The 288,358-nt window shown below is 44.7% G+C and overlaps 1 protein-coding gene across 4 annotated transcripts; it reads right to left on the reverse strand.

The window, feature by feature from the left end:
- Positions 1 to 13,138: 13,138 nt before the first annotated feature.
- ALKAL1 (ALK and LTK ligand 1) lies at positions 13,139 to 202,780 on the reverse strand. Of its 4 annotated transcripts, XM_068234761.1 has the most exons (6): positions 201,173 to 202,013; positions 44,177 to 44,230; positions 37,309 to 37,401; positions 27,337 to 27,420; positions 19,434 to 19,507; positions 13,139 to 14,196 (listed from the first exon to the last, which is right to left on the reverse strand). In XM_068234761.1, the coding sequence occupies exons 1-5, from the start codon at positions 201,513 to 201,515 to the stop codon at positions 19,443 to 19,445; spliced, it is 639 nt and encodes a 212-aa protein (XP_068090862.1). In that variant the 5' UTR covers positions 201,516 to 202,013; the 3' UTR covers positions 13,139 to 14,196; positions 19,434 to 19,442. The 4 variants fall into 4 exon arrangements, with proteins under 4 accessions (XP_068090862.1, XP_068090863.1, XP_068090861.1 ...); XM_068234762.1 differs by lacking the exon at positions 37,309 to 37,401 and having other exon boundaries at positions 201,173 to 202,007; XM_068234760.1 differs by lacking the exons at positions 13,139 to 14,196; positions 19,434 to 19,507; positions 27,337 to 27,420 and adding exons at positions 35,237 to 35,763; positions 202,543 to 202,780 and having other exon boundaries at positions 201,173 to 201,477.
- Between the last annotated feature and the right edge of the window lie 85,578 nt (positions 202,781 to 288,358).

Raw genomic sequence — 288,358 nt, forward strand, 5'->3', positions numbered from 1 at the left:
CTACTACCTCCTGCGTGTGCGCACTCACTGTCTGAGTGTACACACACAACACACACTCTATTTCCTTCTGATCGCTGATTGATTATTGTAATTAGTTAGTTCTACTTACTGTTACTACTTGTACTTACTCACTCTTACTGTACTAGGAGTCTAGGACACTGAGTCACTGTGTTCATAGGCTACTAGCTCCTGCCTGCGTGCACTCACTGTCTGAGTGTACACACACCCACACTCCATTTCCTTCTGATCGCTGATTGATTATTGTAATTAGTTAGTTCTACTTACTGGTGTTACTACTTACTCTTACTGTACTAGGAGTCTAGGACACTCAGTCACTGTGTTCATAGGCTACTAGCTCCTGCCTGCGTGCACTCACTGTCTGAGTGTTCACACACCCACACTCCATTTCCTTCTGATCGCTGATTGATTATTGTAATTAGTTAGTTCTTCTTACTGTTACTACTTACTCTTACTGTACTAGGAGTCTAGGACACTCAGTCACTGTGTTCATAGGCTACTAGCTCCTGCGTGCGTGCACTCACTGTCTGAGTGTACACACACCCACACTCCATTTCCTTCTGATCGCTGATTGATTATTGTAATTAGTTAGTTCTACTTACTGTTATTACTTACTCTTACTGTACTAGGAGTCTAGGACACTCAGTCACTGTGTTCATAGGCTACTAGCTGCTGCGTGCGTGCACTCACTGTCTGAGTGTACACACACCCACACTCCATTTCCTTCTGATCGCTAATTGATTATTGTAATTAGTTAGTTCTTCTTACTGTTACTACTTACTCTTACTGTACTAGGAGTCTAGGACACTCAGTCACTGTGTTCATAGGCTACTAGCTCCTGCGTGCGTGCACTCACTGTCTGAGTGTACACACACCCACACTCCATTTCCTTCTGATCGCTGATTGATTATTGTAATTATTTAGTTCTACTTACTGTTATTACTTACTCTTACTGTACTAGGAGTCTAGGACACTCAGTCACTGTGTTCATAGGCTACTAGCTCCTGCGTGCGTGCACTCACTGTCTGAGTGTACACACACCCACACTCCATTTCCTTCTGATCGCTGATTGATTATTGTAATTAGTTAGTTCTACTTACTGTTATTACTTACTCTTACTGTACTAGGAGTCTAGGACACTCAGTCACTGTGTTCATAGGCTACTAGCTCCTGCGTGCGTGCACTCAGTGTCTGAGTGTACACACACCCACACTCCATTTCCTTCTGATCGCTGATTGATTATTGTAATTAGTTAGTTCTTCTTACTGTTACTACTTACTCTTACTGTACTAGGAGTCTAGGACACTCAGTCACTGTGTTCATAGGCTACTAGCTCCTGCGTGCGTGCACTCACTGTCTGAGTGTACACACACCCACACTCCATTTCCTTCTGATCGCTGATTGATTATTGTAATTAGTTAGTTCTACTTACTGTTATTACTTACTCTTACTGTACTAGGAGTCTAGGACACTCAGTCACTGTGTTCATAGGCTACTAGCTCCTGCGTGCGTGCACTCAGTGTCTGAGTGTACACACACCCACACTCCATTTCCTTCTGATCGCTGATTGATTATTGTAATTAGTTAGTTCTTCTTACTGCTACTACTTACTCTTACTGTACTAGGAGTCTAGGACACTCAGTCACTGTGTTCATAGGCTACTAGCTCCTGCCTGCGTGCACTCACTGTCTGAGTGTACACACACTAAATTTACTTGTGATTACTACTGATTATTGTAACTGCTAGTTGTACTTCCTGACTGTTACTACTTACTTACTGTACTAGGGGACACTCACTCAGTCACCTCACCAACCAACCCACTCCATTAAAGTACCCCACTTTTCACCCGCCCTTTTAAAAAACTTTTGTCTATACGCCCAAAACATTGAAGATGTCTGGAAGTGGCAGCCAGCGCGGTTTGGGCAAGGGGAAGGGCAGCAAGGGAATCAGGAGGAGAGGGAGCAGCATTGTGGCAAGCCGCGGCCGCGGGCGCGCCACCATGCACAGTTCCGCAGCAGCAGCAGCAGCGTCAGTGGCTAACATTCCTCCCATAGCCACTGGCCGTGGACGCCTTGGGCGCCGCCCAGCAGGAGCATCTGCAACTCACGCTGCAGAGACACAGCAGCAGCAGCGTGTAGCACCTGCTCCGATTTTCCTCCAGCCGGGTCGGAAACGTCCCATTGAGGAAAAGGATGCAGACACTGTGGTGCAACTCATGACGGAGGATGAGCAGCCCGCCATCAGCTCTGCATCCGAGGCCTCCACCCTCACCACCACCACCACCACCACCCCTGTTCGCAGCAGCCGCCCAGCAGGGTCTGGGGAGGAGGCCAGTTCACCGTCAGTCGCCGACCTCTCATTCAGCACTCTTTTGACCCCAGGCATGATGAGTCAATTGTCTGCTGTTGTTGGCGATTTTGAGGAGGAGATGCTGATGGGCACTTTGGGGGATGAGGGATTGGACAGCAAGACTGTGGCGACAGTCAAGCAGCCCATCCATGCATCAGGAGAGGAGTTTGGGGGGTCATCATCCCAGCAGGACATGTTTGAGGAGGGGGAGGATGATGTTGATGACCCGGTGACAGACAGAGACTGGGTGCCACCACCTCCAGGGGATGTCGTCCTCAGCAGCTCGGAGGAGGAGGAGGATGCGCTTGTGGGCCTTGCAAGGAGGCGCATCATTGCAAGCATTGGCAGCGACCCACAGCCTGCTGGTGTCTCAGGCTCAGCAGCAGCAGCAGCAGCATCAGCCAGTACCACCACCAGCCGCACCCAAGCCCCCCCCCCAACCACCACAGGGAGACAGGCAGCAGCGCTTCCATGCCGTAGGGGGATGTTTCTGTCACCAATCTGGCGCTTTTTCACCATGCCCACTGTGTACAGCAAGTACGCCACTTGCAACCACTGTCAGCGGATGTTGAGCAGAGGTGCAGACCCCTTAAAGTTCAGCACCAGCTCGCTGATCAACCACCTTGCGGCTAAACATTTCCACCAGCATGAGGAGTTCCAGAGGCTGAAGGCATCTGGTGCTGGCAGTGGCACCACACCCATCACTGCACAGCCTTCAGCAGCAGCAACAGCAGCCACCCGCCCTCCTGCTCCTCCAGCAGCACCAGCAGGAGTGCGGAAACGCACTGCTCCTCCCCCCTCTGCAACTCCTGCCGCCGACACTGAGGCCTGTTCTGGCAGCCAGTCCTCAGTGGCCTCCTCCGCTGTGTCTGGTGATTCCCGTGTCAGCAAAAGGCCACGCCAGAGCCTTTTGAGCGAGTCCTTCCAGGGGGTGGTTAGGGCTCTGCCTCCCAGCAGCCGTCGCGTGCGGCAGCTGAACGGCTTGCTGGCACGGGCCATGTGCTCCCAACTCCTGCCGTACACGCTCGTGCAGGAGGGGAGCGACATGCGGGCGCTGCTTGCTTGTGCAGCCCCAGACTGGCAGCTCCCCAGCAGACACTTTTTCTCCCGCAAGGCCATTCCAGCACTGCACCGCTTTGTGATGGCCAATGTGGAGCGAGGGCTGGAGCACGCGGTTGGTGAAAGGGTCCACGTCACCATGGACTCCTGGAGCAGCCGCTTCGGGACAGGCCGCTACCTGTCCTTCACTGTCCACTGGGTCAGCTTGGTGGAAGGGGGTGAGGATGGGAGAGCAGCAGCGGGCACAGCAGCAGCAGCAGCAGCAACACAGTGGGTGGTGCCACCCCGCAGGGTCAGGGGAACTGCAGCGGGTTCCTCCGATCCTCTGCCATCCTCCGCCACACCTGGCCAAACCTCCCGCCTCAGCAGCAGCGTGAAGGCCCGCCACTGCCAAGCGCTGCTGCACTTGGTCAGCCTTGGCAAGACCAAGCTGACGGCAGCCCACGTGTTGGCCAAACTCCAGGAGCAGGAGAGGATTTGGCTGACCCCCAGAGGCCTCAGAGTCGGAGAGGTGGTGTCCGACAATGGGGCCAATCTGGTTGCTGCCATAGACAGGGGAAACCTGACCCACATCCCCTGTCTTGCCCACGTGCTGAACCTGGTGGTGCAGAAGTTCCTGCGCACCTACCAGGGGATGGGCGAACTGCTGGAAACGGCAAGGAATGTTGTGCGTCACTTCCGGCGCTCGGCTGCAGCCTGTGCGAGCCTGGAAGACGTGCAAAAGGAGCTGGATCTGCCACGCCATCGGCTGATCATTGACGTTCCGACTCGCTGGAACTCCACCCTGGCGATGTTGGAGCGTCTGGTTGAACAGAGGCACGCTGTCAACCAGTACCTTGCCCTGGCCACTGTTTCCGCAGCTCGGAGAAGGGACAAGACCAGCAACATCCCGTCCATCGTCCCCGATGATGACTTGAGGCACATGCAGCAGGTGTGCTTTGTGCTGGCTCCCTTCCTGCAGGCCACAAACATGGTGAGCAGGGACCATGCTATGGTCTGCGAGTGGGTGCCCCTGGTTTCTCTGCTGAACAGGGCCCTCGATGGTTTGCTGGAACAGGGAGCGGCAGCCTTGGACCAGCAGGAGCGGCAACCAGCTGCGCAGTCCACCTCTGAGGGGGAGGAGGAGGAGGACTTGGTGGAGGTCCCTGACCTGGCTGCTGATGAGGGGGATCAGCACAGCGCAGCTGAGTTGGTGCGGGGGTGGAGAGAGGATGAGGCGGCAGAGGAGGAGGATGAGGACAGCACTGACGTCGATGTGCCAGCAGACGTGGCCCGCCTCTTCCCAATGGCAGCGCACATGCTGGCGTGCCTGCGCAGGGACCCCAGGGTGATCCAGATGAAGCAGAGGGAGGACATCTGGATCAGCATGATGTTGGACCCACGCCTCAAGGGGAAGTTGAGCCAGTTCCTGCCGCCTGCAGGAGGAGACCCAGCGCAACAAATAAGGAGCTTGCAGCAGGCCCTTGTTGAGCGCTTGGAGGAAGCCTTCCCCCAGCCTTCCACCCCCACTGTCCAGCAGCCAGCACAGAGGCAGCAGCAGGTGCCTGCATCCAGCAGCAGCAAGCGCCCCACAGACCTGCTGTCTCTCAGCCACGAGCTCTACAGGACTGTAGAGGCTCCGGCAGCAGTGACTAGAGAGGAGATGCATGCAGCAGCATCCTCCTCCGGTCACAGCCAGCGCCTGACCCGCATGGTGGCTGACTACATGGGGTCGTACAGCGGGCTTGACAGCGATGCCCCTGTTGATCCCATGGAGTATTGGGTCAAGCGCATGGAGATCTGGAGCGAGCTAGCACAGTACGCCCTGGAAGTGCTGTCCTGCCCCCCTTCCAGCGTGCTGTCCGAGCGCTGCTTCAGTGCAGCTGGTGGCGTGGTCACCGAGAAACGCTCACGTCTGTCTCACAAGTCTGTGGACAGACTGACGTTTTTCAAGATGAACCAGGCGTGGGTGGAAGGCGAGTTCCTGGCCCCTGTTGTCGGCGAGAGGGGGACATGAACTGGCTGCCGGAACCATCGTTAATGTGCCTTACCACCCTTTACCACCTCCTGGCTCCTGCTCACTAAGCCAGCCTGGTTCACTTTGACTATTACGTCGCCTGCAGCCACACATTTTACACCTACAGTGGGCTGCTGTGTACTGCCCTTCTGCTGTCTGTCTGTGTTTCCCACTGCCAGGGTACACAGAATGACCTTCTTCTGCTGCCACTCTGCCACCAGCTATTACGTCAAACAATAGCTATATTGGTTGCAAAACCGAAACCAAACAAACCATTAAAAAAAAAAAAGGTTTAATTTTTCTGAGGTGCCCGGGTTGAAAACTGTGTTGTTCCAGTTGTGTATTGGACACAATGTGGGCTGCACGACCGCTGTCTGGGACCTCCTGTTGTGTTTATTTACGGCCCTGGTATCACCGCTAGGTACCAGGGCTATTATGTCACGCTGCCTACCTGCTGCCACACTCACACTGCTCCTCCATACCTCCTCCTGCTGCTGCTGCTGCTGTCTGTCTGTGTTTCCCACTGCCAGGGTACACAGATGATTTACCTTCTGCTGCCACTCTGCCACCAGCTATTACGTCAAACAATAGCTGCTCGCCTACTCCTCCATTCCTCCTCCTGCTGCTGCTGTCTGTCTGTGTTTCCCACTGCCAGGGTACACAGAATTACCTTCTTCTGCTGCCACTCTGCCACCAGCTATTACGTCCAAAAATAGCTAAATTGGTTGTAAAACCAAAAACCAAAAAACCATTAAAAAAAAAAAAAGGTTTAATTTTTCTGAGGTGCCCGGGTTGAAAACTGTGTTGTCCCAGTTGTGTATTGGACACAATGTGGGCTGCACGACCGCTGTCTGGGACCTCCTGTTGTGTTTATTTACGGCCCTGGTATCACCGCTAGGTACCAGGGCTATTATGTCACGCTGCCTACCTGCTGCCACACTCACACTACTCCTCCATTCCTCCTGCTGCTGCTGTCTGTCTGTGTTTCCCACTGCCAGGGTACACAGAATTACCTTCTGCTGCCACACTGCCACCAGCTATTACGTCAAACAATAGCTGCTCACATAATTACTCTCCTCCATTCCTCCTCCTGCTGCTGCTGCTGTCTGTCTGTGTTTCCCACCGCCAGGGTACACAGATTTACCTTCTGCTGCCACTCTGCCACCAGCTATTACGTCAAAAAATAGCTATATATCTGTGTAATTGGTTGTAAAACCAAAACTACAAAACCATTACAAAAAAAGGTTTAATTTTTCTGAGGTGCCCGGGTTGAAAACTGTGTTGTCCCAGTTGTGTATTGGACACAATGTGGGCTGCACGACCGCTGTCTGGGACCTCCTGTTGTGTTTATTTACAGCCATGGTATCACCGCTAGGTACCAGGGCTATTATGTCACGCTGCCTGCCTCATTGACTGCATGCTGCCACACACTCATCCTCCTCCTCCTGCTGCTAAATTTACCTCCTGCTGTCTGTGTGTTTCCACTGCCAGGGAGCACATACAATGGCGCTTCCAACATGCGTGCGCCACCAGCTATTTGTTGTTACGCTCAAAAATAGCTGCATTTCTTTAAAAAAAAAAAAATGAAAAGAGAAATAAGTGACGAAGAAGACGATATAGAAGAAGATGAAGATGAAGAAGATGAAGAAGAAGAAGAAGAAGATGAAGAAGATGAATAAGAAGAAGAAGAAGAAGATGAAGAAGATGAAGAAGAAGATGAAGAAGATGAAGATGAAGAAGATGAAGAAGAAGATGAAGAAGATGAAGAAGAAGATGAAGAAGAAGAAGAAGAAGAAGAAGAAGAAGATGAAGAAGATGAAGATGAAGAAGATGAAGAAGAAGATGAAGAAGATGAAGATGAAGAAGATGAAGAAGATGAAGAAGAAGATGAAGAAGATGAAGATGAAGAAGATGAAGAAGATGAAGATGAAGAAGATGAAGATGAAGAAGATGAAGATGAAGAAGATGAAGAAGAAGAAGAAGAAGATGAAGAAGAAGAAGAAGATATAGAAGAAGAAGAAGAAGATATAGAAGATAAAGAAGAAGAAGAAGAAGAAGTATATACAGTACTGAACAAAATTCTGGACACAACTTCTCTTTTCACCTTTTTTTTTTTTTAAAGGAACATCCCCACATAATCACTTGCTGTTGTCACTTGGAAAAAAATATGTTTCTTGCATCATTAACCCTCAAAACAAGTGTTGGGAAGCTATTTAAGGCCAATTCGAATAGTCAGCTCGAATAATGAGCTCGAATACCGACTCGAATAGTGAGCTCGAAGTCCGAGGTCGAATCGAATAGTAAAATTTATTCGACTCGAATATTCGACTGACCTCGAATAATTTACTATTCGAATTCGACCAAACTCGAATTTTAAAAAGGGGTATTTGAGCACCACTAATTATGATGTGCTACATCCACATCGCAATGGATTCAGTGTGAATACATTCTAGCTTCACCATAGCTTCACTCCAAACTTGGCATTTGGACAGAGCAAGAATGGGGAAAAAAATTGTGCTAGGTTTGAATTGCTACCTGTGACCTCCTTGAGGAAACTTTTCACTGAACTCCTTTAGCCTTCATTGGAAATATTTGTAACAGGGGCATAGACAGTAATAGAGACATTGATTTCAAAAGTCAAACAAGCTAGAAGCTCTGTAAAGTTTTCATTGTTGTCAGTGATAATGTTCAGTACTGTCAGTGTAAATTCAATTTCATTCACTTCCTGTTGCTATTATGGGGAATCAGAAAGGCAGTCTATGACATCTTCCTGGTGGTGACATTGTTTGCACTCACAAACTAATAATAGTTGTAACCCCTCCTCTTTGTCTATTTTTTTTTTTACGTTTTGGGTGGAGTTGTGGAATTTATAAACTCCATTTCAAATTCATTATACTCCATTACTAATGGTTTTGATCCTAAGAATAAGTTACACTTAAAGTGTACCCAAGACGTCATGTGGCATGATAAGATAAACATGTATGTACAGTGTAAAACATTAATAACCAGGCTGTTTTACTTGTTTAAGTTTGCTGCCTGAAAGAGTTCATTTTAGGCATGGAAGTGCCGGGGCGTCTGTGCTGAGCACCGGACTCTTCTACCTGCTCCTCTTCGCCTATCGCTGCCAGGGCAAAGCCTGCTTCTCCGGATGCTGCGCCAACAGCACCTGCCTGCGTGACCCCGGCTGGGTGGGGGAGATGTGCCAACACTGCCAGGGAAGCGTCAAGAGGTCAAGCTGATCCTGTGGAGCCCAGGGGAGGAGGTTTGCCAGAGAGGCTGAGGGGTGGCCAATACCCCTAAAGTGCAGACGGGCCCGGTTAGGCCGCTCCATCTGGTGAGTCGCTTCATATTGGGGGGATGGCACTGCTGTGTCACTCTCTGTGAGAAGAACTGTATTTCGTATGATCTCTGCAAGATCAATTGAGATGTCTGAAGCATTTTGACTTCCTTGAGTTATAGGACTGGACTTTTGAGCGCTCATTCATTTATAAATACATATTCAATTTACTAGCAGGGAAGTGCTCCACCTGCATTCAACTGGTGTACTGTTACAGTTCTTGTGGTCCCACGGGCCAGTTATCAATTGTATTTACTGTGGTCTGTGAGCACTTAGATATGGTTTTCTTTTATGGAAGTGACAGGTTCTGCCTTGTCGTACCTTGTCAGAAATATAGTAAATATCACTGATAAGTAAATTACAGCCATAAAAGTTTTCCTGGTAGAATACAACCTCTGAGAGCAGAGGGAGATAGAAAAAGGTCAATAGTTCATGTATTTTCATTTAGGGATACTTAATAGTCTGTCAATGAGCAGAGACACCAAAACATTTAATGTACTTTGTCAATGTTTAAATATAAAATAAAAGCATGGGATATCTAAAAAAGGTAATATTTAGGAGTAGGAGGATAAATACAATTGCTTATCTCATCAGTTTATTTTTACCTCAGATTCACTTTAAGATCGGCTGATTAAATTACTCAATTTGCTAGAATTGTTATGTTGAGTAGGATATTCCACTCAGCTTGTAGCATGGTTTTTGTAATTATCTTATATTTGAAACTTGCACCGCTTATGTAATGTATTTTTCTGCATAATTTGTTAACATTGTACAACTAAAAAATAAGTGGATAATGATGAGCAGTGTATGCCTTCATGTAATTATTGTTTTAAGGGCTGACAATTGTAGTTCATATTTTGTAGTTAAAGCTCAAATTCCCCTTTACACATAATATTAGACTCCAATTTGTAATGCAATTATCTTTGGTACACTTCCAGTATCAAACAGTATATTATTTCCTTCTCTATGCAAGGATGTGCTAATAAGTAGGAATAAAAAGTGGAAATTGGAATTAAAAAGACCACTATCATGAAATTGTCTACATTTTTAAATACATGTAAACACATTTATATATGTATATCCGGTTCAGCACCGCAGTGCCGAAAACCTAATGCATCCAAGCAACGTTCACCTCCCATTCATTCGCCAATAACTTTATTGCTACTTATCACAATGAATTGATCTATATCTTGTATTTTCCACCACTAATTAGGCTTTCTTTGGGTAGTACATTTTGCTAAGAATTATTTTTTTCTAAATCCATTTTAACAGGAAGATTAAGAAAGAAATGAAAAAAAATCATTATTTCTCCGTTTTTGGCCATTATAGTTTGAAATTAATATAGGTTACCGTAATTAAATGTATTTTATTTGCCCATCTGTCCCGGTTATTACACCATTTAAATGATGTCCCTATCACAATTTATGGTGCCGATATTTTATTTAGAAATAAAGGTGCATTTTTTTTCAATTTGCGTCCATCACTACTTATCAGCTTATAATTTAAAATAATATAATAACATACTCTCTTGACATGCATATTTAAAAAGTTCAGACCCTTGGGTAACTATTTATGCTGTTTTTTTTATTGTATTTTTTTTTCTTAATTTTAAATGTAAAATAAAATAATTGTTTATTGAGAAAAGTATGTGGGTGCAGTTTACTATTTGGCCACAAGATGGCCACAGTCAAAAAAGTCCTGGGTGCGAACGATCTCGCATCCAGGAACTAAAAGAAGATGGTGAAGTTTCCTGGGGCAGAAATACCGCGCTCTCTCAATAGAAAGCGTTGGTTTTTCTGCGGGGAAGTTGGATCAGTGAATGGGAATTATATTCCCATTCACTGATCGGGGGGCTAGCGGCGGGTGGCAGGAGCACGCCCGATCACGCACACCACGCGGCTGCAGCAGCAGAGCCTATCTGGACGAACTTACTCGTCCAGATAGGCCGAACTGGATATAAGACATACAATTCTCCCAGAGTAGAATGAACTATAAATCACTTTTTTTTCTATGTCAATGTCCCTTACTGTAAGACGTGAAAATCTGACAGATCTGACTAGTTCTTAAACTCATGGGGGTTTCTCAGAATGTCCTTTTTTTCTTTTATAGAAGCAGTCCTGGAAAAAATTAGGTAGTGCTTTTCAAAAAAGAAAACTCTCAGATCTCCCTATAGATAAGATAAATGGACTAATCCAAAACCCTCCCTATTGTTACATAGTTACATAGTTATTTTGGTTGAAAAAAGACATACGTCCATCGAGTTCAACCAGGATAAAGTACAACACCAGCCTGCTCCCTCACATATCCCTGTTGATCCAGAGGAAGGCGAAAAAACCCTTACAAGGCATGGTCCAATTAGCCCCTAAAGGGAAAAACTCCTTCCCGACTCCAGATGGCAATCAGATAAAATCCCTGGATCAACATCATTAGGCATTACCTAGTAATTGTGATAGCAACATAGGAAAAAGTAATTCATAGTGCATTTTACTCTGGTATCTTATATGTACGTCATGTACATTTTTCATGATAGTGATCTGTAGGTGGAATGTACTGTATTTTTTGGACTATAGGACTCAGTTTTCCTCCCCCAAAAGTGGGGAAAAAAGTCACTGCGTCTTATAGTCCAAATGCAGGGAACTCCTGACTTGAATGTCAACCCACCGCAATGTCGGGGACTCCCTGTACTGTGCCCATGCTGAGGAGGACACATGGGGACAAACAGAGGACACAGGAGGATACAAAGGGGCATAGAGGAGGACACAAGGGGACACAAAGAGGCATAGAGGAGGACACAAGGAGGATAGAGGTGGACACATGGGGTACACAGGAGGACACAGGGAGACACAAGATGTAAATGGCAGAATGAGGTACAAAGGGGGCATAATACACAATATGCCCCTTCACCATGGATGCTCAGGTTTAGTATACAGTATATTATTTTTCCCTGGTTTTTGCCTTTTAAACCTAGCTGCATCTTATGGTCAGGAGCGTCTTATAGTCTGAAAAATATGGTATTTAACTTATACGGTAATGCGGATTTTGGGTGTTTTTCCAAAGTTCCTTCTCTCCTAGGCTCCTGATGCATGTCATGTGACATCGGAAGCCACTGGAGAGTCACCACTGCACGGTGATAAGGGAGGCACAGGATAGAAGAGGAGAGGACCCAGCGATGGATTAAGCAATTGTGGTCCAACATAGCTGCTCTGCATATACAGATTGGGAGGGGGTGGTGCACCGCATGTCTCATTGGTTATTTTTGGGACAGATACTGACTGGTAGCTGACTTCTTGACTGGGGGAGGGGTGAAGGTGATGTGGCAGCAGTTAGGCTTTGCATCCGGTGACAAAAACATTAGGAACAGTCCTGAGTACAAATCCTAAGCTAGAAATGTGTGGCAATCTGAATTTACAGTCAGATTTGGCATTTGAGTGCAAACTTCAAATTAAGATGGAAATGTAATTTTGAACAATGTTATTTTTTTAAAAACCCTTGTGCAGCCCTTTCATGTTTATAGCAAATTTTTGTGAGAGTGGAGTTTTACTTTAAGCAGCCATTTAATGTATTGCTATGCAATCAAGCTAAAATAAAATATCTTGCAAAAAAATCTGAGACTATTGCATTATGCGTGAAAAATGTATTGTACTTTAACCACTTCCCCTCCACCGGGACAAGTAACTACATCCCTGCATTATGCCATAACTGGTTGCAGGGGCATAGCTACCATGTCCCTCCCCACCGCGCGTTAGCGCTTCCCCCCTCCCCCATCGCCTGTTACCGCCGCCGATTGTTAGCCATTAGATCAATGAATAGGAACATAGATCCCATTCATTGATCTAAGTCCCCATGTGAATGACCGCAGCCATCTATTAGAAGGCACCATCATTCACAAAACCCGTCCACGCAGTGCTTCCTGTTTTCGTAGTAATACTACGCATACAAATACAGAATGGAGACACCGAGAGCCCAATATAGTGTAGTATGTACTGGTAAGTGGTTATGAAAGGTAAGTATGTATTTATACTCACAAACATGGGTTACCGTCATGGTAACCACTGTACCAGCAGGTGAGGAGATTAGACCTGTCCCCACTCAGGATTAAGAAGTCGCTCTCTGTAGATAGGAAAAAGGGGCAACACCCCTCCACCAAGGGTGGACTCAGGAAATGTATAAGCAGACAGAGGCACCAAAAGGATAAAATATTCTAAAACGTTTAAAATGAGAGGAGGCAGAGGTGGACTTACCTCCTCTAAGCAGACACACACAAGTATTGTGTATATTCAAAAGTAACAACAATTTATTTACATACTCCAGAAAGTGAAAGTGCAACGCGTTTCGCGGGCATATCCCGCTTCATCAGGCAATAGAGATGGAGCATAAAACTCAGATAAGTCTGGTGCAAAGCTCAGCGCCTAGGAGTGCTGACAGGTAAAAATTGCTTTGGTTTTTTAAGGGGGAAATCCCTTTGAGGTGAAGTGGTTAAACGACACCTGAAGTGAGAGCAATATGGCGACTACCATATGTATTTCCTTTTAAATGATGCTGGTTACCTGGCAGTCCTGCTGATTACTAGTGTCTAAATCACAATCCTGAAACAAGCATGCAGCTAATCCAGTAAGACTTCGGTCAGAAAATCTGCGTGTCTATGTCAAAGCTTCTTAGCGACAAAGGCTCAGCAGGACAGCCAGGCAATCTGCATTGTTTAAAAGGAAATAAATATGTCAGCCTCCATATCCTTTTCAGTTCAAGTGTGCTTTAAAGATGACTATAATGTTAATAAGAAAACTTACATAAAAACAGGTATTCAATTAAAAAGAATCTTATAGGCAAAACAACTAGACACATCTTTGTAGCATTTATTCCATGTAAACTGCATTGCAGTTTTCCAGTCATTTCTTTCATCATTATTTGCAGATGTTACTTGCTGATACATTGTGCAATTGATTCATGTGCAATATTTTGCAAAAAAAAAAAAAAAAGCTTTATTATACAATATCAGACGATTTCATCTGACAACAAAACATCTCCCTTAAAGCTTACTATGAAATAGTCATCACTCCTTATATAGATTTGTTTCCCCTCAACTTAGTGCAAATAAAAATTTCTGAGCCTGAGCAACATATAGATATATATATTAACCATGGAAAACATGTTAAACAGGTAATAAAAACAAAATCTGACTCTGCTGAGTGGATATAACATATATTTAGTATATAATTAGTAAATATTATATACAATGTCTTTAAATAAATAGTTAGAATTATTTTCTGCCCTGGGCAATGTGTTAAAAAAAACGGTTTATTCACATGACTTTGGAATGTTGAATGGAAAGAAAAAGATGCATTTTATAAGAAAACAGTAACTCAGATCATCATGGTATAGACATCCGATTTCAAGGCACATTCTTGGCAAATCAGAGTTCTGTTTTTGTAGATCACATCTGGAATTAAAAGGAAATAGTAAATGTAGTTGTATATAAATGCTACATAGACAATTTAAACAGCGCCAACAACTTAGGACAAAAAAAATTACTCCAGTTCTGACCCCTCCCCCCAGGAAGTGCATCACTCAATCTCATGCTTATGATATGATAATAATGCATTAGCATTAACAGGCAAGGTAGTAAGTGGCTAAGTGATCTCACAATTTCTAAGACTGTAATGCTGGGAACACATGATGCAATTTCCCATCCAATCAACGGGTCGAAACATATCTAAAGTGCTCCTGATCGATAAAGGAATCAATTGTATGATGATAACTTCACAAAATCAACTCCTTTCTTGATCGGAAACAGATTGGACATGTCGGAAATAATTGGCCGATTCCCATTGATGGGACGAGAAATTGCATTAAGTACTCCCAGCATTAAAGTATTTTTTTCAGTTGGCTACAGACGCTAAAGCAGAGATAGTCAACTCCTAAATGGGGAAGACACAGCTGTGCTGGTGGAGACAATAATTAGAAGGTTGAAATGAGATTTTAAAGTAGGAGCTGAGAAAGGGGGGAGTGTTTAGAGAGTACATGGGAACTAGCCAGAGTAGATAGCCAATGGAAACCTGGGATTATAGAGGATTATAGAGGATGGAGAGAGAGGTATGAGTAGCTTAAAGTGAACCTCCGGACTAAAAATCTACTCAGCAGAACTGAAAAGGCTTGGGGCTCGATTTACAAAACGGTGCTAACTTTAGCACTGGCCCTTAGCACGTCTAAACTCAGTTAAAATGTGAGAAGTAGTGATCGTGCGCAAAGTACCGTGCACAAAGTTTTGCGCGCGCACTGCACAGAGCGCAGGGCGCTCCGCGCGAAGTGCCCACTAAAGCCTATGAGACTTAGCGAGCGCAAAGTCCTATGCGCGCGCTAAGTTTCATAGGCTTTAGTGGGCACTTCGCGCGGAGCGCCCTGCGCTCTGTGCAGTGCGCGCGCAAAACTTTGCGCACGGTACTTTGCGCACGATCTGATTGAGAAAACCGGTGCTGACCTACTTAGCACCCTGGTTAGCACGCCTTAAGACTTTAGACGTGCTAAGTAGGTTAGCACCTCTTAGTAAATCAAGCCCCTGGTGTTTCTTTAACAGTTTCACAGCATCAGAACTTTGTTTTTCTTACCAAAGCATCATTTTTAGCTGCATTTTTAGCTAAGCTCCACCCATCAAAGAAAAAAGCTCAGGCTTTTTTTCCCTGATGCTGTGCAGAGCATGATGGGATTTCCTATGTTGTTATTCACGTTGCCTAGCAACTGGGAGAGGTGCTCAGGACACAGGACAGTTGGAATTGTGTCTCATGCTCCCTGTCACCTTTTTTCAACCAAAAAAGATGGCTTCCATCATGAAATCAAACATTTGCCTGTTCTTTTAAAACAGTGTGGGTAAGAGATTATATTACCTATCTATTTTAATTAACATAACTAATGTAACTTAATGATAGTATGTCTGTTTGGACTGGAGTTCCTCTTTAAAGAGTAGGGAATTATTTTGGTGACTTCATTATTAAGGGAGAAGTAACCAAATCCTGGTTTTAGTTCAAACTATTAGCTTGTTTATAACTGTTCTCCTGTGACATTAAAGCGGTTTTAAAGAGACTCTGTAACAACATTTTCAGCCTTATTTCTTCTATCCTATAAGTTCCTATACCTGTTCTAATGTAGTCTGTCTTACTGCAGCATTTTCTAGTTGCACAGTGGCTGTATTATCTCTGTTATATAATCTAATCTTCTTTCCTTTGTCAGCTTTGTCGGGCTCAGGCACTCAGGCAGGAATCTGCTGCTCTGCTTGTGATAGGCAGAAGCTATACACACCCACTCCCTGCCCCTCCAGGCTCTGTATGAGTCAGAGACTGAGCTTCTCTCAGCCTATCACATGCTGGTTAGCAGCCATGTTTTAAGTTTGTAAACACTGCCTAAAACTGGCAATTACAAGCCAGGATTACAGCAGGGAGTGGCAGAAACAGCATAGAATGGTATGCTTTTTATTGCAAGAATCTTAGAGTACAGATTCTCGTTAAACTCTGACAAAATATTCAATAAAAATGTGTTTTCATACTTTTTATAACCCATACAATTATCATATTTGCTTTTGTGCACAAGTATTATTATTCACTTAGAAATTATAAGTTCCCAAAGTTCAGTTTATTTACTTTGAAAGCTGCTGGACTGGTGCATTGTATTTATAACTGTTGTATTTCCATTGTAAATGCACCCAGTAATGATTTCTGAGCAGTGGTTCAGTTCAGGACTCATTAGCAGAAGTTTCTGCAGTCAGAGAAGGTTTACTTAATTGTATCAAGTGAACAATGTAAATACAAGATAAGTTTATCACCAGTTTGGATGCGGCTGCCCCTACAGGAGAAAAAGTCAGGCCTGTGATTTAACACTTTAAATGCCGTTTTACAAAAAAAAAATGTGTTAGTATATTATATGCTGTAAATAATATTTTAGAGCAAAGAAGAAATGCTGGGTTTCATTCCACTTTAAGACTTTCTGGATCCAGTTAACTGATCAACTGAAACTTGGCAGCATTTATTGCAGTCACTCACTGCTAGTACACATTACTTCAGTAGAGGAAAGCCTTATCTTGGAGCCCACTGTTTCTGTACAGGGCCCCTCTGACCATATCTAACAAGAGCTTGTCAGATATGATTTTGTGGCTGCACTCGACTCCTCATGGCTGAGCAGCTTTATGCTACTGCATAGGTGTGGCCATACTTAAAGAGAGTCTGAAGCGAGAATAAATCTCGCTTCAGACCTCATAAATAGCAGGGGCATGTGTGCCCCTGCTAAAACGCCGCTATAGCGCGGCTTAACGGGGGTCCCTTCACCCCCAAATCCCCCTCGATACACCGGGGGAGCGCTTCCTGGTTGGGGCAGGGCTAACCGCCGCAGCCCTGCCCCACGCGCATCTGTCAGCGCGTATCTCCGCCTCTCCCCCGCCCCTCTCAGTCTTCCTTCACTGAGAGGGGCGGGGGAGAGGCGGCGATGCGCCGCTGACAGACGCGACTGGAGGCAGGGCTGCAGCCGTTAGCCCTGCCTCCAGGAAGAGACAGCCTGCGACCTTTTCACGACACACTTTTGCGGGGGGTGGGTTGGGGGTGAAGGGACCCCCGTTTAGCCGCGGGATAGCGGCGTTTTAGCAGGGGCACACGTGCCCCTGCTACTTATGAGCTCTGAAGCGAGATTTATTCTCGCTTCAGAGTCTCTTTAACCACTTTGCAAGCCGTCCTTGTTTCCCCCTTATGGACCAGAGCAGTTTTTACATTTTAGCTATGTCCCTTTTTAATCAGCAATAACTTTATCCCTACTTATGACACCTAAATGAAACATATATAGTTTTTTTTCAAGACAAACTAGGCTTTCATTGTATGGCATTTTTTTCCCTCAAACAATTTTTTTATGCATTTTAATGGGAAAAAGAGGAAAACATAGAAAAAAAGTTGTTGAGTGAATGAAGACCATATTTTTTTTCCAGAGGGAACATGAAATATTTATTCAAATGTACCCCTAGAAAAAAGTCTTCAATGGGTCCTTACTTCAGTAGAGAGAGGCGTCTGGATAATCCCCAATCCCTCTCTCCTCCACGGATTCAGTGCTGGGATCTCTTTTCCTGAACCTCTTTGACAAGGGCCATGCTCTGTGCTCCCATCAAAGAATGAGTTCCACGGCACTGCACAGGCACAGGACACCTCACGCCTGTACAGTAGCATGAAACTGATTGGACTTTGCTTCTTCTGCCAAGCCTGACCAGCTCTGAGCTACTGCACAGGCCTGGGGTCGCACTTGTTCATGGATGGGAGCAAGGCCACTAAGTTCCAGTGGGTCCCAGTGTCCAGCAGTGGTCTCAAGAAGGACATAGGAAGTCTCTAGTGGATCCAGAGGTTTCCCTCTACCCAGGTAAGTATCTAACTTTTTTCCTAAGGATCTCAAAGGTTTGCTTTAAAGAACTTCAACACCAAAAAAGAAATCACTCAGAACCAACTGAAATGGTTAAACACTGTACTTTAATAGACCCCCCCCCCCCCCCCCCAAAAAAAAAAATACATAATACCTTTGTAATCTCCACCCTCAAGGAAATCAACATTACAGTTTAAGCTATTTGAGCAGTCAGTTTTTTTTTTGTTGAAAAATATTAATGTATGATTTCACTCCTGCCATATGTGTGATACTTATTAAGCTATAAGTAAAGTGATGTGGTGCCTCTAATTATTTAGTTGGTTTATTTAGTTGCTGAAACATCTCAGAGTTTAAAGCTCGGGGATAAATCTCTTGATGGAAAACATATTTTATGGCTACTATCAAAGGGGAATTGTTCTCCCCTCTCTCCTGCATCAGACTGTCACTGCTGCTGTTTCAAATCCACACTCTGCTTTGTTTAGCTGAAAAGTATACAGAACAAATACCCTTTGAACTTTTACACAGTAAAATCTCAGTAGACTCCTTATCTCACTGTTCCTCAACAGTTTTGGCTTCTATTTTCTGTTCAGGAAACCAGGCTGAATTTGACAAGTTGTCCACAAGCTCTTGTGCATAGATAACACCTCAAGTATTTTAACTCTTACTTTACTGGAAAGTAAAGAAGAAAGGGGCTTCTGTTAATATCTTAGTAGGGATAGTACTATATGTGTCTATGTTTATCTCATCATGTCACATTTCACTTCAGGTATATTTTAAAGGGAAGGTTCAAGCACAGTAAAAAAAAATCAAAATCAAAATCCACTTACCTGTGGCTTCCTCCAGCCCGTGGCAGGCAGGAGGTGCCCTCGGCATCGCTCTGCAGGCTCCCGGTGGTCTTCTGTGGCGCGCCAGACCTGGCCAGGCCGGGCTTCTTCTGCGCTCCAATCTGCGTCTCACTGGTGCATGCTGACGTCATCGGACGTCCTCTGGGCTGTACTGCACAGGCTCAGAATTACTGAGCCTGTGCAGTACAGCCCGGAGGACGTACGACGACGTCAGCGTGCACCAGTGAGACGCAGATTGGAGTGCAGAAGAAGCCCGACCTGGCAGCCGGCCTGGCCAGGTCGGGCTCGCCACCGGAGACCACCGGGAGCCTGCGGAGCGGCGCCGAGGGCACCTCCTGCCTGCTACGGGCTGGAGGAAGCCCCAGGTAAGTGGAGTTGGATTTTTTTTTTTTGACTGTGCCTGAACCTTCCCTTTAAGACAATATTGTAGGTATGCTTTTAGTTTACTTACATCAGCAACTTATTGTTGTGCACACAGCGGGCTCTGAGCCAACCTTGTAAGTAGCCTTGCACATCTTCTAACATCTGTAAAAACAAAGTTTATTGAAAAATAAAAAAGTGAAGTAATAAATGTCTACATTCAAGCCAAACACAAACATCTTCATAAGAATCTCTCCTTTTTGTAATATGCAATGAATACTGTAATTGTGGCACCTAATGATCCAATCTTTTTTGTCCTATCTTACAAAATCTATGTAGTAAAAGGGTAAACTGAGTATATATTGAGTGGATACTTTATGCAATCCCTTATATTACATAAATATGGTAAGATTGAACGAAAAAGATTGGATCATTAATGGGAATTTAATGGGCATTTTAAAGGACTCTCAAGGCGAAAACCTCAATTTATCTTTACTTACCTGGGACTTCTCCCAGCCCCTAGAAGTCATTTTGGTCCCTCGCCACAGCTCTGTTCCTTTTCAGTATCCCGCTTGCTGTCTGTAAGGATTACCAACCCATCCAGGGGGGTGGCACTTCTGCGCAGGCGCATGCGAGCGTACACACCCACATTATCCGGCATGCATGCGTTGAAGTGGCCAGCGGGACAGCAGGGACGACTGGAGCTGCCATGAGGACACAAATTACTTTTAGGGGCTGGAAGAAGCCCCAGGTAAGTTAAGAGAGATTTAGGTTTTTGCCTCAGGAGTCCTTTAAGAGTCATGACTTGCTATAGGCTGTAGCAATGAAATAACATGCTGATACAACAAGACTTGACTGAAAGTAAACACCACAATGGCCTTTATAATTCGAGAGTCTACATCTGTGCAGTGTTACATTTTGCCATGCCCCGCAAAGCAACAAATATTCTCTGCTTGAAATACATTAGGCAAGTGATAGAGCCAACAAATATACATACGACACCTAAGCTGAGTCAATTGTTTCTACGGGCCAAGATTAATATAAATACAGACTATAAAGAATGTTGTTGTTTAAAAAAAAAGAGCCAATAAGCTTAAGCATTACTTGCTCACACGCACATAGTAAGGTTTTTGGGATAAAATTATAATTAAGTTCTTTGTTAATGCTGAAAAGTTAAACCCTCTGATATTAACTTATTCACATTAAGGCTCCAGCACTGAAATCAGCCTAAAACCTTTGCCTAGTTTCTTAAAGAGAAACTCCGACCAAGAATTGAACTTTATCCCAATCAGTAGCTGATACCCCCTTTTATATGATAAATCTATTCCTTTTCACAAACAGACCATCAGGGGGCGCTGTATGGCTGATATTGTGGTGAAACCCCTCCCACAAAGAAATTCTGAGTACGTACTCTTGGCAGTTTCCTGTCTGTGAACCCTGTTGCATTGTGGGACTGCCAAAACTGCAAGCAGCAGCTACATCACCTGCCAGCAGTAAAAATGTCACCATGTGATAAATGTCAGAATATAAATCAGGGATATAAAAGATTTTACAATGGGCAAACACTGACTAAATTATTTATACATAATTATTGTAAAAATGAAGCACTTTTTTTTTATTACATTATTTTCACTAGAGTTCCTCTTTAAAGGGATCTTAGCAGCTCCTGGTTTCAAATCGCTGAAAGGGCTGCCATGTTTGAGAAGTTAACACACCCCCTTGTTCACCGCCACTATCTAGGATTAGTATGAAGTCCTTATCTACTTTCCATTTTCTGTGGTTTGCGGGCAAAAGAAATAGAAGAGTACTGCCTGTAATTAACCTATAAATGTAAAAAGATTAGGTAAAATGTGGGGGCCCACTCCACCTCCCTTTCCTTATGCAGATGCAGAGTAGCACAGGTAGTGGAGTAATGTTTACCTGCTCCAGCACAGTGTGTCCCCTCCATGCATCAGAGCCGACCACTTTCTGCTGCAATTCGATATAAAATGTATAGAGGAGACCAACAGCCCTGGAGCAGATAAATATTACTCTGGTTCCTGCGCTATTATGCATGCAATTCAGGGCAAGGGGTGTGCATGGTGGGGGTGGGGAGAGATCGGGTATAGCAGTGAGAAGTTTGGATTCCAGGGGACCCCATGACAATTTAAAAAGGGGGGCCTCATGGGCTGTAATTACGCCCCTGCTTGCACCAGTGGCCCCCACTCCACTACCAACTTGTAGAGAATGCTCAATCAATGTTCCTATTGTATATAAATAATGTCCTTATTTGTTTTATAGATTTTCAGTAAATGTATGTTTTTATTTATTCTAACATCTAAAATCTGTTAAAAAATGTCTCATGGCGTAGGTTTCCTGTACAAATTATGTACACATATCAGATTATAGGCTGTGTAGATATTTTTACTTTGACTATTGATGCTTGTACAGACATGTTCTGCCCAACGGAAAGGAAGGGGAAAATGAAATAAAAGAGGTGATCCATTGATCAGGAATGCAATAATACTTTGTTTATTTCGATGTTGGGTTGGCCATTACTACCCTCCAAAGTTTGATCAGTTACATTGAACCAAAAACACGATGCAGACATCAAATTGTCACTCAACCTGACCATAACTGATTTGTTCAAGCTGAGGCCACCATTCCTGCAGAGCTCCACTAAATAGTAGCAGAATTCTAACACTGCAATTTTTTTCAGGCTTTCCCTGTGTACAAATGTCTGGCTATAGCTGGTATATTCTAATTTTAATATGGGCGCCTATGGCAGAGCCCATATTTACCTAGAGCTGCTCAAGCTTAAATTCTTGGGTCACCAACTCCAATCTAAATTAGACATACTTTTTGGGCTGCACTGTAAAGATGCATACACACGTCCAACTTTACGCCTGATTGTCGTTTAAACTGGTCGTTTGAATGACTTGAAGTGCAAACAACAAGTCGTTCAGACGTCATGTGCACACTGGCCAACAAAGCGGCTGTTATGCTAACTTACCTAATTTACATGTCATTTAACCAACTTGATAAAGGACAATGGCAGAGCCGGTTCAAGGGGCTCTGGGGCCCTGGGGCAAACTGAAGCGGGGGCCCCCTGGCCAAACACCTTATCCCCTTCCCCCACTTATACTTTATATATTATAGGTGGCTGGGAGGTGACAGAGCACCCCCCCCCCCTCCTTTAGACATATTTATACTATCCCATCCCCTTCCCAAGTGTCCATGGTCTAATGGGTCATGGAAAGGCCCAAGGAAAGGAATTGTTTAAAAACAAACCTTCCCATAAGGGAGGGTCATAATTTTTTTATTTATTTATTTATTTGTTGTATTTATAAAGCGCCAACATATTACGCAGCGCTGGACATTAATTTAGGTTACAGACAATATTTAGGGGTGACAAACAGCAATATGACAATACAGGAATACAAGAAAACCAGATCACACAGCACAGTATGAGTACAAGGTAATGCTTAGTCAGTCACTGGATGGGAGAATGGAGTTAGGCAAGTTAGGTTCACTCAGATGCATAGCATGGGTGCACAGTAATAGAGGTGCATGATCAGGTAGGACATAAAAGGAGTGAGGACCCTGCCCAAAGGCTTACAATCTAGAGGGAGAGGTAGGGACACGAGAGGTAGGGGACCAGAGTTCGGCTGTGGGTTTAGAGCAATTGTGAGGGGTGGTAGGCAAGAGTGAAAAGTTGAGTTTTGAGGGCGTTCTTGAAGGTGTTGAAGGAGGGGGCTGCCCTAATGGGTGGAGGTAGGGAGTTCCATAGTGTCGGAGCGGCTCTTGAGAAGTCTTGGAGGCGTGCATGGGACTGGGTGATGCGGGGGACGCTCAGGCGAAGTTCATTGGAGGAGCGGAGTGAGCGGCTTGGTGTGTATCTCTGAGTAAGATCAGAAATGTAGGTTGGACAGGTTTTGTGGATGGATTTGTAGGTCAGACACAATATCTTGAATCTGATTCTGGACTGGATAGGAAGCCAGTGGAGGGATTCACGGAGGGGAGCCGCCCTGGTGGAGCGATGGGAGGAGTGGATAATTCTGGCAGCCGCATTCATGATGGACTGCAGTGGGGCTATTCGGGTCTTAGGGAGTCCAGACAGAAGGGCATTGCAGTAGTCGAGGCGGGAAATTATGAGGGCATGGATGAGGAGTTTGGTGGTGGCAGGGGTCAGGAAAGGGCGAATCTTACAGATGTTACGAAGGTGGAAGTTGCAGGACTTTGTGAGGTTTTGGATGTGGGGAGTGAAGGAGAGTGCGGAGTCCAGGGTGACACCCAGACAGCGGGCTTGAGAGGTAGGGTGAATAGTAGTGTGGTTAACAGTGACCTGCACATCTGGGAGGTCCAGGGATGACCGGGGTGGGAAGATCATAAATTCCGTTTTGCCTAGATTTAGTTTTAGGAACCTAGCGGACATCCAGGAGGAGATGGCAGATAGGCAGGAGGAGACCTTGTCCATGGTAGTGGTGGATATGTCAGGGGTGTGGAGATAGATTTGGGTGTCATCTGCATACAGATGATAGTTAAAACCCATGGAGGAGATAACCTTGCCAATGGAGGATGTGTATAGGGAGAACAGTAGGGGGCCAAGGACCGAGCCTTGGGGGACTCCCACTGAGAGGTGGTTGGGGGTGGACGAGGATTCATTGAAGGAGGTCGTGAAGGAGCGGTTGGAGAGGTAGGATGAAAGCCAGGTCAGGGAGAGATCGTGAATGCCCATGGATTGGAGGGACTGGAGGAGTAGGGGATGATCTACTGTATCAAAAGCTGCTGAAAGGTCAAGGAGGAGGAGAATGGTGTATTTACCTTCAGCTTTAGCTAAGGCAAGGTCATTGACCACTTTGGTAAGAGCCGTTTTGGTTGAGTGGGCAGGCCGAAATCCAGATTGCAGTGGGTCTAGTAGTGAGTTGGCATTGAGGTACTGGGTCAGGCGTTTGTGAACCAGACGCTCAAGGAGTTTTGAGGCGAAGGGGAGGAGGGAGATCGGGCGGTAGTTGGAGGGTAGCGAGGGGTCGAGGGAGGGTTTCTTGAGCAGAGGCAGTACAGTGGCCTGCTTGAAGTCTGAGGGGAAGGTGCCTGTGGATAGGGAGAGGTTAAACATGGTAGTGAGGACTGGGGCCAGATCCGTGAAGTGAGGCTGAAGTAGATCAGAAGGGATAGGGTCAAGGGGGGAGGTAGTGGTATGGGAAGTCTGCAGTAGGTGGTTGACCTCCTCAGTGGTAGTAGAAGTGAAGGAGGTGAGGGGAGGATAGGGTGGAGAAGGAGTAGGTTGTGAGCAGGTGGGAGGTGAAGATTGAAGATTGGATATTTCCTGACGGATGGAGACTATTTTGTTGGTGAAGTGGGTGGCTAAATCTGTGGCAGAGGGGGAGGAAACAGAAGGTGGGGGGGTGGGTTTATGCAGGGAGTTGAAGGTGCTAAAAAGACGCCGGGGATTGGAAGCTTGTGCTCCGATGAGCTTGGTAAAGTATTCCTGCTTCGCATGAGCAAGGGCAGTGTGGAACTGCTGCAGGTTAGTCTTGTACTGTAGGAAATCCTGGTTTCCTGGTCATAATGGTGTGTGTTGCTAGGCAGAGAATCATTACTTACCTACAGGCGCATACGACATGCACCATCTTCTCCACCTGAATGGCAGGTTCTAACAGCTTTTGTAATTCCAGGTGGAGTCACACGCATGCCACAATGCATGCTGAGAGATGTACTATAGTCCCCAGATACCATAGACTACATCCCCAGGAATGTATTGCGACACACATATGCATGGTTGCCAAGAATTACAAAGCTAGCAGAAGCAGCCGGTCGGGTGGAGAAGATGGCACATGTCTTATTGGCGTACGTTAAAAAAGGGCGCCGGGAAAAAAGGGCGCAGGGTTTTAAAAGATAATCATGAATAACGTTAAAAAAAAATTGTGTTATATTTCGTTTAAAAATAATGTTTTATAAAGTTATAAATCATTAAATAATGTGTATAAAATCGGCAATTTAAAAAACGTTAATCTTCCCTGTTTAAAAATTGAAATTTATAATAACGTTTTATAAAACATTAATAAGAATTTTACTAAAGCTATACCTAACCCTACTCTCACACAGAACCCTCCCTGTACCTATCCCTAACCCCTAGACCCCCCTGTTGGTGCCTAACCCTAAGACCCCCCTGTTGGTGCCAACCCTAAGACCCCCCTGTTGGTGCCTAACCCTAAGACCCCCCTGTTGGTGCCTAAACCTAAGACCCCCCTGTTGGTGCCTAAACCTAAGACCCCCCTGTGATAAGCATTAATAACGTTTTAAAAAAATATGGTGCGGTTTTTCGTTTAAAAATGCAAAAAAAATAATTTGTACGGTTTTTCGTTTAAAAGTAATGTTTTAAAAAATATTGTACTGTTTTTCGTTTAAAAATAATGTTTTAAAAATTATAAATCATTAAATAATGTGTAATCATGAGAAACAGTTATAAAACATTAAAAGTCTCCGGGCGCCGCTTTTAAAACGTTATTTTTCTCCGGCGCCCTTTTTTCCTGTTGGGCGCCGATTTAAACGATATTTATTATGGGAGTGAATGGCGGCGCCCTTTTTGTCCACCTGCCTCATGCGCCCAAATTTCCTGCTTCCGTCTTATTGGCTGGCATACACAGATCTACATTAGAACTAGTGGTCCCTGAGAATATAGAATGTAGACATGATAAATACAGTAGTTGTTAAATGCCATTAACAGCAAGGAACCAATAAGCCATTAACAGCAAGGAACCAATAAAAAGTGCTTAGTGCTGTCTGTCAGTGAATAGACTGTGTAAACTGACATATTATGCACAAGTGAACAGGAGGAGCTAGTAAAGAAATAATCAAACACATTGCAATATAGAAAAACAAAGAGCTTTCCTGCAGCCACAAAAAAACAAATAAATAAACCAGCAAGGAAAGGGTGTTAACATTCACTCTGAGATAAGTAATAAATCTGCCTTGCTGTGGACAGCAGGAGGGGGTGAATAGGCAGGCAGAGGGGAGAAGATCAAAGAAAGTCAGGCGGGATAGTAATGTGAGCCAGCAGCTTACCAGGCTGATTGCAGGTGCACAGTAACAGAACGGGACCGCTGATTGCAGGCTCACAGCACAGTGACAGGACGGACCGAGGAGAGGGCTGGGGAAGGAGAGATATTGGGCCCCCTTCCCCTGCTTGCTCTGCTATCACTTTGGCTCGACTTTAGTCCGTGCAGGCTGCTCGGCACTCCCTCCTCTTCACAGGATCGCTCAGGCTTGGCGTCAGTGACTTCACGTAGGCACTGGAGCCTCTTGATCTGGACTAATCACCAGCAGGAGCAGCACCATACACGCAGCTACGCTGGCAGCGCTGCATGTATGTAGGTAACCATGGAGACAGATGCTGGAACCGCTAGGAAGAGGTATGTATCAGTCTCTCCCCCTCCAATTCAGTCATTTCACTGCCTGCACGGCCGCCACCCGCACCCGGCAGCAGACCACACAGGCGGCACGTGGGGCAGTGGGGCAGACATACACAGTTGTTGGCATCAGGCGGGGCTGCGCGGACATTGGTTGCCAGGCAAAGGGGGGCCCCCAGGGACTCTGGGGCCTGGGGGCAGTTGCCCCTTTTGCCTTACTTGTAGCGCCGGCCCTGGACAATGGACTGGATAGAACAATGGACTAGATTAAATGACTGATCAAACGCCTTGTTGTTTGAACGTCTATTAGTTGGACAAATGACTAAAAGTCGTTTGTACACATGTACGGACCTAACAGTTGTTAGAACGACAGTTGGTCCAACGGATCCGCTGAGCGGATTGGGTAAACCGGCTGTTATCAGGCTCTCGACAGCGCGTACACACATCCAACTTGTCATTTAAATGACAAATCGGACGACAAGTTGTTCAAAAAAGTTGGATGTGTGTATGTACCTTAAGTGTGGAGAATATTTTTTCTGTTATTTAAAAGCAAATTTACACACTTTACTAAGCACCAGTGTTTACTTACTAAGTATTACTTACAAGTTGGCTTTAAACAGTCTTTTGTATTGTGGTAGAGTCGAAGAAACTGTTTGGTGCATTCTGCTGAGACTATAACTCGACCTGCTGAAATTAAAAGGAATACAGTCGTTAATACCATTCATTTTGAAATACAAAAGCTTTATGCAATAAGGCAATGCTGAGAATAATGATGTACAGTAGCTAACAGCATCTAAGCTATCTCCTTTATTTTGATTTTACATTACTTGGCATAATTAAAGTGGAACTCAGAGCTTTTTATTTTAGTTTTAGATAGAGATAGGATTAGAACATTTCATGGGTTTTTATTGCATTTTTAAGTTTTATTTGGAAAGTTCCTTTCTTACTTCCTTGAAAAGAGGATGAAGTCCATGAACCAAAGGAAAAACAAAAAGAGAAAAAGGGGAGCTAAAAGTGCAAAGTGTCTAAGAATCGGGTAATAATCTGCGTAAGGAGATTTACTTACAGTTTTCAGGTTTCAAGCAGATTGCAACCACCAATCTGGCCTAAGGTGGAATTCCAGCCACAGCCACAGCTCGAGTATGCGAAGGTCAACAAAGGTCGTACTCCTGGCTATTAGCCATGTCCCATAGAGGAGACTGAGCTGATAAAGACAAAAATGCTAATGGAGCCCAGTCTCTCAACTTTAAGCTGTTTTTAACTGTTTTATATTACTGGGCGTCTCCACCTCTTCCCATTCCTAACTTCCTGTCTCACTACTGCAAACAAGAAGTGAGGGTGAACTGAAATAAGGATACAGACAGATTGTTTAATATTGTGAGAGAGGGTACTTTTTTTATTGCCGTTAACATCCTGTTGAGAAGATTTCCCTACTATCTCAGGAAAAGGATCACCAAGAACATGATGACAGGGTATTCTCTCAAACAATAATGCCCATTAAGGGTACAATTTTGGTCGATCAATCGTTTCAATCACTCTTTGTAATCGATCAGAAAAGATCAGCCATGCACGTTAACGGACTAAAATACTGCTCAAGCAATGGAATCGATCCGGATTGAGTCCACCAATCTGATCGGAAAGGTTAGTGGGAATTTGACTGTTAATGGACACGACCAATTATCTCAGATCGATTAAATATCCTGGAAACAATTGATTGGCCACTGGATTGTACCATTAATGGGCACCTTAAGACACAGATAAGAATACAACTTAAAACAGGTTTCACCCCTTTCTCTACTCTATTAAAAATGAAAATAAAAATATTTAACCAGACTTTAACCACTTTACCACCGCAGGTGCGCATATCTCCGTCCCTTTGCACAACCTTTAACCATCAGGGATGGAGATATACGCACCTCCCGCTGCTACCACTGCTACGCGCGCTCCCGTTCGCTCGTGTGCACACTCCCGCGCTCGTGCACACCGCCGCCTGCTCGCCTGGAGATCAATGAACGGGAATAACCATTCCCGTTCGTTGATCTAAGCCCCCCAGCAATGATCGGCTGCTTCTATGAGAAGCAGCGCGATCATTGTGAAAAAAAAAGTTTCCCAGCCTCCCTGAACTTCCTGCAAGTGTACTTCCTACGCTTGCAGGACGCATTCACAAAAAGTTACTGTGGCCATCTTGTGGCCAAATAGTAAAACTACACCCAAAACCATTTTTCACATACATATACATAGTTTTACATTATAAAATAACTCATTACCTCCCACACACCTCCCAATTTTTTTTTTTGTAATAAAAAAAAAATTACAATAAAAAAAATACATAAATAGTTACCTTAGGGACTGAACTCTTTAAATATTTATGTCAAGAGGGTATAACACTGTTACTTTATAAACTATGGGGTTGTAATTAGGGATGAACGCAAAACTGAAAAAAATGCACCTTTATTTCCAAATAAAATATTGCCACCAAACATTGTGATAGGGACTTAATTTAAATGGTGTAATAACCGGGACAAATGGGCAAATACATTTCATGGGTTTTAATTACAGTAGCATGCATTATTTAAAAACTATAATGGTCGAAAACTGAAAAATAATGATTTGTTCCCAAATGTTTTCCTATTTTCCCATTAAAACACATTTAGAATAAAATAATTCTTGGCATAATGTCCCACCTAAAGAAAGCCTAATTGGTGGCGAAAAGAACAAGAAGTTCATTTCATTGCGATAAGTAATAATAAAGTTATAGACGAATGAATGGAAGGTTCACTGAAAGGTGAAAATAGCTCTGGTGCTCAAGGGGTAAAACCCCTCAGTGGTCAAGTGGTTAAACACCTATTGTAATCAAAAGTGCTTACATATATTGGGGCTGTTTGTTACTTTATCCTTTTGTCTCACTTTTTTTCGAGTTTATTATACACATCTGTATTCACTGTCTGTGGTATTAGATTTGACACATGTCTAGTATTTCCTTTTTATCCTATCTACTACAGTATATATACTCTGTGTCCACAATATAGGTGTGTATGTATTCATACACCTTTGATAAGTTCAATAAAATGTGTTGATAAAAACAATAATTGCTAAGTAAAATGACCCTTTGTAAACAAACACATGGGCCCATATGCAATTAACTTTTTTCTCCTGAGTTTTCTCTTAGGAGATAATTTTCATCTTCTCTTTAAATTTCCATCTCTATAAAATAACTTTTAAGCATTTTTTAACTGAAGAAAAATGCCAAAAAGTAGGTGAAAAAGTACTGTCAAAATGTATATTTCATTTATTATGCATTCTCTTGCATGTCAGTGGCTTAAGGCTGGTTTCACAGTGGGACGTTACAGGCGCACGTTAGTGCAGCCTGTAATGCACCCCAACGCACAGCAATGAAAAATCAATGGGCTGTTCACAGTGCCCACGTTGCGTTACATTGTAACGCAGCACGTCTACATAACGCACTGCATGCAGTACTTTACACGCGGCTAAGCCGCGTTAGACGGTTTGCACATGCTCAGTAGGGTTTTTTTTTTTTCATTTTATGGGCGGAGAGGAGGCGGGGAGAGGCCGCTACGTAGCCAGGCACATGGCTACTTATTATTCACTGCACTTGCCGTGTTTACATCCTGGAGCGGCCGCGGATTGGCTGGCGGGACCAAGTGATGCGGAGAGCTCCGCTCACGTGGTCTCCGCAGTGCCTCCGACAGAGCAGGCGCACCAAGAGCTGCTTGTAATGTGGCTCTTGGTAGCGTCCTGCTCCAACACCACCAGGCGTTGCGTTAGGGGCACGTTATGCGACCATAACGTCCCCTAAAACGCAACGTCCCACTGTGAAACCAGCCTAAAAGGCATTTTATGACAAGGTGTAAAAATATCACCAAGGAGAAAACTCAGGAGAAAAAGTAAATTGCGTAAAGGCCCTGGAATTTTACTGAATATGACTTCTTCTTTAGAGATACATTCATATCACATGATTCTGTAAATGTATAATATTGCTGAAACCAATCTTCCTTGGAAAAAAAATATTTCTTTTCAGTTAGATATCATATGCTCACAAATGTTCTCCACGGCTTTCCTCTATGGTTGCTCTTAAAGGTCTTTGATGACCAATATACAATAAGTGGCTTTAGCATTATGTCTGTCAGAAGATTGAAAGCATGGCCATGAACAATCTGACCATGCATGTAATATAATCTTTACTCCATGGGATGTTCGGTGAATAATATGACCATGCATGTTAACCTTTAAAACAAAACCATTTTCATCATTAGACTAACAGTGCTATACACTAAAAGACGCACACATGCAGAATTAATGTGTATGTTTAAAGCAAGCCCAAACTGAGGAAAAATAAAATGTTGCATACTTACCTATGAAGAGGGAAGCCCCTGGATATTCTGGGGGCTTCCAAGGTCCTCATCAACCCCATCGCTGCTGGCCGGGACCCTTTTTTAATTTGGGACTATGTTTTCCTTTCTGCACAAGCATAGGTGTGTTGCACCTGCATGAGTATGGCCACGCCTGCACAGTAGCACAAAGACGCTCGAGTAGGAGTGGCTTCAGTTTACTGTGCAGAAATTATCGACGCAGTTCAATCATGCTCATACAAGGCTGGGAGCATGGCCAGGAGAAAATATCCATTAAACGCTTGTTGTATATGTTTAGAGGGTACATCCATTGCAATGGTGGAGACAAGGAAGACACAGGAAGCCTCAGGACCATCCCGAGGCTTCCCTCTACCTAGGTAAATATCTAACTTTTTTTTTTTATACACTGGGGTCTTGAGAAAGCCTTCTGGGCGAAACAAGCGTCGACCATCCTCCGCACCTCTGATCTTCTGTCAAGTGCCTGATGGGTACCCTGTTTTTTCATATTTCATTGTTGATGGCTTTGAGCATTTTTTAAGAAGATTAATTGAGAATTCTGCGTGGGTAGAGGTAAGGATGGGGGATTGGGTTTTCGGGTGGAATGTTGGGTTTTGTAATGTCATTTAAAATTGTTAAAAGGAAGGAAAAGTGTGGCTCTTGTGGAAATTGTTTGGTAAAAAACTGCTTTTTCTTCAATAAATTTTATATATATATATATATATATATATATATATATATATATATATATATATATATATATATTAATTATTATTATTAATCAAAGAGATGGAGTTTTATTGACGTGTGTTCCTGGAGTTTCTATGTCTTTTTGCAATACAATATGGAATCTGGTTTCTGTCTGGACGTTGCACCATCTGATGTTTGAAGTATACATTAGTTTTTTTTAGCTAGCAATCACAGGTGTGCATCAAGCTTTTTTCTTCTTTTTTTTTTTTTTACACAGTTACACAGAAAGTTAAAATAACCACATAGATGATAGACAATGAATAAAGTGCATCTCTGGAAATAATACTTAACACAAACAGTATTTCCCACTAAGGCTCCTATTGGTCCCTGGTTCACTTCTCTTTACATAGGTGTCTCTTCCCCTGTCTGGTGCTGCTGTGGTGTGTTCAGAATTTGTCTAATGCTGCTGGAAACCCTTTTCTCTATTGCTCAATCTCCCTCCTTCTGCTAGTGTATTCAGTAGAATTTAACTTTCACTCTAATCCCCCCTCCCTCCTTTCAAGCCACTAGTGTGCCCACCTCTCTCTTCTCCCTGTCTGGTCTGCGTATGTAAAATAAAACAGCTGAGCCGACATACGTTACCTATTGAGGCAGCTGTGTCCTCCGATCTCCCTTCCTCATGTCGGTGAGTGACCAATAGCATCTCTCGGCTCCCGGTGTTATGTGACATTGGGCATCACATGACACTGGGAGCCGACAGAGCTATTGGTCACTCGCCAACATAAGGAAGGGAGATTGGAGGACACAGCGCGCTGCAATGGAATAGGTAACGTATGTCGGCTCAGCTGTTTTATTTCACACTAGTCTACCTAAGCCCGTTTAAAAACGGGCTCTAGGTAGTGATACCGCCGCCACCGCCGCATGTTAGTGCGCATGTGCGTACCTGCCGCGTGCACGCACCCGCCCGCCACGCACCCGTCCACCCTGCTCCCTGGCTCGTCCTCCTGTCCCAACGGTTGACTGTACTGCGAATATGCGCAGTACAAAAAACCACGGACTGTTTGTGCATATACATATATACGTACTGTATATACAGTATATTATTTATTTATTTATTATTTATTTGTTGTATTTATAAAGCGCCAACATATTACGCAGCGCTGATATATATGTACTGTTAGTGTATATACATATATACAGTACATATATATACATGTATATACATATATATGTGTATACATATATATATATATATATATATATACAGTATATACACATGGGCGATCAGTGTAAAAAAAAGGGCATAACAATATTTTCTCCACCCCCTGAATGACATCACGCTGCCTGATGTCACGCCGCACCGTCTCAAACCGCCACTCGGATGTCCTGATTGGATGCCGGGGATCCCCGGAAGAAGAGTGGAGCAGAAGTAAATGGCGAATTTGGGCCAGCCCGAGCTGAGCTCCGGATTACCGCTCTGGGTAAGTGAAAACCAGCCCGAGCTCAGCTCGGGAATACCGCCAGGGGGGTTAAGGGAACTCATGATTCAAGCTGCCCGATTATAGTAAATCTGTTACCCACTTTTTCTGTTTTGTACTATTTTTCTATCTTTACTGTGTAATGATCTTGATCATATAAAAAAAAAAAAAGAAAAGAAAAAGAAAGTTCTGTTTGAATTCCATGACACTTATTAGCTCCTTGCTTCCTAAAGGAAATGCGTAGCGAAGTATTTCTGCACTCACTTAAAACATCCAATCCTATCCATATGTGAATGGGAAATGAAGAACCTCAGAAGTTCTCTCACATGACTAGGTAGCTGAGGTGATCACAGGAAAACTTTACTTCACTTTTCCTTGAGGAAATACCACCTTTTTGAGAGGGGAAGGAGGGGGTTGACCTTTTTCTTTAGTGTACGTGAATGGTTGCCAGCACACACACAATTTCATTTATATCGTGCTGTTTCACATGTGTTCTCCCCTGACTGATTAGTTATCCCAAGGGGAGCACGTCTGTCTGCAAAACAGATGTGTAACAAGTGAGATACTTTTAAAAGGTATGTTTCAGGTAAAGACATTTTAACATTAAGCAAATAGGTCAGAAAAAAAATAACACTGAGGGCTGATAAACGCGCTGGTTTTATTTTGCGCTGCGGTCGCATTTTTTAAAATGCATGATTGCTTGAATGAGCATCGTGAAAAAATCACTACATTTTTTTAAAAATCACTGCAAAATTGCAAAAAATAATTTTGCCACAATTTTGCAAATAGGCTGTGATTTTACCGCAATTCTCATTCAAGTGAATTAGAATGGGTTTTTCAAAAAGCAAACACAGCCAGTGTGTTTCAGCCCTAACAGATATTAACCATTTAAAGAGACACTGAAGCGAAAAAAAAAATGATGATATAATGATTTGCATGTGTAGTACAGCTAAGAAATAAAACATTAGGAGCAGAGACATACGTCTAATATTGTTTCCAGTACAGCAAGAGTTAAAAAAAACTCCAGTAGTTATCTATGCAAAAAAGCCATTGAGCTCCACGACTTTCAAAGTCGCAGAGACCTCTGTCTTCTGAAGCTTGTTATCTCAACTGTCAGTCATAGTAATTTCTTTTTCTCTGCAGAGAAGGGGTTCAAAAGTTCACTTGCATGCTCTGCAAAATCATTTAGAATGCTGAGTAGTGTGTAAACAGCAAATATTAGAGAATGATGCAATGTAATACAAAAACTAGGTAACTGAAAATAAAAATATGAGAATATTTTCTTTGCTACTAATATTCTAGTAATTATTCGTACTACACATACAATTCATTATATCATACATTTTTTTAACACTTCAGTGTCTCTTTAAGGACCACAGGTTTACACCCCCTAGTGACCAGGATATTTTACAATTCAGTGCTCTGCAGCTTTAACAGCTCACTTCCGAACCATACAACTTAGCACACAAATGAATTTTTCCTCCTTTTGCTGCCACCAACAGAGCTTTCTTTTGGTGGCATCTGATCGGTGCTGCAGGCTTTGTTTTCTGTTTTTTGTTTTTCTTCACAAAGTTTATTGAAAACAGAATTGAGTCCAGAAATAGTACAAACAGGGTTACATGTATACAGAAAGAACAAGTATACTGTACGTTAAGTAGAAAACATCAACATCAATAACATACAGATCATCATCTTAGATTTGTAATCTATTCAGACAAGATATGCAAGATTTAGCAAGTATCAATTGTAATGCTTTTGTGATCAAGTTTAATGGTTTTAACTAATAGAGCAATCATATACTAACACATCTGATCCAGTGCCAATAAAGCAGGGGAGAAAGATGGGAAAAAAAGAGGAAAAAGGGGAAGAAAAAGAAAAAAAGAAGGAAAGCTAGTAGAAGAGGAAGAAATCAGATAGTAGAAAGTGTCTACACCTGCCAATCATTATAATTGGCCTCACATCCCCCCAAAGAAGCCTCAATCAGAAATGCACATTCATCCATAATTTGTTTATATTCATCTGAATATTGGAATTCCACCCATAATGCCCAGGTAAAGGTGTGTTTCACAGCTATATCTTTAATCATGGAGTCCAGTCCTTCCATGACCACCACCGACTCCACATTTCTAAGCCAGTCCTTAAAGGAACACTGTAGGGGGGGTCGAGGGAAAACGAGTTGAACTTGCCCAGGGCTTCTAATGGTCCCCCGCAGACATCCTGTGCCCGCACAGCCACTCACTGATGCTCCAGCCCCGGGTCCGGTTCACTTCTGGAATTTCAGACTTTAAAGTCTGAAAACCACTGTGCCTGCGTTGCTGTGTCCTCTATCCCGCTGATGTCACCAGGAGCGTACTGCGCAGGCACAGACCATACTGGGCCTGCGCAGGGAAGTGGGTCTGTAGTTAGCACAGGATCCTGGGTCCTTCCTGGGTCTTTCCCTGGTTTGTGTATAACTTCTATGTGGGCCTCCAAAAATTGAGGGGAAGGTCTTGTGTCTAAAGAACACAAAATTAAAAGCAGCTGTAAAAGCAGAATCGAAGATGCCACTGAACGTTTTATAGTACTGGGATGTCAGGCCGTCCGGCCCAGGAGCTTTGCCTGGTTTCAAAGCTTTAACAGCCATAAGAAACTCATCTGAGCTAATGGGGGCTTCCAAATCATCCATTTCAGATTTGGAGATTTAGATATCTGAAGAGGTTTGGAATGTTTAGCAAGGTATTCCCTGATCTTAGCAGACCTATGTGGGTGTAGTCTTTTTTCTAAATGAGTTTCCTGGATATTGTAAAGGTACATGTAAAATTTCCGGAACTCCTCCACAATGTCCTCGGACCTCACCATCTTTTGCTTACTTTTAGAGTCAAAAATGTGGGAGATATGTGTTTGGAGCTCGAGCTAGATATTTGCCGCTTTTATTTCCAAATTCATAAAAAATCCTCCTGCCAGCCATGATTTTATGTTTGGCATCCATAGATAGTAGTTTTGTCAAGACATTCTGCGAGAGGTGAATTCCTCCAAGGTTTTGGAAGCCAATAAACGCTTGTGGAGAAGTTCCAGTTTAGAAATGTCTGCTAATACATCTGCAATATCGTATTCCATTTCCTTTTTCAATTTTGCCCCCATTTGAATAAAATGACCCCTGACTACCGTTTTGTGTGCTTCCCAAGATGTTAAATGTGATGTTTCAGAGTTCATGTTTCTATCAAAAAAATCAGTCAAAACATTTTTAATTCTCTCAATTCTAACTTTGTCTGCTAACAACTGAGGATTGAGTCTCCAGGACCATGTTTTAGCAACCTTCTCCGGGAATCTAGGCGTTAGAAAAATCAGAGCATGATCCGATATTGTGCAAGTTCCTAAAGAGGATTCAAGCACATAGGACAAGTCTCTTTGGGATAGAAAAAGTAATCAATCCTAGAATATTTCTGATGGATCGAGGAGTAGAAAGAATAGTCACATTCCTTGGGGTGACAAATACACCAAGGATCCATAAGTGTCAATTTGCACAGGTGGTTTTTAATAAATTTCAGAGCTTTGTAAGATAGGGAAGAGGAACCATTTGAGCAATTACCAAGTTGAGAGGGACGTTAAAGTCACCTCCCAATACCAAAATACCTGAGTAGAAATTGAAGACATGTGATAAGATAGATGCCAAAAAGGTAGGCTGATTAGGATCTGGAGCATATAGGAAGGCTAAAGCAATAGTTCTAACTCCAACCTCTCCCCGGATGAATAAATATCTCCCTTCACTGTCACTGTCACTCTCCACTTCCTCCACCTTGAATGGTACATCCTTGTGAATGAAAATAGATACCCCCTTACTCTTAGAGGAGGGAGAAGTCGCATGGAAGGCCAGAGCGTATCTAAAATCAAACTTGGTAGACACATGACGAGATCTGAAGTGTGTTTCCTGTAAAAATGCAAATTGTACCTTTTGTTTTACCAAAAGGTCAAAAACCGAAGATCTCTTTTCAGGTGTATTTAATCCGTTAACATTGAGGGAGACAAACTTCCATTTTAGCATCTAGTAACATTTTCCTCACCTGCACCATCAGAAGAAGTCATATCCAGGTGTTCCCAGGGTATAAGCAAACGTGTGTGCTCTGCAGGTTTCCCAGTCAGGTAGGGAGAATGAGCTACATAAGTATAGATAAGAAAAAGGAAAAAGGAGAGCATGGAAAATAGCAAAACCAATTGGCACTGGATATAGCAATGTGATATAACAACCTCAAAAGATTAGACACTGTAATACCTGATACTTAGAAAAGAGAAATGAAGTGAATGTGAATATCAATCCCAAGTGAGTGTGACTTGGAGGGCCACACTCACTACTGTAGTGGGTTCATTGTTCAGGGTCTTAGAAAGTACACTGTGGGGGGGGGGGGGGAGATGGAAGACCACCAAACACTGTCTCATATATACACATTTTCCTAACAGGAAGACACACTAACACTCGACTTGGAAGATCCGCAACACCCACATTAAAGATGTGCTAGAAGTGCCCCAGCCATGAAACACAAAATTTTCATCATGAAATCCACTCGTTAGATGTAAAAACAGTTATGTATCTTTCAATATAGTTTTGATAACATTATCTTGACCTAAAAGATGGTAAAAGCATATAATATGTTCTAAAGGCATAAGCATTATAAGGTATTATATACCTGTACAACACAGTGGAAGTTCATATTAATATAACCTGGAAATGAAGGGCTGAAAGTCAGGTTAACCAGCCAAAGAAAACAATTAGTAAGAGATCCGAGATAAAAAATAACTGTAGCAAGAAACTTGTCTATATATCTTACCTAAAGTTTAGATGGTTTACACAGTAAATCCAGCTGCAAACAGCTTCAACAGTATATGATCATTTCTTCCTGTGATACAATGAGTGCGGCCATGTTTTGCTTGTCATCATCACACACAGGCAAAGCTGCTCTGTATCTCCACCCCTCAGTCTGTGAACTCCACTCTCCTCTCTGCCCCCTTGCATCTGAAATCAGTGTGCAGAGTATATAGTATAGCTGCCCCCTGAATAGATAGTATAGTTGGCCCCAGTATATTTTCCCAAGTCAGTATAGCTAGTATAGTTTCCCCAGCATAGCTAGTATAGTTGCCACGCAGTATAGATAGTATAGTTGACCCCAGTCAGTATTGCTAGTGTAGTTGCCCCTCACACTCAGTATAGATAGTATTGTTGGCCGCAGTCAGTATAGCGAATATAGTTGTCCCCCGGTATAGATAGTATAGTTGGCCCCAGTCAGTATAGCAAGCATAGTTGCCCCCCCAGTATAGATAGTATAGTTCGCCCCAGTATAGTTTCCCCAACCAGTATAGTTGCCCCAGTCAGAATAGGTAGTATGGGGGGGCGCTGATCGTCTTACCTTCGGCAGCCATTTCCCCTGTAACTGTCTCCCTCTCCCTCTGCTACTCAGGCTGCATGTCAGAGCGACAAGACAGCGGGTCGCCTATCAGCAGGCATACAGGAAGACTGTCTGTATGCACGCTGATAGGCGACCCGCTGTTCTGTCATAGCGGCGCAGCGGGTCGCTCTGACTGTGACATGCAGTCTAAGTAGCGGAGGCAGAGGGAAACAGTTACAGGAGAATCGTCCGCCTGCCTAGATGCCAGTGTGCACTGCCCATGGCCCCCTCCTCGCACAGCATTTTCCTGCCTCCGCTCCAGCCCCACTGTCCGCCTCCACCAATCAGCGCGCAGTGGGGCAGGCAAATGTAAATGAGATGTTCCTCCTCGCCAGGCTCAGCTTCCATGATTTATTGCAGCATGGGACTGAACGCCGAGGCGTTGGAGGAGTTGGGGCGGGGCTCCTATAGTTTATTAGATTTATAATCTATTAGTGTAACAAAAATAAGCATTTGGGGGGATGAATGCCCCAGAAACTATATGTAAGGGGCACAAAAATGAAGACCGCAAAAGTTTGTCTCGGATCCACTTTAACAGATAGCAGAGCCACTTTATTCCTAGTATGCTTAGTCGTTTATGTAGTCTAAATGTGTCCAACGGAAAGGCAAGCATATTGCTCAAGAGTCACATTTGGTCCATCATAGGATGTAGTGGCAGGGCTAGAGAGAATCCTAGGCATAAAGGGGGCAAACAGGATAAAGTAACCAATGTATAAATCGTATGATGCCCTCATTCACCATCCAATGAAGTAGAGTCATAGTGCGGAGCTTGAGGCTTTTTCTTAGAATTACTGCCTGCGTCACCACTGCTCAATCTCTGTCTTATGCGGTCCTGGGATCCTGAGAATCGCTCAGATCTGTCTGCATTGTTAAAAGTCATAGACTTGGGGAGTATATCACAGTCCCAATTAGGGATTTCCACTGAAGGGAGGCCCGAATCCTTACAACATTCTGGGATACCTGCTGCCGTGCACAAAGTAAACAAATGTCCCTCGTGTTGGACAGTCAGGGCAAACGGGAACCTCCATCTGTATGGTAGCCCTTTCTCTCTGAGAGCTTGTAATAACGACTTTAATATGCGCCTTTTGGCCAGAGTGATTACCGAAAGATCTTGAAATAGTTGAACAGTATGTTCATTAAATCAGATTTTGTCCTGACTTCTTGCTGCATGTAACACCTCTTCTTTAACTTGAAAGGATTCTAGGCAGCATACAACATCCCTAAGCTGATCAGAGTCCGCGCCACACGGTTTAAGGGCCCTGTGTACTCGGACAAATGCAATGGGTGTATCATCCTGTCATTTCAGCAGGCTGTTAAAGATGGCCCCCAAGGCGTGCTGAATCTGGTCAGGTGCGACAGACTCGGGGAGGCCCTTCACTTGGATGTTACCCCGGTGACCACAGTTATCAACGTCCTCAAGATACTTTGTGTGTTCAGCAAGCTGAGCGCTGTGGTGATCCGTAGTGTGTCTGAGCTTAGCGATGCGAGAGTCTCTTCGAGCTCCATCCTCCTCCAGTGTCTGCAGCTTAGAGCTTATAGCTGCCACATCATGACGCACCTCCACTATGGCCGAATGAAAAGAGCGCTTTATATCCTCCGCCATATCATGGATGTCCACCAAGATAGGAGTTTACTTTGTTTGCCAGAGGCTTTAGATGTCATCGGTGGCGAGGATTCTGGGGAGGGTGGTTGAGCTAACTGCTTATCAGCTGTTGGCTCCATCTTAGAGGCCTGAGAGTTGCCTCGTTGTGAGCGGAATAGCTCCAAGACTGTTCTCCCGATCTGTGTTTGAGAAGTCCCAGGCCGCTATGTTTTGCTGCCTACGAGATGATCTCATAGTAGGTAAAAGCTGGCTGGGGAAGGCGTGTGGGTGAGAAGCGGGAGCTCGGAGTTAAGCAGTCATCTTGTCTCAGCATCAAGCCACGCCCCCCGTTTTTTGTTTTTTTTTAATTAATTAATTTGTTCTTTTATTTTAAATTAATGTTACTATTTTCCCCCCATCCCCTCCCTCCCCCTGAGGTACAATAAGGGTGATCCTCTCTCATAGACCTATGAGAGGGAAACGCTTAGTGAGGCGAAATAGGGGACAGCCAAGTGATAGAGCTGTCCCCAGTACAGCACCGCAGTAGATGGCAGCGCTGCACAACGTAAATAAACAGCTGATTCTTTTTTCTTTTAGCCTGTCAGCAACGATCGCCGATGGTAGACTGTTGACGGAGCTGAGCTCCGTCACTCAAGCGGGGATGCGCACGCGATCCCCGCTAATCTCCTCCCCCAGGACTTGATGCCTTTCAGCGTTAGGTGGTCCTGGGGGAGCCACTCTGCGGCTGCCAATCGGCGTTAGGCAGTTGCAGAGTGGTTAAACATCTTTCAGCAGTATATCAGGAGCAAAAACATTCTCTTAACATTGCTTGCAATCTACTATGTACAATTTTGTGTTCCCAAAACAGAAGGTGTTTGAATGTTTTCAGCTTTGCATGTAAGTTATGTCATAATGCACTACTTTAGGACAGTGAGTGAATATGCAAATAATTGCTGTACATCCCTGAAATATTAGATATAAATCTTGAACAGCTGGTTTACCATACAGCTTACAGCCTATTACATTTTCAGAGCTATATAATAAAGCTTATAGACAGCTGTTTCAGGCTATTTTTTGTTTTTGTCAGTGCACGGTATGGATTGATATGACGCTATGGTAGGACTTGCAATGCAGAGGTTTTACAAAATAAAAATAGTTTTACAAAGAAAAAATAGTCCTTTTCACATCATTTTAATATAGTCTAATACTTTAATAAGCTGTACTGCACATACATACTCAAAAAATTAAAATATCATGCAAAAGTCTTTTTATTTTAGTAATTCAACTTAAATTGTGAAACTAATGTATGAAAATACCTCATTGCAAGCAAAGTGAGATATTTCAAGCCTTTATTTGTTATGATTTTATGGCTTACAGCTTATGAAAACCTCAAAATCAAAATCTCAGATCATTAGAATATTGTGAAAATTTTCAATATTCTAGGCTCAAAGTGTCAGACTCTATTCAGCTAAATAAGCCACACCACCTGCAAAGGGTTCTTATTTAATATATTAGTTTCACCTTTTAAGTTGAATTACTGAAATAAATGGACTTTTGCACAATTTTAATTTTTGCGAGTTACACCTGTACTGTTGTCATGACTTCCAGTAATTTTCTAAAGCAGCTGGAAACTAAAGTTGAGAGATAATACATAATAGCATTCAGTTACAAAATCACTTGTACAACAAGTCATATGGTGGAAGAACGCTTTACACCATGGAGAACCAGATTGCTTTGGTCTTCAGCATGGGAAGTAGGAGTTATACCAAGTTCCAGTTAAAGGGGCACTGTGACGAAAATTATGCTGTTCCATTATCCCCAGCATCAGTTGTTAATTAGGGACAGCATAATTTTCTCCATACAAAAATAGTTTCTAACACTAATTCTGCTCTTGTATACAGTTAATCTGCATCATTACATCAACTCTTCTTGACGGGGTAGCGATAGAAGTTAGCTGTTATCTGCTCTCTTCTAACTGCTATCACCCTTCTGTGTCTCTGACACAGCTGATTTATTGCTCGGCTCACACACTGTGTTGTTGCAGGCTTCTACCAGATACAAAGTAACTAAATAAACAGGTTCTATTCCTGCCAATATTTATGTGAGAAGTCTGAAACAACACAGTGTGTGAGACGAGTAATGAATCAGCTGTGTCAGAGACATGGAAGGCTGATAGCTGTTCCCCGTCGCTGCACAGTCAGGAAGAGCTGATGTAATGACACAGATCAGCTGTGTACAAGAAGAGAATTGGTGTTAGAAGCTATTTTTTTAACACAAGCTATATGGAGAACATTATGCTGTCCCTAATAAACAACTGATGCTGAGGATAATGGAACAGCATCATTTTCGCCATAGCGCCCCTTTAAATCGTGAAGAACAGGGATGGTCATTGTCAGCAAACTTCGCTACGCTGGAACTACGCATAGTTTTACGCAATTACGCTTCGCCAAACTACGGCTTTGAAATCAAATATTCGCTTCGTATGCATTTCGTAGACTACGCGTTAAAATACGCAATTACGCGTAGTGCGAAGCATAGTACATGTGGATGCTTATGCCCGTATGCAGAAAATTTTACGCAATAATTTCTCTTTAAATGCTTATACCGGGAACTCTTCTATGCGTACATTCCCCTTTCCAAAGCGTACATTTGTAAGCATACAATCGCACGCGGAAAATTAGAAGCGAGTAACGCATTTGTAGTTCACTACGCAATACACATGTTAACTACGCATACTTGGCGTAAGCTATGCGTAGCGGCACTTTGCTACGCATAAATTCGTAAGCGTAGTTCTGAAACTTCACCTACGAACTATGATGCGTAGATGCGAACTACGATGCGTAAATTCGCACTGGCGTAGTTTCTGCTCATCCCTGGTGAAGAAACATAACTATTCAGATTTTTGTAAATTGGGTACAAATTAGTTCATCCTACTGAACATCTAGCTTAAAATAGACAGAGAGTGTAAAGATAAATTCCACACTGTCAGCAGCACAATCAAGAGAAGTTATACTGTAATAGAGTAGCATGAATAAATGTTTAAAAACTGACCTTTTGTGCCAAAAAAAATGCAGGTTTAGTTGTTTAGCCATGCCCCTTCCTGAAAAACAGCCACAGCAGTTTTCTGCCATCGCAAAGGCGTCTAAGAGATTGTGCTATAGGAGGGTGGAAAGTAGCTCTTACAGCAGCCCAGATGTGCGGTGTGACAGTCAATCAAAGAGAAGAGGAGTGATAAGAAAAAGAGTGTACTGCCAACCACAGTATTTATTGTGACATTCACAATAAATACTGTGGCACATACATTGTGGCACATACTAGAGCTGCTGCAGTGCTTCCCTACTGCTTCATACGGAAGATACCTGTTGCTGCAATGGGTACTGTAAAAGGGGGGAACAGTCATAGAAAGTATCCTTCTATTTTGTTTTTTTTTTTGTTTTTTTTAATTTGTAATTTACACTTTAGGTCTGCTTTAGCATTAACTGTAATCTACCTCCATAAAGGATTACTTCATGTCAGTGAGTGAGTATAGAAATCATTGAATATTTCCCTGAAGAGCCAGACATAGATACTGAACCATTGGCTTACAACATACCTATAGTCTATTCATTTTCCAGCATTTTTGATATAGCTTTTTGGTCTATTTTGGGCATCATTTACATATTAAAAGTTACAATCACTAAGTGTATATATCAAAAGATGGATTTCTTTTAGTGAAAATATTTTTACTGAGCCCAAAACATGCTTCTGGATTTATTGAATGGAAACGAGAAATTTTACAGCCCAGAACTAGTAATCAAGATATATTTGAATTTACATGTTTTAACGGGTTCTTTGATCTAACTCGTCTCAGACAAAATAATAATGCATGAAAATTGAATTTGGAAAAAAACAAAATTATTATTATCTTACCTGTAAAATGATTTAAAAATTTTTCTTTAAGAGTAGAATCTCTGGAAAATATTTCTAAAAAAATACATACAAGTATTTGTTAGTGGGTTCTGCTTAAGCACACAATAAATTCTCATGCATAAACATATTTAACAATAAATACAGAACTTATTGTTGATTGAGGAATATGAAGGCTAGACTAGGAAAATTCTGTGACAACCACCTGCCAATCCTGTCGTACTATGCCACAGTTGCCATACAGGTCTCATCTATTAGAGACTTTAGGGGGCGAATCCACTGTGAGCACAGTAAATGTTTAAGATTGGTTGGTGTGCCCATACAAAATACAATCTCAATTGTATGTACAATCGGTAAAATAAAGTTATCGATTTCATGCTGGAAATCGGGGGTAATATGCTGCCACCACTCTCCGTATTAAACAAGGTGAAGAGACTTTGGCTAGCTTTGCCTAAAAGGAAGTAAACGGTTATTTGCAACCTAACTAACAAATAGACAATTTATAAAAGATGCGGTAGTGTGTCTCTTTTTTGAGAAAATGGGGTTCTAGCATATCACAAAATAGTAAAGTAACAAGGGCAAAACTGGAGCGATTAAATCATTAGTTTTATTATAAAACTATACGCCAAAAAATTGCAGTGGAGCTAGCAAATAAATATATCTGGCAGCAGAACAGATTGGTTTGGATAGAATAAGCAAGGGATGAGAAAAGTAGACTATCGGAATGTTCAAAAACCCATGTTGGAGTCCAGTAAGTGATAAAGTCTCTTTCCTAAAATATTATATACTTTTCACTTCTGGGTGGATTTTCATATTTTTCTGTATATTTTGGAAAACACATTCAAAATCTCACTCGATTGTTCAGGAGATTGTAAAAATTTATGAAAAGGAAAATGGAAAGCTGATCCCTTGAGCAGCTAATCAGATCTGGACAATATAGGGGAATTCTTTGTGAAAAGAAGCAGTGCTTTCCATCTTTTAAACCGCTTTTTATTACTTACAGAGATTTTCAAACACATTAGAAAGTATTTGTTTAGTAGATAAGAACCATGCCTCTGCAAAAATGGTAGCATTTATATAATAAATTGTGCACCCCTTTGCTCTATTGACTGAATTGCAAAATGCTTGGCTACTTCTAGCACTTATTTTTGCGCATTTTGAACTGTGTTACGTAGCATCCATCTGCCGCCTCGCCGCTGTGCCGCCCTGATGTCAATGTCCGCCGGTTCCCCGTGTAAAGTATACATTACCTTTCCACAGCCTCCGGTTATCCCCCGCTGCTCTGGACGCATTATCCTCTTCCCGCATACACGCACGCCCCACGTAGTTTCCTGGTAAGGGTGCGCGTGTGACGTCACACACGTGCACCCTTACTAGGAAATCACTGGGGCGCGTGGAGCGGAAGAAGAATCCTGGATGCCTGCGGGCGACAAGCGGAGGCCGCGGATAGGTAATGTATACATTTACTGGCACGGGGGACATTACATTAGGGGGCACAGCGGCAAAGGCCGATTCTAGATCGATTTTAGCATGAAATTGATTGGGAATTGGTCTGTGGTGTATGGGCAGCTGCCAGAACTCTCTCTTATCAGATTCGCTAAGAGATTTGTCTCTTGGTCGAATCTTCCATACATCGCTAGATATATGGCTACCTTTATAATTACATGTTGGAACACTGGAAACTAGCAATGCATTAGTCTGCTGTAAAGACCAAAAAAAAACCTTTAAGATTCTCAGAACACAATGCAGAGAGTGCCACCTAGGCAATTATGGGAAAAAATAAATAAAATACGCAAAGGCAAAAACGGGCCCAATGGGTGCGACCTAGAGTTTTTAACTATTTCTCTATCTGGGCACTGCTCTCAACATAATTTAAAGGATACTTTAGTGGTCACAAATTTTAACACATCATGACTACGTAGTGCGCAATCGCAGAGTGCTCCCGGCTGCGGGAGCACGGTCAAGGTTGGGCTCCACCACGACATAGCCTGCACACTATTCACCAACCTTGCTGAGCAGGAAGTAATTTCACAGGACCTTTAGAAGAAAATGGAGGGAAACAGAGGAGAATGGGGTGAGCTGTGGGCATGAGGACCGCTTCCTGCACATGCCTGCTCCCCCATTTTTTTAATTTATGACCACTAAGGTATGCTTTAAAAGCTTGTTCAGAGACTGTTTAGTTCTAGAATAATCAGTGAGGAATGGTCTAGTCGTGATCAGCTGATTTCAAACCAACAATTGTTGATTTAGGTGATACATTTAATGACCAATTGTACTTAGTTTGCAAGCTTTTGAAACTATAAGTTTCTTCTTCAATATAAAGCAGATGTTACACTTTCTGTCATTCTTTGTGAAAGAGGCTTCTGCTTGTCTTTGATCATGCCTACAGTAGCATAAAATAGGTCAATTTGGTAAATGGGAACACAAAGGGTTATTATTTATCACCCCTAAGGGGTGATAAATAATAACCCTTTGTGTTCCCATTTACCAAATTGACCTATTTTATGTTAAAATATACAAAATTATGCTTCATCCCCTGTTATGATCACAGGGGATGAAGCATAATTTTGTATATTTTAACCATTAAAATAGTTTCATATCAAAACTTATCAGCAAAAAATAATAAAATAAATAATTAAAAATATTTATAAAAAAATAAAAATTATGATGCCATATAGGACTTTGATGATTATACCACTCTGATGGCATAAAACTGAGGAAGAATTGCAGAGTCTAGTCATGAATGTCAAACAAGAAAGTGCCAACGCTGGTCTACTCTTTAACATCAAAAAAACTGAAGACATGCCATCTGCTACAATAACCCATTTGCAAATAAATGGAAAAAGTAGACATTGTAATAGATTACATATTCCTGGGATCAAAGGTCTCAGCAGATGGCTGCAACTGCCATGAAAGTAAGACATGCTTGCTGCTTGGGGGGAAAGCTATGGCGAACTTGGGCAAGATAGTTAAAGGACTTACGGGGCAAAAATTAGTAAAAAGAAGTTAAATACCTATTGGGATTTAACATCCTTGGGTGACGCCATCCTCGCCCCCTGGTCCATTCCGCCGCATCTCTTTTATAAATCCATGGCTCCTGTAGGGTCCTGACCCGATCCCTCTGGTTCGCCTTTACCTGCCCTAATTAACATGACTGCCGGGTTCTGCCGCGCCTGCGCTGTTCTCCTAGCCGAAAGCGGATGCGCAACTCTGAGTCCTCCTTCAGCTCTGACCTTGTTCCCGGCAGTCTCGCATGCTTTACATCCATGAGACCGCCGGGAGCGAGGTCAGAGCTGGAGGAGGATTCAGAGCTGTGCAGCCACGCTTGCGTCTATGAGAACAGCGTAGGTGCGGCAGGACCCGGCGGCCATGTTAATTGGGGCAAGTGAAGATGACCCGAGGGATCAGGTCGGGACCCCACAGGAGCCATGGATTTATAAAAGATGTGGCAGAATGGATCGGGGGCGCGAATGGCGCCCCGTAAGGTTGTGAAATCACAATAGGTATTAAATGTTTTTACCAATTTTCGCTTCGTAAGTCCTTTAAGGAAAGAGATGTCACTTTACCAACAAAAATTAGGATCGTTAAGTGTTGATAATATATAGCTGTAAATGTTTGACTCTAAATAAGGCCACGCATAGAAAAGTTGATGCTTTCGAATTGTGGATGTGGGGAAAGCTACTGAGAGTTCCCTGGACTGCCAGAAGATCTAACCAGTCAATATTTAGCAAAAAAAGGCCAGACTGTTCACTTGAAGGGTTGATACTACTATTAAAACTCAAATATTTTGGTCACCTAATGAGATGACCAGAATCTTTGGAGAAATCCTTGATGTCTGGAAAAACTTAGAGCACGAAGAGGATAGCAGATAGCTAAGATTGATAGACAGCAAATGTGCAGCTATGAACATGCTATGCAACAGCAGAAAGAAGTAGCAATTGACAGACACATCTGGTGTGCAAAACTACATATGGTCTCAAAGAGTAGACTAAATGAATGAAGGGGAAATAGGACTTTAAAATAATTGATTGATTGATTTTCATCCCTATTTGGCTATGTTATTAAAGGGGATAGAGGTATATGGAGGCTGCCATGTTTATTTCCTTTTAAGCAATACCAGTTGCCTGGCAGCCCTGCTGATCCTCTAATACTATTAGCCATAGCCCCTGAACAAGCATGCAGCAGATCAGGTGTTTCAGACATTAAAGTCAGATCTGACAAGACTAGCTGCATGCTTGTTTCTGGTGTTATTCAGATACTACTGCAGAGAAATAGACCAGCAGGGCTGCCAGGCAACTAGTATTGATTAACCACCTTAGCGGTATGGACGAGCTCAGCTCGTCCATTACCGCCAGAGGGTGCCGCTCAGGCCCTGCTGGGCCGATTTTCATCAAATAATAAGCAGCACACGCAGCCGGCACTTTGCCAGCCGCGTGTGCTGCCCGATCGCCGCCGCTCTGCGGCGATCCGCCGCGAGCAGCGGCGAAAGAGGGTCCCCCCCAGCCGCCCGAGCCCTGCGCAGCCGGAACAAATAGTTCCGGCCAGCGCTAAGGGCTGGATCGGAGGCGGCTGACGTCAGGACGTCGGCTGACGTCCATGACGTCACTCCGCTCGTCGCCATGGCGACGAGGAAAGCCAAACAAGGAAGGCTGCTCGTTGCAGCCTTCCTTGTTAATTTTGATCGCCGGAGGCGATCGGAATTATGCTCCAGGAGCGCCCTCTAGTGGGCTTTCATGCAGCCAACTTTCAGTTGGCTGCATGAAATAGTTTTTTTTTAATTTAAAAAAAACCCTCCCGCAGCCTCCCTGGCGATCTTAATAGAACGCCAGGGTGGTTAAATAGAAATAAATATAGCAGCCTCCGTATACCTCTTACTTCAGTTCTCCTTTAAAGTGAATGGGAACCGCATTTAAAAAAATGAGACATATACTTACCCAAGGAGAGGGAAGGCTCTGGGTCCTATAGAGCCTTCCCGCTCCTCTCCTGGTCCCCTCGTTCCAGTGCTGACTCGCCCGGTAGCAGTATTTGACTAATTTAGTCAAATACTACTTTACCCGGCAGAAGGAGGCTTCAGAAGTCTTCAGGGAGCCCGAGTGCTCCTGAAGAAGGGCGTCCCTGTACTGCACCTGCGCAAGCACGCTCTCTTGCACGCTCACACCTGTGCAGTATTGGGCTCCCGAAGACTTCCAAATACCCTTTCGGTGGGAGACTGAAACGGGGGGGGGGGAGCCAGCACAGGATAGAGAGCACCAAGAGAGGAGACGAAAGGCTCTATATGACCCAGAGTCTTCCCTCTCCCTAGGTAAGTATTTGCTTCATTTTTTTTAAATGTGGTTCCCATTCATTTTTAGCAAGTAGAAGAACATTTGCCAACTCTCACAATACACAGCAATGAGTCAGCAAAGAGCTGGGAAGAGAAAACCCCTAAATAGAATAATAACTCTGGTTGTAGCTCTGGGAGAGTATTTATCTACCAAAGAGTCAATGAATATTATGGGAAATATGTGACTCACCGGTGTATATTTTAAAGAAGACAGGAGAAGGTTTATATTTGTTAGGGTTTCTGGTTTGGATTACAAGCTATTTGAGAAATGTTAGCCTTGTGTTCAGTTGTCAGGAAGGACCTTGCATTACATGGGAGGTTAAAAATAGGCATCAATGGGAACTTAAATAGGAATGGTAATGACTAGTGTTGGGCGAACAGTGTTCGCCACTGTTCGGGTTCTGCAGAACATCACCCTGTTCGGGTGATGTTCGAGTTCGGCCGAACACCTGATGGTGTTCGGCCTTTTAGTTCGGGTTCGCCCGAACTACTTAATGCCCCCTGAACAGGGCCCGAACAGGGCCCCTGTTCGGCCGAACAGGGGCCTGTGTCGCCCGAATACGGCCCCCCTATGGGGTCGCAGGCATAAGGGGGGAGCATGCCCCGATCGCGGGGGGGGTCAGAAATTCCCCCCACCCCCTCCGCTAGCGCTCCCCCCTCTGCCCGCTTCCCCATAAAAAAAGTTTGCGGAAAGTTAATAGTACCTGGTGTGGCTGGCTGGCTGCTGGCAGTGACTACTAGGAGACGCGTTGAGGCCGGGCAGCGGGCGGTTCAGCGGTAGTACCCTTGTGGTACTTCCGCCCTTTCTCTGACCTCACGTCCTCTACGTGATGACGCATACGAGGGTACGCGTGACAGGAGAAGGTTTATATTTGTTAGGGTTTCTGGTTTGGATTACAAGCTATTTGAGAAATGTTAGCCTTGTGTTCAGTTGTCAGGAAGGACCTTGCATTACATGGGAGGTTAATAATAGGCATCAATGGGAACTTAAATAGGAATGGTAATGACTAGTGTTGGGCGAACAGTGTTCGCCACTGTTCGGGTTCTGCAGAACATCACCCTGTTCGGGTGATGTTCGAGTTCGGCCGAACACCTGATGGTGTTCGGCCCTTTAGTTCGGGTTCGCCCGAACTACTCAATGCCCCCCGAACAGGGCCCTGTTCGCCCGAATACGGCCCCCCTATGGGGTCGCAGGCATAAGGGGGGAGCATGCCCCGATTGCGGGGGGGGGGGTCGGAAATTCCCCCCACCCCCTCCGCTAGCGCTCCCCCCTCTGCCCACTTCCCCATAAAAAAAGTTTGCGGAAAGTTAATAGTACCTGGTGTGGCTGGCTGGCTGCTGGCAGTGACTACTAGGAGACGCGGAGGAGCGCTAGCGGAGGGGGTGGGGGGAATTTCCGACCCCCCCCCCCCCCGCGCGCGCGATCGGGGCATGCTCCCCCCTTATGCCTGCGACCCCATAGGGCCCCCAAAAGCGGCATGTTCGGGGGTCCCATTGACTTCCATTGAGTTCGGGGTTCGGGCCGAACATGCCGAACATCTGGCCCATGTTCGGCAGAACGGACCCGAACATCCAGGTGTTCGCCCAACACTAGTAATGACATAAAGTAGAATGCAATAAATTATTTAAAATACTAATTTTTATGTTAATCATCCCTTTTTCAGCATCAGAAACACTATATACATATACTGCTGTAAAGTGGCATGTAATCCCACCACCCCAGTGATGCTTAGTCTAGACTATGATACCAAGCAGCCTTCTGCCCCAAAGCACTCTGGGAGACCAGGGCGGGCCCATGTGCTATTGCATTTTTCTCCTGAGTTTTCTCCAAGGAGATAATTTTACAATTTTAATTTAACTAACTAACTTTTCAGCACTCTGCACTTAAAAAAGTACCAAAAAGTGGTGGAAAAGTACCATCAAAAATATTCTGAGTTTTTTCTTACTTGCTGGTAGCTTAAGAGGCATTTTACTGACAAGATTTTGAAAATATCACCTAGGAGAAAACTAAGGAGAAAAAGTGAATTGCAATGGCCCAGATGTTGTTTCTGCTCACTTCACAGCAAACATTCTACAGTGATTGACCTTGCCAGTAGTAAAAATGCTGCCATCTGTGATAAATTGAAGACTGTGGGGTGAGGAAAGATGTTATAATGGGCAAAGTAGAAGCAGTAGAGTGGTGTACCGTATTAGCCATCAGTAAATCAAGAAGTTTGAATCAGGATGATACCATTTATTGGCTAACTTAGAAGAAAAACAGTAAGCTTTCAGCTATAAAGCCTTCATCTTACCGATTCCTGATACTGACAAAAATGTAGAATACAGTTGATATACACTAACCATTAAAAAGGAGATACATTTTCTGCAATAAAAGTCATTGGATGTCTTAATTACAACATCAAGAAGGTTACACCGGGATGCCAGCTAATTTATGACCCAAAGATAAGACCACTTGTTTGATTGAACATCACATTCCACAGACTTAAGGGGCCCATACACTGGTCGATATCAGCCACCGATCGAATTATTGATTCTATGGAATTGATCGATCAGAAATCAATTCTATCAAATCTATTAATCGATTTGCAGCCAATTTCGATTGATTTGATCTATCTGACAGGATTGAAAATCTAGGTCGATCTGCTGCTGGCAGCAGATTGATGGCCCATAAAGTTGCATTGGAACTAATGGGGCCTATAATGCATTAAGATCGATTTTCAATAGATTTCATTCTGAAATCTATTGGAAATCTGTTCCTAGTGTGTGGCACACATCTGATAGATTCTTGTCAGATTCCACCTGACAGGCATCTGACAGAAATCTATTGGATGGTCGAATCTGCTGCAAATCTATAAGTGTATGGCCACCTTAAGTTTGATGAGGAGACATCTTTACTCATTCAAACACAACTTGGTCAGGATACATACAATGTTTGTTGTAGGCTAAAGCAAATTAGCAAATTGTAGAATTTACAGCTCATCTAACCATCAGAATAATTAAAGAATTATGGCATAAGGAATCAAATTAAAAAATCTAATAAAAATTCAAATATAAATAATAATGGGCAAACATTGACTAAATTTTCTATAAATAAATATTGTAGAAAATAAGCAATTGCATGCATTAAGTTATATTCAGTAAAGCTCAGAAGTTTCTCCTTAAAGGGACCCTGAACAGTATATAAAGTGAAATCGGTACTGGGGCTTCCTCCAGCCCGCTGTAGGCTGCAAGGTCCCCTGGCTCCTCTCCTGGTCCCGCTGGCGACTTCATTACCGGCGACACCCAGGCTGAGTGTCGGCCCGACACTTCCTGACCGGTGATGCACCGCGTCATCACGGCGGCCGTCGTGACAGTCCTGCACATGCGTGGTTCAGAGTTAGAAAACCGCGCATGCACAGGACTGTCACGCTGTCACTAACTTTCTTGTATTTCTCCACCCTCTGATTTGTCATAAATGAACTATGTGCAGTGTTGATTGTATGATAATGTAAATTGCCCAGTTAACTCATATGCATAGGCTAAGGACAGGTGGCATTGCTTAAGAGTGGCTACATCTGGGGGCCTAATGAAAGTTTTGCTTTGGGGCCCAATGATCTCTAGCTACGCCACTGATAGCTGTGCTTAGTCCTCAAAAATGAAATAAACCAATCAAAAAATAGTTGTTTGTGCTGCTGCAATAAAGCAGTCACTGTGTTTTTAAAGTCAGATATACATATCTATATCTGATGTGTACACGGTAATCTTTCCCATATAATAAATAACATCTCTGCTGTAAGAATAAAGCCTGATCTGTAGTTGTGTCACTAATAGGGATGGTAAATGACATGCAGATAATTCGACATTGATGCAGGTTTATACAAATTCTGTATGCAAATGTGTGCATTCCTTTTGCTTATGAAATCAATTAATTTGATATGTTGTTAGAGCTGGGTTTGGTGACTACGAATTAAGTTACACAATAGTACATATGCACTCCCTGCAGAGCTGTTGTGAATCCACTGATAATTTTGTGCACATTGATGAAGAAGTGTTGACTATCACCCTAAACCTGGTTCAGATCGTGAATTAAAGTGACAATGAAGTGAAAAAAAAACTTATGATATAACGAATTGTAATTTTATTTTAGTTATATACATTGCATCATTCTCTTATATTTGCAATATACAAACTATACTCTGTATTTTAAACTATGAAACATTAAACTATGAAACACTGAACTATGAAACAAAGCAGGAAAGTTCAAAGGGTCATTAGCTCCGCAGTAAAACCTTAAACATACAAGAAACAGTGTAAGACAGGCTGAAATAAGCGCTTCAGAAAAGAGCACTGCTCTCCGACTAAATTAGTCTGAAAGCTCAGATAAGCTCTTTTGCATAGATAACAACTGAAGTTTCTTAACCCTTCCTGTACTGGAACAATATGAGACTCATATCTGTGCTACTAATGTTATAGTTCTTATAGTTCTTAGCTCTATTACACATACAAATCATCCTTTATTATAAAACCCCTGTGTCCGTGCGCTGTCCCTGTGTAGCGTTGTCCGTGCTGAACCGTTGTGCGCATGTGCGCACTGCGCGGCACGGACAACGCTACACAGGGATAGCGTGGGACCAGGGAGCCGCGTGTCAGCGGGCGGCCGGGCATGTGGCGGGTCAGTGCGCGGCCAGGCGTACGGCGGGTCAGTGGGTGGCCAAGTTTGCGGCGGGTCAGAGAGCAGCCGGGTCTGCGGCGGGTCAGCGGGCGGTGTGCGCGTGCGGCGGGTGCGCACACACTCCGCGGTGACACTGCGGCAGAGAGTGGGAGGGGAGTGGAGGAGAGGGGAGGTGGGAGGGGAGTGAAGGAGAGGGGATGGGGATTCGACACAGACCTAGAGACCGTTTTTAAACGGACTTAGGTCACCTAGTTATATCATAAGTTTATTTTCACTTCAAATTCCCTTTAAGAATATGTGTAAGTGGAAGAATCCCCTCATTCTCCTGCAGAGCACCTGCCCATCATGGGCGTCCGCAGCACAGGGCAAAAGGGGTCAGCCGCCCCCCGGGCCAACAACCGCCCCCTCCCCCCTGGCCTCCTGCCCAGTTGCCACCAGCTGCCGCCACTTCCGTTCCATCCTCGGAACTCACAGACCTTAGATCAGGGCGACCGGAGAGACGGCAAGAAGCAGATCAAAGCGCATGCTACCCGCAGGATGCAAACACTTCAATGGGGAAGTGACATCATTGGTCACTTCCGCATGTGAGGTGTACGAATCTAGGCAGATAGCGTGCGTCCTGCTCTGCCTCTTGCCGCCTCTCTGGTCACTCTGATCTAAGGTCTGAGGTTAGCGTACAGCACCCAGACAAGCCCCCAGCCCTCCAAAGCGCCCAGCAAAGCTCCTAGCTCTGCAAACTGCCCCTCAAAGCCCTCGGCACAACAAAACCCCGAGCCCTGCAAAGCCCCCAGCCCAGAAAAGCTCCCAGCCATGCAAACTGACCAGCAAATCCCCCAGCCATGCAAAGCCCGGGGACCAGAAAAGCTCCCAGCCATGCAAACTGCCCAGCAAAGCCCCCAGCCATGCAAACTTCCCAGCAAAGCCCCCAGCACAGCAAAACCGCAGCCCTAGAAAAGCTCCCAGCCATGCAAACGGCCTAGCAAAGCCCCCAGCCATGCAAATCTCCCAGCCATGCAAACAGCCCAGCAAAGCCCCTAGCCCAGAAAAACTCCCAGCCCTGCAAAGCACCCAGCAAAGACCACAGCCATGCAAAGCTAAGTGCCCAGCAAAGCAACACCCTCTGTACATCGCTACAGAAGATGTCAGCGCTATATAAATACTAAATAATAATCAAACACAAACACAGACACAAGGCCAAGTCGACCTGTCATTGGCTACAGCAAAATAAAGTAAAGGTTCTAAAGTGGCAATCTCAGTCTCCTAACCTCAATATCATTGAGCCTCCAACCCCCCAAAAAATTTTCTGTGAATTCCCCTGATGCACATCACTCTTTGATGTGCCCACAGTTAGACTGCCTAGGGCCTGATGGATGTTCTTTGTTTTTGTCTGTACCCTCTACAAATACTCTTACCAATGACTAGTTTTGATTTCTATATAACAGCTATATCTTAAGTTTAACAAAAATGCATCTCTGATGTACATAAAAAAACACAAAGGTACACTAATACTTAAAAGTTAGAGTGTCCCAACACATTGTCTGTTTAATAAAATCCACTGGAACCCTGTATCAGCTGGGTTCAGGTGCATAGATCAGCCCCCTTGCAGAAATTGGCCTTGGCCTTTTTTATATCAGATATAGAAAAGGTAGAGGCAATTTTCTGCAAGGTGGCAAGACTACACACTGGAACCTGGCTGATATGGGGCTCTGGTGAATCTTATTATCTAGAAGACAACATGCTTGGTCATTCACATTGACAATGACAGGCCAAGATGGCTGACAGGGTAAAGTGTTAGCTTCCTGGCATGAAGGCTTTTGTTCCCAAAAGCAGATGCCTCCTTAGTATAGCTTTAAAAGACAACTCAGGTAAGATGAATATGAAGGCTGCCATAACCATCTCTAGACCCCACCAAACTTGCCAACTACCGCCCGGTGTCACTTCTCCCATTTGCATCTCAATTACTTTTGCATGATCTTGTTTTGTTGTGAGTTTCCTGTATGTCCTACCTTGTATGTTAACCCTTTTATCTATTGTGCAGCGCTGCGTAATATGTTGGCGCTTTATAAATACAATAAATAATAATAATAATTACTTGAACGCTACAGTCATGCTGAACTAAGTCAGTATTTATCTGCAAATTCCCTGCTTGATCAGTTTCAGTCTGGCTTCCGGGCAAACCACTCCACAGAAACAGCCCTCACCGAAGTGGCCAATGATCTCCTCACAGCTAAATCCAAAGGCTGTTATTCCATACTAATCTTTCTAGATCTGTCATCAGCATTTGACACTGTTGACAACACATTATACTCCTACAGATCCTTTCATCTATAGTAATAAAGGACCTCGCTCTCTCCTGGATATCTTCCTTCCTCTCTGGAAGGTCTTTCACTGTTTCTTATTCAGATCAGGCCTCCTCTTCACATCCTGTGTCTGTAGGGGTACCTCAAGGCTCTGTCCTCGGCCCCCTCCTCTTTTCCATCTACATGCACGGTCTTGGTAACTTAATCAACTCATTTGGTTTTCAATACCACCTATATGCAGATGATACACAACTGTACCTCTCGGCCCCAGACCTTAACTCCCTCCTCACACAAGTTCCCGACTGTCTTTCCACTATGTCCTCTTTCATGTCCTCTCGCTTCTTAAAACTTAATATGAACAAAACAGAACTAATAGTCTTTCCACCATCTCTGCCCACCTCTTTGCCTGATATTACAATAAATGTTAATAACACACCTATAACTTCAGTTCCCAAAGTACGGTGCTTAGGAGTAATATTTGATTCTTCTCTCTCATTTATTCCTCGCATTAACTCCCTAACCAGCTCCTGTCACGTCCAACTCAAAAACATAGCATGTATCCATCCTTTTCTCTCTCATGACACAACCAAAATGTTAGTACATGCGCTTATTATATCTCATTTGGACTAAAGAGCAGATCTGCGATGACCCACCTAAGCTGATTCCCAGCCGGCTGTGCCACTCATACAGGTTCCAATTGGACACATACACGCACACATACATGGCTGTCTTTGTTGCTCTCGGGAGTATCAATCAGCTGTCTGCAATCAGCAATCTATGCCCACTGAGTCTCCAGTTTGCCGCACTTCCCTTATATGGTGGCTGTATGCTTGATAAACACTTGTCGACAATGTCCCTTATGCAGGCAGATTTCACGCAGGGCATATGCAATCAGTGCTTGTAGTTAGTGGCTTAAGCATGTTAGCACATTAGCACACATAACGTCAAGCATGGGTTGCCGCTAAGGGCTCCCACCACCTCCTATGCGTTGGCCCCGCTCGGCTTGAGTCTGTTACACAGTCTTTGTGTTATGTCCCCTGTTCCTTGCTCCATTCACTCCACGCTAAGGCATCCTGTTAAGAATCCAGCCTGCTGCTCTGCATTTCTGTTCCTGGTGTGTCGGCGTCTTGCCGCCCGGGAACCCGGATGTGACGTCACCACCCTGCTCTGTGCATCACTAGTATCGGCCGCCCACCGGCCTTCGTCAGATGAATCTGTACTGAACTTTCCTGCTCGACTCATTAATCTCTCCTCTCACTCTTCCTCTGCTGATCCTCTCTGTCAAGCTCTTCACTGGCTACCAATTAACCAAAGGATCCAGTTCCAACTCTTAACCCTAACCTACAAAGCTCTCCACAATCTCTCTCCCCTATACATCTCCTCACTAGTTTCCAGATATCAACCCAACTGCAATCTCAGATCTGCACACGAGCTTCTTTTATCCTCTTCTACAATTACCTCCTCACATTCACGGGTACAAGACTTCTCACGTGCCTCACCCCTCCTCTGGAATGCCCTTCCACAGCACATCCGCCAATCTGCCACCTTTGAAATCTTTAAACATTCCCTCAAAACCCACCTTTTCCGACAAGCATATTCTCTAGCTTAGGCTATGCACCCTTCAACCTCGCATATACATTTATTCCTAACTAAATAACCCAATCACGCACTGCCTGTACATACACTGTATACTTCCCCCACCTCTTGTTTCCACCCCATTCCTTTAGATTGTAAGCTCGCAAGGGCAGGGCTCTCACTCTTTTGTGTCATGGAATGTTATTTTAACTGCTTGCACTCTGTTATACATTTATACATTTTAGTCATCATGTTAAATTTGCTATTGTAATCCCCTGTTCTGTATTTTGTACCAGTGTTCATATTTGATGTATATCATTGTCTATATCATTATGTATTCCTTGTTTGTTTTCTTACATTGTACAGCGCTACGGAATATGTTGGCACTTTATAAATAAATAATAATAATTATTATTATTTAATTTTAAACATTTCCAGTTGTCTGGCAGCCCTGCTGATGTATTTGACTACAAAAGTGTTTGAATAACACCAGAAAAAGCACTCAGCTAATCTTGTAAGATCTGACAATGTGAGAAACAGCTGATCTGCACGCTTGATCAGGGTCTATGGCTAAAAGTATTAGTGTCAGAGGATCAGCAGGAGTGCCAGGTAACTAGTATTGTTTTAAAGATAATAAATATGGCAGCCTCCTTATCCCTCTTGCTTCAGTTGTCCTTTAAAATTCCTAAGCCTTGGCAGTGATTAGATGATTGTAATATGCAAATTAGAGGAGTCAGAATTGAGGAGTCAGAGTCAGAGTCGGTGGAATCCTAAACTGAGGAGTCTGAGGATTTTTGGACCGACTCCACAGCCCTATATAAAAGGTCAATGAGTTTCTGAACTCCTGATAGACCCTTCTGTTTTATCCAGTGCAGCACTTATGTTGTTTTGGATTCTAAGTCATGGGGAAAGCAAAATAAATGTCAAAGGATCTGCGGGAAAAGGTAGTTGAACTCTATAAAACAAAAACGGAGATAAGAAAATATCCAAGGAATTGAGAATGCCAATCAGTGTTTAAACTCTAATTCAGAAGTGGAGAAGTTGTTCAGGATGCAAGGAAAGACCCACAAATAACTTCAGGTGAAGTACAGGACTCTGAAAAAAATGTGGTGTGGCAGTATGAAGATGCATAAGGAGGCACATGAAGAAAGATGGACTGCATGGTAAAGTTTCCAGAAGGAAGCCATAACTATGCAATGCCACAAGGTATCCTGCTTACAATATGCCAAACGTTGAGGAGACAAGCCTCAAACCTTCTGGCGCAAGGTCATTTGGAGTGATGAGATTAAAATTGAACTTTTTGGTTATAACAGTGTTGCTTGCGAATTTTCGCCAAAGTCATTTTCGCATCGAAAATCCCATTTTCGATTTCCCCGAATTTTTGCGAAAATAAGTACTATTTTCGTTTCAAAAGGCGAAATTTCGCCTGAGTATTTTTGCATTAATTTTCGCCTAAAGTGCGTTTTTTCGCGTTAAATATCTAAGCCCCCTTACAAGCTAGAATCACCAAATTTTCAGAGTATATTAAGGAGATATGTGGGTACAAGAGGAAAAAATTTTTTGCAAAAAGACCTTATAGTTTTTGAGAAAATCGATTTTAAAGTTTCAAAGGAAAAAAGTTTACATTTAAATGTAGTAAATGACAGTTACTGTAGCAAACCTAGAGGTAGTGTAAAATTATTAATATCAAAATAAAGGGCCAAGTGCAAGTGCCATGGGCCAAGTGCAAACTGCCAAGTGCAAAGGGCCATGCGCCAAGTGCCAGCGCAAAGGGCCAAGTGCAAGCGCAAAGGGCCAAGTGCAAGCGCAAAGGGCCAAGTGCAAGCACAAAGTGCCAGGTACAAGCGCAAAGTGCCAAGTGCAAGCGCCATGTGCAAAGGGCCAAGTGCAAAGGGCTAAGTGCAAAGGGCCATGAAAAGTGCAAAGGGCCGTGCAAAGTGCAAAGTGCCATGCAAAGTGCCAAGTGCAAAGTGCACTTTGCATTTAACACTTTGCACTTGGTGCTTTGCATTTGACACTTGGCACTTGGCACTTTGCATTTGACACTTTGCACTTGACACTTTGCACTTTGCATTTAACACTTTGCACTTGGCACTTTGCACCTAGTCACTATAAGCACTAGGTTTTGGAGAGGAATCATCAAGGCCTATGATGAAAGGTACTCCATTCCTACTGTAAAACATGGTGGTGTATAGCTGATGATTTGGGGATGTATGAGCTACAAAGGCATAGGAAATTTTGTCAGGCTTGATAGCAATAGGAATGCAGTAAGTTATCAAAAAATACTGGAGAAAGCTGAGCGTGGGATGTACTTGAACATTCCAAAAACACAGACATTCCAAAAGCATGGTGGAGTAGTGGGTAGCACTCTCGCCTTACAGCGATGGGTCCCCAGTTCAAATATTCGCCAGGGTACTATCTACACTGAATTTGTATGTTCTCCCTGTGTCTGTGTGGGTTTCCTCCATATACTCTGGTTCTATCTATCTATCTATCTATCTATCTATCTATCTATCTATCTATCTATCATCGGGAAAGAAAAGAGCCTTTCAAATGGGATGGCAGAAAAAGTTTAGTGTTTCAAAGGGAAATCCACTACACCCAATTTCAACAATGAATATATTTTATGAGGACTTGGGGCTATTTAAGACACCATGACAAGATATTGCAGTAGCAAACACTTAATTCACTTTTATTGACTCAAAAATACAAAGATGATCCTTTTCATAAAATAAGTCATCCAAATATTTTTAGCTTCATGAATATCACAATAAAGTATCAGAGGCTATATTCAGGATAAGACAATACTTAATGAGACTGATAAAGCATATGATCTGGTTTGATGTAATAAGCAAACATAGGCATGAATTGTTTAGGCAATGACACAAGTTCCTTTCAGGCAAGGTGTGCCCTTCATCAGGCCTTTGTATCAAAGATTCTCAGGATCCCCACAAGAACGGAACCTGAAAAAATGATGTAGGATATAAGCAAAGGAGAGGCATCTGAACCAACCAGATGCATTCACACCATCCCAAAGGCCAGTCTGTAGGTCCTCCATGCAGCTAGGTAAACATAAAAACATACAACGATGTTAATTGGCTCCCCCTAAAGATTGACCCAAGATTATAAAACTGTGATGAACTCATAGCTATGGTAGGGATTAGATTGTGAGCTCCTCTGAGGAACAGTTAAGACTAAATACTCTGTACAGCGCTGAAGAAGCTGTCAGTACTATATAAATACTAAGTAATAATAATAACACAAGGCCAAGTCGACCTGTCATTGGCTAAAGCAAAATAAAGTTAAGGTTCTGAAGTCGCCATCTCAGTCTCCAAACCTCAATATCATTGAGCCACTCTTGGAAGACCTCAAATGTGCAGTTCGTACAAGACAGACCAAGAATGTACAGGAACTGGAGGCTTTTTACCCAGAAGAATGGGCAGCTTTACCATCTGAGAAGATAAAAAGCCTCATCCAGTACTACCACAAAATATTTCAAGCTCTCATTGATGATAAAGGGGGCAATACATGGTATTAAGAATTAAGGTATGTAAGCTTTTGATCAGGGTCATTCCCCATTTGAGTAGTTTGTGTAGTCATTATGATTTAAAAAGTGTAAACACAGTTGTTTGACAATAAATGGCTTCAGCCGACCACTAGTCATGAGTGAAAGAAAAGTTTTTGTGTTATCATTCATATACTATGAAAAATAGTTAAGAGATCATACATTCTGCTAGGGTATTGTTTAAAATGGAATAACTGTACATGTTTATACAGCCTTACATCTATATGCACATAGACCAGAAGCCTTCAATGGCAGTATTGTGACATGGAATGAACTTGACCCCTTACTTAACCACTTCAGGATTCTGCGTACGCTTAACTACGCCCCTGAATCCTGAAGTGGATTGCATGGAAACGAGCGCTCGTATGAGCGGCCGTTCCATGTCAGTTCACGGAGGGTGTCTCCGTGAACACCCTGCGAGCCGCCGATCGCGGCTCGCAGGGTAAATGTAAACACGCGGGGAAGATCTTCCCCGGTGTTTACATATATACGGCGCTGCTGCGCAGCAGCGCCGTAGAGGAGATCGGCGATCCCCGGCCTCTGATTGGCCGGGGATCGCCGGCATCTGATAGGCTAAAGCCTATCCTATTCGGCGCAGGACGGCTTTCCGTCCTGCGCCGCACACAGGGGACGGGAGAGGGAGGGAAAGAGGCAGAGGGAGGACTAGTGCTGCGGAGGGGGGCTTTGAGGAGCCCCCCCCCCCCCCCGCTAGGCACAGCAGCGCGGCGGTGAACAGACCCCCCCCCCCAGCAGGACATCCCCCTAGTGGGGAAAAAAGGGGGGAAGTCTGATCGCCCTGCCTGATTTCTGATCTGTGCTGCAGGCTGAAGAGCCCCCGCAGCACAGATCAGCCAAAGCACCCGGAATCCGGAAGTGGTTATTACTTTCTGACAAGGTGGATGTGTCTGCTCTGTGTGATCAATATGTAGAATAAAAGTTGAATTTTCTTTCTCATTTCTTGAGATTTTTTTCACAGTTTATCCTCCAGAATTTCACTATACTAAATTGTGTGGTAAACTTCATCGAGATATACCAAACTACATTCTCCAACACTGATTTTGAAATACACTAGATTGTCGGCAGAGGTTCCTCACATTTAGTGTATGTACAAGGCTTTATAATTAAATACTTCGGCAGCCAGACTGATAAATTATTCTCATCACAGCGCCTCTACGACTCCCCTCTGTAAAGCCCTACACTGGCTCCCCATCAGCTTTAGGATCAATTTCAAAATCATGTGCTTGGCATACAAATCAGTGCACAAGATCTGCCTGACCTACATCTCTGATCTTGTCCACAGGCATATACCAGCCCGCCCCCTCCGATCCTCCAATGACCTGTGCCTAGTCGCACCACGCATATCCCACTCCCATGCACGATTGCAGGACTTCACTAGGGCTGCCCCCACTCTCTGGAACTCGCTCCCACCAGCCACCAGACTTGACCCCACCTTTAATATTTTCAAACAAGCCCTCAAGATTCACCTTTTCATGCTTGCATACCCCCCCTACACCAGCACCATAATATGTTCTGTTAGACACCCTCTCAACAGATGCACTTATTGTCTCCTCCCCCACCCTTTAGATTGTAAGCCTCTGGCAGGGTTCTCCTCCGTAGTGTTTCCAGCTTGATTATGCAATCTTGCTGACAATCACCTCTCTTGTGGACTAGAACAGTTTCTATTTTCACCTATGACACTGGACTGTTATCAAATCATTTGTGTGATCTTGTTTTGTTGTAAGTTTCCTGTATGTCCTACCTTGTATGTTAACCCATCTATCTATTGTGCAGCGCGGCGTAACACGTTGGCGCTTTATAAATACAATAAATAATAATAATTAAAGGAGCACTATAGCAAAAAAAAGTAAATAGCTTAAATAACCATACCTTACTGTAACAGCAAATCCTCTTACCAACAGACTGTGTTTGAGTTTATTCTGGCCATGGGGAGGAAACATGCAGTCTTTTCCATTCTGTCTCATGTGCAATACACAGGGCCAGATTTCTGGGAAGGCCACCAAGGTCAAGGCCTAGGGCGATAAAAATCAGCAGGGCGCTGGACTTTGAGAGATAAGAGGTCACATGTCAAAGTAAATTATCTCCCCTGCTTTGCTCTGGTCTGCCTGAATTCCAGAGATCCCTGCATCTCTCTCACTTGTGTAGAGTGTGTTTGAGGACAGTCAGTATGTGTTATCACCTGATGATTATGTCGTAGGTATGTATGATGGTGGGGACATACAAGCTACTGTGAGAAGTGCCAGCCTGGGTTTAGTAGCAGAACTCTTGAGTTCTGTAAGTTTTTTTCATGCACAAATTCAGAATCACAAACAGGAATCTTCTCCCTCTGCAGCTGTCAGATTTATTACTGGCCTGGTCAGCTCTTAAAGACCTGTGACCTGTTGAATTTATGGTTTGTTTGTTTTTTCCTAGGGAATGACCACAGCATTCCCTGTGCTACAGTTTAACTCTTTCCTGACTCATTTTAGAAGAGCATTGTACTTTGCTAGCTAGCTATCAGTGAAACAGGATGGCAATTATATTACATTTATTTATATTTGCAAAACAAACTATGTATCTCCTTCTGATGCTGAATGTACATATAGTTGTGTGCTCTAACATCTTGTTAGTATAAAGTCTACAAACATATACAAAGTCTGAAGAAGCCAAAGGCTCACTTTTTTTTATTTACAGTTAGCTAATAAATGTTATCATTCTGTTTTAATAACTTCAAAACTTCCTACTGACTCATCTGTCCTTCCTTGCCTTGCCCTAAGTACTATATTGTCACTGTTTAAAGCACATCTATGTCAGCATGTGTAGTTTTAGATCTTCTACTCACATGTTCTCTGTTTTGAATGAGCTTCTTTCAATAGCGCTGCTCTGTCACCTGTTTGTGGCTCTGACTGTAGCCAGTCGCACAAAGGACAAAGAAGCAGCACATGCTCTGGCTACTCGTGCTCCTTGCAATTTAGCACTCAGGTGTGCACAGCAGCCGAGGCCCGTGAATGTTTTGGGCATGCACTGCTTTTTTTGCCAAATGAGGGGCAGAGCAGCAAAATGGAGGGGCGCTCATTCAAACCAGTTATTGCTACTCAGAGGGTTTGAGAGAATTTGATGGGGGGGGGGGGGGCAGTTGGTGTCAGCTGGCCTAGGGCACTTGGAAGTACAAATCCGGCCCTGGCAATACACTTATTGTAATGTGGAGTTTGTCTGCAGCGGTGCCTATGAGAATCAGGCTGGGGTCCTATAGGTGCTACGCTATCATAGGGGCAGCATAGCTTTCAGCAAGAGCAGGCAGATCCATAGTCCGTCAGGAAGAGGATTTGCTGTCGGACTTCATTTTTAACATCTTGAATGGATTATTTTTGAACTTTCTATTACTATTCTTACAATTTCATAACTGTATAGAATAGTTATTTTACGTTTTGCTAATTTTGCTGAAATGCTCCTTTGAATCACTTTCAATAAATATACAATATATACTATTACTGGCCTTTATTCTCCTTTATTTATAAAGTGCTAGCATATTATGCAGCACTGTATACCCAACTTTAATTCTGCATATAAATCTTAAGTATTGTAAGTAGAGATGTCGCAAACATCAGATTTTTGGTTGGCGAATGCGAACTTCCGAAAATGCCAAACAGGCGAATCTGGCGAAATGCCATAAACTTCAATGGGCAGGCAAATTTTAAAACTTACAAAGACTGTTTCTGCCCACATAAGTGATGCAAAAGTTGTTTAAGGGGTCTAACACCTGGACTGTGGCATGCCAGAGGGGGATCCATGCCAAAAGTCCCACCAAAAATTACAGAGTTGATACCAAGTCAGGTTTTAATTCCTAAAGGGCAGAAATCACATTATGCACAGCTCTGGATGTCAGTGGGCTGTGGAGTGTCTCACACAGAGTAATGCAATATCACTATCAGAATACAGTGAAATAACAATGCACAGGAGTGGTACTGTGCGTACAACTTAATGTAGCAACAGCAGCAGTGTGCACTGTGCACACAGCGCTGGGTGTCAGTGGGCTGTGGAGTGTCGAACACAAAAAAAAAAAACACAGGAGACCAATGTGCTAGCCATCAAAAGGGCTGTTTGGGGCGAGGAACAAGAACACAGGCCTAGCTAATGCTTACCCTGCCTATCTGCAGCAAGTCTGACCCTGATCTCACTAAGGGCTGGTTCACACGGGCATTTTTTCGGTGTTTAACGCGGCGTTTCGGATGCAGCGTTTTTTGGGCATCTACCACTTTCCCATTCAAGTGAATGGGAGCGTTTAGGGCTGGCTTTTGCAGGCTTTCTTGAAAGCCTGGCGGTTGATCCCGGCGTTGCGTTTCATCTCAAAAGCAACATGTTGCTTTCAGAGGTGGTAAACGCCAGGAAACAATTGCAGAGATATATAATAATAGTAAATGGTCTCATATGTATTTTTTCGAAAAATATCAAAATCTTTATTTTTTAAGAGTTATCAAATCACTAAAAAAGTAGGGATAGGGAATGTAGGGAAAAGGGGTTAAATAAAACCAATAAACACGTTGCGGAGCTAAATTCCACTTTGCTGGCCAGCTTACAGTTCTAAGGAACCATTCATACGTTCATACACACAGACATACCAGAAATGAACAGAATTTATCTAGGGTGGTACCACCAGACTGTCTTAAACACACTATATGATTGAATAATATTTGACTGATCAGTTTTTGGTAGTCCTAGGCTGTTTGCATAATCGAGCTGCTAGATCCCATACAGCGTTTAAAAGTTCAGTTCAGTTTATAGCAATAAGCAGATGTTAGGCAGATATTAGTGCAGGATAGCTTTAAAGCAAGGGATGTCAAGCAGTTTTCTTATTTGTTAGAGAGTAAGCATAGCAACTAAATGCAGTCCAGTGTTACCGACAGTAAACTGTGGGCAATTATCTCACCACTCCCTCCGGTTTCTGTTCATCACGGACGGTTGTCTGAGGACTGTAGCTGCCTGAGGGGTTCACGCTGAGCGGCGGTGTGCGGACCCTTTGGCGGCTGCGTCCAGCCTGCTTGTACGCCGGGTCTCCGCTATCACCTCTCCTCTCTGCTTCAGCGTCTTCCGCATCTCAGGCCTCCTATGCTGTACGTAGGGTTTCCAGTTCTGGCCAGACGTGGTGTAGCTCCGCCCACCGACGCGTTTCATGCCGCTTGGGGCGTTTCCTCAGGGTGTGACGTCATTCCGCTTTGCGCTTCTCTTATGGTCAGGATTGTCTCCTCCCATCTCCATTTTGATTGGGCCAGGGATTCGTTACATTCAAGGCAAGGAACTTTTTTTACAAGAGCAGCACATTATTTAAAACTGCCACTAGATGCAATTGCAGAGACCCAAACTGCTAGCCTTGAAGGCTTCCCAAAAGCCTTCCAAAGCTAGCGTCTAAACGCTTTGAACGTGGCGCCAAGCGAAAGCTCGGCAGAAGCCCGTGTGAACCAGCCCTAACAGTCAGCTGTCAGCAGAAAATGAATCCAATATGGCCACCGCAACTACTTTTTGATAGGGGGGTGGGGTGTTAGCTGATTGGCTGCCATGTGTCTGCTGATTGTGAGGTAAGGGGTCAAAGTGTAGCTCAATGATGATGTATAGGAGGCAGGTCGAACACGCCAAATGTCCAATGTATGCCAAAATGGTTTAACACGCCAAATGTCCAAGTTCGCAGAATGCTGTTTGCCGGCGAACAATCCTGGCCATCTCTAGTTGTTAGCATTAAATCATTATGTATTGAAATAGCCATGAAAACAAGTATAAAAAGATTAGAAAAGCACTCAAAGAACAATATGAACAAAAATTGTTTATCATACTCGCTGCGAACAAAGATTTCTCTTTTTTTCCCCCGTTCCATCATGCTGATCCTGAACTGGCCTACCGTATTTTTCGGACTATAAGACGCTCTGGACCATAAGACGCACCTATGTTTAGAGGATAAAATCTAGGGAAAAAAAGAAAAGATACTAAACCTGGTTGCATCTATGCTGCAGGGGCATCTTGTGAAGCTTCCTCCCCAAGCTGTCTATCTAAGCTACACTGCTCAGCTACACCAATTCCTGCTGCCCCTACCAGCTACACTAATCCCTGAAAAACGAATCCCTTCAACTCTAGCTACAGATGTGAAGGGAATGACAATTCCGGAATGAGGGAGATTTACGTAAATAGACAGCCTTGGGGATCATTTCTGTGTCTCACAGTGAGAAAATGTGGAGTACAAATGGTTAATGAGGTGCTTAGTGTGGAGTAGATCTGCCCAGAATGATGCAGCAGAAGCTTCACCCTGTATTTTATGCACACAGCTGCCCTTCCTCCATCTCCTCCCAAGGCATGACAGTACCCTGCAGACAACGATGTCGAAGGATAAAAGCTAATGCTGACAATCTGCATATAACACCCGGTCCCCTGCACAATCCCCGCTGCAGCGATCCATAATTCAGCCAGCACGTCCAACCTCAATCAAAGTTAATGCTGACACCTGTTCCCCCCTACCATCCCCGCAGCAGCGATCTGTGCATAGCCAATGCGTGATTAGTATAATGCTGATAATTGCCGATAATAGTATATAGCCCACCGCACAATCCCCGTGGCAGAGATAGCTAATGCAGAGCGCTGATAAAAGTATATAGCCCACCGCACAATCCCCGTGGCAGAGATAGCTAATGCAGAGCGCTGATAAAAGTATATAGCCCACCGCACAATCCCCGTGGCAGAGATAGCTAATGCAGAGCGCCGATAAAAGTATATAGCCCACCGCACAATCCTCGTGGCAGAGATAGCTAATGCAGAGCGCAGCAGAAGCTGTTAATTACCTATCTAGCTGGCGCGTCCTCCATCTTCTCTTCGGTCTTCAGCCGGTGCAGTGTAACGCTGTCAAACACAGCCCCGGTGCGCTGCATATCCTATCTCCTCGTTACTTCCCGGTGTAGTGCGCTCTCCCTGCTTATTGGCCGCGATACCTCTTCGGGTGGGACCAAGAAATCCAATCACTATGCATTGCAGGGATTGGCTGCCAGCCCTGCAATGCATAGTGATTGGATTTCTTGGTCCCACCCGAAGAGGTATCGCGGCCAATAAGTAGGGAGAGCGCACTACACCGGGAAGTAACGAGGAGATAGGATATGCAGCGCACCGGGGCTGTGTTTGACAGCGTTACACTGCACCGGCTGAAGACCGAAGAGAAGATGGAGGACGCGCCAGCTAGATAGGTAATTAACAGCTTCTGCTGCGCTCTACATTAGCTATCTCTGCCACGGGGATTGTGCGGTGGGCTATATACTTTTATCAGCGCTCTGCATTAGCTATCTCTGCCACGGGGATTGTGCGTTGGGCTATATACTATTATCGGCAATTATCAACATTATAATCACGCATTGGCTATGCACAGATCGCTGCTGCGGGGATTGTAGGGGGGGAACGAGTATCAGTATTAACAATTATTGAAGATGGACTCGCTCTGACTGCACTAGGCTTGGGGCATTGCTGGGAGAAAGTATTTGCCGTATATGGTTAGAATGCATCACCGCGGCACCATATATATGTGGTCCAAATTTTGTACATTCGGACCATAAGACGCACTGACTTTTTCCCCCCACTTTTTGGGAAGAAAAAGTGCGTCTTATAGTCCGAAAAATACGGTATATCATCCTGAAATCAAGATCAGACAGGCAAGGATTTCTTTTCATGCCAACTAGAACGTTTTGTAGATAATGCTGAAGTGAATATGTTAATCATACAGTAGTTGTAAGTAGAAACAGCTTGACTGCACAATCACGCTATTACAGCATTAATGCAGACATGCACAAGCTAGAGGAATCCATGTATGTACTTAAAGTGAACTTAAGCTCATACTATACTTTTTTTTATTTTTGGGTCTATTTTAAAGTAAAATTTAAAATGATACTTGAGTGAAAACAAAGTATAAACAATAGAGATAAATAATTGTATCTATCCTCCTACTCCTAAAAATCCCTTTTAGATATCCCAGTTTTATGTGATGTTTGAAAACCTAAAAAAGTTTGGTCTCTGCTGAATGTAACAGTCCGTCTCTGTGTCTCAAAGTGCTCAAATAGATGAACTATTGATCTATTCTCTATCTATCCTCTACTGGTGTAACCCCCAAAAGAAGGTTACAAAATATTATTGCAGATTTGCCTTCTGACAAATGGCCACAAGATGGCAGCACTAGCAGTATCTAGGCCTATGGAATCAAATAGGCGCATGGGAGGGAGAGTAAACTCGCATAGACTGTTGCTAAGTGATTCAATATGCAAAATTAGGGGAATTTGCTGGAACTTTCCAGATACCCCGTGTGACCAGTCAGGGAGCTACTGCGCAGGCTCAAGGGGCGGAGAGACCAGGGTGTAGCCGGAGGGAACAGGCTGAGACCAGAGAGAGCGCGCCAGAGAGGAGAGAGAGAAGGACTTACACCAGGAGCTGGTGGAGCGGAGCGGGCAGGAGGTGACACAGAGAGGCAGTAGCAGTCTCCCGGACAGTAGGAGGGGACCCGGCGGCCATAGAGAGACTAGCTCTCTATGGCCGCCAGAAGGACAGCGGCAGCAGGTAGGGGAGGCCGGAGGAGGCGGACTTTGCCTAGACCCGAGCCATACCAGAGGCCACAGACAGATGAGTACAGGCCTGCGGGCCAACCCCAAGCCACCTAGTGTGTTTCAAAGTGGTGTTACTAGAGACTGTTACTGTGAGAAAGCTTTCCACACACAGCGACATTGAACTTAGAGAATATACTGTTGATGATAAGGAGTACATTGCATGTTTAGGCCTAGCTGCTGCTAATAGACTGTCATAAGCCTCCCTAAAGTACCCGCATAGCTGATGCAGCCCCTGCCAGCATTAAAGAGAACCAGAGATGAAGCACCCTCTTGTAGTTTACCTTATAAATCAGTGGGAACAGGACAGTAAACACCTAATCTGCTCTTTGTTTCATTGTTCTCTGTTTAATCTGACTGTTATCACCTCTGATAAGAATCCCCGACTGAGCATTCAGTCTAGCTTTGCCCGGAATCATTATAGCTGAGTCAGTCTTCTGTGATGTCATTTCAAGCCCAAGCCTGCCCCCTTGTGGCTCTGCTATAATGACTCAGCTATAATTATTCCCTGCAAAGCCAGACTGAATGCTCAGTCCAGGATTCTTATCACAGCTGCTAACAGACACTTTTAGCAGTGAGGATGAAACAGAGAGCAGGGTAAGTGTTTTCTCTAATGTTCTTACTGATATATATGGTAAATTACACAAGGGTGCTTCGTCTCTGGTTCCCTTTAAGGTCTGGTTGATAAAGAGACATTGTCCCTGTCAAGTCTGTTTCGAGTCAGGAGTTGAGTTTCAGGTTACAAGTTCTTCAGTTAAGGTGTTCTGCAGAGTGAACAGGAGTGTGATATTTAAAGTGAACCTGTCAGCATTACAGTGGAAGAGTAGTCACATTGCATTTTATGATATTAAAGTGTGCTGCAGGAGCAGCCAGGTGATACCTGAGCAAGATACAGAGTAACAGATTTGGATTACAAGATTTGCATCAACTCTAATTCAGAGTTCATTCAGCTTTAACAGCAAAGTGCACTTAAACAAAGATCTATTGTAGTATAGAGGGGTGCATCGGTCACTTTATATTTTATTTTATCTTTATTTTACTTTAACCTTTTTTGATTATTTGCTTTATCTTTTATTTTGTTTGTTGTTTTGGGAAGCCCAATCTAGAGGGTAGGTATTCTGAGGGGAGTGTATTGAGTGCTACAAATACAACCTAAAGAGTATATAAGATCTTGGAGCAAGGTGAATGTCCTGATTGGACCAACCAACAAACTGTGAACTACTTAGTACCCTATTGTGAACTGTCACGAGTTTCCCCCAAGGTTTTGTTGAGCAACAGAACTTTAACTTAGTTGCGAGAGACTGAGAACTGATTCATTACCAGACTGAATTGCTCAGTAGACCAGTCCTATCCCCAGCCCACGCCCAACATCGGTACTGTGAATTGTATATGCTGTGAAGTGGTTGATTGTTGTATGAGAAGACCTATTGTAGCTCACTATAATTTCTGTGTAACTAACCATTTCCTTTCGCAGCTTTTACCAGTGCACCGGCAGTGAAGACCAGAAAATTGTGTTATTTGACCTTTGATGTGCAAGGGAAGTGTATTTTGATAACGGATTGATTCCTTTCTACAGTGACCACTGTTAGGTCACGAATAAATCTTTAATCATTTCGTCTGAGTCAGTGTCTGGTAGATTCCACTTAGCCGAGTGCCTGGTGCTCATGGATCAAACGGTTTACACTGGCTTCCTAGAGCAAAGTATTTTATGGCTGTAAGTCCTTATCAGAAGTCTGACTGAAGGAAAACTGCCAGTGGCATAGTAGAATAATAACTATCAACTAGAGAAAGAAGTAATCACAGCATATTTATGTGTGTGCTATGCACTGCACATACATTTCGGAGGCCGCAAAAGCAGCATACGGGGCGATATACAGGCTGGGAACGCAAATAATCACTCACGTTCCCATGCCTGTCGGCCGGTGGCGGCCAAACCGGAAGTGTTCGCCGGCGGGTCCTGGAGCGTCAGAGCGGGACTGCGAGGGCACCGATCGGCTGCAGGGGGCTGAGGGAAGCCCCAGGTGAGTAAATCTCATTTTTTTACTTGGCTTAAGGATCACTTTAAGATTTCCTTTAACCCCCTTGCCGTTCCAATTCTGACGGCAAGGGGGCAGCGCAGCACTTTTAAAAAAAAACATTTTTTTAAATCATGTAGCGAGCCCAGGGCTCGCTACATGATAGCCGCTGACAAGCGGCATCCCCCTACCCACTCCAATCGCCTTCGCCGATTAGAGTAAGCAGGAAATCCCGTTCAAAACGGGATTTCCTGCTGGGCTTCCCCGGTCACCATGGCGATGGGGCGGGATGATGTCACAGGGAATCCCCATCCACCCCTCAGCGCTGCCTGGCACTGATTGGTCAGGCTGCGCAAGGGGTCTGGAGGGGGGGGGGGCGGCAAGGCGGGTAGCAGCGAGCGGCGGCAAGCAGAATATGCACGAAGCTAGCAAAGTGCTAGCTGCGTGCAGTAAAATAAAAAATTTTAAAATCGGTGCAGCGGGGCCGGAGAAATCCTTCTGCGCAGGTTACCCCGAGCTGAGCTCGGGATAACCGGCAAGAAGGTTAAGTGAAAACAAAGTGAGAAGATAAACAATTGTATTTATCATCCTACTTCTAAAAATGACTTTAAAGAGAATCTGTATTGTTAAAATCGCACAAAAGTAAACATACCAGTGCGTTAGGGGACATCCCCTATTACCCTCTGTCACAATTTCGCCGCTCCTCGCCACATTAAAAGTGGTTAAAAACAGTTTTAAAAAGTTTGTTTATAAACAAACAAAATGGCCACCAAAACAGGAAGTAGGTTGATGTACTGTATGTCCACACATAGAAAATACATCCATACACAAGCAGGCTGTATACAGCCTTCCTTTTGAATCTCAAGAGATCATTTGTGTGTTTCTTTCTCTCTGCAGTTCTCATGCACTGAAGTTTCAGGCTGCTCTTTTTTTCTCCTGCAAACAGCTTTGCCCTTGTCTGTAATTCTTCAGTATGTGAAAGCCCAGCCAGCTCAGAGGACGATTTAGCCAGCTTGTAAAAGATAAGAGAGAAGAGAGAAGCTGCTCTAATCTAAATAATACACAGGCAGTGTGCATAGAGGGGCCTGGAAGGGGGAATTCATAGCAGAACCACAACAATGAAGAACTTGGCAGCCTTCCAGACACAGGCTGACAAGTCTGACAAGGGAAAGATACATTGATTTATTACAGAGACTGTGATAGCAGAAAGTGCTGCAGTAAGCCAGAACACATTAGAATAGCTTTTGGAACTTGTAGGATGATAAAAAACAGGATGCAATTTTTGTTACGGAGTCTCTTTAAGATATCCTATAGTTTTATGTTATGTTTAAAAAAGCAGATTTATTATTTTTCTCAGCTCAATGAAACTGCCCTTGTGTCTGTGTCTCTAGTCTGTCCCTGTGTCTCAGAGTGCTGAGAAAAACAAAAGTTTGCTTTCTTAAAACAGAAAGAATTTGCAATAATTCAGGTTGGAGTGAGCTTGAGATGTCTCTCAGTGCAACACTGCTGAATATATGCAAATTAACCATTGTACCCTTAGAAGCTAAACACACCTCCAGAACAGCTGGAATGCAATGATGTGTCAGTTTTTTAATTTGCATATATTCAGCAGTGATGCTCTAGGAGACATCTCAAGCTCACTCCAACCTGAATCGCAAATTCTTTCTGTATTAAGAAAGCAAACTTTTGTTTTTCTTAGCATTTTAGTAAGGGGGCTTTTAGGACCATTGTAGCCCCTCACACATTCCAATGAGTTCTGGTTCACCATGAGATTGCTGGTTAGTCTGTACCTCTCAGAGTGCTCAAATACATGAACTATTGACCTTTTTCTCTATCCTCTCCTGGCAGAGAACTGGGCTTCTGAGAGATAAGTATTTTAAGGCTGTAATTGCTTAAAAGTGAGGGATGCTAATGCTATACTCTGACTGGGTCCCGACTGCATATCTGAATATTAACTCTCTCTGGCAATGAAAGAAGAAAAGCATCACAACATATGTATAAGTATGCATTGCACTGTACATACACATGTCTATCTCATGTCACATGTCACTTAGCTTCCCTTTAATTGTCAATTGGATCGTACCATTTCCAGAGGATATTCACCCTCCTGCCTGCATTTTTTAATAAGGCATTTCAATGTCCCAAATGAAGGGCACTATTGTTAAATGTTCAGTTTGTTCAATACATATTTATTAAAAAAAATATATGGTACATTTTAGTTAAATTCTGCAGAGATGTAGGAAAGCAAAGGCTGGGTAAGACTTAATTTGCTAAGATATGAGAGCATAAAGTATCCTAAAAGAAAATGCAAGTGAAAAGTTAAATGCATTGCCTCTTATACAAAGGGCCATATGCAATTCACTTTTTCACTTGAGTTTTCTCCTAGGAAATAATTTTTCATCTTCTATTAAAATAACTTTCAGAAAGTCTTTTCGAATATCCCTTTACATGATATTATTTATTTAAATTTGATGGGTATGCCAACAAACATCCCATCTCATCCATTTATAACAGCAACTAACTCAGCATCCTATACAATAAAACTGAAGTGTCGCTGCGTCCAGCAGTTTGCAGCGTCCCTGTGTCCCAGGTTTTTTGTTACTGCGCATGTGCGCAGTAACGGACAGCTGGGACCAGGGAGCTGGGAGGACGAGCGAGGTGGGCGGGTGCGGGTGAGCGAGGTGCGGGCGCTCGGCGGTTGTGTGCGCACTGGCAGCTGCGGCCGCCGGAAAAAGACCTAGAGCCCGTTTTTAAACGGGCTTGGGTCTACTAGTGGAAATTTATTGGCAGAGTAAATTGGCCAACAGATAAAACGTCCACAATTAGTATACCTATTCAAACTCTTAAATCTATTGCCCAATCTACACGATACGATTCTTTGTGCGATTCGATTACGATTCTATTTACGATCCGATTAAATCCGACATGTCCGATCAGGATTTGATTTGATTCAATTCGATTTGTCATTGCAATACAATGGCAAATCGAATTGAATCGAATCAAATCCCGTTCGGACATGTCGGATTTAATAAGATCGTAAATAGAATCGTAATCAAATCGCACAAAGAATCGTATCGTGTAGATGGGGCTTAGGATTCCTAACCTGAACATCTGCAAATGGATAGATTTTGGTATTTCAAACCTAAATGACATTACTGACCACAACCAACTTAAATCATTCTCCTTTTTAAAATAAACTCCCTGAGACAGAGCAATACAGTTATCACCAAATAGCCCACCTACTCAAGAAAAGGACTAGCAGCATTCCTCAAATCCCAACTCCTATACGGAACTTTCTTGCTATTCCTTCCCAATATAGAAAGGGTATATCCCTATGGTACTATTTGCTAACAAAATCTAACTGCTCCGCCTTTTATAAATTATGCCCAAACTTGGGAGTATGACATAAACTCCCCTTTAACGGTAACAGAATTGACTAAAGCCATCTTGAATATAAAAAAATACTCTAAATGTGCCTCCCACATTGAGAATTACCAAAAAATTCTCACAAAATGGTACTACACACCTGTAAAACTCTGCAAATTCTCTACCCAAGTTACACACCACTGTTGGAGACAATGTTCCCAAATTGGAACACTAGTACATCTGCTATGGGAGTGCCCTAAAATATCCCCTTTTTGGGGAGAAATGGAAAATGTGCTTAGCAAAATATTAGGATTACATTTCAAAATTGCCCCTAAACTAGCTCTCTTCTCCATTGACATAGAAGATTTCCCAAGCAGACTGACATTAGTCATCACACATATCTTATGTATTGCTCGACAACTAATCGTATCTAACTGGAGACAGCCAGATAGACCTAACATCAACCAACTAATATATGCACTTAAATTTAATTTGCAGATAGAGAAACTCTTTAAACTTTGAAACAATCAGCATGTTCACCTAGATGACTGGTCTTTTGACTGGAACTCTCTGATCTAGATATTTACTCCCTTGAGAAGGGTTACACACTTAGCACCGGGTTCCCAACGAACATGCGATGCGCCTGGGGCCAAGGCGAGCTGGTGTATGTATACTATATCTTGATACCTTAAAAAGATAGAAGATAAGAGACAGAAATGAGAAATAAGTAGGGGATTACTGCCTCTATGCCTCCCACACCCAACTTTCCCCCTGATTGTGGTGCCACTTCCAACTGTAAATCCAGGTACCAGAGATGGGTGACCCTGGACTCCTACAGTGTTAAAACTTGAGTTAAAGAGACACTGAAGCGAAAAAAAAATTATGATATTATGATTTGTATTTGTAGTACAGCTAAGAAATAAAACATTAAGATCAGATACATCAGTCTAATTGTTTCCAGTACAGGAAGAGTTAAGAAACTCCAGTTGTTATCTCTATGCAAACAAGCCATTAACTCTCCGACTAAGTCTTAAGGTAGCCATACACTGGTCGATTTGCCATTAGATCGACCAGCTGACAGATCCCTATCTGATCGAATCTGATCAGAGAGGGATCGTATGGCTGCCTTTACTGCAAACAGATTGTGAATCGATTTCAGCCTGAAACCGATCACAATCTGTTGAGCTGCTCCTGCCGCCTGTGCCCCCTCCCCTATACATTACCTGACGCTGGCTCCCGGGCGTCTTCTCAGCGCTGCACCGCTCTGTTCTTGCTCCATCCCGGCTCTTCCTGTGTCACTCCGTGACCAGGAAGTTCAAATAGAGCGCCCTCTATTTGAACTTCCTGGTCACTGCAGAGACACAGGAAGCGCCGGGATGGAGCCGGAACAGAGCGGTGCAGCGCTGAGAAGACGCCCGGGAGCCAGCGTCAGGTAATGTATACCTGATCGGATCGGCCGCCGCTAGCGACGCGCTCCCTACCCGCGGGCGATCGAGGGTAATTTCCCGCACGGCGCGATCGACGGACCGATCCGATTTTGGGAGGAAATCGGATCGGCGGGTGCGTTTAGCGCGAACGATTGGCAGCAGATTCGATCCCAGGATCGAATCTGCTGTCGAAACGGCCGCGAATCGGGCCAGTGTTAGTCGTGGAGAGGGCTGTTATCTTACTTTTATTATCTCAACTGTAAGTGAACTGTTTACTTTTTCTCTGCTAGAGGAGAAGTCATTACTTCACAGACTGCTCTGAAAGACTAATTTTGAATGCTGAGTGTTGTGTAATCTGCACATATTATAGAATGATGCAATGTTAGAAAAAACACTATATACCTGAAAATATAAGTATGAGAATATTTTCTTTGCTGCTAATCTTCTAGTAATTATTCATAGTACACAACCAATTCACTATATCATATTTTTTTTTCGCTTCAGTGTCTCTTTAAGTAACGTATTTTACAACCTTGTCGAATTACACAACAGTTCACAAATTTCTACTTCAATGATAAGCATTATTTGTCTTTAGGAAGTTACGTTTTTTTGTTAGTAAACGAGAAAGAATAGTTGCTCAGATATCTTTGATATCTAAGAAGAATGGAATTCTATGTAGTTATACAGTATAGATTATTCATATTGTTATTGGTTTTTATTTATCTGGATAGTTTACTGATTTCCTTTGTATAAGTTTTACACTACAACTGTGTTATTGTATGTTTACCTGAAAACTCAATAAAAAAATGTATTGACAACAACAAAAAAATAACTTTCAAGTACCGTTTAACTAAAAAGGGACCAAAAAGTAAATGATAAAGTACTATCAAAATTATTTTGAGTATTTTCTGGCTTTCTGATGGCTTAAAAGGCATTTTATTGGCAAGTTTAAAAATACCACCAAGGAGAAAACTCAGGAGAAAAAGTTAATTGCATATGCCAAAGTGTTGAATGAATAATGTTCTTGATACCCAAAGCAATCGGTCAGATTCCTTGTTTAATGTTAAAAACCAACACAGTGAATATGATAGATGGAAGATGATAGCTTTCCTATGGCAACAAGATGGTTTGGGGTTTTGTTTACACATTTTAGACAGACTCTGTCCCAAATTTTATTCTGGAAAATGTTTTTTACTCTTTTACTATCATTCCTGCTATGACAGTTACATTGTTATTTGGGTTGAAAAAAGACATACGTCAATCAAGTTCAACCAGAACTAAGCGAGGGTTCCCAAGCATCCCTGCTGGTGCTTGATCTTCATAATGATGGCTATGCACAAACCAATACAAATGAATGACCTTGTCTAAACCAGCAAATAGCACACACATTAATTGAAGCAACATGGGAATGATGACAACCAATTTCAAAAATCTAAACAATGTTTTTGTCAATCAGCCACACCAAAAAGATTAGATTGAACTACTGAATTGGTATTGATCAATACAGTGAATACAGTGAATAAATCAATTGGGGTCCTGTAACTACTACATTACTATGGGCTGTGAAACTGAAGGGGGCTGATTTATGAAACCTTCCATGAACAGGCAGCGTGGGCTAATGCTAGCAAGCGTACGCTACACGCGGCCCTGTCAGCGTAGCGTGCACTCTTCACTTACGCGGAATCTTCCTACTGCTGCGCAATGTGCTGGTAGCACGATAGCAATACTTCACTAGCTCAGCCACTACTAGTGTTGGGCGAACATCTAGATGTTCGGGCCGAACAGGGCGAACATGGCCGCGATGTTCGGGTGTTCGAGCCGAACTCCGAACATAATGGAAGTCAATGGGGACCCGAACTTTTGTGCTTTGTAAAGCCTCCTTACATGCTACATACCCCACATTTACAGGGTATGTGCACCTTGGGAGTGGGTACAAGAGGAAATTTTTTTTTTAGCAAAAAGAGCTTATAGTTTTTGAGAAAATCGATTTTAAAGTTTCAAAGGGAAAACTGTCTTTTAAATGCGGGAAATGTCTGTTTTCTTTGCACAGGTAACATGCTTTTTGTCGGCATGCAGTCATAAATGTAATACATATAAGAGGTTCCAGGAAAAGGGACCGGTAACGCTAACCCAGCAGCAGCACACGTGATGGAACAGGAGGAGGGTGGCGCAGGAGGAGAAGGCCACCCTTTGAGACACAACAACCCAGGCCTTGCATGAGGACAAGAAGCGTGCAGATAGCAATTTGCATTTTGTCGCCATGCAGTCATAAATGTAATACAGATGAGAGGTTCAATAAACAGGGACCGGAAACGCTAACCCATCACAGATGTTCATTGTTCATGTTACTTGGTTGGGGTCCGGGAGTGTTGCGTAGTCGTTTCTAATCCAGGATTGATTCATTTTAATTTGAGTCAGACGGTCTGCATTTTCTGTGGAGAGGCGGATACGCCGCCGATCTGTGACGATGCCTCCGGCAGCACTGAAACAGCGTTCCGACATAACGCTGGCTGCCGGGCAAGCCAGCACCTCTATTGCGTACATTGCCAGTTTGTGCCAGGTGTCTAGCTTCGATACCCAATAGTTGAAGGGTGCAGATGGATTGTTCAACACAGCTACGCCATCTGACATGTAGTCCTTGACCATCTTCTCCAGGCGATCGGTGTTGGAGGTGGATCTGCACGCTTGCTGTTCTGTGTGCTGCTGCATGGGTGTCAGAAAATTTTCCCACTCCAAGGACACTGCCGATACCATTCCCTTTTGGGCACTAGCTGCGGCTTGTGTTGTTTGCAGCCCTCCTGGTCGTCCTGGGTTTGCGGAAGTCAGTCTGTCGGCGTACAACTGGCTAGAGGAGGGGGAGGATGTCAATCTCCTCTCTAAAGTCTCCACAAGGGCCTGCTGGTATTCTTCCATTTTGACCTGTCTGGCTCTTTCTTCAAGCAGTTTTGGAACATTGTGTTTGTACCGTGGATCCAGAAGGGTATAAACCCAGTAATTGGTGTTGTCCAGAATGCGCACAATGCGTGGGTCGCGTTCAATGCAGTCCTAGGTCGAAGAGGTCGTAGCCTAGGGTCACAAAACCTGTTTATTTGGGCAATTTCAATGGTGGCGAGTCTGACGTACATAAATCGCAGCAATGGCCGTTAGCAACGTCTGAATCTCACGAAATGTCTCATGCAGGTAGAAGACATATTGTTAGACTTGGGCTCCAAAGATGGGTTCCCTACATCTCTGCAAACCAGAGTTACAGGGCTCCAAATTTGGTAAAATCCCCCATAGGCTTTCATTGGGCCTCCTATTTACAGTTCCAAAATCTCACATCTTTTCAAAGGGCAATTGCTCAGCAGTGGCAAATTTTCTAGCATTGTAGGGACCCTTAGGGGGAACATGACTGGTGAGTTTCGGGCCCCTAGGCCGAAGAGGTCATAGCCTAGGGTCACAAAAACCTGTTTATTTGGGCTATTTCAATGGTAGTGATGGTGACGTACATAAATCTCAGCCATGGCCGTTAGCAACGTCTGAATCTCACGAAATGTCTCATGCAGGTAGAAGACATATTGTTAGACTTGGATTCCAAAGATGGGGTCCCTACATCTCTGCAAACCAGAGTTACAGGGCTCCAAAATTGGTAAAATCCCCCATAGGCTTTCATTGGGCCTCCTATTTACAGTTCCAAAATCTCACATCTTTTCAAAGGGCAATTGCTCAGCAGTACCAAATTTTCTAGCATTGTAGGGACCCTTAGGGGGAACATGACTGGTGAGTTTCGGGCCCCTAGGCCGAAGAGGTCATAGCCTAGGGTCACAAAAACCTGTTTATTTGGGCTATTTCAATGGTAGTAATGGTGACGTACATAAATCTCAGCCATGGCCGTTAGCAACGTCTGAATCTCACGAAATGTCTCATGCAGGTAGAAGACATATTGTTAGACTTGGATTCCAAAGATGGGGTCCCTACATCTCTGCAAACCAGAGTTACAGGGGTCCAAAATTGGTAAAATCCCCCATAGGATTTCATTGCCTCCCTGTTTCACTTTCCAAAATCTCACATCTTTTCAAAGGGCAATGGCTCAGCAGTACCAAATTTTCTAGCATTGTAGGGACCCTTAGGGGGAACATGACTGGTGAGTTTCGGGCCCCTAGGCCGAAGAGGTCATAGCCTAGGGTCACAAAAACCTGTTTATTTGGGCTATTTCAATGGTAGTGATGGTGACGTCCATAAATTTCAGCCATGGCCGTTAGCAACGTCTGAATTTCACGAAATGTCTCATGCAGGTAGAAGACATATTGTTAGACTTGGATTCCAAAGATGGGGTCCCTACATCTCTGCAAACCAGAGTTACAGGGGTCCAAAATTGGTAAAATCCCCCATAGGCTTTCATTGCCTCCCTATTTCACTTTCCAAAATCTCACATCTTTTCAAATGGCAATGGCTCAGCAGTACCAAATTTTCTAGCATTGTAGGGACCCTTAGGGGGATCATGACTGGTGAGTTTTGCCACTGCTGAGCCATTGCCCTTTGAAATGGTGTGAGATTTTGGAACGGTAAATAGGAGGACCAATGAAAGCCTATGGGGGATTTTACCAATTTGGGAGCCCTGTAACTCTGGTTTGCAGAGATGTAGGGACCCCATCTTTGGAATCCAAGTCTAACAATATGTCTTCTACCTGCATGAGACATTTCGTGAAATTCAGACGTTGCTAACGGCCATGGCTGAGATTTATGTACGTCACCATCACTACCATTGAAATAGCCCAAATAAACAGGTTTTTGTGACCCTAGGCTATGACCTCTTCGGCCTAGGGGCCCGAAACTCACCAGTCATGTTCCCCCTAAGGGTCCCTACAATGCTAGAAAATTTGGTACTGCTGAGCCATTGCCCTTTGAAAAGATGTGAGATTTTGGAAAGTGAAATAGGGAGGCAATGAAATCCTATGGGGGATTTTACCAATTTTGGACCCCTGTAACTCTGGTTTGCAGAGATGTAGGGACCCCATCTTTGGAATCCAAGTCTAACAATATGTCTTCTACCTGCATGAGACATTTCGTGAGATTCAGACGTTGCTAACGGCCATGGCTGAGATTTATGTACGTCACCATCACTACCATTGAAATAGCCCAAATAAACAGGTTTTTGTGACCCTAGGCTATGACCTCTTCGGCCTAGGGGCCCGAAACTCACCAGTCATGTTCCCCCTAAGGGTCCCTACAATGCTAGAAAATTTGGTACTGCTGAGTTATTGCCCTTTGAAAAGATGTGAGATTTTGGAAAGTGAAATAGGGAGGCAATGAAATCCTATGGGGGATTTTACCAATTTTGGACCCCTGTAACTCTGGTTTGCAGAGATGTAGGGACCCCATCTTTGGAATCCAAGTCTAACAATATGTCTTCTACCTGCATGAGACATTTCGTGAGATTCAGACGTTGCTAACGGCCATGGCTGAGATTTATGTACGTCACCATCACTACCATTGAAATAGCCCAAATAAACAGGTTTTTGTGACCCTAGGCTATGATCTCTTCGGCCTAGGGGCCCGAAACTCACCAGTCATGTTCCCCCTAAGGGTCCCTACAATGCTAGAAAATTTGCCACTGCTGAGCAATTGCCCTTTGAAAAGATGTGAGATTTTGGAACTGTAAATAGGAGGCCCAATGAAAGCCTATGGGGGATTTTACCAATTTTGGACCCCTGTAACTCTGGTTTGCAGAGATGTAGGGAACCCATCTTTGGAATCCAAGTCTAACAATATGTCTTCTACCTGCATGAGACATTTTGTGAAATTCAGACGTTGCTAACGGCCATGGCTGAGATTTATGTACGTCACCATCACTACCATTGAAATAGCCCAAATAAACAGGTTTTTGTGACCCTAGGCTATGACCTCTTCGGCCTAGGGGCCTGAAACTCACCAGTCATGTTCCCCCTAAGGGTCCCTACAATGCTAGAAAATTTGCCACTGCTGAGCAATTGCCCTTTGAAAAGATGTGAGATTTTGGAAAGTGAAATAGGGAGGCAATGAAAGCCTATGGGGGATTTACCAATTTTGGACCCCTGTAACTCTGGTTTGCAGAGATGTAGGGACCCCATCTTTGGAATCCAAGTCTAACAATATGTCTTTTACCTGCATGAGACATTTCGTGAGATTCAGACGTTGCTAACGGCCATGGCTGAGATTTATGTACGTCACCATCACTACCATTGAAATAGCCCAAATAAACAGGTTTTTGTGACCCTAGGCTATGACCTCTTCGGCCTAGGGGCCCGAAACTCACCAGTCATGTTCCCCCTAAGGGTCCCTACAGTGCTAGAAAATTTGCCACTGCTGAGCAATTGCCCTTTGAAAAGATGTGAGATTTTGGAACTGTAAATAGGAGGCCCAATGAAAGCCTATGGGGGATTTTACCAAATTTGGAGCCCTGTAACTCTGGTTTGCAGAGATGTAGGGACCCCATCTTTGGAATCCAAGTCTAACAATATTTCTTCTACCTGCATGAGACATTTCGTGAGATTCAGACGTTGCTAACGGCCATTGCTGCGATTTATGTACGTCAGACTCGCCACCATTGAAATTGCCCAAATAAACAGGTTTTGTGACCCTAGGCTATGACCTCTTCGGCCTAGGACTGCATTGAACGCGACCCACGCATTGTGCGCATTCTGGACAACACCAATTACTGGGTTTATACCCTTCTGGATCCACGGTACAAATACAATGTTCCAAAACTGCTTGAAGAAAGAGCCAGACAGGTCAAAATGGAAGAATACCAGCAGGCCCTTGTGGAGACTTTAGAGAGGAGATTGACATCCTCCCCCTCCTCTAGCCAGTTGTACACCGACAGACTGACTTCCGCAAACCCAGGACGACCAGGAGGGCAGCAAACAACACAAGCCGCAGCTAGTGCCCAAAAGGGAATGGTATCGGCAGTGTCCTTGGAGTGGGAAAATTTTCTGACACCCATGCAGCAGCACACAGAACAGCAAGCGTGCAGATCCACCTCCAACACCGATCGCCTGGAGAAGATGGTCAAGGACTACATGTCAGATGGCGTAGCTGTGTTGAACAATCCATCTGCACCCTTCAACTATTGGGTATCGAAGCTAGACACCTGGCACAAACTGGCAATGTACGCAATAGAGGTGCTGGCTTGCCCGGCAGCCAGCGTTATGTCGGAACGCTGTTTCAGTGCTGCCGGAGGCATCGTCACAGATCGGCGGCGTATCCGCCTCTCCACAGAAAATGCAGACCGTCTGACTCAAATTAAAATGAATCAATCCTGGATTGGAAACGACTACGCAACACTCCCGGACCCCAACCAAGTAACATGAACAATGAACATCTGTGATGGGTTAGCGTTTCCGGTCCCTGTTTATTGAACCTCTCATCTGTATTACATTTATGACTGCATGGCGACAAAATGCAAATTGCTATCCGCACGCTTCTTGTCCTCATGCAAGGCCTGGGTTGTTGTGTCTCAAAACGTGGCCTTCTCCTCCTGCGCCACCCTCCTCCTGTTCCATCACGTGTGCTGCTGCTGGGTTAGCGTTACCGGTCCCTTTTCCTGGAACCTCTTATATGTATTACATTTATGACTGCATGCCGACAAAAAGCATGTTACCTGTGCAAAGAAAACAGACATTTCCCGCATTTAAAAGAAAGTTTTTCCTTTGAAACTTTAAAATCGATTTTCTCAAAAACTATAAGCTCTTTTTGCTAATTTTTTTCCTCTTGTACCCACTCCCAAGGTGCACATACCCTGTAAATTTGGGGTATGTAGCATGTAAGGAGGCTTTACAAAGCACAAAAGTTCGGGTCCCCATTGACTTCCATTATGTTCGGAGTTCGGCTCGAACACCCGAACATCGCGGCCATGTTTGGCCCGAACCCGAACATCTAGATGTTCGCCCAACACTACACGTGACCCGTTCGGCCAATCACAGCGCTAGCCGAACGTTCGGGTATAGTTCGGCCATGCGCTCTTAGTTCGGCCATATGGCCGAACAGTTTGGCCGAACACCATCAGGTGTTCGGCCGAACTCGAACATCACCCGAACAGGGTGATGTTCTGCAGAACCCGAACAGTGGCGAACACTGTTCGCCCAACACTAGCCACTACTACGTAGGAAGGTTTCATAAATCAAACTCCTTGTAGGATAGAGGAGACAGTGCAATTTGTTTCAGCCCATACTAGAGGTGAGAGACCTGTAGAAGCTGCCATATGTATTTCCTTTTAAACAATACCAGTTGTCTGGCAGTCCTGCTGATCTTTCTGGTCAGTAGGGTCCAAATAGCACACCTGTAACAAGCATGCAGCTAATTGTGTCAGATTTGTCATAGACATCTGATTTGCATGCTTGTTTAGGGTCAATAGCTTAAAATATTAGAGTCAGAGGATCAACAGGACAGTCAGGCAATCTGCATTATTTAAAAGGAAGTAAACTAGTCAGAATCCTGATGTTCGCCTACAAAGCACTTTCAAACTTAGCCCCATCTTATCTAAATACACGTATTTCCAGTTACCATCCTTCACGCAATCTCCAGTCTACTAACAACATTCTCTCATCTTTATATCTGATCACGCCTACAAGACTTCTCTTGATCCTCTCTCCTCCTCTGGAACATCCTCCCTCAACACATCACCTATTGTACTACCCCTTAACCCTGTAGACTGTAAAACCAATTGGCCAGGGCTCTTTTCCTCTTTTTTTCTCACAATGTTGTGTAATGTGCGTGTATATCCTACATTATTTAAAAATCTGTAATTGATTTGTTCACTGCTTAAACTATAATCCACCATTGTCTTGTACTGTTAACTGTTGTATTGTATATATTGTATTGTTATATCTTCTGTTGTACAGCACCACGGAAGATGCTGGCACTATATACATCAACAATAATTATAATCAAATATATTTGTCAATAAATAAAGCAAAATATTGGAATCCTTAGCAAATGATGGGGTAGACTTGTGCTATTCATTCAGCTTGAGCGGAATCAGTTTATTAATAGATTGTTCAGCGAATAATCATTAATTTACATCATTCTGTTTATGGCCAATTTTAGCCTCATCTGACAGGGGCAGAGACTAGACAGACGGTATGGATTTAACCCATGGACCCATAACTTCTGCTTCTATGTAGTCTAATGTTTGTATTGGAAAAGGTAATCTCCTGATTGAATGCAGCCTGTCCTTTGGAGCACATGTTGTTTGTTATATTTAGGGATGCTCAAATTCGGCTTCGGGAGATATCCGGATTTTTGCTATCCGGATATCTCCCAGTAATGCTGTGCGGGCTGGGCGGGGGGTCAAGCTTACCTCTCTGACGTCTTCTTCGGTCGTCCCTCAGCGCCTCCCATGATGCGCTCCAAGCGGCAGTCACCTGATTACAAACACTTCCTCCTTCCGGGTTGAAGGAGGAAGTGTTTGTAATCACGTGACGCGCATGGAGCGCATCGTGGGAGGCGCCGAGGGACGACCGAAGAAGACGTCAGAGAGGTAAGCTTGACCCCCCCGCCCAGCCCGCACAGCATTACTGGGAGATATCCGGATAGCAAAAATCCGGATATCTCCCTAAACCCGAATTTGAGCATCCCTAGTTATATTATCATACAAAAGATAGCATGTATGCCAGTGACCTAAAGAAGAGGAGGACAGATTTGTAACACTGTGCATGAATCCCTGGCTAATGCTGGTAAAGTTTTTGAGCCATTTAGATGGCTCGATTTATAATTTCCAACATGTCCGATCTCCCGCCCAATCGATTCCGCGCTCGATTTCGCATACGGAACAATGGGAAAAGATAAGAAAAACTAATGGAAGATAAGAGAATCGGGTGCGAAATCGAGCGGGGAATCGATCGAGCAGCAGAATCGACCTGCAAAAACGCAGTGTATTCCCAAGCATTAGATTGCAGAACTGCAAGAGCAATTTTACAGCAATTTAGGTGGTAGCATATGTAACCAATTGAAAGTATTGTTGTTCTAGTGATCTTCTAAAATACTAGCACACATCCTACAAGATTGACTAGTGTTTGTTAAGTATCTCATACTGCAGAAACGAAAATATATCAAATACGACAGTAAATTGAATACACAGAAGCGCACATCAACATCAGTCTGTGGAGAAATGTATAGCGATTTAGTTTTATACTTCACTATAAATCTGTCAGCACAATTTGAAGCCTCCCTAACATGAAGAATGGCTTCTTCTCTCCGATAGTCAACTAAAATCAGAAATGAGACGCAACACTGAAATATTCTTGCTGGTGAATGATGTTTACAATGGTGACATCACCAGCAATACGGTACCTCCCATATAATCCCAGATTTCACCTCCATAGATGAGGAGAGGAAACTCTACCTCCTACTGGGGGAAAAGGAAACAACACTGCAAATAGTTGCCGCAATTTGTCATTACCTGCCACCAACTGAGAGGAACATGACACACCATGGACTGTATACCCAATGGTCTAAATGCCCCTTGTACCGCCCCCTATACTCCCCCCCCCCCCCCCCCCCCCCCCGTGCCCCTATGGGACCCAAATACATAGCGGATCTATTGGAACTTTATGCCCCTCCACGCACCCTCCGCTCTGCCAACAAGATGAAGCTGGTTATTCCCAGGATACACTTAACATTTGGTGCTCGGGCCTACACAGCCCCTACTCTATGGAACTCACTTCCACAATCAGTACGAGAGGCTCCTTCTCTGGACAGCTTTAAAAAAAGGCTAAAAACTCACCTCTTTTCCCTAGCCTTTGAGACTGCATAATGCAGGGTCACAGCGCTTTGAGTACCCAGGGAGAAAAGCGCTATATAAATATTATTGTTATTGTTATTGTTACTTTCTTTACTATTCCCTATAAACCCCCCTCCCCCCAGAACCACCACCTCCCATTCATTACTCTGTTTTGCTTCAGTAATGCTGAATGTATTTGATCCTGACAATAAAGCTTTTTTGAATTTGAATTGAATTTGAAATACATAACAACAAATAGAGCATATAGTGGTTAGACACACTCCACAGCCTAGAGCAGATAACAGGCCTTCAAACAGTTGTTTGCTTGTAAACTGCAGGGCACACAGCAGGAACACTCTGTTGAAGTGGTGAACTTCTGTTTACTTAGCACTCAATGGAGCATGAAGGTACTGTTTCATTGCAAAAGGCCACAAAGGAATTAGGACTATTTGGAAGGGAAGACTCCTCTCTGCAGGAAAGTAATTTATCATCACAGATAACACATTCTGGTTATAAGTAGCCTGGAAGTTTTATTATCCAACACGCATATTAAGGATATTTCATGCATCTTTGTCACATGTTTTATGATTATTACAGATTGTGGCACCAGATGTTTTATATACAACCAACATACAGCGTTAGGCATGACTGTTATTTCAAGGTGCTGACAATATTGCATTAATTAAAGCATGCTTTCAACAATGGTTGCATTTTGCCATATCATACAGGTCCTTGAGCAACTGAACAGTAGGTTAATAGTTAATAGCAACTTTTCTAGAACATAATGAAAAAAAATGACTGTGAAACTATATCTATGTAGATTGACGTGAATAAAAGCAACCAGAAATACAAGATGAAGGATGTGCTATGTGAACATTCTGTCTTGAAGTGTTAAACGGAAATATACAAGAAAAGTTAGATTTATATTCAGGAATTTGCTACATCCAGGAATGCCTGTGTGTCATAAATTTCAGTACCACCTGATCGCATTTTTTTACAATAAGTGAATTTATGCTTTAAAGTGGATATCCAGCCTATAGCCCAAATTCACAGGATCCTCCTCTGCTGTAAAGTTATAAATACCTGCCCGGTCTTCTTCTTGTAAATCAGTCCCAGGGGTCCATGTTAGGCGACTTCCGACACGTATCAAACACCACCACCACCAACCCCCCAAGGCTATGTCGTAAATACAGTAAATATGCCAGAAGTCGTCAGACACAAGCCCCCAGGACTGATTCACAGCAAGAAGATTCGACAAGTAATTATAACTTTACTGAAGGCTAGGTATCCATTTTAACTTCTTGCCGACCGCGTCACGCCAGTAGGCGTGGCCGCGGCGGCAGCCCCAGGACCGCCTAACGCCAATTGGCGTAAAGTCCTGGGGCTCTGTTTTGCAGGAGATCGCGCGCAGGCTGCGCGCGCATCTCCTGCTTGGGGGGCGGAGCTCCGCCCCGCCTTCAGTCTCCGAGCGGCTATTGCCGCTCGGGAGACCGGTAGACGGCGTGATCGCCGTCTATTTACTTTGTGCAGCGCTGCGATCAGCAGCAGCGCTGCACTGGGGACAGCCGTGTGACACGGCTGTCCCCATGGGGGACAAGAGAGCGATCGGCTCTCATAGGCAGAAGCCTATGACAGCCGATCGCCATATTTGGCCGGCTGTGGGGAGGGAGGGAGGGAGGGAGGGAAGGGAGTTAAAGAAACAGGGTTTTTAAAAAAAAAAAAACAAACAATAATATTTATTAAAAAAAAAATAAACATGGGGGGAGCGATCAGACCCCACCAACAGAGAGCTCTGTTGGTGGGGAGAAAAGGGGGGGGGGGAATCACTTGTGTGCTGAGTTATGCGGCCCTGCAGCTTGGCCTTAAAGCTGCAGTGGCCATTTTAGCTAAAAAATGCCTGGTCACTAGGGGGGTTTAGCCCTGCAGTCCTCAAGAGGTTAACAAACAGGCAGCAGGGTTAAAAAAATTAGGGGGAAATGTAATGATCTGCTCAGCTGCCTGTGCAGGCAGGCAGCTTTTTGACCATTGTTCAGGTCTGCATTCTGCAGGTCTCTGGAAGAGAGACCTTTTGTCAGCTTTTCAGCTTGCTGCTGCTGAAGAATTTGCATACGTTTGTCATGCAAATTGCCTAGCCACATCCCTTTTAGGCTTGCTCTATATATGCCATGTGATATCACAGACCTTCGCTGGTCATAAGGATTCTTCCTGTGAAACACTCCGGAGAGTGTCAGCCTTGCTCATTGTTTGAAGATTAGCTTAGAGTAATTCCTGGGACTGCACTAGGCAGGTTTCCCTAGTGCAGTTAGGATTGCATATCTGTTTTGTCTGTCTGTTGCGATTGTCCTGTTCCTGCGGTGGTCGACAGGAAGTCGTTCTGATCTTTGTTCTTGGAGTATAGCTGGAGCAGCGGTTGCTACCAGCTATCTCCTCTATCTGTCTTGCCTGGATCGCACTCGCCTAGTGCTAGTGCTGTGGATCCGTCTGGATCGCACTGGCCACTTTTTGCTAGTGCTGTGGATCCTATCTCTCGCTTGTTCCTGTTTTCGTGTGTCTGTCTTGTCTGCTACAAATGCTTGCTGGAGGCTCGGTGAGGTAACCGTTAAGCAAGCGCTCGCGTCCTCTGTTTCATGTTTGTCTGTTGATGGTTAGTTAGGCGTGCTTGTCTCTATTGTGCTTATCACGTGGAGACCGCACACAAACGCGTGCACTGTTGCGAATGAGTGCGGTGTTCGCGTTTAGCTAGCGTTTGTTGTTTTCCTTATCTCCTCATTGTATGATTTGCTGTGCCTTTGCTACTCTCGTGCTCTGCCTTGCTGTAGCCTTGTGTCACGTCTGGCGATCGCACCTCTCGCGATCGCGTTCCTACTTCATATCTGCTGTGGTGTGTGCACCGTCGCGGGTTGGCGACTAGTTTGGTGCACACACATACAATCTGTCTCTGTGCTCATTCTCAATCGCCTCTCTTGCGATTGCGTTTCTTCCCTTCGTACAATTCCTGTCTGGCATGTGTGGTAGGGCAGAGGAGCTGTTTCTCTGCACTCCACAGCTCCACCTGCCGACAGGAATTTCCCTCTACAGGTGCATTGCACCTTCTGCTGGGTTTCCTCAAATTATACGCTTGTGGAGGATTTCCGCAGTGTCAGCGCACACCTTGTGCGCTGATCACGGAGAGAATCCCACAATCGTTACAGGAAAGTTACAAAATGTGGAAGCTTAAGCCACTGAACTGGTCCAATTTCAGTTTCACTTTTTTTTTTTAAATATATATATTTGACTTCTCATTAGTGGCTGGATAGTGTACTGGTTAAGGGCTTTGCCTCTAACACAGGAGACCAGGGTCCAAATCTCAACTCTTCCTGTTCATTAACACAGCACCTACTCAGTGAGGAGTCCTTGGCAAGACTCCCTAACACTACTACTGCCTACTGAGTGTGCCCTAGTGGCTGGCGCTTTGAGTCATCAGGAGAAAAGTGCAATATAAATATTATTTGTCTTAGTGATGGCACAAACAGTTCGCCGGCTGACAGTTCCCAGTGAACAGAACAACAGCTGTTCATTTTAAGGCGAATGTTTTTATCAAAAATTAGTGTTCACGTTTAACATGAAAGTCAATGGTCACTGATTTTAGTGGTTAATAGCAAATCTCCCGCACGTGCTAGAAACACCAAATTATATATATTTTATATACATGTTGATACATTATCTGTCATTTTTCCGCATTTAAATAACTTCCTTTTTTGTTTTTTTCAAAAACTACAAGGTCCTTCCTCTTGTTTCCCCTGTCCTTCTTAAAGGAGTTATCAGTCATTTCTTTAAAAAAAAAAAGCTTTACTCACCTAGCGCTTTCTCCAGCCACTTGCAGCCGACTGCCCCACACCAACCGCTCCGTAGTTCTGCGCCTGCGCAGTAAGTCATGTACAACGTGCACTTGATTGACAGTGGCGGTTCGTGCAGGCGCAGTAAGGACAACCTCGGGGTCAGCCTCTGCACGTGTGCGGAGACCGGGACGGTGGCGGAGAGAGGGAGCAGTTGGCATGGGACAGTCGGCTGCAAGGGGCTAGAGAAATCCCCAGGTGAGTAAAGCTTTTTTTTTTTTAAATGCCTGATGATTCCTTTAATATACCTTGCAAATGTGGTGTTTCTAGCACATACTAATTTGCTATTAACCATTTTCCCACACCCACTACATAAACTTTAAATCGATTTTTACAAAAACTACAAGGTCTTTTTGAAAGATGTTTTTTTTCCTTTTTTTCCCACTGTCCTTAACATACCCTGCAAATTTGGTGTTTCTAGCATGTACAGGGGCTTTGCTATTAACCACTAAATTCGGTGGCAATTAAACTCTAAAAATAACCATTAAAGGGAACCAGAGGGCCCAGAAAAAAGATTCTATACATACCTGGGGCTTCCTCCAGCCCCATACGCACCGATCGCTCCCACGCCGCCATCTTCTGCTTCCTGTATCCGGCGGTACCGGGTCCTGTAGTTTCGGCCAGTCGGCGGCAGCACGCAGACAATTGTCCGCATCACAGGGGCTCCCGGCATACCCGTACGCGTGCAGCTGCATACTGCGCAGCCGCGCACGTAAGGGTATGGAGGGAGCCCCTGCTCATGCGGACAATTGGCCGCGTCCGCCGGAAGTGACGGGACCCGGTACCGGCGGATCCAAGAAGACGTCGGTGTGTGAGCGATCCGTGCGTATGGGGATGGAGGAAGCCCCAGGTACATATAGAATCTTTTTTCTGGGCCCTCTGGTTCCCTTTAAAAAGGCAATTGTGCAAAATATGTATTTTTTGGCGACAATTTCACAGTTGATCCTACTCCGCCATGCCACTATCCAGGTTTTGGTACACTTTTAAAAATTTTTTTAACCTTTTTTAAAGAAATTATGGCTGCAGAGATGCCCTGAAAGTTTTAGAGGTTTGCCTGCCAATAAAGTCTATGGAGCCTGCTGCGAACGGTCGATTCACAAATTTCCGCGGTAAATTCACGATCACAAAATTTGATGTTCGCTCCATCACAACTCCTCATTAGAGATGGCCTGAACCTCCGATTTTCAGGTTCGCGAACCTCCTGCGAAAGATCGTTTCGCGCAAATTTTCGCGAACCGCAATAGACTTCAATGGGGAGGCGAACTTGGAAAACTAGAAAAATTTATGCTGGCCACAAAAGTGATGGAAAAGATGTTTCAAAGGGTCTAACACCTGGAGGGGGCATGGCAGAGTGGGATACACGCCAAAAGTCCCAGGGAAAAAGCTGGATTGGACGCAAAGCAGCATTTTAAGGGCAGAAATCACATTGAATGCTAAACTGCAGGCCTAAAGTGATTTAAAACATCTTGCATGTGTATACATCAATCAGGGAGTGTAATTAGAGTACTGCTTCACACTGACACACCAAACTCACTGTGTAACGCACCGCAAACAGCTGTTTGCGTAGTGACAGCCATGCTGGACTGGTGCACACCATGGCCAGAGTCAGGGGCTTAACAATAGACCCTGCAAGGGATGCCTCCGCAGGGGGGCCCAGAAGCCACAGGGGGCCCCGTGGGGGGAAAAGTTTAAGAGACTGACAACTAAGGGCATGGAGAGAAAACGTATCCTACTCTCGTACCATTGTTATGTTGATTGCATGTGTCTACCACACAGATAAGGAATCATACACACTTTGGAATTTGTACACTGTCCCTGCTCCCTAGGGTTCGTAAAAAAAATCTATCTCTCACTGCAGCAGTTCTGATGACTTCATGTACAACCTTCCAAACAAAGGAGTCACAATTTGAAAAAAAGTTGTAGACCTTCCCTCAGAAGAGATTCCTAGATTCTTATCACACACAGGCTAGTGACCTTGCGGTGTCTGATTACTGGACACAGTGGAGTGGGAAAGATTGATGTCTGACTGTCGCTGCGACAGTTGAGAGCTTGGGCTTGATTCACAAAGCCATGCAAACTGTTTAGCACGGGTGTGCTAAACAGTTAGCACGTGAAGTGCCTTTCGCGGACTTTTGCGCGCACAAAGTGCAGCGATTCGCGCGACCGCAGACTTTTGCACGCGCAATTTGCTGTGACTCGCGCGAATCGTGGCAAATTGCGCGCGCAAAGTGCCGCGATCGCGCGAATCGCGGCACTTTGCGCACGCAAAAGTCCACGAACGGCACTTCACGTGCTAACTGTTTAGCACACCCGTGCTAAACAGTTTGCACTGCTTTGTGAATCAAGCCCCTTGTCTCATACTGATTCCAAGATCCTGTAATAACAGTATCAATCAGTGACATTCTGAATATTTTGCCAAAGTTACAGTAAATACTAGATCTTATGTTCAGCATGTCATTGTTTTCCTCCATATAGCATGTAGTAAAATAATATGGCTGTGAGTGTATGTATGTATTGAGAGCAGAGCTGCGACAAGTCTTTGTTGCCTGCAAGGAGCTGGAGGAAGCCCTAGGTAAGTAGATCTTGGGGGTAGCATAGATTGCCTGACATTTCCTTTAATGGGAACCTAAACTGAGAGGGATATGGATGTTTCCTTTTAAACAATACCAGTTGCCTGGCAGTCTTGCTGATCCCTTTGGCTGCAGTAGTGGCTTGATCACAGACCTGAAACAAGCATGCAACTCATCCAGTCTGACTTCAGTCAGAGCACGTTATTCTGCATGCTTGTTGAGGGGCTGTGGCTAAAAGTATTAGAGACACAGGATCAGCAGGAGAGACAGGCAACTGGTATTATTTTAAAAGGAAAAATCCATATCCTTCTCAGTTTAGGTTCCCTTTAAGTCGAAGTGTTTTTCTCTGCATGGACAAAACACATTGGTCCTCAGTTTTCTTGTGCAGAGGGGAGGGTAGGGGGGCCCCTTCCAAAGTTTTGCAGGGGGGCCCAGTGATGTCTGGCCCCTGGCCAGAGTGCAGGTTTTCCAGACCATATGGTCGCCGGGCTGTGGTAACTCAATGATAGAACAACAGTGGCTGTCCAGCTGATCAAATTTGGTCTGTCCACAATGAAGCAACGACCTTATTATCTTTGGTGTGCCATACCCCGAGTCACTCATATAGCCGACGGTCATTGCTTCATTGTGATACGCAAGGCCCTTCACCGCGGCAAGGTAATGATCACGAAGGGGAATGGGCACATGTACATGCCTTTTGTTTTGTTGTTGCAGCCGCAGTGCAGCCAGAAAAATTAGGCAGGCATGTACACACACCAGAAAAAATATTATTTTATAATTATTATTAGCTAGCAGCGGCCTAAAAAATTCAGGAATCCGCCTGGAGTCCTGGACCCTGTTGGTGGTGGCGGAGAAGGCAGTCAAGCGGCCTGCAGACCGAGGTGCTGTGTGGGTAGCAACTTAATCTTGGGGCAGGCAGCCAGTCACACGGCGTGCAGGCAGAGATGCTGTGTGTGGGGACTGACTGTGTGTGGCATCCGGAATCCATGCCTCATTCATTTTAATAAAGGTGAGGTACTGAACACTTTTGTGACTTAGGCGACTTCTCTTCTCAGTGACAATGGCTCCAGCTGCGCTGAAGGTCCTTTCTGACAGGACTCTTGAGGCAGGGCAAGACAGAAGTTGGATGGCAAATTGGGACAGCTCTGGCCACAGGTCAAGCCTGTGCACCCAGTAGTCCAAGGGTTCATCACTGCTCACAGTGTCTACATCCACACTTAAGGCCAGGTAGTCAGCTACCTGCCGGTCTAGGCGTTGGTGGAGGGTGGATCCGGAAGCGCTAAGTCGAGGCGTTGCATACTTTCTGCCTTCTAGTGAGTTGGTAACATGTCCGCCACTTTGTGCCTATACCGAGGGTCTAGTAGCGTGGCCACCAAGTACAGTTCATTCCCCTTGAGTTTTTTATACGGGGGTCCCTCAACAGGCTGGACAGCATGAAAGACGACATCTGCACAAAGTTGGATGCAGACGTACTCTCCATCTCCTCTTGCTCTTCCTCAGTGACGTCAGGTAAGTCCTCCTCCTCCCCCCAGCCACGAACAATACCACGGGAACGTCAAGCAGCACAAGCCCCCTGCAGCGCCTGCTGCGGTTGTTCTTATCCCGCAGCCTCCTCCTCCAAAGAAACACCTTCCTCATCATCCGAGTCTGACTCCTCTTCCCCACATGACTCTTCCTCCTCCTCCCCCCTCTGTGCTGTCACAGGTGTTGAGGAAACATCTGATTCTGATGTAAGTTGCTACCACAACTGTTCCTGCCATAACTGTTCCTCTTCACGCTCCTCCACAGCTTGATCCACCACTCTACGCACGGCACGCTCCAGGAAGTAAGCGTACGGGATCAAGTCGCTGATGGTGCCTTCACTGACTCACCAGGTTGGTCACCTCCTCAAATGGCCGCATGAGTCTTCATGCATTTCGCATCAGTGTCCAGTTGGTGGGCCAGAACATCCCCATCTCCCCAGATTGTGTCCTTCTACTGTAATTGTAGAGGTACTGGGTGACGGCTTTCTCCTGTTCTAGCAGGCGAGAAAACATGACCAGGGTCAAATTCCAGCGAGTCGGGCTATCACATATCAAGCGTCTCACTGGCAAGTTGTTTCTCCACTGAATGTCCGCAAAGTGTGCCATGGCCGTGTAAGACCGCCTGAAATGCCCACACAACTTCCTGGACTGCTTCAGGACATCCTCTAAGCCTGGGTACTTTGACACAAATCTTTGAATGACTAGATTCAGCACATGTGCCATGCAGGGTACATGTGTCAGCTTTCCCAAATTCAAAGCGGAAAGGAGATTGCTGCCGTTGTCACACACCACGTTGCCGAAAATATGACACTATTTTCTTTGCTACTAATGTTCTATTTCTTATCCGTACTACACATACAATTCATTATGTCATACATTTTTGTTCACTTCTGGGTTGCTTTAAGGGTCCTGTAGAGTGACCCAATGGCTTGTTACATAAGTACATGCATGCCACCAGGTCTTGGAGAAGGGGCTCCTCAAGGGTGAAGATGGAAGGACACAGGCTAAAGGACAAGCACGCTGGCCAGGCAGGTGAGTTTAATCAAATGCCACAAATTCTCTGCAGGGGCCTTGGGGACTCCTATTAACCAGGGGTACCCATATTAACTTTGGGGGCCCATGGGGACAATGCTCCTGGGAGGAATCTGGGAGGAATGAGAAGGCCATCTGTTACTTTTTCCTAGGGCCCCATTTCAGCTAGAACAGGTTCTGAAAAAGGACTGTAGTATGACTAATGAAGTGTGCATATCCCAACATTGATGGAGGTCCTTCATGCTGTTAATGACACGCCCAATTGGCCAAAACAACTTTTTTTCTATAACAAGGTAAAGGATGCCAGGAAATCAGCTTTCCCCTTGCCTGGAAAATGTGTTAGTAAGTTTTTTTTATTGAGAGAAATAAACATAAAGGAAGCACACTATTAAATCAACTGTGTAACGCAAATTTACAAGGTATGTCCATATACTGGACTTCTAAGCAATAAGTAAAAATATAGGAAAATACATTTCTATGCATGTAGTCCACTGCACTACGTCTACTGTAGTAGTTATTGGATTTGACATGTGCATGCTGTCTTTTATAGTAACTGGATTATTGCACTGCATGTCCCTTCTAGTAATACATTTATTGCTGCATACACGGTTTCCTTTTTTCAAAACACATGGTTTGATTTACAGTACATTTTCAAAGAGTTACACTGGGAGGGGTTCATCTCCCTGAGAGAAATCACCTTACAGGGCCAGAAAAAGCATCCCATTGGTGAGCATGCCATTCCTCCGTAACCAACAACCTTTAGCAAAATTGCACAGTAATATGGCATCAAACAACATACAATAAAAACCTCTCTGAAGTTTGCATACAGACTGTTTCGGATTGGTTGATCCTCATCAGTGCAGTTAGTTTACAGGGACAACAAAGGATGATTGGCATATTCAGCAGTGATGCATCGTGGGAGACATCATATGCTCACTCCAACCTGAATAATCGCAAATACCTTCTGTTTCAGTGGCGGTGCCAGGGGGGTGCTTTGGGATGCTGAAGCACCCCCTAAAATTCTGCAAGCACCCCCAAAGAACCCCCCAGCGTGAACTGACTTTTGGCGTCTAATAGACACTGTGTCAGTTCACCGCAGCAGCAGCCAGCATCTCCGGCAGCGGCAGAGCAGGGCTACGGTAAAATGGCACCTGAAGCCCTGCTCTGGAGACTTTAAGTCTGCAGTGCAGGGCTTCGGACGCCATTTTCCCGTAGCCCTGCTCTCAGCGCGGGAGTTTCAGTTGCTCTCAGCGCAGAGGATCGTGGGAACTGCGCGCCGGACGGAGGCTGGGGACAGGAGGTCTGCTGCAGCAGGTTTTTATTTATATTAGCGTGTTTTTCCTGGCCAGGTCTGCAACATGATTGCACATATTTTCTGGTCAAATCTTCCACATGATTGCATGTATTTTCTGGTCAAATCTTGCATGTATTTTCTGGTCAAATCTTCCACATGATTGCATTGCATGTATTTTCTAGTCAAATCTGCACGCGCCGCAGGTTATAGCCACACCCATTTTTTGCCGCGGCACGCGAACATCAGCTACCCCGGAAATTGGTCCAGCACCTGCATAGCACCCCCCCAAAAAAATCCTGGAGCCACCACTGTTCTGTTTTAAGAAGACAACCTTTTGTTTTGCATAGCGTTTTAGTAAGAGGGCTTTTTGTCCTGTGTAGCCCCTTACACACTCCATGAGTAGTCTGTAAATATGTTTATATGAGCCATTGAACACACAATTAAGAAAGTTTTTGTGGAGTCAAATATATAGTCTATCCCAGATAGAACATTGTTCTGTGGGAAAAACATAAGAAGGCTAGAGAATATTAGGGTAGCGTTGTCACTAATAATAATTACATATAAAAAAACAAAAGCAAGTATCTGGTATAAATAGTGGAAGAGGAAAGGTTACAGTGGATAACCTGAGTGTGTTTGTTTTACTCAGCATCAGGTTCTAAAGAAGACTGAAGGCTCTCACAGAGAAGACATTAACTTCCTCGTAATTATCAGCAAAATAAGCATTTACAAACGTTAGTTATATGCAGAGCTAGTTCTAGACTTTTTGCTGCCTGAATCAAACTTGTGAGGATGCCAAGTATAGGTGCCTCCAGTATAAGTAGCCAGCCTGTTCCTCCCTCTCACTGGCCACCGCTCATTTACTTGCTCATGCGGCGGTTCCCTCCTCCACAGAGTCCCCAGATCCCCATCGCTGCATGCCTGGTGTGCCATACTTCGAAGACCTCAGATCAGTGGTGACCTGCAGTGAAGAGACAGGAGAGCGGTGCCCCTAGTAGAGGCGCATATACAGGAAGTAAGTACTGCGGATCTGAGGTCTCTGAAGTACGCTGCGCCGTGCAATGCAGCGAGGGAGGAATCCAGGGACTCTGTGGAGGAAAGGGCCATTGAAGCAGGTGAATGAGTGGCGGCCTGGGAGGAAGGTGGGCGAGATGCCACCCCTTGGATGCCACTGCCTGACGCACGTAGTTCAGGCACCGTCATACAAAATCTGCCCCTGGTTCTATGATTATTTGTGGGGGGTCATTTAATAATGCATAGAAAATAAACAAATCTACCTTCAAACATTTTCTATACTGTGCACATTGGAGATTTATGAATTCATACAAAAGAGGAGGAGAATTTGGCCCACTGTGCCAAATGATTTCTCACTCTACAGCTACTAAAAAATGAATCCTGTTTTTTAAAAGTGCCTTAGATGGTAATAAAATGTACTTTTACTATCTATAAAGGCTGGTACCCACCTCGCGACTTTTTGCAGGATTTTCTCAATGACGAGCGATCGTTTCCACAATCTCATGATGTGAGTATGTGTGCATAATTAACCTCCTTGGTGGTTATCCCGAGCTAGGGTCGGGCCGGAAAATTTGCAGCTAAGAGCAGTAAACCCAACCTCTGCTCGGGGCAGCTGCGGAGGCTGTATGCAGAGCAATGCGCACAGGGGGAGCGTTTCTACATACCTCCCGGGGATCCCGACGTCGGCTGGCATTCTTCTTCCTCTCCTCCAGGGCTCTGCTCCCTGTTGGTGAGATCGCCGGCTGTCTTCATGACGACAGCCTACAATTTCACTTTAGAGTTGCAGCACCACTCGGAGGATGGAGGTCTAACTGCAGCGCTGGAGCCAGGGAGGTGAGTGATTGCAGAACTGCTGCATATCTCTCTGGCAGCATGATTTTTTCCAGGTTTTAGGGTCTGAAAGGGTGCAAAAAAATCCGGAAAGAATCATAATGCCAAGGGGGTTAAATGAACAATGTTTTGCGACATAAGGTGATTACGGCTGTCATGGCACACCGGATCTTTAAGATTCCCGGCAGCTCGCGTACAAAGTGCCGCAAACATTTGACCTCCCATTCACTCCCGTTGTGTGCTGTTGCATGATGTTGCGTTCTCCCATAGGTAGAAAGATGAATCGGGGAACACACTTTTATTGGGAGGCATCGCTGTGAGGTTCCCAAATTGATCTTTTGGTGTCTTCAGCCCCTTCCCCCCTGGCAAGTCCTCCCCTGCTTCAGGTGAGTATTCAGCTTTAGAGCCTTTGACTACACCAACAAGAAGCTTGCACTTCCTGCCCCTGTTAAAGAGAAACTCCGACCAAGAATTGAACTTTATCCCAATCAGTAGCTGATACCCCCTTTTACATGAGAAATCTATTCTTTTTCACAAGCAGACCATCAGGGGGGTGCAGAATGACTGATATTATAGTGAAACCCCTCCCACAAGAAACTCTTGAGTACGTACTCCTGGCAGTTTCCTATCTGTGAACCTTGCTGCATTGTGGGAAATAGCTGTTTACAGCTGTTTCCAACTGCCAAAAAAGCATGCAGCAGCTGCATCACCTGCCAACAGTAAAAATGTCACCATGTAATAAATGTCAGAATGTAAATCAGGGATTTAAAAGATTTTACAATGGGCAAACACTGACCAAATCATTTATACATAATTATTGTAAAAATTAAACACTTTTTTTATTACATTATTTTCACTGGATTTCCTCTTTAATATTAACTAGTAAACAGTGCAGTGAAATTATTCAGGTAACAGCTGCATTGATTATGAGCAGCAGAATGTTTATTTTCTCTTATATAATGCATGGCATAACCAAGCAATATGGCAGCTTCCAATAATAGATGTACCTAGGGGCAAATTGTGATTTTTACAAAGCTAAGCATAGGAGATGTCCATATGTGAAATAAGGAGATGGTGTGTGATTGCGAGACTGTAGTTCTGCTTTAAAGGAAATCTAAATGTTTTGGGGGGATGTGAGTATTGTAACCCCAAAAAGAAGGTTACAAAATATTATTGCAGATTTGCCTTCTGAAAAATGGCCACAAGATGGCAGCACTGAGTATCTAGGCCTATGGAATCAAATAGGCGCATGGCAGGGAGAGTAAGCTCGCATAGACTAGTGTTGGGCGAACATCTAGATGTTCGGGTTCGGGCCGAACAGGCCGAACATGGCCGCGATGTTCGGGTGTTCGACCCGAACTCCGAACATAATGGAAGTCAATGGGGACCCGAACTTTTGTGCTTTGTAAAGCCTCCTTACATGCTACATACCCCAAATTTACAGGGTATGTGCACCTTGGGAGTGGGTACAAGAGGAAACATTTTTTAGCAAAAAGAGCTTATAGTTTTTGAGAAAATCGATTTTAAAGTTTCAAAGGGAAAACTGTCTTTTAAATGCGGGAAATGTCTGTTTTCTTTGCACAGGTAACATGCTTTTTGTCGGCATGCAGTCATAAATGTAATACATATAAGAGGTTCCAGGAAAAGGGACCGGTAACGCTAACCCAGCAGCAGCACACGTGATGGAACAGGAGGAGGGTGGCGCAGGAGGAGAAGGCCACGCTTTGAGACACAACAACCCAGGCCTTGCATGAGGACAAGAAGCGTGCGGATAGCAATTTGCATTTTGTCGCCATGCAGTCATAAATGTAATACAGATGAGAGGTTCAATAAACAGGGACCGGAAACGCTAACCCATCACAGATGTTCATTGTTCATGTTACTTGGTTGGGGTCCGGGAGTGTTGCGTAGTCGTTTCCAATCCAGGATTGATTCATTTTAATTTGAGTCAGACGGTCTGCATTTTCTGTGGAGAGGCGGATACGCCGCCGATCTGTGACGATGCCTCCGGCAGCACTGAAACAGCGTTCCGACATAACGCTGGCTGCCGGGCAAGCCAGCACCTCTATTGCGTACATTGCCAGTTTGTGCCAGGTGTCTAGCTTCGATACCCAATAGTTGAAGGGTGCAGATGGATTGTTCAACACAGCTACGCCATCTGACATGTAGTCCTTGACCATCTTCTCCAGGCGATCGGTGTTGGAGGTGGATCTGCACGCTTGCTGTTCTGTGTGCTGCTGCATGGGTGTCAGAAAATTTTCCCACTCCAAGGACACTGCCGATACCATTCCCTTTTGGGCACTAGCTGCGGCTTGTGTTGTTTGCTGCCCTCCTGGTCGTCCTGGGTTTGCGGAAGTCAGTCTGTCGGCGTACAACTGGCTAGAGGAGGGGGAGGATGTCAATCTCCTCTCTAAAGTCTCCACAAGGGCCTGCTGGTATTCTTCCATTTTGACCTGTCTGGCTCTTTCTTCAAGCAGTTTTGGAACATTGTGTTTGTACCGTGGATCCAGAAGGGTATAAACCCAGTAATTGTTGTTGTCCAGAATGCGCACAATGCGTGGGTCGCGTTCAATGCAGTCCTAGGCCGAAGAGGTCATAGCCTAGGGTCACAAAACCTGTTTATTTGGGCAATTTCAATGGTGGCGAGTCTGACGTACATAAATCGCAGCAATGGCCGTTAGCAACGTCTGAATCTCACGAAATGTCTCATGCAGGTAGAAGACATATTGTTAGACTTGGGCTCAAAAGATGGGTTCCCTACATCTCTGCAAACCAGAGTTACAGGGCTCCAAATTTGGTAAAATCACCCATAGGCTTTCATTGGGCCTCCTATTTACAGTTCCAAAATCTCACATCTTTTCAAAGGGCAATTACTCAGCAGTGGCAAATTTTCTAGCATTGTAGGGACCCTTAGGGGGAACATGACTGGTGAGTTTCGGGCCCCTAGGCCAAAGAGGTCATAGCCTAGGGTCACAAAAACCTGTTTATTTGGGCTATTTCAATGGTAGTGATGGTGACGTACATAAATCGCAGCAATGGCCGTTAGCAAAGTCTGAATCTCACGAAATGTCTCATGCAGGTAGAAGACATATTGTTAGACTTGGATTCCAAAGATGGGGTCCCTACATCTCTGCAAACCAGAGTTACAGGGGTCCAAAATTGGTAAAATCCCCCATAGGATTTCATTGCCTCCCTATTTCACTTTCCAAAATCTCACATCTTTTCAAAGGGCAATGGCTCAGCAGTACCAAATTTTCTAGCATTGTAGGGACCCTTAGGGGGATCATGACTGGTGAGTTTTGCCACTGCTGAGCCATTGCCCTTTGAAATGGTGTGAGATTTTGGAACGGTAAATAGGAGGCCCAATGAAAGCCTATGGGGGATTTTACCAATTTTGGACCCCTGTAACTCTGGTTTGCAGAGATGTAGGGACCCCATCTTTGGAATCCAAGTCTAACAATATGTCTTCTACCTGCATGAGACATTTCGTGAGATTCAGACGTTGCTAACGGCCATTGCTGCGATTTATGTACGTCACCATCACTACCATTGAAATAGCCCAAATAAACAGGTTTTTGTGACCCTAGGCTATGACCTCTTCGGCCTAGGGGCCCGCAACTCACCAGTCATGTTCCCCCTAAGGGTCCCTACAATGCTAGAAAATTTGGTACTGCTGAGCCATTGCCCTTTGAAAAGATGTGAAATTTTGGAAAGTGAAATAGGGAGGCAATGAAATCCTATGGGGGATTTTACCAATTTTGGACCCCTGTAACTCTGATTTGCAGAGATGTAGGGACCCCATCTTTGGAATCCAAGTCTAACAATATGTCTTCTACCTGCATGAGACATTTCGTGAGATTCAGACGTTGATAACGGCCATTGCTGCGATTTATGTACGTCACCATCACTACCATTGAAATAGCCCAAATAAACAGGTTTTTGTGACCCTAGGCTATGACCTCTTCGGCCTAGGGGCCCGAAACTCACCAGTCATGTTCCCCCTAAGGGTCCCTACAATGCTAGAAAATTTGGTACTGCTGAGCCATTGCCCTTTGAAAAGATGTGAAATTTTGGAAAGTGAAATAGGGAGGCAATGAAATCCTATGGGGGATTTTACCAATTTTGGACCCCTGTAACTCTGGTTTGCAGAGATGTAGGGACCCCATCTTTGGAATCCAAGTCTAACAATATGTCTTCTACCTGCATGAGACATTTCGTGAGATTCAGACGTTGCTAACGGCCATTGCTGCGATTTATGTACGTCACCATCACTACCATTGAAATAGCCCAAATAAACAGGTTTTTGTGACCCTAGGCTATGACCTCTTCGGCCTAGGGGCCCGAAACTCACCAGTCATGTTCCCCCTAAGGGTCCCTACAATGCTAGAAAATTTGGTACTGCTGAGCCATTGCCCTTTGAAAAGATGTGAAATTTTGGAAAGTGAAATAGGGAGGCAATGAAATCCTATGGGGGATTTTACCAATTTTGGACCCCTGTAACTCTGATTTGCAGAGATGTAGGGACCCCATCTTTGGAATCCAAGTCCAACAATATGTCTTCTACCTGCATGAGACATTTCGTGAGATTCAGACGTTGCTAACGGCCATTGCTGCGATTTATGTACGCCACCATCACTACCATTGAAATAGCCCAAATAAACAGGTTTTTGTGACCCTAGGCTATGACCTCTTCGGCCTAGGGGCCCGAAACTCACCAGTCATGTTCCCCCTAAGGGTCCCTACAATGCTAGAAAATTTGGTACTGCTGAGCCATTGCCCTTTGAAAAGATGTGAGATTTTGGAAAGTGAAATAGGGAGGCAATGAAATCCTATGGGGGATTTTACCAATTTTGGACCCCTGTAACTCTGGTTTGCAGAGATGTAGGGACCCCATCTTTGGAATCCAAGTCTAACAATATGTCTTCTACCTGCATGAGACATTTCGTGAGATTCAGACTTTGCTAACGGCCATTGCTGCGATTTATGTACGTCACCATCACTACCATTGAAATAGCCCAAATAAACAGGTTTTTGTGACCCTAGGCTATGACCTCTTTGGCCTAGGGGCCCGAAACTCACCAGTCATGTTCCCCCTAAGGGTCCCTACAATGCTAGAAAATTTGCCACTGCTGAGTAATTGCCCTTTGAAAAGATGTGAGATTTTGGAACTGTAAATAGGAGGCCCAATGAAAGCCTATGGGGGATTTTACCAAATTTGGAGCCCTGTAACTCTGGTTTGCAGAGATGTAGGGAACCCATCTTTGGAGCCCAAGTCTAACAATATGTCTTCTACCTGCATGAGACATTTCGTGAGATTCAGACGTTGCTAACGGCCATTGCTGCGATTTATGTACGTCAGACTCGCCACCATTGAAATTGCCCAAATAAACAGGTTTTGTGACCCTAGGCTATGACCTCTTCGGCCTAGGACTGCATTGAACGCGACCCACGCATTGTGCGCATTCTGGACAACACCAATTACTGGGTTTATACCCTTCTGGATCCACGGTACAAACACAATGTTCCAAAACTGCTTGAAGAAAGAGCCAGACAGGTCAAAATGGAAGAATACCAGCAGGCCCTTGTGGAGACTTTAGAGAGGAGATTGACATCCTCCCCCTCCTCTAGCCAGTTGTACGCCGACAGACTGACTTCCGCAAACCCAGGACGACCAGGAGGGCAGCAAACAACACAAGCCGCAGCTAGTGCCCAAAAGGGAATGGTATCGGCAGTGTCCTTGGAGTGGGAAAATTTTCTGACACCCATGCAGCAGCACACAGAACAGCAAGCGTGCAGATCCACCTCCAACACCGATCGCCTGGAGAAGATGGTCAAGGACTACATGTCAGATGGCATAGCTGTGTTGAACAATCCATCTGCACCCTTCAACTATTGGGTATCGAAGCTAGACACCTGGCACAAACTGGCAATGTACGCAATAGAGGTGCTGGCTTGCCCGGCAGCCAGCGTTATGTCGGAACGCTGTTTCAGTGCTGCCGGAGGCATCGTCACAGATCGGCGGCGTATCCACCTCTCCACAGAAAATGCAGACCGTCTGACTCAAATTAAAATGAATCAATCCTGGATTGGAAACGACTACGCAACACTCCCGGACCCCAACCAAGTAACATGAACAATGAACATCTGTGATGGGTTAGCGTTTCCGGTCCCTGTTTATTGAACCTCTCATCTGTATTACATTTATGACTGCATGGCGACAAAATGCAAATTGCTATCCGCACGCTTCTTGTCCTCATGCAAGGCCTGGGTTGTTGTGTCTCAAAGCGTGGCCTTCTCCTCCTGCGCCACCCTCCTCCTGTTCCATCACGTGTGCTGCTGCTGGGTTAGCGTTACCGGTCCCTTTTCCTGGAACCTCTTATATGTATTACATTTATGACTGCATTCCGACAAAAAGCATGTTACCTGTGCAAAGAAAACAGACATTTCCCGCATTTAAAAGACAGTTTTCCCTTTGAAACTTTAAAATCGATTTTCTCAAAAACTATAAGCTCTTTTTGCTAAATTTTTTTTCCTCTTGTACCCACTCCCAAGGTGCACATACCCTGTAAATTTGGGGTATGTAGCATATAAGGAGGCTTTACAAAGCACGAAAGTTCGGGTCCCCATTGACTTCCATTATGTTCGGAGTTCGGCCATGTTCGGCCCGAACCCGAACATCTAGATGTTCGCCCAACACTACACGTGACCCGTTCGGCCAATCACAGCGCTAGCCGAACGTTCGGGTAACGTTCGGCCATGCGCTCTTAGTTCGGCCACATGGCCGAACAGTTTGGCCGAACACCATCAGGTGTTCGGCCGAACCCGAACATCACCCGAACAGGGTGATGTTCTGCAGAACCCGAACAGTGGCGAACACTGTTCGCCCAACACTAGCATAGACTGTTGCTAAGTGATCCAATATGCAAATTGTAACGATCGGTGAAGCACAGAGAGGATCTGATTACCAGTGATCTGCAGAATCACTGGGAATACAGATGTATACCAGATTATACGTGATCTGCAGTATCACTGATAATCCGATATACTAACTAACCTCTGTTCACCTGAGTAGAGTGTAGTGTTAGGTGTAACAGTAACACTTAGAGGACTAGGCCTCAGTGCAGCAAGGAGTACTGCACAGATTCCTTCCGCAGACCTGAGCTCTCCAAGACGGGAGGAGTCAGACTGACAGTAGGAAGGACAGACTGGAAGTAACCTTCAGGAGGAAGGATTACTAACAGAGCGAGGAACCGCCTCTAACAGTAAGGTCGGTTCTCGAGGTCGGACAAGCCAGGTCGTACACACACGGACAGATAAAGTACAAGATCAGGAGGCAAAGGCGGAGTCAAAGTACAGGCAGGGTTCAGCAACGGGGTATCAGATATATCGGGGTACAAAATCAGGAGGCAGAAGCAGAGTCAAGGAACGAGCCGGGGTTCGGCAACAGAGTATCAGAAATATCGAGGTACAAGATCAGAGTTCAGAAGGGTAGTCAAGGCAGGCAAAAGTCATAACAGATAATCACAATCAAACTAGTACTTTAGCTATCAACAGAATCTAGCTAAGTGTAGGATTACAGCTCCAGCTGGTCCCGGCACACTTGCGGATCTGACTACGGATCTGGGTGCTCCCACATATGTGATCGCACGCCAGACAAAGAGCAAGTGAACAACCAGCAGTATATATACTCTAGGACCTTTCTAGGACCTCCCTAATTGCTGGTCCAATGAGAGCAGTGGAAATTGTCAGCTGACCCAGCTGGTCAGCCGACTCCCTTCTAACAGTTATTTAAACTCTGCCTCTGTGCTCGCGCGCGTGTAAGTCTAAATCTTTGTGGACTATCAGTCCCAGCCACACCAGTACTGTCATGCAATGTATCTAGTGCGGGGGCCGCCTCTGATGCGGATTCCGCCGTTACCAATGCGGATTCCGCCGCACTGCCTATGCGGCATGCGGCGTTTTTTCCGCGTTGTGACGCCATGCTGGACGCGGAAACAGCCGCCTCACCTCGAGAGACGGCGGCCTTTCCGCGTTTCCTTACACAAATTAGGGGAATTTGCTGGAACTTTCCAGAAACCCCACGTGGCCAGTCAAGGAGGTACTGTGCAGGCTCAAGGGGCGGGAAGACAGAGGTGTAGCCGGAGAGAACAGGCTAAGACTGGAGAGAGTGCTCTCGGGATGAGACAGGAGGCAGAAGGGAGACCGGCTGCAGCAGTTGCCCCACGTGTATGAGAGGGAGAACCGGCGGCGATAGAGAGACCAGCATACCAGTAAGGACAGCTGCAGCAGGCAGTACAGTTACCGGAGGCCGGAGGAGGCGGACCTTGCCTACACCCGAGCCATACCAGCGGCCACAGACAGATGAGTACAGGCCTGCGGGCCAACCGCAAGCCACCTAGTGTGTTTCAAAGTGGCGTTACTAGAGACTGTTAGTGTGAGAAAGCTTTCCGCACACAGCGACATTTAACATAGAGAAGATACTGCTGATGATAAGGAGTACATTGCATGTTTAGGCCTAGCTGCTGCTAATAGACTGCCATAAGCCTCCCTAAAGTACCCGCATAGCTGATGCAGCCCCCACCAGCATTAAGGTCTGGTTGATAAAGAGACATTGTCCCTGTCAAAGCCGTTCGAGTCAGGAGTTGAGTTACAAGTTACAAGTTCATCAGTTGATGTGTTCTGCAGAGTTAACAGGAGTGTGATATTTAAAGTGAACCTGTCAGCATTACAGTGGAAGAGTCACATTGCATTTTATGATATTAAAGTGTGCTGCGGGAGCAGCCAGGTGATACCTGAGCAAGATACAGAGTAACAGATTTGGATTACAAGATTTGCATCAACTCTAATTTAGAGTTCATTCAGCTTTAACAACAAAGTGCACTTAAACAAAGATCTATTGTAGTGGGACGGTGTTGATGGTATAGAGGGGTGCATCGGTCACTTTATATTTTATTTCATTTATCTTTATTTTACTTTAATCTTTTTTGATTATTTGCTTTATCTTTTATTTTGTTTCTTGTTTTGGGAAGCCCAATCTAGAGGGGAGGTATTCTGAGGAGAGTATATTGAGTGCTACAAATGCAACCTAAAGAGTATATAAGATCTTGGAGCAAGGTGAATGTCCTGATTGGACCAACCAACGAACTGTGAACTACTCAGTACCCTATTGTGAACTCTCACAAGTTTCCCCCAAGGTTTTGCTGAGCAACAGAACTTTAACTTAGTTACGAGAGACTGAGAACTGATTCAATACCGGACTGAATTGCTCAGTAGACCAGTCTTATCCCCAGCCCACGCCCAACATCGGTACTGTGAATTGTATATTCTGTAAAGTGGTTGATTGTTGTATGAGAAGACCTATTGTAGCTCACTATAATTTCTGTGTAACTAATCGTTTCCTTCCGCAGCTTTTACCAGTGCACCGGCAGTGAAGACCAGAAGATTGTGTTATTTGACCTTTGATGTGCAAGGAAAGTGTATTTTGATAACTGATTGATTCCTTTCTACAGTGACCACTGTTAGGTCACGAATAAATCTTTAATCATTTTGTCTGAGTCAGTGTCTGGTAGATTCCACTTAGCCGAGAGCCTGGTATCACTCCTGGGGGGACTGAGCTGACTAAAAAGCTACATTTTCTAGTGCTTACTGGAAATATTAACAGATGAATTGCTCAGGCCCCTTTCACACTAGTGCGTTTTCATTGTGTTGCGCTACCCATTTTTAAAGCAGGGTAACACTAAAGCAATGAAAGTCTATGGGACAATTCATACCTGATGCAATGTGATGCGGCGGCCGGTGGAGTAGGCAAATTAACGGTAGGGCAACAGCCCGTAATGGGCCAGCATCTGCTGTGACGTACATTGGCCTTAAGTCATGTAAGTCAATGATGCCGCAAATATTTTAAGCTGTTTCACATTAGCATTGCAATGCGCATGCGCGGAAGCAAAATTGGTCAATACACTTCCTTGCAATATGTATTATTAAAAATAATAATAATAATAATAAATGTAGTTGAGTCGTTAAGGTAGCCATACATCAGGTAGCCATACATCAGGCAACTTGGCGGCTGATCAACCATCTGATTTGATTTTAATTGGATATAAATCAGTGCCGCCAAGTGCATGCCCGACCAACAATGTGACCAATTTCAGGTCAAAACTGGTCGCATTTATATTGGTAGGTAGACATGCTGCAAGATGTCAGGTTGTCATGGTCAGACTAGTGCGCGGCAGTAATAGCAAGCAATATCAGGACGAACGACAATCCCCTGGCACTGTTTCCATAGTGTATAAATGTGTGTGCATGTGTGTATTTATACATTACCTGTCCTGTGTCACGGTGTGCGTCCATCTTCTGAATCCCCACTCTTCCGTTAGCCTCATACATGCCGCCAGCGTATAGCACGCTGGCATGTGAGGTCACACACCACGTCGGTGGCTTGTATGTGGCTATGGAAGAGCAGCGGATATGTAAGGCACCGCGACACAGGACAGGTAATGTATAAATGCACACACATTTACACATTAGGGCAACAGCAGTGAGGCAGTGGACGTGGCTGATTTCAACAAGATATTTCATGCTGAATTTGATCAGGAATTGGCCTGCGGTATATGGACAGCCAACAGATCTCTCTCTGATCAAATCTGATTAGAGAGAAACTTGTCTCTTGATCGAATCTGCCCATACATCCCTAGATGTATGCTTACCTTTACTGTGAGAAATATTGATATGCTACAAATTAGTTGGTTGTAAGAGGCAATAGAATATAGACCTCGATGTACAAAAGCTTCTAATATCCCTTCAGCTTTGATGACGCTTCTGCAACAAGCTTTTCTTCTTCAGTTTTACAGTAATCTACAGTTCCTTTCATTATAGTTATGCAACATAAGCTATGTTTATTCCAAAATCTCAAGAAATTATATAAAATCTTTCATACAGTATCACCATGAATAAAGCCTTTGTTTTATGTCCTGGTTTGCCACTTGCTCTGGGACTACTTCTGTGTTTGGTTTAAATTCCAGTCACTGTCAGGTAGACATCCTTTAACCTCTTGAGGACCACAGTGTTAATCCCCCCTAAAGACCAGGCCATTTTTTATAAAGAGATCACTGTAGCTTTAAAGAGACACTGAAGCGGAAAAAAAATTATGATATTATATAAATAGTGATCACAACATGATAACGTTTGAGCTGGTGACTGATAGGCCAAGGGGCAGCGGGACCACTAAAACTATGAACTTTAGAAAAGCAAAGTTCACTCAAATTAGGCAGGCACTAAGTTTGGTGAACTGGGATAATGTACTACAAGGGGAAGACACTGAAGGGAAATGGCAAGCTTTTAAACTTATACTCAATCAATACTGTAGTATGTATATCCCATATGGAAACAAAATGTCTAGGAATAAAAAAAGGCCTCTATGGATGAATAGAAAGGTTAAAGATAAAATGAAGAGGAAAAAGAATGCCTATAAGGTCTTAAAACAGGAGGGGACCGAGGCTGCACTAAGCAATTATAAGGAGTGCAATAAAAATTGTAAAAAAGAAATTAGGCAGGCAAAGATTGAAGCTGAAAAACAAATCGCTAAGGGTATCAAATCTAACCCAAAAAAGTTTTACAAGTACATTAACTCTAAAAAAAGAAAGGTTGACTGTATAGGACTCCTAAAGGATGAGGATGGGAACTCAATGGTGGATGACCAAGGTAAGGCAGAGTTATTAAATGCTTTCTTTGCTTCTGTCTTCACAAAAGAAACAGCACTGTTGCAAACTACAGAGGCGGAAGAGTCTCAATCTTCTAACTGTAATATTAAATACTTAACGCAGGAAGAAGTGAAGGCAAGACTAAATAAATTAAAAATAGACAAGGCACCTGGCCCGGATGGCATGCATCCTCGGGTCCTAAGGGAATTAAGTTCAGTTATAGATAAACCCCTTTATCTTATCTTTTGTGACTCTCTTGCAACTGGCAGAGTCCCAGTGGATTGGCGTACAGCCCACGTTTTCCCATTATTTAAGAAGGGCAAAAAATCTGATCCAGGAAATTATAGACCTGTAAGTTTAACATCAGTTGTATGCAAACTATTTGAGGGGTTACTAAGAGATACTATACATGACTTCATAGTAGAAAATAATCTTATTTCTCAGCATCAACATGGGTTTACTAAAGACAGGTCCTGTTTGACTAACATGCTCAGCTTTTATGAGGTAGTGAATGCTAATATGGATATTGGGAATGCTGTAGATGTGATATACTTGGACTTTGCAAAGGCCTTCGACACTGTTCCCCACAAAAGTCTGGTGCAAAAGTTGAGAATGCAAGGACTGGGGAAGAGTCTGTGTTCATGGATAGGGAACTGGCTAATGGACAGAAAACAAAGAGTTGTGGTCAATGGATCATACTCAAAATGGGAGACTGTTAGCAGTGGGGTCCCACAGGGGTCTGTTCTGGGTCCAGTGCTCTTCAATTTATTTATTAATGACCTAGTAGATGCAGTAGTGAGCAATGTTGCTATTTTTGCAGATGATACAAAATTGTGCAGAATCATTAACTCTCAGGAAGATAGTGTCATATTGCAACAGGATCTGGATAGGATGGCTATATGGGCACATACATGGCAGATGAAATTCAATGTTGACAAATGTAAGGTCATGCATTTTGGACGTACGAATGGTCTAGCACCATACAAAATAAATGGGATACAGTTGGGGACATCAAACTTGGAGAAGGACTTAGGAGTACTCATTGACAACAAGTTAAATAATCGTACTCAATGCCAAGCAGCTGCAGCTAAAGCTAACAAAATTTTGGGATGCATTAAAAGGGAAATAAAAACTCGAGATGCTAGCATAATATTGCCCCTGTTTAACTCTCTAGTAAGGCCACATCTGGAATATGGAATTCAGTTCTGGGCACCACATTACAAAAAAGATATTGCAGTTTTAGAGCAGGTGCAGAGACGAGCAACAAAATTGATGCGTGGGATGGAAGGTCTCACTTATCAAGAAAGGTTAGATAAACTGGGTTTATTTAGTCTAGAGAAAAGACGCCTTAGAGGGGATCTAATTAACATGTATAAATACATCAGAGGGCAATATAATACCTTGGCGGATGAGCTTTTTGTCCCTAGGCCTTCTCAAAGGACTAGAGGACATGATCTGCGCATGGAGGAAAAACGTTTTAGCCATTTATTTAGGAAAGGGTTCTTTACAGTAAGAGTGATTAAGATGTGGAGTGCATTGCCACAGGAAGTCGTTATGGCAAACTCTATACCTGCATTTAAAGGGGGCTTAGATGCTTTCCTTGCGTTGAAAGACATCCATGGCTACAATTACTAGGTAATGCCTAATGATGTTGATCCAGAGATTTTATCTGATTGCCATCTGGAGTCGGGAAGGAATTTTTCCCTTTAGGGGCTAATTGGACCATGCCTTGTAAGGGTTTTTTCGCCTTCCTTTGGATCAACAGGGATATGTGAGGGAGCAGGCTGGTGTTGTACTTTGTACTGGTTGAACTCGATGGACGTATGTCTTTTTTCAACCAAAATAACTATGTAACTATGATTTGTATGTGTAGTACAGCTAAGAAATAAAACATTAAGATCAGATACATCAGTGTAATTGTTTCCAGTACAGGAAGAGTTAAGAAACTCCAGTTGTTATCTCTATGCAAAAAAGCAATTAAGCTCTGCGACTTTCAAAGTCGTGGAGAGGGCTGTTATCTGACTTTTATTATCTCAACTGTAAGTAAACAAATGTCTTTTTATCTGCCAGAGGAGAGGTCATAAGTTCACAGACTGCTCTGAAAGAATCATTTTGAATGCTGAGTGTTGTGTAATCTGCACATATTATAGAATGATGCAATGTTAGAAAAAACACTATACACCTGAAAATAAAAATATGAGAATATTTTCTTTGCTGCTAAACTTCTAGTAATTATTCATAGTACACAACCAATTCATTATATCATATATTTTTTTTCGCTTCAGTGTCTCTTTAAGGCCTCGCTGCAGGGCCACACAACTCAGCACACAAGTGATCCCCCTCCTTTTCTCCCCCCCCCCCCCCCCCGAATGTTTGTTTGTTTATAAATATTTATGAATTTATTTTTTAATAAATTTCCATTCTTTATTTTCTATTTATTCCCCCCTCCCACACTAGCCAATCAGCGTGATCAGCTGTCATAGGCTTCAGCCGATCATTGCCAGGTCTCCCAGGGGGACAGCCGTGTCACGCGGCTTTCCCCAGTACAGCACTGCTGTGGATCGCAGCACTATACAAGGTAATTAGACGGCAATTCTGCCGTCTAACAGTCTCCGAGCGGCGATCGCTGCTGGGAGGCTGCAGGTGGAGTTCTGCCTACGTAGCGGAGATGCGCGCACAGCGTGCGCGCGATCTCCTGCAAAGCCAGCCCCAAGGACTTTATGCCGATCGGCGTTAGGCGGTCCTGGGGCTGCCACGGCCACGCCCATCGGTGTGACGCAATCGGCAATAGGTTAAAAGACTTCTGCAAAAACTTAAAAAGTAACCAACTGGCTTTTTCACAATCCAGACTTTTCTGAATACCTCTTGTATGCAGGGTTTTCAAGTGTGTGTGTACATCTGCCCCCAATGCAGGGCCGGATTTACCGTTTACCGTTACCCAGGCGCCTGATGATGGAAAGGCGGCTCACTCCCCGCTCTCTGAGCAACTCCTTCCCTCCTTCCCTATGCAGAGTCCTTAGTAGTACATGAGGAGAAGTTAGTCACCCAGGTCTCGACATTCCACTAGGGGTCACCAATAGCGACTTAATACTGAGGGTACCTGAGGCTACCTAATGCTAGGGGACACCTGTAGCTACCTATGACAGGTAAGGGAATTAAGGATCAATGATAGCTGGGCCAGTCAGCACACTTGTGGTGTGGTTTGAAGGGGTTTGGAGGTGCATGGAGGGTAAAGTCTAGGGTGCCAGGACTTCTGTGCCTTCTGCTCCTGGGATGTAAATCTGGGCCTGCCCCAATGTCATTTAGCGATGCATACTGCTGAATTGCCAAACACGTGATGACCAAGCCAGAGCAGGATCATCCACCAGGCAACCTAGGCAGGTGCTTGGGGCCTAGTGGGTGTCAAGGGGCAAACCTGCCACCTTCTTTGACCTATCTTCACTTTAGATTACCAAAAAGACTACAAGGGGGCCCCCAAATCTACTACCTTGCCTAGGGCTCCATTTTATCTTAATCCATCTCTAGGCCAAGTTCACTGCAATCTGCACTCTCCCTGATCACTTCTCAGCATGGCTTCTCTATTTCCTCTCTAATGACTTCTCTCCACTTCTTTCCTTATGAGGGACTTCAACGTCCCCATAGATACTAACTGCCCTACTGCAACTAAATGTCTCAAACTCACCTCCTCCTACAATCTCTCCCAGTGGTGAAGGTATCTCTCCCAGTGGTTCACTACCTTCACCCAAAAAGATCGCCACACTTTGGACCTAATCTTTACTGGACTCTGCTTCAACCTTTAATAACTCTCCACGTCCCCTTTCAGATCACAACCTTTTAACTTTCACGGTCTGTTCCTCCCTGCCTCCTCCTTCCCCAGCACTGCACCCCACTCACGCAACCTTGATCTCTGCTCCTTTGCTGATTCTTTGCAACCTCTGAGTGTCATTCTACGCTGACCCTGAGACAGCACCCACTCACTACTCCAAAACAGTCTCTGCGGTCATGAATTAATTTACCCCCTTCACCAACACTCATCCCCACCGCTTCAACAGACAACCCTGGTGACTGTACCCATAAACAACTAAAAACACATTTCAGGATGGCAGAACGGCGCTGGCAGAAGAACACTATTGCAGAACACTTCCAAAGCACAAGGGCAGAGACCTTCACTTATTTCTATGTATTTTATCAAATGACTATGTACCAGTATTGGTGATGTATTCAAACAGCACTATTTCCATTCTGAAAGATGCAACAATAAAATGCTTCAGAATTGCATGTTCCGAACTTCTGTGAAAACTACTAGTTACAGTTACAAGATCTGAAAGGACCGTCCACTTGGTAAAGTCATGTTTTTTAAACTTTTTATTTAGATGGGCTCCAGCCTTTACAGTACATCCTAATACTATACATCTATGACCTCAAAACACACCTTTTGCATGCTGGTCACACCGGCTTAACCAATGGAACAGTACAGCAGGTCCTTTGTCATTATAAAGGATTTTGTAACTGTCCCTAGTAGTGTCTGGTTTTCTATAGGCCTATTGAAAAGGTTTATAAGCAAGCCGATTGAATGGCTCATTGATGTAGTTAAAGAAAAACTGTCACAAATACAAGCTTGCAGTACAAGATTGGTATTATCATTAACACAATATGTTTTCTGTCCAGAGTAGCAATTCATCCTGTTATTTTATTGTATCTTTCCTAACTTCAATAGGTCCTCTCTGCAGCCCCCTACAATTTTATATCCCTGCACATTTCAGTGCCTGACTTCAGTACTGCTTAAAGAGACACTGAAGCGAAAAAAAATATATGATATAGTGAATTGGTTGTGTACTATGAATAATTACTAGAAGATTAGCAGCAAAGAAAATATTCTCATATTTTTATTTTCAGGTATATACTGTTTTTTTCTAACATTGCATCATTCTATAATATGGCAGATTACACAACATTCAGCATTCAAAATGATCCTTTCAGAGCAGTCTGTGAACTAATGACCTCTCCTCTGGCAGAGGAAAATAAATATTTCACTTACACTTGAGATAATAAAAGTCAGAAGACAGCCCTCTCCACGACTTTGAAAGTCGTAGAGCTTAATGGCTTTTTTGTATAGAGATAACAACTGGAGTTTCTTAGCTCTTCCTGTACTGGAAACAATTAGACTGATGTATTTGATCTTAATGTTTTATTTCTTAGCTGTACTACACATACAAATCATAATATCATATTTTTTTTTTCGCTTCAGAGTCTCTTTAAAGACGCTCTCCCACTATTGCATTGATTTAACAGTGTACCTATTTTTTTTTTCATAAATAACCTACATAATCTTTGATATCTGTTTTATGTTCATCTGTTATTAGAAATGAAGTTAAAGTGAACCCAAGGTGGCAAAAAAAAGATTAGATACTTACCTAAGTGGAGGGATGTCTCTGAAATGCTCCCCGACCTCACCATTGCCTCACACAGACCCTCTGAATGCGTACATGTAAAAATAACAATCGGTAAAATAGGTGATTGATACAGCCATTATTCTAATAATGTGGTTACTGCATCTGGTAAAATCAGTGCCAGAAAATGAATATTGATAATTTTACTGATATTCTACTGTCCCTGATCCTCGATAGTTTAATATCAGTAAGTATACTGATATTCTGCTATTCCCCACTGTAACCTAATTCTTACACTAACCCTCCCCTATTTACGCCTAACACTAACCTCCCCCCACCTATGCCTAACATTAACCTCCCTCCTATATATGCCTAACATTAATCTCCCCCCACCTACCCTTAACACTAACCTTCCCTCTATATATGCCTAACACTAACCCCCCACCTACCCCTAACACCAACCTCCCCACCTACCCCTAACACTAACCTTCCCTCCATATATGCTCAACACTAACCTTCCTCCGCCTAGTCCTAACATTTCCACACCTTCCTATAAAACTGCAATTTATCTAAGTAGTTGTAAAGCCACTAATTACAGTGGCTGCAGTGGCTATATAGCAGTAATTTACCCAAACCTCATAAAAAATGCTAATTACAGCAGCCATAGAAATTTACCCGAGTGGATGCAATGTACTGGAATGGCCACAATTTACCTGTGCAGCTGGAAAGACATAATTCACCCAACCAGCTGCAAAACTGTTAATTAGAACTGCTGTAAAGTCATAATTTACCAGAGTGCCCATATTTTACAGTTAGCGCTATTGTCAAGGAGATTTGTATAGCTGCAAATGGAGCAATGAAATGAATAGGTGCTAGTCTTTAACCACTTGAGGACCTAGCCTTTACCCCCCCCCCTTAAGGACCAGCGCTGTATTTTCAGATCTGTGCTGGGTGGGCTCTACAGCCCCCAGCACAGATCAGCTGGCATGCAGAGCGATCAGATCAGCATCAATAGGAAAAACAGTTGAGTCAGGCACTGCAGTGATTGCTGTTTTAATGGTGTTTCAGGTTGAAGTAAATCACCATAGTTGTATCAAAAATTGTGACATTTAAAAGGTAGGTACAAAACATCATCATCAATGAAAAATTCGTCAAGTGCAAAATTCGTCAAGTGCAAGCATCTTGTGCATTCAAACAGTTGCAAGAGGAGGATGTCCTACCATGTCAAGTGGTGGCGGTGGTGGGTGCAGGGCAAAAACGGTAGCCTAACAGCCGTTTCGCACGGCGGTGCTTCTTCCGAGGCTGATCCACCATGTCACAATTTTTGATACAACTATGGTGATTTACTTCAACCTGAAACACCATTAAAACAGCAATCACTGCAGTGCCTGACTCAACTGTTTTTCCTATTGATGCTGATCCAATGTGTGTATTCCATTCATCTGTCATGAGCACGCAGTATTTATTATAATAACAAGGTGGCCTTTAGAACATCTCTCCTTCCTTATCCCCAGTGATACGGTTACAGACTTTGTAGTGCCGGCAACTTTTTACTCTGAGAGCGATCAGATCGCCCCCCTTTTTTCCTCCCTAGGGGGATGATGTGCTGGGGGGGTCTGATCGCTTCTGCATGCTGTGGGTGTTGCGGGGGGGGCACCTCAAAGCCCCCCTCCGCGGCGAAATTCCCCCCTCCCTCTCCTACCTGCTACCCCTCCGGTGATCGGGGCTGCACAGGACGCTATCCGTCCTGTGCAGCCAGTGACAGGCTGTCCCATGTCACATGGCGGCGATCCCCGGCCGCTGATTGGCCGGGGATCGCCGATCTGCCTTACGGCGCTGCTGCGCAGCAGCGCCGTACAATGTAAACAAAGCGGATTGTTTCCGCTTGTGTTTACATTTAGCCTGCGAGCCGCGATCGGCGGCCCGCAGGGTATTCACGGAGCCCCCCGCCGTGAATTGACAGGAAGCAGCCGCTCGCGCGAGCGGCTGCTTCCTGATTAATTAGCCTGCAGCCGGCGACGCAATACTGCGTCGCTGGTCCTGCAGCTGCCACTTTGCCGACGCGTGTTATGAGTGCGCGGTCGGCAAGTGGTTAATGTCTCACTCTGAACATATCTGACAAGAGCTCATCGGATATGTTCTTATGGCTATACTGTGCATGTGTGAGTGTGGCCACACCTGCGTAGTAAGCTGAAGCCACTCATCTACAGAAAGCTGGAAAGGGAGCACGGCCACAAACTAAAAGAGGGTCATGGTCAGTGGCGGTGGGGATCGAGGAGGAATCCAGAGTCTTCTTAGGTAAGTGCTGTATCTAATAGTTGGTTTTTAGCCACCCTGGGTTTGCATTAACCACTTCTCAACCACAGGGTTTTTCACCTAAAAACCACAGCAATTTTCACATTTAATGGAGGCAAGGGTTAATGGGCTTAATGGGGGTATAATTTATTTAAAAAAAAACCTCACTGATGCTGATCACTCACTAATGCTGTGTTAGGCCCCGTTCACACTTGCAGGTTCTCTGCCAACGGACCGGATGACCTGACCGGATCCGGACCGGATCCGGATTGGAACCATACGGTTCTGATCCGGATCCGATCCGGATCCGGTCAGGTTGCATCAGGTGTACATCAGGATGCAATCCGGATCCGTTTGGCAAAAGAGAGTAGAAATAAAATAAAAATGTTGGGGTCTGGGAGGTCAGCAGAAGGTGGACCTGTGGAATCAGGCCCTCTGCTGTTTAGAACTCACCTCCACCTCCGACATACTGCCAACATCTCCTGCACGTTAAAAGTCACTGCTGCTCCACTCCAAAATGCTTGCCCATGTGTCCCCATCCAAAATTGCCGCTACAATACGCATAGGAAGTGGGGTAGAACGTCCGGTTTTTATAGCCAGTGTGTTGTGCGCTCTCCGTTTCTCTTTGGTTTGTATTGGCCGGATGCAACAGTCAGGCTCCGCTCCGGATACGTCTGCCGGAGGAGCCGGACCAAAAAATAGTGCATGTTGGATCTTATGCCGGAGTCCGGATCCGGTCCGGACGAAACGGACGCATGTGAACGGACGCATAGACTTTCATTGCTATGCCGTGCGTCCGTTCCATCCGTTCCGCATGCGGTCCGGCTCCGGCACGGCGATTCCGGACGGCGACCGCTAATGTGAACCGGGCCTAAGTTATCTGAGATCCTCTCACGAGTGATCTCAGTAACTGTAACCGCATAGTGACTGATACAAAGTTTACACACATTCTGCATGAATGAGCACTGTCATTGGCTTTGTGAACACATGTTCACATCAGCCAATCACGGACCAGCGGGTGCCTGACGCATATGCACATCCGCGTGCACGCGATCGCGCACAGCAGGAAAACAAACAGAAGTTGCCTATCTACGCCCCTGTGACTCTGGTGAATTTTAAAGGGGCGTAGATAAGCGTGGCAGAGGTTGTTAAATGATTAAGCTTTAAAAATAGGAATCAAAGTCAGCATACCACGTAGTAGAAAATGCAGAAACACAATTTAATCTTCACTGCATCACTGGTCCACAGGATTCTTTATGCAGTGAAGGATAAAGGAATGCTTTTTTTTTTTTTTTTTACCAATCCAGTATCTTGGCTCTTGGCATGCTAACCTCCATTTTGACTACTGTATATTGCTTGGCATGCTCATCCACCTATGGGTCAAGCAGCTAGCTTTGAATATTACACTGAAAGCACTGAGCAGATTTTTTACAGTGAATTTTCCCTGATAAGGTATTACTCTGACTCACATTGAAACCCGTTCTCTTCAGTAACAGCACAGGACAAGAAAGCTCTCACTGACAGATAAAACATTGTAGTAGTTGATGACTGCAGAATTTAAATTACTGCAAACCCATTTCATGAAAGTTTCTCTTTAGTACTGATCTGAGTTCTGGTTCTCAAATAAATGGGGCCTATGGCTAAAATTATTACGCACAATTCAGCATTTAACATATTTTTGGGATTATAACGCACCGGACTATAAAACGCACCTAGGTTTAGAGGGCACAAATCAGAGAAAAAAAGAAAATTACTAAACCTAGGTGCATGCATTGTTCAAGGGGCGTCTTATAGAGTACATTTGAAATCGGCGCCGGTAGACTTGGGCGCAGGATACAGCGGTATATGGCTGATCCTGCTTCTGCACAAGTCCGGGGCGTTTTAATTACTATTCCCCCTCCAGGCCGCCATGGATAGTGGGGGAATGAAATAATTCGGCTTCCAGCGATTGCTGGAGGCCGAATTATTGTGTTTTTTAAGCAACTTTGGCTCCGTCTTCTGACGGAGCCGACGTTACTCACTGAGCGCCGCTATAGACTGATTCCCATTACAGTCTATGGCGGCGCTGGCTGCGCCCAAATCTAGCAGCACTGAAAAGCACTGCTCCACGTCTTATATACTTATATATTTTACACCCCCAAACTGACTCTAAGCTGCTCTTTCTAAGTTACACTGACCAGCTAAACTACACTAATTCCTGCTGCCTTACCAGATATGCTACACTACACTAACACAACACAACACTGCACTGTGCTAACACTTCACTGCCCTAGCACTACACTAACACTTCCATACTGCACCTGATCCAGGCGACTGCGCTCCTCTCCCCCTTGGTCCAGTCCTGGGGATGCCGAACACTCTTTTCTTCTCATCCTGGAAATGGCAATATAGCGGGACACAGCAGCTGCCCACCACTATACTGCTCCAGGTCCTCCATACTTGTCCCGTATTTCTGCACTGCAACCCCAGCAGCACACCTGTGTGCAGAACTGGGGCAGCAGGAAGCAGTAAGTCATTCCCTGCACTTCTTTTTACCATATCTCTTGAATATAAGGTGCACCCACTTTTTCCTCCTAGTTTTGAGGGATAAAAAGTGTTTCTTATATTCCAAAAAATACGGTATACCTAATCTTTAAAGCAACATGTTGATCGTTCAAGAAAATGTGTTTTCCCTATGTATAAAGTAGTTATAATAAACATCAAAGTAAGTAACAAAGCCCACTAGACATTTTATGGTTGATTTAAATGTTAAATGTTTTAAGCACTATTGCATTTTGTATTATATTAAGTTATCTCATAAAACTGATTGCATGACTCTCCATGGCAGTCTCCAAAAGACATGTTGTTGAAACTCCGTTTAGGGGAATTTAGGATTTTAAAACTATTAAAGGACAACAAACAAAGTATAGATTTTCCCCCAGAATGCCATTAATAAATAGGGGTGACTGTTTAATAAACGAATTTGGTAATAGAAATAAAAATAATTGTCCCTTTTCCCTTACTGTACCTTAACCAACGTTGTTCGATGAAAGTACTGGTGACATCCTAGGTCATGCATTTTGTTCGTACCAATGGTCTAGCACCATAAAAAATAAATGGGATACAGTTGGGGACATCAAACTTGGAGAAGGACTTAGGAGTACTCATCGACAACAAGTTAAATAATCGTACTCAATGCCAAGCCGCTGCAGCTAAAGCTAACAAAATTTTGGGATGCATTAAAAGGGAAATAAAAACTCGAGATGCTAGCATAATATTGCCCCTGTTTAACTCTCTAGTAAGGCCACATCTGGAATATGGAATTCAGTTCTGGGCACCACATTACAAAAAAGATATTGCAGTTTTAGAGCAGGTGCAGAGACGAGCAACAAAATTGATACGTGGGATGGAAGGTCTCACTTACCAAGAAAGGTTAGATAAACTGGGTTTATTTAGTCTAGAGAAAAGACGCCTTAGAGGGGATCTAATTAACATGTATACATACATCAGAGGGCAATATAATAGCTTGGCGGATGAGCTTTTTGTCCCTAGGCCTTCTCAAAGGACTATAGGATATGATCTGCGCATGCAGAAAAACGTTTTAGCCATTTATTTAGAAAAGGGTTCTTTACAGTAAGAGTGATTAAGATGTGGAATGCATTGCCACAGGAAGTCCTTATGGCAAACTCTATACCTGCATTTAAAGGGGGCTTAGATGCTTTCCTTGTGTTGAAAGACATCCATGGCTACAATTACTAGGTAATGCCTAATGATGTTGATCCAGGGATTTAATCTGATTGCCATCTGGAGTCGGGAAGGAATTTTTCCTTTTTGTGGCTAATTGGACCATGCCTTGTAAGGGTTTTTTCGCCTTCCTCTGTGAGGGAGCAGGCTGGTGTTGTACTTTATACTGGTTGAACTCGATGGACGTATGTCTTTTTTCAACCAAAATAACTATGTAACTATGTAAAAACTCTTTGGTTGCTTTTGCAGTATGCTTTGGCTCATTGTCCATCTGCACTGTAAAGTGCCGTCCAATGAGTTCTAAAGCATTTGGCTGAAGTAACCAAGTATTAAACCAAGTATTAAAAGGTGAAAGTTTGATTTATGATTATTATTCTGTCCCATTACTTTTGGTCCCTTAACAAGTGGGAGGCACATAAGCAAACTGTTGTAATTCCTACATCGTTCATCTGATTTGGATGTAAATACCCTCAAATTAAAGCTGACAGTCTGCAGTTAAAGCACATCATATTCATTTCATTTCCAATCCATTGTGATTGTGTAGAGAGCCAACAATGTTAGAATTGTGTCGATGTCCCAATATTAATGGACCTGACTATTTAAGAAAAGCAAACATTTATTTTGTAAAGAAAACCTCACTGCACTGTAATATGCAAAGATTTTCTCCCTTATCATATCTCTTTTATTAATTTTTTTATTAACAGGCCCCTTTAAGAACACCGAAGTTAGAGAGATATCGAGGGTGACCAAGATGGCGGAGTGAACAGACGTGCCTCCCGAGTCTCCGCTGTAGAATTCTGTTATATCATCCTGGATAGCTCTAACTATTCTTTTCACACGATACCCTGCTCGAGTGAGACCCAGTGAACACTCCTGTATGTCACCGGGAAAGAAAAAAAAGGAGTCCGGAGACCCCGTGGTTATAACAGCAACTCCACGCCCGGCGCCTGCTACCAGGAAACGCAGCAAAGCAATACAAACGATGGCGACGGAGGTCGAGGATGGTCATCCCTCCCTCCTAGAGGTCCTGGCCAAGCTAGATGAGAAGCTTTCTGCCAAAATTGACCAAGTCCACTCGGATACGGGACTGATACGGCAAGACCTGGTCCAGATCCGGGGCCGCCTGACGGAGGTGGAGGTGAGGGTCAGGGCTACGGAAACGGCCACAGCCTCGAATACGGCCGACGTTCAATCTCTCCTGAAAAGAGTCCGTACACTGGAGACTAGAGCGGAGGACTCGGAGAACAGGTGCCGCCGCAACAACCTCCGGATCGTGGGACTGCCAGAGGGCGCTGAAGGGGAGGACACCACGACCTTCACTGAGGCCTTACTTAGGAAACTGCTCCCAGAGGCGGATTTCTCCCGGCAGTTTGTGGTCGAGCGTGCCCACCGCATACCAGCTAAACGGCCCCCACCAGGTGCAAGGCCGAGGCCTTTCATCTTCCGCCTCCTCAATTTTCGAGATCGGGATCTGGTTCTAAGAGAGGCTCGCCGGGTCGGAGACCTCGAATACGAAAATGTGACCCTCCTTATCTTTCCCGACTTTACCGCCGAGACTCAACGTCTACGAAAGTCCTCCGAAGCTGTCCGGAAAACCTTAAGGGATAAAGAAATAAAATATGCCACAATCTTCCCGGCGAAGCTGCGGGTGGAACATGGAGGGACCGTCCACCTCTTCTCTACCCCAAAAGAGGTCGCTGACTGGGTGGAAACCTTACCAGGATAAGTACTGTTTTCGTTTACCTACCTGTTATACGTTAATATGCCTGGCTGCAGATTATGGCTAGACGGGCCAGTATTCCTTGCTTTGGCCTGAGCTGCCGCTCTGAGAGGCGGCTAAGAGAGTATCTACAATAGCCTGCTGGAACATTTTTTCACAAGACTCTGGGATTCTATACTTTTTATTTTCATTTTTTACTTCTCCTGGCCCCTCTCTTCTTCTTTTTCCTAAACAACAACTGCTGGTAGACTCTGCCTATGATCACCCTGGGGTGTTGTACCAGACACCTGCTTCTACTTTTACTAGGCCCTGTCTTTAAAATGGCGGACATACCTCCATGGCGCCCTGGGTTAGCCGGTGCTTGGATCCTGTACTGCGAAAGCTTAGGTAGCAGGGGTATCCATGTCTTTTACCTGACTCGGTTGATGCACTCTGTCCCCCTTTGTACCGGGCTGGTGTCCCACAACTTTTTCTTACTAAGTATTGGTTACTTGCTTTGAGCTATCTGTTTTTTGTTAACATATAGGTTAATGTCTACAGTGTTTGAGACAGAAGATCAAGATTTTTGTCATGCAACTGGTTGTATGGGGTTACGGGTACAAAGTATTCTCATTGTTTGGGGGGAATACAGGGTGGGTGTTTAAGGGGTTACTTTGGTGCATCGTGTCGTTCAATTTTATTCTGCCAAGGGGGTCCACCCCTTTTATGAATATATCTCTCCAAATGTACATTAATGGCTGACACTCAGCGGCTTTCTATCCTTACGTGGAACGTTCGAGGCCTTAACAATAAAATTAAGCGTTCTCTTATCTTTAACTATCTGAAGCAGCACAAACCTCATGTGTGCCTGCTTCAAGAGACGCATCTTCAGGGCAGTCGAGTTCTCACAGCTAAAAAGCCTTGGGTTGCAGCGCATTACCATACAACCTACTCCACATATTCTAGAGGGGTTTGCATACTAATTAACAAAAGCCTGATATTTGAGACCCTTTCACTCAAAATCGACCCCCATGGCAGATTTGTACTCCTTCATGCAAACTTACAGAGGATGGAATACGTGATTGTGAGTGTGTATCTCCCTCCTCCTGCCGACTCCACTATCCTACACGATCTCATGCCACTAATAGCCCAATATCCGTCCGCTAGAGTAATCATAGCCGGAGATTTTAACTTAAGCATGTCAGCAACTGACAGAACACCAGCGACGGGTAGATATTCACCAGAATTGTGTAACTGGGCAGATGCCTTTGCCCTCACAGATGTGTGGAGGTGGAAGCACCCATCGACGCAAGGATTCACATGTCATTCTTCCTCGCATAATACTATGTCCAGGTTAGATCATTTCTTTGTCTCCCAGGACGTCCTCCGGGTGGTTGGGGACATTGATCGCCTCCCTTGGGCCATCTCTGACCACGCACCTGTTATGCTATCTCTTACCACGGGGAGTGCGCAGTCTCTGGCCGCCTGGAGGGTGTCTGCGTATTGGATCCAGGACGAGGAGGTAGGGGGGGAGATGCACACTGAACTGCTTAACTACTGGAGTATCAACAAGGATACCTCTTCTAAAAATATGGTCTGGGATGCTTCAAAAGCCTACATTAGAGGGATTTACAGGTCGACAATTAAAAAAAACAGGGAGGGGAGGAAACTCTTACTCACCCAGGCTGAGGAATCCGCAAAATCTGAGGAGATAACCTTTGCCGCAGCCCCTCATCGGCTTCATTTAAGTGATGGAGATCTGCTCAGGTTAAGGTGAATCTACTGGAGGTGGATCTCACTAAAAAATTTCTCCTTAGACAAACCCATCGCATTTTCGAGCAGGGTAATAAATGTGGTAGCCTGCTGGCCTGGTTGGCAAGGGAGGAGACGTCCAAAGTCAATATCCCTCTTATCACTGATGATACAGGTGTAACCCATAGTCTGCCCCCGGAGATCAACACGGTCTTCCGTAACTACTATCTCAACCTCTACACCTCCAGAGCCCACTACACCCTGCCTGAGCTGCTAGAGTACCTTGGTGGGATCCCCCTCCCACAGCTGGAAGCGGAACAAAGAGAGCTCTTAGACGCTGAAATTTCAGAGGAGGAGGTAGCCATGGCCATAACCAGTATGCAATCGGGTAAAACACCCGGCTTAGATGGTATCCCCACTGAATACTATAAATTGTATAAAGAGGATCTCGCCTCTACTCTGGCTGATCTATATAACTCTATGCAACTGGAGCGTAGTCTCCCAGACTCTATGAGAACTGCCCTCATAGTGGTAATCCCAAAGAAGGACAAGGACCCAAGACACTGTGCCTCCTATCGACCGATCTCCCTCCTGAATGTGGATATCAAAATACTGGCCAAAATTCTGGCTAGAAGGTTGTCCCAAGTCATTGAAACCCTGATTCACCCAGACCAGACTGGCTTTATGCCTGGCAGAGGTACGGACATCAACTTGAGGCGACTCTTTACTAATCTTGCTACCACCCATGATAACCCGGGTTCTAGAATCTTAGTTACCCTTGACGCTGAAAAAGCGTTTGACTCGGTTGAATGGCCGTACCTCTGGGAGGTCCTCCAGCTGTATGGGATTGGGGACAAATTTATCGCATGGGTTAAACTGATGTATCATTCCCCAGTGGCCAGAATTAAAACTAATGATGAGGTTTCAGACCCCTTTCCCCTCCGTAGAGGCACCCGCCAGGGATGCCCTCTCTCCCCCCTCCTGTTCGCTTTGGCGATTGAGCCAGCAGCCATACAAATCAGGTCCTCTGACGAGGTTACAGGACTTCGGGTAGGGAGATTGGTCGAAAAGGTGGCACTCTACGCTGACGATATGATCCTTTTCCTGGGCGACCCAGGGCCATCTCTGAATGCAGCACTCCATATCCTTAGCTCTTTTGGCATATTTTCAGGTATTCGCATAAATTGGGATAAGTCCCTGATATATCCAATTGATAAACATATTACCCCTTCGGCCTCCCATTCCCAATTAAAATGGGTCCACAGTTTTAAATATCTGGGCATAGTGGTGGACAACTCCTTAGACAGTTTTATTACCCTGAATTTACAACCAGTCATCGATCACGACTGGCGAAAAGCCCAGATTTGGAGGGGCCTTCCGCTTTCAGTTGTGGGACGGGTTAATCTTTTCAAGATGCTGTTTCTCCCCAGGTTCATATACGTACTCAGACCCCTGTCTGGATACCACAATCGGTATTTAAAAAAATTGACTCTATTACGTCCAGTTTTATTTGGGGTGAGGCTGCTCCACGCCTCTCACTTGCCACACTGCAGCTTCCTATCGATGGGGGAGGTCTGGCGCTCCCAGACCTACGTAAATATTTTTTGGCCTCGATGCTTGTCTCCATACGATGGTGGTTCTCCCAGGACGCGCGAAACTCAGCAGTTGTACTGGAGGCCGCTATTGCTGGCTCATTCGAGTCACTGTTGAACCTCCCTTTTAGGGGGATCAACAAATACTCCTTTATTACGACTCCCATGAGGACCACTATCAAAGCGTGGGAGACTAGCAGAGCTGGCATGAGAAAACCTAATACTCTCTCCCCCTACACTCCACTTTGGGGTAACCCTAGACTTCCGCACTTCATATCCATACCGGACCCCCAGGTGTGGGCATCCAGGGGAATTAAACAAGTAGCCCAACTTGCTCCCTCTGGCACGCTGCTTTCATTCTCCCAACTTAAAGATACCTTCGGGTTACCAAATAGTATGCTGTTTCGCTATTTCCAAATCCGCCATGCCTGGCAGTGCCAGTTCCCTGGCCATTGGACCTGGGAATCAGACTGTTTGGAAGCACCGCTTATTAAACAACAGCTGGAGAGACCTCTTTCTGAGATCTATTTAAGACTGATCCCTCCAACTACTCCTAGATTAGACAGGGCCAGGTTGAAGTGGGAGGTAGGCGTAGGCCCCTTAACAGATATCGAATGGGGAGATGCCCTGTCCAACATGGAGGGGGTTACAATTTCAGCTACCGACAAGTTCATGCACCTTAAATTAATATATAGGACGTACCGCACACCGATACAACTGAGGACCCTTTTTCCGGACAGGTCAGATATATGCCCTAAATGTCAGAGGGAAGTGGGGACCTTCTTCCATATGACCTGGTCTTGTGATATCCTTCAAACTTTCTGGAATATGATAGCTAAAACACTCACCAAGGTTATGGGGGAGAGAATTGTATTGGACCCTAAAGTTCTTCTGCTAGGTCTTTACGACGATGTTACCCTTTCCAGCCACCAGACCACTCTGCTTAAAATCCTATGTCTGTATGCCCGTAGGGAATTATTCTCTAAATGGATGTCGGATCAACCCCCCTCGAAAAGCTCCTGGGTTACGAGAACAAATAAAGTCATGACATGGTATAAGCTAACGTACTTAAACAGGAAATGCCCACAGAAATTTGAAAGAATATGGTTGCAGTGGTCTGAATATATCACATCACACCCTGGCTCCTAACTACGAACACCCACCTACAACTACAGTAGCTCCTTGTTGCCTGCTCTCCTGAACTCATGGATCTGCTGGATCTATGCCCTCTGCACTCTGCTGGGATTTATTGTTATGCCTTTTTATATACCTAGAATGGCCGCTTAGGCTACCTTTATCTTTATAAGTGTTGGGGTGGCTCCTTATAGTGTCCTGTTTTTTACCCCCTTTTGATGACACGATGCACCTAGGGAGGGGGGGTGGGGAGGGGGGGTTGAGGCTTGGGGGAGGGGGGGGGTTTGGGTTATTGTATGTTTTGTATTCTGTACTAAAAATCAATAAAAATTTGACTTTTAAGAGAGATATCGAGGCTGCCTCTAATGCTTTTAGCCATAGACGCTGAACAAGCATGTAGATCAGGGGCTCAGACTCAAGTTTGACTGCATTTGTCCTTTAATTTAACTAACACTACCATCACACCAACCTTCCTACTTTATTTGGCCACTAGTACTGATACTAAAAATACCCTGAAAACAAGATCTACTCTAGCCTAGATCTACCTATAACTAAATGTTACAGAGTATTATATATATATATATATATATATATATATATATATATATATATATATATATATATATATATATATATATATATTTGCACTGAAAGTTATGCAAGCCCTGTGACTGGTTTAAAAGATCTTCTGATATTTCAACTAAAATAGTTTCCATACTTGCATTTTAGCTGTGTATTTGACTGTTTGGCTAGAGCTCCAACGTGACTGTGAAAACTAACATGCTTGTCAGACATGCAGAGTATAAGAATGTTCTGCAAGCATAACGAATTTACATCTTAAGTGGTCAGGAAAAGTGTACAATGCCCCTGTTAACCTTCAGAGTGACCACACGAGAGTCATGAGATCTGGTGATTGCCCCATGGTGAGTCTTTGAAGTCAGCTTTTTTGTATACTTTTAAAGAAGGCGGTTCAAAGAGCTTTTCCTTCTGTTAAGACTTAGCTACTTATTACATTATTATATAAGCTCAACTAAGTTAATAGGGGCTTTTTTAGACATCTCCATATCAGATTTATAACATTGTGAATCTGAATTGGAAATTGAAAATTGACTGAAAATATTCAGATATGCATATTTTAAATTAGAATAAACACATTCTTATTATTTTCTGCAAATTAATCACTTTGTATGGGTCTCTTGATAGAATATTCCGTCTTTCATTTCTTTGATTTAATATAACTTGTATATATGTTCTAGCAATAGAGACAAATAGCAATATTTAAATAAAATTTACATTGTTTGGACTCCATTATGTGAACATTTGATGGATCCAGTGGATCCAGGACCTGCATAGCACCCTCAATAAAACAAATCCTGGAACAGTCCGTTTGCCACTTGGCTCAATTCATTCTTAAGCTACCTGTACACTATTCAACCGCATTGCTGATTGTCCCACAAGTTATCGACATTAAGACCAATATTGTGGGTCATATGCAGAAAAAAAAAGCCTATCCTAATTATGCGGGTCAATAACGTGACAACTCTGGTGCCATAGTAAGCCACAATTTTTGCCCAATTAGACATTTCTGTTGAATCGAAGGCCTAATTGGGCAAAAATATTATATAGTGTATGGTTAATTTTACTCAGTGAGCCATTGAGTAGAGTTCTGTGAGCAGCAGGAATGGGCTCAGCCTCACTATAAGCACTTTTCTGAGCGCTTGTGATTGAATCGCTCCCATTGACTTTCAATAAAATCATGGTAAAAATCGCATAAAAATTGCCACGATCGTGATCAATCACAAGCGCTCAGAAAAGTGTTTATAGTGTGACTGAGCCCTGAAAGTGCTTCTTTTAAGTGTCCCTGTGAATGAGCCCAACTATACTGTACACCACACATGAGGGGAAGCAGGAAATTTGGACCCCCTCTAGTGGTGGAAGTTTGTGCAGCGCCATAGGTGCCCATAACAAAATTGTCAATGGAGGGAAAGTTGAGTGACCCCAATGCAAAATATAGCTAGAAAAATTTCCCCCATTACTGATTTTTCTATGGGCATCTATGGCGGTGGGGAAAGGGGGGGGGGGGCGGTTAAAGTTAGCCCTGGGGGTATGTAAGTTTAGCTGTGGCCCCCCATGGCTGGCTGTGGGGGGGTTAAGATTGGCTGTGGGGGGATAGATAAGGTTAGCCATGGGGGTGGTTAAATTTAGCCGTGTTCCCCCATGGCTTGCTGTGGGGTGGATAAGGTTAGTTGTGGAGGGATGGTTAAGAGGTTAGCCATGGGGGGTGGTTTGTCGTTGGGAAGGTTAAGGTTAGTTGTGGGGGCATGGTTAAGGTAGCCATGGGGGTGGTTAAGGTTAGTCGTGGGGAAGGTTAAGGTTAGTTGTGGGGGGATGGTTAAGGTTAGTTGTGGGGGGATGGATAAGGTTAGCCATGGGGGGTGGTTAAGGTTAGTCGTGCGGAAGGTTAAGGTTAGTTGTAGGGGGATGGTTAAGGTTAGTTGTGGGGGGATGGATAAGGCTAGGCATGGGGGGTGGTTAAGGTTAATCATGAAAGAAAGTTAAAGTTAGGCATTGGAATAGGGAGAGTTCAATATGAAAATAGAAATATGTTTAGCCGTAGTAAAATTAACCAATATTCTACTATTAGCTTTTTTGTTTCAATGTATTTTATTGAATAAAAAAGATGGATACATCTTTAACCATAATAGTTGTTGTTTAAGTGAATTGAACATATTCCAGAGGAATAACATGACATAAATGTAAATGCAAACTGTGCGCAACAAATTTCCGGGTGCCTTTTTTTCATGTCCGCCACATGAGGTATCACTACAATTACTAAAAAAAAAAAAGGATAAAATATATACTGTTTTCTGACAATAGCCTAATACTGAACAATGAACTGTTTAATACAATCCCTAATGTAAGCACAGTTTTGTGGATCATCCCATCCTTCTTTGGTAGTAAAATCCACAATTGTAACACAAAGGTCAGGGAGTTGTCATTAAATTAACATTTACCCTAAACAAAATGTTTCCTATGTTAAATATTCTCAGAAAGGTTAATAGAATATGTAGAGGTTCACTCCTCTTTATAACTAAAAGAGATAATTTAATCTAATCAAGGAAGGGAAAAACAAAGAATATAGTAAATATCTGAAATATTGTCACAAGCTTTTATTGAATTTTGTTTCCCTTGGAAAATTAGTGCTGTTCATACAAATGTCAATGGCCAGACTTCTAGTCTGCAGTATTGCACAGGAGTAAATTAGGTTTAGGTACCATATACATGTAGTAAACAACGTATTATACACTTAAAGTACTGTATATACTATTTTGAAAATCCTATACATTTGTGAGAAGACTTTCTTCTGTTTAAGTTTCCAACAACAAACTTTTCTCCTTATAGTTCTACAGTGCTGGCAAGAATGAAGTCATGTAGATCTGTCTGGAAATGCAAAGTAATCATTTTATTCAACAAAATACTCAAATGCTATCCATTTTCTAAATGGCTGCTAATCATCTTAGCAAAATGTTCTATACCTGTTGGAAGCAGAACTGACTGCTGAATATCAAAAGGACGAAATCATTTTTTTAATTTTATATATTTATTTCGAGCTAATACAGAGAAAATATGTTTACGTAGAAACAAAAAATAAAATAGTACAAATGAAAAGATCATGTTTGTTTGGAGTAGGTAAAATATTCTTAAAGAAAACCTGAACTGAAAATTAAAAGTCTAAATAAACATACACAAGTCATACTTACCCCCCGTGTAGTCTACTCCTCAACCTCGTCCTCCTTTCCCGCGTCCTGTTTGTCCATTGTGATCAAGGGAATTCTCCGTCCTCCATTTTTAAAATGGCCATTACCCCATAACAGCTTCCTGGTCATCACACTGTTAAGGTGCCCAAACACCATACAATTTTTTAAACATCTGTTCAATTCAAGAACTGCAATCAATTTTTCTGACTGATTGTAACATTTGAAAAATCTGACCAATGTACCACACACATATGTTCAATTTTTTCCCCAATTATGATAAAAATGATTGGAAACTCTGAGAAAATTGCTAGGGTGTGTATATTAATAAATTGGCAATCTAACACACACCATACAATCTTTAGAAAAATTGTAGAAAAATATCTGGCATTCCGGATCGATAAAAATAAATAAAAAAAAAAAACGGGAAATCCGATCGGATTTTTCAGTCGAATGAAAAAAAGCATTCGATTTTTTCGGGAGATACGATCGTTTTTATCGAATTGCCGTAAAAAATTGGATAATTTTATTGTATTGTGTGTGGCCACCTTAAAATTGTAACATCGCCCACTTGAGCCATAGGGAAACAAACATTACTTGGCATATCAGTTGTCCTCTCAGCTATAACTGACAGCAACTGATAAATAACTGACAGCAACTGATATATTTCAGTTCTGACAAAATGTTGTCAGAACTGGAAGGGATCATTGTCAGAAGAAAATGGTGAGCTTCTGAAAGGAACTGATGGCAAGGTAACTATGTAATGTTCATTTGAAGTTACCTCATGTGTTTATTTGCAATAATTTTACTCAGTACAGGTTCCCTTTATACTTTTATACTCCCAAAACGAAAATTTCAGTAACTACTTTTAGGTACATAAGAGAACATTTGAAAGCACTCCCAAGCATTCCCTGTGTCAAAACATTTACTTTCACTGCAGAGAGCAGTACAGCCTTGCCTATCTCTGACTAATTGGCAAATGTAATCACTCTCTACCTGTGCCTCAATTTTGCTCCCTCTGCTGAATAGACACATAACCCTGGCAACAGCTGAGCCACTTCAGCAGAAAAGGTGGGGGGCAAAGTGAAGACACAGGCAGCGAGATTCTGGCTGACAATTATTACATTTGCCAATTGGGCTGTTTCCGCTTACTTAACTTTTTTGGAGGACTTGCCACCTTTTTTGCTTTAAAATTTTCCTTTTACGTTTCCCCAAATTGGCCAGCTGATTTTTGGGTGATTTGCATTTAAGTCAATGGCGCCAACCTTAGCAATTAGTAGTAAAGCCCCCTAATTGCTAATTCTTTTATGTATGTTTAGGAGAATAGTGGGAACAAGGGAATTTTTTATGTAAATAATAGGTTTGTTTGCCAGGGATCCTTATACAGTGATCCCTGGTAAAAGCATTGAAACCCTCCCCCAGAAACGCGTCAGAAAATTCACTGCTTTGTCTTGGGATATAGGTAAATTTTCAATACTGCTGGATCCATTAGAAACGATTTTCCTATCATAATTTAAAAATGAGTTTTCTCACAAACATTGTTTCCCCTATTCCTCTTAATATGCCTACCAAATCTGGAGATTATTGCATGTATGGGGGCTTTGCTATTAACCGATAAAGTTGGCATGTATCACGCTGATACGTGATGAGGTAACGTACAAGTGTATACACAAACAGTAGTACGTAAAGCGTAGTCAGGATCAGGCCATAGTCGTACACAAACTCAGAGGAATCTAGGTACAGAGTAGCAAGGCAATATCGTAGTCAAACAGGCAAGGTCATACACATAAGTTAGATGTCAGTCGTATTGTATGGATCAGGCAATAACGAAGTCAGAGACAAGCCAAGTCGAACACGTGTATCAGATGGCAGTGGTACAGAAGGACAAGACAAGAGAGAGGTCAAGAGGCAGGCAAGAGGTCGGTACACAGATAAATATATACAATAAGATGTTACTTCAAAATATTACAAAATTATATAATATAATTACAAAAAAGCAAGACTGACTAACTAGAGTACATATATATTGTGCGTCTGCACAATATATTAATGTAGCTCTCGAAACTCACTGACTAGGCCAAGAACCAGCGAACTGATTAGTATCAAGGCCAACGAACAAGTGAAAACTTTGGCCTTAAATACCCAGGAGGCAGCACACAAGCCATGCCCCCAGAAATGACATTATCGCTGACACCCCATCAGAGACGCCTCCTCAGCCTATAAAGACAGCTCTGAGTTGCGCACCTCCTGCCAGAACAACACGCCGACCCACATTTATAGGGGAGCCGGGGATGCCATCATTCTCATTCACGTCTACATGGGAGCCGGGGATGCCTTTAATTAAAGAGGGAAGGGAAGCTTCCTCCAGCTGCTCTAAACTATCAGAGCAGCTTGCAGAGGCCACACCAGGTAAGTTTGTTACAGCGTCATTGACTTTAATGTATTTAGAAAAACTGTTTCCCCATAAATTTGCAGAACCATCGAAAGTTTGAGGAAATTCTCACAAGACTGCCCGAGAAGAGTGTCCTTACTCACCCCTTACACCTCACACTACCTCCCCCACCACCACACATACCCTTAACAGTAACCTAAAACAAAGGTAGGGTTGTGCTACATAGTAGCTGAACCCCAGGTACCAAAATTACAATTGTGGTACTAGGCTATACTATATGGATAAGCACCCATTACTGTAACAATGCTCTTTCAACCTGCCGGAGCCAAATTGTGCTTTCCTAAAGTATAGATGATTGGCCATTTCTGCAACACCCTCTCTTTCCATAGCCAGAGTTCAGCTATATAATTGCCAATTCCGTTCTTGGACACTACCGCATTCCTTATTGCTAGCCTGGGTTTGGCTATATGTAGTCAAATTACGGCAAGGCAACTCATACCAAAATGATCCTGTGAGTGCTGCCAAAGCCGCTAATTAACTATTAGTTAGTTAGTGCCGCTTCATGCCCAAATTACTCATTTTGTTTTTAGTTAGCCAATTAAAACGTTGCAGACAACAAAACATTTTTTTCCAGTATTATTTCCAAAATTAGTTCTTCTCTAATACTGCATTAGTGTAGAATGAATTACCTGACTCAAAACGCTAACAGAGATGTATATCTTTCAATATAACTACCAACAAAAAAAATCTCATATTATTTCAGCTTTGCATATAACGTTTAGAATTCTTCTGACTTCTAAGATAATCGAAGATAACTGACTGGCCGAATCACTGCAGCCTATTTACTAACAAGGATGGTACCAGTAACCAAATGTGTTATACTTTCTCTGTTCTCTTATGTAACACATACATAATGTGTTATTCTTTCTCTGTTCTCTTTTTGCTTTTATGATAATATGATATTCAAAATGTGTTATACTTTCTATGTTCTCTATTTGCTTTTATGATCGTTTGATATTCATTCTTTTTCATGGATGTAATAAAAAAAATCAAATTTATGGTAACAGAAAAGTGGCAATGTCTTTTGTCATGTGTAAGCAATTCACACTGATTCAGACAACAAAGTTAAAAACAGTATATAAAGAAGCTATTTATCATAAATGACCAGGTAGTGACTACTTAAATCAGATCAAAAGTCATATTGGACTGATCAATACACTTTTTCTCCTAAGTTTTCTACTAGGTGATATTTTCACATCTTATCAATTATATGCTTTCTAAGCCCTAGTAAACAAGAAAATACTCCGAATAATTTTGTTAGTACTTTATCACTGACTTTTAAGTACTTTTTTAGTTGCAGAGAGCTTAAAAGTTTTAAACAGAAGATTAAAAATGATCTTCTACGAGAAAACTGTAGAGTAAAATGAATTGGATCGGGCCCATTGGGCCCGATTTAATTTTTTTTTTTCTTCCTAGGACAGGTGATATTTTCACATCACAAATAAAATGCCCTTTAAGCCACCAACAAGCAAGAAAATACATTTGACAGTACGTTTTAACCTCTTTTGCAGGGTATTCTAATTTTTCGCGTTTTACCTGTATGTTTGCAAAAATTCTGAGTTAAAAATGAGGCAAACATACAAATTTAGATGTGAAATTGATTTTAGAGAAAATTCAAATTCTTCCCCAATTCCTTGGTCTAGGCTGTCTCTAATATTTGCAGCTTACACACTACTCAGCATTCTAAATGATTTTGCAGAGCAGCTTAGTGAAGTTTTGAACCCCTTCTCTGCAGAGAAAAAGAAGATACAATAACTGACAGTTGAGATAACAAGCTTCAGAAGACAGCTCTCTGCTACTTTGAAAATAGTGGAGCTCAATGGCTCTTTTGCATAGATAACAACTGGAGTTTCTTAACTCCTCCTGTACTGGAAACAATATTAGACTTATGTCTCTGATCCTAATGTTTTATTTCTTAGCTGTACTACACATTAGAGGCCTGCGCGGGTCCACTTTTTCATACCCGCACCCGCGACCCGTTACCCGCACCCAACCCGCGACCCGCTTTCTGGTGAATTTGATACCCGCAACCCGACCTGCACCCGCAGAACCGCTACCCGCGCCCGCGACCCGCAGGCCCGCTACCCGACCCGCTACCCGCGACCCGCTTTTTGACATTTTCTTAAAGTGCACCTTTAAAGTAACATTGGGGAGATGTAAAGTTAATAAAACCTATTTTTATACACAAACCAAAGCTAAAGAAGGTTTTTAGCTTGCTTTCGCTACCCGCGACCCGCACCCCGCTACCCGCAACCCTACCTGCACCCGCAAGTCGCTACCCGCACCCGACCCGCACCCACAGCTTGAATCAATTTGGGTACCCGAACCCGACCCGCATATCGAGTTACCCGCGGGTACCCGCGGGTACCCAACCCGCTGCAGGTCTCTACTACACATCATTAGAGATCGCTCGAACCTCCGATTTTCGGTTCGCGAACCTCAAAAGTGAACCTCCGCAAAAAGTTTAGTTCGCACAAACTTTTGCGAACCGCAATAGACTTCAATAGGGAGGCAAACTTAGAAAATTAGAAACATTTATGCTGGCCACAAAAGTGATGGAAAACATGTTTCAAGGGGTCTAACACATGCAGGGGGGCATGGATGAGTGGGATAGATGCCAAAAATCCCGGGGAAAAATCTGGATTTGACGCAAAGCAGCGTTTTAAGGGCAGAAATCACATTGCATGCTAAATTGGAGGCCTAACGTGCTTTAAAACATCTTGCATGTGTATACATCAATCAGGGAGTGTAATTAGAGTACTGCTTCACACTGACAGACCAAACTCACTGTGTAACACACCGCACGCAGCTGTTTGTGTAATGACGGCTGTGCTGGACTGGTGCGCACAATGGCTAGAGTGCAGGTGATGGCAGTTTTCAAGCCCATACGGTCGCCGGGTTGAGGTAGCTCAATGACAGAACAACAGTGACTGTCCAGCTGATCGAATTTGGTCTGTCCACAACGAAGCAATGACCTTATTATCTTGGGTGTGCCCCCCCCCCCCCCGAGACACTCATAAAGCCATCGGTCATTGCTTCATTGTGATATGCAAGCCCCCTCACCGCGGCAAGGTAACGATCACGAAGAGGAATTGACACATGTACATGCCTTTTGTTTTGTTGTTGCAGCTGCAGTGCAGCCAGAAAAATTAGGCAGGCATGTAAAAAAAATTAGGCAGCGGCCTTAAAAATTCAGGAATCCGCCTTGAGTCCTGGACCCTGTTGGTGGTGGCGGAGAAGGCAGTCAAGCGGCCTGCAGGCAGAGATGCTGTGTGGGGAGCGACTTAGTCTTGGGGCAGGTAGTCACACGGCGTGCAGGCAGAGATGCTGTGTGTGAGGACTGACTTAGTCAGGCCTGACCATTCTTTCCAGACTACGTGGTCAAATGGACCCTTGACCCAACGCTGTGTGCCAGAGATGGCACCACTTGCCTTTCAACATCACGGTACAGTTTGGGTATCACCTTTTTTGAGAAATAATTGCGGCCTGGTATCTTCCACTGCGGTGTGTGGCTTTGCTTTTGTGTGCTGCTTTTCCTCAGATGGTCATCCCATTGCAGTTTGTGCTTTGTCATCATGTACCTTCGTAAGGAAGTTGTCCCTAGACGGGTGTTAGTCTTTCCATGGCTCAATTTTTGGTGGCAGGGAGTACAGATGGCATTGCTCTCATCTGAGGCAGCCACACAAAAACATTTCCACACCGCTGAGCCCTGGGGTGATGGCACTTTGGTGGTGGTGGCCGACTGAGTTTTAAGTGGGGTGCCAGAATCACAGCAGGAGGAGGAAGATATGTCATGGTCCCATGCAGAAGCTGAGGAAGATGAGGTGTTCTGTGTTAAATAGTCAACTACATCCTGACAATCTTGGGGTTGATGGCACGCGCCTTCTGAACACTGTACTTTGGTCCAGGGCCGCAAGAAATCACGACAGCACAACCTCAAACACACCTGACGGGTGGCCTGCCTCTGCCTGTTTTTCCCATATTGGGGGGGATGAAGTGAAAGGTATGCACTGACTTGACTAATACAATGTGAAGTCACACAGGTGCAGTGAAAGGTATGCAGTGACTGGTATTACAATACAATGTGCTGCTGTCACACAGGTGCAGTTAACCACCCTGGCGCTTGATTGTTTTGCGGCGCTCGGCCGCGGGTGGTTTTTTTTCACTTTTTTAAAATCATGTAGCTAGCCTAGCGCTAGCTACATGATTCCCCCCTCCCTGCGGCATCCCTCCCACCCCTCCAATCGCCGCTGGCGATCATACCCAACAGATAATCCCGCTCTGATCGAGATTTCCTGTTAGGGCTTCCCTCGTCACCATGGCGACGATCGGAATGACGTCAGATGTCATGACGTCAGGGGGAGTCCCGATCCACCCCTTAGCGCAGCCTGGCAGTGATTGGCCAGGCTATGCAATGGGTCTGGGGGGGGCCCTCTTCCGCGTCGCGTAGCGGCGGCGAGCGGCGGCGATCGAGTGAAACACGCAGCTAGCAAAGTGCTAGCTGTGTGTTTTTAAAAAACAATTGTCAAAAAAGACTCACCAGGGGCTGGGCAATCTATCACGGCGGTAATGGACAAGCTGAGCTCGTCCATACCGCTAAGGTGGTTAACAGGTAAGCACGGAGTGGTATATTATACAGCGTGTGGTCACACAGGTACTGTGAACAATTATGGAATGACTGGTATTACAAATTTGCAGCTGTCACACACACAGGTACTGTGAAAAGGTGCAGTGACACTGCGTGCGCTCAAGTAGGTAGGTGGGTGCACTGAACAACAGGCAGGTATATGCAATGATGGGTATTACAAATGTGCACCAGTCACACACACACAGGTACCAAGAACAGGTGCAGTGACACTGCGTGCGGTCACGTAGGTAGGTGGGTGGGTGCACTGAACAACAAGTAGGTATATGCAGTGATGGGTATTGCAAATGTGCAGCTGTCACACACACAGGTAGTCACTGAATTTGTTGGGCCTGGCAGTGGCACAGTAAGAATTACCAAGGGGCCAAGGTCCGACCAGCAGCTGCAACTGACTGACAAGGCTGAATATGCAACACAAGTGCCTGTGGGACACACACACACACACACACACACAAAAAATAGATCACAAGAACAACATTAGCTCTCAAAAGAGCTGTTGAGGATGAGGAGTGCTTTTTAGCAATAAGTATCAGCAAGAAAGAGCAACTTAACAAGCCTAACTGTAGCCTAACTAAGCTTTCCCTAATGTCTCTGCAGCACCTCTCCCTTCTCTAATTACTGCAGCCACACGAGTGAGTGAAATGGCTGATGCTGCCTGCTTTTTAGAAGGTGGGGTGGAGCTCCAGGAGGGAGTGTAGCCTGATTGGCTACCCTGTGCCCGCTGACTGTGATGTATAGGGTCAAAGTTGACCCTAATGATGTAGTATAGGGGGCGGGTCGAACCGCCATAAACCGAAGAAGTTCATGGGCAACCGTTCGGGCCATCTCTACAAATCATATCATAATTTTTTTCGGCTTCAGTGTCTCTTTAATTGCAATAAGAATAAATATTGAAACTGCACAGCAAACTGGTTACTTAAAATTATATATATATATATATATATATGTGTGTGTGTGTGTGTGTGTGTGTGTGTGTGTGTGTGTGTGTGTGTGTGTGTGTATATATATATATATATATATATATATATATATATATATATATATATATATATATATATATATATATATATATATGCATGCATCTACCTAGTCCACCCACTGATGAAATACAGCTTTTAGTTAAATATGAAACTTGAAAAACATCGAAAGCATTTAAAGGCAGTGATATATATACCCTAGGCAGGACTATATTGTAAAGGCATAAACATGAAAGGCAAATGGTACTAAAAATATTCTATAAAACTAGCTGCAGGCTACATTAGCTCAGTCCAAGGCAGAAACGATTATTATTGCAGAATCCAGTCATGCTCTGCTGTTGTAAGCCCATATGAAACAATGCAGCTGAATACTGCCTTTTGGCTAAGTATGTGTTGTGTGATGCTTAAACAGTTCCTAGAACAACAGTAAAAAGTGGGTTGACCATAAGTAATTATGATTGATTATACACTTGCTTGCTTTGTAGATAGCATCAGAGTGTGATGTTCCACTTGGAACACTGTACAGCTGACACATGATAGCTGGAAGGGTCCCACTAACTCATATTTTATCTAGTTTGTCATTTATTATACAAAGTAACAAAAAGATGTTAAAAGAATATTTGGCTTCATTTTACATGATCAGGTGCAGTCCTGGCATTTCTTTATCTCTGGCAGGGCAGAGTTCCAACTGCACTCATTTATCCTAAAAAAAAGGAGTTAGTTTCTCAAACCAAGGCAGAAGGCATAAAAGTGTCCTTAAAGGGAACCTGATGGGCATATGGACATACGTATTTCCCTGTAAAGCAGATCCGAAATGAAAAACCAACTGTAACAAGTAACTTGTCTACATATCTTATCTAAAGTTTAGGTAGTTTACACAGCAAATCTAACTGCAAACAGCTTCAATAGAATATGATTATTTCTTCCTGTGATACAATGACAGCAGCCATGTTGTTTGTAACCATTGCACACAGGCAAGCTTATCTGCATCTTCAACACTCAGCCTGTGAAAAAAACCTAATCTCCTCCCTCCTTCCCTCTGCCTCTGAAATCTCTGGCTAGTAATACCTCCCCCTCCTCCTGCCCAGACTGAGCTCCCATGAGCCCTTGCTATTGTCTGAAAATTCCAAGGCTCTCTTAAAAGATATGGGCGAGGCTTGTTTAGTTTATAGGGAATTAGAGTATTAAAACAAAACAAAAAAGTATTTGACTTGAGGAATGCCTTATAAACAATAGGAAAGAAACACAATTATGCAATGAGTATGTAATAAACAATGGAGAGGCAGCTGCGGGGAACAGCGCTACCACCGCAGCTGCCTCCAGCTCTTTGCCTGGCAATGTATCCGTGCCTCAGGCGTCTAGCACACCGAGGACGGGTCTGTCAGCCGCACATAGGGTTGCATTGTCGCGTGCACGCGCGCACAGACAGGACCTTTATGGGGGAGGAGACGCATCAGCTGACCGGCCGGTTGGCTGACGTCAGAGGAGACGCTCACCACTTCTCATTGGCTGATAGGAAAGGGCGTGCCAAAAGGGTCTCCTCTGCTTCATAAGCCTAGCTGAATCACTTGCAACTTGTCAGCTGTTGCGAATACTTTGTGTTAGCGCTTAGACCTTAGATAGTTCTGGTGTGCTTTGATCCACATAACATCTTCCCCTGTATACATCACTATGTACTGATCTGTGACAAGCTTATGAACTTTGGGCCCGATCAGAGAAAAATGCTTTATAAATATTTTGTTGTTGTTGAACAGGCAAAACATATGACTGGAGTAGCTGCATGGTTGATTCAGGTGTGTGATTCACACACTACTAATGCCATAATGACCAGCAGGACTGCCAAGCAACTGGTATTGTTTGCAAAGTTACATCATTAAAGAGGAACTGTCGCGAAAATTTTAAAATTTAAAACACATACGAACAAGAAGTACATTTCTTCCTGAGTAAAATGAGCCATACATTACTTCTCTCCTATGTTGCTGTCACTTACAGTAGGTAGTAGAAATCTGACATTACCGACAGGTTTTGGGTGAGTCCATCTCTTTATGGGGGATTCTCAGCATGGCCTTCATTCTTTATAAAGACATTCCCTGAAAAAGATTTATACATAGATGCTGGCCAGCCTCCCTGCTTGCTGCACACTTTTTTGGCAGTTGGATGAAGCAACTGCCATTCACTAAGTGCTTTTAAAAATAAAGAAAACCATGAGAATCCCCCATGAGGAGATGGGCTAGTCCAAAATCTGTCGGTAATGTTAAATTTCTACTACTTACTGTAAGTGACAGCAACATAGGAGAAAAGTAATTTATAGCTCATTTTACTCTTGAAGAAACTTACTTCTTATTTGTATATGTTTAAATGTATTTAAAATTTTAGATTTTTGTGACAGAGGTCCTTTAACAAGGCTGTGGGACACTATGGGCAATCTTAAGTGGTTATATACTATGGTGGGTGGAGCATTACAAAACTATGACACACGCTGTGGAAGGCATTAAAGGGAACCAGAGACGCCGGAATCCTAAAAAGAAAAAAAGATTTTATACATACCTGGGGCTTCTTCCAGCCCCATAAGCCTGCATCGCTCCCACGCCGCCATCCTCCGCTTCCTGGATCGCCGGTACCGGGTCCCGTCACTTCCGGCGGACGCGGCCAAATGTCCGCATGAGCAGGGGCTCCCGCCATACCCTTACGCGTGCGGCTGCGCAGTATGCAGCTGCACGCTTACGGGTATGCTGGGAGCCCCTGTGATGCTGCCGCCGACTAGCCGAAACTATGGGACCCGGTACCGCCTGATACAGGAAGCAGAGGAGGGCGGCGTGGGAGCGATCCGTGCGTATGGGGCTGGAGGAAGCCCCAGGTATGTATAAAATCTTCTTTTTGGGGCCTCTGGTTCTCTTTAAAAAGTTGCAAACTTAAACTAGGTAGTGCACCCTAAGAGATGCTAAACTCAAAAAAATCTGAAACAAACAATGGCCAGGGGCATGGGGGTACTAAAAAGCAATAACACATTATGAGGGACATTATAAAATTGCAACACACTAAGGTGAGGGAAGGGAGCTGCAAGAGAAGGCTGTAATGTAGTATGGAGAATGCTAGAAAGCGGTGATGAAATATGGAAGGTGCCAGAAAGCGGGTGACAACAAAAAACTGTGAAACATTACTGTGGTGGTGGGGAATGGGGAACAATAAAGCTATGACATACAAAAGAGAGCAGCGGAAAACGGTAACACAAACTGATTGGTGATGGAGAGGGGCTACACTAGAAAGCTGTGCAACGTCATGGCATGGAGCAATAGATAAACTGAGACACGATCTACAGGCCAGTAGAATGCTGAGACACACTATGGAATCCACTAAGAAGCTAGGATAAACTATGGAGGGAAAGCAATAGAAAGCTATGACAGACTATGGGGGCACTAGTAGGCCCCAACACACCATGGGGCAAAACATTATTAAAAGGGAAGGTAGTATGGAAAAAAATTACTCAAGGCACAGGAACTTTAGCATATTCCATTCTGCCCTCAAACATGAAGAAAGTCTCTACTAGAGTTGGGCCGAACCTCCAATTTTAGGTTCGCGAACAGGGTTCGCGAACTTTCGCGTAACGTTCGGTTTGCGTTAAAGTTCGCGAACCGCAATAGACTTCAATGGGGATGCGAACTTTGAAAAAAAAAAAATTATGCTGGCCACAAAAGTGATGGAAAAGATGTTTCAAGGGGTCTAACACCTGGAGGGGGGCATGGCAGAGTGGGATACACGCCAAAAGTCCCCGGGAAAAATCTGGATTTGACGCAAAGCAGCGTTTTAAGGGCAGAAATCACATTGAATGCTAAATGACAGGCCTAAAGTGCTTTAAAACATCTTGCATGTGTATACATCAATCAGGTAGTGTAATTAAGGTACTGCTTCACACTGACACACCAAACTCACCGTGTAACGCACCGCAAACAGCTGTTTGTGTAGTGACGGACGTGCTGGACTGGTGCGCACCATGGCGAGAGTGCAGGTTTTGGTGGCTTTACAGCCCATATGGTCGCCTGGCTGATGTCGCTGAATGACAGAACAGTGACTGTCCAGCTGATCAAATTTGGTCTGACCACAATGAAGCAACGACCTTATTATCTTTTGTGTGCCCCCCGAGACACTCATCTAGGCGCCGGTCATTGCTTCATTGTGATACGCAAGCCCCTTCACCACGGCAAGGTAATGATCACGAAGGGGAATGGGCGCAGGTACATGCCTTTTCTTTTGTTGTTGCAGCTGCCCGCAGTGCAGCCAGAAAAATTAGGCAGTCATGCACACGCACCAGAAAAATTATTACAGCGGCCGCTGCTAGCAGCGGCCTAAAAAATTCAGCAATCCGCCTGGAATCCCGGACCCTGTTGGTGGTGGCGGAGAAGGTAGTCAAGCGGCCTGCAGGCAGACATGCTGTGTGGAGGGACTGGGAGCGACTTAGTCTTCTTGGGGCAGGCCAGGCAGCCAGTCACACGGCGTGCAGGCAGAGATGCTGTGTGTGCGGGGACTGACTTAGTCTTGGGGCGAGCAGCAGCCCTCCGGGATCCATGCCTCATTCATTTTGATAAAGGTGAGGTACTTAACACTTTTGTGACTTAGGCGACTTCTCTTCTCAGTGACAATGCCTCCAGCTGCGCTGAAGGTCCTTTCTGACAGGACGCTTGCGGCAGGGCAGGAGAGAAGTTGGATGGCAAATTGGGACAGCTCTGGCCACAGGTCAAGCCTGCGCACCCAGTAGTTCAAGGGTTCCTCATCGCTGTTCACAGCAGTGTCTACATCCACACTTAAGGCCAGGTAGTCGGCTACCTGCCGTTCCAGGCGTTGGTGGAGGGTGGATCCGGAAGGGCTACGGCGAGGCGTTGGACTAAAGAACGTCCGCATGTCTGACATCACCATGAGATCGCTGGAGCGCCCTGTCTTTGACTGCGTGGACACGGGAGGAGGATTAGTGGCAGTGGTACCTTGCTGGCGTTGTGCTGTCACATCACCCTTAAAGGCATTGTAAAGCATAGTTGACAGCTGGTTCTGCATGTGCTGCATCCTTTCCACCTTCAGGTGAGTTGGTAACAGGTCCGCCACTTTGTGCCTGTACCGAGGGTCTAGTAGTGTGGCCACCCAGTACAGCTCATTCCCCTTGAGGTTTTTTATACGGGGGGTCCCTCAACAGGCAGGACAGCATAAAAGACGACATCTGCACAAAGTCGGATCCAGTACCCTCCATCTCCTCTTGCTCTTCCTCAGTGACGTCACGTAAGTCAACCTCCTCCCCCCAGCCGCGTACAATACCACGGGAAGGTTGAGCAGCACAAGCCCCCTGCGACGCCTGCTGCGGGTGTTCTCCTGCCACCGTCCCCTCCTCCTCCCCAAAGAAACACCTTGCTCATCATCCTCTAAATCTGACTCATCTTCTGCACACGACTTCTCTTCTTCCTCCTCCTCCCCCCTCTGTGCTGCCGCAGGTGTTGAGGAAACAGCTGGGTCTGATGAAAATTGGTCCCATGCCTGTTCCTGCCGTAACGGTTCCTGGTCACGCTCATTCGCAGCTTCATCCGCCACTCTACGCACAGCACGCTCCAAGAAGTAAGCGTAGGGAATTAAGTCGCTAAAGGTGCCCTCACTGCGGCTCACCAGGTTGGTCACCTCCTCAAACGCCCGCATGAGCCTGCATGCATTTTTCATCAGTGTCCAGTTGTCGGGCCAGAACAGCCCCATCTTCCCAGACTGTTTCATTCTACTGTAGTTGTAGAGGTACTGGGTGACGGCTTTCTTCTGTTCTAGCAGGCGGGAGAACATGAGCAGGGTCGAATTCCAGCGAGTCGGGCTATCGCAAATCAGGCGTCTCACCGGCATGTTGTTTTTCCGCTGAATTTCCGCAAAGCGTGCCATGGCTGTGTAAGACCGCCTCAAATGCCCACAGAACTTCCTGGCCTACTTCAGGACATCCGCTAAGCCAGGGTACTTTGCCACAAATCTTTGAACAACTAGATTCATGACATGTGCCATGCAGGGTATGTGTGTCAGCTTCCCCATATGCAAAGCGGCAAGCAGATTGCTGCCGTTGTCGCACACCACGTTGCCTATCTCCAGGTGGCGCGGGGTCAGCCACTCATCCACCTGTTTCTTAAGAGCAGCCAGGAGAGCTGCTCCAGTGTGACTCTCCGCTTTGAGACAAGACATGTCTAAGATGGCGTGACACCGTCGTACCTGGCATGCAGCATAGGCCCTGCGGAGCTGGGGCTGTGTAGCTGGAGAGGAGAACTGCCACTCAGCCAAGGAGGAGGAGGACAGCGAAGAGCATGTAGCAGGAGGAGAGGAGGTGGCAGGAGGCCTGCCTGCAAGCCGTGGAGGTGTCACAATTTGGTCCGCTGCGCCCTGCTTGCCATCGTTCACCACCAGGTTGACCCAATGGGCTGTGTACGTAATGTAGCGGCCCTGCCCGTGCTTGGCAGACCAGGCATCCGTGGTCAGGTGTACCCTTGACCCAACGCTCTTCGCAAGAGATGACACCACTTGCCTCTCAACTTCACGGTGCAGTTGGGGTATGGCCTTTCTCGAAAAATAAGTGCGGCCTGGCATCTTCCACTGCGGTGTTCCGATGGCCACAAATTTACGGAAGGCCTCAGAGTCCACCAGCCGGTATGGTAACAGCTGGCGAGCTAACAGTTCCGCCACGCCAGCTGTCAGACGCCGGGCAAGGGGGTGACTGGCCGAAATTGGCTTCTTCCGCTCAAACATTTCCTTCACGGACACCTGACTGCTGCTGTGGGCAGAGGAGCAGGAAGCACTCAAGGGCAGAGGCGGAGTGGAGGAGGGTGCCTGTGAAGGTGGAAGGGAGAAAGCGACAGAAGCAGATGATGCACCTGAAGGAGGAAGAGGAGAAGGAGGGTGACTTTTCTTTTGTGTGCTGCTGCTGCTGCTTTTGCTCAGGTGGCTATCCCATTGCTGTTTGTGCCTTTTCTCCAGGTGCCTTCGTAAGGCACTTGTCCCTACGTGAGTGTTGGCCTTTCCACGGCTCAATTTTTGTTGGCAGAGCGAACAGATGGCTTTGGTCCGATCTGAGGCACACACATTAAAAAATTTCCACACCGCTGAGCCATCCTGGGATGTGGGCACTATAGGGACCTCAGCAGCTGATGCTGAAGGGCAAGTTGGCTGGCTGTACATAGGTGGCGATACATGGTGCCGGACACTGCCACCAGCTGTTTCTGACGAAGAGCTGCCCCAGCTTCTTTCAGCAACTTCTCTCCTCCTACTACTCTCTGACTCCACCTCTGAACTGTCCCCCTCTTCATCTCCTCTATTGGGAACATACAGAGGATCCCTATCATCGTCATCATCGTAATCATCCTGCCCAGCTTCGCTTGCCTCAGACAAATCCAAACATGCACCATCAGTAGGTCCTTCATCCTCCTTACACGTTACATCCATAGTGTTGCCGCGTAACTCAGACATATGAGCTGGTGAAAATTCATCTGGCTGTAACAACAATGGCTGTGCATCAGTGATTTCAACACTAAATAATTCTTGCGAAGTGTCAAATGCAGCGGAAGTGGTGCTAGTAGTAGCGCTGGTGGCTGAGCAAGATGAGGTGTTCTGTGTCGCTAAATACTCAACCACGTCCTGACAATCGTGGGAGGTGATGGGACATGCCTTCTTCCGAGCACTGTACTGTGGGCCAGGTCCACACGAAATTTACACGACCTCGCGCAGACCTGCTGGGTGGCCTTCCTCTGGCTCTGGCACTACCTCTTCCTCTACCTGTTTTGTCCATATCGGGTATGCACGGAGTGGTATATCACACTGCGTGCACTCACGTAGGTAGGTGGGTTCACTTAACTGCACAGGTATGCGCACTGATGCGGTGGGTTCACTGAACAGAACAGGTATGCAGTGGCGGGTTCACAGAACAGTACAGGTATACAGTGGCGGGTTCACTGAACACAACAGGTATGCAGTGGCGGGTTCACTGAACAGAACAGGTATACAGTAGCGGGTCCACTGAACAGAACAGGTATGCAGTGGCGGGTTCACTGAACAGTACAGGTATACAGTGGCGGGTTCACTGAACAGAACAGGTATACAGTAGCGGGTCCACTGAACAGAACAGGTATGCAGTGGCGGGTTCACTGAACAGTACAGGTATACAGTGGCGGGTTCACAGAACAGGTATGCAGTGGCAGGTTCACTGAACAGGTATACAGTGGCGGGTTCACTGAACAGAACAGGTATACAGTGGCGGGTCCACTGAACAGAACAGGTATGCAGTGGCGGGTTCACAGAACAGGTATGCAGTGGCAGGTTCACTGAACACAACAGATATGCAGTGGCGGGTTCACTGAACAGTACAGGTAAATACAGTGGCGGGTTCACTGAACACAACAGGTATGCAGTGGCGGGTTCACTGAACAGAACAGGTATACAGTAGCGGGTCCACTGAACAGTACAGGTATACAGTGGCGGGTTCACAGAACAGGTATGCAGTGGCAGGTTCACTGAACAGAACAGGCATGCAGTGGCGGGTTCACTGAACACAACAGGTATGCAGTGGCGGGTTCACTGAACAGAACAGGTATACAGTAGCGGGTCCACTGAAGAGAACAGGTATACAGTGGCGGGTTCACTGAACACAACAGGTATGCAGTGGCGGGTTCACTGAACAGAACAGGTATACAGTGGCGGGTTCACTGAACACAACAGGTATGCAGTGGCGGGTTCACTGAACAGGTATACAGTGGCGGGTTCACTGAACAGAACAGGTATACAGTGGCGGGTCCACTGAACAGAACAGGTATGCAGTGGCGGGTTCACAGAACAGTACAGGTATACAGTGGCGGGTTCACTGAACAGAACAGGTATACAGTAGCGGGTCCACTGAACAGAACAGGTATGCAGTGGCGGGTTCACTGAACAGTACAGGTATACAGTGGCGGGTTCACAGAACAGGTATGCAGTGGCAGGTTCACTGAACAGAACAGGTATGCAGTGGCGGCTTCACTGAACAGGTATACAGTGGCGGGTTCACTGAACAGAACAGGTATACAGTGGCGGGTCCACTGAACAGAACAGGTATGCAATGGCGGGTTCACAGGACAGGTATGCAGTGGCAGGTTCACTGAACACAACAGGTATGCAGTGGCGGGTTCACTGAACAGGTATACAGTGGCGGGTCCACTGAACAGAACAGGTATGCAGTGGCAGGTTCACTGAACACAACAGGTATGCAGTGGTGGGTTTACTGAACAGGTATGCAGTGGTGGGTTCACAGAACAGGTATGCAGTGGTGGGTTCACTGAACAGGTATGCAGTGGTGGGTTCACAGTACAGGTATGCAGTGGTGGGTTCACAGAACAGGTATGCAGAACAGAACAGGTATGCAGTGGCAGGTTCACTGAACACAACAGGTATGCAGTGGTGGGTTTACTGAACAGGTATGCAGTGGTGGGTTCACAGAACAGGTATGCAGTGGTGGGTTCACTGAACAGGTATGCAGTGGTGGGTTCACAGAACAGGTATGCAGTGGTGGGTTCACTGAACAGGTATGCAGTGGTGGGTTCACAGTACAGGTATGCAGTGGTGGGTTCACAGAACAGGTATGCAGCCAGGAACAAGCTAAGCCTAACTAATCTTTCACTATGAGAGACAGTCTGCAGCAGCTCGCCCTACTCTCACTAATGCAGGCACACGAGTGACCGTAATGGCCGCCGCTGCCTGCCTTATATAAGGGGGGTGGGGCTCCAGGGGCTAGTGTAGCCTAATTGGCTACACTGGGCCTGCTGACTGTGATGTAGAGGGTCAAAGATGACCCTCCATGTGCATTATGGGGCGAACCGAACTTCCGCAAAGGTTCGCCTGCGGGACGCGAACGCGAACCACGGAAGTTCGCATGGAACCGTTCGCAGGCGAACCGTTCGGCCCAACTCTAGTCTCTACACAGACCTTAGACCCTTTTCTTGATGCAACTTTTCTACCTGCTGTTGGTGATTGTTTTTTTATAATAATAACAATAATTCCAAAATGTGTATAGCGCCTATCTCCTGTCTGGCTCAAAGCACTTGAGAGCTGCAGCCTCTAGGGCGCACTTAGTAGGCAGAAAAAGTGCCTAAGGACTCCTTTCTGAACAGAGCCAAGATTTGAACTCAGGTCTCCTATGTCAGAGGAGGTGCTCTCTAACCATTACTTCAAGTGCTGCCCTACACCTGCTAAGTAGTGAAAAGTATAAAGCATTATAATGCATTATCCAAAGAGGGATATACTTCTCTGCAGTTTCAGAGCTTTGTTAACATCTAACCAAAAGCTGAATGCACTCTGTAAGAGATGGCATTGGGGCAGTGCTCTAGTCTCCAGAGGGGACCCCACCTTAATCCTGGTGGTGGAGCAGAACAATTGATTAGGGTTCAGTCCTAACAATGCAGAACATTATATCCAGCTGCAAACACCAACTGTAATGCTTGTGTGCATAAGCAATACTGTCTGTTTACAAATCACAAGTATAATGCTTTGGGGTTATACTTTGACCACCCAGAGCAACAAGACTGGTAGCTGATCAATGGAAGGGGCTACACAGGCTGCCCAGATCAACTGCAGCTCTGGGCTTCCGATATCACTATAAATAAGACGCAATGGCAGCGCAGTGCGATTTTGCGCTGCTCTTGCGATAGCCAAGCATTCAGACAGATACAAGACAGGACTAAAGATTTAAGTGTAACTAGACAAGTAAGACACAATGGCAGCGCAGTGCAATGTTGCGCTGCCTTAGCTATAGCAAGCATTCAGACAGGTACAAGACAGGACTATAGATTGGAGCGTAACAAGTAGCAACCGCAGCTCACAGTCACGTCCACAGAAGCAGAGCAAGCAGGCTAACAAACGTCACCAGCAAGCATCCACACAGGCAAGACTACAGGAAAGAATGTAACTAATAGCAACACAACTATGCTAGCTAAGCACGGGTGATCACGATAAGCGCAACCTACCGAAACGTGCTAAACAGACTAGCTAAAACAGTAACTGAAAAATCTCAGTGGTTCGAATAAAGAAAATAAACGACTCAACTAATGGATAAATATATATTAGCAAGTCTGCATATATATATTTATCAAGAACTAGCTAAAGCATAATTAATAAGGTCACATTGAACTACAATAACAGAACTATACAGAGTAGCACAGTGCCCAGCAGACCAGCATAGTGATCACTATGATGGGCGAGGTCTATGAGGGAGAAACAGACTTTTATGCCGGAATCGACCAATGGATGCAAGCATGCAAATCTCCACACAGCTGAATGGTAATCACTCAATCCTGAGCTGGCTTGATTACCATTTGCTAGCTGGTTTTGAATGCAAAGGACCCTCATAGGAAATACATGCAGTATTATGCAAGAACATGCCTGCAGGAAATCCAGGGCTATCTGGCCGCAGCTCAGCTGTAGTAAGCAATTGGTGGAATGATGCCAGCATCCTGAGCTACTCAGAACTGCAGAGCACTTGCAAATGACAATGTGACTCATTGCAAATGCACAACCGAATGCAAGCAGACAAGCCAGAACTGTCCGCTGGCAGCTCCACTGCAACGGACAGAATACACCACAGGAGGGATCCTTACACTAACACTTTTATGGAAAGTGGTGTTGTAGAAAGTTAAATGCCCCAATAGAAGTAAGACACAAGGAAATATCTGGATACATGGACTTCTCTAATTTATTGCAGGCATCTCATGGTCTTTTATATAGAAAATGTATGTAAATATTAAGAACATTAACTAAGGAGCATATGTACATATTAAGAACCTTCACCAGAAAAAAAGTTGTTTCCAAGCATTGAACATATCAGAAATAAGGGGGCCATACTTTAGCCGACCAACCAACCAATTGACCATCCAATTCTATTATTATAATCGAATTGGATGAAAATTGGTGCTGCCAAGTGCATGCCCGACCGACAAAACGACCAATTTCGGGACAGAAATTTGCCGCATGGTCGATCGCGCATGCTGGAAAATTTCGGGCCAAAGTTGGTTGGTTGGGTGCGCGGGGGTATGGCGGTCGAATTGCAAACAAGCGACGAGACGACAAAACCCCTGCCGCTGCCACCACAATGTATAAATGTATGTAGTGTAGTGCATTTATACATTAACTGTCTAGTGTCAGCCTCCACGCGGTCTCCGTCCATCTTGCCGGGTTCCGCATACACGCCGGCGGCGCATAGGGTTTGGCGCACCCGGCAAGATGGACGGACACCGTTTGGAAGCTGCTACAGGACAGGTAATGTATAAATGCACTACACTACATACATTTATACATTTTGGGGCAGCGGCGGGGCGGACGCGGTGGCTCAGCCGATTCCCTGATGATTTCATGCTGAAATCAGACGGGAATTGGCCTGTAGTGTATGGGCAGATTTGACTAGAGACAAATTTATCTCTAATCAGATTCGATTAGAGATAAATTTGTCTCTTGGTCGAATCTGCCCATAATCGTTCTAATGTATGGCCACCTATAAATTGACTTTTGACAAATCTGATGTATTTTTTTTTTTATCAACACGCCTTAAGTGATTTCTTGACATTACATGCAGTTTGGATGACCTAGAATTTCTGTAGCTTACACAATGGTAAAATACATAGTTGACTACACCCGTACTGCGTGGTTGATCTCAGCTAAGAAAAACATAAAAGGTGTTAGCTTATTTTGGAGAACCAAAGCTCTCATACTGATCAAGTGCATAAAACTCAATTGAGCCAAACAAAGACCTCATATACTTTTCGAGAACAGAGGGAAGTACTGAATACATCTCAAAATTTGAAGGCCTTCAGACAATTGTCCCTTTTGCACAGCCAAATCACAAACCCTGCCCTAGCCCATTTCAGCTCACATATAAGAGGGTTATTCATCTTCCAGTTACAGTACTTGGATAAAGCTTTATATCACTCATTAGTGAAAAATGTAGAAGTATGACTTCTAATCAAAACAATTTAAATCACAGTTAAATCACAGTTTGTCTTGTCAGAGGCACAAAAACACAATCTATAGAAGTAACAATCTACACGAGTTAAGCACTCCCTGGTTCAGAGACGGTACTGAAGAGCATATACCAAGCATCCATGTTGTCCAGCAACACCAGAGGAAGTCATCTGTGCATTCCCCGGTGACCCGCAGAGATGTTGAACACATGTGGAGAGCCGTGCACCCAACTGCGCTGACCACTGGAGATCCCCACTCCATTGTTGGACCCGGACTGGGGTGAAAATGGATAATCCAGAGGCTTACCCTGTCCCCCTCCACCTCACCACTCCAATGAACTCTTTGTGCTAATAAACGCTTCATTGTTCAAGCTGCAATTTGACGTCCAAGACAATAATGACACTGTAAATATTTAGCATATCTTGCCTAAGTCTGGTGTGTTTGTTACTTGACCATTTTCATGATTTACAATATTTACCCTAAAAGGGTAAAGATTGAGGATAAATTAAATCTTCATAAATATTGCCTTATTACTGATTTTCACTTTCTTTTAGGATATTGGCAAATCATATCTCCATAACTCCTTTTGTTTACAGTATGAAATCTGTCATCACTATCACAGGACCACTATCGCGGAAATTTGTAAAATTTAAAATTCATGAAAATACATGAATAAAAAGTACATTTCTCCCAGAGTAAAATGAGCTATATATTACTTTCTCCTATGTTGCTGTCAGTTACAGTAGTTAGTAAACCTCTGACAAAACTGACAGGTTTTCGACTAGCCCCTCCCCTCATGGAGGATTCTTGGGGTTTTCTTTATTTTCAAAAGCAGTAAGCAAATGACAGTTGGTCAGACCAACTGCCAGAATAGTGTGTAAATAGGTGGTGGTGTGGGGTGTGTGGCTTGCATATTTGTATAGATGCTTTTCAGGGAGTGCTTTTGTAAAAAAAAAAAAAATAATAAGTACTGAGTATCCCCCATGAAGAGATGGACTAGTCAAAACCCCATCAGTTCTGTCAGATTGCTTTTAAATTCTGTAAATGATGGCAACATAGGAAAAAAAAAAGTAATTTACAGCTCATTTTACTTTGGGAGAAATTTACTTTTTATTTATGTGTTTTCAAGTATTTTAAAATTAAAAAGTGTTCACAATATTGGTCCTTTAAGGTGCGTACACATTTCTTGACTTATGTTGCCCGTCGGGGATCGGGACCTGATCCCGTAGGGCGACATTGCTGGCCAGCCAGTACATACGTGTGTCAGCTATGTAGCTGATGACATGTTCTGTTGCTATGGGGGGGAACAGCACATGTGTGAAGTCCCGCGGCAGACGGCGCAGTCTATACTATCAGCTCTCGCAAGGGTGAGTTATTACGCTAGGCGGATCGCTCATGGGTTGGGGCTTGCCGGCTGCTGTTCAGAAGCCTGATTATTGGCTGAGGTCGTTGTTATCAGCAACCTTAGTCAGACGTGTGTGTACGGGCCTTTAAAACTGAGTGATTGTTGATGTGCAGATAAGATCGCTATAGATGATAAGGAGAGCACTCTGCAATTCATAATGAGAGGGGAGAATATTTTATAATGTCAGAAACACCTGGTCTGCTGCATGCTTGTAGAGGATCAATGGCTAAAAGAATGAGAGGGAGAGGTTCAGCAGGATGACCAGGCAATGTGAAAAGAAAATAAATATGGCAGCCTCCACATTCATCTCATTACAGTTGTCCTTTAACCACTTAAGGACCACAGGCTTACACCTCCCTAGTGACCAGGCAATTTTTACAATTCAGTGCTCTGCAGTTTTAACAGCTCGCTACAGAGCCATACAACTTAGCACACAAATTATTTTTTTCTCCTTTTATTGCCACCAACAGTGCTTTCTGTTGGTGGCATCTGATCACTGCTGCAGGCTTTTTTTTTACTCATTTATGTTCTATTTAATTTTGAATAAATGTGTATTTTTTTCCTCCCTCCCCCTGAGATCCAATCAGTGTGATCTTCTCTCATAGGCATCAGCCTATGAAAGGGGGATCACGTTCTGAGCCGTTCCAGGGGACAGCTAAGTGACAGGGCTGCGGTAGATCACAGCGCTGTACATTCAAAACAAACGGCCGTTTGTTTGTTTGTTTTTTCAGTCTGCAAGCAACAACTGCCGCTGGCAGACTGTTGACGGAGCTTCTTTCTGCGTTAGGTGGTCCTGGGGGAGCCACTCTGCGGCTGCCATTCGGTGTTAGATGGTCGTAGAGTCGTTAAGAATTGCATGAGGTAAATTGCTTAGTGAATACTGAACGATTTATCACCAAGGTGATAACAGTAAAAATGGCTCACAAGACAGATAATCCTAGTTAATTGTGGCCTATAGTTTTGTTATAGACGTTAAAATAATATTGAATAGGCTTAGCTCAAACAATACATTTTGACCTCCAGAGATCTGTGTTCAGTTTCTGCATATTCATTGATGAAGTACTACTACTATTAGCACCCTTGGCCTAGCTTGTTGCTTGTGAGTACAATGCTCCACGGTATTTGAAAGTCAGTACATTTAATTACATTTTGGAAACAGGATACAAAGTTACCTTTTGTCACTTCGATGAATTAAGACAAACCACAAACCACACAAGTTTTGGTTTAACTGTCACAAGTGTTCTGTAAATACTAATTAACTAATTTACTTGGGTTGTAGGCATTCATTGCAACATGAACACCACACTTTGTTGTGAGTTGATGATCACTAACACACTATCCATTGTTCTAGCAAGCAAGGCAATACTAATACTATTATTACACTCATTAAATATAAATGTATGTGTTAAATAAGATAAATGAAACATAAATATTTAGCAACATTTTATTTGGAACATTTAATCTGATATTCTATAAATGTTTTTTAACACCTTTCTATTTTTTCAGTTTTCAAATTCACTTTAAAAAGGTAAACAAGAGCAGATACATGCAATGATAAAGTAATATCCTCTGCTGTGTATAAATGAGTCTACAGTAGGTTCGATCCATAAAAATCCTAGTGGGCTTAGAAAGGTCATTTGTTTCTCCAGATACAGGTTATCCACAATTTTCACTCTTTAAAGTGAATGGGAACCGCATTTAAAAAAATTGAAGCAAATACTTGCCTATGGAGAGGGAGGGCTCTGGGTCGTATAGAGCCTTCTGTCTCCTCTCTCGGTGCCCTCTATCCTGTGCTCGCTCCCCTCGTTTCAATCCCCCACCGAAAGGGTATTTGGAAGTCTTCGGGAGCCGTGTCCTCCCGAAGACGTGCGGCCCCATACTGCACAGGCGTGAGCGTGTGAGAGAGCGTGCTTGCTCAGGTGCAGTACAGGGCCGCCCTTCTTCAGGAGCACTCGGACTCCCTGAAGACTTCTGAAGCCTCCTACGGCCGGGTAAAGCAGTATTTGACTAAATTAGTCAAATATTGCTACCGGGCGAGCCAGCACTGGAAAGAGGGGACCAGGAGAGGAGCGGGAAGGCTCTATAGGACCCAGAGCCTTCCCTCTCCTTGGGTAAGTATCTGTCTCATTTTTTTAAATGCGGTTCCCATTCACTTTAAAGTGACACTGAAGCAAGAAAGATTAAAAAAAAAAGTATGAGATAATGAATTGTATGTGTAGTACAGATAATTAATAGAACATTAGTAGCAAATAAAAGAGTCTTATATTTTTTCAGTTATATGGCTTTTTTTTATAACACTGCATCATTCTTTGCAGTTTACAAATTACACTCTGTATTTTAAATGATAAAACAGAGCAGAACTAATGACCCTTTGAACTTCAAGTTGAGATACAGTAAGTGCTTCAGAAAACAGCATTGTAGCTGACCCAAGTTGGGTCAGAGAGCTCAGAGAAGCTCTTTTGCATAGATAACAACTGAAGTTTCTTAAGGTGTGTACACACGTCCAACTTTACGCCTGGCCGTCGTTTCAACTGGTCGTTTGAACGACTTGAAGTGCAAACAACAAGTCGTTCAGACGTCATGTACACACTGGCCAACAAAGCGGCTGACATGCTAATTTACGTCGTTTAACCAACTTGATAATGGGTTGGATAAAACAATGGACTAGATTAAATGACTGATCAAACGACTTGTTGTTTGATTGTTTGAACGTCTATTATTTGGACAAACGACTAAAAGTCATTTCCACACATGTACGGACCTAACAGTCATTTGAACAACAGTTTGTCCAACAGATTTGCTAAGCGGATCGGGCAAACCGGTTGTTATCAGTCGCTCGACAGCGCATACAGTCCAACTTGTCATTCAAACGACCAGGCGGACGAGAAGTTGTTCGAAAAAAGTTGGACGTGCTACTAATGTTCCTTTTTCTTAGCTATACTACACATACAAATCATTATATCATAAGTTTATTTTCACTTCAGATTCTCTTTTAAAGGCAACCTGAAGTTAAGACCTTGCGACCTTTGACGATTTTTCCAACACATTTCCTGCCAACCGTCGAATTTCTGAGCGTTTCCACAAACTTGCAACGTGAGTACAGGAGTGTGTTCATGCAAATGTCGTTTAGCATCGCATGGTGATAACGACCGTCACGGCGCATAGGATGCTTAAAGTGAACCTGAAGCGAGTAAAATTATTTAAAATAAACACATGACGTAGTTGCAAATTAATATTATATACTAACCTCACCGTCAGTTCCTCTCAGAAGCTCACCATTTTCTTCTTACAGTGATCCCTTCCAGTTCTGAGAATGTTTTATCAGAACTGAAATATACCAGTTGCTGTCAGTTATATATCAGCAACTGTCAGTTACAACTGAATGTGCAAGGTAATGTCCATGTTTCCCTATGGCTCAAATGTATTTTTATATTCCCCCCCCCCCCCCCCCCCAAAAAAAAATGTTTTCGCTGTATTTCCGCTTCCTGTTGTCTTCCTAGTGATTTGCATAAATGGAAATATAAGAACGCATGGAGAACGCATACGAAAGATGCGAACCACAAACTCATTAAAGCACATGCAAACCACATGAAAAACACATAGCAAACACACCAGAAATGCAGTGAAACCGCACAAAACCGCACACAACATTAACATAAAACATGACATAAAACGCAGCCTTTCCCGCTATGTTATGTGTGCACCCAGCCTCAGAACATATGATCTGATACTTGTGCAGGGTCTATGGCTGACAGTATTAGAAGCGGAGGGTCTTCCGTACAGCCAAGCAATTTGCATGGTTTAAAAGGAAATAAATATTTCAGCCTCCATATACCTCTCACTTCAGCTTCACAATAAAGTGTGAATTATACTAGGTGCATTAAAAGCAGAGCGTCAATGTGCTGTAGCATCAATGTGTAGGTTGAAATATTTACAGATAATTTTTTAGCAGCAATGATGCACATGGCCAGAGGAAGGCGCTGTCACTTCTATAGAACTGAATGTAATTATGCCACGTAGAGGAAACAAAGTAACAGAGGGGGGACATTCTCTGCACATTTATAAATCAGCCACCTGCATTCATTTATCCATACAGATTGTGGACAAAAAGGATTTAAGAAGTTTGCCTCTTCCGCACACTTAGGGCCCATTTCCACTAGCAATCGCAATCACAGATCACAAACGCCAGCAATTGCAATTTTTCATTAATTTTGTTATGCGATTGCGATTTTTCATTTGCATTGCATTATCCCTCTTAAAATCGCTCCAGAAAGCGATTGCGATTTGCAAATTGAATCACTATAGTGGAAAATACTTCTCATGATTTCCATAATAAAGTAGCAAACCTAGCGATTTAAAAATCACTAGCGATTTGCGATTTTGAGATTCAGCTGTGTAGTGGAAAAGGGCCCTTATATAAATCTGCCCCAAAATGAAAAGCATTGTAAACATATAGTTCAATAATAGAGGTGGGTGCTTAACTACCTGCGGACCGAGCGAGTATGAATCTACGACGGGAAGGGGGCGCTGCGGTCCTGACAGGACGTAAACTCTACGTTCCATTGACCGCGCGCCCCGGCCCGTCCCCGTCGCTCGGTCCGCTCTGCCCCCGCTGCAATGTGATGCCCTGCCGCCTCTATGACGGCAGAGCACTGTTAGCTGGGCAGGAGCCGTATTCATTGGCTCCTGACCCTGTCATTCATGTAAGCCATTCCTATTGGCTTACATGAAATGACAGGGTCAGGAGCCAATGAAAGCGGCTCCTGACCGGTGCACAGCGCTCTGCCGTCATAGAGATGGCAGAGAGAGCAGCGTGCGGCAGGGACAGAGCGGGATGTCCGGCGGGAGCGACAGTAACTTGCGCCGATTCGTCGGGAAGCGGCGGTTTGCTGGACCAGCACCCTCTGGTCCTTAAAGGGACACTTAAGTCAAACAAAAAAAATGAGTTTTACTCACCTAGGGCTTTCAATAGCCCCCTGCAGCTGTCCGGTGCCCTCGCCGTCTCCCTCCGATCCTCCTGGCCCCGCCGGCAGCCACTTCCTGGTTCGGTGACAGGAGCTGACAGGCTGGAGACGCGAGTGATTCTTCGCGTTCCCAGACATATTAGCACCCTCTATGCTACTATATGGTATATGATATATGCTATAGTAGCATAGATGGCGCTATTGTGGCCAGGAACGCGAAGAATCACTCGCGTCCCCAGCCTGTCAGCTCCTGTCACTGAAACAGGAAGTGGCTGCCGGCGGGGCCAGGAGGATCGGAGGGAGACGGCGAGGGCACCGGACAGCTGCGGGGGGCTATTGGAAGCCTCAGGTGAGTAAAACTCATTTTTTTTGTTTGACTTAAGTGTCCCTTTAAGGGGGCAGAGGGTGCTGGTCCAGAAAGGGTTAACCTCAGATGACCAGCAGAAAAAATCAAGAAGATGCCAGGAGGTAGATATTGACTCTGTTTTTGGGATGGGGAATAAAACCAGAATGCCCGGAGGAAACCCACGCAGACACAGGGAGAACACAGAAACTCTGTGTTCATAGTGCCCTAGTTGGTATACAAACTGGGGACCCAGTTCTGCAAGGCGAGGGTGCCAACCACTATGCCACTGTGCTGCCAACTGTACATAATGGTTGACACGGAGTATTATGATACTGCTTGTTCCCAAACTGATCTTCAATATACATGACATTCATGCTGTTCGTAAATAAACATGGAAGAGGATTTATGCAGTGAGTTAACCTTCTCTGCTTACTTCAGTCTACATGTTTAAAGTAATTTTTTAGGCCTCTTGCACACTGCATGCATTTCAGATTCCGATTCCGCTTTTTTTCTGTTTTTACATCCGATTCCGATTCAGATTTTTAATCTTAACTGCATGCTGCGTTTTTTGATCCGTTTTTCTGTTGAATGTATTCAAGGAAAATCGGAAACGGAATCGGAATCGGAAACGGAATCGGAATCGGAATCGGAAAACGGATTTGCAGTGTGCAGGGAGCCTTAATTAGCTTTGCAGGTGCATGGGCTGAAAAAAAGACACATGCCCATCAGATTCAACCAATCATTTCTACAAAGATTTAAATCTGACTGGTTGCTATGATATACCTGATACACTTTGTTTGAAAATTCTTCTGTCCTACCCATATTGAGTCTGCTCAGTGTGCATGTCTGTAGTAGTAGGCACTAAAGAATCTAAAGCCTCATCTACACGGTACAATTTTCCATCAGACAGACGGATCTATTAAATAGATCTAGTAAGAAATTGCATTGTGTGTAGATGTCCAAATTGATTCAGATAAGTTTTGCAATAGATTTTGCTTTGATAAGTACCCAAAATCTATTGCAAAATCTAACGCAATCCGGTTGGACCGGTGGGAAATGACCTAATAAATCTGTCTAATATATCCCATCTGACGGAAAATTGCACCGTGTAGATGAGGCTTAAAGTGGTTTTGAGATAAACTTTTACTCATTGCATAATTGTGTTCCTTTCATATAGTTTATAGGGCATTCCTCAAGCCAAATACTTTTTTTGTTTTGTTTTAATACTCTGATTCTCTATAAACTAAACAAGCCTCGCCCACAGCTTTTAACAGTACCTTGGCATTTTCAGACAGTAGCAAGAGCTTATAGGAGCTCAGTCTAGGCAGGGAGAGGTGTTACTAGCCATTGATTTCAGAGGCAGAGGGGAGGAGGGAGGAGGAGAGGGGACTGAATTTACACACAGGCAAGCTGATAGCATCTCCAGCTCTCAGCCTGTCACAATGTGACAAACAGAACATGGCTGCCCTCATTGTATCAAATCAATAAATATTAATAAACGGTTAAAGCTGTTTGCCAATAGATATGCTGTGTAAAGTATCTAAACTTTAGATAACATATATAGACAAGTTACTTGTTATAGTTAGATTTTCATCTCGGATCCGCTTTAAGCGGTCTCAAGGCATACATAAAAAAAAAAGGTGCTGCGCAAAAATGGTGTGGGGTGATGCCGATAATGGCATCTTGTTACTAGAGTTATTTAAGGTTTCAGAAATGTCCTGATACATTAAATAACTTGAGGAATAAGATGTCATTAGTGGCATATATGATACATTAGCTGGTCCCGGCAATCCCGTCTCCTCTCCACTTCCTGTTTAGTTTCAAAGAGTCCGGCAGCCAGCCAATCATCATGTGGGGACTGAAGCCGCATGGTGATTGGCTGGCTGCCAGACTTATTCAAACTAAGTAGGAAGTGGAGAGAAGACGCGATCATCAGGGACCAGGTAATGTATTCAAACTCCTCTGCCTGTGTCACCTGCTCTCACACTGCCTCAAAGCCCCCTGCCTCTCTCACACTAAACCCTCCCTCTACCTCTGCCTAAACCCAGACTACACTCTCCAGTTGCCTAACACTAACCCCCCTGCCTCCATAGGCAATAGTACAAACCGCGATTTGCGGCAAGCAGGGAGATTAAATTATAGTGCCCGATAAATAGCGGGCACTAGACACCCGCAATGTATCGCACCTGCTATTTATCGTGCGCCATAATTTAACCTGCTTTTGCTAATTATGGCTTGTACTATTGCTGCCTATTGTGGCGCCAGTTGTCCTGCGCCATTTTTATCTGCTCCGGTTTAAGGGCAGAAACTACTGTGGGTACACTTGCAACCCCCAAAACAAGCTTACAAAATATTATTGCAGATTTGCCTTCTGAAAAATGGCCACAAGATGGCAGCACTGAGTATCTAGGCCTATGGAACCCAATAGGCGCATGGGAGGGAGAGTAAGGCTCAGACAGGTCGCATAGACTGTTACTAAGTGATCCAATATGCAAATTAGGGGAATTTGCTGGAACTTTCCAGAAACCCTGCGTGACAAGTCAGGGAGCTACTGCGCAGGCTCAAGGGGCGGAGAGACCAGGGTGTAGCCGGAAAGAACAGGCTGAGACCAGAGAGAGCGCACCAGAGAGGAGAGAGAGAAGGACTTACGCCAGGAGCTGGTGGTGTGGAGCGGGCAGGAGATGACACACAGAGGCCGTAGCAGTCTCCCGGACAGTAGGAGGGGACCCGGTAGCCATAGATAGACTAGCACATACCAGTAAGGACAGCGGCAGCAGGTTGGACAGACCGGAGGCCGGAGGAGGCGGACTTTGCCCAGATCCGAGCCATACCAGAGGCCACAGACAGATGAGTACAGGCCTGTGGGCCAACCCCAAGCAACCTAGTCTGTTTCAAAGTGGTGTTACTAGAGACTGTTAGTGTGAGAAAGCTTTCCACACACAGCGACATTGAACTTAGAGAAGATACTGTTGATGATAAGGAGTACATTGCATGTTTAGGCCTAGCTGCTGCTGATAGACTGTCATAAGCCTCCCTAAAGTACCCGCAAAGCTGATGCAGCCCACGCCAGCATTAAGATCTGGTTGATATAGAGACATTGTCCCTGTCAAGTCTGTTTCAAGTCAGGAGTTGAGTTACAAGTTACAAGTTCATCAGTTGATGTGTTCTGCAGAGTGAACAGGAGTGTGATATTTAAAGTGAACCTGTCAGCAATACAGTGGAAGAGTGGAGGAGGAGTCACATTGCCTTTTATGATATTAAAGTGTGCTGCAGGAGCAACCAGGTGATACCTGAGCAAGATACAGAGTAACAGATTTGGATTACAAGATTTGCATCAACTCTAATTCAGAGTTCATTCAGCTTTAACAACAAAGTGCACTTAAACAAAGATCTACTGTAGTGGGAAGGTGTTGATAGTATAGAGGGGTGCATCGGTCATTTTATATTTTATTTTATTTATCTTTATTTTTCTTTAACCCTTTTGATTATTTGCTTTATCTTTTATTTTGTTTGTTGTTTTGGGAAGCCCAATCTAGAGGGGAGGTATTCTGAGGAGAGTGTATTGAGTGCTACAAATACAACCTAAAGAGTATATAAGATCTTGCAGCAAGGTGAATGTCCTGATTGGACCAACCAACGAACTGTGAACTACTTAGTACCCTATTGTGAACTGTCACAAGTTTCCCCCAAGGTTTTGCTGAGCAACAGAACTTTAACTTAGTTACGAGAGACTGAGAACTGATTCAATACCGGACTGAATTTCTCACTAGACCAGTCTTATCCCCAGCCCACGCCCAACATCGGTACTGTGAATTGTATATGCTGTAAAGTGGTTGATTGTTGTATGAGAAGACCTATTGTAGCTCACTATAATTTCTGTGTAACTAATCGTTTCCTTCCGCAGCTTTTACCAGTGCACCGGCAGTGAAGACCAGAAGATTGTGTTATTTGACCTTTGATGTGCAAGGAAAGTGTATTTTGATAACTGATTGATTCCTTTCTACAGTGACCACTGTTAGGTCACAAATAAATCTTTGATCATTTTATCTGAGTCAGTGTCTGGTAGATTCAACTTAGCCGAGTGCCTGGTGCTCACGGATCAAATGGGTTACACACTTTTAAGAACAAGAGGTCTGCACACCTGCATATATTAGCAAAAGCAGCTTGAGACACTTATGGGTGCTAAGTCTGTAAAGCAGGCCAATTGGCCCTACAAAAACATTTATATACAAATTGACTCGTAGTCTCGCACACCAGCCTGCATGCAAATAAAATATGTATTCAATCCAAAAAAGGATACAATTGCAAATCACAAAACATGTGAATTCAATTGGGCATACAATATACTGACATCAGGTTATAAAATAAGGGGAATATTTACAAAAGAGGTATGCACACCTTAATCTAGATAGCACTTAAGACTTCTAATATAGGGTGCTGAATCTATAAAACAGACCTTTAATAGGCCATACAATACCAATATATTTACAAATGACTCACACACCAGCTCAAAGATATATGCAAAAGATAATTTATATTCGTGATCAGCCCATACAAAATATGCAGTAAAAAAGGTCATAGCAATTACAGCATGAGTAAACAACACAGCAAGTGAAATTAGCAGCAATTGCACATAAGGGGTATCAACTCAGAGTACAAGCATACATGTTTGGTACAACAAAGTAATACATAAGAAAGTGGCTAATGCAATCAGTCATGGTGATAACCCCATAGTGCCAACAGCAGCCGGAAGGTTCTACATACTCTCTGACGAAGGATTATCTCCGAAACGGCGCTCTGTCAGGGTATATATCTGGAACTATGGGGTTATCACTATGACTGATTGCATTAGCCACTTTCTTATGTATTACTTTGTTGTACCAAACATGTATGCTTGTACTCTGAGTTGATACCCCTTATGTGCATTTCCTGTAATTTCACTTGCTGTGTTGTTTACTCATGCTGTTATTGCTGTGACCTTTTTTACTGCATATTTTGTATGGGCTGATCACGAATATAAATTATCTTTTGATATATCCACGGACACTGCGCTCTCAATAGATCCACCAATCTTCCAATTCTCTGTGCCTTTACACTTCCGATATAGATATATATAAAAAACAGAAACAAACAAACATAGCGTGATTCTGTAAAAATAATATATTCCACCACGTGAAAATGAGCTTTCATGTGGTCCCACCACACTCAGATCTCACAGCTCCTCACCCTCCGTGCAGGCTGCCAAACCACAGACAGCTTATGCGTTTATTCCCAGTGATTTGAAAAGAAGCTTCCACCTTCCAACACACTGTGCTGCATATACACCACCAAGATCTCCAGCCTCTCACCTTTCCTATATGCTGCCAAATTATAGGTCAGCCATAACGCATAGTCATTCCCAACCTCGCTGTCTCCTTCTTCATCTACACCTCCATAATGGTAATGTAACACAGAGAGGGTCTGATTATTGGTGATCTGCAGTATCACCAAGAATACAGATATATACCCGATTATTGATGATCTGCAGTATCACCGATAATCAGATATATTACTAACCTCTGGACACCTGAGAGATATGAGTGTTTGGTGCAACAGTAATACTTTGAGAACAATACCAGGAGGACAGGTACAAGGCAGTAAGGAATACTGCTAGAGTAAGTACCTTCCCGCAGCCTGAGACTCTCACGCAGGTAGGAGTCAGACTGGGAGAGGGAAGGACCAGAGCGTGAGTGACACCAATAGGAGGATGTCACTGATCTGTGAACTATCTCTTAACTGGGGAGATAGCTCTCAAGGTCGGACAAGCCAGGTCGGTAACACACGGACATACAAAGTACAAAGACAGGAGGCTGATTTGGTAATCCTAAGGCAAGCAGGGTTTGGCAACAGAGTATCAGATATAGCGAAGTACCAAATCAATGAACAGAAGAGTGGTCAGGAAAGCAGAAGGTCATAACAGATAATAAACAATGCCTAGTCTTGGGTGTGAGCTCCGTGATCATCAACACCCTGGAACTAGTCTGAAGTATAACAGAATTGTTACACAAGTCCCTAATCTTTGGGTGTGAGGTCCTTGATTATCAACACCCTGGAACTAGTCTGAGGTATAACAGAATGATAACACAGATTCCTAATCTTTGGGTGTGAGGTTCTTGATCATCAACACACTGGGACTAGTCTGAAGTATAACAAAATGATAACACAGATTCCTAATCTTGGGTTTGAGGTCCTTGATCATCAACACCCTGGAACTAGTCTGAGGGATAACAGAATGATAACACAGATTCCTAATCTTTGGGTGTGAGGTCCTTGATCATCAACACCCTGGGACTAGTCTGAAGTATAACAGAATGATAACACAGATTCTGACAATAAGGTCTGAGTGCTTCCACGTAGTGATTGCAACGGCAGACAACCAGTGAATGACCAGCACCCAGTATATATAGCCCAGCGCTCTCCAGCGCCTCCCCTAAGTGCTGGACCAATGGGAACTGGTACAATCGTCAGCTGACCGGCTTGGTCAGCTGACTCCCTTCTGGCTGTCACAAAAGTTCTGCCTCTCAACGCGCGCACGCGTCCTTCTGAACCTGTGTGGACTATCAGTCCCAGCCACACCAGATATGTCTTGCGCACTTCCCGCCGCGCTGGTCGCGGAATCCGCCGCACCGCTATCAAGGCATGCGGCGGTTTCTCCGCGTTCGGCCATACTAGCAGATGTAGGCCCACACGTGCAGACCGCCGCGTTGGATGCGGAAACAGCCGCCTTACTCTGAGCGCACGCGGCGGCTTTTCCGCGTTTTCTCACAGGTAATATCCATCGAGCTTTTTCCTATTGACTAGAAAGGAGTCCTCATAGCGTAAAACTGTTGCTTTAATTTAAAAGTTTAAAAAAGATTGCACTCACATATTTCCAAAGAGTTTTGCACATATAAAATCCACAAGACGAGTCCTCAGTCCACGTCCTTAAGCTCCGCCCAACGCGTTTCAAATAAAATACTCATCAGGTGTAATACTCCTGATGAGTATTTTATACGAAACGCATTGGGCGGAGCTTAAGGACGTGGACTGAGGACTTGTCTTGTGGATTTTATATGCGCAAAACTCTTTGGAAATATGTGAGTGCAATCATTTGTAAATATATAAAATAAGGGGAACTCACAATCATCATGATATAATCATAGAGCATAACAACACAAAAAGCAGTGAACATACATCATGTCATGAGAAAACGAACAACATATTATGCACAGTGTGACCCCAACCCCAGAGTATACCCTGACAGTGCCGTTTCGGGGGGACCCTTCGTCAGAGAGTATACAAGTGGCTCGTTCTGGCTGCTGTAACCATTATGATCGAAACGCCATGTTAAATACCTCAAAGAAGCAGGATGTGCCCACCCTGGACACCGGGCCGGCCCTACTGATGCCAATGACATTGCGCGGCCAGGGCCGGATTTAGACCAAGGCCACCTAGGCCATGGCCTAGGGCACCACAGTAGCAAGGGCACCAAAGCAGCAGGCTAAACTGGTGCAGCATTTGCAAGCTTGCAAATGCTGCAATGCAGAGAGATCAGTTGAGCGCCTGACCGCGGTAGTCTGCTGCCAGCGGCCTGTGCCGCAGCCACCTTGCTCTCTGTACACGTTTGCATTGTAGCCGGCGGCAGCATTGGAGACGGAATGGAAAAGGAAGCTTCTGCACTGGAGACAAGCGGAGACGTGAGTGACACTGATGGCTGCTGTGGTGTGAAGGGGAGCTGGCTACCTATACCGAAAGGGGTGGGGGGGGGGGGTTGGAAAAGGAGGAATAAAGAGAGTCATCTGGCTACCTATACTGGAGGGGTGGATTATCAGGATACCAATACTAGAGGGAAGGGGGAGGGGTCATCTGGCTACCTATACTGGGGGGAGGAATCATCTCGCTACCTATACTGAAGGGGGGCGGCTGGTGACAGTGGCCTTGAGCGGTAAAGAATACAAATCTGGCCTTGTGCGCGACAGCAGCCTTGAGCGCCATTATGTCATTTCCATCTACCTGCATCCTCGATTGGCACGGCCAATCATACGTGTCCGACGCCAGAAACTACTGTGGAGCCTTCAGTATTATACGCAAAGCACAACATATAAGTGCCAACAGATTGTAAAACGAAAAGTACGTAGATACAGATGTTGAAAACTTCTGTGCTTCTGTGCTTTCTCCTGTTACAGAATACACACACAGAAGGTTTGCATAACAGCAGTGTATTCAGACCTGTTTTATTAGAATTGTATTAGTCTACTTGTATTTAACAGCTAAACACTGCTTTCTAGGGACTACAAACTACTATGTTCCTTTGTACTGCTTAAATAAAGTCAAAGAAAAGGGGTATAAAGTATTACTTTTCCCCATCCAAGCCTGTATCATTTAACAGTCCACATATCATGCAGCTTCTATGCAAAAATAAAGACCCGTACCTACCACATGATTTTTCGCGACAAACAATTTTTTGCAATATATTGCGCAACAACATTTAACTTAAGTTTATACAACGTTGTTAAACAACAGATTTCTGCATGCGATAATCGTTCGCTTTGAATGACCGTCATGAGGGATCCAATCGCGCGCGGTCAGGACGATCGTCATTGATCGCCATCGCTAATTATCGCAATCGTCCAACTACACGTTCGCACCCGTGGTTTTTACTGACGTTCGCATGCGGAAGATGGATAAGGTAACGATAGTTTATCAGATCTTTCGTCGACGCATATCTCCCTGATCCATCTTTCGCAGTCTTCTGGTGGATATGTGCTTAACCGCTTTAAGACCGCGTCATGCCAATGGGCGAGAACGCGGTGGCTCCCCCAGCACTGCCTAACGGCGATCGGCGTAAAGTCCAGGGGGGAGTGTTTTGCAGGGGATCCTGCGTATCGATGCGCACGCATCCCCGCTTGGATGACGGAGCTCTGCTCCGCCTTCAGTCTCCCAGCAGTGATCGCCGCAAGTCCTTTACAGTCCTGCGATCTAAGGCAGCTCTGTACTGGGGACAGCTGTGTGACACAGCTGTACCCTCCATTGGCTCGGGGGTGATCCGCTGTCATAGGCTTACAAAAATAATAAAACAAATATGTAGAAAAAATAATCAAACATCTGGGGGGCAATCAGACCCCACCAACAGAAAGCTCTGTTGGTGGGGAGAAAAGTGGGGAGGGGGAATCACTTATGTGCTGAGTTGTGCAGCCCTGCAGCGAGGCCTTAAAGCTGCAGTGGCCTATTTAGATAAAAATGGCCTGGTCTTTAGGGGGGGTTTAAATGGGAACTGAAGAGAGAGGGATATGGAGGCTGCCATGTTTATTTCCTTTTAAGCAATACCAGTTGCATGGCAGCCCTGCTGATCCTCTGCCTCTAATACTATTAGCCATAGCCCCTGAACAAGCATGCAGCAGATCAGGTGTTTCAGACTTTAAAGTCAGATCTGGCAAGACTTTTTGTTTCTGGTGTTATTCAGATACTACTGAAGAGAAATAGACCAGCAGGGCTGCCAGGCAACTGGTATTGATTAAAAGGAAATAAATATGGCAGCCTCCGTATACCTCTTACTTCAGTTCCCCTTTAACACTGCAGTCCTCAAGTGGTTAAGATGCAGATCTGTTGGTAGACTATGGCAGTCATTGTGAGTGACATTCATGGTTACTTACGTTACTGTAAAACTGGACAAAGTGTTATTATGCATTCTGGCAAATTATATTTCATATCTTGCCAATTTTAGTGATCTCATTACAGTATCGTGAATTGTGATTGGCTGCAGAAAGTCACAATGTTACTGCAGCACCATACTAAGTAAAGCTAGCTTTGTTTGTATGTTCTTTCACTCATTTAGCTCTGTTAAAGAGGCACTGTAGTGACAAAAGTAGAATGTAGTAAACTATTCAGGATACCCACTTTTACGTTAATTATATTTATCCTGTTTTAAGCATCAGAAGTGCTTCCTTTATCTATATTTTGCTGTATATTGGTATGTAGCCCTTTTCTTTTCTTCCAGTATTTTTTAGCCTAGGCTGTTAATTATGCAGAATTCTCCTCCCACACCATTCTTAAAGACCGGGTATTATTTCTGCTGGCTTTGTAACACAGAGTAAACAAACATTCTGCGGCGATACACCTGCCAGCAGTAAATATGTCGCCACCTGGGATAAATTACAGGATGTAAATCAGGGTGAAGAAAGATTTTATAATGGGCAAACACTGGCTAAATAATTTATAAATAAATATTTGTAAAAAAAAATGACCAAGTTTATAAATTACATTATACATACAGTGCAGTCTCATACTTCATGCACATAGTCAAGGAAAATAAGTGTTTATTGCTTCTTTTTTTCTGTATTTCAGCCCGCCAGCTCTGATCGCGGCTGGCAGGCTGATGATGGATTCCCGCTTTGTTTACCAGCAGGGAACGCGCTCGCGAGCGTGCGTTTCCTGCTAATCCCGCCCACCACACTTTGACGTCAATCCACTTTGACTCCAATCGGCGTTGAGCGGTCCCCACCGAGCCACTCTCCACCACCCATCAGCGTTAGGCGGTCGGGAGAGGGTTAAGTGATAAGGATGGTAAAGGACTTAAATTGGACATGCGATATCAGAATTATCATACAGCCATTCTACTGCTGCTCTCATGTTACCAAAAACAGCTAGTAGTTATGACATGAAGACTTCAGTAGCGGAGGTTGGTCTTCCAGCACTACCTCCCTCACAGCTACGTCTACAGAGAGATGGTCAATATAATGCTAGCTTCCATGTAATTTAATGCACATTACAGTATATAAGCTTGGAACTGGGCCAATCAAAATTGACAGGAAGTCCATTTTTCTCACCCAATCCCAAGGTGGATATATTGTACTAAAGTGTACAGTGAAAATAATGCAATAAAAAAGAACTTCATTTTAAAAATAATTATGTATACATGATTTAGTCTGTTTTCCCATTGTAAAATCACAATGTTTTAACATTGTAAAATCTTTCCTCTCCCTGATTTACATTCTGACATTTACCACATGATGACATTTTTACTGCTGGCAGGTGATGTCAGTGGAAAGAGATGCTGCTTGCTTTTTTGGCAGTAGAACCCAGCTGTAAAGAGATGCTATTTCCCACAATGCAATGAGGTTCACAGACAGGAAACTGTCAGGATTATGGTCCTGACATCCCACTGTGGAAGGGGTTTCACCACAATATCAGCCACACAGAGCCCTCTGACGATCCGTTTGTGAAAAGGAAAAGATTTATCAGGGGTTAAAGGGTATCAGCTACTGATTGGGATGAAGTTCAATTCTTGGTCATGGTTTATTTTCAAATTAAAAAAGACAGAGCCTGAAATGACAGGGGGGGAGGGGTATTGTTAGGGTTAAATACGTACCTGATCAGCTGTCCAGACAGGTGATCACTCCACCCCTTTTGGAATTGCAACCATGGCAGGATTTTCTAAAAATTCTCTGCTGAGACTTTAGCCACGCACATCTGCATTGCCGCGTCCCACCCCCAGCTTTGCAGCAGCAGCCTTATTGGTTGCTTCCAAGCTGTAGGCGGGCCACTGCAACTCAGTCGGAGGTATCTGAGGAGCTTCAGCAGGCTTCAGAACCAAAACATGGCTATGACTGTGTTCCCAAGGAGGTGTCATGACAGGATCTGTCTTTTTATACCGGAAATACTCTAAATTTCTATGCACGATGGAAGTATGAGCATCTCATGGACCATCACTACATATCTGTCGGTTCAAGACACAAGACAAATTACATTTATATGGTGCTTTTCTCCTGGCAAGCTCAAAGCGCCAGAGCTGCAGCCACAAGGGCACACTCCATAGGCATTAGCAGTGTTAGGGAGTCTTGCCCAAGGGCTGCTCACTGAATAGGTGCTGGCTTACTGAACAGGAAGAGCCGAGATTCTAACCCAGGTCTCCTGTGTCAGAGTAACTGTCCCACCCCTTCCCACAATGCTTTCATTTTACCTGAACTCTGGTGTTCAAAAGTTTTTATTAGAGATAGCTCAGACATAACAGCATGTGCAAACAAGCAAATAAAAGGAAAAGCAACACAAACATATCAGAATATAAACATCTGTAACATGAACAGATAACATCCGGGGAATAAATGTTCCATTATAGCAAGGACTATGAAATCAATGTTCTTATCAGAGCATAACTTAAGCATAGTAGAGACGTAAACCTTAATCCCCAGATCATCATAACCACAGATCAGTGAAGAAATTCATCCGATAAGGACATCATGCATAGAGAGGTCTACCCTGTAGTCACCCCACGGTCTCCACAGCTTTTCAAAATGGTGCGTGTTGTCTGCTACCCTAGCGTGATTTTACCTGAACTCTAAGTGACAACTGCCACATTATGCATACAGTACTATATATAGCATATATAATGCTATAAATTACATTGATGAGCCAATTGAAATATTTTTAAATCTTTTTTAATGGGGTGAAGGGGTTTTCTTGATTATACACTGTCAGATCAAGAGCAGATTAGACCGTTAATCAATATAAGTCTGGGAGGAGTACTGCACTCAAATGGAAGAAATGCGTAACGTCAGGGGTTTGCTAACTCCAAGTAAACCACCCATTCTTTATGCCACACAATAGTACAATAGAGTTGTGCTGCTCACGATCCACTTGGTTAATGACCAGATAGAGTACAATGGGATCACCCTGAAATGCAATCAAAATAAAGTGCACATAGTGCCTGAGACTGCATACAAACCCTATGCACCACCATGCACAATGCACTACAGACAGGATGTGCCACTACCAAAAAATAACAGAAGTAACAGGTTAATTTCCCCTCTTGTGCTTACTCTAACCAGATAGGAACTTGGAAAGTGCATGTAATATACAGTATACTGGTGGAAGCTCAATCCTTATCCATAACATCACAGAATATTACTTGCCATAATGCATACAAGTCTTTAAAGGACAACTGAAGTGAGAGGTATATGGAGGCTGCCATACTTATTTCCTTTTAAAGCGGCACTATGGTGAAAAATTTTAACATTTAAAATATGTGCAAACATAGACAAATAAGAAGTACGTTTTTTCCAGAGTAAAATGAGCCATGAATTACTTTTCTCCTACATTGCTATCACTTACAATAGGTAGTAGAAATCTGACAGACGTGACAGGTTTTGGACTAGTCCATCTCTTCATAGGGGATTCTCAGCAAGGCTTTTTTTCTTTATAAAGATATTCCCTAAAAATGATTTAAACAATGATGTTGGCCAGCTTTCCCTGCTCGCTACTGGCAACTGGAAAGAGCAACTGCCATTTACTAAGTGCTTTTGAAAATAAATAAATCCCTGAGAATCCCCTATGAAGAGATGGACTAGTCCAAAACCTGTCACTTCAGTCAGATTTCTACTACCTACTGTAAGTGACAGCAACATAGGAGAAAAGTAATGTATGGCTCATTTTACTTTGGAAAAATGTACTTCTTATTTGTCTATGTTTGTACATATTTAAAATTTTACCGTTTTTCACCATACCAGTGGCCTGGCAGCCCTGCTGTTCTATTAGGCTTCAGTAGTGTCTGTATAACACCAGAAACAAGAATGCAGCTAATCTTGTCAGATCTGACAATAATGTCTTGTTCAGGGTCTTTGGCTAAAAGTATTAGAGGCAGAGGATCAACAGGATAGCCAGGTAACTGGTATTGCTTAAAAGGAAATAACTATGGCAGCTTTTATATACCTCTCACTTTATTTGCCCTTTAATACATAAAATCCAAGCAGCATAATGATAAGAGGATATCACAGGAGCAACTACAAAGAAATAGTGGACACAGGACTATGCTGCGGAACACAACCTACATGTCTCCAAAGTGCCTTCCAGTTCCTGCAGTGCTACAAGCTTGAGCATCTGAGTACTTCCTAGCTGGGCAGAGGTAGTTATGCTGTAAGCATTATCCTGCTTCAATGTCATCTACTGTATTAAAGACTTGTGTGTATATTGGCAAGCAATATCCAGTGCTGTCTCGTTCAAATTACCGATAAGAAAAGTATACTTATGAGCAACTAAATCATTCCATAAATAGGACCACAGTCTATTGATGAAAGGCAAATCATTTGCAGAATTAGAGGTTTTCCTGAGAAAATTCTTGAATACAAGCATTTACAGATCACAGTAGCCTGTCAGCAAAGTACTGACTGCAAAAGAGAATGACTGCTGTGACTCAGATTTGATCAATGGTTTTACCACATAAGATAGGTATTGTTGTGCTAATTTTTTTAATTTTCTCACAACCACAGATATCTGTGCCTTATGTAATGAGGGAAACAAGACACCAGAAATTAGACATTAGCTAAAAGAGGACGTTCATCTTTTTGCACTAAACGGTCCTTTTTTGTGAAAGCTGATATTCTAATCAGTCTTTTCATATAAGGTATCAAATGTGAGAACTATGAAGGGTGGGACAAGCAGATGTACAACGTATACAGCTCCTTCTAGGGCCCATTTCCACTGGCCACTGCGCGTGGCTGCGAGACGCGCGGTGGCTCTTCCCGCTGACGAATCCCAGAAGCCGTGCCATGCGCGCCGAAAAATGAGTGTGGTGACGCAACAGAAAGTGGGCGTGGTCATGGGTGGGGCAAAATATACATGACCTTAGCAGTGGTGTAAAAGGTCTACCGGGGAAGTTTGAACTCCGCCATAGTGTTTCCCCACAAACTACATGTAATCTGACAGCATTTCACCAAAAATCCATGCAATTTTGCAGAGGTTCATCCAAAATACAGATAATATGGCAGTCGTTCCCCCAAAATAGACGTTATCTGGCAGCAGCGGTTCCCCCAAATACACATAATTTGGCAGAGGCTCCCCAAAATATGCGTAATCTGGCAGCGGATCACCAAAAATACATGTAGCAGCAGCGGTTCCCCCAAAATACACAGAATCTGGAAGCAGCGGTTCCCCAAAAATACACATAATCTGGCAGCTGTTTCCCAAAATACACTTACCGTATATACTCGCAAGCAAGCCGAATTTTTCACCCCCCAAAAGTGGCCCAAAAGTTGGGGGGTCGGCTTGCTTGCGAGTCATGGGTAGGTGGGTGGGTAGGTGCTGCCCCTCCCCGCTCTATCCCCGTCCTGCTCCGATAACTAACTCATTCACAGCAGCGCGCCCCTCGCTGCTGTGATGATGGAGGAAACCATAGAGAGCGGCTTCCTGTAGCGGCGATGCCGTTACTATGGGAACCGCTCTCTATGGTTTCCTCCGTCATCACAGCAGCGAGGGGCACGCTGCTGTGAATGAGTTAGTTATCGGAGCAGGACGGGGATAGAGGAAGCGGCGCCGCCTAAGGTAATAGCAGCGGCGGCCGCGGGGGGAGCGGGGAGGGGCACCACCTACCCACCCACCTACCCATACTGGGGCACTATGCTAGCTATACTGGGGCACTATGCTAGCTATATTGGGCACTATACTAGCTATACTGGGGCACTATACTAGCTATAATGGGGCACTATACTGGCTATACTGAGCACTATACTAGCTATACTGAGCACTATACTAGCTATACTGAGCACTATACTAGCTATACTGAGCACTATACTAGCTAAACTGGGGCACTTCACTAGCTATACTGAGCACTATACTAGCTAAACTGAGCACTATACTAGCTATACTGAGCACTATACTAGCTATACTGAGCACTATACTCGCTATACTGAGCACTATACTAGCTAAACTGGGGCACTTCACTAGCTATACTGAGCACTATATTAGCTATACTGAGCACTATACTAGCTATACTGAGCACTATACTAGCTATACTGAGCACTATACTAGCTATACTGAGCACTATACTAGCTATACTGGGGCACTATGCTAGCTATACTGAGCACTATACTGAGCACTATACTAGCTATACTGAGCACTATACTAGCTATACTGAGCACTTTACTAGCTATACTGAGTACTATACTAGCTATACTGAGCACTATACTAGCTAAACTGGGGCACTATACTAGCTATACTGAGCACTATACTAGCTATACTGAGCACTATACTAGCTAAACTGGGGCACTTTACTAGCTATACTGAGCACTATACTAGCGATACTGGGCACTATACTAGCTATACTGAGCACTATACTAGCTAAACTGGGGCACTATACTAACGATACTGGGCACTATACTAGCTATACTGGGACACACTAGGGGAATAAGGCGGCCAGCATTTCCTACCCCCGGCTTATATGGGGGTCAATCATTTTTCCCTGTTTTTTCAGGTGAAAGTTGGGGGGTCGGCTTACATGCGGGTCGGCTTGCTTGCGAGTATATACGGTAATCTGGCAGCAGCAGTTCCCCAAAAATAGCAGCAGTTCCCCCAAAATAGGTGCCCCCAGTATAGGTAACCAGGTCAAAATGTATCCCCAGTGGAAGTAACCAGGTCTATAGGCTTTCCCAGTGCAGGTAACCAGGTCTATAGGTGTCCCCAGTATAAGTTGCCAGGTCTATAGGTGTCCCCAGAATAGATAACCAGGTCTATAGATGTCCCCAGTTAAGACAGCCAGGTCTATAGATGTCCCCAGTTAAGACAGCCAGGTCTATAGATGTCCACAGAATAGGTAGCCAGGACTTTAGGTGTCCCCAGAATAGGTAGCCAGGTCTATGGGTGTCAGCAGTATAGGTAGCCAGGTCTACAGGTGTCTCCAGAATAGGTATCCAGGCCTATAGGTGTCCCCAGTACAGATAGCCAGGTTTATAGGTGTCTCCTGTATAGATAGCCAGGTCTATAGGTGTCTCCTGTATAGATAGCCAGGTCTTTAGGTGTCCCCAGTATATGTAGCCAGGTGTATAGGTGTTCCCAGTATAGCCAGGTCTATAGGTGTCCCCAGTATATGTAGCCAGGTGGATAGGTGTCCCCAATATATGTAGCCAGGTCTATAGGCGTCCTCAGTATATGTATCCAGCTGTATAGGTGTTCCCAGTATATGTGGCCAGGTCTATAGGTGTCCCCAGTATATGTAGCCAGGTGGATAGGTGTCCCCAATATATGTAGCCAGGTCTATAGGTGTCCTCAGTATATGCAGCCAGGTGTATAGGTGTCCCCAGTATAGCCAGGTCTATAGGTGTCCCCAGTATATGCAGCCAGGTGTATAGGTGTTCCCAGTATAGCCATGTCTATAGGTGTCCCCAGTATATGCAGCCAGGTCTATAGGTGTCCCCAGTATAGTCAGGTCTATAGGTGCCATCAGTATATGTAGCTAAGTCTATAAGTGCCCCCATTATATGTAGCTAGGTCTATAGGTGTCCCAAGGAGGGGAGGCAGCCAGTGAAAGAGAGTGATAGGCATAGCAGCGGAGAAGGGGGGGATGTCTCCTTCCCCCCTTCCCTCACCTTGGGGCCCCCCTTCCTGGCTCTCCCCTCCGGAATGTGTAAGTGTCGCACAGCGGCTGACAGCAGGCGGGGATTTACGGCTGTTACAGCCACTGGAGGGAGCTCTGATCTGTGCGCCGCTAGTCTGGGCTTGAGTAGACCAGACTAGCGGCGCACAGATCAGCGCTCCCTCCGGTGGCTGTAACAGCGGTAAGTCCCCGCCAGGGGTGAGCCTGGGGTGCCTGGCACCTGGGTGCAAGATTTTATCTGGCGCCTATGGGAGTGGTTAAATTAACCGCGCCCAACCACATAACCACACCCATGTCCTGCCTAATCACACCCACACCTTTCAACTCTTTACGCATGCATGTGATACCCCATTCCTACCCCTCTTCCATGGGCTTGCTCCTGGCTGGCTTTGGCTGCCTGCCAGTCTGCTAGTCTCTGGACTGACTCAGGTTGAGAGGCTCTGCAAGTGCGACGCAGTCACACACTGCGTATTTATGGCTGCCTGCGGCCACCCTACTCTCGCTCGCTGTCGTCGGCTCCTCCCCCCGCCAAGCCCAAGCATGAGGTGGGCTGCCTGTATCTTTCCCATTGCACCGCGCAGCCTGCCAGTGTTGCCAACCTTTCACGTTATTTTTTACTGACAAATACCTAAAAATTTACTGACAAAAGATTATTTTTACTGACAAAATTTCCCCACTAAATGCACATAAGAGACAGCGTTTCACCAGTAAATGCACGTAATGACAGACAGCCTTTCATCAGTAAATGCACATAATGACAGACAGCTTTTCACCAGTAAATGCATATAATAAGAGACCGCTTTTCACCAGTAAATGCACATAATAAGAGACCACTTTTCACCAGTAAATGCACATAATAAGAGATCGCTTTTCACCAGTAAATGCACATAATAAGAGACAGTTTTTTCACCAGTAAATGCACATAATAAGAGACCGCTTTTCACCAGTAAATGCACATAATAAGAGACCGCTTTTCACCAGTAAATGCACATAATAAGAGACAGCTTTTCACCAGTAAATGCACATAATAAGAGACAACTTTTCACCAGTAAATGCACATAATAAGAGACAACTTTTCACCAGTAAATGCACATAATAAGAGACAGCTTTTCACCAGTAAATGCACATAATAAGAGACAGATTTTCACCAGTAAATGCACATAATAAGAGACAGATTTTCACCAGTAAATGCACATAATAAGAGACAGCTTTTCACCAGTAAATGCACATAATAAGAGACAGCTTTTAACCAGTAAATGCACATAATGGCAAACAGCCAGTGTCCCCAGTATATGTAGCCAGCCTGGACCCCCTTTAGGCAGTGAGTGACAGGGAGCCCCTTTAGGCAGTGAGTGAGAGGGAGCCCCTTTAGGCAGTGAGTGACAGGGAGCCCCTTTAGGCAGTGAGTGTCAGGGAGCCCCTTTAGGCAAGGAGTGACAGGGAGCCACTTTAGGCAGTGAGTGACAGGGAGCCCTTTAGGTAGTGAGTGACAGGGAGCCTTTTATGCAGTGACAGGGAGCCCTTTTAGGCAGTGAGTGACAGGGAGCCCCTTTAGGCAGTGAGTTACAGGGAGCCCGTTTGAGCAGTTAGTGACAGGGAGCCCCTTTAGGCAGTGAGTGACAGGGAGCCCCCCAGCCACCGCCGCTCCTGCTCGCCCCTCACCTTGCAGACCTCAGGATCAGCGGCGACCCAACCAGTACGAGCGGGCTCCGGAAGCACCCGCTCTAAATGCGGAAGTGATGTCACTTCTGCATATCAGAGCGGTCAGAGCGGTGTGCTAGGTCCTAGCGCCCGCACGATTGGTCGCCGCCTGATCGAGGTCTGAGTGAGGTACCAGGAGAGAGGGGGAGAGCAGCGGCAGCGGCCACATGGACGGAGGGAGCGGTGGCCACAGGGGGTGAGCAGCGGCCGGGCGGCGCCTGTCAGAGACAGGTGCCTGGGTGCAATGCACCCGCAGCACCCGCCCAGGCTCGGCCCTGAGTGACAGCTGGGACAGCCAGCACACTTGTGGTGTGGTTTGGTGGGGGTTTATAGGTTCATGGAGGGCGAAGTCTAGGGTGCCAGGTCATCTGTGCCTATAGGCTCATGTGATGTAAATCCAGGGTTGCCTGCAATGTCGAATTTTACATTTACTAGTACTGAAGTGATTGGGTTGGGGGAGACTCATTTGCATTGGCTTTGTTTGGCTTTCAGGGACATAAAAGGATGATTTGCATATTCAGCAGTGATGCACTGTGGCACACCATATGCTCACTCCAACCCGAATAATCGCAAATACCTTCTATTTTAAGAAGGCAAAACCCTGTTTCCTCCAGTAAGTAACATCAGCTTTGTGCACTCCGTTATGTTGTTGAGTTTTTCCCAGGGAGTTATTTATTGCTACTTTGTAGAAACACTCAGATCATCTTTGGGAGCAGCTGACAATATTTTGCCAGACAGACTAGCCTAAGAAGCATCAATTCCATAAAATATGTTGTACTTAACACTGCATGAGGGTCTTTAACTGTCAGGCACGTGATCTTCACATGTCTGGATGAGTACACCAATAGTCATGTGAAAGCCACATCCTGACACTCCAGGCCTATTTCATTTATTTTATTATGTAAAAGGAGAAACTGAGCTGTAAGCAATGCAACATTCTAGTACTATCTTGTATAGACTACAATATAGTAAATTAAACATCAAGACTTAAGGTGGCCACACACCATGCAATTTTTTAAAAGATCGGATCAATTTAAGAATTGCAATAAATTTTTCTGACTGATTGTAAAATTTCAATAATATGACCAATGTACTACACACATATGTTAAATTTTTCCCTCAATTATGATAAAAATGATTGGAAACTTAGAGAAAATTGCTAGGGTGTGTATAGTAATAAATTAACAATCCAACACACACCATACAATCTTTAGTAGAAATTGAAGAGAAATATCTGGCATTCCGGATCGATTTAAATCGAAAAAACGGTAAATCCGATCGGATTTTTCAGTCGAATGAAAAAAAAGCTTTCGATTTTTTCGAGAGATAGGATCGTTTTTATCGAATTACTGTAAAATCGGATCATTTTATTGTATCGTGTGTGGCCATTTCAACTTCAAATGAACATTACATAGTTACCTCGCCATCAGTTCCTCTCAGAAGCTCACCATTTTCTTTTGACAATAATCCCTTCCAGTTCTAACAACATTTTGTCAGATCTGAAATATATCAGTTGCTGTCAGTAAAATATCAGTTGCTGTCAGTTATAGCTGTGAGGAAAACTGATGTACAAGGTAATGTCCATGTTTCCCTATGGCTCAAGTGGGCGATGTCACAGTTTAACTGTGTGCTGACCAGAAAGCTGTTCTGGGTAATGGCCATTTTCAAAATGGAGGACGGAAAATTCCCTTGATCACAGTGAACAAACAGGACGTGGGACAGGAGAAAGACACTGAGGAGTAGACTACATGGAAGGTAAGTATGACTTGTGTATGCTTATTTTGACTTTTAATTTTCAGTTCAGGTTTTCTTTAAGGACTTCATGATTAAATGTACCTTAGAAAGACAACCGTAAGGGGCCCTGGCTTGGAGGGGGCCAAGACTTCTTTCTTCCCTCCCCCAGGGCCCTTGTACTGTGCTGCCCTGGCTGTTGCTCATCCTACCTTTAACAGACTCATAGATTAGCACAATGGTAGACCTTGAGGCTCACCCTGCAGCTGCTAAACTACCCGGTGGCGTTAAATACTATTCCCCCTCCGAATCATCGTAACTCGGAGGGAGGTGTTATTCAGTGACTGGCAATTGCCGGAGCCCCTAATTACTCTTACGCATTCTGTGCAGGATAACATTGCTGCTACAGGGCACCTAGTTTCAGCACCCGACACTGAGTGCCGTGCACTGAAACCACCTGCTTCATTTGAGCTTACCTCTTCCTGTGTCGGGCCCCTGCCGTGCTCCCACTGAAGCCACTGCTTCTCCTCATTACATGAAGTATCTGAGTTGTCATTTTAATATTAGTCTTTCTAATAAACACCCTGGGGTCTCTTTAGGTATTTAGTGGTTTGGTCTTCTAGCAGTCCATGAAACTCACATCAGTTTTCTCCAAACCAACAATTTAAAAGCATAACATTTTTCAACTAACTTATAAGGATTCAGTAAAGTTTTGACCCATATTCAATTAAGTCGTGTGATTCAAAGTCACTAGAATTGTACCAAAAGGGGGAAATGAACCTAAAGCCCCCACTGAACAAGATGTGGTAAATATAGCTTTGATTTTAACTTTCCGTCCCTCTCGATGCCTAACACTAAACGGTTCCCCCCTGGTGGTGCCTACACCTAAATCCGCTCAGGTGATGCCTAACACTAAGACCACCACGGTACTGCCTAACCCTAAAACTCTCCTGGTGGTGCCTAACACCAACCCCCCCCCCCCCCCCATGTGCTACCTAACCCTAAAATTGCCTGGGGGTGCCTATGGCCAATATTGCTGGCCGCAATTATTGGCTATAAAAGGTAATTTAGGCACCTTTGGCCCTGGGGCACCCGCTTTGCAAATTGCAGAGGGTTGATTTTTTTTCTATCTAGTTTTGGGAAATGGAGATTAGTAGGGCTGGGGCAGCTTTTTATTGTTAGATATGCTTTTTTTGCGGTTTTAATTGACTTATATTATGTACACTTTATCCTCTGGTTGCCATTCACCTAGGTTATAACACACAAGAAAGCAATGCCTGTCAATTGATAGCAGCAGTCATGTTTTCTGATTGCCAACAGGATTTCCTCAAAGCACACCTGAACTGAGAGAGATATGGAGATTGTCATATATATTTCCTTTCAAACAATACCATTTGCTTGGCTGCCCTGCTGATCATCTGCCTCTAATACTCTTAAGGTGCATACATACATTCAATTTTGATTGGCAAGTCACTGACCAATTTTACTAACTCCATGTATTATGAGGGCCAAGAGATTTTCAATACTGTAAACAGATTGTCTAGGCTAGCTCTCATACTGCATGGACGTGGTAAAATTGGCCAATAATTTGTCAATCAAAATTGGATGTGTGTACGCACCCTTAGCCATAGACCCTTATCAAACATGCAGATAAGTTGTTTCTGACTGAAGTCTGACTGGATTAGCTGCATGCTTATTTCAGGTGCATGATCCAGACACTACTGCAGCCAAAGAGATCATCAGGATTGCCAGTCAACTGGTATTGTTTAATAGTTAACAAATATGGCAGCCTCCATATAGCTCTGGCAGTAGGATTATTTCCAGATTTTAAGTTTTAAAAGGGATGCAATTTTTTTCACACACGCTTTTCGACCCTAAAACCAGGAAAAAAATCATACAGTGATATCTGCAGCAGACCTTGCTCTTACTCACCTCCCTGGGATCCAGCGCTGCAATTCTCCTTCTGCCCTCCATGTGGTGCTGTACCCCTATAGTGAGATCGCGGTCTGTCATCATGATGACAAACGGCGGTCTCACCTGAGGGATAGAGATGTCGGGAACATAGAATTTTCTGTTCGCGAAAGGCGAATGCGAACTTCTGCAAATGTTCGTGAACAGGCGAATCTGGCGAACCGCCATAGACTTCAATGGGCAGGCAAATTTTAAAACGTACAAAGACTGTTTCTGGCCACAAAAGTGATAAAAAAAAGTTGTTTCAAGGGGTCTAACACCTGGATAGGGGCATACCAGAGGGTGATTCTCCATGCCAAAAGTCTGACCAAAAATTACGGAGTTGACGCAAAGTTGGGTTTTGATCCCTAAAGGGCAGAAATCACATTATGCACAAATTGAAAAATTGTGACCACCCGATGATACCAAAAATATCAAAACCTTTATTGTATCACAACATTATGCAAAAACCGGACAAATCCACCCCAAAAACAATTAAAATTAAACCTGCAGATCGCTCCTCTCAAACATAACCCAGCACCACCGCTCCGCGCTGCAGACGCACGGCTGGGTTGAGAGGTAGGTGGGCGAAGAAACCTTTCACATGGACACCCGGGGAACTAGACTGGAGACAGTGCGGTGGGACTGGTGAGATACCGGCAGTATAAGTACAGGTGAAGTGATTATAATCCATACGGGAATCCCTGGTGAGCAGGAGGACTAAGCTCATTCAGCAAACCTGGCTACCTCTGTCTACCCACTCTGAGTTTATATCAGACTTGGTACCACTACCAGTGTGCATGAGGTGTGTGTGGTATGCTGGATTGTGTTTGAGAGGAGCGCTCCGCAGGTTTAATTTTAATTGTTTTTAGGGTGGATTTGTCCGGTTTTTGCATAATGTTGTGATACAATAAAGGTTTTGATATTTTTGGTATCCCCTGGGTGGTCACAATTTTTCAATTTGTGCAGTTGCTAGATCATTACTGTGACCTCCCCTATTTTACAAATAGTGTGGGACCTTCAAGCAAAGGGTGAGATAGACAGTGATTGAGGTGGCATAGAAATCACATTATGCACAGCTATGGGTGTCAGTGGGCTGTGGAGTGTCTCACACAGAGAAATGCAATAGTACTATCAGAATACAGTGAAATAATAATGCACTGGAGTGGTTCTGTGCCTGCAACTTAATGAGGCAACAGCAGTAGTGTGCAGTGTGCACACAGCTCTGGGTGTCAGTGCGCTGTGGAGTGTCACACACACAAAAAAAACACAGGATGTACTAGCCTTTAAAAGGGCTGCTTGCTTTCACAGCTAGTGACGAACAAGGACACAGGCCTACCTACCTACCTAGCCTAATGCTTTCCCTACCTACCTGCTGCAGGTCTGACCCTGCTCTCACTAACAGTCAGCAGCCAGCAGAGAATTGATCCAATATGGCCACCGCAACTGCTTTTTGATAGCGGGGTGGGGGATCCAGGAGGGGGTGCTAGCTGATTGGCTGCCATGTGTCTGCTGACTGTGAGGTAAGGGGTCAAAGTCTTGCTCATTGATGATGTATAGGGGGCGAATCGAACACCCCAATGTTCGTTGTTTGCCGCAAATGCAAAGAGCAGATTTTCGCAGAATACTGCTCGCTGGCGAACGGTTCGGACCATCTCTACTCAGGGATCCAGAGCACCACAGGACTGGAACAAGAATGGCTGCCAGCATCTGTATCCCGGTGGAGATGAGTTAAAAATGCCACCACACTGCACTGTGAGATGCATACCTACTGGTGGCTACCCCAAGTCAGGCTCAGGATTACCGCTCCTGGCTTCCTTTTCCATCCTGAGCCTGACTCAGGGTTACCACTAGGGAGGTTAAATTATTGGACCCTTGGACTTACAGTACTTATATTATAAGATTGATTTTCTCCTGCTTTGAAATGATTTAATAGATGACAGTATATTTTGTTTATTTGTATGATAAGTGAAATCATGCGCTTTTTGCCTGTTTAGCATCTCCATATTTCTGATCCTGAGGTCAGTGCACAGGAAGCAGAAATATGGGAACATTTTATTTTTTTTTTATAGCAAAGAAGAGGAACATTTTATGCCAAATAATAATGAGCTTTGTAATTCCGACTTGCATCCTTTTTTTTATTTTTTATAGAGGAGATATGATTTTTAGTGATGGTCCATGTTGAGTTTCTCAGTAGCGTGAGATCACCCATGCTGTCTAGTCCGTACTTTCTTTTAGATGACTTAACTACTTGAAACAACATTGACTGAAGCTGATTGATTTATAAGCCCTATTCAAGACAAGCATTTCTTTTATCCTATTTGACTTTTCCTTGTGAGTTCTTTGCTAAATAAAGCTGTACATTCGTCTTAGTATCCACATGTCAGTGTTTGAGATTAGGGGAAGTTAGGTTCTGATGAACCATGATATATAATTTATTTTGCATTATAGGCTTGATGCTTGCTATGCTTCTTTGTTTCTAAAACATGCATGAAATTGTTCAGAACTATTGCATGAATCTATACCCACTGATGGATGAAAATATCATAGGCTAAAATTAAGCTGTTTGTAAACACTCAGGGTCGATTTAGTATAGTATTAGAGAATAAATACCGGTAGTTTGAACATTTTTAATCAATTATTGTATTGTTATACACTTGTGATGTTTCTACATATACATCATTTTAATTTACTAACTCATTACTTAATGAAGCAGAATTAATTTCTTTATTTTTATTATGGTTATTATTTAGTATTTATATAGCGCTGACGTCTTCCGTAGCGCTGTACAGAGTATATTGTCTCGTCACTTAGCTGTCCCTCAATGGGGCTCACAATCTAATCCTCAACATAGTCATATGTCTTTGTATTTATCGTGTAGTGTACGTATCCAGGGACGGATCTAGGGGGGGGGGGGGGTGGCAGGCGGGTGTCTTGCCCTAGGCGCAGTTTGTTGAATTCTTAAAAAGGCGGCAAAATTTGGATGGGGAATTGCAATTTAGGTGCCAGAACCTGACCTTTAGGCGCCAAAACCTGACCTTTAGGCGCCGTTTTGGTGCCAAAATCTGACCTTTAGGCGCCAAAATCTGACTTTTAGGCGCCGTTTTGGTGCCAAAACCTGACCTTTAGGCACCAAAATTTGACCTTTAGGCGCCAAAACCTGACCTAGCCCCAGGCGCAAATTTTTCTAGATCCGTCCCTGTACAGATCAAGTCTAGGGCCAATTTAAGGGGAAGCTAATTAACTTATCTGAATGTATTTAGGGATGTGTGAGGAAACTGGAGTGCCTGGAGGAAACCTACACAGACACAGGGAGAACATACAGTACAAACTCCCTTGGCTGGGGTTTCGAACCGGGGATCCAGGCCTGCAAGGTAAGAGAGCTAACCACTATGCCATCATGCTCTTTATTTTTAAAACTGATTGCTGTATTAAAGCAGATGTGTGAAATGTGTAGTAAAAATGTATATTAAAAAAAAAAAAAATTCTTCAGATATTTTTTACAATATATACAAAGGGTAAGAATAAAAAGAGGACAGGATAAAACAAACATGAAAAATATATTCTTTAATATTTTGACTCTGGTCACATCCCATATATGGCTGTGGATCCATGAGAAAGGGTTGTAGTGGAGTCTGTTACACCCAAAACTGGATTATACCGTATCATCATTATATCTTGTACCACTGTATCATGGGCATTCACTGTTTTATACCATACTTTTTTATACCATACTGGTTTAAAGAGAAACCATAACCAAGAGTTGAACTTCATCCCAATCAGTAGCTGATACCCCCTTTCCCATGAGAAATCTATTCCTTTTCTCAAACGGATCATCAGGGGGCGCTGTATGGCTGATTTTGTGGTGAAACCCCTCCCACAAATGATGTCAGCACTTCACAGCACTGAGGTACTGACATCATACTGTGGGGCCTTGTTGCATTGTGGGAAATAAAAGCTGTTTACAACTGCCAAGAAAGCAAGCAGTATCTACTTCCAGTGACATCACCTGCTAACAGTAAAAATGTCACCATGTGATCAATGTCAGAATGTAAATCAGGGAGAGGAAAGATTTTACAATGGGCAAACACTGACTAAATCATTTATACATAATTATTGTAAAAATTAAGCACTTTTTTATTACATTCTTTTCATTGGAGTTTCTCTTTAACCTGTTATGGCATTGCATGTATACCTATCTGTACATTTAGCAGTGTTACTATAAGCTTTCCTATCAACAGAAGTTGTATTTCTCAATATATGACCTTATGGATGTCCATACGGTTTCACCTGGTGATTGGGCATGGGGTTTATTAAACAAAGGGCTGTATCAAAAGCTCCTGCAGGAAGAGAGGACAACCCAGGTACTCAAAGGGGCCCTTTGGAGCAGAGCTCCCCAACCCTGTCCTCAAGGCCCACCAACAGTGCATGTTTTGCAGAAAACCACCCACAAGCACAGGTGGGGTAATCAGCATTGCAGCAAAGCTGATTAACTACCTCTGTTGATTTATACAAAACATGCACTGTTGGTTGGCCTTGAGGACAGGGTTGGAGAACACGGCTTTAGAGGATGTAGCATTGGGCTAGGGGTGCTATGCAGAGCTGCAAGTAGAGTGCAGGTGACTCAACTATCAATGTGTCGCTCCTCCCAGTCTCAGAGTCTGGTATCCATAGCTCCCCTGCAGTCACATCACTGCCTCTGTGACTCTCCAGCGTGTGATGTCATTATGGTTACAGCTGTGGAAAACAGTTTGAATTGCAGATGTGGAGGCCTCAGGAGAATGGAGCACCCTGAGTGTGAAAGAGGAGGGAGTGACACTGCAGGACAAGTGGGGGTTATAGTCCAATTCTGCAAAGGATGGAGGGCACAAATGCTATCTAATATCAATACTCAGGGTACAAGTTCTGCCTAATACTAATATCTGGGGGGGGGGGGGGGGGTTCCAAAGGGGGTGGGAGGGAAGTAAGGGTACTTTACCTCATACTACTATCTGTTAGTGGTCTACAAAATAACCTAATACCAATTTCAGGGGGGAAGGGAGGCAATAAAGTTACCTATGCCAATATCTGGGGCCAAAAGACTACCCAATACTGGTAACTTGGGCTGAGGGGCCCATCCAATGTTTTGCAGGTGGTTTCTCCCCTGCTTATCCACGTTACAGATCATATTCTTTTATCCATCTGTTGATGATTTTTTTTGTTTCCATTTGACTGATAAAAGGCCTCCCCATCACCCTCTCCTCCAACACTCTTGATTGACAGTTCTAACCAATCACAGTCGGTGCTTTGGCGCCAGCACCCAAATCAGCTATGACAAAATGAACTGCTTCAAACACAAGGATGATTTACAATGATGGATGCAAGCAAAATGAAACCACTTGTTTCACTTTAGTAGAGATTCCTTTGCATCATCCTCTATAAATGTGTTTCACTGCCTGACGTTTAAATGTTTCCAGGATTATTTTATTTGACTTTAAAACTGTTAACTCCTGTTTGTTTTGATTTAAAATGAGCAAGTTCCTTGCTTACTTTTAACAATTCTGAAATTGCTTGCCAAGCCACAAACTGGTGGTGAGGCTGCAACCTATTGGCTTGCAATCCTGCCAACAGAACAGCATCTGTTTACCCAATGGGGCTCTCTTGACCCTTAGTGAGTCCCTGTATTAAAACTCCAACATCAAGCCTAAATGCTGATTCTCCCAATTTGACCGTTGCAGGCATTAGTACAGTGGCTGATCTACTATGCATATGGGGTGTAAGGTGGCACCGCTGGACTGAATACATTAATTCTGTCTTCAGAGAATACTGGTGCCACGTATGAAAAATATGAGTGCCAGTGTTATCATAGTTTTGGTGCTAGTGATTTTGTCAGTTCTATCAGAAGCTTTCAGTGGTGGTGAGGGAGGCAGGGTGCGAGGGGAATTATTTTGATGATTGTATTGAACTATAGTCAAAATGTCCTCTCTGTTATAAGAGATTAGCCACAATGTAATAACCTTCATAGACAAACAATTTCTTCCTGATAAGCTAAGTTGAGGGAGTTAAAGTAGTACGTTTTTCCCTTTAGTTATGTACTCAAATATGTACTATTTCCCTGTTAAGACAACTCCTAACAGTACTGTTCTATGAGCTCTGGAGACTTGTTTTTGTCCACAAGTAATGTCATCTGTGCAAAATCTTAACTGTATGGGCAGCTCACACCATATTCAATATCACGAGACGTCCTTAGGACAAAGCATATCAATGATGAATAGAAGAAAGGACAGCTGTGCTGCAGGGGGCAACATAATTATTATGTTTGCTGGTGGGCCCAGAGAGGTATTGTTATGCATATATGTACAACAGGTCTGCTCGGGTGGCCAACGTTTAGAATTGGTAGCACCACTCACTGGAGGAGAGGTTCAGGTATACAACCATAAGTACTATTGCCACAGAAAAAACTTGACCTCTTCATGTGCTTATTCAAAATACTTTAATGTTGGCGTACAAAAATCCCAGCATGATGTCTCACATCACCCACCCTTAAAAACCATTAAAAACACACTGGTATGCATATGGAGCACTCATCTACAATTAATCCCACTGCCCAGGTGACGGTAACAATTCAACTTTGATCGCCCAGCTTACGCCTATACTGATCAAGCTGATCCACCAATCACCATCTGGCTTATGTGGGCCCTCCACCGGCGCACACCATGAGGCCTCCACTCACACTCAGCAAAAATGGCCAATGGATGTCTACCCAGTCCTAGTAGAAAGTTGTGACCTGGATGGTTGAATACTGTATATAGTGCAATGTTCTTTAGTAGCTTATACTTAAAGATGACATTAATTTCCCTCTCCAAATCTTGAAGTACCAGGGGCCCGATGAGCTTCTCAGAATGTCATGCTTACAATTGCTTCACATGTTTACACATCAACAGTCCTCAGTCATGACACTTATCGTCCGCTTCCTCCCCACTGACCTGGGAGATCAATCCTCACTTTGCTCGTACAATGCCTAGAGTGTGTTTGTTGAACACACTCTAGGCATTGTACGAGCAAAGTGAGGATTGATCTCCCAGGTCAGTGGGGAGGAAGCGGACGATAAGTGTCATGACTGAGGACTGTTGATGTGTAAACATGTGAAGCAATTGTAAGCATGACATTCTGAGAAGCTCATCGGGCCCCTGGTACTTCAAGATTTGGAGAGGGAAATTAATGTCATCTTTAAGTATAAGCTACTAAAGAACATTGCACTATATACAGTATTCAACCATCCAGGTCACAACTCTCTACTAGGACTGGGTAGACATCCATTGGCCATTTTTGCTGAGTGTGAGTGGAGGCCTCATGGTGTGCGCCGGTGGAGGGCCCACATAAGCCAGATGGTGATTGGTGGATCAGCTTGATCAGTATAGGCGTAAGCTGGGCGATCAAAGTTGAATTGTTACCGTCACCTGGGCAGTGGGATTAATTGTAGATGAGTGCTCCATATGCATACCAGTGTGTTTTTAATGGTTTTTAAGGGTGGGTGATGTGAGACATCATGCTGGGATTTTTGTACGCCAACATTAAAGTATTTTGAATAAGCACATGAATAGGTATTGTTATGCCCCTGATAGGATATCACTCAGGGCCGGCCCGCCCATGAGGCGGGGTGAAACTTTTGCCTCAGGCTCCACTTCTGGGGGGGGCAGCTCCCGCCCGTCCGTGGGTGTGGGGGGCCGCCCGAGCTGGAGGGGATAGCGGGCAGGAAGGGAGTATTGGGCCTAGCGGCGGGGAGGAGGGTCGGACCCCCCCTCCCTCGCCTGGGTCCCCCGTCCTCCGCTCCCCTTCAGCTTTAAAAAGTTACGTTGCTGCCTGCAGCTATTGTAAGAGGCAACAGGCGGGGATCACTCACCTCTTCCTCGTTCCAGCGTGCGCTCCACTGACGTCACTTCCTGGGCGGCGTAGCAAGAAGTGATGTCAGTGGAGCGCAGGCTGGAACGAGGAAGAGGTGAGTGATCCCCCCCGTTGCCTCTTACAATAGCTGCAGGCAGCAACGTAACTTTTTAAAGCTGGAGGGGAGCAGAGGACGGGGGACCCAGGCGAGGGAGGGGGGGTCAGACCCACCTCCCCGCCGCTAGGCCCAATGCCCCCTTCCTGCCCGCTATCCCCTCCAGCTCGGGCGGCCCCACACACCCACGGCTTGGGGGGGGGGGGGCGGCGATTTCTTTAAAGATTGCCTCAGGCGGCAAAAAGTCTAGGGCCGGGCCTGATATCACTCAACTACAGGTTTGCTGCAGGAAGGCATGCAAAGAGTTATGAAGTACAAAAAGATAAAATTAACTAAGATGATACTCAGACATCAGCCCACACACAATTTTTCCCCTGAGTTTTCTCTTTAAAATAACTTTTCGCCACTTTGCAATTGAACAAGGTGCAAAACACTAGGTATAGTTAAAATGGATGCAGACTGCAGCAACTGTTTCCATTAGTGCATTCCGTTAGTAATGCGATTTTCCCCTGCAATCGTCGCCCTGCTGCAATTTTTTCCGTTGCAAATCATGAATGCAAATACACTTGCAGCCCGATCATGGTAGAATCACTGAGGTGGGAATTATGAAAAATCTCAATTGCATTTCTAATGCACAGTGGGTGTTGTGCTGCGTTCCCTGTAACAACAGGATTCCAACGGATTGGAATCCGTTGGAATCTGTGTATTGCGTCACATATAGTGAAGTACAGAGAAGCATACAGTAATGAAAAGTATGATTCACTGTTAACAGGTGAATTTTGTTCTAACGCACTACATGCACCTGCTGCACTGTGAACATCGCATTGGTGGTGCATTGCAGTGCGGCAAGTCATGTTACAAAGCAGCCTTAACGCACCCCTGTGAACGCAGCATAAGCTGAAAAGGGCCCTTAGGTAGCCATTGGTTATTAAGTGGTGGATGTAGATTTACACTATATGATAGCAGACCACACAAAAAGATTATTTTAGTCTCAGTCTGTGCAAAACCACCCACGTGAAACAAAAACTGCCAGAGCTTAAAGTATCACATGGTACTACATACAAATATCATGCCGACTGCATAGTTCAGGTTTACTAAAGATGAAATGCTAAATGACACAGTGTTCAGTTTAAACATCCAATCAATTTTTTTCTTAAATTCCTGTGCAAAGGACTGGGTGTTTGAAGTGAAGACCAGGTCACAGTCACATCACCGCTATTCACCAAATCTCCTTTGGTAAATGACCCCCTTCGACAGTCATGTGACTCGGTTAATCCACAAAACTTTGTAATGTGACAGCTAAGGAAAAAAAGGAGCTCCTTAGGTGAAAAAAAATGATAGATTTGGATGCAGGCATTTCCCAGCATGCAAGAAAATAAAATTTCTCTAAATTTGTCTAAATTTTCTCAGACAATCGACTTTCCCCTTTACCCCATGGAAAAAGTAAGAAACCTTCACTGCATATACTTCTGGCAAAGCAAAAAACAAAAAAAAGAGAGAAAATGAAAAAAATCTGAACCATTTGTTTTACTGGGTTTTAATAAACTCTGTTATTGAAATTCAGGGATGGGCTCACGAGTAATCACTCGAATTCGTAATTAAAATTAGCCGTAATTGCCGCAGTTGTGCAGCTGGATGATAAGGGGTTATTTACCCACAATTCCGCCGTCCTGTCTGCGCTCCAAATAGCTTGCTCACATCCTATTGGACACTTTGCAAGCCTCCCTGTATGCACTTCCTCCTTCAATCTATGGGCTTGATTCACAAACCCATGCTAACTGTTTAGCACAGGCGTGCTAAACAGTTAGCACGTGAAGTGCCACTCGCGGACTTTTGCGCGCACAAAGTGCCGCGATCACGCGATCGCGGACATTTGAACGCGATAACGCGGACTTTTGCACACGATCGGCCAAGTCTGCGTTATCGCGCGCAAATGTCCGCGATCGCGGCACTTTGCGCACGCAAAAGTCCACGAGCGGCACTTCACGTGCTAACTGTTTAGCACGCCTGTGCTAAACAGTTAGCGTGGGTTTGTGAATCAAGCCCGAAAAGTACGCTATCAAAACTCACTTTTTCAGACAATACACTCTCATTTGCTGTAGGTCATTCTCCCTCCTAGGAGATAACTCAGGAGATAAAGTTAAAGGATACCCAAGGTGACATGTGACATGATGAGAAAGACATGTGTATGTACAGTGCCTAACACACAAATAACTATGCTGTGTTCCTTTTTTTTTTTTTCTCTGCCTGAAAGAGTTAAATATCAGGTATGTAAGTGGCTGACTCAGTCCTGACTCAGACAGGAAGTGACTACAGTGTGACCCTCACTGATAAGAAATTACTCTTTTTATCGCTTTCTTGCTCTCAGAAGCCATTTTGTGCTAGGAAAGTGTTTTATAGTTGGAATTTCTTATCAGTGAGGGTCACACTGTAGTCACTTCCTGTCAGGATGGAGTCAGCCACTTGCATACCTGATAACTCTTTCAGACAGAGAAAGAAAAAAATGGAACACAGCATAGTTATTTGTGTGTTAGGCACTGTACATACACATGTCTATCCCATCATGTCACTTCTGGTATCCTTTAATTGCATATGGGCCATCGCTCCTATGGCATCCTCTTCTTCCTCTCCAATAGCCCGCTACTATCCCCGGAAAATACAGCAAGTCACAGCCAGTCCGGCCAGGCGTGCTCCCCTGTCTCACTCCTGCTGCCAGAAGCATTCTGCGCCTGCGCAGTAGTACTGCACGGGTGCAGAACACTCCAGGCGACATAAACGCAGCATGAGTGAGCACGCAGCTGGGACGTGCATGCACAGTTGGCCCCACACCAAAGGACTTTCCGGGGCCAATTGCAGGCAAATGGAGAGGGAAAAGAGGACGCCATGGGAGCGATCAGGCCAGAGGAGGCTGGAGGAAGCCCCAGGTATGTATATTTTGCTGTTAAAAGGAAAACTGAGGTTCCCTTTAAGCCACCAACAAGGAAGAAAATACTCAATAATGTTGACAGTACTTTGACAGTTGGAATTTGCTATACATTTTGATCATCACGTTACATTTGTCACTTTAATTACTCTTTACCAATTCTGTATTATGTACCAATGTCTATATTTTGTGTATGCTATTGTCTGTGTTATTATGTACCCCATGTTTGTTTTTTATTCTGTACGAAGCCATGGAATATGTTGGCGCTTTATAAATTAATAATGATATCAACACTAGAAAATCTCTAATTTTGTCTTTTTTTTTTTTAAAGCTGAGGAACACAATTGTGAAGGTTGGCAAGGAAAAATTTCTCAGTTTGCTGTCAGAAGGTACTACACTGCTGTGGTGGCATTTATGAAGTGATCATGCTGGTGGGTTGTTGGCTGGGGGAAGGGCTGTAATAATTGACTTGTCCTCCTCTATCACTGGCATAGGCTCTGACCAACTGGGGCAGAAACTAGTCCAGCATTATTGGCTTTTGTTTCAAATCAAATCACAGACGCAGGACATCAATTTAGCAGAAAGAGTTTTCCATAGTACTGCATGCCTTTATTAGTGCAGCGCAACTTATATTCTCTGTACTGTCTATCTATACTATCTTAAAGCCCTTCCCACTTTCAGAAAATAGAAGCCTTGTGTAGTCCTAGGGGAAACAACATTAAGTTGTTGTAACGATGAAGATTACAGCTGAAACCAATTGTATGTTTTTCTCCCCTGAAGGCAATGTAAACGCTTTGAAGAGGTTATGAGTTTTTATATGCTCCCTACTGGTATCTTGCATAACAGACCGCTTCAGGTTGTTCCCTTGCATGAGAATGTCTCACAGGGATCTTAATAGACCAGAAATATACTAATAGTCTGTAAAATGCAGACTAGTTAAGGCTGTCAGTACAGCCTGCAAAATTGTCATTGAATGGATTCATTTTCCTGACTAAATTTCAGTAACCGTGGTGCTGATTTATCAAGCTGGGACAAAAGTCTCAGACACATGTCCAACTTAAAATGACCCTGAGATGGGACTACATTAATAAAATATACATACCTGGGGCTTCCTCCAGCCCCCTCTGGCCCGATCGCTCCCACAGTGTCCTCTTCTGCCTCTCAGTTCTTCCACAATTGGCCCTGGAAAGTTCTCCGGTCCAGGGCCAACTGTGCATTCACGGCCCAGATACGCGCGTTCCAGCTGCATTCACATCGCTGGGAGCGCTCTGCTCTTGCGCAGGCGCAGAACACTCCCATCGTAGGGAGCGAGACAGGGGAGTGCGCCTGGCCAGACTGCTCATGCGCCGACTGACCCCGACTGCCGGGTTTTTCCTGGGCCAGTAGTGGGCCAATGGGCAGTCAGAAGAGGATGGTGTGGGAGCAATCAGGCCGGAGGGGGCTGGAGGAAGCCCCAGGTATGTATATTTTATTCACGTAGCCCCCTCTCAGGTACACTTTAAGTCAGGTGAGGCGGCTGATAACGACCACTTCAGCTGACAATCAGGGGTGTGTACGGCAGCCGGCGGCCCCCTACCCTTAATCCGTGAGTGACTCGTCGGGTGGATCTACTCAACCCCAGGGATGCTGATCCCTCACCGATCCCATTGTTCACCACACTCCTCCGTCTGTCGCATTATGTCACACTCGTCACCCTGCCGTCCCCCCAAATCCCCTCACACAGCTGACACGCCATTGTGCGGCCCTGCCAAGCGATGTTGCCCAAGGGGATCAGGTCCTGATAGCAACCAATCGGAATCTTTGTTTTAACTAAAGCCTCCTAGGCAGGTTAGATAATTCTCAGTTGATAAGATCCTTTTTGTATTGGGTGAGAATCTAGCATGTATTTGTATGTGGTGTTTATCAATCTGCCTTGACGCACTGCAAAGTGTTGAATAACAAACAAGCACATTGTGATCCATTGATCTTGTCCAGTAGGCTGCCACTTACTAACATCCCTCCTTCCCCTCTCCATAGACCAGTACTTGTATGATTGACCATAATTGAGCATGTGTGTTTAATTCAAGAGACTGTATACACATACAGATTTATTTAGTGGTAGCCTAGTAAACATCAGGGAGTGATTATTATTGTACAACAAAGCTCTCTACAATTAGATATAAATGCAGCCTAACAGGTTCTCCTACACACAGTAGTATATGAAAGTCGGGGAAAAAAAACACAACGCAGTCATTCTGGGAAATGTTGTCATGGCAACACAGTAAAATAAAAACACCACCATTTTTTTCTTAGATGTCTGCACCAATACATTGTCAACTTCAGCATCACATTGATGTGGTAAAGTGTATCTCCAATACTGCCACTTTACAGAAAAAAATGGGTGCACACCTAAGTACATGCCTGTTACTCCATCACTGTAACTTCAAAGATCTCCAATACTATATTGGCTGGAAAGTGTACTGGTTAAGGGCACTGCCGCTAGGTTCAGTACTGATTCAGTAAGGAGTTAAGGGCAAGACTCCCTAACACTGCAGGGTGGCCTCTTGAGCGCGTCCCAGTGTCTGCAGCTCTTGAGCGCTTTGAGTCCAACAGCAGAAAAGCGCTATACAAATGTTCAGATTATTATTATTATTGATAAGCAAAATAGTCTCCCATGCGATTTTCTAGCAGGAAATTAAATAAGCCAATCAAATCCTGTATCTGCCTGTTCATTAACCATCTGCCAGCTCCCGCTTTTGATTGGTTGAATTTCTTTCTCATACTGATTCCATGGAAATGTCCATGTTCGGATAATCATTTGCTCATCACTAGGTCCAGCACCAAAAATAGGACAATCTTGTCTTGCCCTCCATGCCGCATATGAAACAAAAGAGCCCTGTGCCATTTCTTATCACTCTAGCACAATTGAAACACTAATTAGGAAGCAGTGATCAATTGTCAGAATCAATTATACCTGCTGCTATATCTGGTTGTGTAGGGTTTGATGTAGTGCATGTTTAGGTACTCCTGGTCAACATTGGCTTTGCAATCTATCAAGCTCTATACATTAATGTTTTGAGGGAAGCATTTGTTCTCAGCAGGCCTGATAGAAAGTGATCTGCTTATATTCTATGTTGTTCATTGTCATGTGTATGGTGGCCATATGCGATCAGACTATTACAGATTTTATTTTCTTAGAAACATTGGGCACTTCCCCAAGCAAAGCACGTGACAGCACTTTCTGCCTAAAACATACCTTGCCTTGAGCTAACGTGACACAATGAGATAAACATTGGTACATAGTGTACTTGTACTACTACTAACTTGTCCTTTTTGATTATTTTTTCATTGCAAGGGTTAAAAAGAGTGGTCTTAGCCATTCAAGTCAAACAGCAGTCAAAATCAACCATGTCTCTCCTGAACAAAACATAAGCCAACACACTTTTATTTGGCAAATACTGCTTATAAAAAAACCAATGCTGTAAATTTCAAACATACTGTATACTATTTTTTTTTCTAGCTGAATGCTACCAAGGCTGCTACTTAAAAATACTAATATGCGGCTCCAGGAAGTTCTGTTTACCATTAGTACTAACGGATCAATGAATTATCTTCCTTAAGGGTGAGTTTACTCTATTTGCACGTTTCTGAACGGTGTGTTGCTGCCGGTTAACGCACTGCTTATACAATTGTATGGCATGCATGCTACATATCAGTTCTGTATGCTATGAAAAATAACGTGCATGTTATAATATGCAGAATGCTCATATTTCAGCATGGGCATTACCCAATGCACATTGTGTGAACTTAGTCTAAGTGAAAACATATGGAAACCAAGTCCTCAGTCATGCCAGAAAGCCACCAGATGAACTCCCAATAATCAGCAATGACCTGGCAATTCCTTATTCCTACATAGGGGCTTTACTCACCAGAGATAAGAATAAAAACCAACAAACCTGAATTCAACCACAACATTCAGAAGCTCTCATAAAAGTTACTGCCAACTGCTTACTATAAATGTTTATGGAAGACAATAAAATTAATGGGATGTGCATTTAAAGTGAATCTGGAGTGACCTGCTGGTTCAAAGAGAGTGGAGATCGATGATGAGATGCAAATAATTCAAGCTTGCATACAAACTTCATTTCATGCAAAGCTTATACAGCGTAGAACAGGGCCAATCAAATGCAGCAGTAAATGCAATTGATTGGTCCAATTACACACTGCATAAAAGCCAGAAATATTTGCACATCACTGACTATCTCGCTGAGAGTAGTGGTAATTCTATATTTGGGCATGTCACACCTGTCATTTTGAAGACATGAACTACACAGTTGGCTCGGTTGGAGAAAGACAAAAAACAAAATCATCCTGCACCTGCACAAATCGCATCACAGATCAGTTTACTTTTAAAGGGAAAAAAATACAAAAACATCCTTCTTGACTCCACGTGGGAATCAGACAAATGACAGGAACCAACAGTCTACAATTTTCTATTGGAAAGTAGTTAGTTCTCTGTATCAGTGTTTTTAAGGGCTGGTTCAGACGGACGTCTGCGTAGCGTCGCGTCTGGGGGCGTTGCGGCGGCTGAGCGGTCAGGCTTTCAGTAGCCTTCGGTCGCGTCGTGATGCTGTTGCGGTTTTTTTTTCCCGTAGGGGAACATTAGCCGTCGCGGTTGGCCGCTCCCTGGAAGCTACATGTTGCTTCCAGGGGCAGCCCGAACGCTCGCGAAAATCGGGACCCGAACGCCGCGTTCGGGTAAAAGCGCGCAAAAGCTTGGTGTAAACGATCTCATTCACTTGAATGGGAGCGTTTACCGCGACGGTCCGAACGCTTGCGGTAAACGCTCCGCAAGCGTCCGTCTGAACCAGCCCTAACAGTAGTATATACCCCTTTATTAATGACTGCATTGGCCAATAACACTATATTGTAGTGACATCATCTCAAGTACAACATGACACATATATATACTGTATATATACACACATGCACACACACACACACATTCTGTAGTTGTTGCACATACTCCGTAATTGTGTATAATGCTTTTCAAACATTCATTGATGCTGTTAATTAACTTCGCCTATTCAGATTTGTTTATACATTATGTATCATTTTGTATTATTAGAATCATATTAACTATGATAATTTTGAGTAGCCTGAACCCATCCGAAGTACTATAGAGCTGAGAACACAGGCTCTATCCATTTCTGTAACAATGATAGCACTAAACATTACACCTGTCACAGCACAAATTCAGGTTCTCAATACTCCTTTCTGGAAAGTGATAAGACTGATTTTTTTTTATAATAATAGAGAGAGAGAGAGAGAGAGAGAGGGAGGGAGGGGAGAGAGAGAGAGAGAGAGAGAGAGAGAGAGAGAGAGAGAGAGAGAGAGAGAGAGAGAGAGAGAGAGAGAGAGAGAGAGAGAGAGAGAGAGAGAGAGAGAGAGAGAGAGAGAGAGAGAGAGAGAGAGAGAGAGAGAGAGAGAGAGTGTGTGTGTGTGTGTGTGTGTGTGTGTGTGTGTGTGTGTGTGTGTGTGTGTGTGTGTGTGTGTGTGTGTGTGTGTGTGTGTGTGTGTGTGTGTGTGTGTGTGTGTGTGTGTGTGTGTGTGTGTGTGTGTGTGTGTGTGTGTGTGTGTGTGTGTGTGTGTGTGTGTTACACATAAAAGTGTAATTGTCTATATTCCTTTTATATCTCTATCATCTAAAGCTGTGTACAGATGTCAAATAAATCTATTTGAAAAATGAAAGATTAAAGATCTCAAAAGATAGAGATGAAAGATATTTGTCTCTTGATCTTTCAAATCTACCTTGGCGGATCAGATCTGCAGATGACTATTTATTATGCCTGATACACACGATGCAATTTTTATCAGCTTTACAGCCAAATCGATTATTTCCCAATAGGTCCTATCTGATTTCCGATCTTTTTTCTGATCACTTCTATACAAAATGGATCAGAATAACCATCGGGAATCAAAAATGATTTGACCATCGAACGAACGAACGAAAAACTGCATCATGTGTACCAGGCATAAAACAATGAGATCTGCAGATATTTAACTATTTTGTGCACAGCGCATGCATGAAAAAGGACGGAAATGGACTACAAAAGCATTTATCTAGTCTTTTGCAGGTGTACAGCATCTTAAGAACAATCATTATTTCAAACTTTCGTGACAAACTTGTGCATCCGATTCCCCATCTGCCAAAGATTTTTGTCTGATGTCTGTACTTAGCTTAAGTTTCCTAATGTCAGAAATTGTCTGTGTATGATTACCTTTCAGAATTAAATATATACTTAATAATATGGGGACCCAAATAGTTGATACCAGCCCTTGACACGAGTTTTCCACAATCCACACTACTGCTAATCCAAATGCTTACTTATCCACAGCTGAAACAGTCAGTACAAAAAGTTCAATAGATGCAGGAGTTGCGCTTTGATAAACGGTGCCAGATGTTGTAACTCTTACAAATATGCTCCTACTTGGGATAAAGTATTTGCTGTCTAGTTTTCAGGAGCTGTCTGAAGTTTACTACAGAGCATCCTCAGAGTGTCAGCATGCTCTTTCTAGTGACTAGGGGGGAGTAGCGAAGCATACAGACGGAGCCAGGGCAGGGCAAGTCTGACGACCAAGCAGGGCATGATGATCACAGCATGAAATCTGTTCATCCCCACTAAAGCGATTACAATACTGATTCTTTCTCAAGGGAGATAAAGCTGGGTATTATGGATTGGATTACACCGCGCAAACTTCACAACGTTCCTGTGTAATAAAAAGTGATCAGAGCAAGACACCAAAGCGTGCACAGAATGACCCACAGGAGGCACAGAGATCACTTACCTGTAGGTCTTTTGCTGCTGCTCCTTGGAGAGGCGGCTGATCTCTCTCTGGAGGACAGTCTGCGATTGGCATGTTCAGCAGACTGAGCGACACCCACGTTATACCGCCTGCTAACGACTCGTCCACTTTCTCTACTGCTGCTGATGCTGCTGTCCCCAGCGACCTGCTCGATGAGATCTAGAAGAGTTCGCCTCTCGCTGGCTGGCACCTCACTGATGCCCCGGACGGAAGATGTGACCAGTAAGAAGGAGATGGCCAGTACTGCCTGCCATTTCCTCGCCCTCTGCATCTCTCTCTTTGTGATCCTGAGGAAGAAAAAGGGAGGAAGACAACTGAGACACATGCTAGCTCCTGCCCCGCATCTTCTCCGGGCTGCTCATGGTCACCTGGGTCAACGCAGGACCCCCTCTAGGTCCTCCCGGGAGAACTTCCCACAAACAAGCAACCACTGGTGTATTCTCAACACTACCCACAAAAAAGAGGAGGACAAAATAGCGACAGTGAGGTTGGAAGATTAGCGAATTGCAAACTTCAGGAGAAAGGGTATTCATTCATCAATTAGTTATCCGCTCTCATCGCTTCCTCCAACTGTTATAATCCATCCAACTAACAGACACTCCTCAGCAACTAATAGCAGCATGGCAATGCCTATCCTCCCTAATTGACTGGCCAGACTCTCTCCTCCCTCAGGGCTGCCTCTCATTCCAGATCTTCCACATCCCTTCAAGGCACATTTATAGCCACGGATTAGAAAAGGTATTAACAAGGCAGCAGGGATAATACGATCCTGGCTTTGTTTGGGATTGACTGAGCTTTCTTCTCTATATCACGATCGCTGAAGACAAATGGAAAGCAATCTGCAGTCAGGAGCTGCTTAGCTGTGTCTGGGCTGCACTTGCTTAGAGTTCCGTGCTAAGGATGATCAGCCCCTCATGGTAAAGCCATAACAGCTCTACCCTGCATAGATTAGTCTAAACTCCAAATTAATTCCATACTTCTGCCACTGCACTATCAACGCTTCCCTAGGCTTCAACACGTTCTGTGAGTTCTACTAGAACAAAGCTGCAAAGTACCCCCAAAAAGTAAACTTGCCTTGAGAATTTATAAGACAGAAAACTTGCAAAATCTGGGATGCTTTGTAAAGAAAGACTGCAATGCTAATAAAAACACGTGTGCCATGTCAGATATCATTTGCAACTCAGAAAACTGAACCCAATGTAATAAAAGCAATCCAGTCTCGTTTCATCTACAATAGCTATCTGTTTGGTAAAAGCTGCAGAGTACTAAATCTCTACATAGATCAAGAAGTTTGTAGATAGTAGATAGAAACCTGGTCTAAAGGATGCTGTGCAGATGTTGCAGTAACTTACCCCTTTTGAGCTGGACTTGCTCCCAGTACTGATGTCAGCTGTGCAGGCTGTTGCCAAGAGCACACAGGTTAAAATAGCGACTATCTTTTGATGTCCATACACCTGTGTCATATATATACTTTCTCTAGGTGGCTGCTCAGGCTAATAGTATTGACTTTATGTGGGTGGTGGGTAATGAAGAGCCTTTGATAATTCATTCTTTGAGTCACCCTGGCTTTTTCCTGGCATAGTATTACCATCCCCCCTTCCCAATGGATAACAATTGAGAGCCATTTATTAGGCTGACTCAGATATATTTGTGAATTAGATTCTCCCTCCAGATCAGGAAACGCCTGTTAATAAAACTGCCATCTTCAGACACAATTTAAGACTTGTGGGGATTCTGTGAACGTCACAACAAAAAGTAAGGAAATCTATTCTTCCTCTGAGACTGCGAGGAGAACACACAGACAGGCAGCTGTGAGAGTGCGCTGCATTCCGCAGGACTAATAGATGGACAGATAATTAGCAGAGGTGCAAAGAGATCAATAGATAATAAAGAGAGGAACAGCTAGATAGATTAGGTAGGTAGGTAGATGTGATGATGATAATGATGGTAGATAGATAAAGAGGCAGATATATATTTTTGAGATATATGGACAGAGAAAGGGAGAGAAGAAAGACAAACACACAGACAGATGTATTAATAGATAGATAGATAGATAGATAGATAGATAGATAGATAGATAGATAGATAGATAGCTAGATAAATAGTCTAATGCTTGGGGGTATACTTTCTGAATCAGCGTGCATGCTCAAGACTGGAGGGCTCGCTCTTCACCTGCTGACCCTGCCTGGCATGCCACTAGCTGACCCTCTACCTGTCCCTGCCTGGCGCACCACTAGCTGCCCTTAATCGGACTTAGGCGAGCAAGCATACCAGCTGATGCAGAAAGCAGACCTACCACCAAGAGCAACAAGCTGGGTAATGGAAGAGGCTACACAGGTTGCCACAGGAGTAATGAACAAGGGAGCAAGATTGGCCAGAGCAACTGCAGATCTGGGCTTCCGATCCCCACAAATAACACACAATGGTTGCGCAGTTCGATGCCGCACTGCCTATGATCTGAGTAACAAGACAAACAATGGACAGACAGACTGACTGACTGTTGCCCAGGGCAGCTGCCGCCTGAGCCTCTGGCTAAGTAACAAGACAGACAACAGAAAGACAGACAGAATGCTTGCAAGACTAATCGCTGCCCCAGCAAGCATCCACACTGGCACAAACAAGACAAACAGGAAGGAGCGTAACTAATAGCAACTGCAGCCTATAGTTACGTCCCCAGAAACAAGACTAGCAGGAATACTACCAGTCACCAACGTGGTGATGGCAGAATCCAAGCTATCAGAATAGTGGACTTCACTGACCCCCGTGGGTGCAGCAAACGTCAAGCAGGCATAAAAATACAGAGCAAGGCATTATACAATTTTACAATAACAACTTTCACAGCATGGATCCAACGACAACTATAGTAGCTGTACGCTATGTCGAGCGGAGTCTGAATTGGGAGTCAGACTTTTATGTGGACATCTGCCAATGGATGCAGGCATCCAAATTCCCATACAGCTGAATGGTATTTACTCAATCCTGAGCTACCGTAGCTTGATTACAAGCTTCTAGCTGACTGGGAAAAAGGACTCTCATAACAAATACATGCAATATTATGCAACAATATTAGGAAATTGAACTGCAGTAAGCAATAGGAGGAATCATGACAGCATCCTGAGCTGCTCTGAACTGCAGAGTGATTGCAAATGACACGGGCTGTCCCTCTCCTTTGGAACTCTCTCCCTCAGCCGGTTCGTCATGCCTCAAGTCTGGAAACCTTCAAACGTACTCTGAAAACACACCTGTTCAGACAAGCCTATAATTTGCTATAGGCAGCACTGAAGGCACACTGGCTCACCCACTAAACCTTGTGTTTCCTTCCCTTCTGTTTCCTCCCCACTACCCTCTAGATTGTAAGCCCGCAAGGGCAGGGTCCTCCTCCTAGTGTTTCTCATACTGCTGTTATTTTAACATATGTACATGTACCAACCACATATCAACTATGTATGTATCTGTATTTACTATATTCAATGTCATGACGGTACAGTGTCTTGTATTTCTTATGTATATTTGTTCCCCATTATTTGTTTGTACTATGTACAGCGCTACGGAAGATGTTGGCGCTATATAAATAAAAAATAATAATAATAATAATAATGAGACATATTGCGAATGCGCAACCGAATGCAAGCATATAAGTCAGAACTGCCCGGCTGCCGTTCCACTGCAACCGACAGAACATGCTACAGTAGAGATCCTGACAGATAGATTTGTTTTTTATTTGATCAGAATAATGCTGGGAATACACGATGAATTTTTTTGAAAAATAGTTGGCTCGATAGATAGGTCTGATCTGATTTCAATCATTTTTCTGATCGGTTTTCTGATCACTTCTATACAAATCGATCAGAAAATCATCAAAAATCTGATCAAACCTGTCAGAAATTATCTATCAAGCTGGGGAAAAAACTTATAGGGCCTGATGGGCTTCTGCAGAAAATTTTTCAGGGGGGGGCAAAAAGGGGGGAGGAAGAGCCGAAAATTTGGGGTGGCGCTGTGTGGCGCAACAAAAAATGGGGCTATGTCATGCCGAAAAATGGGTGTGGTCATTAACCAAAATGTGGGTGTTGTCGCGGATGGAGACAAGTTTACATGAACTTAGCAATGGTGGGACATTAGATTAGGACAGTGGTGGCGAACCTTTTGAAGGTCGAGTGCCCAAACTGCAACCCAAAAGTCGCTTTACTATCGCAAAGAGCCAACAGCAATTTAAACTAAATACAAACGTTTTAACTCATACATGAACATTATGGAAAATCCAAGTTGAAAATAAACAATTTCATCCATCCGACTCCTGAAAAATGTGTTCATTTTTTTAGAACCTCCCAGTTTCATTTTCGGTTTTAAAAAGCTGAAAAAGTAGGTTTAATGCTATTGTCTCATATGATGATGATTCATCTTTTTCCACAGTCTCGCAGTTAGCAATCATGTGACCCCCAACAATACAAATTCAGCAATCATGAGGCCCCCCCATCAAGACAAATTCAGCAATCGTGAGGCCCCCAACATGACCAACTCAGCAATCATGAGGCCCCCAACAAGACAAATTTAGCAATCTTGAGGCCCCCAACAAATCATGAGGCCCCCAACAAGCAGGGCCGGATTTGTACCTTTTACCGCCCAAGGCCCACTATGACCAGCTGCCCCCCCCCCACCCCACCCCACCAACATCTCAACAACCCCAAACTTACACACACTTTTTTCCCCAAGGAAAAAGTCTTAAAGTAAACTACACAAAATAATTAATAAAATGATCCTCCTGTCCACTGTTCCTTCATTGGGACCCTCTGAACATATTCAGACCCCTCACTGCAGCCTGGGATCCTCTTCTACCTTGTGGCTGCACTCCCGTCGGTGTACAACTGTACTGGGTCTGTGAGAGTATGATCAGCACATGCCCACTAGCTCAAACACTTTTGTGCATGACTGTTTCCTCTGTGCACAAGTAATTTTGAAATAATGTGAATGTGAGGACCATACTCGTGCATGTCCATTACAGTTGCACTTGTACATGGGAGTGCAGCCATGAGAAAAACTAGACCCTGGCAGCCCTGTGGGACTGAATATGTCCATGACCCCACAGTATAGGTAGCCAGATTATGCCAATCCCTTTAGTATAGGTGGGACAAGTGCTCCCTCCCCCCCCCCCCCAGTATGGGTAGTGAGATGCTGTCCTCCTTTACTGCCCTTTAGTGTAGGTAGCCAAATGCTATTCCCCTCCCCCCCCTTAGTATACGCAGCCTAATGTGGTCCCTGGTCACTAAGCCCCTTAAGTATAAATAGTAAGATGCTGTCCCCCCATGATTGCCCCCCCCCTTTAGTATAGGTAGCCAGATGAGGTCCCATGTGCCCCCCCCCCCCCATTAAGTATAGATAGTCAGACAGTGCTCCCCTTAGTATAGGTAGCTAGATGCTGTGCACCCTCACTAGGTAGACAGACGTTGTGTCCCCCCTTTAGTATAGGTAATCAGATGCTGCCCCCTCCCCCCTTTAGTATAGGTAGTCAGATGCTGTCCCCTCCCCCTCCTTTAGTATAGGTAGTCAGATGCTGCCCCCTCCTTTAGTATAGGTAGTCAGATGCTGCCCCCTCCCCCCTTTAGTATAGGTAGTCAGATGCTCCCCCCTCCTTTAGTATAGGTAGTCAGATGCTGCCCCCGCCCCCTCCTTTAGTATAGGTAGCTAAATGCTGCCCTACCACCCCAATATAGTCAGCCAGATGCTGTACCCCTCCTTTAGTATAGGTAGTTAGATGCTGTCCCACCTACCCCTCCCCTTTACTATTGGTAGCATAACTTTGTGTTCTATCCCTCTCCCCCCCCCCCCCTACTTAGTATAGGCAGCCAGATACTGTGCTACTGTGCCCCCTCCTCCACACAGAGTTTAGTATAAGTGGTTAGATCCTGCCCCCCCCCGCACCCTGTCCTGCCATCGAACTCCCCCCCCCCCCAAAGTAGAAGCCGGTGCGGATGTCCTCGTCCTCATCCCCGTTGCCCTCCCCTCCTAGCGGCTACAGGAACAGAACTGTCACTCACCTCACTCCGGACTTCCAGCGCCGAAGCTTCCTCTGCCAGCCGCCACTGCGCACCTCTATCTCCTGCTAGCGTCCCTCACATGTGACTCGCTGGCACATTACCAGCGAGTCACATGGAGGGGATCGACTGCAGGAGATAGAGGTGCGCAGCGGCGGCTGGCAGAGGAAGCTTCGGCGCTGGAAGTCCGGAGTGAGGTAAGTGACTCTGTTCCCGCAGCTGCTCAGAGGGGAGGGGAGGGGGGGCGGCCGCTAACAGGCTCACTGGCTCACTTCAGAAATGATCTGCCAAGTGATGCCAAGCCAGTGAAGGGGCGATCGCAACTGCGGCCTTGCGGAGCAATTTCTGGTGACAGGTGCATTCAACCTGCTGTCACCACCCGCCCCTCTAACTATGCTAAATTCTGGCGCCCTAGGAACGTGCCTTGGGGGCCTTTCCCCAAATCCGGCCCTGCCAACAAGGCAAATTCAGCAATCATGAGGCCCCCAGCAAGACAAATTCAGCAATCATGAGGCCCCCAACAAGACAAATTCAGCAATCATGAGGCCCCCAACAAGACAGATTCAGCGATCTTGAGGCCCCCTAGTTAGCTTTAGGGCTCATTTCCATTACACGCGGTGCAATGCAGCTACTTAGCTGCATTGCACCGCGACTGTACTGTAACCAATGCATGGCAATGGAACAGTTTCCATTGCGTGCTGGTTATGCAGAGCAGTGTGGAGCAATGATGCAGACTCTTGCACTGTCCTATAGTGAAAATGTTAGGCTATAACTATGGTAGAGATTAGATTGAGCTCATCTGTGGACAGTCAGTGGCATGACTATGTGATCTGTTTAGTGCTGCTGAAAATGTCAGTGCTATATAAATACATAATATTAATATTGTAAGGACACATGACTATGATAAGATTAGACTGTGTGCGTCTCTGAGGACAGAATGTGACATGACTATGTGATCTGTAAATTTTGGATGAAAATCGATCTAATGATCGATTGGGCCAGCGCGTTGGGGCATTTATTTGTAGCAGATTTGATCAAATGATCAAATTGGTTGAAAATCGACAAGAAAAATCAAGAAGCCTGTGGCCACTTTAATGCTCCCCTTTTCTCAGTGTAGAATTGCAGCCCATATTCTATTTCAGGGGTAGGGAACCTATGGCTCGGGAGCCATGTGGCCTTTTTAAAGGCTACATCTGGTTCACAGACAAATCAGTAGGGATTGATTCACTAAGCTACACTGCTCAAGCAGCGCAGCTTATTGTGGCAGCGCAAGTAAACTTTTCAAAGTAGTGCACGCTACTGCTGTAGCATGCACTACTATCTTACTCGCGCTACCCCAAAACGAATGGCTGCTCCAATTGTCCAACTCTGGACCCTGTCAGGTTCAGTGACTTTGAAGGACAAGATCCCCACACTTTGATTGGCCCACTTTGATTGTCACTTGACAGGCAGCCTATTGGGCAGAAGTACGGGGATCTCGTCCTACAAAGTGATCAGCCCCCAACTGTAGCAATCGTTGTAACACAGAGAGGATCTGATTACCGGTGAACTGCAGTCTCACCAGGAATACAGAATATACCCGATTATTGGTGATCTGCAGTATCACCGATAATCAGATATATCTACTAACCTCTGGACACCAGATAGAACAAGTGAGTGTTAGATGCAACAGTATACTTTGAGTACTTCTCAGAAGTAAGTTCCTTCCTATGGCCTAGACTCTCCTGGGGGGAGGAGCTAGGCTGAGAGTAGGAAGGGAAGAGCGTGAGTGACACCCGAGAAGGGAGGGTGTCACCAACAGGTCTGGGAACTGCCTCTAACCGTAAGGCCAGTTCTCGAGGTCGGCAAGCCAGGTCGTTAACACACAGACAGATAAGGTACAGATTCAGGAGGCAGATACGGAATCCAATAAACAGACAGGGTTCGGCAACGGAGTATCAGAATTAGCAAATAACAGAATCAGGAGGCAAATACAGAGTCCAGGAACGAGCAGAGTTTGGCAACAGGATATCAGAAATAGCAAGGTACAGGATCAGCGTTCAGAGGAATAGTCAGGCAGGCAGAAGGTCATAACAAATAATACAATATATATTCCTAATGCTATGGTGTGAGCGCCTTGATGTCAACACCTTTGGAAACTATGCTAGAACACAGATACAGACAACGTCTGAGTGCTACCACGTAGAGATCGCAACGGCAGACAACCAGAGAATGACCAGCACCCAGTATATATAGCAAAGCGCTCTCCAGCGCCTCCCCTAAGTGCTGGACCAATGGCAAGTGGTGAAAATGTCAGCTGACCCGCCTGGTCAGCTGACCCTTTTCTGGCTGTCATATAAGCTCTGCCTTATATGGATGGTGGCTGGATGGTGTAATGGTTAAGGGCTCTGCCTCTGACGCAGGAGACCAGGGTTCGAATCTCGGCTCTGCCTGTTCAGTAAGCCAGCACCTATTCAGTAGGAGACCTTTGGCAAGTCTCCCTAACACTGCTACTGCCTATAGAGCGCGCCCTAGTGGCTGCAGCTCTGGCGCTTTGAGTCCGCCAGGAGAAAAGCGCGATATAAATGTTATTTGTCTTGTCTTTGTCTTGCCTCTCAGCGCGCGCGCGCGTCCTTCTGCACCTGTGTGGACTAGCAGTCCCAGCCACACCAGACATGTCTTGCAATGTAACCACTGATTCAGGCGCGGGGACCGCCGCTCCGCTCTCTAAGCAAGCGGCAGTTTCCCCGCGTCCAGCCGCAATGTCAGCAGCTTTGCCATGCGTGCAATCTGCTGCATCCAATGCGGACTCCACCGCTCTGCCCATGTGGCATGCGGCAGTTTCTTCGCGTTGTGCCGCCATGTTAGACGTGGAAACAGCCGCCTCACTCTGAGCCCTTGCGGCGGCTTTTCCGCGTTTCCTCACACTAACTCAGATAGCTAATTGTACAAGCTGTTAGTCTGTATTTCTCCTGTCTGGCTCTCAGGGAAATTGCTGATGTTGCTGAAACCCAAGAGAAGCTGAAGACGTGTCTGCCACTTCCGCTGCCCGGTGGATCAACTGTATACACACCACCATGGCAACAGGAACATGAGCCCTACTGTCCCACTTTGAAACATATTGTATGGCTCTGACGGAATTACATTTTAAAATATGTGGCATTTATAACCCTCTCAGCCAACAAGGGTTCCTGACCCCTGTTCTATTTCATTCAGCCCAATTTTTTGTAGTTCTTTAAAATCCTCCTTAAATATCTGTGTCATGATTCACTTTTTATTAGTCTTCCCCCTATTCTGACGCATAGCAGAACTCTCCTACATGCTCGGTGGTTATACAATTTAACCACTTCGCTACTGAGGTTGTTTTCATAGTTCAGCGCAGCTCTGATTACTTTGGCAATAACTTTATCACTACTTATCACATCTAAATGATCTCTCTATTTTTTTTTTTTCAGGACAAATTGGGCTTTTTGTGAGTGAGGTTTTTTTTTTTAGTAATCACCTTATCACCTTCTGGTAGGAAGGAGTAAAGAGTCTTCCCTCTCTTGGAGTGTTTTTTTGAGAGCAACTTTGATCATTACGAAGAAAAAAATCATTAAACCTCTCGCTGTGCCAACCTCCATCACCTAAACCTACTGAGTATATTTTATTGCACTTCCACCTACACACACTGAAACAATAGACACTACAACTTTTCAAAGCAAGCCCCCACGCACTATCACATATAAGAAATGAATGGTCACTTAGCTGCTAGCACTGAAGAACCAGGGCTTTTACTGGAAAATCCAGAAGAGGGGAAGTGTTGTAAACATATTGTCACTCCAGCCTGCAGGACACACAACTATACTTTTTCCACCTTGATGACATCTCAGCATCCATCCTTTCAAGCACCACTTTCAGTATATCATCCTTCAGTCGAATCGTGATACGTTCACCAATAATTGCAGCATTTCATTGTAAGTCCCCCTTTGACAGTGTGATTTAGGCTATCTATTCTGTAGAACATAATGAAGCCTGTTGATACCATGTTATAAGCCTTGTGACAAAGATTAAGCCCCCCAGGTCTTTGATGGCTTACTGAGATATGAATATATCTCTAAATAAACCCATTGGTGACTAATGCTATCTTTCTGTAATGACATCAACTATTGATTGATTATGTTTTAGTTTTTTTTTACATCATGTTATTTAACAGAATTACTTCATTTTATTATATGTGTTATGGGTAGAGCAGATATAGTTAGAATTCTTGTTTAGATTTTAATCCCTGATTGTGTTTCCACTGAACACAACAGGCTTGATTCACAAAAGAGTGATAACTCAGTTATCACGCCTAAAAGCATTGCACGTGCAAACTAGGGTGCTAAGTAATTAGCACGTTCAAACTAATTAGCACCCTAGTTTGCACGTGCAAACTACTTAACACCCTAGTTAGCACGTGCAAACTACTTAGCACCCTAGTTTGCATGTGCAAAGCCTTGAAATCAATGGGCTCGATTCACTACAGCGTGATATCACATGTAAAGGGTTTGCACGTGCAAACTCGAGTGTAAAGGCTTTGCATGAGCTAACTCGAGTGTTAAGGCTTTGCACGTGCAAACTTGGGTGCTAAGTAGTTTGCACGTGCAAAGCGGCTTTTCACTGACGTGCTAACACTTAGCACCCTTTAATGAATCAAGCCCAACTTATTAGAGATGGTTGATGAGATGCAAATAATTCTGGCTCCCACGCAAATTTCAGGCAACCTGTACGCAGCTTAGAATTGGGATGATAAAAATTCCCAGGAGATGTATTCGATTTGCCCAGTTCCCTTTACAGTTTGCTTGAAATTTACACACAACTGACCCATATACAACTTACAATCTACCTTTTGAAATTTGTGTCAGTTATTTTTGTCCAGTGGCGTAGCTAAGGAGCTATGAGCCCCAGTGCGAGTTTTTCAGGGGTCCCCCAAAGAACTCTATACATAACAATTGATGTGGTGCACCAAAACCTTCCAAGGGCAACTAAGGTGTCAGATGTGCAAGAAGGGTGATGGGGAACAGCTTGTTAATGATTGTTATCATTCAAAGCATTTTTAGAAGTACCAAGCACAGGGCCAATAAAGAGCTAATACTGCAGTTTAGGGAGGGCCCTTCGGGGCCTCACTGGCCTTAGGGTCCCAGTGCAGTTGAGACCTCTGCAATCCCTATTTCTACGCCACTGTTTTTGTCGATATTTTGTATCCCATCTGCCTTTTGAAGAAATTAGGATGTCTTTAGACTTTCTTCTTTCATATTGTTGTCATGGAATTGGCTGACCTGTACCACCACTAGTGAGTCTCTCTGGGGGGTTAAGTGTTTGGTATTCTTTCTCCTCTTTGGCTATAAAGTTAAGTTTTTTTGCTGAGTCTTACTGGGAGGTGTAATGAAAATTCTGTGTTTCTTGCTATCAGTTGCACCCCGATATTTTCCCTACAGTTTAGAGTAGACCAGCGGTGCACCTAGGGTATTTGACACCTGGTGCCATTTTTTTTTGAAAGGGGGGGGTTGAGGGGGTGATGTGCTCGTGGTATCTCCTCAAGTGACATCCCTGGTGGTCTAGTGGTACCCCCATGTGACATTCCTAGTGGTCTGGTGGTACCCGCATCCCCATATAGCTTGCTAGTGGTATACCGCAAGAAGGTGAGCTGACATCATTCATCCCACCCTCTCCATGGGCTCCCCTCATGGGTCACCCAGCACTGTAGGGCTCAGGAGTGAAGCTTGTGAGGATAGTAAATCTCACCCCTCTCAATTTGCCCATACTCCTCGACAGCTGGCAGATCTCTGCCCACCCAATCTCTACATGTCGTGTGTTATTAAACTTCATGCAGGAAACAAGGAGTAGAATGAGTGGTCAGCTGCCGAGGAACATGGGCACATTGAGATCAGATGAGATTCACTCACAAGGAATGATGGCAGCCACCCTCCTCATGTCCACAGACTCCCCAACACTTATCAGCCCAACAGCTAGAGCCTCGATTGCATCTGCCCAGGTGTCACCCCTTCCATAGTGACACCCAGTGGGGCCCCCGCACCACACTTAGTAGTACGCCACTGGAGTAGACATATACCAAACAGCCACTCTATAATACTGAGACCCAGTGGGGCCCCCGCACCACACTTAGTACGCCACTGGAGTAGACATATACCAAACAGCCACTCTATAATACTGAGACCCAGATCTTTCTCTGCAGGCCATTGGTTGAGTCACTCACAAGGAATGATGGCAGCCCTCTCCCCATGTCCACAGACAGTCCCCAACACTAATCAGCCCACCAGATAGAGCCTTGATTGTTTCTGCCCAGGTGTTGCCCCTTCCATAGTGACACCCAGTGTGCTCACCCCCCCCCCCCTCCCCCCCCCCCCACACACACACACACACACACACCCCACTTAGTACACCACTGGAGTAGGCATGTACCAAACAGCCTATAATACTGAGACCCAGATCTTTCTCTGCAGGTCATTGGTTGAAATGCATGACAGTTAGAAAGAGATCCATGTCTCAGTATTATCAAGTGTCTGGTTATATCACTAGAAGATTATGGGAAACATACTCGTAAGCTGCTATTTACAGTGAGTGCAATACCCTTTTTAAGCCTAGCACACTGTCAGACTATCAACCATGTTAAATATGATTTTGCCTTGTTAAAACAGAAGGTGTTAGCAAATATTTAGCTTTATGTGAGCAAGAAGGTCCTCCAGCAATTCATCACATCTGCTTAGTGAGCATATATGCAAATAATTCCTTTATGTTTCAGAAACGCCAGGCACACTTCCAGAGCCACTTGGGTTGTATAGTATGGCGATCATCCATTCATTTTACAAAGCCATAAAATCCTACTTCTGACAGCTGTTTGAGGATAGTATACTGGGGGATGACCTCCTTGGTATTCTGTAGACATCTGACACAGCCTTCACAATTCCTACCTTTAGAATGCACTGATGAAGGCAACCTAGCCTCAGACAGCTGTCTTAAGTTGGCTTTATGGTTTTCTCAAATTAGTAGGCCATAGTACGAATCACCTGCTCTGAATGTATGGATGGTATTCATTGAGCCCAAAACAGCTGTATATTTCTCTGTAAAATAATACCCTATATAAGCATACCATACACCTGCAATTCTAATTGTATGCCTTGCTTTCAGGGACATAATGATTTCCATATTCACTCAGTGAGCAGGAATTAAAGGGATACTTAAGCTTATTGAAAAAAAAAGTTTCACTTACCCGTGGCTTCTACCATGATAGAGCATAGCTTAGCAAAAGTGACCAAGAAATAATCCCCCCCCCCCCCCCCTATACACTAAGTAACAGAAACACGGACTGCTTCTTGACGTTGGATTATTTTTATTAAGGCCAAAGCAGCCCTTCTTTCTTATTAACATAAATCTGTTGTATAAAACTATAATTCTTATTGTACAACAATACTGTAAAAACCAATTAGGGCAAGAGCTCCGGGAAGACCATATTGGCATGCAGCCTGCAATCTCCCGGCCCCCGCCGCGTAAACCGGCTCAGGGACAGCTGCATGCCTTATCACCATTTTCTTAGAAGACACCCTTCGTTACCTTCAAACCGAGATGGGAGGAACTTTAATTGCCCCCACCATCCTAAATTGTAACCATTTCCGGAGCCCTACACCCTACAGCTGCAATGACAACCACCACCACCGAACTTGTAAACAACTCATGCATAACCAATAAATTGGGGAGGGTGGGTGGGAAACGCGTCCTATCTCCTCTATGCACCCCGTGCGTCTGGCCTCTCTCCGCCGACGTCACTTCCTCTTCCGCTCCACCCCTTCAAACCCCGCAATACGCGGGCTCCCGGCCACGGCAAAAAACTCCTCCCCCCCTCTCAACATTAACCCCTACACTTACAAGCTAGCTCCTATCATGGGGGCCCTACACTCTAACGCTACGCTTGGTCGTTACAGGCCATGCTGTCCCCTGCAGATGCCCTGTGCCTACGCAACCACTCACTGATGCTCCGGTCTCCCGCCGCAGGTTAGTTTCATTTTCGCCGACACGGAGTTGGTAGGCCACTGTGCCTGTGCAGCTCTGGCCTGCGTTGCCGTGCAGAGGGATACGCGTGGCCAATGCTGCACAGGCGTAATGGCCTGCCGACTCCCAGTTGGCTAAAACAAAAGCAATCCGTGGCGGGAGTCCAGAGCATCGGTGAGTGGCTGCATGGGCACAGGATGGCTGCAGAGGGCTGGTAGAAGCCCCAGGTAAGTGAAACTCTTTTTTTTTTTTCAACAGGCTTAAGTATCCGTTTAAGCACTGTGAGAATCTGCTTGTCCACATAAAGGTAAATAATTACAAATACCTTCTATTATGTTTAGCACAAGTTTAATTAGCACAGTAGGAAAGCTTTTAGGTTCACTTTTGTCCCCTTGTAAAGTAATAGTGGTTCTGGTTCCTGGTGGACCACACTGCCAAGAAATGCATGCTGAAGCTCAGTTTACCTTAATTTAGCATTGGATAATTTTTACATTATGTTACCATTGAAAAGAATTTCCCTAATTTCTGGAATCCAAGCGAAGCAGGAAATTTGTGCACCTGCTACCAGAAGAAACTTGGGCATTGCCATACAAGCCATTGTAAATGGTGGCTATACCTTTAAATTTGGGTGTCCATGACGCCTGCTATTTATCAGAAGATGTAGGTGCCCAAATTTCACAGTATAGCCGCAATTTATCATGGTGTCCATAGCAGTGCCCTAAGCTTATTGTAGTTGCGATGGATATTGTTGGTGGGGGTCAGTTAAGGTTAGGCGTGAAGTGGTGGTTAAAGTTAGGCATGAGTGGGTGTTTTTAAGGGTTTAGCATGGGGTAGAGACAGTTAAGCTTAGACGTGGGGAGGACAGATAAGGTTAGGCATGAGGGGTGTTTTTGAGGCTGGCAGCATTGCGTTGAGGCCCAGGGGCTGCTCCGCCAAGAACAGGTCTTCGGGGATTACTGCGTTAGTATGTGGTAACTCCCTTCTGGCCAGGATCCAAACAGGAAGTTATGCTTGCTTGCGGTCACTTCCTGTTTGGGAAATACAGAAGTGCATGGAAGCATATTGTAAAAAAGACGCTACCGCGTATGCACTTTCCACCGCTGCCGCCATCCTTTTTAAAAGCCCTGCGCTATCATAGACTTACATGACTTCTGGTCCGCTGCACGTCGCCACAGGTTGTCACAGAGATCACGCAGTAATGTCGGTTCGTCTCCATGGTAGATCGGCGACTTCCGGTGCACTGCATGCTGTATGAAAACACCCATAGGCTTTCTTTAGCACAGCGGTAAGGTGATGTAAAATGACCCAACCCACCGCACCAGTGTGAAAGGGCCCTAAGGGGTGGGCATGGGGAGGGATGCTTAAGGTTAGACATGGGGCAGTGTATTTAAGGTTTAGGCGGGGGGGGGGGAGTTTAAGATTAGGCATGGGGGGTATTTTTAAGGGCTAGGCGTGGGAGGGCGGTTAAGGTAAGGCATTGGGGGAGTTTATAATGGTGAGACCTGGGGGGGGGGGGGGGGGTAAAGTTAGGCATCAGGCATCATGATGCCACATTTCATATGGTTGCTACCTTTATTATTATTATTTATCTAGAGTTGTGATATGCTCTGTTGTATTTAATACAGTATACTTGCATCCACTTATATGTTATGAAGCTTTCAGCTACCTTACCATGGAAAAGGAATACAACAAATTCCAAGTTGCATAAGACGTTCAGAAGTAGAGCACACTTCACTAACATATGGTGGAATTTGTCAGTTGCTGTATGCACAAATGACAAGACAAATTTACTGGCGGCGAGTTAGAGGAACTAACAAATTATCATGAAAAAATTCACATATGTCCATTCAGAAATCTCTAGAGGTATGCAATGCATAATTGGATTAAAGCATATTATTTTATGTTTCTTGGGGCTCAACATAAAGTTTTAAATATTTAACAAATACAACTAATTAATATCCTTTAAGAGTTATTTTTTATTTTTTTACATTCATAAAATAGAGTAAAATCACTAAAGTGACTGTTTTTCTAAATCTGAATTCACTAAACATAGCCATTTCAGCTTTTACTTGAAATACATTTGAGTGATTGATGCTTAGTTCTTGTGCAGTTATATAGGAGAGAGAGAGAGCTTATACTGGGGTCAACAGGGAAAGGCACCCCAAAAAAGATAAATATTTAAAAACAAGTTAAAATAAATAAAGTAAAAAGTAAAAAAAAAATGTTTCCTCTGCTGAGATAATAATAAATACTTTTTTTTTTTAAATAAAGAATGATACAAGTGTTTTGTACAGGTCACTGATTATCTAGAGCTGTAGTTCAGTCAGTAGCTAGATGGAAGGTGAGGTGTTTTTAACTTCCTTTTTTTTTGCCATTTGTATTGCTCTTGTCTTGGGTTTTTGGCATTGTTTCCATTAGAAAGCTGTAGAAAGAACTAGCGTTTTTGCATGGTTAGAGTAGGACTCATCGTATTGGGGTCACTTTGGTGCAGTCAGTGAGCTTAAAAAAGGGAACCAGAGATGAACGTTTCACACAAAATAAACATAAGAAAAAGAAGGGACACCGAGAGCCCAATATAGTGTAGTAAGTTGGGTGATGGGTAAATGGAAATGTATGTGATAGATATACTCACAAGTCAGGGTTACCAATTAGGCAACCACTGTGTAGGGAGGTGAGGAGATTAGGCCTGTCCTCACTCAGGATTAAGATGTCGCTCTCTGTGGATTAGGAGAAGAAAGGGAATTCAACCCCTCCAGGGTGGATGCTGATATTGTATGGAGAACAGAGGTGCCAACAGAATAAAGTATATCTAAAAACTTTAAAATTCCTCGGGAGGCGGTGGTGGACTCATCTCCCCGAAGCAGACATGATACTGACGGTTTTAGTACAAACACATTTATTTATATACTCCAACATACGTTGGAGTATATAAATAAATGTGTTTGTACTAAAACCGACAGTATCATGACTGCTTCAGAGCAGCCCCTCCCATGTCATCAGAGCTCTGAATATGGAAAGCTGAGCCAGGAGGGGGAAGGCTTGGGCTTGAAAAGACTTTGCAGAAGACAGACTCAGCTATAATGATTCCAGGTCAAACCTAGACTGAATGCTCAGTTGGGGATTCTTATCACAGCTGATAACCGGCAAACTTATCAGAGAAGAATGAAACAGAGAGCAGGGTAGGTGTATATATATATATATATATATATATATATATATCCTAATTTATGGATATATAGATTTATATCATTGTTTATTTAGTATAAAGTATTAAGCATTATCTCCCCAAAGTTAAGTTCATTTTAACAAGTATTTAGAGGGTCAGCAAGATAGCCAGGCATCTGTTATTGTTTCAAAGGAAATAAATATGACAGCCTCCATATTCTCCTTGCTACAGCTGTCCTTTAAAGGACAACTGTATTGAGAGGTATATGGAGGCTGCCATATTTATTTCCTTTTAAGCAATACCAGTTCCCTGGCTATCTTGATGATCCTCTACCATAAATACTTTTAGCCATAGACCCTGAACAAGCATGCAGCAGATCAGGTGTTTCTGATATTTGTGTCAGATTTTTTGACACGATTAGCTGCATGCTTGTTTCTGGTTTGGTTCAAATACTACTGCAGCCAAACAGACCAGCTGGGCTGCCAAGCAACTGGTTTTGTTTTAAAAGAAATACATTTGGCAGCCTCCATTTCCCCCACTACAGGTGTCCTTTAAGCATGGCCGCCGTGTCCAAGCCGATGTTCTGATCTTTCTTTTTTATTTGTACACTGCCAGCTTCTCCTGACTTATGGGGGTGACGGTCACACAGACCATGTCACTGACATCACCCCCCCCCTCCACTGTCAATTTATGGGATATGTACACTGCCTGCTTCTCCCGACTTGTAGGGGTGATGGTCACACAGGCCCCCCCCCTCTGTCAATTTATTGGATATGTACACTGCCTGCTTCTCCTGACTTATGGGGGTGATGGACACTTTGATCGAGCTGCTGCTTCCCCCGCCACTGTCATTTAATGGGATGTATACATTGCAGGGCTTTTTTTCTTGGGCAGTGCGGGCAGGGCGACCACTCCTGGCTGCAGACCGGCAAGTAGAAGAAGGGGGCGCAGGCAGAAGGACATAACCGCTAGCGAGCTAGTGGCACATGGTGCAGCCGAATGGTAAAAGATTACCAGCTCGATCACCCTTCTTGACTCCTCCTGGGCTGCCTGCATCAGACATCAAGTCATCATCACGACACCACCGCGTGATGACACCTGATGTCCTGTAGCGGTATTGCAGGCTATCAGTGCGCAGCGCCCATGGAGGAATCGGCTTTCCGGGCTCTCTTCGCCTTTGTGTGTTCCTGGTTCCAGCTTCCTCCTGGATGAGCGGCTGGTCACTAATAAGTAGGCAGATTTACTTGTGACCTGTGACTGTGTGACTGTCCCTAAAGAGTAAGGGTTCGCGAGTCCACAGGGGTGGGGGAAGGGGTGCAGTTTTTACACCCTCGCCCTGGGTGAAATTTAGCCTAGAAACTGCCCTGGTACATTGCCTGCTTCTCCTGAACCTGACTTATGGGGGTGATGGTCACTCTGACCAAGCTGCTGCTCCCCCCACTAGTGTCAAAAGAATATTTGCATTTTCACTCATCACTGGTTATGGGTAATGAGGTCAGGGATACATAGCTCCTTGTACTGAATGTTTACTATAGTGGTTATCTACCGTATATTTGTATGTTTGTGCGTAGCTACATAGACAATGGGGTGATATATACCGAGAAGAAATAGGCACACTGTGCTGGAAAATTCTTGTGTATTTACTATAGTGTTCTCCATGATAATGTGTTGCAAAAGGAAGGATTCTGCACTTGGCTTTCTGCAAACATAAAAGACAGTATACGCTCCACTCCAGTGAGCCCTTCATGCATTTGAAACATCTGGAAGAAAGAGGAGACTTAGAAACTGGTTAGATCAGTATTGCTCATCTGAAGGCTCACAAATAAACAAACTTCAGACACTTAGTAATTACAGATCCGTAAAAGAGAATTCAGTAAAGTTTTGAAAAGAGCAGACATTTGTTACATAGTTACATAGTTATTTGGGTTGAAAAAAGACATATGTCCATCGAGTTCAACCAGAAAATAAGGTACAACACCAGCCTGCTCCCTCACATATCCCCATTGATGCAAAGGAAGGCGAAAAACCCTTATGCTGGGTACACACTATGAGATTTTCTGGCTGATATACTGTCAGATCAATTATTTCCAACATATCCGATCTGATTTCCGATCGATTTCCGAGCATTTTCCACTTGATTTCCTATTGAAGTCAACGGAAATCGAGTGAAAAATGCTCGGAAATCGATTGGAAATCAGATTGGACATGTTGGAAATAATCGATCTGACAGTAAATCGGCCAGAAAATCCCATAGTGTGTACCTAGCATTACGTGGCATGGGCCAATTAGCCCCAAAAGAGAAAAAAATTCCTTCCCGACTCCAGATGGCAATCAAATAGAATCCCTGGAACAACACCACCAGAAATGAACTAATAATTTTAGCCATGGATGTCTTTCAACGCAAGGAAAGCATCTAAGCCCCCTTAAACACAGATAGAGAATTTGCCATAACTACTTTTTTTATGGTAATACTGTACATACCACCTTCTAATCACTCTTACTGTAAAGAACCCTTTCCTAAATAAACGGCTAAAACTTTTTCCTCAGATTATGTACCCTAGTCCTTTGCACAAGCCTAGGGACAAAAAGTGAATTTTCCAAGCTTTTAAATTGTCCTCTGATGTATTTATAGTAGTTAATTAGATCTCCTTTTAGGCCTCTTTTCTCCAGACTAAATAAGCCCAGTTTCTCTAACCTTTCCTGTTTACAAGTTTTAAAAAGACAGGCTTAAAAAGTTATCACCTATAAATATTTTAACATCCCTAAAGGGATGACGGGATGACGGAACGGCACGTGCATGATGTCATGGCAGGGTAGCGGCGTGCCGGCGTCTTCAAAGAAGTTGTTCGCTGCCACCGGGTGGGTCATTAGTGGGTTGGGGGCTGCTGTACACATGTTTGATTAATGGCTGAGGCGGTTGTTATTGGCCACCTTAGCTGATTTTAGTCAAGCGTGTGTACGAGCCTTAAAGGTCTCTCTCAAGCAACATGTCAGACTTGTGCATTTTAAATGAGTCAGAAACATAAATAGAATTTCAGACAGCTTGATTATTTAAGAGAGTCTGAAGCCTAAAAAAACCCTCCGTTTATTAGGCAGTCCTGTTCAGCAATAAGGCCATAGGTGAAACGCTGCATCTCCGTGGCAGATCAATTAATACCCCATAATTCCTGGGGCAAAATTCGGGGCTCCTTCCGGGTGGAGGCAGAGCTTTATGCAGTAGCTCTGCCTCTGTCCAGTCAATCTCCGCAGATCTCCACCTCCTCCCACCCCTCTCAGTCTTCTTTCACTGAGAGGGGCAAGGAGAGGTGGAGAGCCGCGAAGATTGACGTGAATGGAGGCAGAGCTACAGCGCTAAGCTCTGCCTCGGCCGGGCAGCAAAATCCATAACCTGGAAAGTCAAGGAATTTTGCCCCGGGATTTTGAGGGTTTTAAATGATCGTTCTGATCATTTGCTGAACAGGACTGCCTAGTAAAAAGAGGGTTTTTTTAGGCTTCAGACTCTCTTTAACGGATCCAAAAACAGTACAGTTATAGCTAAAGACAATAGAATGGCTGAGTGCTGCCCTGAAGAAATTGCATATCCATAAGGCCGTAAGAAACGGAAAAAATGGCACTGAAAAATTAATTGGAACAACTGTCCTCACTATGAGATTGCTTTTATTTGTTGCATCCTGAAGTTTTCCTTTAACTCTTTCTCTTATCCCCAAAACTGTTATTAAAGTGGACATGACCTCTTGCACAGGACAGAAGGAAAACATACAGAAAAGCACTCTGTATGTATTTAGAGAGTTTAGCCTCTCTAATTCCCCCTCATTTGCGTCTAATCAAAAGTTGTAATTTGATCTCTTCCATGTCACCTGACTGCCATGGCAGAGATGGCAGATAAGCTCATTTCAAAGCACATGATGTTAACAATATGTCTGCTTCCATGAAAGCAGGATGTAGAAACACTGCAGATTTATTTCGGATTTGTATCAGCTGTAACAAAGACATGTTTTTCTCTAAAGGTTATTCTGCTGTTGGGTATCTTTTACAGCAGAGAAGTTTTGAGTTCAGGTCCGCATTAATTAATAACAAAAATGACAGTAAGTACCTACATTGAGGTGAGGTGTGATCACATGACTACTTCTGTGATTGCCTCTCTCACCTCTGGAAAAGAGATGTCACAGGATGGTAACATGCTGACCCAATAACTGTCACATTGTTCATAATCATAGATGCCAAAAAGGTGAATTTTCAAATGTTGACCTCTTTACTACTATAGATATTGCTCTGCTGTTGGCTACAAGTACTAGGGATGAGTGACTGTACCTGCTGTACCTGCTCATGTTCAAGGAAGGTGCTGTGGTAGACAGGGTTAATTTAATTGTATGACTGCCTCTTTGCTACAGGCCTCCTCCTCTAACAATGGTGAGTACAATTGTTCTTGTTGCGAAACTGTGCTCCTTCTTATCTAATTACAACCTTATTTGTGAAAAATGGTAAAATATCTGCAAATAAATAGCAAAAATAAAAGTATAATTGTTTGCTGAACACTCCTCCTCCTCCTCTCCTAACATGCAAATTAAAATGGAAAAAGAGCAGATGGGCAGTATAATCGACTGTTTGATTTGATCATTTTATTGAATGGAGAGGGAATCGAGTGTGTTAGTTTGCCCAGTAGGTTAAAGTGGCTGATACCATGTCAAATCGAACAGCTTAGTCGATCGAGCAGGATGGAAGAATGTGGTTTATCGTACAGAAATCGGCTACTGTTCACATGTTATTCGATCGACTCTGAATCTATTTTTGCATTCAGAGCATGGAGAATCAACATCGGTCAGATCGATTTGTGAAGTTGAATTGCATAGGATTTTGCTTGTAATGTGTGGCCCACTAGTTGATTGACTTTCGATCAACCTTACTGAAGTCGATTGGCCAATAAAGTATATCGCTTTGTCGATTGAATCAGAATCGCTAGATGTATGGGTACCTTTAGCTTCACCAGGCAGTGGGAAATTGTAAAGTCACTGGGAATCTTTTGAAAATACGGTAGCTTTTTTTTGCTCATCACTACTGCTGTGTCTTAACCGATATCTACAACTTGGATATGTTATTCTCTCCTTTGTTCTCTTTGCCTCCTCCTCCTCGTCCTCCTTGTCCCTTTCTGGCACACACTCCCTCTCACGTCTCCCTGCTAAGCACATAGCTAACAGCAAAACCCATTCACTTCCTGATTGCCATAACCTTATTAATACAGTAAAACCCCCATTGTCTGACACCAGTGGGTATTGGCTGATGCTGGATAAGTGTACCGTATATACTCGAATACAAGTCGACCTTGTGTATAAGTCGACTTCAATATTCAACCCTCTTAAAGCAGTATTGTCACCATAAAAATTAGATTTCAACAGCAACTGGTCTGAGTGTATTAAGTGATAAAGATGCTAATCCTGCATTCAAAACTTGCAAAACTTTTTCTGCTGTTATGGTTTGTAATTATCACACTCTTTAGGAGCACTGGCCCTAGTGCCAAACAGTGCCAAAAAGTTTGGAGTTCTTTTTATCTATAATACAGTATATTCCTCCTCTTCCATTTATTTCCCTATCTAGCTGCTTTCAGAAACACCCTCTGATTACTCGTGTTTACAAGCAAGGCTGAGGTGACTCAGTGATTGGATGTGTAAATAAAATAGACAGTGCAGTTGTTAGTATACACCTCAGTGGGCGTGTCTGAAGACTCTGGGAGGAGGGCAGCTAATGAATACACAATGAGCAAGAGAAGGGAGGGGGAAAACAAGCGCCAGGGAGGATATGATGTCAGCATTAGCTTGGCAAGATGGCCACTGCATAGAATAGGATTTTCTGCTTTTCTTTTATAAAATTCACAGGAATAATTACGTGCATAGCACAATACATCTTTTATGTAAGTAGAAGTAGTATTTATCTACTTCTATATGTGTTTTTTTATTTCTAGGTTAGCATGGGTGTCGCTTGTTCTTTAAGCTGTAATGTTTTATTGATTCAAGTAGAAGTCTATCCAGCAAAGTTAATGGCTGTACTTGGGGCTCAGGAGGGGTTGATGACTGCACTGCATACAGTATTGCAGCCATTAACCCCTCCTGTCCCTTAAAGAGAACCCGAGGTGGGTTTGTCAAATCATATTTGGACACAGAGGCATGTTCTATATACAATGACCTGCCGATGTGTCCTTCCATTGTGCCTCTAGAACCCCCTCCTCCCGGTTTCTTCTGTCCCCCATTAAAAAAAGCGCCAGGCTAGTGACAAACAGATTGTTGCTAGCCTGATATTTACCTCAGCCTGTCACTCACCGCCGCTCCCCCTTCCTGTATTACACGGCTCCCCCGCCTGTGTCCCTTCTTTTCCCGCCTCCGTAAGCTTCCTCCAGTCGGCTTACAGAGGCGGGGAGGGAAGGGACACAGGCGGGGGAGCCGTGTAATAAAGGAGGCGGGGGAGCGGTGGTGAGTGACAGGCTGAGGTAAATAGCAGGCTAGCGACAATCTGCGTGTCGCAAGCCTGGCGCTTTTTTTAATGGGGGACATCAGATCCTGGGGGTAGGGGGCTGGAGGCACAATGGAAGGACACAGAGGCAGGTCATTGTATACAGAACATGCCTCTGTGTCCTAACATGATTTGACAAACCCACCTCGGGTTCTCTCTAAGTGCAGCCAATACCTCCTCCAGGCCCCCCATGTGCTGCAATTATTCACTCCCTTTTATGCAGCCCAGTATTTCCCCCCTGCCCCTTTCCTTGTTAATTGTTGTGGCCAGGACTTCCAGATCTGTGTTTTCTTGGCATTTCCTTTCCTCAAAGTATCACTTACCACAGGGTAGATTGCTGCACATGGGAATATTAGTACACACACATTACTCAGTGTGCTCAATGTTGACTCGTGTATAAGTCGACCCCTATACTTTTATGAAGTTAATCAGACCTATAGTTCCAGATTTATACTTAAAGAGAAACTCCAACCTAGAATTGAACTTTATCCCAATCAGTAGCTGATATCCCCTTTTACATGAGAAATATAATGATTTTCACAAACAGACCATCAGGGGGCTCTGTATGACTGATATTGTGCTGAAACCCCTCCCTCAAGAAGCTCTGAGTACCGCGGTACTCTGGGCAAACTGCTACAATGTAACAATGTTCACAGACAGGAATTAGCTGTTTACAGCTGTCTCTAACAGCCAAAACAGCTAGGAGCAGCTACATAACCTGCCCACAGTAAAATGTCAACATGTAATAAATGTCAGAATGTGAATCTGGGAGAGGAAAGATTTTACAATGAGCAAACACTGACTAAATCATTTATACATAATTATGGTAAAAAATGAAGCACTTTTTTTTACTACATTATTTTCACTGGAGTTCCTCTTTAAGTACATACAGTAGTTTCTGGTTGGAGGTTCAGATGGAAAAGATTTATGCATCTTGCAAGGCCAGGATTTTTTTTTTCGGGTAGCTTGGGAATTCTGGTTAACTTAGTTTTGGATAATGGGGGTTTTATTGTATTCCACTCCCTCCTCTGTGAATGATGCTCCTCGTAGCCGCTCACTCCTGTCCCTTCTCTCTCACTCCCACCCTTTTAATTTAGCCTGACTACACTACCCCCTCACCTCCAAATTTCAGTCATCTATCATGCTTCTGGGCTTCTTACACTTCTCTGCATGGCTTCTCCAGTTCATGTCCACTGAAATCTCTACTATCATCATTGGTCATTTTAACCACTTCGGGACCGGCCGCCTAACCCCCCTTAAGGACCATGGCATTTTGCGGTGGAGGGGGGTGCGCGCGTTTGGGGGGGGTCGGGCGGCCGGATCCCCTCTGTGGCTTGCTGGGCAGTGCCCCCCCATGGTGGCAAGTGTCCCCCCTGTAGCTGGCAGCCATCACTTACCTTCCAGGCTCCAGCGATGAGCAGCAGAAGCCACCTCTTCTCCGGCCGGCATCTCCGCTCCAAATTACGCTCAGGTCGGGTCGCGGCTTGATGACGTCATCAAGCCGGGACCCGGCGCTGACGTCAGACAGAGCAGAGATGCCGGCCAGAGCAGAGGGGGGCGCCGATCGTCGCTGGAACGGCAGGGAGGTGAGTGGATCCTTTTCTTTTCCCCCCCTGCCGCCGCCGCTGTCAGAGTGATCACTACGATCCGACGGCGATCGTAGTGATCACGTGATCAGCAGCCATACGCGATGGTTTCTGATCACTAGGGGGAGATGCCAGCTGTCATATGACAGCTTAATCTCCCCCTCCGGGTGCGCACGATCGCGTCGGGAGCGGTGGTTTAGCGCGGACGTTGAATGAACGTCTGGTCAGAAGGGTACCACCACCTGCCGGACGTTGATTCAACCTGCGGCGGTCCCCAATAGGTTAATATTCCTGTTGACATCAACAATCCTGTTGCCATTAAACTTCTCTCACCTCCTCTTATCATTTCACTTAGTAGTTCACTGCCCCAACTCACACTGATGGCCACACACTTAATCTCATCAGGGCCGGTTCTAGACTTTTTGGTTCCTGAGGCAAACTTGTAAGAATGCCCCCCCCCAATTTGGAATGATCACAGAGCACCCGACAGTTTGCACCGCACGTTTTAGCTGCAATGCAACCAAACAAAAAAAAAACCCTCAGTATAGGTAGGTAGGTAGCCAGGTATAGTTGCCCCCAGTAACGGTAGTCAGTGTAGTTGCCCCCAGTATAAGTTATCCAGGTAGGTGCCCCCAGTAGGTAGTCGGTATAGTTGCCCCCAGTATAGGTAGCCAGTATAGTTGCTCCCAGGTCCAGTATAGGTAGCCAATATAGTTGCCCCCTGGCCCAGTATAGGTAGCCAGTATAGCTGCTCCTCAACCCAATATAGGTAGCCAGTATAGCTGCCCCCAAGCCCAGTATAGGTAGCCAGTATAGTTGCCCCCATGTCCAGTATAGGTAGCCAGTATAGCTGCCCTTAAGCCCAGTATAGGTAGCTAGTATAGTTGCCCCCATGCCCAGTATAGGTAGCCAGGATAGCTGCCCTCAAGCCCCGTATAGGTAGCTAGTATAGTTGCCCCCATGCTCATAATAGGTAGCCGGTTAAGTTGCCCTAGTACAGGTAGCCAGCCCAGATAGGTAGCACCCCTCCCTGCGGCCACCAATCATCAGGGCCGGCCTTAGGTTTCACTGCGCCCTGAGCGAAACCTAAATTTAGTGCCCCCCTTCATCCTCTTTGTGCATGCGCGCACACACACAGGCCCATATGCAATTCACCTTTTCTCCTGAGATATCTCCTAGGACAGTGGCTCCCAACCTTTTTTGACGTTGTTACACATCACGCCAAATGCTCAGATCTCCGTGACATGTCACATATGTATAATAGAAAATAATACTGTTAATAACCACGAATGGATAGAAAGAGTGCATTATCCTGAATATACTTAAAAATAAAGGCTAGAACCTTTCAGGAATATTAATAAAAACAATCAGTGGTACAGTTAGCCGCCCCCCCCCCCCCCCCATTTAGAATGATAGCACAGCACCGACAATTTGCACAATGCGTTACTTATAACCGCAGTGCACCCTCTCAAAAAAAAATGATCTCAGACTCAGTATAGCCAGGTATAGGTGCCCCCAGTATAGGATCTCATATATAGGTGGCTTCAATATAGGGTGCCAAGCATAGGTGCCCCAGCATATGAAGTCAGTTGAAGGTCTCCATCGCCCCCATAGGTAGTCAGGCGTAGGTGCCACCAGTATATGTAGCCAGGTGTTGGTGCCCTCAGTAAAGGTAGCCAGCTATAGGTGCCCCCAGTATAAGAAATCAGGTGTAGCATCCCTCAGTATAGGTAACCAGCTATAGGCGCCCCCTTGGAAGCCGGCGCCCTTTGCGACCGCTCAGGTCAAAGGCCGGCTATGCAAATCGTTTTACCTTCAGATCAGCTACCACCGATTGTCTTACCTCCGGATCGGTGGCCACTTCCTCTTTAACTGTGCCAGCCCCTTGCCTTGCATTATGCCGCCCGCTGCTGCACACAGACCTCAGATCAGAGACCCGCTGAGCCGCTGTGACAGGAGAGTGGCTTGTCTCCTATCAGCCCGTATACAGGAAGTAAGTTACTTCCTGTATACACGATGATAGGAGGCGGGCTGCTGTCTTGTCACAGTGGCTCAACCTGATCTTAGGTCTGTGCATCGGAGGGCGGTGGCATGCAAGGGTCAGGGACAGTTAAAGAGGAAGCGGCCACCGAGTAAGGGAGGGAGGTGGGTAAAGTGCCGCTCCAGCGCCCATGCCGCCTGATGCAAAAGCATCACTTGGCTTTATGGGCGGGTTGGCACTATATCATATTCACTTGTCTCTGCTCTATTACTGATATTACTAATGCTCTCTCTTTTCTTTTTGACCATAACTTATTACATGTCACCCTCTCCTCCTCCTCTTCTCCTACTAATCTGGTAAACGTTTGCCTATATTTATGCAGAAACTATCACAACCTTGACATGCAATCTGTCTCTAAAGCCCTGTAACCATTCATCACATCATCTTCCACTGGCCAGGACATGGCAGCTACATATTACCACAGCTTTGTTACAGCAGTCAGGGATACTTTTATTCCTCACTAAACTATAGAATTTGCAATGTATTTCGCTGATAAAACTGACAAAATCTGAAGTGATTTTTCCATGCCCTCCACTTGGTGACTGCTCTCTAACTGCCTTCTGTCCACTCTGAATATTTTCTCTCCTTTCTCATCTCTGATTGTCATCTAACTACCTGTGCTTTAGATAATGTTTCCCCCATCTTATTCTGCAGATTGCCTCAAACTTCATCCATGCACTAACATAGCTATTTAACCTATTCCTTTCCACTGGCATCTTTCAATCCTCACTTAAAAAGGCTGTTTTTACACAATTACTTAAAAAAAAACTAGATCTGACTATATTCTCCAGCTACCTTTCTGTATCAATTCTCCCCTTTGCATCCAAATTACTAAATCCATGCTGAATTAAGTGATTATGGGCCTGATGCACAAAACAAAAGGTAACATTTCTGTGCTTTGTAATCACCCAGTCCTGTAGTTTGTGGAGATGCTATCCATGGGGTGTAGTACACTACAAAAAATTGTGTTCACTTTTTTTCCTAGGAGATACTGTATTTATCATCTTCTGTCTAAAATAACATTTCAGCACTCTGCAATTAAAAAAGTACCATAAAGTAGCTGAAAAGTACTGTCAAAATTAATAATTTTCTTGCTTGCTGCAGCCTTAAAAAAAACCTGAACTGAAAATGAAAAGGCAAAATAAGCATACACAAGTCATACTTAACTTCCATGTAGTCTACGCCTCAGTGTCTTTCTCCTGTCCTGAGTCCTGTTTGTTCACTGTGATCAAGGGAATTTTCCGTCCTCCATTTTGAAAATGGCCATTACCCATAACAGCTTTCTGGTCAGCACACAGTTAAACTGTAACATCGCCCACTTGAGCCATAGGGAAACATGGACATTACCTGGTACATCAGTTTTCCTCTCAGCTATAACTGAGAGCAACTGATATTTTACTGACAGCAACTGATATATTTCAGATCTGACAAAATATTGTCAGAACTGAAAGGGATTAGTGTCAGAAGAAAATGGTGAGCTTCTGAGAGGAACTGATGGCAAGGTAACTATGTAATGTTCATTTGAAGTTACCTCATGTGTTTACTTTAAATATTTTTACTCAGTACAGGTTCTCTTTAAAGCAGGGGTCCCCAACCTTTTTTGAACCGGGGACCGCTTTCCTGTCCAAACACTTGTCCGGGGACGTGGGTGGCGGCCGGGGGAAGGGGGGTATGGGGGGGGGCTGAAGGTCGGGGGGCTTGTTGTCAGCAAATTGGATTGGGCAGGGTACAGGGCTATGGTGCGGGCATATGGAAAACCACTGGGCCTCAAAAACAATCTCACACGGGCACAGATGTTCCACCAGTATTAGGTAGCCCCCTCCCCAGTGTAGATGGCTAGATTTGCCCCCAGTGTTATGGAGTCCCCTCCCAAGTATTGATAGTTAAATTTACCCCCAGTGTTCTTTAGTCCCCTCTCCCCAGTTAGCTAGATGTATGCCCAGTGTTCTGTATCCTCCCTCCCATGGTAGCTAGCTAGATGTGCACCCAGTGATCTGTAACCCCCCCTCCAGGTTAGGAAGCTAGATGTGCCCCCAGCATTCTGTAGCCCCCCTCCCAGGTTAGGCAGCTAGATGTGCCCCCAGTGTTCTGTAGCCCCCCTCCCAGGTTAGGTAGCTAGATGTGCCCCCAGCATTTTATAGCCCCCCTCCTAGGTTAGGTAGCTAGATGTGCCCCCCCGTGTTCTGTACCCCCCCCTCCCAAGTTAGGTAACTAGATGTGCCCCCCCCCCCCCCCCCCCAGTCAGCCTTACCACCTCGGGGATGACATCTTCTATTTTTCAGTTGAGCAGCATGCAGCAGGAAGTTTTTCAGCATGGAGCTATTCAGAGGAAGCACATCTGATGTTGTAATGAGAACAGCGCCACCTACTGACACTCTGATGCATGCTGCTTTGCTGGAAAGGAAACAAAATAAAGAGAGAGAGAAGAAGCTAGACTCACGGCCCAGCACAAAACAGCCCACGGACCAGCAGTGGGCCGTGGACTAGAGATGCGAAGTAGTGTTGTCCGGATCATGAACGATTCGGATCTTTGATCCGAATCTATTTTGTGAGTTGAATCATCCGAATCATCAAAATGAGTGATTCGGATCACAAAAGGGGCGGGGCCAGGAGCGACACGCCCTCTATCAGCGGGCAGCGGGGTCCTGGAAGCAGAGCTGAGATGGATCGCTCTGTTGGATGGGAGCCAGCCTTGCAGGGAGACGGGGAGGGGGGTGGACACTAAGAGAAGGGGAGAAGATGGACAGAGGGCAGGGAGTGGACAGAGAAGGGAGGAGGGACGAGCAGGGAGCAGAAATGTTTGCTTGCACACAATACCCACATGCTGCAATCATATGCTTTACATGTATTTCACCTATATGTGCATCTGTATACTTTGAAAGCAAACCTCGCACAGTGAAAGAAAGCATTCCCCAAAGTATTCCCCAAAGTGAAGTGCAGCTGTTTAGAGCGAGTACAGGATCATATTGCACAGCAATCACAGTGCCTGCAAAGTTACTGAGCTGTGCTGAGCCAAAAGCTTCCAATTTGCTCACTGTGCAGCACTACGGAACAGACAGCCTATAATGAGCAGCACATTTCAGCCAGTATGTGTGCTCTGCACATATCTGGCAGTGGCACCGATGTCCCCTCTCTCTCATCTACCTGTGGCTGTGCAAGGTTGCCCCCCCCCCCCCTTCAACAGAGCGATCCATCTCTGCTCTGCTTCCAGGACCCCGCTGCCCGCTGAGAGGGGGTGTGTCGCTCCTGGCCCCGCCCCCTTTGCGATCCGAATCACTCATTTTGATGATTCGGATGATTTGACTCACAAAATAGATTCGGATCAAAGATCCGAATCATTCATGATCTGGACAACACTACCGTGGACCAGGGGTTGGGGACCCATGGCTTAAAGGACTTACAAGGTGAGACTGTGAAAAAAAGTTAAATACCTGGCTGGTAGCTGTAGCCTTAGGGGACACCATCCCTGTCCTCCTTTCCGTTCCGATGTGGGGTGTTTTCAATTTACACCCTCTGTTCTGGCCCCAACCTCATCCCTTGGGTCATCCTGATTTTCTCCAATAAAGATGGCTGCCAGTCTCGTCACACGTCTTGCCGCACCTGTGCAGTTCGTATCACTGCGAGTGCGGCTGCCCAGCTCTAAGTCCTCCTCCAGTCCCGTCCTCACTCCCGGCGGTCTCATGGACGTAGTGCATGAGACCGCCGGGAGTGAGGACAGGACTGGAAGAGGACTTAGGGCTGTGCAGCCGCACTCACGGCTATACGAACTGTGCAGGTGCGGTGAGATGTTTGGCGAGACTGGTGGCCATCTTCATTCAGGAAATCAGGACGACCCGGGGGATGGTGTTGGGGCCAGAACAGAGGGTGTATATTGAAAACACCCCACAGCGGAATATAATGGAGGATGCGGGTGATGTCCCCTAAGGCTACAACTTTTTTTCTACAGTCTCGCCTCGTAAGTCCTTTAACCACTTGCCGACCGCACGCTTATACCGTGCGTCGGCAAAGTGGCAGCTGCAGGACCAGCGACGCAGTACTGCGTCGCCAGCTGCATGCTGATTAATCAAGAAGCAGCCGCTCGCGCGAGCGGCTGCTTCTGTCAATTCACGGCGGGGGGCTCCGTGAATAGCCTGCGGGCCGCCGATGGCGGCTTGCAGGCTAAATGTAAACACAAGCGGAAATAATCCGCTTTGTTTACATTGTACGGCGCTGCTGCGCAGCAGCGCCGTAAGGCAGATCGGCGATCCCTGGCCAATCAGCGGCCGGGGATCGCCGCCATGTGACAGAGGACGTCCTGTCACTGGCTGCACAGGACGGATAGCGTCCTGTGCAGCCCGGATCACTGGGGGGACAGGTAGGAGAGGGAGGGGGAGGGAATGTCGCCGCGGAGGGGGGCTTTGAGGTGCCCCATCCCCGCAACATGCCACCAGCAGGAGCGATCAGACCCCCCTGCACATCATCCCCATAGGGGGGAAAAAAGGGGGGCGATCTGATCGCTCTGCGTGCCAGCTGATCTGTGCTGGGGGCTGCAGAGCCCACCCAGCACAGATCACAACAAACAGCGCTGGTCCTTAAGGGGGGGTAAAGGGTGGGTCCTCAAGTGGTTAAAAGGCATTTTATTGATAAGATGCAAAAATTTCACCAACTAGAAAACTTAAAAAAGTAAATTGTATCAGGCCCAGTGGGAGTACATTTAACATCAATCTATACCATACCACTAAAAAACTAGTGGCACAGTAATGGGACCAAAACTGAACCTTGTGGTACATCACTTTCAGACTTAGATAATGAATGTGAATCACTGATCATTGTAAATAAAATTTCAATACATTTATGTACTGTATTTTTTAACCAATAGACCTATGAGGAACAGTGACAAATCCTTTTTTTTTTTTTGCAAAGTTCAAAATATAGTTCTTCTCCACTACTCTATTACTATGCTAATATTTTTGGGGGAAAGCAACATATTTTTGACATTTACTCAGTTTGACAAATGTATGCTATCACACATTTATTATTTATTTATGTATTGTATTTATAAAGCGCCAACATATTCCGCAGCGCTGGACATTAGTTTAGGTTACAGACAATATTTAGGGGTGACATACAGCAATATGACAATACAGGAATACAGCAAAAACCAGATCACGCGTAAGTACACACAGTAAGAGTACAAGGTAATGCTTAGTCAGTCACTGGATGGGAGCATGGAGATTAGGCGATTTGAGTTCACTCAAATGCAAAGCATGGGTGCACAGTAATGGAGGTGCATGATCAGGTAGGACACAAAAGGAGGAGGACCCTGCCCAAACGCTTACAATCTAGAGGGAGAGGTAGGGACACGAAAGGTAGGGGACCAGAGTTCAGCTGCGGGTTTAGAGCACTTGTGAGGGGTGGTAGGCCAGAGTGAAAAGGTGAGTTTTGAAGGCCTTCTTGAAGATGTTGAAGGAAGAGGCTGCCCTAATGGGGGGAAATAGGGAGTTCCATAGTGTTGGAACAGCTCTTGAGAAGTCCTGGAGGCGTGCATGGGACTGGGTGAAGCGGGGGGCGGTCAGGCGCAGTTCATTGGAGGAGCAGAGTGAGCGGCTAGGTGTGTACCTCTAAGTAAGATCGGAAATGTAGGTTGGACAGGTTTTGTGGACAGATTTGTAGGTCAGACACAGTATCTTGAATCTAATTCTGGACTGGATAGGAAGCCAGTGGAGGGATTCACGGAGGAAAGTTGCCATGGTGGAGTGATGGAAGAAGTGGATAATTCTGGCTGCCGAATTCATGATGGACTGCAGCGGGGCTATTCAGGTCATAGGGAGGCCAGACAGAAGGGCATTGCAGTAGTCAAGGCGGGAAATTATGAGGGCATAGATGATTAGTTTGGTGGTGGCAAAGGTCAGGAAAGAGTGGATCTTGCAGATGTTATGAAGGTGGAAGTTGCAGGACTTTGTGAGGTTTTGGATGTGAGGAGTGAAGGAGAGTGCGGAGTCCAGGGTGACCCCCAGACAGCGGGCTTGAGAGGTAGGGCGAATGGTAGTGTAGTTAACAGTGACATGCACATCTGGGAGGTTCAGGGATGGCCAGGGTGGGAAGATCAAAAATTCAGTTTTGTCTAGATTTAGTTTCAGGAACTTAGCGGACATCCAGGAGGAGATGGCTGATAGGCAGGAGGAGGCCTTGTCCATGGTAGTGGTGGATATGTCAGGGGTGTGGAGGTAGATCTGGGTGTCATCTGCATACAGATGATAGGTAAAACCCATGGAGGAGATAACCTTGCCAATGGAGGATGTGTATAGGGAGAACAGTAGGGGGCCAAGGACCGAGCCTTGGGGGACTCCCACCAAGAGGTGGCTGGGGGTGGATGAGGACTCATTGAAGGAGGTCATGAAGGAGCGGTTAGAGAGGTAGGATGAATGCCAGGTCAGGGCGAGGTCGTGAATGCCCATGGACTGGAGGGACTGGAGGAGTAGGGGATGATCTACTGTGTCAAAAGCTGCTGAAAGGTCAAGGAGGAGGAGAATGAAGTATTTACCTTCAGCTTTAGCTAAGGCAAGGTTATTGACCGCTTTAGTGAGAGCAGTTTTGGTTGAGTGGGCAGGCCGAAATCCAGATTGCAGTGGGTCTAGCAGTGAGTTGGCATTGAGGTACTGAGTCAGACGTTTGTGAACCAGACGCTCAAGGAGTTTTGAGGCAAAAGAGAGGAGGGAGATAGGGCGGTAGTTGGAGGGTAGTGAGGGGTCGAGGGAAGGTTTCTTGAGCAGGGGTAGTACAGTGGCCTGCTTGACGTCTGAGGGGAAGGTGTCTGTGGCTAGGGAGAGGTTAAACAGGGTAGTGAGGACTGGGGCCAAATCCGTGAAGTGAGGCTGGAGTAAATCAGAAGGCATGGGGTCAAGGGGGAAGGTAGTGGTATGGGAAGTCTGCATAGGTGGTTGACTTCCTCAGTGGTAGTAGGCATGAAGGAGGTGAGGGGAGGACAGGGTGGAGGAGGAGCTGGTTGGGAGGGGATGGGAGGTGAAGATTGAAGATTGGATATTTCCTGACGGATTGAGACAATTTTATTGGTGAAGTGGGTGGCTAAATTTGTGGCAGAGAGGGAGGAAACGGAGGGTGGGGAGGTGGGTTTAAGCAGGGAGTTGAAAGTGGCAAAAAGACGCCGGGGGTTGGAAGCTTGTGCTCCGATGAGCTTGGTAAAGTATCCCTGTGTTAACGTTGATCTTCAGGCGCTGTTGACCTTCCCACTGAAGGAAGAGGCGTTACCCAGTAGTGGATCTAAACGACCACGGGTCTTTGCCCACACCCCCTTGAGGGGAGTGCAGGATTTCGCTGCCTAGTGCCCAGCCAGGTCACTACTGGGATAACCTCAGCAAGTGGTCAGGAAAACAACGACCCTAATGTGTGAGAGGAGGCAGACGTAGTCAGACAGTAGCCAGAGGTCCAGGGCAGGAGATAGCAGCGTAGTCGGGTCACAGGCCAGAGGTCGGGGCAGGTGGAGAACAAGCAGAACGAGGTCAAAATCCAAGAGTCGGAGCAGGCGGCAATCAGCAGGAGTTGGGGTCACAAGCCAAGGGTCAAATCCAGGAGTCAATCAAAAATACAAACAACAGAGTTTTCACGGAGCTTACGCCAAGCTGTCAGAACGAGCAGCACTGGAGTAATGGCCAGTGCTGCTTTTATACAGGATTTTTGGCGCCGAAATTAACGCCCTGCGCATGTGCAGTGTGCGCGCATCTCCTTGCGCATGCGCGTGCAACCGTTTGCACGCATGCGCGCAACGCCGCGCGCCGCCAACCAGGAAGTCCACACACAAGACCTAAGGACCCCCTGTGCGTGCGCACCCCGGAACGGCCGCGAGACATTCGTAGGGACCTGGAGCGGTGAGTGTGACATTTCCCCCCCTAAGGGCAACCTCCGGGTGCCCCTAGGAGCTGGCTTCTCAGGGAACCTCTGGTGGAACTGTCTGACCAGTCTTGGGGCATGAACATTCTGGGCAGGTTCCCAAGTATTCTCCTCCATACCGAACCCTTTCCATTTGACCAAGTACTGGACAGAGTTCCTGACTTTTCTGCTGTCCAAAATTCTCTCCACTTCAAATTCTTCGGCTCCGTCAGAATTGGTGGAGGGGGAGCAATTGTCCGGTCAGGGAAGTTGCTGGGTACTACTTTCTTCAGACAGGAAATATGAAACACTGGGTGGATTTGAAGTAAAGCAGGAAGAGAACATTTGAAGGCCACTTGGTTTATTTGAGTCAATACTGGAAAAGGGCCAATGAATTTAGGGCCTAATTTCTTGGAGGGACAGTGCAACTTCAAGTTAGCGGTAGACAACCAGACTAGATCTCCAGGAAGTAACTCAGGACCCTCTTTTCTTAGTCTATCAGCAGCTTTCTTCCCTTTCTCCAAAGTCTGTCTTAGGATCTTCTGGACCGTACTGAAATTGTCCTTGAGTGCGGCCACTCTCTCTTGAACTCCAGAAACTGTGACCATAAAGTTAATGCCAGGTAGGAAGGAAGGGTGGAAACCATAGTTCACGAAGAAAGGGGACTGATTGGTAGCAGAATGGATGGAGTTGTTATAGGCGAACTCAGCCGTAGCTAACAGAGGAACCTAGTCATCTTGTGAAGCCGAGATGAAACATCTTAAGTATTGTTCGAGGGTCTGATTGGTCCTTTCCGTCTGTCCATTCGATTGAGGGTGATAACCAGAAGACAATGAGGAATGTATTCCTAGACACTTGCAGAGTTCTTGCCAGAACCTGGACGTGAATTGCACTCCATGGTCAGAAACCACATCCAAGGGTAAGCCATGTAGCCTAACAATCTCTCTGAGAAAAAGATCAGCAGTCTCAGCAGCAGAAGGAACACCCTTGCAAGGAAGGAAATGGGTCATTTTGGAGAAACAGTCCACTACAACTAAGATGGTGGTAAAACCATGGGAAGAAGGCAGCTCAACCACAAAGTCCATGGCAATGTTTTCCCAGGGCTTCTCAGGTATTGGCAAAGGGTTCAGGAGCCCCCATGGTCTTGTACGAGGAGTCTTGGTGTGAGCACACACCTCACACGAAGCCACAAACTGTCTGCAATCCTTTGAGATCTTGGGCCACCAAAAGTTCCTTCGGAGCAGATCAAGGGTCCTGTCTCCATCAAAGTGACCGGCAAGCTTATTGTCATGACAAGACTGGAGAACCCGGAGACGATATTCGGGAAGCTTGCCCTGGAAATAGTACAGCCCCTCTTATGCAGTTAAGTCTGGAAGCAGGTCCTCAGGTATCTTGGACTGCTTGATGGAGTTCAGGAGATCGGACTGAAGAATAAGAAAGTGCTGAGGAAATAGAATATTCTCTGTTTCTGGGCTAGGGAGCGTTTCTGATTGGAACATCCGGGACAAAGTGTCAGGCTTGGCATTCTTGGACCCCGGCCGATAGGTTTAATGAAAATTAAACCGGGAGAAGAAGAGGGACCACCTTGCTTGTCGTGGTCGAAGTCCATTTGCTGAGTGAAGGTACTCGAGATTCTTGTGGTCTGTGAGTATGAGTATGGGATGCTCCGCCCCTTCCAGGAGATAACGCCATTCCTCCAGTGCGGCCTTGATGGCCAACAATTCCCTGCTTGCTACATCATAATTTCTCTCCGCGGTGTTCAGCTTTCTGGAGAAAAAGGCCACTGGATGGAGGATGGAACTTAGGCCGAAACGCTGGGAAAGAATAGCCCCGATAGCTATCTCGGAGGCATCTACCTCTAAGATGAAGGCCTTGGCAGGATCAGCATGCTTGAGAATGGGAGCAGAAGTGAAGCTGGTCTTGAGTCTCTCGAAAGCCCCTTGAGCCTGTGGAGTCCACTTGAATGACGTACGGGTACTTGTTAACTGAGTGATGGGATCCACGATCAACGAGAAGTTCTTAATGAATCTTCTATAAAAGTTAGCAAATCCAATAAATCTCTGGACTGCCTTCCGATCAGTGGGTACTGGCCATTCCTGAATGGCAGAGACCTTCTGGGAGTCCATCTCCACTCCAGCTGGAGAGATCTTCAGGCCTAGGAACTGAATGTTCTCTTTATTGAATTTGCACTTTTCCAGTTTTGCATACAGTCTGTGAGTGCGTAGACGAGCAAGGATCCTCAGAGGTTGAGAAGATAAGAATGTCGTCAAGATAAACCACTCAGAAGTCGTCAATGAAATCCCTAAAGATATCGTTCACAAAATGCTGGAAACTGGCGGGGGCGTTGCAGAGGCCAAAAGGCATCACCAGATATTCGTAATGGCCAAAACGGGAACGGAAGGCAGTTTTCCACTCATCCCCTTTCCGAATCCGGATCAGGTTGTACGCCCCTCGCAGATCCAGCTTGGAGAAGATACGGGCAGAACGGAGTCTGCAAAACAGGTCAGGCATGAGAGGAAGGGGGTAGCGATTCTTCACGGTGATCTTGTTGAGTTCACGATAGTCTACACAAGGGCGGAGTGACCCGTCCTTCTTCTCAGCAAAGAAAATCCCTGCTCCAGCAGGGGAGGTAGAAGGATGAATAAAGCCTTTTTGGAGATTCTCTTCAATATATTCTTTTAGGGCCTGAGTCTCTGGCTCCGAGAGAGGATACGTGCGTCCAAAGGGAATGGGCGCTCCTGGCTGAAGATCAACAGGGCAATTATACGGCCGATGAGGTGGAAGAGAATCTGCCCTAGCTTTATCAAAGACATCTAGGAAATCATGGTACATGGCAGGGATAATGTCCTTCTTAGGAGAACTCAAACAAAACAGAGCCCCAGCTCGAGGAAAACAATAACGTAGACAGTATTTGGAGAGAAAGGATACTTCTCCAGTAGTCCAATTGATAGCAGGGGCGTGGGTACGTAACCAGGGCATACCCAGGATCACAGGAAATAAAGGTGATGGAAGTAAATCGAAGGATAGGTACTCCTGATGCTCCCCTTGAATGGTCACGAGTAATGGTAAGGTCTCGGAGATGATAGGACCAGACCTAAGACTGGATCCATCGGCCAGTTGGATGGTAAGCGGTTGGCGTCTGGAACGCGTAGGGAGCTGGAGTCTTTGAGCCACAGACACATCTAAAAAGCAGGAACAGGCTCCAGAGTCAATGATGGCTCTAATTTTGATTGTCCTTCCTCTGAGACCCTGCAACGAAAGCATAAGGGGAATATGAGTAGATGCAGGCGGGAGACAGGGAGCCCTGCTGATACACCCTGTAGAATCAGGCTCACCCGAAGGGTGGACAGGGCATTTCAACCGGAAATGGCCAGACGCTCCACAGTAGAGACACAGATTAGATGCCCTTCTACATTGCCTTTCCTCAGGGGAGATAGCTGGCCGGGCCAACCCCAATTGCATCGGTTCAGGCTCTTCAGTCGCGGAAGTTGGGTCAAAGACCGGACCAGAGGGGCTAGGAGGAGTGGGAAGACTCCCTAAGGGACGAGCGCTCCCAGACCTCTCCGCTAGTGTTGGGCGAACACCTGGATGTTCGGGTTCGGGAAAGTTCGCCGAACATGGCCGCGATGTTCGGCATGTTCGGGCCGAACCCCGAACTCCCCGAACATCCCGCTTTTGGGGGCCCTATGGGGTCGCAGGCATAAGGGGGGAGCATGCCCCGATCGCGGGGGGGGGGGGTCGGAAATTCCCCCCACCCCCTCCGCTAGCGCTCCCCCCTCTGCCCGCTTCCCCATACAAAAGTTTCAGGAAGTAAAACAGTACCGGTGGTACTAGTGGGTGGCTGGCAGTGGGCGGCACTGTGAAGTGAGTGACTGAGGAGGAGGAGTCCGGAGAGTGACGCGTTGAGGGAGGGCGGGCAGCGGGCGGTTCAACAGTAGTACGGTACTACTGCTGAACCGCCTGCTGCCCGGCCTCCCTCAACGCGTCACTCTCCGGACTCCTCCTCCTCAGTCACTCACTTCACAGTGCCGCCCACTGCCAGCCACCCACTAGTACCACCGGTACTGTTTTACTTCCTGAAACTTTTGTATGGGGAAGCGGGCAGAGGGGGGAGCGCTAGCGGAGGGGGTGGGGGGAATTTCCGACCCCCCCGCGATCGGGGCATGCTCCCCCCTTATGCCTGCGACCCCATAGGGGGGCAGTATTTGGCCGAACAGGGCCCTGTTCGGCCGAACAGGGGCCCTGTTCGGCTAGTCATTCCGCAGTTCGGGCGAACCCCGAACAGTTTGGCCGAACACCACCAGGTGTTCGGCCGAACTCGAACATCACCCGAACAGGGTGATGTTCTGCAGAACCCGAACAGTGGCGAACACTGTTCGCCCAACACTACTCTCCGCTCGTCTCTCCCTAAGACGCCTGTCTATCTGGATGGCAAGGCAGATGAGCTCCTTTAGGGTGTCTGGAACTCCCACCCTGGCCAGTTCATCCTTGATGGCATCTGATAGCCCTTGACGGAAACGGAACTTCAATGCAGAGTCATTCCATGACACATCAGCCTCTCAACGTCTAAACTCCGTGACATAATCCTCTACTGGTCTTCTTCCTTGCCGCAGGGTCTCAAGAGCCAGCTCAGCAGATGAGGCTCTTCCCGGGCCGTCATATAGCTCTGCCATGGTAGTAAAGAAGGAATTCAGATCACTCAAGGCGGGATGCCGCTGTTCAACCATACGGAGCGCCCAGGCCTGTGGTTCTCCTTGCAGCAGAGAGATGACAGCGCCCACTTTTATCTCCTCATTAGAATAGGTCCTTGGGAGTAATGAAAAATGAAGTCGACAGGCACTCTGGAACCAGCGAAACTTCGTGCGGTCGCCAGAAAACCGCTCGGGAAGAGGCAACCTCAGTTCAGGTGCACAGCACCTTGTACTAGAGCAGGATCAGGATTGACGGCAGGAGCAGGAGCAAGCACAGCGGATCCGGCCGTTGGAGCAGGGGGAGCCCGTAGCTGGTCTCGAATCTCCATATAACCTTTTTGGACCTCATCCACAGACAGACGTAACTGCGTAACAAGTTCGTATAGGATCTCCACCGGTGAACGATTCTCACTAGCGTCCATTCTGGCTGTTCGTTACTGTTATCGTTGATCTTCAGGCGCTGTTGACCTTCCCATTGAAGGAAGAGGCGTTACCCAGTAGTGGATCTAAGCAACCACGGGTCTTCGCCCACACCCCCTTGAGGGGAGTGCAGGATTTCGCTGCCTAGTGCCCAGCCAGATCACTACTGGGATAACCTCAGCAAGTGGTCAGGAGAGCAACGACGCTAATGTGTGAGAGGAGGCAGTTGTAGTCAGACAGTAGCCAGAGGTCCAGGGCAGGAGATAGCAGCGTAGTCGGGTCACAGGCCAGAGGTCGGGGCAGGCGGAGAACAAGCAGAATGAGGTCACAATCCAAGAGTCGGAGCAGGTGGCAATCAGCAGGAGTCGGGGTAACAAGCCAAGGGTCAAATCCAGGAGTCAATCAGAGATACAAACAACAGAGTTTCCATGGGGCTTACGCCAAGCTGTCAGAACGAGCAGCACTGGAGTAATAGCAAGTGCTGCTTTTATACAGGGTTTTTGGCGCCGAAATTAACGCCCTGCGCATGCGCAGTGTGTGCGCATCGCCTTGCGCATGCGCAACGTCGCGCGAAAAACCTTGCGCACGCGCGCACACAACCGTTTGCGTACCGCGCAACGCCGCGTGCCGCCAACCAGGAAGTCCACACACAAGACCTAAGAACCCCCTGTGCGTGCGCACCCCGGAACGGCCGCAAGACAGTCGTAGGGACCTGGAGCGGTGAGTGTGACATCCTGCTTCACATCAGTAAGGGCGGTGTGGAACTGCAACAGGTTAGTCTTGTACTGTAGGAAATACTGGTTAAGTCGAGTTTTCCTCCATTTCCATTCAGTAGCACGTATTACCCTCTGGAGAGTGTGAGTGTGGGGTTAGGGGGGCGTTTGCGGCGGAATATTGGGGGAGCAGCTTTCTCTAGGGCTGATGAGAGAGTTTGGTGATACTGAGCTGCAGCAAGATTAGGACAGTGGAGGAGAGGGAATGGAGGGGGTCAGCAAGGGCACTAAGGTTGAGCTTGCCTAGGTTACACCAACGACCAGGTGGGTGGGCGGATAATTTGGAGGTGCCTTCTGTGAGGAGGTTGAAGGTGAGAAGGTGATGGTGTGAGAGTGGTAAGGGTGGGCTGTCAAGGTCTGTAATGGTGGTGAATTTAGTTAATATAAGGTCGAGAGTGTGACCTGCAGTGTGGGTGGGGGTGTTGGTGTGTTGTGCTAGGCCAAATGAGTTGGCTATGGTGAGTAGCTGGGTTGCAACAGAGTCGTTGGGTTCATCAATGGGAATATTGAAATCCCCGAGGATGATGGTGGGGAGGTCAGAGGAGAGGATGTGTGGGATCCAGGAGGCAAAGTTGTTGAGAAATTGTGGTTTGGAGCTTGACGGAGGGTGGTATAAGACCGCAACAATGGCTGGGAGGGGATTGTAGAGGCGGATAGTGTGGACCTCGAATGATGTGAAATGTAGGGAGGGAGGTGGAGTGAGGACATGGAAGGTGCAGGATGGGGAGAGGAGCAGACCCACCCCTGCCCTGGTCCTGTGGTCTGGTCTGGGGGTGTGACTGAGGTGAAGCCCACCGTAGGTGAAGGCAGCCTCTGCAGCAGAGTCAGAGGGGGTGAGCCATGTCTCAGTAAGAGCGAGGATGGTGAGGGATTTGGAGAGAAAGAGGTCGTGGACCACTGTGAGTTTATTGCGGACGGATCTCGCATTCCAGAGAACGCAGGGTAGGGGGAGCATGTGTTTGTGGGTGGGATGGATGGAAATAAGGTTGGGGTGAGGATGGATGTTGAGGTTATTTGTGGACAGAGGGCTGTGAAGTGTGTAAAGCAGGTGAGCAGGGGATGTTTGTCTGGCAGCAGGCTGTGGACCAGGGTTAGGTGATATTAAAAACAATAATGGTGCACAAGCCAGCCTGGGGCCCCAGGAACTCTCACTGCCCGGGGCCCCAGAACCAGCATGCAACACCATATGTGAGCGCAGCCAAGCCCTGGATCTGCCACACCCAGGAGCTTGTCCCCAACTGCTCTAAGACTTACTAAACACACAGGAGATACTCACTTCCCAAACAGTTCTCTGCTGCTTATATAAAGCCTGCAGGCTGCTTGTAAGCCAATCAAGAAGTGCACATACACATGACACCTAGTCTGCAGTGATTAATTCAAACAGAAGCTGAGCTACTCAGCTAGTAATTGGAGAGGGTTTCAGTTGCATATAGACAATGGCTATATGGCCAGCAGGGGGCACCAGCGTGCAGGATATACCCTCTCATCTGCCCCCCTCCTAACTAAACTGCATGGGAATCTACAATAAAATTAAAAACAATAATGGTGCACAAGCCAGCCTGGGGCCCCAGGAACTCTCACTGCCCGGGGCCCCAGAACCAGCATGCAACACCATATGTGAGCGCAGCCAAGCCCTGGATCTGCCACACCCAGGAGCTTGTCCCCAACTGCTCTAAGACTTACTAAACACACAGGAGATACTCACTTCCCAAACAGTTCTCTGCTGCTTATATAAAGCCTGCAGGCTGCTTGTAAGCCAATCAAGAAGTGCACATACACATGACACCTAGTCTGCAGTGATTAATTCAAACAGAAGCTGAGCTACTCAGCTAGTAATTGGAGAGGGTTTCAGTTGCATATAGACAATGGCTATATGGCCAGCAGGGGGCACCAGCGTGCAGGATATACCCTCTCATCTGCCCCCCTCCTAACTAAACTGCATGGGAATCTACAATAAAATTAAAAACAATAATGGTGCACAAGCCAGCCTGGGGCCCCAGGAACTCTCACTGCCCGGGGCCCCAGAACCAGCATGCAACACCATATGTGAGCGCAGCCAAGCCCTGGATCTGCCACACCCAGGAGCTTGTCCCCAACTGCTCTAAGACTTACTAAACACACAGGAGATACTCACTTCCCAAACAGTTCTCTGCTGCTTATATAAAGCCTGCAGGCTGCTTGTAAGCCAATCAAGAAGTGCACATACACATGACACCTAGTCTGCAGTGATTAATTCAAACAGAAGCTGAGCTACTCAGCTAGTAATTGGAGAGGGTTTCAGTTGCATATAGACAATGGCTATATGGCCAGCAGGGGGCACCAGCGTGCAGGATATACCCTCTCATCTGCCCCCCTCCTAACTAAACTGCATGGGAATCTACAATAAAATTAAAAACAATAATGGTGCACAAGCCAGCCTGGGGCCCCAGGAACTCTCACTGCCCGGGGCCCCAGAACCAGCATGCAACACCATATGTGAGCGCAGCCAAGCCCTGGATCTGCCACACCCAGGAGCTTGTCCCCAACTGCTCTAAGACTTACTAAACACACAGGAGATACTCACTTCCCAAACAGTTCTCTGCTGCTTATATAAAGCCTGCAGGCTGCTTGTAAGCCAATCAAGAAGTGCACATACACATGACACCTAGTCTGCAGTGATTAATTCAAACAGAAGCTGAGCTACTCAGCTAGTAATTGGAGAGGGTTTCAGTTGCATATAGACAATGGCTATATGGCCAGCAGGGGGCACCAGCGTGCAGGATATACCCTCTCATCTGCCCCCCTCCTAACTAAACTGCATGGGAATCTACAATAAAATTAAAAACAATAATGGTGCACAAGCCAGCCTGGGGCCCCAGGAACTCTCACTGCCCGGGGCCCCAGAACCAGCATGCAACACCATATGTGAGCGCAGCCAAGCCCTGGATCTGCCACACCCAGGAGCTTGTCCCCAACTGCTCTAAGACTTACTAAACACACAGGAGATACTCACTTCCCAAACAGTTCTCTGCTGCTTATATAAAGCCTGCAGGCTGCTTGTAAGCCAATCAAGAAGTGCACATACACATGACACCTAGTCTGCAGTGATTAATTCAAACAGAAGCTGAGCTACTCAGCTAGTAATTGGAGAGGGTTTCAGTTGCATATAGACAATGGCTATATGGCCAGCAGGGGGCACCAGCGTGCAGGATATACCCTCTCATCTGCCCCCCTCCTAACTAAACTGCATGGGAATCTACAATAAAATTAAAAACAATAATGGTGCACAAGCCAGCCTGGGGCCCCAGGAACTCTCACTGCCCGGGGCCCCAGAACCAGCATGCAACACCATATGTGAGCGCAGCCAAGCCCTGGATCTGCCACACCCAGGAGCTTGTCCCCAACTGCTCTAAGACTTACTAAACACACAGGAGATACTCACTTCCCAAACAGTTCTCTGCTGCTTATATAAAGCCTGCAGGCTGCTTGTAAGCCAATCAAGAAGTGCACATACACATGACACCTAGTCTGCAGTGATTAATTCAAACAGAAGCTGAGCTACTCAGCTAGTAATTGGAGAGGGTTTCAGTTGCATATAGACAATGGCTATATGGCCAGCAGGGGGCACCAGCGTGCAGGATATACCCTCTCATCTGCCCCCCTCCTAACTAAACTGCATGGGAATCTACAATAAAATTAAAAACAATAATGGTGCACAAGCCAGCCTGGGGCCCCAGGAACTCTCACTGCCCGGGGCCCCAGAACCAGCATGCAACACCATATGTGAGCGCAGCCAAGCCCTGGATCTGCCACACCCAGGAGCTTGTCCCCAACTGCTCTAAGACTTACTAAACACACAGGAGATACTCACTTCCCAAACAGTTCTCTGCTGCTTATATAAAGCCTGCAGGCTGCTTGTAAGCCAATCAAGAAGTGCACATACACATGACACCTAGTCTGCAGTGATTAATTCAAACAGAAGCTGAGCTACTCAGCTAGTAATTGGAGAGGGTTTCAGTTGCATATAGACAATGGCTATATGGCCAGCAGGGGGCACCAGCGTGCAGGATATACCCTCTCATCTGCCCCCCTCCTAACTAAACTGCATGGGAATCTACAATAAAATTAAAAACAATAATGGTGCACAAGCCAGCCTGGGGCCCCAGGAACTCTCACTGCCCGGGGCCCCAGAACCAGCATGCAACACCATATGTGAGCGCAGCCAAGCCCTGGATCTGCCACACCCAGGAGCTTGTCCCCAACTGCTCTAAGACTTACTAAACACACAGGAGATACTCACTTCCCAAACAGTTCTCTGCTGCTTATATAAAGCCTGCAGGCTGCTTGTAAGCCAATCAAGAAGTGCACATACACATGACACCTAGTCTGCAGTGATTAATTCAAACAGAAGCTGAGCTACTCAGCTAGTAATTGGAGAGGGTTTCAGTTGCATATAGACAATGGCTATATGGCCAGCAGGGGGCACCAGCGTGCAGGATATACCCTCTCATCTGCCCCCCTCCTAACTAAACTGCATGGGAATCTACAATAAAATTAAAAACAATAATGGTGCACAAGCCAGCCTGGGGCCCCAGGAACTCTCACTGCCCGGGGCCCCAGAACCAGCATGCAACACCATATGTGAGCGCAGCCAAGCCCTGGATCTGCCACACCCAGGAGCTTGTCCCCAACTGCTCTAAGACTTACTAAACACACAGGAGATACTCACTTCCCAAACAGTTCTCTGCTGCTTATATAAAGCCTGCAGGCTGCTTGTAAGCCAATCAAGAAGTGCACATACACATGACACCTAGTCTGCAGTGATTAATTCAAACAGAAGCTGAGCTACTCAGCTAGTAATTGGAGAGGGTTTCAGTTGCATATAGACAATGGCTATATGGCCAGCAGGGGGCACCAGCGTGCAGGATATACCCTCTCATCTGCCCCCCTCCTAACTAAACTGCATGGGAATCTACAATAAAATTAAAAACAATAATGGTGCACAAGCCAGCCTGGGGCCCCAGGAACTCTCACTGCCCGGGGCCCCAGAACCAGCATGCAACACCATATGTGAGCGCAGCCAAGCCCTGGATCTGCCACACCCAGGAGCTTGTCCCCAACTGCTCTAAGACTTACTAAACACACAGGAGATACTCACTTCCCAAACAGTTCTCTGCTGCTTATATAAAGCCTGCAGGCTGCTTGTAAGCCAATCAAGAAGTGCACATACACTTGACACCTAGTCTGCAGTGATTAATTCAAACAGAAGCTGAGCTACTCAGCTAGTAATTGGAGAGGGTTTCAGTTGCATATAGACAATGGCTATATGGCCAGCAGGGGGCACCAGCGTGCAGGATATACCCTCTCATCTGCCCCCCTCCTAACTAAACTGCATGGGAATCTACAATAAAATTAAAAACAATAATGGTGCACAAGCCAGCCTGGGGCCCCAGGAACTCTCACTGCCCGGGGCCCCAGAACCAGCATGCAACACCATATGTGAGCGCAGCCAAGCCCTGGATCTGCCACACCCAGGAGCTTGTCCCCAACTGCTCTAAGACTTACTAAACACACAGGAGATACTCACTTCCCAAACAGTTCTCTGCTGCTTATATAAAGCCTGCAGGCTGCTTGTAAGCCAATCAAGAAGTGCACATACACATGACACCTAGTCTGCAGTGATTAATTCAAACAGAAGCTGAGCTACTCAGCTAGTAATTGGAGAGGGTTTCAGTTGCATATAGACAATGGCTATATGGCCAGCAGGGGGCACCAGCGTGCAGGATATACCCTCTCATCTGCCCCCCTCCTAACTAAACTGCATGGGAATCTACAATAAAATTAAAAACAATAATGGTGCACAAGCCAGCCTGGGGCCCCAGGAACTCTCACTGCCCGGGGCCCCAGAACCAGCATGCAACACCATATGTGAGCGCAGCCAAGCCCTGGATCTGCCACACCCAGGAGCTTGTCCCCAACTGCTCTAAGACTTACTAAACACACAGGAGATACTCACTTCCCAAACAGTTCTCTGCTGCTTATATAAAGCCTGCAGGCTGCTTGTAAGCCAATCAAGAAGTGCACATACACATGACACCTAGTCTGCAGTGATTAATTCAAACAGAAGCTGAGCTACTCAGCTAGTAATTGGAGAGGGTTTCAGTTGCATATAGACAATGGCTATATGGCCAGCAGGGGGCACCAGCGTGCAGGATATACCCTCTCATCTGCCCCCCTCCTAACTAAACTGCATGGGAATCTACAATAAAATTAAAAACAATAATGGTGCACAAGCCAGCCTGGGGCCCCAGGAACTCTCACTGCCCGGGGCCCCAGAACCAGCATGCAACACCATATGTGAGCGCAGCCAAGCCCTGGATCTGCCACACCCAGGAGCTTGTCCCCAACTGCTCTAAGACTTACTAAACACACAGGAGATACTCACTTCCCAAACAGTTCTCTGCTGCTTATATAAAGCCTGCAGGCTGCTTGTAAGCCAATCAAGAAGTGCACATACACATGACACCTAGTCTGCAGTGATTAATTCAAACAGAAGCTGAGCTACTCAGCTAGTAATTGGAGAGGGTTTCAGTTGCATATAGACAATGGCTATATGGCCAGCAGGGGGCACCAGCGTGCAGGATATACCCTCTCATCTGCCCCCCTCCTAACTAAACTGCATGGGAATCTACAATAAAATTAAAAACAATAATGGTGCACAAGCCAGCCTGGGGCCCCAGGAACTCTCACTGCCCGGGGCCCCAGAACCAGCATGCAACACCATATGTGAGCGCAGCCAAGCCCTGGATCTGCCACACCCAGGAGCTTGTCCCCAACTGCTCTAAGACTTACTAAACACACAGGAGATACTCACTTCCCAAACAGTTCTCTGCTGCTTATATAAAGCCTGCAGGCTGCTTGTAAGCCAATCAAGAAGTGCACATACACATGACACCTAGTCTGCAGTGATTAATTCAAACAGAAGCTGAGCTACTCAGCTAGTAATTGGAGAGGGTTTCAGTTGCATATAGACAATGGCTATATGGCCAGCAGGGGGCACCAGCGTGCAGGATATACCCTCTCATCTGCCCCCCTCCTAACTAAACTGCATGGGAATCTACAATAAAATTAAAAACAATAATGGTGCACAAGCCAGCCTGGGGCCCCAGGAACTCTCACTGCCCGGGGCCCCAGAACCAGCATGCAACACCATATGTGAGCGCAGCCAAGCCCTGGATCTGCCACACCCAGGAGCTTGTCCCCAACTGCTCTAAGACTTACTAAACACACAGGAGATACTCACTTCCCAAACAGTTCTCTGCTGCTTATATAAAGCCTGCAGGCTGCTTGTAAGCCAATCAAGAAGTGCACATACACATGACACCTAGTCTGCAGTGATTAATTCAAACAGAAGCTTGTGCACCATTATTGTTTTTAATTTTATTGTAGATTCCCATGCAGTTTAGTTAGGAGGGGGGCAGATGAGAGGGTATATCCTGCACGCTGGTGCCCCCTGCTGGCCATATAGCCATTGTCTATATGCAACTGAAACCCTCTCCAATTACTAGCTGAGTAGCTCAGCTTCTGTTTGAATTAATCACTGCAGACTAGGTGTCATGTGTATGTGCACTTCTTGATTGGCTTACAAGCAGCCTGCAGGCTTTATATAAGCAGCAGAGAACTGTTTGGGAAGTGAGTATCTCCTGTGTGTTTAGCAGGGTTAGGTGATATATCACCAGCTGCAAGTAAGAGCAATAGGGAGAGCGCAAGCAAATGTAAAAAGGAATTAAATGTCTGTGAGGTTTTTGAGCTGCTGGGGGGAGAGAGAGATTTCAAGAGAGCTAACAGTTCATGAGAAGCTAAGCAAGGCGAGGAAAGCAGAGCAGGTGAAATGAATATGGAGTGTGGTACATAAGGATGCATGTAGAAATCCAGCTTGTAGATGTTTGCATACAGGCAGAACATAAGAAAAAGTGCAGTAAACATGTTAAGTGTCTCTGATTATAACCAGGAAATTTCCAACCACTAAATAGTTTATATGAGTATGCAGGTAGTGCAAGCAAACCTGTGTAAATAAGGAAGCAGAGTCTACTTGGCAGTGCAACATATATCCAGCAGTGGCATTTTTAGCAACAGCATTGGAGGCAGTTCTGGATGCAGAGTAGTTGTTTGCAGCATAGTCCTGTGGCTGTTGAATCCTGTTTGAATTCCTGGGTGAATTCTTGGTAAGTTGTAAAGCACTTTGTAATAAATGGCACTTAGGAATTAAATGGCGCAAATTGACCAAGGCCACAAGTGCCCTCACTCCAGCGCTTAAATAGGTATGATAGCTGCCATGGTTGAATTGGAAGTGATTCTCAATTAGAAATTGGGAAAACAGTTCAACTGTGGTAGGGAGTGGCTACCAAAAAGCAGGCCTGCAATAAATAATTTGTGCTCACTGGGCTGGAACACAAGGATTCACAAATGTAGTATGGGAATTTACAAACACTGCTGAACTACTTAAATTTCTCTTAGTAGCAATGTATACATCAATCGTACCAATTAAACGTGCAGATAATGATTGCAGTCAGAGATTGTAAAGCAGACTTTTGCAAGAGGAAGCAGCAATCGTACCAATTAAATGTGAAGATAATGATTGCAGTCACAGATTGTAAAGCAGACATTTGCAAGAGGAAGCAGCAATCGTACCAATTAAACGTGCAGATAATTATTGCAGTCAAAGATTGTATGAGCCCATATGCAATTAACTTTATCTCCTGAGTTTTCTCCTAGGTGATATTGTTAAAATTGCCAGTAAAATGCCTTTTAAGCCACCAGAAAGCAAGAAAATACTCAAAATAATTTTGATAGTACCTTTTCACCTACTTTTTGGCACTTTTAGTTGAAAAGTGCTGGAAAGTTATTTTAACCACTTAAGCCTATCTGGACAAACATTCTCGTCCAGATAGGCTGCGCGCGCTCCTGCACGTGCTCCCACCACCGGTCGTTAGCCCAGCGATCAATGAATGGGATTATAGATCCCATTCATTGATCGAAGCCCCCCACAGAAAAACCGACAGCCTCTTATCAGAGGCTGCAGTTTTTCTGAGTTTAAAAAAGTTTCCCGTCCTCCTAATGCTTCCTGGAAGCGTGATCATACGCTTCCAGGACTTTTTGACTGTGGTCATCTTGTGGCCAAATAGTAAAACTACACCCACGTCCATTTTTATTAAATAAATACAATTTTTTACATTTAAAATTAGCTGTTTACCTCCCACACCAAAAATTACCCAAATAAAAAAAAAAATAAAAAAAATTACAAAAAAAAAAAAAACATAAATAGTTACCTAAGGGTCTGAACTTTTTAAATATGCATGTCAAAAGAGTATATTAATATATTTTTTTAAATTATAGGCTTGTAAAAAGTGATGGACGCAAAAGTGATGGACATTGTGGTAGGGACATAATTGAAATGGTGTAATAAGCGGGACAAATGGGCAAATAAAATACATAGGTTTTAATTACAGTAGCATGTATTAATTTCAAACTATAATGGCCAAAAGCTGAGAAATAATTATTTTTTCCATTTCTTTCTTAATATTCCTGTTAAAATGGATTTAGAATAAATTAATTCTTAGCAAAATGTATAACCCAAAGAAAGCCTAATTGGTGGTGGAAAAAACAAGATATAGATCAATTCATTGTGATGAGTAGTGATAAAGTTATTGGCAAATGAATGGGAGGTGAAAGTTGCTCAGATGCAAAAAATAAACAACCCTGTGGGCTTAAGTGGTTAAATCAAATATGAAAAAATATCTCCTAGGAGAAAACCCATGGGGCCATATAAAATTCACTTTTTCACCTGAGTTTTCTCCTAGGAGATAATTTTTCATCTTCTATTTAAAATTACTTTCCAACACTTTTCAACTAAAAAAGTACCAAAAAGTAAAAGAAAAAGTACTATTAAAATTATTTTTAGTATGTTCTTGCTTTCTGGTGACTTAAAAAGCATTTTACAGACAAGTTTAAAAATATCACCTAGGAGAAAACTCAGGAGATAAAGTTAATTGCTATGGGCCATGATGTCATATTCTACCATATACTCATCTCTGTGATTCCTCATTAAAGTGAACCTCCAGACTAAAAATCTACTCAGCAGCACTGAAAAGGCTTGATGTTTCTTTAACAATTTTTACAGCATCAAAACTTTGTTTTTCTTACCAAAGTCTAATTTTTAGCTGCACAGAAGCTAAGCTCCACCCCATCAAAGAAAACTGCCCGGGCATTTGTCCCCTGATGCTGTGTAAAGCATGATGGGATTTCTGATGTTGTTCTCGTTGCTTAGCAACTGGGAGGGGTGATCAGGACACAGGACAGTTGGAACTGTGTCTCATGCTCCCTGTCACCTCCTTTCAACCAAAAAGATGGCTTCCCCATGAAATCACAAACATTTTCCTGTTCTTTTAAAACAGGGTGGGTAAGAGATTATATTACCTATCTATTTTAATTAACATGACTAATGTTACTTAAAGGGATACTGTAGGGTGGTCGGGGAAAAATGAGTTGAAGTTACCCGGGGCTTCTAATGGTCCCCCGCAGACATTCTGTGCCTGCGCAGCCACTCCCCAATGCTCCGGCCCCGCCTCCAGTTTACTTCTGGAATTTCAGACTTTAAAGTCGGAAACGCAGGCGCAGTGGTTTTCAGTGTCCTCGATTCCCCTGATGTCACCAGGAGTGTACGGCGCAGGCACAGACCATACTGTGTCTGTGGCAGTACACTCCTGGTGACATCAGCGGGAGTGAGGACACGGCAACGCAGGCACAGTGGATTTCAGACTTTAAAGTCTGAAATTCCAGAAGTGAACCAGAGGTGGGGCCGGAGCATCGGTGAGTGGCTGCACAGGCACAGGATGTCTGCGGGGGACCATTAGAAGCCCCGGGTAACTTCAACTCATTTTCCCCCGACCACCCTACAGTATCCCTTTAATGACAGTATGTTTGTTTAGGCTGGAGTTCCTCTTTAAGTTTCAAAATGTGTTTTTTTTTTTTCAACAATATATGTTACTTCAATAATTCCACACAAAAATAAGTTTTACATTTTTTATTAATGTGTCTACAAACAGAGATTTAACTAACCAAATTGTTAAGATTTAAAAACATATTAGGCAAGTTAGAGAAACTGGAACACAAATCTTCCAACTTCCAAGGTGGTAAAAATGCCCAGAGCTGTTTGTTATTGTTTGTACATCAAGGCTGATTACTTAGTAACCTTAACAGCATTAAGACAACACTAATTTTTCATGTTAAAAATATCTCTTGTGTTTTATTTTGTACAGAAAATATCATTAGTCAGAAGGGGAAAAGTGGAAGATCATTTCATATAAAAATGTAGTTATGTAATTACAACATACCAGTGCTAGTCATAGCAAAAATACACTTTAATAGAAATGGATTTACACAGAGAAAAATTCAAATCAGAAATTACCTTTCAGAGTCAGATTGCATTAGGTCAGATTTTTATATTTTGCCTCCCAAAAAAACAAGTTAAAATATATAGGCACCCTGGGCCATCTTAATGCTGGTTGTGGCACTTTACTCGACCTGATGAAGCGGCAGTTTATCGTGAAACGTGTTGTCCTAGTGCTTAAATACATTTATTTTTCTATTTGAAATTGAGTCGTGTCCATTCAGGTAGGCGATTTACGATTAATTAATTATACCCCTTATGGATTAGATTAGAACATCATATTGTTTACCCCAGGTGCCTCCCAATGCTGAATTATCCTCCAACTTTTTTCCATTTCAGTTTAGGAGTGATCATAATGGTCACCTTCCAGTGTTAATTGCAAAGGTGCTAAACATGATGCTGCTGCCACCAAAATTCGAGGTTGGAGGCATTGCTGAAAATAAGTCCTAAGTTTGTACTTTCAACTGAAATCAATGATTTGGGAGGAAGACACATCTTTGAGCAAGGTGGAGGGTGGGACTGTGGCAGTTTTAACTCATTAGAACCCCATGCGCCGATGTACAGTAAGTGAATTGGTGAAACATTAAAATGTAATGTGACAGTGCACATTTAATACAAAAAAAGCCAGTGTGAGGTCCACCTTGAACCTTCATTCTAGCATGCAGCTTCACTGGCAAGGAAATGGATGAACCACACCTTTCCTGATCAAGTCTCATCAATTAATTTGAGCTATGCGCAAATCTGTGAGGCCCTTGGCCCTTCACCTCTGCTTTAGACTCTTCAGTCACACTGCCCTAAATATAACGGTTTGGAATAACTTGACTTTCAGAATAAGGCACTAAGGGCTCAGTTGACTTAGGGTCCTTTTACACTTAATCAGTTGGTATGCGTTAGTGTGCGTTAGTACACGTTGGTGCGTGTTTTTTCCATAGCAGTGCATTGGGAAGAAGATTTCAGTTAAAACGCGTTAAGTGTAAAAGAGGCCATAGGAAAACATGGGCATTACTTTGAAAATCACTTTTCTTTCAGTTATAACTGAGAGCAACTGATTAAGTGTAAAAGGACCCTTAGGCCCCGTTTACACTTAATCAGTTGGTGTGCATTAGTGTGCGTTGGTACACGTTTTTTTCATAGCAGTGCATTGGGAAGATTTCAGTTAAAACGCATTAAGTGTGAAAGGTGCCATAGGAAGACATGGGCATTACATTGAAAATCAGTTTTCTTTCCGTTTTGACTGAGAGCAACTGATTAAGTGTAAAAGGGCCCTAAGACTGTGATATTATTTCCTCAATAGTGATATTTTACCGACAGCAAAAAAGCACACTTTTCATGTCAATTCACAAAGGTTTTCACCTCATGTTTTATTTTAAAGGACCACTTCAGCGAAAAAAAAAAGCTGTTAAAATCAGAACTGACAGGTTTTGGACTAGTCCATCTCCTCGTGGGGGATTCTCAGGGTTTTCTTTGTTTTAAAAGTATTTCCTGAACAGCAGTTTTACTGTCAAAATAGTAAGCTACCAGCCAGCCTCCCTACTCACTTGCACACTATTTTGACAGCTGGACTGGGCAACAAAATACTTTTGAAAACGAAAACCCATATGAGGAGATGGACTAGTCCAAAACCTGTCGGTTCTTTCAGATTTTAACTGCTTTCTTTTTTCGCTGGAGTGTTCCTTTACAGGTGGATTTGAAGAAAACATGCGGTATTTTATGCTTTATTTAAAAATTCATGCGGTATTTCATTCTTTATTTTAAGGCTACATGTGGCATTACTCCATTATTTCAGTACTTAGAAAATGGAAGCCAGCTGCGTTTTAATTAACAATTGTTATAAACTGCATTTCTTAAATCCGCAAAAGATGGTCAATGAGATGCAAATCATTACAAGTTAATGCAGGATGATACAAATGTTCTGTGCAAATGTATGCTGTTTGCAAATGGACCAATTAAATTGTACTGAGGTGGAATTTGATTGGTCAATTTTCGAAGCTGCATACATTTCTAGAGCATCAGTGTGCCCATCAGACAGGGCTGTTTATGCACTTTTTGATGTCCCTGCACATTGAATGCTAGCTTCCTTGCTGAAATTCAATAAGCAATGCAGTGGTGTGCTCCGGCCCTTCACATTCATATATGGTACACATACAAGGACTGTCGCTTGCAGGGATCTGGGTAATTGTAATTTAGTAATTGATTCAACATCACTATAATCTTTCAGAGCTGTCCTTGGTGGAAATATTCCTGTAGAAATTACACAGACGCTTCTCCTTCTCTGCCACCTTCTCTGTGGCCTTTCAAAAATGTACAAAACATGCTCATAAGGCTTCATTTGCACATAACTATTCTATCTCTCCACAGGCGAGGTAAAATAAGAACTGGTTGATAGTGGTGATAAATAAAAACAGGCTTAGGCCTGGGAGAGACTAGCAGCTCTCTTAAAAGTGCTTGTGATTTGAAAAGCTCTTGCTAATGCAATGCTATGAGTGATTTTTAGAAAATCACATTTCTCAAGTGGAATCACACACATAGAATTACATTACCAAGAGCGTTTTTTAAATCATAAGCGCTCAGAAAAGCGCTGCTAGGGGATCCGAGGCCTTAGACTTTATTACAGATAACAGAGAATTAGTGAATTGACACACATGCTTTATAGAGATGACTCGAACGGTTCGACTGCGAACTTCGGTGGTTCGCGTTCGCGGTGAACCTCGAACTATATGCGAGTTCGACCCGCCCCCTATACTGCATCATTAGGGTCAACTTTGACCCTCTACATCACAGTCAGCAGACACAGGGTAGCCAATCAGGCTACACTCCCACCTGGAGCCCCCTCTTATAAAACGCAGGCAGCGTCAGCCTTTTCACTCACTTGTGTGGCTGCAGTAATTAGAAAAGGAAAAGAACCTGCTGACAAAGGGAACGCTTAGTTAGGCTCTTGTGTTAGGCTTGTTAGCTTGCTCCTTCTTGCTGATACTTATTGGTAAAAAGCACTCCTCATCCTCATTCCTCAACAGCTCTTTTGAGAGCTAATATTATTCTTGTGAACTATTTTGTGTGTGTGTGTGTCCCACAGACATTTGTGTTGCATATACAGCCCTGTCAGTCAGTCGCAGCTGCTGGACCTTGGCCCCTTGGTAATTCCTACTGTGCCACTGCCAGGCCCAGCACATTCAGTGACTATCTGTGTGTGACAGGTGCGCACATTTGTAATACCAATCCCAGCATACCTGCTCAGTAGTTCAACACCTACCTACGTGAGCGTACGCAGTGCTATATAGCACCAGTCACTGCACCTGTTCACGGTACCTGTGTGTGTGTGTGTGACAGCTGCACATTTGTAATACCAATCACTGCATACCTACCCGTTCAGCGCACCTACCTACGTGAGTGCACGCAGTGTTATATACCACCAGTCACTGCACCTGTTCACGGTACCTGTGTGTGTGACAGCTGCACATTGTATTGATACTAGTCACTGCATACCTGTTCACTGCACCTGTGTGACTGCACATTGTATTAGTCAAGTCAGTGCATACCTTTCACTTCATCCCCCCAATATGGGCAAAACAGGCAGAGGCAGAGGCAGGCCACCCGGCGGGCCTGTTCGAGGTCGTGCTGTCGTGATTTTGTGCGGCCCTGGACCAAAGTACAGTGTTCAGAAGGCACGTGCCATCAACCCCCAAGATTGTCAGGACACAGTTGACTATTTAACACAGAACACCTTTATCTTCCTCAGCTTCCGCACGGAACCGTGACATATCTTCCTCCTCCTGCTCTGATTCTGGCACCCCACTTAACACTCAGTCGGCCGCCACCACCAAAGTGCCATCACCCTAGGGCTCAGCGGTGTGAAAAATTTTCTGTGTGTCTGCCTCAGATGAGAGCAATGCCATCTGTACTCTCTGCCACCAAAAACTGAGCCATGAAAAGACCCGCGTTTGGACAACTTCCTTACGAAGGCAAATGATGACAAAGCACAAACTGCAATGGGATGACCACCTGAGGAAAAGCAGCACACAAAAGCAATGCTACACACCGCAGTGGAAGATACCAGGCCGCAATTATTTATCAAAAAAGGTGATACCCAAACTGTACTGTGTGATGTTGAAAGGCAAGTGGTGTCATCTCTGGCACACAACATTGGGTCAAGGGTCCATCTGACCACGTGGTCTGCAAAGCACGGTCAGACCTGCCCGACAGACTAAGTCAGTCCTCACACACAGCATCTCTGCCTGCACGCCATGTGACTGCCTGCCCCAAGACTAAGTCGCTCCTCACACAGCATCTCTGCCTGCAGGCCACTTGACTGCCTTCTCCGCCACCACCAACAGAGTCCAGGACTTCAGGCGGATTCCTGGATCCTATAATAATTTTTTTGGTGTGTGTACATGCCTGCCTAATTTTTCTGGCTGCACTGCAGCTGCAACGACAAAACAAAAGGCATGTACATGTGTCAATTCCCCTTCGTGATTGTTACCTTGCCGCGGTGAAGGGGCTTGCGTATCACAATGAAGCAATGACCGCCGGCTGTATGAGTGTCTTGGGGGGGGGTATGGACACCGAAGATAATAAGGTTGTTGCTTCATTGTGGACAGACCAAATTTGATCAGCTGGACAGTCACTTTTGTTCTGTCATTGAGCTACCTCAGCCCGGCGACCATATGGGCTTGAAAACCACTATCGCCTGCACTCTGGCCATGGTGTACACCAGTCCAGCACGGCCGTCACTACACAAACAGCTGTTTGCGGTACGTTACACAGTGAGTTTGGGCTGTCAGTGTGGAGCAGTACACTAATTACACTAGACAGAAAATACACAAGCGCTCACAGTGGGTGAATTAACAGTTAGCAAAAGGAAAGGACAGACTAAACCAAACACTGTATCACAGCGGGGCGCTTCCTGCTATTTGTGTGGAAATAGAAAGCAAAAAAGTCAGTGATAAAGGATAGCGCTCTGTAGTAAAGTCTATATTGTTGATACACGAAGAAACATCAATGGTATGGGTGGAGCATGGGACACACACTCCCCCCTATGTGGATAGACTCACCAAATGGTGCGGCCTAGAGGGCCCGACAACGCCTCAGGGGTATTGGCCACCCCTCAGCCACACTGGCAACAGCTGCTGGGCACTTGAGAACCACTCCCGATAGTAGGCCTTCAACTGTCAGTAGTCACGCCACATAAATTATCCTCCAGAGAGAGAAGAGAACACGCCTCACATAGCGTAAAAATATCGGGGTCAGCACCCACGTTTATTAAAAAATGATCAAAGGGTCAGTAAAAACAATAAGAGGGTAGCGGATGCGGCTAAAGTGTATGGAGCATAAAGCTAAGGCCCATTAGTTAGTATAATGGCGCTCAATCGCGCTGCCTACAACCAAACACCGCCGCTCAGTCCTCGGACCGCCCGCGGAGCTACGGAGCGGCGCAACGTGTGACGTCACCGGACGCGGTGACGCACGGTATCCGAGGACTGAGCGGCGGTGTTTGGTTGTAGGCAGCGCGATTGAGCGCCATTATACTAACTAATGGGCCTTAGCTTTATGCTCCATACACTTTAGCCGCATCCGCTACCCTCTTATTGTTTTTACTGACCCTTTGATCATTTTTTAATAAACGTGGGTGCTGACCCCGATATTTTTACGCTATGTGAGGCGTGTTCTCTTCTCTCTCTGGAGGATAATTTATGTGGCGTGACTACTGACAGTTGAAGGCCTACTATCGGGAGTGGTTCTCAAGTGCCCAGCAGCTGTTGCCAGTGTGGCTGAGGGGTGGCCAATACCCCTGAGGCGTTGTCGGGCCCTCTAGGCCGCACCATTTGGTGAGTCTATCCACATAGGGGGGAGTGTGTGTCCCATGCTCCACCCATACCATTGATGTTTCTTCGTGTATCAACAATATAGACTTTACTACAGAGCGCTATCCTTTATCACTAACTTTTTTACGCTAATTACACTACCTGAGTGATGTATACACATGCAAGAAGTTTTAAAGCACTTTAGGCGGCTTAGGCCTCCAATTTAGCATGTGAAAGGATCCGCTCAGCTGGCTGCACAGGCAGACAGCTGTTTGACCATTCCTTGTGTCTGAGGGATGCAGGTCTCTGGATAAGAGACCTGGCTTTGTCTTGCAAGTTCCAGACCTACTCTGCTGCTGAGGGATTTGCATACATTGGTTATGCAAATCATCTAGCTGCTGGCAGTATAAAGGTTGGGATCACCCACAATCCTTTGCTGGTCATTCCTTCAGGGTTTGTTGTAAACACTCCTAGAGTGTCAGCCATGCTATTTTTTGTTAAAGTTATCTTAGAGTAATTCTTGGAACTGTACTAGGCAGTTCCTAGTGCAGTTAGATTGCATATCCGTTTTGTCTGTCTGTTGTGATTGTCCTGTCCCAGCGGTGGTCGACAGGAAATCGTTCTGTTTGTCTGGGTGCTAACCGGGTCAGCGGTTGCTACCAGTAGCCCCTTCTGATCTGTCTTGCCTGGATCGCACTAGCCTTGCGCTAGTGCTGTGGATCCTTCTGTTCTGTTTTCTTGGAGTATAGCTGGAGCAGCGGTTGCTACCAGCTATCTCATCTGCCTGTCTTGCTTGGCTTGCACTAGCCCCTAGCGGTAGCGGCTGTGGATCCTTCCTAGCTTATTCCTGTTTTCCGTTTGTCTGTCTTGTCTGATACGAACGCTTGCTATAGGCTCGGTGGGCTAACCGTTAAGCAAGCGCTCGCGTTCTATGTTTCGTGTTTGTCTGTCGGTGGTTAGTTAGGCGTGCTTGTCTCTGTTGTGCTTAACACGCGGAGACCGCGCTGTAAACGCGTTCACTGTTGCGAATGAGTGCGGTGTTCGCGTTTAGTTAGCGTTTGTTATTTTCCTTATCTTCTCATTGTATGATTTGCTGTGCCTTTGCTACTCTCGTCCTCTGTCTTGCTTAAGCCTTGTGTCACCTCTAGCAATCTCCTCTCTCGCGATTACGTTCCTACTTTGTTTCTGCTGATGTGTGTTCACTGTCGCTGGGTCACGACTAGATTGGTGAACACACATTCATCCTGTACCTGTGCTCTTTCTCTTTAAGGGCTGTTCAGCCCCGCATTGTCTTGATCTGTACAATCCCCATCTGGCATCTGTGGCCGTGCAGCGGTTGTACTCGTCTGCACTCCACAGCGCCATCTGCCGGTGGGAATGCCCTCTACCGGTGCTTGCACCAAAGCTGGGTTCCCCCCTTCATACGCTTGTGGAGGTTTTCCGCCGTGTCAGTGCACGCCTTGTGCGCTGATCACGGAGATTATTCCGCAAACGTTACAGAATGCAGTGTGATTTCTGCCCTTAAAACGCTGCTGTCCGTCAAATCCGGATTTTTCCCAGGGACTTTTGCGTGTATTCCACCCCACCATGCAAAAACTCAGATGTTAGAACCCTTGAAACATCTTTTCCATCACTTTTGCGGCCAGCATAAATGTTTCTAGTTTTCAAAGTTTGCCTCCCCATTGAAGTCTGTTTCCGTTTGAAAAGTTCGTGCGAACCGAACTTTTTGCGGAGGTTCGCGTTCGAGGTTCGCGAACAGAAAATCGGAGGTTCGAGCCATCTCTAATGCTTTATTTTATGAATTTCATCTGTTAATTATTAATTCCATCTGTGTTTTAAGAATGGTCTTTATTTTAGCACCGCAGGTGGTAAAATGAGAACAAACAGCTTAGTGAATTCACATCGGTGATAAATTATATGGAAATGAGCAAATACCTCCAGAAATGATAATGTCACCACTGAAAAAACGTAATGAATCGAGCCCTAAGTGCAGTAAAATATTTCTTATTTAACAGTGGTTAATTTTGGGTTCAGTAACTTGAGAGTAACAACCTCTAAAACATTTACAAATAACGACAGTAGTATAAGGTCCTGTTTACATTAGCGTTAAAAAAACGGTCCGTTCCCAGATCGGAAGAGAACGGATTGGAACAGATAGGAATGGATCCAGTGATAACCTATGGATCCGTTCACATCCGTCCATTCAAACGGATCCGTTCCGCACTATCCGCTGAACAGGCGAAGTTTCCTCACTACAGCAATTTTCTGGAATGCTGAGACCAGCGAAAGGGAAACAGAAACTGAAGTGCTGCATTGGGGGCAATGAGAAAACTGAATGTTTCTTCACACTACTGAAGAAATAAACTGTTCTAAATAGAAAAATCCACTTTGGGAGTGGGGGTCTGGGGGGGACCTGGGGAAACGGAACTAAAGCAGCTGGAATGGATACGGAGTGGCAATAGAGTGAAAACAGATCCAGTCAACCAGTGATCAGATCCGTTTTCACAGATCCGTTTGCCACTCTAATGCAAGTGTGAACTGGGCCTAACAGTATGTGATAAACTGGTACTTGAAATAGTATTATTATTTATTGTTTTTATAAAGCACCAACATATTAACTACTTAAAGACCGCCCCACGCCAATGGGCGTGGACGCGGCGGCAGCCCCAGGACCGCCTAACGCCAATTGGCGTCAAGTCCTGGGGCTGCATTTTGCAGGAGATCGCATGCAGGCTGCGCGTGCATCTCCTGCTCGATGAGCGGAGCTCCGCCCCCTCTTCAGTCTCCGAACGGCAATCGCCTCTCGGGAGACTTTTAGATGGCGTGATTGCCGTCTATTTCATGTACAGCGCTGCGATCGGCAGCAGCGCTGTACTGGGGACAGCCGTGTGACACGGCTGTCCCATCCTGAGACTGGGGAGTGATCGGCTGTCACAGGCTGAAGCCTATGACAGCTGATTACTCTGATTGGCTGGTGGGGGGAGGGAGGAAGCAGGGGAATATACATTAAAAAAAGCAAAATGTATTAAAAATAAATAAAATAAATATTTATAAAAAAATAGACAACTGTGGAGCGATCAGACCCCACCAACAGAGATCTCTGTTGGTGGGGAGAAAAGGGGGGGGGGAATCACTTGTGTGCTGTGTTGTGCGGCCCTGAAGCGTGGCCTTAAAGCTGCAGTGGCCAATCAACAATAAAAAGGCCTGGTCTTTAGGGGGGTTTAACACTGCAGTCCTCAAGTGGTTAACCACTTGCCGACCGCCCACAGCCCATGGGCGGCGGCAAAGTGGACGCCTAAAGGACCGCAATACGCCTTCAGGCGGCGCGTCCTTTAGGCATGCCGGGGGAGCGATCGCGTCATTGATGACGCGCGCTTCCCCCGGCAACTGGCTCCGCCCACCCGCCGTAACATCCCGCCGGCCATACGGAAGCGCCGGCGGGATGTTAACCCCGTGATCGCCGTATACAAAGTGTATAATACACTTTGTAATGTATACAAAGTGTATTATACAGGCTGCCTCCTGCCCTGGTGGTCCCAGTGTCCGAGGGACCACCAGGGCAGGCTGCAGCCACCCTAGTCTGCACCCAAACACACTGATCTGCCCCCCCCCGCCCACTGATCGCCCACAGCACCCCTCAGACCCCCCCCTGCCCACCCCCCAGACCCCTGTTTGCACCCAATCACCCCCCTAATAACCCATCAATCACTCCCTGTCACTATCTGTCAACGCTATTTTTTTTTTATCCCCCCCCCCTGCCCCCTGCCCCCTTCTGATCACCCCCCCACCCCTCAGATTCTCCCCAGACCCCCCCCCCAGACCCCCCCCCCCTGTGTACTGTATGCATCTATCTTCCCTGATAACCTGTCAATCACCCGTCAATCACCCATCAATCACCCATCAATCACCCATCAATCACCCCCTGTCACTGCCACCCAACAATCAGCCCCTAACCTGCCCCTTGCGGGCAATCTGATCACCCACCCACACCAATAGATCGCCTGCAGATCCGACATCAGATCACCTCCCAAATCCATTGTTTACATCTATTCTCTCCTCTAAACACCCACTAATTACCCATCAATCACCCATCAATCACCCCCTATCACCACCTGTCACTTTTACCTATCAGATCAGACCCTAATCTGCCCCTTGCGGGCACCCAATCACCCGCCAACACGCTCAGATTGCCCTCTGACCCCCCCTTATCAATTCGCCAGTGCATTAATTACATCTGTTCTTCCCTGTAATAACCCACTGATCACCTGTCAATCACCTGCCAATCACCTATCACCCATCAATCACCCCCTGTCACTGCCACCCATCAATCAGCCCCTAACCTGCCCCTTGCGGGCAATCTGATCACCCACCCACACCATTAGATCGCCCGCAAACCCGCCGTCAGATTACCTCCCAAATGTATTGTTTACATCTGTTATCTTCTCTAAACACCCACTAATTACCCATCAATCACCCATCAATCACCCCCTATCACCACCTGTCACTGTTACCTATCAGATCAGACCCTAAGCTGCCCCTTGCGGGCACCCAATCACCCGCCCACACGCTCAGATTGCCCTCAGACCCCCCCCCCTTATCAATTCACCAGTGCATTAATTACATCTGTCCTTCCCTGTAATAACCCACTGATCACCTGTCAATCACCTGCCAATCACCTATCACCCATCAATCACCCCCTGTCACTGCCACCCAACAATCAGCCCCTAACCTGCCCCTTGCGGGCAAACTGATCACCCACCCACACCAATAGATCGCCCGCAGATCCGACATCAGATCACCACCCAAGCGCAGTGTTTCCATCTATTCTCTCCTCTAAACACTCACTAATTACCCATCAATCACCCATCAATCACCCCCTATCACCACCTGTCACTGTTACCCATCAGATCAGACCCTAATCTGCCCCTTGCGGGCACCCAATCACCCGCCTACACGCTCAGATTGCCCTCAGACCCCCCCCTTATCAATTCCCCAGGGCATTATTTACATCTGTCCTTCCCTGTAATAACCCACTGATCACCTGTCAATCACCCATCAATCACCCCCTGTCACTGCCACCCATCAATCACCCCTGTCACTGCCACCCATCAATCAGCCCCTAACCTGCCCCTTGCGGGCAAACTGATCACCCACCCACACCAATAGATCGCCCGCAGATCCGACATCAGATCACCACCCAAGCGCAGTGTTTCCATCTATTCTCTCCTCTAAACACCCACTAATTACCCATCAATCACCCCCTATCACCACCTGTCACTGTTACCCATCAGATCAGACCCTAATCTGCCCCTTGCGGGCACCCAATCACCCGCCTACACGCTCAGATTGCCCTCAGACCCCCCCTTATCAATTCGCCAGGGCATTATTTACATCTGTCCTTCCCTGTAATAACCCACTGATCACCTGTCAATCACCTATCAATCACCCATCAATCACCCCCTGTCACTGCCACCCATCAATCACCCGCTGTCACTGCCACCCATCAATCAGCCCCTAACCTGCCCCTTGCGGGCAATCTGATCACCCACCCACACCAATAGATCGCCCGCAGATCCGACGTCCGATCACCTCCCAAGTGCAGTGTTCACATCTGTTCTCTACCCTAAACACCCACTAATTACCCATCAATCACCCCCTGTCACTGCTACCTATCAGATTAGACCCCTATCTGCCCCTAGGGCACTCAATCACCCGCCCACACCCTCAGAATGCCCTCAGACCCCAGCCCTGATCACCTCGCCAGTGCATTGCTTGCATCTATTCCCCCCTCTAATCACACCTTGAGACACCCATCAATCACCTCCTGTCACCCCCTAGCACACCTACCCATCAGATCAGGCCCTAATTTGCCCCGTGTGGGCTCCTGATCACTCGGCCAAACCCTCAGATCCCCCTCAGACCCCCTTCCGATCACCTCCCCAGTGCATTGATTGCATCTATTTTCCCCTCTAACCACCCCCTGAGACACCCATCAATCACCTCCTTTCACCCCCCTAGCACTCCTATCCATCAGATCAGGCCCAATACAACCTGTCATCTAAAAGGCCACCCTGCTTATGACCGGTTCCACAAAATTCGCCCCCTCATAGACCACCTGTCATCAAAATTTGCAGATGCTTATACCCCTGAACAGTCATTTTGAGACATTTGGTTTCCAGACTACTCACGGTTTTGGGCCCGTAAAATGCCAGGGCGGTATAGGAACCCCACAAGTGACCCCATTTTAGAAAAAAAGACACCCCAAGGTATTCTGTTAGGTGTATGACGAGTTCATAGAAGATTTTATTTTTTGTCAAAAGTTAGCGGAAATTGATTTTTATTGGGTTTTTTTCACAAAGTGTCATTTTTCACTAACTTGTGACAAAAAATAAAATCTTCTATGAACTCGCCATACACCTAACGGAATACCTTGGGGTGTCTTCTTTCTAAAATGGGGTCACTTGTGGGGTTCCTATACTGCCCTGGCATTTTAGGGGCCCTAAACCGCGAGGAGTAGTCTAGAAAACAAATGCCTCAAAATGACCCGTGAATAGGACGTTGGGCCCCTTAGCGCACCTAGGCTGCAAAAAAGTGTCACACATGTGGTACCGCCGTACTCAGGAAAAGTAGTATAATGTGTTTTGGGGTGTATTTTTACACATACCCATGCTGGGTGGGAGAAATTTCTATGTAAATGGTCAATTGTGTGTAAAACAAATCAAACAATTGTCATTTACAGAGATATTTCTCCCACTTAGCATGGGTATGTGTAAAAATACACCCCAAAACACATTATACTACTTCTCCTGAGTACGGCGGTACCACATGTGTGGCACTTTTTTACACCCTAAGTACGCTAAGGGGCCCAAAGTCCAATGAGTACCTTTAGGATTTCACAGGTCATTTTGCGACATTTGGTTTCAAGACTACTCCTCACGGTTTAGGGCCCCTAAAATGCCAGGGCAGTATAGTAACCCCACAAATGACCCCATTCTACAAAGAAGACACCCAAAGGTATTCCGTTAGGAGTATGGTGAGTTCATAGAAGATTTTATTTTTTGTCAAAAGTTAGCGGAAAATTGATTTTTATTGTTTTTTTCACAAAGTGTCATTTTCCACTAACTTGTGACAAAAAATAAAATCTTCTATGAACTCACCATACTCCTAACGGAATACCTTGGGGTGTCTTCTTTCTAAAATGGGGTCATTTGTGGGGTTCCTATACTGAACTGGCATTTTAGGGGCCCTAAACCGTGAGGAGTAGTCTGGAAATCAAATTTCGCAAAATGACCTGTGAAATCCTAAAGGTACTCATTGGACTTTGGGCCCTTTAGCGCAGTTAGGGTGCAAAAAAGTGCCACACATGTGGTATTGCCATACTCGGGAGAAGTAGTACAATGTGTTTTGGGGTGTATTTTTACACATACCCATGCTGGGTGGGAGAAATACCTCTGTAAATGACAATCTTTTGATTTTTTTACACACAATTGTCCATTTACAGAGTTATTTCTCCCACCCAGCATGGGTATGTGTAAAAATACACCCCAAAACACATTTTACTACTTCTCCCGAGTACGGCGATACCACATGTGTGGCACTTTTTTGCACCCTAACTGCGCTAAAGGGCCCAAAGTCCAATGAGTACCTTTAGGATTTCACAGGTCATTTTGCGGAATTTGATTTCCAGACTACTCTTCACGGTTTAGGGCCCCTAAAATGCCAGGGCAGTATAGGAACCCCACAAATGACCCCATTTTAGAAAGAAGACACCCCAAGGTATTCCGTTAGGAGTATGGTGAGTTCATAGAAGATTTTATTTTTTTGTCACAAGTTAGTGGAAAATGACACTTTGTGAAAAAAACAATAAAAATCAATTTTCCGCTAACTTTTGACAAAAAATAAAATCTTCTATGAACTCACCATACTCCTAACGGAATACCTTGGGGTGTCTTCTTTCTAAAATGGGGTCATTTGTGGGGTTCCTATACTGCCCTGGCATTTTAGGGGCCCTAAACCGTGAGGAGTAGTCTGGAAATCAAATTCCGCAAAATGACTTGTGAAATCCTAAAGGTACTCATTGGACTTTGGGCCCTTTAGCGCAGTTAGGGTGCAAAAAAGTGCCACACATGTGGTATCGCCGTACTCGGGAGAAGTAGTACAATGTGTTTTGGGGTGTATTTTTACACATACCCATGCTGGGTGGGAGAAATAACTCTGTAAATGGACAATTGTGTGTAAAAAAAATGAAAAAATTGTCATTTACACAGATATTTCTCCCACCCAGCATGGGTATGTGTAAAAATACACCCCAAAACACATTCTACTACTTCTCTTGAGTACGGCAATACCACATGTGTGGTACTTTTTTGCAGCCTAACTGCGCTAAGGGGCCCAAAGTCCAATTAGCACCTTTAGGCTTTACAGGGGTGCTTACAAATTAGCACCCCCCAAAATGCGAGGACAGTAAACACACCCCACAAATGACCCCATTTTGGAAAGTAGACACTTCAAGGTATTCAGAGAGGGGCATGGTGAGTCCGTGGCAGATTTCATTTTTTTTTGTCGCAAGTTAGAAGAAATGGATTCTTTTTTTTTTTTCTTTTTTTTTGTCACAAAGTGTCATTTTCCGCTTACTTGTGACAAAAAATAATATCTTCTATGAACTCACTATGCCTCTCAGTGAATACTTTGGGATGTCTTCTTTCCAAAATGGGGTCATTTGGGGGGTATTTATACTATCCTGGAATTCTAGCCCCTCATGAAACATGACAGGGGGTCAGAAAAGTCATAGATGCTTGAAAATGGCAAAATTCACTTTTTGCACCATAGTTTGTAAACGCTATAACTTTTACCCAAACCAATAAATATACACTGAATGGTTTTTTTTTTATCAAAAACATGTTTGTCCACATTTTTCGCGCTGCATGTATACAGAAATTTTACTTTATTTGAAAATTGTCAGCACAGAAAGTTAAAAAAATCATTTTTTTGCCAAAATTCATGTCTTTTTTGATGAATATAATAAAAAGTAAAAATCGCAGGAGCAATCAAATAGCTCCAAAAGAAAGCTTTATTAGTGACAAGAAAAGGAGCCAAAATTCATTTAGGTGGTAGGTTGTATGAGCGAGCAATAAACCGTGAAAGCTGCAGTGGTCTGAATGGAAAAAAAGTGGCCGGTCCTTAAGGGGTAGAAAGACTGTGGTCCTCAAGTGGTTAAGCAGCGCAGCACAATAGATAAATGGGTTAACACACAAAGTAGGACATACAAGGAACTCACAACAAAACAAGATCATGCAAATGTCTTTGAAAACAGCAGTTCAGTGTCTTTGTCCAAAATAGAGTCTTTTCTAGTCTGCTAGAGGGGTGTCAGACAGTGAGATTGCATAATCAAGCTGGAAACACTAGGGGGAGGGCCCTGCCAGAGGCACAGCAAGTTGTCAGCAACAGAGAGAACAGGGAAATATTTTTATTTTTTTTAACAGTGGTCGCTATCCGTCTGAGTGGGTGGAAGTACAGAGTACCCAGCAAGCTCCTGGTGAACCAGAACTCCTAGGAGTGTGTAGGGGCTACAATGGACCTGAAAGCCCTCTTACTAAAATGCTATAGAAAGCAAAAGTTTGCTTTCTTAAAACAGTGGGTGGAAGTGAGACACTACTAGTATAATGATATGCAACTCAAATACAGCAAGAATCATTGGCGATTTTTTATTTTTTTTATAGAATGGACACTATCGGTCTCTTAGAAGCAAGTCACACACAAAAATCCTAGAACAATGGTTTGCAATAACCTGGGACTTTAAATAGAACAATTTGTCGGTAACAGCAAGTGCAGTAAAAACTAAATGTATAAATTGTAGGGAAAATGTACAGTTGTAAGTGGCACTCCCCGCCTTGCAGTGCTATGGTGTAAGCTGAGATTTAGGACACTATCCAAATGGAGTTTGCATGTCCCCGTTTGTGCAGGATTTCTCCAGGCACTCTGGTTTTATCTCAAATACTTACAGGTAAGTTAGTTGACTTCCAAGCACTGACAACTGTCCTTATGCTCGGAGTACACCATGAGATTTTTTGGGGAGATAGATAGCTCGAGAGATAATTTCCAACAGGTCTGATCTGATTTTGATAGTTTTTCTGAACGATTTTCTCATAGAAGTGAATAGAAATCTATCAGAAAAAAAATCAGGAAATCGATGATTGGACAGTAAATCTGCTGAAGCTCATCATATATTCCCAGCATTAAGACTACGATAGGGACATTACAGTACAACTATGGTGGGGATTAGATTATGAGCTCCTCTGAGGGACAGTTCGTGACAGGATCACACACATTTTAAAGTACTAAAGAAGATGTCAGTACTACACAAATACACAATAATAATAAAGTCCTGACATTATACTAGCACTAAGGTACCTGCTTGCACGCTTGCCTAGAAAAAGACCCTACCAGCACTATGCAGGGTCCTGCAAATGATGTTCTAAAGCCCCATACAGCAGCAGGAACATTCTTTTCTCTAAAAAGCCACCTAGCCATCTACCTCCTGTCTAGATGCTAAAGCACACAAAACTAAAAAGAGTTCTCTAAATATTACTTCTCCCTTTTATAACCTGGGCAGGGCCAAAACTAGGTGATGTAGGCAGCCAATAGACTGCTGGGTCCCCAGCCCACTAAGCACCCCAGAATTATGGCAAAGTCCAGTTGTACTGAATCAGATCGAATCACCAATATTCTGACCAAAGAGCAAGAATAAATTTCCCCCTGGTCTTGATTTTTGCAAAAAATAAATAAATGCAAACTTTTTATAACACTGCTTTATTTACCTCACCATTCCTGATCGCCGCGACCCTGCTATTCATTTTTATCGCAATCCCGCCGTTCCGGGATCGGTGAATGGGAACAGCTTGTTCCCAAACCCCATCACGGTGCCTGTGATGAATGAAAGCCAAAGTCAGCGAGACGCCGGCATTCATTAACAAACTGAAAGTAAACAGTTACACATACTGTATACTATGTAAGAATTTAGTGTAGCGCCAACTTGTGGCCAAAAAGTACAAATGCACCCACATACACTATTATATATAGTAATAGATATATTTTTATTAACCCCTTACACCCCTACCTTATAGTTACCAAAATAAAACACTTGTAAAGAAAGATATAATTTAAAAAACAAAACATAAATACTTACCTTAGGGACTTTTTAATATTCATATCATGAGGGTATATTACTGTTATTGTTGTAAAAAAAATAAAATAAAATAAAAAGGCTTGTTTAATAATTTAGTATAAAAAAACACTAAACGGAAGAAAGGGTAGAGCAGGGGGCTTGGACACAGTGGAGTAGGGATGGCAGGTGGGAGGTGTGGGGGAGCGGGGTTAGAGGTGGGTAGGTGTTGGTGGCAGAGTGGGGAGTTCGAATTAGATGAGATGAGGTTAGTGAGGAATAGATGATGGAAGTGATAAAGAAGCAGGTGGAGGTAGAGCATACTGAAGTAATATAGGGGTAGTGTAGTATGGGAAGGGAGACGAGTGCAGAATGATGAAGGAGTCATAGAAGGGAAGAGTGAGGAAGCATAATGGTCTGTGTAGACTGGGATGGTGTTTAGCAATGCGCGTGGAGTTATAAATAGTGCAAACTACCGTAGTTTACTGCTGAAATCTCCAGAATTGCCTGTGAATTCTGGTAAATTTGTTTAAAACATCCCTAAAACAGATACTTTAAATCGAGCCTACGGTCATCAGACCTAGAGCAACCTTATATACACTCAGACTAAGTGTCTGGATAAATTGGCCTACACTAAAATTTGCTGGGAGACAATCGATATTGGACAGTGTGGGTGGTCTCAGCAAGTCTATGCAAATAATCAGGGCTGAGGGGAGTGATAAGATGTGAAGCAAATGAACAGTTGGATGACAATAGCAGTAAATGAAGTTTGTAAATGCAATTCAAATATTGAGAACTATTATAAATTACGATCAATACAGCAAAAATGTATCACATGCAAAGATGAAATAGATCGTCACATACACATGCAGATGGAGGCATAAGATATTGGTTGCAAGATAAGTGCAGATCAGATGCAGAGATGAAATAGATTGTCACATACACAGGCAGATGCAGACAAAAGATATTGGTTGCAGGATCAGTGCAGATCAGATGCAAAGACGAGATCGATCGTCACATACACAGGCAGATGCAGGCAAAAGATATTGGTTGCAGGATCAGTGCAGATCAGATGCAAAGACGAGATAGATCGTCACATACACAGGCAGATGCAGGCATAAGATATTGGTTGCAGGATCAGGGCAGATCAGATGCAGAGATGGAATAGATTGTCACATACACAGGCAGATGCAGGCACAAGCTATTGGTTGCAGGATCAGTGCAGATCAGATGCAGAGATGAAATAGATTGTCACATACACAGGCAGATGCAGGCACAAGATTTTGGTTGCAGGATCAATGCAGATCAGATGCAAAGATGAGACAGATCTTCACATACCTGAGAGGAAGAAAGCATGAGATGATCAGGAAATTTGTAAATTAATTATAGGTGCAAGTGTTGTTTAGTCATAGAATTAATTCTGGTAAATTCATTTAACCACTTCAGCCTACAGCGTGGAAAATCTCATGCATCCGAGCAACGTTCACCTCCCATTTATTCGCCAATAACTTTATCGCTACTAATCACAATTAATTGATCTATATCTTGTTTTTTCCGCCACTAATTAGGCTTTCTTTAGGTAGTACACTTTGCTAAGAATTATTTTTTTCCAAATCCATTTTAACAGGAAGATTAAGAAAGAAATGGGAAAAAAAATCATTATTTCTTAGTTTTTGGGTATTGTAGTTTAAGATTAATACATGCTACTGTAATTAAAACCCATGTATTATTTTATTTGAGTATTTGTCCCACTTATTACGCCTTTTAAATTATGTCCCTATCACAATTTATGGCGCCGATATTTTATTTAGAAATAAAGGTGAATTTTTACAATTTGCATTCACTATTCACTATTCACAAGCTTATAATTTAAAAAAAAATTAATAAGATGGTCTCTTAACATGTATATTTAAAAAGTTTAGACCCTTAGGTAACTATATATGTAGTTTTTTTTTTTTAAATTGTAATTTTTTTTTATTTATTTTTTTAATTAAAAAATGTATGTGGGTGATTTTAGTTTGGGAGGTAAACAGCTATTTTAAGGTGTAATATAATGTAATTCTTTAATTAAAAAATGTATGTGGGTGCAGTTTACTATTTGGCCACAAGATGGCCACAATTAAAAAACGTTCCTGGAGCGTACGATCATGCTGCCAGGAACTATCAGGAGGCTGCAATTTTTTTTCCGGGCAGAAATACAGCGCTCTCTGCTTAGAAAGCGTCGGTATTTCTCCGGGGGGCTTAGATCGGTGAATGGGAATTATATTCCCATTCACTGATCGGGGGGCTAGCGGCAGGCAGCGGGAGCACGCCTGATCGTGCGCACCACGCTGCAGGAGCAGCACAGTCTTTCTGGATGGATATATCCGTCCAGATAGGGCCAAGTGTTTAAAACATCCTTAAAACAGATTCAGATTCTGCTGAATGGAGCTGCTGACTTTGAGAAAAAGTTGCCCTGTGTAATACAATGTAACTATGGAAAGATGGATATTATTTTAAAGCTCTCTTTCTCCTCTTTCTGACGACCCCTAAATCGTCGCCCTACGCCTTTTAGTTTTCTCTATTTTCACGATCGAATTCGCGGCCGCTGCAATTTCAATTGCAAAAATAGCGAAAACTAAAAGGCGTAGGTTGGCAGTTTATATATCATTGGAAAGAGGAGAAAGAGAGCTTTAAAATGATATGCATCGTTCCATAGTTTTTGCACTGCTCGGAGTCCCTTTAAAGAGAAACTCTGACCAAAAATTGAACTTTATCTTAATCAGTAGCTGATACCCCCTTTTACATGAGAAATCTATTCCTTTTCACAAACAGACCATCAGGGGGCGCTGTATGACTGATATTGTGGTGAAACCCCTCCCACATAAAAACCCTCCCACAAGAAAAGTTTGAACTTTTGGCAGTTTCCTGTCTGTAAATCTTGTTGCATTGTGGAAAATAGCTGTTTACAGCTGTTTCCAATTGCCAAAAACCATGCAGCAGCTACATCACCTGCCAACAGTAAAATGTTCACTGAAGTTCCTCTTTAAAGAACAACAATCAAAGAAACTGTTTTTCTGTAAACCCCACATACCTATAGAGCTTTTAGCCAGCAAAACTAGAAAGCTTTACAGAGTTCTCTCAGCACAGCCTGTGGGGGAAAAATGCTTTGTTTATCAGCTGTTTGTAACAATTTTGTGTCGGCATCAGGGGGGAGGTGGAGGCAGAGCTGAATTGTAACCTGGCTGTAAACTGTTTACTTTACACTGCAAGGCAGAGAGTGAGACACAGGATCAGGCACGCAGAGCTGCAGCTGATGATTATTTACACACATTTGAAGCTATATTTCTGCTTTCTATCATTCTGAACACATTTTACTCACAGGATTACTGCTAGTAAAGATTGTTTCTGTATTCTGGTTGTGCTGGACACAGTCCTCCATAGTAATGCCCACAGTGAAAACTGTTCTCTGTGAATGACATTTTCTTTGAATAAATAATGAAGCAATGGCTTTTTTGCCTTTGTATTGCTATTTGCTAGTAAGTACTGTAAATATATGTGGTATTTAGAATTTTAGATAACTTTGATAGTTGTCCTTTAATAATGACCGTTTCAGCCGACAATGGTTATGTGTGTACAGTGGCTGCCGATTATTATTGCTTAAGGATTTTTAAGGACCCCCAAAGCCCAAGCAAGACCGTCCGCAATGCTTTTTACTAGCCCCACCGACCGATTAAAGCCGCTCCATCATCTGCCGATCGTCGTCCCTCCGCCCCCCTCCATAGGAACAGAACACACTGCTGGCCTCAAGGCTAGGGATGTGTCTGTACAGCATCATTCTGCGGATTGTTATCTGAGTAATCGTTTCTCGATCCCCAATGGGTGACAATTCTCACATGTGTGTACTTAGCTTAAGACAGCTCTAGGGTGAAAATATCATAAGTATCATATATTACCATGGATACGCCGACGCTTTGATACACATACTTTGTGTGAAGTGGGGGGCATCTTGTCAGTTGATGATGTACCACACTGTGCCCCTGTATGCAGAGGCGGCGTTGGAGCATGCTGCAGTATGTAAAAGGGGTGCTCTGTAAGTTGGAGGCTCTACATCCCCTATTGCTATGCAGAACTTGCAGAATCACTTTAACCTCTGAAGATCTATGTTGCTTCAGGCTCTTTCTATCCTAGCTATAAGCATGAATGTATGGCTTTCAACCCCTTCTAGGAGTCACGCACACATACACACATACACACACACACACACACGCATGCAGGCATACACAGACCTATATACCTATGCGCACACACACTTACACATGCACACATGTGCACGCACACACACAGACATGCACGCATATTCAGACCTACATACATATGCGCACACACACTTACACATACACACACACACGCACGCAGGCATACACAGACCTACATACATATGCGCACACACACTTACACATACACACACATGCACGCAGGCATACACAGACCTACATACATATGCGCTCACACACTTACACATACACACACACGCACGCAGGCATACACAGACCTACATACATATGCGCACACACACTTACACATACACACACACGCACGCAGGCATACACAGACCTACATACAAATGCGCACACACACTTACACATGCACACACGTGCACGCACACACACAGACATGCACGCATACACAGACCTACATACATATGCGCACACAAACTTACACATACACACACACACGCACGCAGGCATACACAGACCTACATACATATGCGCACACACACTTACACATGCACACACGTGCACGCACACACACAGACATGCACGCATACACAGACCTACATACATATGCGCACACACACTTACACATACACACACATGCACGCAGGCATACACAGACCTACATACATATGCACACACACACTTACACATACACACACACACACGCACGCAGGCATACACAGACCTACATATATATGCGCACACACACTTACACATACACACACACACACACGCAGGCATACACAGACCTACATACATATGCGCACACACACTTAGACATGCACACACGTGCACGCATACACAGACCTACATACATATGCGCACACACACACATACACGCCCGCGCACACACACACACATACACAGACCTACATACATATGCGCACACACACACATACACGCCCGCGCACACACACACACACACACACACATACACAGACATACATACATATGCGCAAACACACACATACACGCCCGCGCACACACACACACACGCATACACAGACCTACATACATATGTGCACACATACACACGCACCTACGTACCTATTTTTCTTTTTTTCAAAATCAAAAAGACACCAGTGACGTGCTGAAACAAAACCACAACAAATTAGATATTGATAGGGACTGTGCTACTGTAACCTTTAGTAAGAAATGTTGAATTACGTGGAGGCAGTTTTAAAAACCCTCTTCAATGTCAAAGTATATATTGGCTCATATGCAAATGCAATTCACTTTTTCTCCTAGAAGATATTTTCCAACCTTGGCCCATATGCAATCAACTTTTACTCCTGCATTTTCTCCTAGGTGATATTTTCACAACTTCTTAATAAAATAACTTTTTAGCCACCAGCAAGCATGACAATACTCACAATTATCTCTATAGTTCTTTTCCCCCTACTTTTTGGTAATCATTCAATTGCAAAGTGCAGAAAAGTCATTTTAAAAAGATGAGAAATTACTATTAGGAGATAACTCAGGAGAAAAATAAATTGCATATATGCCCTTGTCATAAAATGCCTTTTAAACAACAAACAACCAAAAAAATACTCAAAATCATTTTGATAGTATTAACTTTTAGGTGATTTTTTTTTTCAGTTGTAAAATGCTTAAATGTTATTACAAAGAGAATATGAAAAGTATCTCCTACGAGAAAACTTCATATGGGCCATTATGTTTCTAGCACTTTTTGGTATACAGTTACATGTTGGTTCAATATAGAGTAGTTGGTGTTGTTGAAATATAATATCAATACCAGTATATACTGTATTTATAATTAACTCTAACCATAAATAGTGCTGAGATTTTAGATGAACCTGTCAAAAGGACAGCAGCAGTTAACAAACTATTAACAACTAAGGAATAATGTAATAATGATCTAGAAAACGTAACTTTCTGTGTTGAACTGCTAAGAAAAAATGGTAAAAGCTACAAGAGAGCATTTGTTTCAGTAGCTTCAAACAAAACTAATAGGACAGTTACATTCCTGAGAAATTGTTTTTTTTTCACACCTTTAGCCACTTTACCCCCCCCCCCCCAATCTTCCCCCCCCCCCCCCCCCCCGCGGTACAGATTTCTCCGTGCCTTTTTCCACCCTGTCACCACCAAGGGATGGTGAAATCCGTACCTGACGCCGCTCCCGCCGCTGTCCGCGCTCCCGCTCGCTCGTCCGCACGCCCCCGCGCTTGTGCACGCTGCCGCCCGCTCGCCCAGAGATCAATGAACGGGAAAAACCTTTCCCGTTTGTTGATCTAAGCCCCCCGCAATGAACAGCTGCTTCTACGAGAAGCAGCGCGATCATTGTGAAAAAAAAGTTGCCCAGCCTCCCTGAACTTCCTGCAAGCGTACTTCCTGTACGCTTGCAGGTCGCATAAACAAAAACTCACTGTTGCCATCTTGTGGCCAAATAGTAAAACTACACCCTAAAGCATTTTTCATATACAAATACACTAGTTAAACATTTAAAATTAACTCATTACCTCCCACACTCCCCATTTTTTATTTTTTTTTTGTAATAATAAAAAAAAAAGCATCTCAAAGAGGATGATTATCACTGAACCAAAGATAGGGAAGGGACCACCCCTCTGTAAATCAGTGCATGGACCAACAGAGCCAAAAAAATTAATAACAACCCTCAACATAAAACTGCAAATCATTTAGAGATCGCATCAAATAGGGCCGGATTTCTGGAAATGCCAAAAAGGCCTGGGCCTTGGGCATCTGCAGGCCAAGGGGCACTTGGGCGTGAAGGAGAAGTTACTAAATATGAAGGAGGGTGAAAATCGTGAGCAAGACAAGAAAAAGGGAAACTGATGCTCAAGGGAACTGTTCATGAAAGAAAGGGGCTGCTGTACATGGATGATACACATAGGGACGGGGCTGTACATGGGATGGGAAGGGCGCTACTGCACAAAAAAAGGGGAGTCACAACATAACTGGCCTAGAGGCACAAAGAGTATAAATCCAGACTTCATACAGTACATAATATGAAAAAAATAGCATCTATGACAGTTTTGGGGCCCATTGGTGCACATGGCATGGGTAGCGTACTCATCCAGAAAAACACTGTTTGTTATAAACAATAGATGTAGGTTATGTCTATTGCAGTGTATGTCTCCTTGGACACTAGCGCAGGAACAAAAGGATGAGCAAGAAGCTTAGCAAAGCCCCTCCCCTCATGATTTATCATATGCTTTAACCACTTTACCCCCCGCGGTACGAATTTCTCCGTCCCTTTTTTCCCAACTAAAAAACCAAGGGACGGAGAAATCCATGCCTTCCGCGCTACAGCCGCTGTCCGCGCTCCCGCCGCTCGTGCGCACGCTCCCGCCGCTCGTGCACGCCGCCGCCTGCTCGCCCGGAGATCAATGAACGGGAAAATCCATTCCCGTTCGTTGATCTGAGCCCCCACAATGATCTGCTGCTTCTTTGAGAAACAGCGCGATCATGGTGATTTTCCCAGCCTCGTAGTGCTTCCTGTAAGCGTCCTTCCGGACGCTTACAGGTCGCATGTAAACAAACTCACTGTGGCCATCTTTTGGCCAAATAGTAAAACTACACCCTAAAGCATTTTACATATACAAATACATTAGTTTTACACAATAAATTAACTCATTACCTCCCACACTCCCCAATTTTTTATTTTTTGTAATTAAAAAAAAAAATACAATAAAAAAATACATAAATAGTTACCTTAGGGACTGAACTTTTTAAATATTTATGTCAAGAGGGTATAACACTGTTACTTTATAAACTGCGGGCTTGTAATTAGGGATGGATGCAAAGCTGAAAAAAATGCACCTTTATTTCCAAATAAAATATTGGCGCCAAACCTTGTGATAGGGACATAATTTAAATGGTTTTATAACCGTGACAAATGTGCAAATAAATTTCATGGGTTTTAATTTCAGTAGCACGCATTATTTAAAAACTATAAAAGCCTGTAGCCGCCCAAGTCCAGGGCCTTTGTGGAAATCTGGACCTGTCAGTAAGTAATAAAAATGTATTAGACAAAAATTAAATTAAATTCCTACAGTGGTCTGACGCGTTACAAAAGGATCATCCTTGTTATAGCAAATGCAATTTGGCAATGATTTCAATCTAATTAGATGAGCTTCTCTCTGCATAGAGGCGAGGATCAAGTTTATACTTATAAACACAAGGATTACTTTTGTCTTATCTTTTTTACAGTTTCCCAGGCGTATTGTGGTACTCTACAGATGAACAGCTTGTGTTTTTAACCTTGGAACTATTTACAGTGTGCTCCAAGTGAGCTCCCCCGTGGACTATGGGTTTGATCAGTGGCGTATCTAGAGGGGTGCAGGCATGGCTTTTGCCATGGGCACCACAATGCTATGGGTGCCATGCCTGCACCTGTGCTGCACCACAACTCCACCAATTAGTATTGGTTGGGTGGGGGGGGCACAATTTAATTGTTTGCCATGGACGCTATGTTGCCCAGATACTCCCCTGGGTTTGATATGCAATGTTACCCCTCAGACAGGGATTATTTTTATTGCTCAAAAGTGTATAACTGTGAAGTTACTCAAAGCTGGACTGTTTCCTAGACTCCACCCTTAAATACAAGGTGAAATACTAACCATGGTCATGGACAAATCACATTATCTTGCAGCTTACCTCAACCGCATTCAACCCCTCTCCACTTCACCTCATTTACATGGAGATTAAATTACACTTTAACAATGTCCCCAAATGTTTCTTTCGATAATAAACAACATCACATTATTTTATATTGGATGACACACCAGATGTTAGCAAATTTAATATGTGGTGTAAGATCTTAGATGAGAGTTTATTCAATTTGCATTATGGATACAAAAAGAACATTTTATTATCTAAACTCTCTGGTCAGAAAACTGACCATAAAAATTGGCGAACACACATTTGCTAAGCAAAAACAATCTGCATGAATGCCCAGCATGCAATTTCCAATGACTGTTCAAGAATGTACTAACCAAGCCTCAGCTATCAGCAATGGAACAGCATATGCATTCACAATGTGTAAGGAACCAATTTACCAGTGTTCTACTACAAGCTATCCCCAACACCCAAATTACTGCGGCACCTTTTTCTTTATATGTACATGACTTCAGCGTGATCATTTTTAATGTGGTTCTCAGTGTGTCCCACATAATTAACTCTATTAATATATATATTATATAGAATGTTATTTTTATTAAACCTGTTGCAATGGTTTCAGTAGTATTATTAGTTTTATTACATTTTTACAGTTTGATCTTTCTGTAGTTTTATTACAGAAAAACAAAGTTTATGCCAAGTGTAACGATTGTGTAATTATTTCCGTGGTCAGCGCACAGCATGTGCACTGACACTGCGGAAATCCTCCACAAGCGTATAATCTGAGAGAACCCAGCAATGGTGCTATGCACCCGTAGAGGTTGAATTCCTGCCGGTAGATGGAACTGTGGAGTGCAGAGGAACAGATCCTCTGCACAGCCACAGATGCCAGATAGGAATTGTACGAGGGGAAGCAATGCAGGGCAAGATAGCCCTTAAAGAGAGAGAGCACAGAGACAGGGTGTATGTGTGTTCACCAATCTAGTCGCCCACCAGCGACGGCAAACACACAACAGCAGAAACAAAGTAGGAACGCAATCGCAAGAGAGGCGATTGCCAGAAGTGACACAAGACTGAGCAGAACAGAGCACGAGAGTAGCAAAGGTACAGCAAACAACAATGAGAAGATAAGGAAAATAACAAACGCTAGCTAAACGCGAACACCGCACTCATTCGCAAAAGCGAACGCGTTTTCGGCACGATCACCGCGCGTTAAGCATCCAGTGATAAGCGTGTCACCCTAACTAAGCACAAGTAATATAAATGAACACAAATAGACTGAGACAGACAGAATGAACGCTTGCGAAAGCAAGCGATCAACACAGACAAACAGGTTGCAAAGATGCTTGCTAATCGGTTGCCTCACACGAGGCAACAGCAGGCGCAAACACAGGACAAGACAGACAGATGAGTGCAGCCAGTAGCCACCGTGGCTATGATCTACACTCCAGGAACTCAGGCAAGGGAGATCCACCGCTGCTACCGCTAGAGCGAGTGTGATCCAAACAGATGGGGCTACCAGTAGCAACCGCTGCTCTGGTTAGCACCCCCAGACAGACAGAACGATTTCCTGTCGACCGCCGCTGGCGGCAGGACAATCACAGCAGAGAGACAACACAGGCAAAACAGATAATGCAACCTGACTGCACTAGAGGAGCTGCCTAGTGCAGTCCCAAGGAATTACTCTAAGATAACCTTTAACAAACAAACAGGGCTGACACTCTAGGAGAGTTCATCAGTAACAAACCACCGTGACCAGCAAAGGATTGTGGGATCACATGGTATTTATGCTGCAAGCCTTCAGAGGAGGCGGCTAGATAATTTGCATGACAAATGTATGCAGATTCCTCAGCAGCAGAGCAGGTCTGAAACTTGCAAAAGTGAAGACAGGTCTCTCTTCCAGAGACCTGCAGCCCACAGACTTGAGGAATGGTCAAACAGCTGTCTGCCTGTGCAGCCAGCTGAGCGGATCATTACACCAAGTAGAGAATCTGGAGGTGAGAGTTTCAAAAAGTGGGTATACATTACTATGTAGCAAGGTCATATGAGTTTCTAATCTTAACTGCTAATATTTCAATGGCCAATGTAAACAGGCTTAAAGAGAGAAAGATGGTATCCCTAATGGGTAACGCTCAGCGGATCTGTCTTATCAGTCTACCAACAGACTGTACACACGTCCTACTGTCGGCAGAACGTCCGCCCAGCGTGAGGGTCTGACAGACCCGTCGTTTGCTAAAGTATGGTGTGTGTAGGCACCTTTAAAGAATAGGATAGATACCCTTGTGCTTGTGAAGGGCATAAGGAATAATACCAGCAAGTAATCTCTAAAGGCTCGTACACAAGTGCAACTTTTCCACCCAACTATCGCTACAACTTGTCTGTTGGATATTAGGTTGGGAGTATGGAGGCAGTCAATGACTTGATGACAAACTGATGTTTGCCCAATCTAACCTGCGGATCAACTGACTAACTTTTGTGTGGGTTGTCCACGTATGTATAAGTCATTTGAATGACTTGTTGTTCATGTGGGGTATGGTCCGCGCGCAGTATATAAATGAGTTGGTTGTTTAGTTGGTCAGCCCATATGTATGTATTGGTCATGCAAACAAGTTGGACCGTTGGTCATGCATTGAGTTGGAAATCAGAAAACGGAACTTGGAAATCGTATATCGGCGGAAATAACACATCGCCACAACTCGGTAATTTCTGACCAATCACAGAACTCGGAAGCATTGGACCAATCAGAGAATGCAGCAACAACTCGGAAGCATTTGGCCAATCAGAGAATGCAAAAAATAACCTAAAAAGGCAATTCATGGAACATTTTTTTATGGAACAAGTTTAATATTACAGTGAAGGGGGAAAGGAAAACTGCAAACACATGCAAACAAACATTCTGTATGTTCTTTGCTCTATCTCTGTTCTTTTGATGTCAAAGGTCCTTGCTAGAGATGTGCAAATCTGAGGTATTGATGTTCTGAATATATTATGTGTTAAAATAAGCTGAAGAATCTCTTCAGTTCTAATCTTAAAACATAAGCTGAGTATGTGACATTATCATACATTTCAAGTACTGGGTTACTTTTACAATTTACTTAAAATATACTTAAAACCTGCTAGCCTGTCAGATATGTTACATGGAGGCATCCAGATGTAAGAGAAGAGATAGCAGAGGCTTGCACAGAGCACAAATGCAGCTTCCCAATTTCAACCAGAGCCGGATCATCCACCAGGCAAACCTAGGCAGTTTCCTAGGGCCTGGAGAGAGTCTAGGGGCCTGGTGGATGCTAGTCCCTACAAAATCTTACCAAAAAAAAGCCAGGCAAAAATCTGCTATCTTGCCTAGGGCCCCATTTCATCTTAAAGCGGACCCAAACCAAACATTTTTTTTAATTAAAAATATTTAGTTGCACCACTCTGACACATACAAAGATAAATAAACACTCCTTCAAGCCTATGAGCATTTCAATGTATGCTTTTCACCCTTCTCTTTTCATAACTAGGGTTATACAGGGGGCAGCCATTAGCAATTCCTCCATTGCCGGACACCACCAACTCCACCAGTTTGCCGGATTTTGTCCTGGCAATTTGAAAGGAAGGGAGGGGTTCCTCCAATAAATGTAAAATATTTTATATTTGTCATCATGCAGCTGAAAAAAGGCTGCTGTTTATTATTATAATTTAGAAAATAGATTTTTTTTTTTGTAACACTAGTTTTTTATTAAAGGTATTAAAGATACAAAAATGGTAATACAAATAGGCAGATTAGATTTTATTTCTGAAATCTTGTATTTTTAATGTGGGTCCACTTTAATCCTTTTCTGGTTTCAAAAGGCTTAAAGTGGACCCAAATTAAAAATACAAGATTTCAGAAATAAAATCTATTTTCTAACTTATAATAATAAATAGCAGCCTTTTTTCAGCTGCATGATGACAAATATAAAATATTTTACATTTATTGGAGGAACCCCTCCCTTCCTTTCATATTGCCGGGACAGATTCCGGCAGACTGGTGGAGGAGATAAAAAACAAAAACAAAACACAGGCTGCTACTGATGATGTCACAGGGAAGGTGATCTCAGCTTGTGTGAGATTTCACATAGACGACACCTCTGTGAGGGAGGGTAGCTGATGACAAACACACCCATGATCTAAAACCTCCTACTAAGCGCAGAACTAATAGCTGCCACCTGTATCACCCTAGTTATGAAAAGAGAAGGGTGACAATCATGCACTGAAATGCTCATAGGCTTGAACGAGTGTTTATTTATCTTTGTATGTGTCAGAGTGCTGCAACTAAATATTTTGAATTAAAAAAAATGTTTGGTTTGGGTCTGCTTTAAAGGACAACTGAAGTGAGAGGTATATGGAGGCTGCCAGATTTCCTTTTAAACAATGCCAGTTGCCTGGCAGCCCTGCTGATCTATTTGCATGTAGTAGTCTCTGAATCATACCAGAAACAAGGATTCAGCTAAGCTTGTCAGATCTGACAATTATGTCAGAAACACCTGATCTACTGCATGCTTGTTGAGGGTATATGGCTAAAAGTAATAGAGGCAGACGATCAGCAGGACAGCCAGGCAACTGATATTTCTTAAAATGAAATAAATATGGCAGCCACCATATACCTCTCACTTCAGTTGCCCTTTAAAGGAACCCTGATATGGCATGTGTGGGCCAATTTATACTTACCTGGGGCTTCCTCCAGGCCCATGATGTGCTTGTGGTCCCTCAATGTCCTCCCCAACATCTCCGTTCTCTCAGAAAACCTCCTGGTAATCAAGCTGGCCACGCTCTCCTGCGCATGTGCAGCTTAGCCACGCATGCAACTCCCGTCGTGCTTCGACAGCCTGGAGTGCGGGAGCGCAGCGGGAGTGCACGCGTGTGCTGGAGACTACAACTGGCAGTGACTGATTCGATTACCGGGAGGATTTCAGAGAGAATAGAGCGGCTGGCGAGGACAGCGAAAGATTCCAAGCACCTCATGGGGCTGGATGAAGCCCCAGGTAAGTATAAATTGTCCCACACACGTCATCTTAGAGTGGAATATAACCGTGCATTTCAACTTTGCTCTAAAACATTATTTACAGTATATTATATGCAACCAGCATTTTTTTTTTACTAGACCAGCATTGGAAGGGTTACACAGGGCTTTAAAGTCCCTGGAGATTTTTGCAGACGCATCCGAACTTGAGTTAGATACTTTTTGTTTACACAAATGTATCTAAGTGTTTATTGTGACTCATCTCTCTCACTGAGAAGGAGCTTGGAGGACAGCTAAAAGAGTGTGTAACATTTCTAAATCTATACATATAACTAAATAGAATGTAACTATCTGAACGTCTGCTCGGAACTTAAAACCTCTGTGTTTAACCCTTCCAATGCTGGTCTAGTAAAAAAAAAATGCTTTTTGCATATAATATGCTGTAAATAATGTTTTAGAGCAAAGTTGAAATGCAGGGTTATATTCCGCTTTAAGTACACTACCACTTAAGGACCGGGCTATTTTGGAAGGATCTGTGCTGGGTGAGCTATTCAGCCCACAGCACAGATTGTATTTGCAGCAGGACGACCAGACTTCCCCCCCTTTTTTTCCCACTAGGGGGATGTCCTGCTGGGGGGGGGGTCTAATCGCCGCCGGCTACCAGCATGTTGCGGGGGGCTCCTCAAAGCCCCCCTCCACAGCGATTTCAGGCCTCGCTCCCTTTCCCTCCCTCCCTCCCCTCCTTCCCCTGGGTGGCACAGGACGGCGATCCGTCCTGGACCGCCTCTGATAGGCTTCAGCCTATCAGATGCCGGCGATCCCCGGCCACTCAGAGGCCAGGAATCGCCAATCTCCTTTACTGTATGATGTAAACACAGGGGATTTCTTCTCCGCGTGTTTACATTTCGCCTGCGAGTCACGATCGGAGGCTCGCAGGCTGTTCACGGAGACACCCTTCGTGAACTGACATGGAAAACCGTGGAAAACCACAAATGACCAGGCGCCGCCTATCGGTGTTAGCTGGTCGTTATGTGGTTAATAATAGCAACCCGAATATTATTATTACTATTTTTTTTTTTTATATAGTTCCATCAACTAGTAGTGCTATACATATTATAAAAATAAATACTGTAGATACACGAGCTGTTAAAAAATGTACAATCGATAATCAAATCATTGCTTTAACATTTTAAAACAATGAGCATGGGCTGTAAATCACAACATAAATAATTCCAACATCCAGCAAAGTGTTAGGGGTTAAAAGGTCCCATTACCGGTTCATAAACTGTGAATTTCTCTTTGTTGGAATTTCACCAAGTAAGAATAGACCTGTACATAATAAACACACCAAACATACTGTATATGATTGTTCCTGCTGTGCACTGACATGAAACATTATAATTTAACATTTCAAGTACTGCAAGTTTATTGTAAAAAGAAAATAAAAACTATTTTGCTGGTCTCAGGACACTGGTCCAGTGATGATGCCTTGCAGATGCTTCCTTTGAACTTATGCCTCGCAGCTGTGTGGTGGGAAATTTTAGCAGCACATGCTGCATGCCTTTCTTTTGAATTTTCTACACATTTTGCCTTATTGGAATTTATGCATTCCTGTTTTTTTTCTGGCTTTTATGTGTAAGTGAGTGTGAATGGGTGACAAATGCATACACGTGGGGACAGTAATAAAAAAGGGAATGGAGCATCTGGACAAAAGCAAACAAGATCAGGAGGTTTCCAAGACTTTTTTAAAAATCTTTTCAGAATTTTTGTATGGTTATTTTTAAAGAGGCAATATATCAACATTTAGTAGTAGGTTATTATTCTGGTTTCAGCTTCAGAAACATGTACCGTATATTCCAGCGTATAAGACAACCCCCTAACTTTTCCAGTTAAAATATAGAGTTTGGGATATACTCGCCGTATAAGACTACCACTCTTCCAACGCACACCAAATAAAAATTAAGAAAACATCATATACTGGTGCTATGTATGGACAGATACTGGTGCTGTACTAAGTGTGGTACCCAGTATATAACAGTATACAGGTGATTGGCTGGTTGGATTGGTGAACTTTCCCTCTCCCTAAGCGGATTGGTCAGCTCTCCCTGTCACCCTGTTTATCAGAGCGGTATGGAAGAAGAGATCGCGCTGTGCCCATAAAACATGCCACTTTCACCCGTCTGGCCTGCCCTTGTATCCTATTTACCTCCTTCTCTGCCTCGCAGATCTCGCACAAGTGCGCCTGCGCCACTTCACTACAGTCCTCAGCAGCAAGATCTGAGAGGCGATAACAGGATAGGGCATATTGCCTGGCATCAATGACACCCAGCGTATAAGACGACCCCCAACTTTAAAGAAGATTTTCAAGGGTTAAAAAAAGTAGTCTTATACGCCAGAATATATTGTATGTATTTTTTGCTGTATATCGGTATGTAATCCTGCTCTCCCAGTGATGTGTAACCTAGTCTATTTAGCTAAGCAGCTTTCACCTCCTAGTGCACTCTGGGATAACAGTGATGCTCCTTGACAGCAGTAAGGATGTCACCACCTGTAATAAATGTAAGAATGTAAAGAATGTAAAGTTCTTACAATGGGCAAACACTTACTAAATAATGTATAAATCAATAGTGTAACATTTAGGCTAGGTTCACAGTGGCTGTTGTGTTCCCTATAACAGCAGGGATGCAACGTAACAGACACAGAAAGACGCGACACACGTTATCTGTGAGCTCCGATGCATACAGTGAAGCATGCAGTCAATGAAAGGTATGCTTTATTGTAACTGTTAACCTGTGCAGTTTGCATGCAGTGCATTACAATGCTGCATGCCGTTATATCGCAACGCACCCAACACACTGTGCATGTCACATAGGTGGTGCATTGCAGTGCGGCAAGCCATGTTACAAAACGTCCATTATGCCAAACTGGAATGCACCACTGTGAACCTAGCCTAAAGGATAACTATCAAAGGAGCTGCTTTAGGCAGAGCACCTGTCATACAGAAGAACAGCATAGGGAAGAAAAACTGTAGTAGGCATTTTATTTTTTTGCTTGTTTTGTTTTGTACATATTTCAAAATGCCATGCTGAAACATTTACAAGTACCAATATGGTGCCCCTTTTGAGATGCAAAGAATGTTGCATGGGCCAGCTCTTGCAGGAATATAAGACGCACTTTTTCTACCCAAAAAATGGAGAGCCGTGCAGGAGAAGAGAAGTCTGTGTTTGTCGTGGGAGCCATGGATGAGGTGAGATATGCTGCTTCTACACTTAACTATACACACTGCCTACACTTAACTAAACATGCAGAATAGAGGGGACACAGGAGGGCAGAGAGGGAGCCAAACAGGGGACAGAGGAATACCCTGGAGGGCAGTGAGGAGGGGGGGACGGGGCACAGAGGAAGACACAGGGAGGCAGAAGGGGGGAACATAGTACAAAGGGGGACTGAGGAAGACACAGAAGGGCAGAGAGGGGGACAAACGGGGCACAAAGGAGGACACAGGAGAGTAGAGAGGGGGACAAATGGGGCACAAAAGGGGGACAGAGAAAGACACGAGGACTGACAAGGACACAGGGGCAAACTAGGACATGGAGGAGGACACAAATGGCACAGAGGACACATGGGGACACAGGAGGACACATTGGGGACACAAAAGGACACATAGTGGACACAAGAGGACACATGGGGGGCACAGAAGGCCACATGGGGGACACAAAATGCTCCTGGACCATGGACGATGCACCAGGTTTAGTATAGTCCTTTTTTTTCATTGGTTTTTGCTCTCAAAACCTAAGTGCGTCTTATAGTCGGGAGCGTCTTATGTTACAAAAAATACAGTAGACATTTTGGCAGCCAG

This window comes from Hyperolius riggenbachi, chromosome 5 (assembly GCF_040937935.1).
Source record: "Hyperolius riggenbachi isolate aHypRig1 chromosome 5, aHypRig1.pri, whole genome shotgun sequence".
Classification (NCBI taxonomy): domain Eukaryota; kingdom Metazoa; phylum Chordata; class Amphibia; order Anura; family Hyperoliidae; genus Hyperolius; species Hyperolius riggenbachi.

Bases quoted from the DNA above. Each gene is read 5' to 3' on its own strand.
- ALKAL1 (XM_068234759.1), bottom strand. From the start codon at position 201,515: ATGTGTCTCAGTTGTCTTCCTCCCTTTTTCTTCCTCAGGATCACAAAG. The intron at 44,231-201,172 runs GTAAGTGATCTC...GTATTTTTTTAG, and splicing joins CAGCAGCAAAAGACCTACAG to AAATATTTTCCAGAGATTCT. The intron at 35,764-37,308 runs GTGAGGAAAATG...TGTGTTCTTTAG, and splicing joins GACTTCTTCTGATGGTGCAG to ACACAAGACCTTCCCCTCAA.